Below are 270076 nucleotides of genomic sequence, written 5' to 3'. Positions count from 1 at the left end.
GCGAATCATTCACCCACACATTAGCAATCTATCAGTCCAAATCCAATGTATACCCAGGGATCACAGCTGCTAATTAGCTTGACAGCGTGTACAGCGTACAGGTTGTGCACGGTCCAAACCAATGTCTCAGCTGTCTTCATCTCCTCAATAGCTGACATAAATCAGGGGACACACACACACTCTGATCATGCCTTTCTCTGTCGTTGCTCATCATGCTGTCCCGCGTGCTCTCTGGCTTTCCGACGTAGCCTGTGTCACCTTCCGCCAGGCCAGAGGTTTACAGGTAAACACGACCTGTGCAACGCTGATATGGATCCTGACTGCACCTGATGGAGGGAACGTATATTAATGAAGACACATAGGCATAATGTGCATACTGTATATATATTAAACAATATGGCCATTATGAACACGCAACAATCAATGAGAAAAAAATACACAACTACACACACGCCAAGATATACAAGACTGTACAAGAAATCAGGAATTACCGTGCAATAAAAACAGCTCTGTACTGAGTTACTGTACTGTAAAAACAGTTATGTACTGAGTTACTGTACTGTAAAAACAGTTATGTACTGAGTTACTGTACTGTAAAAACAGCTCTCTACTGAGTTACTGTACTGTAAAAACAGCTCTCTACTGAGTTACTGTACTGTAAAAACAGTTATGTACTGAGTTACTGTACTGTAAAACAGCTCTGTACTGAGTTACTGTACTGTAAAAACAGTTCTGTATTTAGTTACTGTACTGTAAAAACAGCTCTGTACTGAGTTACTGTACTGTAAAAACAGTTCTGTATTTAGTTACTGTACTGTAAAAACAGCTCTGTACTGAGTTACTGTACTGTAAAAATAGTTCTGTATTTAGTTACTGTACTGTAAAAACAGCTCTGTACTGAGTTACTGTACTCTAAAAACAGCTCTGTACTGAGTTACTGTACTGTAAAAACAGTTATGTACTGAGTTACTGTACTGTAAAAACACTTATGTACTGAGTTACTGTACTGTAAAAACAGTTATGTACTGAGTTACTGTACTGTACCCCTGAGACACCCCCAGGGAGTAGGGTAACAGCCAGGGTCACCATTGTACCGCACCCCTGGAGCAATTGGGGTTAAGTGCCTTGCTCCAGGGCACAGGGACAGATTTTTCACCTTGTGGGCTCTGTGATTCGAACAATCTTTCAGCTACTGTCCCAATGCTCTAACCTCAAGGCTCCCTGGGGACAGCTCACAAGAACCGTGGCTAGGGTGACAATGTCAGCCGAATGCCCGTGTGGAAATAGGAATGCAACATGAGCGATAAGGGAGGAAGAAAGCGCGCACGGTCTCAGCATACAGCAGCTCTAGCCTAAGAACAACAACCACCGGTAGAGAGAGAGAGGGAAAGCCCATTTGAGGCAGGGTCGAGGCTGGTGTGTGTGTGTGGTCTTTCACGTGTGATATGATGAAAACTCACTTCTACACACAGACACACACACACACACAGTTATGTACTGAGTTACACTGACCACACACACATTTGCAATAGATTGTGCAATAATAGTCCAGCTGCAGAAGTCATGGAGCGTGTGTGTGTAAATAGGATGATTGTAATGTCCGGGGCTTGAACCTGGCTACTGGTCCACCTAACCTATAACCTCTATCCTCCTGGCCGTTGGCCGACTCGTAAAACGAGCCTGCTCTAGTCCTGTACTAATGCTAACTGCTACTCCAGTGATAGCATCTTTAGAATATTATCACCACACAAAATGGCATTGGGACTTTAAGTAACTCTCCCTTTTTGACTCAAACCGTGGAGCTAAACATCTGTCCAGTTCTACTCGCCCTTCTTTTCAAATAAACACCTTGCACCTTGAGCCTGAGGGGATTTCCATGGTCTGTATGCTGGAAATCACACTGTCTTGGTCTGACAGAATCAGAAAGTGGATAGAAGGTATTTTTTCTTCTTCTATGTGTGCAAAGAATCAATGAGCTTCATTTCAATAAAAAAATATTTTGGAAATGTAAGGGCTATGTTAAATTACCAATTTATATTAAATGAACAATCTCAACTCAAAGTGTGCAGAGAAAGTGTAGTCTTCAGACCATGGTGCAAATTACAAGGGAGCCAGGGGGGGCTCAGCTCCCCTGAATGCAACATAAGTCAAACTTTTGGAGGGTCTCCTAAATAATGCCAATTTCAACTATTCGCCTATTTGTTTAAAATGCAGTGGCAAATATGTTTTACAGTAGTAGTACATTTGAGTAGTAGTAAATATCACAACACTTTGTGACATCGGCTGATGTAAGAAGGGCTTTATAAATACATTTGATTGATTGAGTGGTCTCCAAGTACCTCTTGAAGAATATTGTTGTTTAAGGGTTACTTCCAATTTGGCTCAGTCTCGATCTCCCCCGCCCCCTCTCGCTCTCCCTCTCGCCCCCTCTCGCTCTCCCTCGCCCCCTCGCCCTCTCGCCCTCCCTCGCCCTCCCTCCCTCCCTCCCTCGCTCTCCCTCCCTCGCTCTCCCTCGCTCTCCCTCGCCCTCCCTCGCTCTCCCTCGCCCTCCCCCTCCCTCTCGCTCTCCCTCGCCCTCTCGCTCTCCCCCTCCCTCGCCCTCTCGCTCTCCCCCTCCCTCGCCCTCTCGCTCTCCCCCTCCCTCGCCCTCTCTCGCCCGCCCTCCCTCCCTCGCCCTCCCTCGCCCTCTCTCTCTCGCTCTCCCTCTCGCCCTCCCTCGCCCTCCCTCGCCCTCTCTCGCCCTCTCGCTCTCCCTCTCTCGCTCTCTCGCTCTCCCTCGCCCTCTCCCTCGCCCTCGCCCTCGCCCTCTCCCTCGCCCTCTCCCGCTCTCCCTCGCCCTCTCTCGCTCTCCCTCGCCCTCCCTCGCCCTCTCTCGCCCTCTCCCGCTCTCTCTCCCTCGCCCTCTCACTCTCCCTCTCTCGCTCTCCCTCGCTCTCCCTCGCTCTCCCTCGCTCTCTCCCTCGCCCTCTCTCGCCCTCCCTCTCCCTCGCTCTCTCCCTCGCTCTCTCCCTCTCTCGCTCTCCCTCGCTCTCCCTCGCTCTCCCTCTCGCTCTCCCCCTCCCTCTCGCTCTCGCTCTCCCTCGCCCTCTCGCTCTCCCTCGCCCTCCCCCTCCCTCGCCCTCTCGCTCTCCCCCTCCCTCGCCCTCTCGCTCTCCCCCTCCCTCGCCCTCCCTCGCCCGCCCTCTCTCTCTCGCTCTCCCTCTCCCTCTCTCTCTCTTGCTCTCCCTCGCCCTCTCTCGCTCTCCCTCGCCCTCTCTCGCCCTCCCTCGCCCTCTCTCGCCCTCTCCCTCCCTCCCTCTCTCTCTCTCTCCCTCGCCCTCTCTCCCTCGCCCTCTCTCTCTCCCTCGCCCGCTCTCCCTCGCCCTCTCTCTCGCTCTCTCTCGCTCTCCCTCGCTCTCTCTCGCCCTCTCTCGCTCTCCCTCTCTCGCTCTCTCCCTCGCCCTCTCCCTCGCTCTCTCGCTCGCCCTCTCCCTCGCTCTCTCGCTCGCCCTCTCGCTCTCCCTCTCGCTCTCCCTCTCGCTCTCCCTCGCCCTCGCCCTCTCTCGCTCTCTCGCTCTCCCTCTCTCGCTCTCTCCCTCTCTCGCTCGCCCTCTCTCGCTCTCTCCCTCTCTCGCTCTCTCCCTCTCTCGCTCTCCCTCTCTCGCTCTCCCTCGCCCTCTCTCGCTCGCTCTCCCTCGCTCTCCCTCTCGCTCTCCCTCGCTCTCCCTCTCCCTCGCCCTCTCTCGCTCTCCCTCGCCCTCCCTCTCTCGCTCTCTCCCTCGCCCTCCCTCTCTCGCTCTCTCCCTCGCTCTCTCCCTCTCTCTCTCTCGCCCTCTCGCTCTCCCTCTCCCTCTCGCTCTCCCTCGCCCTCTCTCCCTCGCTCTCCCTCTCTCGCTCTCCCTCGCCCTCTCTCCCTCTCTCGCTCTCCCGCTCTCGCTCTCCCTCGCCCTCTCTCGCTCGCCCTCTCTCGCTCTCCCTCGCCCTCTCTCTCTCGCTCTCCCTCGCTCTCCCTCGCCCTCTCTCGCTCTCCCTCTCTCGCTCTCCCTCGCCCTCTCTCGCTCTCCCTCGCCCTCTCTCGCTCTCTCTCGCCCTCCCTCGCCCTCTCTCGCTCTCTCTCGCTCTCTCCCTCGCTCTCTCCCTCTCGCTCTCCCTCTCGCCCTCGCTCTCCCTCTCGCTCTCCCTCTCTCCCTCTCCCTCTCTCCCTCTCCCTCTCCCTCTCTCCCTCTCCCTCTCTCGCTCTCCCTCTCTCGCTCGCTCTCTCTCGCTCTCTCCCTCTCTCGCTCTCCCTCTCTCGCTCTCCCTCGCCCTCTCGCTCTCCCTCTCTCGCTCTCCCTCGCCCTCTCGCTCTCCCTCGCCCTCTCTCGCTCTCCCTCTCGCTCTCCCTCTCGCTCTCCCTCTCGCTCTCCCTCTCCCTCTCTCGCTCTCCCTCGCCCTCTCTCGCTCTCCCTCTCTCGCCCTCTCTCGCTCTCCCTCGCCCTCTCTCGCCCTCTCTCGCTCTCCCTCGCCCTCTCTCGCTCTCCCTCGCCCTCTCTCGCTCTCCCTCGCCCTCTCTCGCTCTCCCTCGCTCTCCCTCGCTCTCCCTCGCCCTCTCTCGCTCTCCCTCGCTCTCCCTCGCTCGCTCTCCCTCGCCCTCTCTCGCTCTCCCTCGCTCTCCCTCTCTCGCTCTCCCTCCCTCTCTCTCGCTCTCCCTCGCCCTCCCTCTCCCTCGCCCTCTCTCGCTCTCCCTCTCTCTCGCTCTCCCTCGCCCTCTCTCGCTCTCCCTCTCTCGCTCTCCCTCGCTCTCTCCCTCGCCCTCTCGCTCTCTCCCTCTCGCTCTCCCTCTCGCTCTCCCTCCCTCGCTCTCCCTCGCCCTCTCGCTCTCCCTCCCGCTCTCCCTCGCCCTCTCGCTCTCCCTCCCTCGCTCTCCCTCCCTCGCCCTCTCTCCCTCTCCCGCTCTCCCTCGCCCTCTCGCTCTCCCTCTCCCGCTCTCCCTCTCTCGCCCTCCCTCTCCCTCTCGCTCTCCCTCTCTCGCTCTCCCTCTCCCTCGCCCTCTCGCTCTCTCGCTCTCCCTCTCCCTCGCCCTCTCCCTCGCCCTCTCCCTCGCCCTCTCCCTCTCCCTCGCCCTCTCCCTCGCCCTCTCGCTCTCCCTCGCCCTCTCGCTCTCCCTCTCTCGCTCTCCCTCGCCCTCTCGCTCTCCCTCTCTCGCTCTCCCTCTCGCTCTCCCTCCCTCGCTCGCTCTCCCTCCCTCGCTCTCTCGCCCTCCCCCTCCCTCGCCCTCGCCCTCCCTCTCCCTCGCCCTCCCTCCTCCTCCCTCCCTCGCTCTCCCTCGCCCTCTCCCTCCCTCTCTCTCGCCCTCTCCCTCTCGCTCTCCCTCGCCCTCTCCCTCGCCCTCTCCCTCGCCCTCTCCCTCTCCCTCTCCCTCTCTCGCTCTCCCTCGCCCTCTCCCTCTCCCGCTCTCCCTCGCCCTCTCCCTCGCCCTCTCCCTCGCCCTCTCCCTCGCCCTCTCCCTCTCGCCCTCTCGCTCGCCCTCTCTCGCCCTCGCCCTCGCCCTCGCCCTCTCGCTCTCCCTCTCCCTCGCCCTCTCGCTCTCCCTCGCCCTCTCCCTCTCGCTCTCCCTCGCCCTCTCCCTCGCCCTCTCCCTCGCCCTCTCGCTCTCCCTCTCTCGCTCTCCCTCGCCCTCTCGCTCTCCCTCTCTCGCTCGCTCTCCCTCCCTCGCTCTCTCGCCCTCCCCCTCCCTCGCCCTCGCCCTCCCTCTCCCCCCCTCCCTCCCTCGCTCTCCCTCGCCCTCTCCCTCCCTCTCTCTCGCCCTCTCCCTCTCGCTCGCCCTCTCCCTCGCCCTCTCCCTCTCCCTCGCCCTCTCCCTCGCCCTCTCCCTCGCCCTCTCCCTCGCCCTCTCCCTCGCCCTCTCCCTCTCCCTCTCCCTCTCCCTCGCCCTCTCCCTCTCCCTCGCCCTCTCCCTCTCGCCCTCTCGCTCGCCCTCTCTCGCCCTCGCCCTCTCGCTCTCCCTCTCCCTCTCCCTCGCCCTCTCGCTCTCCCTCGCCCTCTCCCTCTCGCTCTCCCTCGCCCTCTCCCTCGCCCTCTCGCTCTCCCTCTCTCGCTCTCCCTCGCCCTCTCGCTCTCCCTCTCTCGCTCTCCCTCGCCCTCGCCCTCGCCCTCTCGCTCTCCCTCGCCCTCTCCCTCTCCCTCTCGCTCTCCCTCGCCCTCTCCCTCGCCCTCTCGCTCTCCCTCTCTCGCTCTCCCTCGCCCTCTCGCTCTCCCTCCCCCTCCCTCGCCCTCCCTCGCCCTCCCTCGCCCTCCCTCCCCCTCCCTCCCTCTCTCTCGCCCTCTCGCTCTCCCTCTCTCGCTCTCCCTCGCCCTCTCGCTCTCCCTCTCTCGCTCTCCCTCGCCCTCGCCCTCGCCCTCTCGCTCTCCCTCGCCCTCTCCCTCTCCCTCTCGCTCTCCCTCGCCCTCTCCCTCGCCCTCTCGCTCTCCCTCTCTCGCTCTCCCTCGCCCTCTCGCTCTCCCTCCCCCTCCCTCGCCCTCCCTCGCCCTCCCTCGCCCTCCCTCCCCCTCCCTCCCTCTCTCTCGCCCTCTCCCTCTCCCTCTCGCTCTCCCTCGCCCTCCCTCGCCCTCCCTCCCCCTCCCTCCCTCTCTCTCGCCCTCTCCCTCTCCCTCTCGCTCTCCCTCGCCCTCTCGCTCTCCCTCGCCCTCCCTCCCCCTCTCCCTCGCCCTCTCCCTCTCCCTCGCTCGCCCTCTCCCTCGCCCTCTCCCTCTCTCGCTCTCCCTCGCTCGCCCTCTCCCTCTCTCGCTCTCCCTCGCTCGCCCTCTCCCTCGCCCTCTCCCTCGCTCGCCCTCTCCCTCGCCCTCTCCCTCTCTCCCTCTCTCCCTCTCTCCCTCTCCCTCGCCCTCGCTCTCTCGCCCTCCCCCTCCCTCGCTCTCCCTCCCTCCCTCGCTCTCCCTCGCCCTCCCTCGCTCTCCCTCGCCCTCCCCCTCCCTCGCTCTCCCTCGCCCTCCCTCGCTCTCTCGCCCTCCCCCTCCCTCGCTCTCCCTCACCCTCCCTCTCTCGCTCTCCCTCTCTCCCTCTCCCTCTCCCTCTCCCTCGCCCTCGCCCTCGCCCTCGCCCTCTCCCTCGCCCTCGCCCTCTCCCTCGCTCGCCCTCTCCCTCTCGCCCTCTCCCTCGCCCTCTCCCTCTCCCTCTCCCTCGCCCTCGCCCTCTCCCTCTCCCTCGCTCGCCCTCTCCCTCTCTCGCTCTCCCTCTCCCTCTCTCGCTCTCCCTCGCTCGCCCTCTCCCTCTCCCTCGCCCTCTCTCGCTCTCCCTCGCTCGCCCTCTCCCTCGCCCTCCCTCTCCCTCTCCCTCGCTCGCCCTCTCCCTCGCCCTCTCCCTCTCCCCCTCTCCCTCTCCCCCTCTCTCCCTCTCTCCCTCTCGCCCTCTCTCGCCCTCCCTCGCTCTCTCGCCCTCCCCCTCCCTCGCCCTCCCTCGCTCTCCCTCGCTCTCTCGCCCTCCCCCTCCCTCGCCCTCCCTCGCTCTCCCTCGCTCTCTCGCCCTCCCCCTCCCTCGCTCTCCCTCCCTCGCTCTCCCTCGCTCTCCCTCGCCCTCCCCCTCCCTCGCTCTCCCTCGCCCTCCCTCGCTCTCTCGCCCTCCCCCTCCCTCCCTCTCTCCCTCGCCCTCCCTCTCTCCCTCTCCCTCTCCCTCTCCCTCTCCCTCTCCCTCTCCCTCGCCCTCGCCCTCTCCCTCGCTCGCCCTCTCCCTCTCGCCCTCTCCCTCTCGCCCTCTCCCTCTCCCTCTCCCTCGCCCTCGCCCTCGCCCTCGCCCTCGCCCTCTCCCTCTCCCTCTCCCTCGCTCGCCCTCTCCCTCTCTCGCTCTCCCTCGCTCGCCCTCTCCCTCTCCCTCGCCCTCGCCCTCGCCCTCTCTCGCTCTCCCTCGCTCGCCCTCTCCCTCGCCCTCCCTCTCCCTCTCCCTCGCTCGCCCTCTCCCTCGCCCTCTCCCTCTCCCCCTCTCCCTCTCCCCCTCTCCCTCTCCCCCTCTCTCCCTCTCTCCCTCTCGCCCTCTCTCGCCCTCCCTCGCTCTCTCGCCCTCCCCCTCCCTCGCCCTCCCTCGCTCTCCCTCGCTCTCTCGCCCTCCCCCTCCCTCTCCCTCGCCCTCCCTCGCTCTCCCTCGCCCTCCCTCTCTCGCTCTCCCGCCCTCCCTCTCTCGCTCTCCCTCGCCCTCTCTCGCTCTCCCTCGCCCTCTCTCGCTCTCCCTCGCCCTCTCTCGCTCTCCCTCGCCCTCTCTCGCTCTCCCTCGCCCTCTCTCGCTCTCCCTCGCCCTCTCTCGCTCTCCCTCGCCCTCTCTCGCTCTCCCTCGCCCTCTCTCGCTCTCCCTCGCCCTCTCTCGCTCTCCCTCGCCCTCTCTCGCTCTCCCTCGCCCTCTCTCGCTCTCCCTCGCCCTCTCTCGCTCTCCCTCGCCCTCTCTCGCTCTCCCTCGCCCTCTCTCGCTCTCCCTCGCTCTCCCTCGCCCTCTCTCTCGCTCTCCCTCGCCCTCTCTCGCTCTCCCTCGCCCTCTCTCGCTCTCCCTCGCTCTCCCTCGCCCTCTCTCTCGCTCTCCCTCGCCCTCTCTCGCTCTCCCTCGCCCTCTCTCTCGCTCTCCCTTCCAACCAGTTCAGAGCGGCAGAAAAGACACTTCAACCTTTTCCCTCCACAGCCCTCCCTCTCTTTCTGTTTCCCTCCCTCTCTTTCTCCCCCTCCCTCCCCATCTCCCCATCTTAAGTGCTCAACTTCTATTACTAGCCCATGTCAATACAGTCCCACTCCCTCAGATCATTACAAGTCAATATCACTGCCTCAGTGCCTCCTCTCAAGCCTGAAGACACACTCAAATGTCCACTGTGTCTGTTTTATTGCTGTTGAATCACTCTGTGCCCACAACACGGGGGTATAACAGATCCTGAGCTCCAATACAGTTGTAATATCGGTGATTCGAGGCCACAATTTTGCCGATAGGAATTTACTCACAGCCGCTGACGTCTTTTCAGACTCGAGTGTACAGTGATTCAACTAAGAGAAAGCCTTAAAAGTCCCAGCTGACCAGGAGGGAGCCATAGTATTATTGTGTTGTAGCTCACCGTTCCTTCTACATATTATTTCAGATGGCACTTTTTCATGTTGGGCTCCTTCTTTCATCATAAATGCTAGTTACAATGAAATTATTTTGTAAAAAATTATTATTATATATTTTGTTACAGTGAAATTATGAACAGTTTATCAATAGATAAAGTTTCCTGTTATGCCTAATGGAATTCTACCAGTCTGTAAAAAAAAAAAAAGTGTTTGCTAGTGGCATTTCCCATGAAATGGTTTCTCTGAAAATACAACTAAAATGAGACGTTAACCTTTTCATGAAACTCGCATTCATACCATGAAACTCGCATTCATGGGTTCAAGAGCATTACACAAAATGATGCAACATACAATGTCAGCACAGTGTTGAGTTTTTTTTGTATTAAAGCAGTTAGGCCACCTCCCCGCTCCCCAAGGAAATACAGTACTGATGGTGGCTGGTACGTGAGCTGGACGGAGTGTGTGTGTGTGTGTGTGTGTGTGTGTACACAAGGTAGATAACGCTTCTGTCCAACATTGATGACATCAGAGAGGGACTTTGGGTCGGAGCTGCTGACGTCATTATGCGCTCACTGTCATACTCAGAGAAGAGGAGGTGGGCGTGTGTGTGTTTGTGTGAACGAGAGAGAGAGTCACACCTGGGGCAGAGAGAGATACATATTGAGTAAGATGGTGAGGGAGATGCAGAAAGCAGGGGAGAGACAGAGACAAAAATGAGAGAATGGTAGAAAAATAGTGCAAGAGAGTCCGGATGCCAAGTACCTCCAGGCCATGCATGACTCTTACTCCTACAGTCAGTTCAAACGACCATTGACTTCTGTGACCTGCTGGGCCCCTGGGGGTAAGGTTGATCTGTGGTCAGTATGGATGAGCAGCCAGTGTTAACCTATAAGTCAACCGGTTCATATGTCTCCCATATGAATGGGAGACCTGGCTGCAGTTTGAATTCAGTCAGTGGCTTTAATCACCCCTTCACTATACCAGAGAGAGAGAGAGTGTTCTGGGCAGCTTAGAGTTGTTACCCTGGCAACAGACCTCTGCCTATCCAATGCATTTTAAGAATTGCATAATATGTGTGTGTGTGTCTGTGTGTAGACGTGAGTTTATCATATCACACGTGAAAGACCACACACACACAAATACCCATATCCTACTTAAATTATTTTGTATTCTTCTATTATATTTTTGCTACATTTGTATCCTCTTTTTTTTCCATTGAGCTTTTATTCACTTAAAGTGAAGCTCTATAACTTTTTCATAATTTCAGCCAGTAGTTTTGAAAGGGATGCGCACCATTTTACAAATGGTGCCGAAGAACATGGCTGACGTTTTACATTCTCCCAACCAATTGTGCTATTTTGTTAGTTTTTTTTGTGTAACTTATTTTTTTATCTTATTGTGTACATAATGTTGCTTGTTGCCGTCTCTTATGACAGGAAAAAACGTCTGGACATCAGAACAGCGATTACTCACCGCAGACTGGAAGAAACATTTTCCTTTACGAGTCCAACGAGAATGTTATCCTGCTTTCACTGGAACAGGCCCAGATCCACGCCTTTGCGTGAAGAAAAGACGCAGGAAAAGGGGCCGCAGATCGGGCAGCCTTCTGAGAATCCACAGGCAAGCAGGTAAACTCCCACTGCCATCCGTTCTTCTTGCTAAAGTGCAATCATTGGAAAATTAATGACCTACGATTAAGATTATCCTACCAACGGGACATCAAAAACTGTAACATCTTATGTTTCACAGAGACGTGGGTGAACGACGATACAGACAATATAGAGCTAGCGGGATTTTCCATGACCCGCAGAACAGAGACGCTACCTCTGGTAAGACGAGGAGTGGGAGTGTGTGTCTATTTGTCAATAACAGCTGGTGCGCGATGTCTAATATTGAAGAAGTCTCAAGGTTTTGCTCACCTGAGGTAGAGTACCTTATGATAAGCAGATGACCACACTATCTACGAAGAGAGTTCTCATCTATTTTATTCGTAGCCGTCTATTTACCACCACAGAACGAAGCTGGCACTAAGACCGCTCTCAACCAACTCTATAAGGCCATAACCAAAGAAGAAAATGCTCACCCAGAAGCGGCGCTCCTAGTGGCCGGGGATTTTAATGCAGGCAAACTTCAATCTGCTTTACCACATTTTTACCAGCATGTCACATGTGCAACCAGAGAGAAAAAAAATCCTAGACCACCTTTACTCCACACACAGAGATGCATACAAAGCTCTCCTCTGCCCTCCATTTGGCAAATCTGACCATAATTCTATCCTCCTGATTCCTGCTTACAAGCAAAAACTAAAGCAGGAAGTACCAGTGACTCGCTCAATACGGAAGTGGTTAGATGATGTGGATGGTACACTACAGGACTGTTTTGCTAGCACAAACTGGAACAAACTGGAATATGTTCTCAATCTCAATCGCACTCCACACTGCCATTTCTCACCTGGACAAAAGGAACACCTACTGTATGTGAGAATGCTGTTCATTGACTACAGCTCAGCGTTCAACACCATAGTGCCCACGAAGCTCATCACTAAGCTAAGGACTCTGGGACTAAACATCCTCCTCTGCAAATGGATCCTGGACTTCCTGATGGGCCGCCCCCAGGTGGTAAGGGTAGGCAACAACACATCTTCCACGCTGATCCTTAACACTGGGGCCCCTCAGGGGTGTGTACTTAGTCCCCTCCTGTATTCCCTGTTCACCCACGACTGCGTGGCCAAGCACAACTCCAACACCATCATTAAGTTTGCTGACAACACAACAGTGGTAGGCCTGATCTCCGACAACGATATGGCCCATAGGGAGGAGGTCAGAGAACTGGCAGTGTGGTGCCAGGACAACAACCTCTCCCTCAATGTGAGCAAGACAAAGGAGCTGATCGTGGACTACAGGAAAAGGCGGGCTGAACAGGGCCCATTAACATCGACGGGGCTGTAGTGGAGCGGTTCGAGAGTTTCAAGTTCCTTGCTGTCCACATCATGGTACAAACATACCAAGACAGTCGTGAAGAGGGCACGACAAAACCTTTTCCCCCTCAGGAGACTGAACATATTTGGCATGGGTCCCCAGATCCTCAAAAAGGATTCCTCAGTTGCACCTTAGAGAGCATCCTAACCTGTTGCATCACCGCCTGGTATGGCAACTGCTCGGCATCTGACCGTAAGGTGCTACAGAGGGTAGTGCAAACGGCCCAGTACATCATTGAGGCCAAGCCATCCAAAAACCTATACAATAGAGGGTGTCAGAGGAAAGCCCATAAAATTTGGTGACTCAAGTCACCCAAGTTATTGACTGTTTTCTCTGCTACAGCACGGCAAGCGGTACCAGAGCACCAAGTATAGGACCAAAAGGCTCCTCAACAGCTTCTACCCCCAAGCCATAAGACTGCTGAACATTTAATAAAATCACCACCGGACAATTTACATTGACCCCCCTCCCTTTTGTACACTACTGCTACTCGCTGTTTATTATCTATGCATAGTCACTTCACCCCCACCTTCATGTACAACTAGCCTGTACCCCCCGCACACTGACTCGATACCGGTGCCCCCTATATATAGCCTCGTTATTATTGTTCTTATTGTGTTACTTTTTATTTTAGTCTACTTGTTAAATATTTTCTTAATTCTTCTTGAACTGCATTGCTGTTTAAGGGCTTGTAAGTAAGCATTTCACGGTAAAGTCTACACTTGTTGTATTCGGCGCATGTGACCAATAAAGTTTGATTTGAGAGTTTGTGTTTACTCCTCGTTTTGTGTGTACTACATCATCCAATTTGTATAAGTTATGTTGTTTTTTTTAAGGGGTGGGGTGGGTTGCAATTTGTATTATATATGTTACGAATCCAATTAGTACAAGTAACTCATTTGTTGTGCTTAACTCTACCGCTGTCTGTTAGATATTTAACAAAGAACATTATGCACATCTGCAATACATACTTCCGAGTGTGTTTATTCTAACAAGACTGCATCTTTAATGACTTTTCAATTGCTGTTGCAGTGTCCAGAGGTGATCCTGCAAGTAAGCATTTTGTTGCGCTGCATACTCCCCGTATATTATGTGATATGAATAATAAACCAGCTTTAACCAGAGGGCTGCTGGTTCATGATTTCAGGTACAATCCACTGCTGTGCCACTGTGCCCTTGAGAAAGGCACTTAAACCCCACAGCTAGGGCGATGCAAGAAGCAAAGTCCTGCCTCATTCCACACACAAAGTGACTGCGTCAAGTTGCATGAATCAAACATGCATCCATTGTAAGAGAAGAATGCCTCAGCAGAATAGGACGACTGCATACGGTGGAATATACACCAAAGTGTCTTTATTCTAAACAATATTCTAACCCTTGTTAGAGTAAACACACTCGGAAGTAAATATTGCAGATGTGCATAACGTTCTTTGTTAAATATCTAACAGACAGAGTTAAGAGTTAGGAGTGCAGTAGGCAAAACTAAACACACAAAAAAGATCCAGAGGGATCATGACATCTTGTGCTCTATGGAATGGGCAACTGTGGGTAGGTACTGACTCATTATTCCAATGGGAGACCTTTAAACTGGGCCTGCAATCCATAATGACTAGTATTGTTGGCTACAGTTGGGTTGTGCACAGTTCACTCCTCCTCTCCTCCCCTTCTCTCCCCTATACAATTGCTCTACCCCTCTGCTCTTTTTCACCCTGGCTCTCTGCAAAGAGTAGATGAGTCACACTGCCTGCCCCTGAGAGGGGTGTCCTCCTTTACACTTCATCACTGACTGAACACATGAGTGAATACACACACACACACACACACACACACTACCTCTTTCCGGCAATCCCCTTTCACCCTCTCTTGCCCTTTCCCTCCACATTATTCTCTCTATTCTGCCTCTCCACTCTCTGTTTCCTCGACCAACACTGCTCTCCCTTTCTTTCCTTCTTTCTTTCTTTCTCTCTCTCTCTTTCTCTTTCTTTCCTTCTTGCTCTTTGAATGCCAGACGTGCAGTCCAGTGAGACGTCCTTCTCATCAAGGTTATGGATGGGTTACTGTGTGCGTTTTTATTCCCTTTAAAACAGCAGCTTCAGTTGTGACTAAGAACAATAATCTGTAGCCTACTCTGTAACTTAACCTGTTTCTGTTTCTACTCTGGGCATTAGGACCTACGTGTCATTTGTACTTATTCTGTGCATGAATTGTATTGTGTACACACATCCAGATGCTCAGATGCTCAGCTCCTTTGTGTGGTTTTGGGAGAGGTTCTCGGGAATATTAATGTGGACTGGTTGAGGTTATCGGGACAGTATTATGCCCAGTTTTAAATAATTCCATAACAAAATTAGGCTGTAATGATGAGAGCATACAACTATTGACTATGAAAGTGTGCTGTTTTCTGCTGACTTAGACAGCTTGTGTCACTAATTAAGGGCCAAAGGTGAGGAAGTGATAGGTGACCTGTTACCTTTGAACTCCTGTAAATGGATGATTCAGGTGGAGAATTATCGCACCAAAACACTACCCTGTCCTATAGCTAATTGAGGTCTTCTTCATTCAAAAGCATTTCAGAGAACCATTTCAATCTAGTCTTATGAATGATGAGAAAAATAGTTGATTGCATAGATGTAACACATTTCGCTGGGTCTCAAAGCACTGTACCTTGCAACAGAGGAACTATCCTTGTTCACTACAAAGGCACGCCACATCTAATTCTGTTTCCTACTGCATATGGGTGTGCATTGTGATCTTTCAGGGAGGCCAACATTTGTAGTGGTTATCTAATGACAAATGAAGGGAGAGGAGGTTGAGATTGTTTGACTTGCACACATTCTGTTCTGATATTGATCACATGATGGGGCAATGACTTCATTCTACGTCCTGGATTGTTTGCTCTTAGTAGCCTATAAAAGGAGACAGTGATAAATGCTAATTATCAATCCATTAAAGACACATTAGCTTGGAGACCTATGAGAAAGACCAGGCGAAGGGAATCTGGGACACACTAGATTGTTTTGAAAAGAGCAAAATATGTCAAACCAACCAGTGTCTGGTGTATCACAGCTACTTTAAGCAACATAACTCATGAATAAGGAAGAGAGAGTAAAATGTGAATTGCTTAGCTATATAAATAGGACAGGGAAACCCAAGTTAAGTATATTAATTCATTATTCATTGCACTTACAGAAGATAAGCACCATTATCATTGCAAAATTAGCATCACCATTCAATTGGGCACTCCGTACCACCACACACAACAAGTCTCTCAGAAGGCAGCATAAGGTTTTTCAACAGAAGAGTCTGCAACTCCCATCAAGACAGACCAGCATTTCTCACACTTTTACAAGTTTATTCACCATCATTTAGTCTAAGGGGTTTTCACACCTCTGCCCTGGAAGAGGCCAACACAACCGTTCACACAACACATCCAACCCCCTTCTAACCTCCTTCCTTCTCCCTGAGCCCTTACTCTGACCTCTCTGGCACCCCCCCCCCACCAGCTGCCCAGGTGTAAACATTTTGCACCTCTTCGCTCACTGAAGAATTTACCAGGGGAGACATGCCTTTTTACTCGTCCTGGGAAAACCCAACTTTAGTTTAAACTTACAAAGTTGAACAAAGGCAAAACAACATTGTCTGAAACAACAGCTTGACTACAACTTGAAAGAAAAGTGACTTTAACTGAAATAATCTACATGCCTCATTACATTTTGTATATTAGGCATTTAGCAGTAGCTCTTGTGCAGCGGCTATTTAGCTTGTATGAAAACAGGTTTGCTATTAATGCATTGGCTAAATCCAGCAAAAAAATTAAAGTAGAATGGTTCTAGACGCGCAAGTGATTAACACAAGGAGTAAATTCAACATTAGGCATCCACATATGTCTGCCCGGCCGGGGCGTATATGTGGATTAGCTTGAAGGAAACAACTAGCGAATTAGCGTTAGCACTGATTAGCATTAGCATTAATATGCTCATTAGGTGATGATATATAGATGACTGACACTCTTGAATCCACTAAGGTTAAAGGCAGTAGAAATCCAATTGAGCCTCAAGAAGGGTACGCTAGCCATGCTACAAGGCCCAGGAGTTACACTAGCTAACATGCTGTTTGCACTGGAAAACTGTGAAGAGAAGTTAGGAAACTAGCCAGACCAGTCATTACGGAGGGTTGTTGTGTTCTTGTGAATATCTTTTCATAATTCATAGACATTGTTACTTTTCTCAAATGCCGAAAATCCAGTGTTTTTATATCAAAGCGTTTTGTTATATTTTAGTATTCTGTTACGTATATAAAGTGTAATATTGGGATGCAAACTCAAAATCGAATACATTTCAACTCTATATCTGACATGGTACAGGTGTCTTTTATTTAAAGACCATAACCATGCATGTGAGGTGTATACTTTTGTTTTAAAGTAGATTTGTTCAAGACTACCAAGAAACCCTCTGTGTGACCCTTTTACTGCAGTAAAAGGTTAGGAGCTAGTAACTCAAGCATTTGGCTGACCCCGCTATAATATCTGCTAAACTGTGTACGTGACCAATAAACTTTGATTTCTAAGGTTACATATATTACTATGGGCTATTCTTATCCCTTTTCTTGGTAGCTTGTCATAGATAGACATAATATGGAGAAAAATAGATATATTTGTGTGTGTGTGATATTGGGCTTAAGTTACTGACCCTGTGGCTTGGCTCTCTCATTCGTCCCAGGCTTTTGGGAGGGAGGGTTGACAATGAGCCGGATGTAAGTAATGTTCCCATGAATGCATAAGAATGCATATTCCTACTGTATGCATTCAACCTCCATTCATCTATGCCAGAAGTGACAGCAACAACACCCAAATGACACCATTCTAATTTCCTGACAATGAGCCACGCAATGACTAAAAAGTGAAGTGGCAACATGTATTGCATCGGTTATCAAAGCCATTGTTGGTGAGATAATTTACTGAATATATAGGGGGCACGTAAGGACTAACGTCGGACTAATACACCGAGCAAAAAAAGTCAGCTAGTAACATTAAAGAGAATGCCGACTCCTTTCATCCAGAGCAGTGGTTCCCAAACTTTTTATGGTCCCGTACCCCTTCAAACATTCAACCTCCAGCTGTACCCCTCTAGCACCAGGGTCAGTGCACTCTCAAATTTTGTTTCTTGCCATCATTGTAAACCTGCCACACACACACAAAATACATTTATTAAATATAAGAACAAGTATTTTTGTCACAACCCGACTAGTGACAAGAGCTCTTATAGGACCAGGGCACAAATAATAATAATATAATAATAATAATAATAATAATAATAATCAATAATTTTGCTCTTTATTTTGCCATCTTACATTTAATCCAGTTGATTGTGTCGTCTATTTTGGGAAAGTACCTGTGTAATTGCGCACCCAACTCACTCAGGTGCTTTCGCTATATCACATTTGGCATTGTCTGTAAGCTTGAGTTAATTTGCACACAAAAAAATACAATCATACAATGATCGAAAGACCTGTGTGTTGTCCTTGTTAATGCAGACAGAGAAGAGCTCCAACTTCTTAATCATAACCTCAATTTTGTCCCCCACATTGAATATAGTTGCGGAGAGTCCCTGTAATCCTAGATTCAGATCATTCAGGCAACAAAAAAACATCACCCAGATAGGCCAGTCGTGTGAGAAACTCGACATCATGCAAGCGATCAGACAAGTGAAAATGGTCAGTAAGGAAAACTTTAAGCTTGTCTCTCAATTTAAAAAAACGTGTCAATACTTTGCCCCTAGATAACCAGGGCATTTATGTGTTGTAAAAGCGTTACATGGTGGCTGCCCATATCATTGCATAATACTTTAACAAAGTTAACCATTTTCACTGTAGTGTCCAAAACGTCTTTCAAGCTGTCAGGCATTCCCTTGGCAGCAAGAGCCTCTCGGTGGATGCTGCAGTGTACCCAGGTGGCGTTGGAAGAAACTGCTTGCACACGTGTTACCACTCCACTATGTCTCCCTGTCACGGCTTTTGCGCCATCAGTACAGATACCAAGTACATCTTAACCACCAAAGTCCATTTGATGTCACAAAGCTGTCCAGTACTTTAAAAATATCCTCTCCAGTTGTCCTGGTTTCCAGAAGAGGATGTCTTCCTTAATTGACCCCCCATAAACGTAATTGACATATACCAGGAGCTGTGCCAGGCCTGCCACGTCTGGTGACTCATCCAGCTGTAACACATAGAATTCACTGGCTTGCATGAGAAGCAGTAATTGGTTCAAAACGTCTCCTGCCATGTCACTGATGCGTCGTGAAACAGTGTTGTTTGATGAAGACATTGTCTGTATAGTTTTTTGGGCCTTTTCCCCCAGCATTGTCCCAGCTATATCTGTGGCAGCAGGAATAATGAAGTCCTCCACAACAGTATGGGGCTTGCCTGTCCTAGCCACTCGGTAGCTCACCATATAAGACACTTCTAGCTCCTTCTTATTAATTGTATATGTTGCTTTTATATGTCTTACTCTCAAAAGTCGTCATAATTCTCGCTCAAAAAAGTCCCGTAGCTTATTTTTCAAATTGGCATGTTTTGTTTCTAAATGTCTGCACAAGAGAAAACTTTCATTGAGTTGTGAGATAGTACTTTTGCACATATAACACTGTGCCTGAGGAAAGGCACTACTCCCAATATAATTGAGCCACAAATCAATGTTGTTCTCATCATATTTGCGCCTCTTCGATGATCCAACGTCCCTGTCTGGTTTTCGGTGCTTTCCCGGGTAAGGGGGCAGTAGCTCTTTGGCTGCATCAGATTCACAACTGTCAGTGTCCATGCTAGCTAGAGCTAGAAGCAAATGTAAAATTACTGATGCTAGCATTGGATGTGCTTGTGGAAGCAGAACAACTTGTGTTGTCGACAGGTGCAGGTGTAGTACTGCTGGTAGTAGCAGTACTACCAGTAGAGCTGGTATGTGTCTCTATGGATGCGGGCCTTACTTTTTTAAACCATTTATCCATTTTCGAGCAAACGGAATGAGCAGCAGCTATGTTTGGCTACATACGGAGCGTTAGTGGAATTCCCGCGAGAGACTAACGGTTAATGTAATTAGATGTTATTTATTTGACTAGGCTACTTGTATTTGACATTGTGTTGTTATTTCGCTGAACACTAGATGGTTTAATTTTATTTTTTGGCAGTGAAACGAGGCTACACAGTCGAGAAAAAAAAACATCACCCAAATGTATAGCCCCGTTGGAAAAGCTAAATGGACTGTTTGAAAATGTTTTAACATTGTATTTGGCGTACCCCAGATTGGGAATAGCCAATCCAGAGGTTAGTAGGTGAGCAGCTAAAATGTCACGTTACAAAGATGTCTGCAGTGACAGTTAATTAAGCAATAATGCCTGAGAAACCACAAATTATTGTTTCATTCGAATTGTTCTAATGATTCGATGTTGACTTAAATAAATAATGATTTAATAAATATCCAATAGGCTTACATAGGCAACAACTATTATGGTTGGCGAGTTTGACCTAACCAAGCTAGTAGGTGATGTTAATAGTGACGTTTTCGTTGATGGCACACGAGTGGCAGAACTGTCCATGGTCTTGGCACTGTTTGGTGACAGCCAGTGTTTTCCTCCTCTTTGGCATGGGAGAGATCGCATTTGTAAAATGATACATTGTTGCACAGGCCTTAGAGGTAGACAGGTATGTATATACAACCCCCAACTGTTGCAAACCAGATAATAGCATGTAAATGTGTAGATGCTCTTTTCCCAAAGGAAATTAAGTTTACGAAGTTGCGGAGAGAAACATTAAACGCGTCATGGTATTTTGCAGGAGTTGTTGACCCACAACTCCAGCATATCAACCAATCAGCATCCAGGATCCAAACAACCTGTTTTATAATGAGTAACAACCTCCATGCAATATCATACCGATTCCTCACTGATAATGCAGGTGGACACTGGACACTGGAGCCAAATCATACAGGGATATTGGGAAATTATTTCTGCAACAGTTTTACTGAAAACTTTCCACAATGAGGAGCCTAAAGAGAAAGGTCATGTTGATATATATATGATCTGCTGTATTTTATTTAATATTCGGGCATCTCAGGAAATATCTTTCTGGGGAGATAAACACTTCAATGCTCTCAGGGTCCACCACTCTTCTGAAGTCTTTCTTTTGTTTGTGTTCTTTTGTGAGAACATCTCGTACACAGGGGCACTTGAGGGGCCTTGAACATACATAGATACCCCCTGAGCTTCTGCACATTTCTTGAACCTAGAGTACAAGTCCTCGACACGCACACCACATTTGTTCAAATTGGTGAGAAAAGATTTCACGGGAAAACAGGGCGATAAAATAAGCAAGGGCTTTCAGAGTTCAAGATGATAAAATAAGAATCCTTGTGGATGAAGATATCATTTGGATACTAACTTTGAAGCGGTCTTTGGGTAACGTAAAAAGTGCCATTTACAGAATATGAAGTTCCAAAAATATGAACCTATAAGCAGACCACCTCCACCACTAATGGGAGGCCATGAAAGGCCATGCTTTAAATATCAGAGCAAAACCCCTGGCGACTCCACTGTACAAATACCAGTCTGGCTGGAAACTCTGGAGCCCACGGGACAGTGATGCACAGACAGCAGTATTATTGGCTAACACCAACGACGACAACCGTCAGGCAAGCAGGCAGTTGTCAAATGTGGCACTATATTTACACACACACACACACACACACGGCTAGTGGTAAGGCCTGCTGACTTGCGACCATGTTCGCGCCCGGGTGAAGTCCGCGCTGACGGTTTCCAGCTGTTAGCTTGAAACAGTGATCTACTGTATAAATGACAGTGCTGAATAATTCATGGCACAGTCTTAAACCTCAGGCTTTGTAGTGGTAGCTGGACTTTTATCAAACTCTATAAATGTTTCGGTGTGAGTTTGACCCTCCCCTCTTTCACTCCCGTTTAATTGGGGCATGGAGCAGGCAGTACCACACACACACACACACACACAGTGACCTATACCCCCCCCCCCCCCCCCCAGTGTGTGCGTTTGTGCATGTACCCGTGGTAAATATGTGTTTGTGTACGGAAGAGAGTGTATCTGTGCAAATAAGGGCAGAGAACACCATGTTAGCTAATGTGTCATCTGGGAATGCTTGGGGACAAACAGCTCTGTTCCATTGTTGATTGATGGGGACACGATTGCTGCCAGGAAATTTCGACAGGTACATAAACATGAAGGAAGTTAACAAAACTACTACACTGTAACTACGCTTATCCAGGTCACCAAAGTGAATTGAGTGTTGAAAAAAGCTGAATGAACTGAAACTTGAGTACACATGGTTTTGTTGTCATCAACAACATCAGGGGGTATGAACACAGGCATACTCCTACCCACACCTGGTCTGCAGGGGAACCAAGTTTTCAGCAAGTACGGTCAGCTCACCCAGAGTTCACCATAGGGGATGGGGGAGGGGTATCCGTTCCTGTGGCCAGTCCTGGGAAAAGTGCCTGCACCCTGGCTAGAGGGCGTCAAAATCAACCAGCCAGAGGCCCCCCTGCCTCCAGGGAGCGGACCCCTCAGGGTTTCACACCTCCAACTCTGGGTCATGGGAGAGCCAGGGGAACACTACAGACCACCGTGACATCAGGAACTAACCAGGGCCTGTCTGAGAGAAGAAATTAAGTGCACTAACCTGACCTGAATCAGACAGGAGGGAGCGAGTGGGTGGGAGGGAGCAAGGAGGAGCTAAAGAGGAAGTGAATGATGGAGGAAACGTAGGAGGAGAGATGGAAGAAGGAAGGGAGAGGGGTGCAGGGGGGATATTCTACTAATGATGGAAGTGGGGGTTAGGGCACCCCAGGAGGGGACAGTGGGGGGGGGGGGGGGGGGGTGAAGTGTGGGAACCAGCACCCCTCGAAGGAGGAGGGTGAAGCTTGACACGGAGGCCTGAGAAGAGACACGGCTTCTTGTTGATCTAGCTGATAGAGGCTATTAAGGCTGGTAGCCGGATTTATGAGCAGGCGGGGCTGGACAGGCTTGATTGGGCTTGGCTGGGAAGGACCCCTGGTCTTCTCATCTCAGAGAAACAGAGAGATGAGACACAGAAGGTTCAAGCTACTAGGGGTTTTTCCCCAAGTTCACTGGTGTAGATTATAGATGTTTAGGGTGTCTCTGGGTGACATTTTCTGTTAGCTTGAATGCTCAAAAAAGAAGGCATTACTCACAATCCTTTCATCGGGATTAATCATCAAAACCTCTCAATTTACCATGTCACAGAAATGGTGGCACTGAAATGGTGGTGATAATTTATGCAGTAAATAGTGAAGTAAATAGTGGATAAACCATAGGCGATGTGCACAATACAATCGTGAACTGCAATATTCCAAACTCATTTTCCCTTTTCTTCAAAAAGGGAGGAGAGTAAGTACAGACAGACCAACTTGGACTCATTGGTAGACGTAACATAGTTAAAGTATATTCAACAGCCCCAATTAGTATAATATGTTAGGTTTTGCATGGTATGTATTAATTGTGGATGTCCATCATCCATTTGGTATGACATGTTACGAATTACAATTCGTAAGAATTACAATTTGTTGTTGCTAACATTAGCTAGGTGGCTAATGCTAACATTAGCAAGGCTACGGTTTAGGGTTAGGAGTTAGGTTAAAGGGTTATGGTTAGCTAACATGCTATGTAGTCTCTGATGAGATTCGAACTTGCAACCTTTGCGTTACGAGACGTTCGCCTTTTGGGTTGCCGCATATCGACCCAGCCCAACCACCCTACTTTCGTTTCGCCTTAAGAAATCTTCTGTCTTATGTAACCAAATTAACTAATTTGAGCATTTCTGGCTTTACGTTTACTATGTTATGTCTAGTCTATGAGACCAGGCTGGACAAACACAGACAGACAGGCAAGCACACACACACAGAAGGGAAGTTGAGTGACGAAAGATTCAAAGATGAGTAAAAACTACTGGAATTCTCCTTACCACAAAACTCCCTGTGGGTCAGGGAGCAGATTTACCGGTTGATACCACCCTCTAACTGACAACATAATTTCCCCCATTTTTTACCCTCCCTTTCCCTCCTTCAAACCCCGCCTTTTACAACCTTCCCTCCTCCCCTCTCGGTCTTGATCTAAGCTCTCTTTTCCTCCTCCCATCACCTCTCTCCCCCCTTTCCCTCTCTCACTGCCCGCCCAGTCCCAGCAGACCTTGCCCTAGCTGGCAGTGTTATGCCGCTCTGGACTTCCCGCGCCTTGCCTTTCCCGCTCCTGTTGCTCTAGTGTCAGGTTTCCTTTCAGTGTCTAACAACTCACGTGGTTGGCCGTGCCGGCCAAACGGACGTTTGGAACGAGGCAGGAATGAATGACGGGAGGGGAAAGGACTAGCGGAGCCAAGAGGCTAAGCGTCTCCACCGCTAATATAACTGTCAGGAAGGCCACGCTTGTTAAAGTTCAAGGCCACGCCTGAGAAAGAACAAAACAAGTAAAGCCTGCCTGACAGAAGTTATCAGATACACCAGTCGCATACCACAAAACCTTAGTCTTCTGCTCAGGGGAATGCTAGCACCACTATCAGTACCTGAATTCCGGCATCATCATATAGTCAACGAGATTTAACTTGCTATGGCATGGAAAACGCCGCGCATTGTTGAATCTGCACTCTTCTCGTCACAAGACCAAAATAGCATTCACAGTTTCAATGAAATGTCATGCAGCGTAATGACATTTGCCTCCAGCATTTTTTCTCCAGCCAGGGTTGATTCTTGACTGCTATTTCCAGTATTCTCTCTCTACCTTCTGTCCCCCAAATCTGACCACCGCATCAGCGCTTTTATCGAGCCGACTACAGTACTAGTCTGGCTAGCTGCCATCCGTTCTTTCCTGAAATACTTAACTTACAACTATTCCAGTCCAATGCAGCAGCTATTCTTTGGACAGGAGGTGGTTGCATTCCATTCTCATTGGACAATTCAAAATGGCTCAAAACAAGTTGGCTTGCAGCTGAACAAGACAATGCAGCTCCTTTTTTTAATGTTGACTCACTGACTTTGTCTTTCCGAACATCATTCCAACATTACTACTCAGCGTCAGCTAATAGCACAGGCTAAATGTCGTTGCTTCCTTGGTATGCTAGGGCAGATGAGCGGGAAATGCTGCGTATGACTTCCTTCTGACATTCTATTCAAACCTTGCTAGGTGTGCAAGATAGCGAACTGAATTGACGAATCGGTGCTTTGTAAGCAGGGCGGCCATATTGTCCTTTAGGTGCACTGTAGATTTTATATTTTAGTTTGATTCTGGAGATACTCTGCTGTATACTATGTCAACCAACATCATGTGCATATACAGTATAATGTCACTGCTTCTCGCTCTCAGAGCTTGTATGGATGCAGTGAAATCTCTTCCATACATGGTTTCCTTAGATGGACAATAACTTGACATAACAGACATTATAAGCAGACATGATAGCTGATGCTGGGTTTTCAGTATGGTTATAGACTAACCCCAAAGTATATAGACTAATCCTGCAATGGCAGGGGGGGGGGCTGAGTACATAGGAGAGGCATGCACAGATCAAGTTCAACCAGCCCCTCCATCCGCGGGAGCCAGGTAAGCGTTCTGCTCAGAATACGGCTCAACACGTGGCATGTAAAAGAAAGAGAGGGAAAGAAACAAGTGTAGCCTGAAGCGGCTGGGGAGAGGATGTGAATGCAGCCTGCCTGACACCCTCTGGCTCACAACGTCCTCACATTCCCGCCAATAGAACACTGGGAATGCACACGCAGTGCCTGTGTGGACCCCAGGGCTTGTCAACAGACTCGCTCCATTAGAAACCACCACCACAATCCAAATGACGGTGCCTGGAGCAGGGACACACAGTTCTCTTGCTGATGCACTTAACAATAACAGCTGGAATGCATGCCATTCTTAAACAGGGTCGTGTCTTTCGAGATTTCCCAGAGATATAAATAACAGTATATCTGTTCATTTACAGTACATCCCCAGGAAGAATGACGCCTTTTTCTATATAGTCATTTTCATACTTTTATAGAATGTTTGGGAATGACGTAGAGTAAGGCATTTGTGAAAATTCTACAGCGATATAGAGTGGGAAAGCGGCCGTGAGGTTGGACAATTAATAGACAATGCAGTAAATAAAACCGAATAAAAATTTGTCAATCTTGTCCAAGGACCGAATGCTACACAGACCGGTGCGCCATAGCCAATCAGAGCAACTGTAGAACTATAAGCCATTTGCCACAAGGGCCTTGCCATAATACACTTAGACCTGGGCAGTGTGTTTATAGGCAGTAGCAACAGCGCGACTTTAGACCATTACAATGCATTCGCCAAAAGCCACAAAATGCACCTGAATTGATTTCTGCAAATATATAAGTCCTCTTACATTTGGGAACTTACAGCCCTATTGATCAAACAAGCGTGAAAAGGTAGGCTCTCTCTCCCTCTCTAAGATCAACAACTAATGTTAGCCAGAGCGATATGAGTTAATATCAAGCGAGGCAAGAGTAGATAAACCCTCAAACTTTTTCAGTTGTATAGTGAACACAAATATAAACACAACATGTAAAGTGTTGGTCCCATGTTTCGTGGGCTGAAATAAAAGATCCCAAAAATGTTCCATACACACAAAAGGCTTATTTCTCTCACATTTTGTAAAGAAATATGTTTACATCTCTGTTAGTGAGCGTTTCACCTTTGTCAAGATAATCTATCCACCTGACAGGTGTGGCATAATAAGAAGCTGATTAAACAGCATAATCATTACACAGTTGCACCTTGTGCTGGGGACAATAAAATGCACAGTTTTGTCACACAACACAATGCCACAGACCTCTCTAGTTGAGGGGGTGTGCAATTGGCATGCTGACTGCAGGAATTTTACCAGAGATGTTGAGTGAGAATGTAATGTTAATTGCTCTACCATAAAACGTTTTAGAGAATTTGGCAATACGTCCAACCGGCCTCACAACTGTAGATAACGTGTAACCATGCCAGCCCAGGACCTCCACATCCGGCTTCTTCACCTGTGGGATTGTCTGAGACCAGCCACCTAGACAGCTGATAAAACTGTGGTTTTACACAACCAAATGTTTTCTGCACAAACTGTCAGAAACCGACTCAGGGAAGCTCATCTATGTGCTCGTCGTCCTCACCAGGGTCTAGACCTAACTGCAGTTCGGCATCGTAACTGACTTCAATAGGCAAATGCTCACCTTCGCTGGAGAAGTGTGCTCTTCATGGATGAATCCCGATTTCAACTGTACCGGGCAGATGGCAGACAGGGTGTGTGGCATCATGTGGGCAAGTGGTTTGCTGATGCCAATGTTGTGAAGAGCGTGCCCCAAAATGGAGGTGGGGTTATGGTATGGGAAGGCATAAGCTACGGACAACGAACACAATTACATTTTATCAATGGCAATTTGAATGCACAGAGATGCCATGACGATATCCTGAGGTCCATTGTCATGCCATTCATCCGCCGTCATCACCTCATGTTTCAGCATGATAATGCACAGCCCCATGTCGCAAGGATCTCTACACAATTCCTGGAAGATGACAATGTCCCAGTTCTTCCATGGCCTGCTATCGCATTTCAAGGTAAGGCCCAAATGCAGACTGTGTCGAACTAACAATTATTTACTACAGCAACAGGCAAACGACAGGTCAAGGCAGGCAGGGTAAGGGCGGGCAGAAAAGGTCATACCCGGGAAAAAACAGGAAAAATCAAGAGACAGGAACAGAGGGAAAAACACTGAAAGGCTTGACGAAACAGGAGACAGGAGACAAAGGGCTGTGAGACATGGGTTTAACCCTGGTCACATGAAAGGTGGCATGTATACGAAGGGTTCGGGTAAAACAGAAGACGAACAGCAGATGGGCTAATCATTTTGGAGATGGGGAACAGGCCGATAAATCGGGGGGAGAGTTTGCAGGATTTCAGCAGATCCCGGGTGGATAGCCATACCTTCTGCCTGAGGATCCGGGGTCCGATGGCGATCTGCTTGTCTTTTTTTTCTTTTTTCTTTTTTTCTTTTACCCCTTTTTCTCCCCAATTTCGTGGTATCCAATTGTTGTAGTAGCTACTATCTTGTCTCATCGCTACAACTCCCGTACGGGCTCGGGAGAGACGAAGGTTGAAAGTCATGCGTCCTCCGATACACAACCCAACCAAGCCGCACTGCCAACCAGGAACACACATCCAACCCGGAAGCCAGCCGCACCAATGTGTCGGAGGAAACACCCAACCAAGCTGCACTGCTTCTTAACACAGCGCGCATCCAACCCGGAAGCGACCCGCACCAATGTGTCGGAGGAAACACCTTGGTTAGCGGGCACTGTGCCCGGCCCGCCACAGGAGTCTCTGGTGCGCGATGAGACAAGGACATCCCTACCAACCAAGCCCTCCCTAACCCAGACGACGCTAGGCCAATTGTGCGTCGCCCCACGGACCTCCCGGTCGCGGCCAGTTACGACAGAGCCTGGGCGCGAACCCAGGGACTCTGATGGCACAGCTGGCGCTGCCGTACAGCGCCCTTAACCACTGCGCTACCCGGGAGGCGCCATCTGCTTGTCATTGATACCTGGGAGGTGGTCTTAAGGAGGGCCGACCGGTCTCTCCTCCAGGTACAACGACAGCGACAGACAACCATCTGGGCAGAAAGTATGCCGACCTCTTCCTCCAGCTCAGGGAAGACTGGGGTGTAACCCAGAAGAAAGGCTGGCCGATGACCCAATGAGGGTGCTGAACGCCTTCCAGAACCTGGACGAGAACTGAGGACCCCGGTTGGAGATCATGTCCACGGGCAGTCCATGGACTCGGAAGACGTGTTGCACCATAAGCTGGGCCGTCTCCTCGGCCGAGGGTAGCTTGGGAAGAGGAATGAAGTGGGCGGCTTTGGAAAACCGCTTGACCACAGTCAGGATGGGAGTGTTGCACTCAGATGGGGGGAGACCCGTGACAAAATCCTGGGATATGTGGGACCAGGGACGTTGAGGGACAAGCAGTGGTTGCAGAAGACCAGCCGGACTTGCTGAGGAGTCTTGTTCTGAGCACAAACCGTGCAGGCGGCAACAAACGTGGCGACATCTGGAACCATAGTAGGCCACCAAAAGGCCAGGGTTCGATAGGAGCCCGGGTGGCAGGCAAGCCTGGAGGAATGGGCCAACTCCAGAACCGCGGAACGGACAGCGTCAGGCAGAAACATCCGGATCCGGTTATCTGCCCCCCCCCCATCATCACCACCAGGCATGAAGGATGGTCTCAGACTCCAGGGTGGCTATAGCGGCGAGACAGGGCATCCGGCTTGACGTTCTTGGACCCAGGCCAGTTAGAGGGGGAAAGTTGAACCGGGCCCATCTCGCTTGCCTGGAGTTGAGGCGCTTGGCAGTGCAGAACTAGTTTTTGTGGTCGGTCCACACAATGAACAGATGTTCCGCCCCTTCCAGCCAGTGCCTCTATTCCTACAATGCTATCTTCACTGCAAGAAGCCCTCGATTCCCCACATCGTAGTTCCTCTCTGTGACGTTGAGGCGGTGGGAGAATACGGCGCAGGGATGCAGCTTTAGGTCCACGGCAGAACGTTCGTTCAGGACATCCCTCACTCAGACATCCGAAGCATCGGCCTCCACCACAAACTGACAGGAAGGGTCAGGATGAACAAAGATAAGAGCAGTGGTGAAGCGGTGTTTGAGGTCCCGGAACACCTGGTTATTGGCACATGGAGCACGTTTTATTGGGGGGAGCGGGAGAAGACAAGGATGTCATCAATGTAGGTGAAGACGAACTGGTTCAACACGTCGCGGAGAACATCCTTTACGAGTGCCTGGGGCGTTGGTGAGGCCAAAAGGCAACACCAGATACACCAGATACTTCAGCCAACGTTTGGACCACCTCCATAAGACCAGGAAGCAATTCCTTGTGCCTACTGATGGTGGCTCCTTGGGAGGAGATGGTGTTGCGCAGCTGGCCCGGGTCTGCAGGGTCAGTCAGGGCCAATTCGTAGTACCACATTTCAAGGTAAGACCTTTCTTTTTAAAGGTATCTGTGACCAATAGATGCATATCTGTATTCCCAGTCATGTGAAATCCATAGATTAGGGCCTAATGAATGTATTTCAGTTGACTGATTTCCTTATTGTAACTCAGTACACTTTAACTCAGTAACATTTTTGAAATGGTTTTATGTTGCATTTGTATTTTTGTTCAGTGTAGCTATAAAAGGTCAATGTTTTTACTCTGAGTACTGTTTAAATTAGCTACTTTTTACTTGATTCGTTTTTTACACCAGTAGTTTTACTTCTATTTGAGTATATTTTCATTAAAGTAACAGTACTTATACTTAAGTAAGATATTTCAGTACTCTTTCCACCCCTGACCTTGAGGATTCAACCCTGTGGGGATTTTCAAGTACCATTGACCTCAAGAAGAAGATGAGTCAAGGGCCTATACCAGCCAAAATGGGTTTGGTACAGCCTATATATCAACATAATTTAAAAGCATGGTTTGGCCTTTTGGCATATTTAACACGGGTATGGGAGAACACTTTTGAGAACAGCCATTATGATGACACTAAGCTGTCATTGTAATGATGCATCTATTAAGATACCTAAATATGAGCTCTTGCATAGCATGAATGCGCTATAGATATGCTATGGATATATTTCATTAACCTTTTAATAATCAGACACAAAAGAGATTTTGTAATACCTTTTTATCAAAAAGATAGGAATCAAATATATTGGTACCCGTTTTCACTACCTCAGCTTGCGAGGATCACGTCACTGAACCTTCTTCTAAAATGTTTTATGAGATTGGAGACGACATTGTTAGGAATCTTAATCATAATCAGACACCTTATCAATAGCAACAGTTCATGGTCCTCCTGGAATCAGAAGACCCAAGCTTTGCAGGCTAGCTCAACCAGCATCAAAGCCACTCCAAGCCACTGGAGCCGAGGGAACTAGCCTTAGCCTAACAGCTATGCTAATGCTACACAGGATGAGCTATGAGCTTAGTCAAAAATTAGACAAGAGCACTGGCTCAACTGAGTCTAGCCAATTCATGTCAACACACTAAAATGTTTGCTTGGCTTAGCATTAGCTCAGCTATTTTACTGCCACTAGTTTACTGCTATTCATTAAAACAAATGATGAGAGTTATGGTTCTCAGGAATTAGACTCTCACACACATGCAATGTGACACGTTCTGGGCATTTATCTAAATAGTATGCCTTATACTGTATGTGTGTGTAGATGCAGCTAAGTAGGGTACATCCTCATCAACATCAGTACGACTCCTTACATGCAAATGCCTTGAGATTGTCATGAGTTATAAATGAAAGCATATAGATATGCAAAGCATGTAAAAGCTGCATGTATTTGTTTTAATTAGGATTTGAATTGGGATTGGATATATTACACTGAAAACCGGAGTTAGCCCCATATCAAGGTGAACTGTATTCCTCAAAGGATGACGATGCACATTTGGCCAAAACGTTAGCACGCTGACTAACAGGTATGCCTAACAACTCAGAAACGAAACCAGAGCTGATAAGTGCAGCAGGAAGCAAATGAAATAGAAGAAATGGTTTATTCTGATGTACTTGGACACACACCCCTCTTACAGTAAAGCTAATAGTGAATTGCCTTCTGTAGAAGGGAGGGTGTACTTCCAGGAACTGATACTGTTTGCTGGAGTGGTGTTGCATAAGACCATATTTTCTTCTCTTGCAACCCAGTCTATAATTTGTCATGTCGACAGTCAGTTTCAGCGGCAGAGTGGAAAAATACTGCTGTATGAGGACAAACAAACTCTGGCTTTTGTACATACATTTTATAAATCAGAGTAACTACAGAGAAATAACCAATGTAATTACGCTGGGCTACAATAGAGCAGAAAGAGAGAGGGGATCCCTGTGAGAGTGGTGTGTGTGTTCTGCAGGGATGCATTGTTTGGCTCAGCAGATACCTAATATGTATGACTCTCTACCTGTGTGGTTGTGTAGAGTGGGAGAGAGTGGGAGTGCGAGAGAGTGCGCTTGTAGGTGTGTGTGAGTGTGCGCGTGGTAGCGATTACATTTTTTTTTTTTTTTAAACGAAAGGTTAGATTACACATGTTGCTTGCCTCTCTCAAACATACCCTGACCGACAAGCGTGGGTGGAAGTGCGAGCGGAGAACAGAGAGAGCCGGGCAAAAGGGTAGAGAGAGTAGGAGGAGGGAGAGGAGACGGTGTCTGTTGCCTCATCCTGTATTCATATTAATCCATCTTATCCATTATAACACAAGGCGAAGGATGAAAGTGTCCAGTGCATCTGTGAAGAATCTTACTCACGGCAATCCAGCATGTCGAATAAAAACAAAGACCTTGACTGATAGCAGAGAGAAACACGGCCTCATCCACATCACCACAGTGGAGACAGTCAAAAGGTCCTCGGCGTCCACATCACTGCGGACCTGAAAATGTTCCCTCCACACTTACATTGTGGTAAAGAAGGTGCAACAGCACCTCTTCCACCTCAGGAGGCTGAATAAATGTGGCTTGGCCCCTTAAGTCCCTCAAAAACCTCTACAGATGCCCCATGGAGAAAATTCTGTCAGGCTCTATCACCGCCTAGTACGACAACTCTGGCGCCTGCAGCCGCAGGGCTTTCCAGAGGGTGGTGCAGTCAGTCCAACGCACCCCCGGGGTCACGCCGCTTGCCCTCCAGGACATCTACAGCGCCCGGTGTCACAGGAAGGCCAACAAGATCATCAAGGACTTCAGCGAACCGAGCCACGGCCTGTTCACCCCACTACCATCTAGACGGAAAAGGCAGTACAGGTACATCAAAGTTAGAAGCTTTATTTCAGTCTCTCGGTCCTATCTTCAGGCCATCAGACTGTTGAACATCACTAGCCGCCTACCACCCGGTACTCTACCCTGCACCTTAGAGACGGCTTCCCTATGTACATGGAGTCATTGAACACTGGTCACTTTAATCACGTTTGCATACTATTTTACCCACTTCACATGTACATACTGTATTCTAGTAATGGCTCATCCTATAGAACTACTGCTGTGCACACCTTTTCTATTCATATACTGTCCATATTGTCTATACACACTATATATTTAATATATATTATATATATTCCGGACTGTGACTATTTCTTATTTTTGGGGGTTAATGTATTGGCTAGATACTACTGCACTGTTGGAGCTCTAGACATAAGCATTTCTCTGCACCTGCGATAACATCTGCAAACCTGTGTACGCGACCAATACAATTTGATTTGATATTTTTTGTGATGGAGGAAAATGCTTGCCGACATATACGGTAAACAAGTAGAGTCAGAATGTTCAACTTAAAAGTCGTGGAGTCATCTCCTCACCCAGGTGGGGAGGGAGGAAGGTGATATAGGTCAGAGCATACCAAGGTAAACAACCCTGGTAGTATCACTACCCAGACTATGAGGCAACTCAAGTGCAATGCACCAGAATCTGCCCTCAGCAACAGCTAGCGAATGAAAGGGGTTTCTCACTTAACCACACAGGAAAGTAACGGGTTTTTCCCCCTAAGAGAGCAAGAGCAGGATAACTTTTCTCCATCTGTCCCTTTCTGTAGTGATGTGACTGTGCAGCTTATTAACTGCTGCCCTCACCCTTTCGAATTCGCTCTCTCGGTGTTAATGTTGGTGTGCTGTGCAGCAGCTGCTGCTTTACAGTTTTTAATACTTGTTTGTTTAACCTGAGTGAGTGGTTAAAATTAAAAAAGGGTTGTTTGAAAGTACATCTCGTTCTCCCTCTCTCCTGGGGAGGGGGGGGATGTGTTTCCAAGAAGGGGCGATAGGGGAGTGTACACCCTATGCAGTCCGCGTGCCCTCATTTCCATGAGGCCAGCCAGCGGTGGTAGTATGTGTGGTTCAAGTCAATTGAACGGGGAGGCAGCCAGCCAGCGAGCCTAGTATGTGTGAAAGGGAAAACAACATGCATCAATATGTGAGGAATCTAGACAGTACCCAGCTTGCACAAATCATCCTGAGAGCTTTCTTAGAGCTTGGTTGACCGATGGTTATTTTGCATACAACCTTCCTACAACTTTCTGGGAATGGTGCAGGATAGTTGCATGGCTTTTGAACATTCTCCGCATACTTAAGGAACTTCACAAAAAAAACATGACTCTCTTGGTATTTCATTCCTTTAACAGAATGTTTCCTAAGTTCAAACATGGTTACAATTATTAAAAATATTGGTATGTTCTAGGAATGTTCTCCAGCTGGTTTGACATTGGGAATGTTCTCAAATGATTCATAACGTTAAGAAACAAATGTTCTTCTGTGGGAATTTCAGTACTTTTGCGTAACGTTTCCTACAGGTTTACTCGTGGTTCTATTTAAAGTCTCCAGCAAGCATGTAACCTTCTGGTAACATACGTCTCTTAGAGCGTGTTTATCATTTGGTTATTTTGCATACAACTTTCTCAAAACAGTCTTGGAATGTTGCAGGATACCCAGCTAGCGTATAACATTCTCAGAACCACATGTTTCTTAGCTGGCAATTTCAGTACTTCAGCATAAGGTTTTCTACAGGTTTCCTCACAGCTCTATTTAGTCATGTTCTCAGAACTTTCCATCAAAAAAACAAAAAAAAACACAAGAAAGCATTCTTACAATGTTACTAATGTTATTTAAAAACGTAAACATTCCGTTCTCAGCATCAACCAAACTCTCTATAAGGGGTGTGCTCAGGTGTGTTGGCCACACCCACTAATGGGCCACACTGGAGCTTGTTTCCTTTGAAATGGAGTCTGTTTGAACAGACAAATGAACAGCTTTGTATGAGTTAAAAAATCATAGCATGCTAGCTCCATCCTGGTGGTGCATGGATAGAAAACAGAATATCATAGGTCTGAATCTCACTGATGCTGTGGCCCAATAAAAATATAAATGTGTTTGCATGATTAATGCCTAAGCAAATTCATTTCCATGTGTCTTATCTGTGTTTGGAGTTCAAAACAGTTGTATGTATGCTAGCCGAGTTTTTAAAAGTCTTATTGAAATATTCTGTGAAAGTGTTAAGGAAGTTATTCAAAAACATCCAAATAACCTTTACACTTTGTTCAAAACATTCATTGCACATTCTCAGAACGTTTTTCAAATGACCTTCACCAACCTCGAATTTCCATTCTCAGAACGTTAAGAAAACCTCCCAGGAAAACTTTTGGGGAACCATAGTCAGGAAATGTATGGCTTAGTTCCCAGAACCAATGGGAATCCAAAAACATACAACCCCACACCTTCCAAGGAACCAAACGTTCTAGCCCGGGTAGCTAAAGTCTCATCGCTAACCAGGCATCTCCTTCACTCTCTCTCTCTCTCTGGGGGGGATTGTTTCCTGTGGTGGGATTCTAGACGGGGCCCCAAACCGTCTGCTAGTTGCCCCCGTTGAGTCACAGTCTACGGGTGAACTGATGTAATAGGGCAGGAATCCGGCCCATACACTGCCAGTCTAGACAGCCTGGCCCGCTCCCTCAACCTGAAGTGGAAAACAATAGTCTGGGAAACAAGCTCGGCCAGGGGGTTGCCATTTTGTGGTATTATATCGCCCCCCTGTGGCTGCTAGGTGTATTCTGTTGGATGACCTCAGTTCTTGCAAAAACAGGTGGAATCATGAAACAGTCAAATGAAAATCACCAATCATAAGGACACAGATCCATACTATAGAAATATTCCCCCATTGTGGTTATGCATATTTTACAGTATTTATAGTAACATTTGCCTTTTAAGGGAAAACCCACAATAATCCACCCTCAATCGCTCCTTAATTAAGGGGCAGCAGGTAGCCTAGTGGTTAGAGTGCTGGGCCAGTAAGTGAATAGGTAGGTGGATCGAATCCCCGAGCTGACAAGGTAAAAATCTGTCATTCTACCTCTGAACAAGGCAGTTAACCCACTGTTCCTAGGCTGTCACTGTAAATAAGAATTTGTTCTTAATTAATTGACTTGCCTAGTTAAAAAAAAAACAACTCCAAAGACCTTTAAAATGCCTATATAAATGTCATTAGCTGTGCATTCTGATGAGTCATTGTGACCATTATCCTGCAGCATCTGACTGGAACAGAGCTCTTACTGCAGAGAGAGCATCTCCAGGTAATGCTTTCATTAACACCTTCCAGCTAGCCCTCCTCCCTAACAGCCTACTGGAAAATTGATAACCCACATGTACAGTGCACACACACACTTCCTGGAAACTCAGAGCTGTCGGGAGAGGGGAGGGTTACGATGCTGGCATTTCCTCACATTCTTCCCCGCAATGCAATTGCAGCATCACGGGAGATAGCAGTGCACCATAGTGGAGTAAGCTGATAGGATGGACCCATCTTGTGGCTGGCCAATCCCTGTGCAGTGCACAAACAATCAGAGAGCAGCCGATAGAATCGGAAAAGGGTAAGGAGTTTCCCGGTTATTGATGTTACTGCAGAAAATGCTGTGTGTTCTGCAGAGGCGGTGTTTGAGTTGAGGTGACAGATCAATATCTGTGTTTGTGTAGGTGTGCATGTGGGAAGACACTTATCACTGATAACAGTCTTGTTTTTTGTTTTGTGTTCCAGTACTAGTAGGGACATCACCTTGTTCTGTGGGTCAGGTCCACATGAAACAGGAACAAAACACACGAGAGGCCTAGCAATTACAGTAAATAAAAGTCAGCCTCTGCCAAACAAACCAGCAGAGGAAAGCACTAAATGACAAAACACTGGGCTGGATTTCAGGAAGAGTTGGGCAAATAAGGGTTTCACTGACCGAGGACAGAAAGAATAGTCCACGGCTCACCAATTTGGGTTGGTGTCAAATTACAAATTAAAATGAGGGGTGAAATCCTCATAGATAGATAAATGCACTTGTAAATGATTGAAATGGTTGAATTTAAATCAAATTGGCCTTGATTAAGGTCACAAACAAAAGGTATAAAGGGGCAGCAGGTAGCCTAGTGGTTCGAGTGTTGGGCCAGTAACCGAAAGGTTGACGGATCGAATCCCTGAGCTGACAAGGTAAAAATATGTAGTTCTGAACAGGGCTGTTAACCCGCTGTTCCCCAGTAGGCCGTCATTGTAAAAGATAATTCATTCTCAACTGACTTGCCTAGTTAAATTATAAAAAATAAACAATCAGATTTTTGGACAATGCATAGGCCAAATACAACAGCGCAATGCATTGGAAAACTGGCCTGAGCCATTTGGATGGAAATGCTGTTAAGGTGTAGTCACCTCCGGCATGTGTTTCACAAAGCCAGAGGGCCTGCCTTTTACAGGTGGGGCTCCCGAACGAACAGCCTGGTATATAGCCTCTCCCACCCCCTAACCACACCAGCCCACCTCAGGAAAAAGAGTGAGGACAGTGGGCCACCAACCGACAGGGCAGGAGAGCACTTGCTTTGTGAGAAAGATACAAAGAGGGCCAGAGTATAGTGAAAGGTAGGAGAAGGGGTGTTTTTCATCCTCACCTCTCTGTTGTTTTTGAGGACTATCACGGGCTATAGGAAAATGGAGAACCTGCTGTGAATTGTTCCAAACAATTCCAAAAAAACTTTAGTGCTGGGGACATGTGATGGTGTCCTAAAAGAGTTGTAATATTTATTTCAATGTTTATGGCAATGGAATGCATCATCAATGCAGAACTCTTCCAACATAACTGGACAGTGGAGATGAACTTGTATTTTTCTCTGCTGCTTTCCTGGACTAGTCTCGGAAAGTGTCACATAAAATGTGGGTTTTGAACAGCCTGCTAGTTTAAAAATGAGCAAATACGAGTTATGCAATAAGACAGAGGTGCTGTGTCTGACGTTGGAACTAAACTCTGTTGCCATGATACCACAGCCACATCAACACATTTTGAAAAAGGGGCACCTAGGCTTATACAGTAGCCTTAAGTGGTTGGCTTAATCCCAGAGCCTCCCACAAACATTTTAAAGGAAAAAAAACACAATAAAACATTTCTCTGACAGAAATCTTTGCCACACGTTGGGGTTTCTATGGCGAAAGCAACAACAAATTCATTTGCAGGGTTTGCAGTGGTCTCCCAAAATGACACAAAAAACCTTTAAGAGTTTCCTCCACACTAAACTCTCCACAAGAGATAAACTCTGAGGTTAGTGGTATGACTCATTTTGCACACAGCAAAAGTGACCTGCATAGTCAGCGGACAGCCATATATTCCCATCATGACCAGAAATACTACACTTTTTCCTCAGCAAAAGCCTCCTTTTTGGGGAGAAACCCCAGTTTGCTAAATCTATTTCTGGAAATAGTGGAACACCCCACCAGAACACTCCCTAAAATGGGATGTGTGGTTTGTCTGGGCATTTGGGAGGAATGAGAGGGGGGGGGGGGTTAAAATAGGACCAATGTGTGTGTCACACTCATATTTGCCCCTCGTTAGGGTCTCGTCTCTTGGCGCGTGTCGGTGCCAGTTGATGCCCTGGTGCGACTTCTGGCCAGCGATGGCGAGTGTGTATTGTGACCCTGAGGCTTCTAGACACGTGTGAGGGGGGGGGGGGGGGGGTTCATGTTCACAGTTATCTGACCAGGCAGCAGCAGCCATACTGACGTCGGTGCAAGTCAAGGAGGAAATGGAAAAACACATCATGTACCTAATGGTCAATTCTTCTGAGGACAGACAAACAGCTCTTTGTTACCATTTATGACAAAGATGTTATCAGCCAATGTTTTATCACTCCCATACATTTTGACCTTGTACTCCGTAAAAATGTATATTAATAAACTACTACGTTAGTGTGTACATACATGTTACACTTACACACACACACACATCAAAGCTAGAACACTCCAGAACACCAGCTTAGATTACTTACACTACAGCCAATCATCACAAACAAATAAACAAACATGGGTGTCTGTCCGGTCTGTCTGTCTTCATGACTCAGCACCGATCCACTAACACGCTGAGCATCGTGTCACTACAGGACACAGGACACTCAACAACACATCAGAAAACCTTGAGCAAGAGTCTAACAGGCTACATCAGCAAGTTCACAACTGCCAAAAGAGAGAGAGAGAGAGAAAAAGAGACAGAAAGAGAAACAGAGCGAGAATGAGAAAGAGAGGCTGACATGCTCCAGACCTCCACCTTTGACATCATTCTCCATAAATGTTCTGGTTCCCTCCCCCTGAGTGACGATCAGCGTGCGCACAGCAACAACAACTCGAATGACAGGCCTCTCTCACAAGTTACATAGGTAATCTTCATCAAGACCTGTTTCAAGCTCAAAACCTATTACAGAGACCTACTGGATGTGCAGATTTTTATTCTAGACATGCTCTAACACACCCGTTAGGAGGTAATAGAGGTCTATGCGCCTGATTAGTAGAATCAGTGCAGGAATGGAACAAAATCCTGCACAACGGGTTGCGGTCCTTGAGGAGGACTCAGTACAGTAAAAGGTTGTAAAGGTCAGCAAATGTCGAGAAACTCTTCCCTTTTATTGTGCCTTAGACCGCTGCACCACTCAGGAGGCAAGAACGTTGTTTCTTAATTAACCTTCGAAACAATTTCAGAACATCCCTTTAAATAGAACCACGAGGAAACATGTAGGAAACTTTATGCTTGAAGTACTGAAATTCCCACAGAAGAACATTGTTTAACCTTTTCTGAACTACTGTATTTTAGAACATTCCCAATGTCAAATCAGTTGGAGAACGTTCCTAGAACATTGGCCAAATGGAAATGAAATGTAACCACGTTTGAACTTCTGGTAAAGTAATGACATTTTGTCAAGTTTCTTTAATGTGCTGAGAATATTCCAAAGCCAAGCATGTATTTATGCCAATTAACCATAGCACAACCATGCTCTCACCAAGCTCCAAGAAGCATTTGGTTCTCAGAACGTCACGTGCTAGCTCGGTTGATTTGCATCTCTGTCCTTATACTTTCAAATATTTCTTGCAGCTTCCTATCCTCATCTCCTTTTCTTTAGAGTTGACCATAAGAGCAGTGCAAAATAAAGGAGTTGCCTTCACCTACATAGCCCTTTGAAACCCACTGAGGAGAGAAGACGCTAAGGGGCCTTTTCAGACAGAGTTTGGAAAGCAGCCTAACCCCCAGTCTGAGTAGAACTGGAACCCATCATGTTGTAATTGTCTCCGATTGCACACGGCTGCTTCTTACGCCACTACCAAACACTAGATAATGCTGAGCAAAGGTAGTGAGGTCATCTCATTCAGATACACACTTTCTCACAGACACACAAGCAGTGAGCACACACACACCCAGGGTGACTAATAGAACAGCTGGCTTCCATTTATCTCTGGCTTGGCCTCCCTGTCCCCCACCCTGGGCCGTTCCACTGTGCCTGGCCCCTGATGGCTCAAAGATGTGGGTAATCTACAACTCTAAAAGAGGGGGGGAAACACAATGCAAGACTGTATGTGTCGCAGAGAGTAGCTCCTTTCTCATCCTGCTGACACACAAACCCTGCTCTCACAAGTGGAGAAACAATTATGGGTTGTTGATTTTTCTTTGTTGCACTGCTCTGATGCAGATGTCTCCCCCAGACTCCCACAATGCAAAGCCCTCCTGGTGTGGAAAAAGAGACACACACACATACAGACACAGACAGTGGCGTCATGCCCATTTCAGTGTTGTGGAGTAGTGAACTACATGTAGTTCAACCAGTAATATAGCGACATTTTTCAGTAGCTTGGTGGTAGTTGAACTAAATTAAAAATCTTTGTAGTGTTTTCAGTAGTTAATTACTTTTTTGCCATGTAGCGGTGTAGCGAACTACTGGAACTACACACAACTTGTTTTGCTAAAATAAAATACGCAGTGAAGTAGGCAATCATTTCAGACCTGCCTAATTCTCACTTGAAACATATTTTGTATGTGTTTTAAAGGTTAAATTACACATTCTGTTAATATCTGACTCTGATCTGATCTACAATCTGTAGTCTATGACATTTCAGATTTAGATGTGATCATTTATCGCAAGGTAGTTTGGATGTAGTGAACTACTTTTTAAAAGTAACTTTCGTTAAGGAAACCACATTCTTAAGGAGTTGCTTTAGTGTAGCTTAACTTCCTCCAGTGTGAAGTAATTGGTAGCTTGGTAAACTATATGTTTCAGAGTAGCTGAAACTGTCCCATTTATCCACTCCACTTGTATGCCAAAAACATTGGCGATACTGTTTATTTTATGCCTAATTACCCAATGCATGTTTCAGAAATGTTGAATTTAGTAGCTGCACTACCTTTGTAGCTATGGCCTGCGTATTTCTGTCTGTAGTATTTTTTCCAGTCTGCGTGATGGATAGCGAGTGCCTTCACTGAAGGGGGGAAATCAGGCACTTGTTGTTTTGTCCTCTTGACAGAACAGCCAGGGCCTAGCCTTGTCTGTATGGCGTGTCCTTGCGTCACACCACCATCAACCGTGCTACCCTACTGTCACCCGAGTAACCGTGCTTGTATCACTGCAACAGTTACAGTTCACGAGGAGAAACATCTAAGAAAAAATCAAGCCACTTGAAGCCTTCATATTTACTCAAACTGTCCTTACCCTAGGAACTTGCTGTGGACTGGAGCCATGTTTTTAATGATTTATGTAATGAACATGACAGGGAGGTAAACAAACATAAGCCGATATCTCAATCTGCTTCTGGGAAGCTTTACAGTCCGAGTGGCGGTAGGCTCGTATACTAGGAAAAAGTAGAGAAAGTGGAGGAGCACGTACTGTATACTTAAGCCTTGGGCCTGATGCCAAGACGTCTGACAACTGTGGTTGTAAAGCGCGTCATTCACGACCTCGTAGTTCATCTTGTTCACACCTAGCAGTAGGATATTGATCACATCAAGATCGTTCGCATGGGGCTAAGGCAATGTAATGGTTATGAGTCATGAATTTGACCCTACTAGAGCTGCCGTAGGAATTGTGACGATTGCATTAGGGCACAATATTCAACATTGAAGTGTTGTAACAAGACAACACTTGAAACAATGTTGACGTCACCTAATGTCACTCAATTATTCGTTGCAACACATGATAGGGCAAACTGAAACGAAAGCAGACCAGAAAGTTAACGGTTAGTGGCGTAAAACTGTCATTAATGCGACCCTCTCGTTTCTTGTATTTCCAATCATAGCCTTAACGGTCTTGTGAGAACCATGTACGGGCAACTAAACCCCAATGTTCAGCATTTACAGTAATCATTATCTACCGAGGGATTTCTCTGTGGAAAGAGAGCACTTCCCTGAGCTGGGCTTGTATTTACTGCTTACTGTTTCTTTTGCACCATAAACCCAATTCCCAGGAGTCCAAACCTTGAGCTTTCCCTCAATCAGAACAAACTGTACCGAGCCTCTGAGATAAAACACAACAGCACATCTGCATGGCTGTGTTATAAGCAGAGGGGGAGAGCCTGTTAAGACATGAGCTGAAACCGTATGCACTAGCAGGGTTGACATTTTAACATCCAGCCTACTAGTTAGAGTTGAACTGAGTACAGAGTCAGCTGATCCTAGATCTGTGATTGAGGGCAATTTCTGCACGAACCTGCCTTCCTTCCGAGCAAAGCCTGTGTGCTAAGTGTTCATTACCTATAAAGCCATTCCACACACGCTCACACACACGAAAGAGCCTGAGTCACTGTATCCTCCCTAAAGCTCACCCTCTATCACCATCGACACACACATAGGAACTCTTCCTCTTTAATCATTACCACATCCTGGATGAAATGATAACACAACGGGAGATAAGAGGCTACACTACACGATATGACACACATGCATGTGTGTGCGTGTGTGCACACGTGTGTGTCTGCACTCTTAAAGGGGAAATCAGCAGTTGCTACATCCATTTTGGGATTTATAAAATGAATGATATGTACCCATGGATTCTTGAAGATATAACTTAAAAAGGGCTGAGTTTAACTGTCGTACCCCATCAAAACCCAAAATATAAGCTTGTTTTGCTCCAATGTTTGTAAACAAAGTAAATGTAAACAAACACTGTATAGTCTCAAAACATGGTTAAACCCATAATTTTGATATCATGGATTGTCAGTCCTTGCAACCATAGCTCTGTCTATGAATTTGAGAGTGGTTGCATTTCTCCAGCGCCATCCCTCAGCTTTTTACAGAAACAGTAGTGGGACGCCCTTTGTTATTGTTTCAACTGTTGATTGGCCCTTTAACTCAAGAGCCCAGGTGTGTGCGAGTTAGGCTATTACCCCTCTCTTCCTGAGCCCACTGGGCCTTTGTTGCCCACCGACACCATGATACCATGTGTTGTGGGATGCGTCAGCTAGACCTGAAAGACTTTATGCAACAGCCGTGGGTCTGAGATGGGTGTTAGCTGGACGCTAGTAGGCTAACAGAGATATCCGTCCGGATCTCTGTATTGGTTTGAAGTAGCTCGGAAATCAAGTGGGGCCCCTGTAGTGACGACATGATGAGATCACATGGGCAAGGAACAAAGCCCTGGTCATGGGACCAATTACACTCTCCTCTACAGCAACTCCTCTGCTCTCACTTACGCACACACACAAACATGCACTGACACACACACACACAGGGATATAGGTCACCTGGTCGAGGGCAATAGGCCAAACTACTAACACACTAATCACCAGAGAGTGAGATGTGACTGACGCCGTGAACCAGGAGAGGTTATGAAATTAAGAAGCTTGAGGCTGTGTGCAGTGGCTAACTGTGTCATTAATCATAGACTGAGCGAAGATGTACGTGGCGCTGCATGGGAACAGCACAGAAATAATCCCATTACTCTGACTGTGTGCCAGATAATGCTGTCATCATCATCATCATCATCATGCCACGTTTACCATGCACAGCTTCCCTGTCAGAAGACTCGGATACACACAGATCTAGTCTATACCTAATGGAATTAAATTAAATAAAGTCCTTGATCTTAGGCCTGCTACGTCGTAAAAAAACAGAGACATTTCAAACAAACATCCCATCAGCAAGGCATACCCGACTCAGACGTAGTCAAACACAGCAGAACACTGGTACTCCGTAGAACAAGTAGATAACAGGTTAAGATTCAAAAATGACAATGGCACCATCTTGTGGGGGGGCGCTAAAAAAAGAGGGACGCGTTGACACGGCACGACTTCTCCCATCAATTTGCATCGCAAATCATTTCAAAAGCAAGTCCTGTTTTTTTTTTTTTTTACACCAAGACATACAGTATTTAAGATCCTAAAACAATCCCTGCTTATTTTACGTCCTAAAGGGGAGCGCAAAAGGTTTGCAACTCTGCGAGCTAACAGAGGCTAGTTTTCAACCACTGATGGATTGCACTCTTACCTGAGAAGCAGATACCAGTCAGCCTGACTAGTATACATCTTCTCGATTCACTTTGCCTAAGGCCACAAGCACTGAGTAAGAATTGGTGGACCACATAAGTAATTAAACGTCTTACTAAACCATCCCATTCAAGGTAGACTAAACTCTCCACTGGTTTATGTTCAGGGTTCAGATCTTCATTTCAGATTCAGAATATACTCTCAACTCTCAGGAATGATGCTTGTTAGTACTATATGTCACTGTACTACTACAGCACAGGGCTTTCTGGGCAAGTTTCACAACATAAGGCAAGAATTATAAGGCAAGTACCACAAATGCAGATGTTAAACGGCACAGTAATGTGAAAGTGGAAATGTGACAGATCGCCACAATACAGTGTTCTGGCCTGAAAACAAGGTAATCGTGACTGAACGCTCCAACCTGTTATGAAACAGCCCTTAGACGTGGTAAATTGGCCATATACCACACCCCCCCTTATTGCTTAAGTAAACCGTGCTGAAGTATGGATGCAAGAAACAATAACATAAAGTTAAACCAAGCTGAAGAGAGTATGGACGCAAACCACAATATCATAATTTAGTGTCATTCCTATTCAGGGTTGTTGTGCACTGACATAGGTTAGGATGGCATGACACATCAGTTTGCTAACAATGTTAAAAAATACAAAATAAATCATTGAGTTAATGAGCCGCATACAAACATGTTGTCTTTTTTACTTTCTTGAGTAAGGCAGCTTCAAAATGCAGGTGTTTCAGCCTAGCTCAGTGCTATCTGTGGTGGTGGGGCAGCCAGCGGAAAATACGGGGTTGCTCCATGTTTGGCTCAGTGTTCTGTCACTCATGGGGACATTATGTCACCTCCAAATCTAAGGGTAGAGCTCGAAAATTGAAGCCCCTTGGGTGCTGCCATAGAGTTACATTAGAAGTGCCCATCGAAGAAGGCTCAAGGTCATTGGCCACAGATACAATTATGTCAAATCACGTCTACAGTAGCTTTGATTAGACTGAATAATGTCAACATCATACTTTCTACATTTTAGCTAGCAGTCATTATCATGAATCAAGTCGACAATCTACTGGCAAATACTTTTTAATCCTTGTCATATGAAGGAAATAGGATAGGAAATCTGACTTCAGTGAGTTCAAGACAACTGGGAACTCAGGAAAAAAGGAGCGCTAACTGGAGAAATATGTTGTGAACAGACATTCAACTCGGAATTGTAAGTCGGGAACCCGGGCCTCTTTCTAGAGCTATGACCTGAAGATCACTGACGTTTTCCAAGTTTCCAGTTGTCTAGAAAGCACCATAAATCCAGGGAATGCCAGACTTTGATGACAAAATATGCTCACAATGGACCAGTGTGCCACCTTCCTGTTCAAGTGAGGACAGCACAATAAGGTGAGTACAAAAATGTCTTGTATGGTGCTGCATAAATGATGTAACATGCCAGCGAGATATGTATACTGTAGCTAAGTGAATGACATCACCGAAGTCGCGGATCGGTAGGATGGTCAGTTTTACAAGGATATGTTTGGCAGCATGAGTGAAGGATGATTTGTTTGTGAAATAGGAAGCCAATTCTAGATTTAACTTTGGATTGGAGATGTTTGATGTGAGTCTGGAAGGAGAGTTAACAGTCTAACCAGACACCTAGGTATTTGTAGTTGTCCACATATTCAGAACCGTCCAGAGTAGTCATGCTGGACAGGCGGGCAGGTGGGGCAGCGATCGGTTGAAGAGCATGCATTTTGTTTTACTTGTATTTAAGAGCAGTTAGAGGCCACGGAAGGAGAGTTGTAATGACATTGAAGCTCATCTGGAGGGTTGTTAATTAACACAGTGTCCAAAGAAGGGCCAGAAGTATACAGAATGGTGTCGTCTGCGTAGAGGTGGATCAGAGACTCGTGGAATCGTGTCAGCTCTTTACTTTTCAGCAAGGTTCTAAACATTTCAAGGTTTTCTGAACAGCCACTTTCAGCTGGCACAAAATGAGAGAAAACAGTTTGAATCTTAAGAGTTTTGAGCTAGGAGTCAAATCTGAATTTGTCTAATAAGAATCATGTTGATTTGGGCAGTGCCAATGACGTCACCAGACGCGGGCTTTCGTCCTGAATGATTTTGTCTCAGCCCTGAGTCTTTTGCCCTGCTGGGATGTAAAAATAAACTAGGCTACAGTGCATTACACACTGCAATGAATACTCCAAACACAAGACCCGGTTTGCACTGCATTTTTAGTTATGCCTGAGACCAACAAGTGTGTGTATGGTGGCACTTCAGGATGCAGAGTCAAAATCATTTTGGATTTGTCCAAAGAAATTATATTTCGGAGCGCGCGGGTGACTGCTCTTTCTCTGGGGGCGAAAGAGCAAAGATGAGAAGGGGGACCGAAGGTAAACTTTGTTAATTTGATGCTCCTATGGATAATTTTGTTAGCCTGTGATGAGATTATGACCTCACAGTAAACCAGATTAGAGTAATTTACATCATTAACGTCATCACGCACTCTGGCTTCTATTTCTGGTCAATTGCGAAGCCCTACTATTATAAACTGAATTTGCCATATGTGCTACATGTACATCTGATTTAGATTTGCACATGATTGTGGCAAGGGTTTACTCACAACTGCGTGTGTTTAACTGTAGTATCCTGCCTGCTTTCCCCCTAACACACTTTCGCTGTCCAATGATGTTTATATCCTGTTGCTATGGTGCACTGCGCAGCATTGGATTCAGCTGACCTAGTCCTGCTCAAACCACTGTTTGCATTGCAGTTTTTATTATTATTTGGGAATAGACAACTGGAAAGGGACTACTGTAGATGTATCTATTAATCTCTGGATATCCAATAATCGACAGGGAATATTTCTCTGCTCAGCTTAGTTTTTTTCCATCAGGCTTGTTGATGAAGGCCCCGTTTCCCACCTAAATTCTATAGGGGCCCCTCGTAGTGGTAATTACATCTAGACATGCTCAGAGCACTAATTGTTGATATCAATCACTTCAATTAAGACAGAGGAGCTGTAATTACATCCAAAGCTTTTATGGCTACTTGTGGGCCATGTAAAATGCATGGGAGATCAAGTAAAATAGGCTGATAATATGTTATACTTGCTGTTTGTTAGCGCTATCAATGCAGATCCAATAACTTGACATTAACAACTTACTTTTATGGCAACAATTGTCCATGGTTCAACTTCTTAGGACCCATGCATTGTATTTGATATGTTACCCATTCTTCAGTCTTATTTCAAATATGTATTTGGTTGTATAGAAGCACATACTATAAATTGTACTAAAGATATAGGGAAGGGAACTAAACACCAAACAGGAGGGATACTTGTTTCACGTTAGGAGTCCCATGACTGTTCACATGCTCAGTGGAGATTTTAGCGTGTAAATCTTGGTGGGGCAAACAAAAAAAATGGTTTGGGATGCATGCCAGCAAAGCCACTACACAACAAATCATGAAATAATACATTAATTGCACTATAACGGTGACAAACGGTGCCCACAAACTGTTAGGGCCGACATAAAGCTGTCCCAACACTTTACCACTGGCTATCAGAGGAACCTTGTCTGGCAGCGAAACAGTTCATTCAGCGAAACAGTTAATTTACTGCCTTTAAAAAAAACAGTTGATATTGCGGACTTGCTTAAACAAATGTGTTTTTTACTGACAATTGAGATGTACAGACTATGGCATAAGGAGATAACGAGCGGATAAGAAGAAATCTGTCATTTCGATTAAGACATTAACGAGCTAGGACGGACAAAGTCAATATTAACTATTTCTTCAGCACTTTTGAAATGTACAGTGACAAAATTCAGAACATGGGCTGTTCTTACAGTATTCTCCCTGTACACCAAGTCAGAAGCGTAGGATAAATAAAGGAGGCATATAATCAGACAATGGAAGCTCTTACAACATTCACTGATTACATTTCTCTAAAACAGGCTATAGGGAACATGTGCACCATGAGATAGCGCCGACCGATATGTCAGCTCTGCTTCTAGCTTCTAAGCAACTTTGCCGTATTTTGTTTTTTTTGTGTGTTATTTGTTACATTATTAGCTAGAATTTTTTTGTGTTATTATAAACAGCCAGAAACAACTTTTGGATATCAGAGCGACGGTAACTCACCAGCATTACAACCAGGAATACGACTTTCCCAAATTGGATCATTTGTTTATACCTCCCAGGGCAATTGAACTTATTTCAGAGGCTGATCCAAAACACCACCAGTTGAGAAGAGGTATTCGGAGTGGACTTCTAGTCTAACTCAGGAGGCGTTCACACAATCCACCACTTCAGAGTATATTACTCGCTAATGTACAGTCTCTGGATAATAATGTAGATGCGCTCAGGGTGAGGATCTCCTTCCAGAGAGACATCAGGGATTGTAACGTACTCTGTTTCACAGAAACATGGCTCTGTGGGGTCCCTGTCCATACAGCCATCTGGGTTCTCAGTACATCATGCAGACAGGAATAAAGAACTCTCCGGGAAGAAGAAAGGCGGTTGTCACGCCCTAACCTTAGAGATCCTTATTTATTCTCCATGTTTGGTTAGGTCAGGGTGTGACGCAGGTGGGAGAATCTGTTTTCTATTTCTTTGTTGTTTTTGCCTAGTGTGGTTCCCAATCAGAGGCAGCTGTCTATTGTTGTCTCGGATTGGGGATCATATATAAGTTGTGATTTTCCGTTTGGGTTTTGTGGGGAGTTATTTTCTGTTTAGCTGTTTTGTTGCCAGACAGAACTGTGCGCTTTCATTTTTCTACTTTGTTATTTTGTTGCGGCGTTCAGTTTATTAAAAATCATGAACGCCTACCACGCTGCACCTTGGTCTCCTTCTTCAACCCACGAGAGTCGTTACAGCGGGGGTGTATGATTTGTGATTAATTACTCATGGTGTGATTGTGATAACATACAGAAATTCAAGTCCTTTTGTTCACCCAACTTAGAATACCTCAATCAAATGCTGAACGTATTACCACCCATGAAAATTATCTTCGGTTATAATCACAGTCGTGTATATTCCCCCTCAAGCCGATACCACTACGGCCCTCAAAGAACTACACTGGACTTTAGGCAAACTGGAAGCCACATATCCTGAGGCAGCAGTTATTGTAACAGAGGATTTTAACAAAGCAAATTAGAGAAAAACACTATCGAAGTCTAACAACACATTGACTAATATTCACACTGGTAAAACATTGGACCACTGCTACTCAACTTTTCGAAATGCCTACAAGGTGCTCCACTGGCCTCCCTTCGGCAAATCTGATCACGACTCCATTTTGCTCCTCCCTTCCTATAGGCAGAAACTCAAACAGGAAGTACCTGTGCTAAGGTCTATTCAGCGCTGGTCTGACCAATTGGAATCCATGCTTGAAGATTGTTTTGGTAACGTGGACTGGGATATGTTCCGGGTAGCCTCTGGGAATAACATTGAAGAATACACGGTTATGGTGACAGAGTTCATCAGGAAGTGTATAGGAGATTTTGTACCCACTGTGAATATTAAAACCTACCCAAACCAGAAACCGTGGATAGATGGCAGCATTCGCGCACAATTGAAAGCGCAAACCATTGCATTTAACCATGGCATGGTGACTGTGAATATGGATGAATACAAACAGTGTGGTTATTCCCTCCATAATCAAACAGGCAAAATGTCAGTACAGAGACAAAGTGGAGTCGCAATTCAACGGCTCAGACACGAGACGTATGTGGCAGGGTCTACAGACAATCACTGACTACAAAGGGAAAACCAGCCACGTCGCGGACACCGAAGTCTTGCTTCCGGACAAGCTAAACACCTTCTTCGCTCGCATTGAGGATAACAGTGGCACCAACGCGGCCTGCTACCAAGGACTGGGTTCTCCTTCTACGTGGCCGACGTGAGTAAGACATTGAAGCTTGTTAAACCTCGCAAGGCTGCCGGCCCAGACGACATCCCTAGCCGCGTCCTCAGAGCATAAGCAAACCAGCTGGCTGGAGTGTTAACAGACATATTCAATCTCTCCCTATCCCAGTCTGCTGCCCCCACTTGCTTCAATATGTTCACTATTGTTTCTGTACCCAAGAAAGCAAATGTCATTATGAAGTGCTTTGAGAGGCTAGTTAAGGATCATATCCCTTTACCTTACCTGACACCATAGACCCACTTCAATTTGCTTACCACCCCAATAGATCCACAGACAACGCAAGTGCCATCGCACTGCACACTGCCCTATCCCATCTGGACAAGAGGAATACCTGTAAGAATGCTGTTAATTTATTATAGCTCAGAATTCAACACCGTAGTACCCTCAAAGCTCATCATTAAGCTCGGGGCCCTGGGTCTGAACCCCTCCCTGTGCAACTGGGTCCTGGACCTCCTGATTTATTTATTTATTCATTTATTTATTTATTTATTTATTTATTTTACCAGGTAGGCAAGTTGAGAACAAGTTCTCATTTACAATTGCGACCTGGCCAAGATAAAGCAAAGCAGTTCGACAGATACAACGACAGAGTTACACATGGAGTAAAACAAACATACAGTCAATAATAGAGTATAAACAAGTCTATATACAATGTGAGCAAATGAGGGGAGAAGGGAGGTAAAGGCAAAAAAGGCCATGGTGGCAAGGTAAATACAATATAGCAAGTAAAACACTGGAATGGTAGTTTTGCAATGGAAGAATGTGCAAAGTAGAAATAAAAATAATGGGGTGCAAAGGAGCAAAATAAATTAATTAATTAAATACAGTTGGGAAAGAGGTAGTTGTTTGGGCTAAATTATAGGTGGGCTATGTACAGGTGCAGTAATCTGTGAGCTGCTCTGACAGTTGGTGCTTAAAGCTAGTGAGGGAGATACAGTGCCTTGCGAAAGTATTCGGCCCCCTTGAACTTTGCGACCTTTTGCCACATTTCAGGCTTCAAACATAAAGATATAAAACTGTATTTTTTTGTGAAGAATCAACAACAAGTGGGACACAATCATGAAGTGGAACGACATTTATTGGATATTTCAAACTTTTTTAACATATCAAAAACTGAAAAATTGGACGTGCAAAAAAAGACTTGGACCACACACCCACGCCAACGAATAGCAGGCTAGTGATTGCTTAGCCACTGATTCATTCATATATTTTTTATTTCACAGAAACCCGCGCCGACAGAAAGACAGTCTCAGATAAAGCATCCTATCGAGCGAAACAGCGCCCCTCTATGTAGCCCATGTGTCTGATTCTGTCTGGAACAAAAGAGTATGCCATGTCATACCATTTCTGGCCAGACAGCATCAGATGCATGGGCTACATTTAGAAAGACAGAGGGGTGCTGTTTCACTCACTGGGATGCTTTCTCCAGTGAGAGAGTTTCAGAAGAGAGGAAGAGGCGAAGCGAGAGGGCTCTCGCCAAAATTTCTCCAGGATAAGCCCAATGCATAATAAGCAGACCTAAACTTTTCGCCTGCCTTCCCGCCCTTAGGACAACGACTCCCATTGATAGGGCGGAAACATGAGCATTTTGTCATTTATATACATATCTCTGGTTTCAGACCTGTGAATTGGAAAGGAACGTTGTCGGGTGTAGTGCACTGATAGGATAATATCTTCCCCTAAAGTAAACTGGTGTTTTGCCAAAATGATGTAAGTACTACTGTCTAAAGAAAAAACATTCAAAATACATCACCAGAGAGCATGACTTAGCCACAGAGGATCATTAGCTTGTTTAAAATGTTTTGCTGTGGATTGTTTCAAATCACAAGTGTGTAAGCCTATGCTTATTTGGGAATTGAGCAATTTGGGCAGCATGAATAGCAATATGTCTAGCTGATTGTCCTTTTCACTGACAGCCACAACTCAATGATAATGTGTCCTGAAAATAACAGCAAATGTTGGCATAAGAAGATGACGGGTGTGTGGCGAAGATAGTGCATGCACTCAGCTCTCCAGAGTGCATGCACTCAGCTCTCCAGAGTGCATGCACTCAGCTCTCCAGAGTGCATGCACTCAGCTCTCCAGAGTGCATGCACTCAGCTCTCCAGAGTGCATGCACTCAGCTCTCCAGAGTGCATGCACTCAGCTCTCCAGAGTGCATGCACTCAGCTCTCCAGAGTGCATGCACTCAGCTCTCCAGAGTGTGCTCAGTGGTCTGCTGACAGTTATTGTGCATTCATTGTTTCATTATGTGAATAGTTTAAAAAAAATAATAATCCCCATTACGTAGGCCTAGTAAATATACATACTGTTAATCCACCTTCATTTGGTTACATACATTTCTGTTAATTCATGTATTAATCATAGTCATTTACCGTTTTTCATTCTCGGAATGGAAACATTGTTTACAAAGTTCACAATCTGTTACACTTGTGAGAAACAAGTTAATGTAGGTAAGTGCCCGTTTGGCAATGTCTGATTTCTGATCGTCTTAGCTCGCCACGTCAACCACTAATAAGATGAGCTTCTCGGTACATGTTTTCTTCACCTTGCACAGTAAGTCAATGAAGTCTGATACAATTTTGCACTTCACTAGCAAGACAGATAGAAAGGGAGGCAGACAGGCGGAGTAGAGAGATTAACGTGATCGAAATTACCTGCATTTCCATCGGGATATTTTCTGCTGTTTTTATTTGTTGACTTGAGGCCAATGTATTTTACTTAGTTGACATGGAAGTTATAGGCCTACTTCTGCATTGGCCCATAGTCGTGTGCAGACTGGCTTTATGTTATTCTTAACGATTTCACACAAACCAGAAAAAAATAAAACTATATATTCACAGTAATATGAATGAATTGGTTTATTTGGTAGCATTTGGTAGTGTGACTGATTTTACTAATTGCATTAGTACTGTACAAAGTTAGAGGTGCGCTCTTTGATAAATTCCCCCATTCCCACTACCTCGGGCTTCCAGTGGGGAGACCTGAGGTCAACCTACCCCCGCCCCATCTCGCACTTCAGAGTGGGAGACCTTCCCAGGCAGTAGCCTGCCTATCTCACAAACTAGAATCAGGGCGCCCACTTCGACAAGGTTAATGGACCCACAGCCCCTAAGTAATCATTTCACGGTAAGGTCCTGCTGTATTCGGCACACATGACAAATAAAATAGGATTTGAGAGTGTCCAATTTTGTCAAGGTTGTCCTCTCATGTGGCCCAGCTGTTCTATTATGATGTTACCTACCGTCATGTGCTTGTGCAAAGGGAAACATTTTGGGCTGTCTTCTAGAACTAGTTAGTGAATCTTATACCCTAGACCAGGAGTCTTCAAACCTCTCCTCAGGGACCCCCCAGCCGTTCCATGTATTTGAACTATTCCAAAGCTAGCATATCTAATTCAACTTGTCAACAAATCACCTGGAATGCTTTTCCAACAGTCTTGAAGGAGTTCCCACATGTTCCCACTGTTTTTCCTTCCCTCTGTGGTCCAACTCATCCCGAACCATCTCAATTGGGTTGAGATCAGGTGATTAGTGAGGCCAGGTCATTTGACGCAGCACTCCATTACTCTCCTTCTTGGTCAAATAGCCCTTACACAGCCTGGAGGTGTGTTGGGTCATTGTCCAGTAGAATAACAAATTATAGTCCCACTAAGCGCAAACCAGATGGGATGGCGTATCGCTGTAGTAGCCATTCTGGTTAAGTGGGTCTTGAATTCAAAATAAATCAGTGTCACCAGCAAAGAAACCCCACACCATCACACCTCCTCCATGCTTCACGGTGGGAACCACTCATGCAGAGATAATCCGTTCACCTACTCTGCGTCTCAAAGACATGGGGGTTGGAACCAAAAATCTCATCAGACCAAAGGACAGATTTCCACGGGTCTAATGTCCATTGCTCATGTTTCTTAGCCCAAGCAAGTCTTCTTTTTGGTGTCCTGATTCACACAGTTTCCTCTGAACAGTTGATGTTGCGATGTGTCTATTACTTGAACTCTGACGCATTTATTTGGGCTGCAATTTCTGAGGCTGGTAACTCTAATGAACTTATCCTCTGCAGAGGTAACTCTGGGTCTTCCTTTCCTGTGGTGGTCCTCATGAGCCAGTTTCATCATGGTGCTTGATTTTTTTGCGACTGTACTTCTTGACATTTTCCACATTGACTGACTGTCTTAAATTAATGGACTAATTTCTCTTTGCTTATATGTGCTGTTCTTGCCATATGGACTTGGTCTTTTACCAAATAGGGCTATCTTCTGTATGCCACCCCTACCTTGTAACACAACTGATTGGCTCAAATGCATTAAAGAAAGAAATTCCACAAATTAACTTAAGGCACACCTGTTAATTGAAATGCATTTCAGGTGACCTGATGAAGCTGGTTGAGAGAATGCCTAGAGTGTGCAAAGCTGTGATCAAGGCAAAGGGTGGCTACTTAAGAATTTCAAATATATTTGGATTTGTTAATCGCTTTTGCTTACTACATGATTCCATATGTGTTATTTCATAGTTTGTCTTCACTATTATTCCATAATGTAGAAAATAGTAAAAACCCTTGAATGAGTAGCTGTGTCCAAAAGTAATGATGGGGAGGTGAGTCGGAGGCAGGTGAAACGTTGTTAAATAAAACAAAACCAAGAACACGACACTAACATAAGGCCGACCGCCAATACACACGAGCAATACCAACTGGTGAGTGAACCTGGGAGAGTGGCATATATAAAGGGGAGGAAATAATGATTCACAGGTGCGCGTAATGATGAATCCCAGGACCTGTGGTTAGTACTCTGGCGACGTCGGAGGAACAGACATGACACCAAACTTTTGACTGGTACTATATATGTGATGTATAGACAATATGGATAGAATATGTAGTATATCTGAAGAATAGTATGCTGTATGTACAACAATAGTTAAGTATTATAGGCCTTGACTAGAATACAGTATATACATATGAAGTGGGTAAAACAGTATGTAAACATTATTAAAGTGACCAGTGCTCCATGACTATGAACATAGGACAGCAGCCTCTAAGGTGCATGGTAGAGTAACCGGGTGGTAGACGGCAAGTGACAGGGACTACTGTAAGTTTATTGCAGGGTACTGGGTGGAGGCCGGCTAGTGGTAACCATTTGACATTCTGATGGCCTGGCGATAAAAGCTGTTTTTCAGTCTCTCAAATCAAATCAAATTTCATTGTCACAAACACATGGTTAGCAGATGTTAATGCGAGTGTAGCGAAATGCTTGCGCTTCTAGTTCCTGCTATGCAGTAACATCTAACAAGTAATCTAACAAATTCACAACAACTACCTTATCCACACAAATACACACAAATGTAAAGGGATGAATAGAATATGTACATATAAATATATGGATGAGCAATGGCGTGCGGCATAGGCAAGATACAGTAGATGGTATAGAATACATTAAATGCATATGAGATGAGCAATACAGTTGAAGTCGGAAGTTTACATATACTTAACATTTTTCAACCACTCCACAAATGTCTTGTTAACAAACTATAGTTTTGGCAAGTCGGTCAGGACATCTACTTTGCGCATGACACAAGTAATTTTTCCAGCAATTGTTTACAGACAGATTATTTCACTGTATCACAATTCCAGTGGGTCAGAAGTTTACATATTAAGTAGACTGTGCCTTTAAACAGGGGTGCTCCCTCTTGTTTCCTGTAGTCCATGATCATCCCCTTTGTTTTGTTGATGTTGAGTGAGAAGTTATCTTCCTGACACCACACTCCGAGGGCCCTCACCTCCTCCCTGTAAGCTGTCTCGTCATTGTTGGTAATCAGGCCTACCACTGTAGTGTCTTCTGCAAACTTGATGATTGAGTTGGAAGCGTGCATGGCCACACAGTCATGGTAGAACAGGCAGTATAGGAGAGGGCAGTGTTGAGGATCAGCGGGGTGGAGAGGTTGTTTCCTACCTTCACCACCTGGGGGCGGCCTGTCAGAAAGTCCAGGACCCAGTTGCACAGGGCGGGGTTGAGACACAGGTTCTCGAGCTTAATGACGAGTTTGGAGGGTACTATGGTGTTAAATGCTGAGCTGTAGTCAATGAACAGCATTTTTACATATGTATTCCTCTTGTCCAGATGGGATAGGTGAGGTGTGATGGCGATTGCATCGTCAGTGGACCTATTGGGGCGGTAAGCAAATTGGAGTGGGTCTAGGGTATCAGGTAGGGTGGAGGTGATATGACCCTTGACTAGTCTCTCAAAGCACTTCATGATGACAGAAATGAGTGCAATGGGGCGATAGTCATTTTGTTCAGTTACCTTAGCTTTCTTGGGAACAGGAACAATGGTGGCCATCTTGAAGCATGTGGGGACAACAGACTGAGATAGAGATTGGTTGAATATGTCCGTAAACACACCAGCCAGCTGGTCTGTGCATGCTCTGAGGACGCGGCTAGGGATGCCGTCTGGGACCGGCAGCCTTGAACGGTTAACGGTTAACACGTTTAAAAGTTTTACTCACATTGGCCACGGAGAAGGAGAGCCCAAAGGCTTTCGTAGCGAGCTGTGTCAGTGGCACTGTATTGTCCTCAAAGTGAGCAAAGAAGTTGTTTAATTTGTCTGGGAGCAAGATATCGATGTCCGCGACGGGGCTAATTTTCTTTTCATAATCCGTGATTGACTGTAGACCCTGCCACATACGTCTTGTGTTTGAGCCGTTAAATTGCGACTCTACTTTGTCTCTATACTGACGCTTTGCTTGTTTGATTGCCTTGAGGAGGGAATAGCTAGACTATTTGTATTCGGTCATGTTTCCGGTCGCCTTGCCATGATTAAAAGTGGTGGTTCGCGCTTTAAGTTTTGCGTGAATGCTGCCATTAATCCACTGTTTCTGGTTAGGGAAGGATTTAATTGTCACAGCGGATACATCTCCGATGCACTTGCTAATCGCTCACCAAGTCAGTGTATACATCAATGTTGTTGTGTGACGCTATCCGGATCATATCCCAGTCCATGTGATCGAAGAAATCTTGAAGCGTGGAATCTGATTGGTCAGACCAGCATTGAGCACGGGCGTTTCCTGTTTTAGTTTCTGTCTATAGGCTGGGAGCAACAAAATTGATTCATGGTCAGATTTGCTGAAGGCAGGGCGCGGGAGGGCTTTGTACGCATTGCGGAAGTTCGAGTAGCAGTGATACAGAATTCTGCCAGCTCGTGTTGCGCATTCGATATGCTGATAGAATTTAGGGAGTATTGATCTTAGGTTAGCTTTGTTAAAGTCCCCAGCTACAATAAATGCAGCCTCAGGATGTAAGGTTTCCAGTTAACATAGAGTCCAGTGAAGTTCTTTCAGGGCCGACGAGGTATCTGCTTGGGGGGGATATACACAGCTGTGACTATAATCAAAGAGAATTCTCTTGGAAGATAATACGGTCGGCATTTGATTGTAAGAAGTTCTAGGTCAGGTGAACAAAAGGACTTGAGTTCCTGTATGTTGTTGTGATTAACGACTCATGGTGTAATCACAAGGCATACACCGTGGCCTTCTTCTTACCAGAGAGATGTTTGTTTCTGTCGGCGCGATGCGTGAAGAAACCGGGTGGCTGTATCGACTCTGACAACGTATCCCGAGTGAGCCACGTTAGTGAAACAGAGAATGTTACAATCTTTGATGTCTCTCTTGAAGGCAACTCGTGCCCTAATTTCATCCACCTTGTTATCTAGAGATTGGACATTGGTGAGTAATGTGCTAGGAAGTGGTGGACGGTGTGCTCGCCTTCTGAGTCTGACCAGTAGGCCGCTCCGTCTGCCTCTCCTGCGGCGACCACGTTGTTTTGGGTTGGCCTCTGGGACAAGATCGCATGTCCAGGGTGGAGGTCCGAACAAAGAATCCACTTTGGGAAAGACGTATTCTTGGTCGTCTTTGGCAGCATTCACTAGCTAGCTCACAAGATTAGCCAAGTCTTGGGGGCGGCATGCACCCTGAGAAATAGAGCTGCATTTCAGGCATAGTTCAGGGCTTGAAAGCCGCAAGGCTCCTTGCTGAAGTGGCTATAGTGCATCTGAACAAATTTAATGGATGATGCGTGGTACTTTTTTTTCAATGCCTTTGAAAACCTAGTCTGACTAAGGAATGTATTTTGCCATTCCATACCCTACATTTTTGCTGAAACAACACTACTGGCTATACCACCAAGGTTTTGAACAAAACCACCAGCTAGATTGTTTCTTACCTTTCTAGAAGATTTGCAGCCTCTTAATGCTCTGTGGAACTTCCTGAGTGATAGATCATTCCATTCGCCCTGAAATCTTCTTGTAAGATCCCCCTCAAGTGCCAATGGGATTACTTGAGCTTTCCTCGGGTGTAGCATGCTTCTTCTGTGCTGACTGAACACATTTGTTAAAATGGAAAATTAGTTCTCGGATGTTGTAACGGTTTTGACTTGAGGTTATTATTTATAGGGGTGCCAGGTAGGTTGTGCCTACCAGAGAAAACATTGGTTTCTCCTTTTGGTTTGGGAAGGAATGAGTCCCATCTGGTCCGTCAAGTCTACACCAATACAAAGGACTTATGTAAAAGTCAGGATGGAAATAAACATTTCATAAACCCTTAAAACATTGAAAAGAACTTTGAAAACTATATTATTTTGTGTGGGTTGTATTAGCAACATCAATGATTACACACACATATAATAATATAACACAATGAGTTCTGGTTCCTCCAGAAATGTCCTGTACCTCGGGCCTAAAAAGAGTCCAGCCCGGTAAAGGAGTTCAGGGAACTCAAGTGACCTTTGTCACGCAATGTTTGTCCATTCATTCAAGTGTAGCGTAAACCCAGTATTAATCATACAATCAATATAACATTTATTTTACCACAGAACTTTAAAGTGTATAAACTCTTACTAAGTCCTCAACTACAACTACATAAATCATCACCGTATACATATCAAAACAAATGAAATACCGTATACAAAGGTGGTAGTCAGACAATCCAATCCACCAATAGATCTCCAGCGGAGAAAGGCCACGAAGAACGGAGAGGTGTAGTCCACGGACGCAAAGAGTGGATCCGATCCTGGTTAAACTCTATTAGGCTACAAAACACACGTTTAACGATAACAAAACAAACCGAACCGAACCGTTGAACACATCCTCATTCACGTCTCCATCACAACCCCACTTTTGCGCAGCTGATGCTGGCTATTTAATTGGGAATTAAAGGGAAAGCACCCCATTGGAAGGAGAAGAAGCATTGATAGGTTCCGAAAAATTCAGGGCCGTCACAATGTAGCTGTGGACTCCCCACTCATGCGGCCTAGGATTTCAATTTGAATATTGTGCGACATGTATGTGCATTATGGGGTATGGCGCTAAACACCTTGGCAAGTTCCTTGTTTTTTCAAAGAGTATATTCCATCACAGACAGAAAAACTCCACTGCCCCCATCCCCTCTTAACTCTAATTGCATCTAATGTCCCCCTCAAAGGTTGCTGGTTTGAAACAAGGAACTCAATAATTTCCACAATCGCCGACAAAATACATATGATTTATTGTCAGCTAACAAGTGTTGACACCAATGTTACCATAGTACTTCAAACTCTTTCTTTCCACAGTGCAGTGCATTTTAAATGCTCTTTGCTTGATGCGTGTCTAGCAAATCCTTTGGTACTATCAATTTAGAATACCCAGCTCTTTGTGAAGGCCTTGTCTGCATTAGCATGGGACCCAACAAAATGCAGTATCTGCAGTAACCGAGTATTCCAGCCACTCTTCCTATTAACCAGCAGCTATTACATGAATACATCTGGACAGAAACTCTGTGGCTAGATTTGGATTCTAGGCTAACCTGTGCTGGCTCCTCTGTTCTAAGATTGTCAGGAACAGTCGGAGGTGGAAGGGGTTGTGGCGCCATTATCCTGGCAGCGCTTGTGGAAGAGTGAGTAGGCTCTGCTAGCTGGATCATGGCAGCATCATCGCTGATGGTCTTGGCGGTGGCCTTGGTGGTTTAATGCTGCTGCTGCTGCTCATCGCTCTCTTTCTCCATTGGCTTTGTTTGGGTAATTTGGCGATTCTGTTATCTATCCTGGCAGATTAGCTGGTTTGAGCTAGCTAAACAGGCTAAGGCTAATAACACTACCGCTTTTTACAGCTAGCTAAGAAGCTAGCTAACTGAACTCTGTAGTGGTGGAGAGTGAGGCAGAGTTGAGTGAAGCAGCTTCAACAGTAAACTTGACCCCACCTGGAGGCATATCACGTTATTCACTTAGCCTACCACAGATGAAGCGTTTCCCCCCCACTTTTTTTATGGAAACCCAAATGAGTCCTACATAACCACCCCAGTGGGTTTCCATAGCCTCCCAACACACACACAGCGGCACGCTCTGTCCATTGTGCTGATACAGATTTTGCGCCAACCTGTCACTCAATCGTTTGAACTTTTTGGAAATAAAACTAAAACTGAGGGGGCACAAGTTTCAACTGGGGGGGGCTAAGCACACTTTTGCCCCATCGTGGAGCCAGGCCCGACTAAAGTCCAGGAATGTTTTTTAGGTCATAATGACTGTGTTCAGATGGACCTACAAACAGTACCGTTAGGAGAGTAGGGGGGGGGGGGGGACTATTAATCAATGGAAAAAATGATTATACTCTTTGGTAAAGTATTTAGTTTTAGGGCAATCTCTGTAAAACCTTTTAAATAGAGAGGTGTAAGACCCTCGTAATACATCACAGTCAAATAGGATGTATTACAAAAGGAAATGGTAAAATGGTAGTGTACTGGGTAAGATGGGTTAGTCTGTGGCTGTAAATAGCAGGAGAAGAAGTGTCGTTGTTGTGGTAGGGTAAATAATAAGTAATAGGGGGATAAAAAAAATATTATTATTATTGTTTTTTTTTAAATACGGTTTTGATAAAACAGTCAAAGGATGCTGGCTCCATATTTTGTGCAATCTACAAATTACTGTTTTAGTCACTGCACAGTCATTTTTTCAGCAGGAATTGAAGGACTACTCATTTTTAGGCGAGAGTTTAATGAGGGATCACACAAATGTGAGACATCTCTCCCCCCAAAAATATGACTACAGTGACAAATAGCAAAAATGGCTGCCAAGCATGACTAAATGAAAAATTATAGCTGATTGTTGATAAATGAAGCACCTTGTTGTATAGTGGAAAAATCTATAATATTGAAAACTCAAGGTGTCAAGCATCCTAAATCCGTAAAAAGATTACTATAGAAAATTCTATGAGATTGTACAATTTTTGAAAGCATAAGTCACTCCCGATCCTGTGTAGTGTGTGACCTGGATGTGGTGTCATTCTCACCCAGAAATACAGCGGCACGTTACGATATATGCTACATAGAACGAACATGCCTCTCTCTGATATGTACAATAAGGACTCTCTCGCAGGGCAGAAAGAATGCTATTTTTGTCATGCCCTGAAAAGGATCTCATCATCTGATCAAATCAAAATAAATAAATACAGAGGTAGCTACATTTAGGTGTTACTCCTCTGTCCATAACATTGTATCTCTGGATGATGGCGTTAATATAAAGCAACACTGAGAAATCTCATGGGGAACATCTCTTCTTGACCCTTCCCCAGTCAGAGCACATGGGAGTCAGTCATGTGTTGCTAATGATAGGGTACAACAGCCTTGAATCTGTATCTGTCGGTGAAACAGTGACACTCTGTAACCCTGTATACTGTAGTGTACACATTGTCCTCCTGGATAGGCTACTACTATGGCCCATTGGCCGTGTGTAATCCCCTTATAGCTGTCTGTTGCCTTCTTCCTCTCTCTCTCTTCTGCCCTCTACTTAGTAAGCATCCCGATGGCAGCTCGTACTTGTTCTCTGCAGTGATCAAACACTGTCGCCCTGCAACCTGTCAAATCCTCCGAGCAAATCCCCCCATTGATTTCAGCCCGCTCCAACCGCCGGACTCGTGGGCTTTTTCGCCGCTAGCCAATCAATGAAGAAGACAGCTTGTTCGGTAGCCATCATCCATCCATCCAGCTGCAGCTGCTGCACAGAACCTCCCTAAGCTTCAATAATGCATGACACGACAAGTCAGTATTCAGACGGAGTAGAATAACATCTACAATGTAATCATGGTGCCGTTATAGCAACACTGTCTGGGAGGAAATAGTGAGCATGTACAGGAATGACAGATGTAATTTTCTTTCTGGGAACTAACTGAATACCAAACAGTCAGGCTGTTGAAAAGATAGGGACATCTATTGGGATGAGGGGTAAGTGTTGGATAAATGTTCTATCATTCTATTCATATTAGGCAATGAATGCAATGGTACAGCACACCTAAGAACAAGTATTTCTCCAAGTAAAATGATCATGTACTTACTCCTGCAGGACTCATTCTTTAAACTAGTGGTGTAGTGGAGTGTAAACGCAAGTAAAGGCAGTTTACCCACAGTTTACCCACTTTTTACCCACTTTTCACGCCTTTTGGGGAAAACTGCATTGAAAATATAGGGAGAGTTACTTTTCTCACTGCGACTCTGGCAATCAGAGTTTACCTACCCATTTTATTACCACTACATCACTGCTTTAGACCTTGCATGTAACAGTGTGCGTGTAAATTGACCAATTAACAATTATATGTACATTTAGTTGTCTTTATTTGGCAGTTCCTTTATATGATTCAAATTGCAAAATCCCCTCAAGTGAAATGATTCCTCCAGAGCACGTCAAAGGGTTTACCAAAAGATCAAATGTCACTGTGCTCCAGATCCTCAAAGTGCAGTCATATTGCTAAAGCAATGCCATGTGATTTCTGGATTGCAACAAATATTCAATAGGGAGGAGAGGCAAAGCAAGACAATATGAGCATTTGGAGCATAAAATATATTAATTACAGTATATTATACAGTATATTAACAGAAGATAGGCATATAATGTGATCAACATTGATATAGACACCTAATTTAATGATATTTGTGCTATAAGAGATTCATTACATTTCTTCAAAAACGTTTACATTTCGAACGTGCTTTGACTGCTTGTTGCTTTTGTTATTTGTTTGTGCTTTGTTTGGCTAAAGCTCACTTAAATGTTGAAATGATGCAAAATGTCAAGTCAACTGGTAGGAAAGGCATTTCAAATGTACAGCAAAATGCAGAGACCACTTGCAGCTATATTTCCTATATTTGTATTACTACACATGCTAACGTTAATTAGCAACCACTGATAGGCCTAACCTGCACCTGTAATATACAGTGCATTCGGAAAGTATTCAGACACTAACTTTTTCCACATTTTGTTACGTTACAGCCTTATTCTAAAATTGATACTTATATATTTTCCTCCTCAATCTACACACAATACCCCATAATGACCGAGCGAAAACAGGTTTTTAGACATTTTAGCAAATGTAATTAAAATGAAAAATATATGAAAAATATATTTACATAATTATTCAGACTCTATGCTATGAGACTCAAAATTGAGCTCAGGTGCACCCTGTTTCCATTGATCATCCTTGAGATGTTTATGCGACTTGTTTGGAGTCCACCTGTGGTAAATTCAATTGATTGGACATGATTAGGAAAGGCACACACCTGTCTATAAAAGGTCCCACAGTTGACAGAGCAGAAACCAAGCCATGAGGTCGAGGGGATTGTCCGTAGCGCCCGGAGACAGGATTGTTTAGAAGCACAGATCTGGGGAAGGACACCAACACATTTCTGCAGCATTGAAGGTCCCCAAGAACACAGTGGCCTCCATCATTCTTAAATGGAAGAAGTTTTGAACCACCGAGATTCTTCCTAGAGCGAGCCACCCGGCCAAACTGAGAAATCTAAGGAGAAGGGCCTTGGTCAGGAAGGGGACCAAGAACCCGATGGTCACTCTGAAGGGGCTCCAGAGTTCCTCTGTGGAGATGGGAGAATCTTCTAGAAGGGCAATCATCTCTGCATCACTCCATCAACCAGGCCTTTATTGTGGCCAGACGGAAGCCACTCCTCAGTAAAAGGCACAGCCCGCTTGGAGTTTTCCAAAAGGCACCTAAATACTCTTAGACCACGATAAACAAGATTCTCTAGTCTGCTGAAACCAAGATTGAACTCTTTGGCCTGAATGCCAAACGTTACACCTGGAGGAAATCTGGCGCCATCCTTACGGTGAAGCATGGTGGCGGCAGCATCATGCTGTGGGGATGTTTTTCAGCGGCAGAGGAGAGTAGTCAGGATCGAGGGAAAGATGAATGGAGCAAAGTACAGAGAGAGCCCTGATGAAAACCTGCTCCAGAGCGCTCAGGACCTCCGACTGGGGCGAAGGTTCACCTTCTAACAGGACAACAACCCTAAGCACACAGCCAAGACAATGCAGGACTGGCTTCTGGACAAGTTTCTGAATGTCCTTCAGTGGCCCAGCCAGAGCCCGGACTTGAACCCGATCAAACATCTCTGGAGAGACCTGAAAATAGCTGTGCAGCGATGCTCCCCATCCAACCTGACAGAGCTTGAGAGGATCTGCACAAAAGAATGGGAGAAACTCCCCAAATACAGGTGTGCCAAGCTTGTAGCGTCATACACAAGAAGACTCAAGACTGTAATTGCTCACATAGGTGCTTCAGGTCCGAATAGTTATGTAAATGTGATATTTCAGCTTTTTATTTTTAAGAACTGCTAAAATGTCTAAAAACCTGTTTTAAATGTTTGAATACGGTAGTAACGTAACAAAAGGTGGAAAAAGTCAAGGGGTCTGAAAAATGTCAGAACGCACTGTTTAATGAACAAAAACTTTCCGTCAACAACTCTATTCAATCTGTATCGCTGCAGCGATAGAAATGTAAAGGTCATTTCCGATTGAGCCAACATACAGTGCATTCGGAATGTATTCAGACCCCTTCCATTTTTCCACATTTTGTTACATTACAGCCTTATTCTAAAATGGATTACATAAATAAAAATCCTCATCAATCTACACACAATGCCCCATAAGGTCAAAGTGAAAACAGGTTCTTAGAAAAAAAAAGTCATTTATTTGCATGCATTTCTAAAAATCTGTTTTTGCTTTGTCATTATAGGGGCATAGTGTGAAGATTTATGAATATTTTTTTCCCATCCATTTTAAAATAAGGCTGTAACGTAAGAAAAATGTGGAAAAAGTCAAGGGGTCTGAATACTTTCCGAATGCACGGTATGCAGCGTTTACCGTGAATGCAGTCTCCTCTAACGCAAGAACATTGCCTCTAAATTTCAATTATGCTGTAACGCTGAACTTCCGCTATACAGATTGAATAGAGCCCTTTATTGATGACAATGTCTAGTTCTCAACTCTGTCCAATTACCAGGTAAATACACAGAGACTGAAGGGCGAAAGTCCAACTTGTGCTTATGGAAATGGACTTGATTTGACGAAAGTCATGTTTCAATTACTTTCACATTAAACTTGATACTCTCATCTCCCGCCAATCCACCCTATTCCCTTTCACAATCATAAGAGTCAAGTGGCTATCTCATATTAGCAGGAGACAGACAGCTATAGGGAAAAGAGGGTGTACGTGGAGTGAATAATATTGACATGGGCACTGTGTCGGGAGTTCCTCCTTTTTGTCATTATACCCTGAACAGGATATGAATTCTCAGGGCTCCATATTCTTTCCTTTTTCCCATCACAGCAGAGATGCATCAATATTTCACCTTCTCTTAGAACTTGACTCTTGTGTCCCAAACTTTTCTATCCGGGCCTTCAGTGGCATACATTTTTTGATGGAGAGGCAAACCTCCAAATCAAAACCAGTGAGACAGACGGGTTGACTGTGCCCTAGGGGTGATTCCTGGTTAATGGTATGAGCAGAGTGGGGGAAAGGTGGAGATGGGGCAGTGGTATAAAGTAAGGGGGGGGGTTGCCTCTTTCGGGATAACAAAATCCCTCTCAGACGACCCCCACCCCCACCCCAACCTTCCCTCCATTCCTCGAAGTGAGTCTCTTCAAGAACGCCCACCCTTTCCACCACCACCACCACCGCTACCCTCCCCAACCTCTGTCTTTCCTCCTAGTGGTCAGGCATCATCTCTCCCTCCCTACATGATGCTGCACTTGCCCTTAAGCTTGTCGGCATGCTTCTGCTTGCCGGAGCGCTTGCCGTCGACGCTCAGACTCATGTTCCTCTTCTTCTCCAGGGTGAGCAGCTCCTGGAAGAGCTCCTTGACGTTGTTGTTCATCTTGGCCGAGGTTTCCATGAAGGCACACTTCCATGCTGTCGCTTGCGCCTCACCCTCCTTGGTCTCCACTTCACGCTGGGTCTCGTCGCTCTTGTTGCCCACCAGCATGACGGGGATGGCGTCAACGCTGCCCTTGATGGCCAGCACTTGCTGGTAGATGGGCTTGAGCTCCTCCAGAGACTGGCGGCTGGTGACAGAGTAGACCAGGATGAAGGCGTGGCCCTTGGAGATGGACAGGCGCTGCATGGCGGGGAACTGGTGGCTGCCCGTGGTGTCGGTGATCTGGAGGGTGCACACACTCTTGTCACAGCTGATCACCTGGCGGTAGGTGTCCTCCACGGTGGGGATGTAGGTGTCCCGGAAGGTTCCCTTGACAAAGCGAAGGACCAAGGAGCTCTTGCCCACACCTCCAGCCCCAAACACCACAACACGGTAGTCATTACTCTGCTCCGGCATGTTGGGGGGGGTTTGGGATCCCTGTTGTTATCTGTTTCCTAAGACCTGAGGAAGAGAAGGAAGAGAAGATCAGGAATGGTCATCAAAGGATGGGATCAGAAGCATTATCAGAAAAAACATGAATGCCATTCAACTATGTTGATTGGAATTTGCCTTGTAGTTGAAGCTAACCCAGCAGCCAAAGTTGGTTTACATGATGTCATTTCAATCACTTTTGCCAGCTGGGACAAGGCAATACAAATATCCCCACTACAATCACATTAGAGTGAGATCATACACAATAGCATAATCATGACAAACAGTGAGCTTTATCTCGAGAAATAATACATGTTCTTATCTAAATAGCATCCTCGCTATCTTCTTGTGCACTTGAACAATATCTCAGAGACCCTCGACTGAGATAAACAGTGCAACAAGCTGGTCCCTTTAAAGCCAGGCCTGCCATCATAGATTATCATTAACCTGAACAAGACACAGGAGAGGCAGTTAATTGATGGGCTCTCAGATCTATGAAAGCACAGTGCAGTGGGAAGCAGAGGCCAAGCACATTGTCATCAAAGGTGTGTTTGTGTAGCCTGGGCCCACATCTGTTTGTTCTGTCTTGCCAACTCCTATGTAGATTGTCACGGCAAGCAAAAAAAACAACTCAGACTAGGCTATTTTTTGTGGGGTCCAATGTTCCATGAGGACTGCCTTGCGATAATACCAGAGAGTGGAAAGGTATGGAATACAGCGACACAATAGACTGATCCAAATAGCCATTGAAAATGTATTACATGTACCATTGATCTTAATGCTCAGTGGTAATGGATAAAAATGGATGTTAGGAAAAACAATACTATAGCTTCACAGTTGGGGTGTTATGTAGTACTATTGCATTTTCAAATGTGCGCTCAGGTGCATGACAATGAGAGTAATGGAGATAGTTCAGTAAGCTATGCTTGCATGATGAATAACCTTACCTACCTTACCTTACAGATAACCCAGGTTCAATACCCAATCAGTCACATGAGAACACTTTCAGACATGCAAATAAGAATTGCACTGGTGTGTGTATGTGCGAGCGAGAGAGAGAGAGAGAGAGAGAGAGAGAGAGAGAGAGAGAGAGAGATTGTGTGTGTCATCTGCCATCAACACTATAGTCAGATTGCATTAGGGAGTCATTCATCTTGCTCTGGGTATGGAGGTGGTGGATAAATAAAGTGGAATGGAAGGGGGCTAAGCCTGGGGAGGGCTGACAGATTGCCATTGAGTGGGAAGATGACTGAGTGAGAGACTAAGAGGAAGAACAGTGCGGATCTAGATTCAAATGACCAATTCAAGGTTTTGGTTGGGGGATTTGCTCAAACATAGGGACATGGTCAAAAAAGCATTTTGCCAGCTATCTGTCACTTAATCAAGTGATCGGTATCAGTTCTGTGTCATTAAAAACACAAAGCATCACCAACATAAAGTGTCTTAATAGGGCATGGGCCACCTCGAGCAGCCAGAACAGCTTCAATGCACCATGGCATAGATTCTACAAGTGTCTGGAACTCTATTGGAGGGATGCGACACCATTCTTCCACGAGAAATTCCATCATTTGGTGTTTTGTTGACTTGTGGAATATGCTTTCTCAAGCGCCGCTCTAGAATTTCCCATAAGTGCTCAATTGGGTTGAGATCTGATAACTGAGATGGCTATGGCATAATGGTTTACATCGTTTTTATGCTCATCAAACCATTCAGTGACCACTCGTGCCCTGTGGATGGGGACATTGTCTTCCTAGAAGAGACCACTCCCATCAGGATAGAAATGCTTCACCTTAGGTTGAAGGTTATCAATCAGAATGGCTGTGTATTTATTGGTGTTTACCTTGCCCTCTAGGGGTTGCGTGGACTTAAACCATGCCAGGAAAATGCACCCCACACCATAACTGAGCAACCAGAGTTCTATGCCGTGCTTATCTTGTGAATATTTATCTTTAAAACCTCTACAGGATTGGTGGGTCCCCCTCGGGACGGTTGAGCTAACGTAGCCTAATGCGATTAGCACGAGGTTCAACTTGAAAAGTTTTTAATAAACCAATTAGGCACATTTGGGCAGTCTTGATACAACATTTTGAACAGAAATACAATGGTTCATTGAATCAGTCTAAAACTTTGCACATGCACTGCTGCCATCTAGTGGCCCAAAAATAAATTGCACCTGGGCTGGAAGAATACGTCATGGCCTTTCTCTTGCATTTCAAAGATGATGGGACAAAAAATATACAAAAAACACATGTTTTTTTCTTTGTATTATCTTTTACCAGATCTAATGTGTTATATCATCCTACATTCATTTCACATTTGCACAAACTACAAAGTGTTTCCTTTCAAATGGTATCAAGAATATGCATATCCTTGCTTCAGGTCCTGAGCTACAGGCAGTTAGATTTGGGTATGTCATTTTAGGCAAAAATTGAAAAAAAGGGGTGGAAGAGGTAACAAGCCTGGGCAGGTAGAAACAATATTGTGAAACTCATTACTCTTTATGTTAAAGGGATAATCCATTCCATCTTGACAGGGTTTGAGGTCTGAAAACATCTGAGCAACTTGGATTTTTCAAGCAAAATATCACTTGAATGTACTGTACTTCCAGACCCTGCCATGTTGTTCCCACCTATTAAGTGCCTTCAGATCATTGAGCAGCAGGAGACATATTTCCCTCCGTGGGTATCTGAGCCTTGTGTGTTACAGCCAAAGGAACCCCCCATTCATGGACCAGACAGATGCTAGCTGGAGCTCTGGCGTTAGTCTCTAGAGTAAGGCTCCTTTGGTACTCCATGCAGAGCATTCTGTTTGAAGTATGTTGGAGCCCTTAGTGTTTCCACAGTAAGAGCAGACACCTCTCTGTGTTCATCTAAAAGAGGTGTTGGTTTCTCTCTCTGTCTCTCTCTCACGTACACTATTTTTATCTTCCTTTCTCTCCCTTCCTCTCCTTCTCCCTCCCTCTCTCTCTCTCTCTCTATTGGAAGTTGTGCTTTGATAAGTACACCACACAGCTCTGTGATCACTGTATTGTTCTCTGAGGAGCTGCCAATGCTTCCCACCAACACCTGGTCCTGTCCAACATATCAAACAACACTCTGATTCATTCATGTTCGGGTAGAGCGGGAGGCCATTGCGTAGCTACAGAGCTCTCCACTGCCTTACTGGGTCAAATATACTTGGCTATCATCATAGACGTCTGAGTACATTTGTTGTGTCTTTTGGGTTTCATAACCACGTCTTTATAACAATTTAACGATGATGATGCGGGAGAGAGGGATTCAGTTCCACCATTTATACAGAACGCGATCGTCTCAACACGTACAACCCAATGATGCTCGGCGGCATAACCCCAAATCACAACGCCTTACCTCCTACATAAATTGTTGAATAACAGACCCGAGAAGGTGACTGTGAGCCTCCAGGGTCATGGTGTCACCCAGTTACAGTTCTGGACCCCTCATGACTGGTGGTTCTGTCGGTGTTGCGTTACTCAACAGTAACTGAGCTGTGTGCCTTTTCCAGACAACGTCCTCTGCAGTGTGGACCGTGTACCACACAGGACGAGTCTGAGTAAGGACTGTGGCAGGAACCCTTTGAGGTAGTTCCTAGCTAAGGCAGTTTCTCCAAGATCGAAAGCTCTGTCCTTTGTTCTCAGTTCACAATGTTTGACTTGACTCCCCTGTTTGCGTCTCCTTTGCGTTCAGAAGTTTGAGTAGGTCGAAGCTTGTGCATAGTTCTTTCTTCATGAGTAGCGATGCAGGCGAGGCTTTGGTGGTTGCATTAGGAGTGTTCCTGTAGGATAGCAGGAAGCTTTTCAAGAGTTGGTGCAGTGTTCCTTGAACCGCTTTTAAGGCATGTTTCATGGTCTGAATGAACCTCTCTGCTAGCCTGTTGGTAGATAGATGATACGGTGCGGACCTGATGTGTTGTATGCCACTCATCTGTAGGAATGTAGCCATTTCTTGGGACACTAGCTGCAGTCTGTTGTCGCTAACAAGATGGATTGGCGAACCGACTAAACACTTATCCAAGCTCCTTGATGGTCTTCTCTTCAGTAGTAGACCTCTGTCCACTTGCTATGAGCAAAGTCGATGTGGATGCGTTGCCACGCTTCCTCTGGCCAATTCCACGGATGAAGAGTTGAAAGTTGAGGTACGTTGCGAACCTTCTGACATGGGGAACGTGTTTTTGCTTTCTCCTCAATGCTTCCATCTAGTCCAGGCCACCAGAAGTAGCTAAACCTGCGAAAAGGTTGTCGATGTAGCAGATATTGCTCAGCAGACAACACAAGGTTTAGCGTGACTTTAAAGTCTTCACATATCCTGATTCCACCATCCTTCCTAAAGGAAAACTCTAATCAAAACTATCTTTTGGTATTTGTTTCATTAGTCCATTGTTGACATAGTCCCAAAATGTTTTGATTGTCAGCAATCACGTTTTCAAGATATGTACCTTTCAAAATACAGATATCATCCCTGTATGATGTATTTTTCATCATATGATGCAAAACGCAGCATCGTAGGATGCACAATGCATCATACAGGGAGGATTTGTGTATTTTGAGTCACATATCTTGCAAACATTCTGACAAGCAAGACATTTTGGGACTATATCAACAATGGATATTTGTTGGGTGGATATAGTTGTTGGGTGGAGTTTTCCTTTAGGGACTGGAAAGATGAGTGTCGCCCATTCACTCACACTGACTGGCTCCAGTGCTTTGTTCATGACTAAAGTGTCCAAGTCAGCCTAAACTTTTGGTCTGATAGCATAAGGTACTGGTCTTGCTTTCGGAAACTTTGATTTTCTGTCTGGCTTAATTCGAAGATTCACTATTATGTCTTTCATGCTACCCAGCTCTACATTAAAGAGTCCTCCATGTTTCTTTAAGATGGCGGGTAGGCCTGTGTCTCCATGCGTCATTGTATGTGCTGATGGCCAGTCCAGTGTGATTTCCTCCAGCCACGAGCGTCCCAGTAGTGATGGATAGTCTCTCTTTATTACGTAGAGTGGCAGCTTCAGTTTGTCCATTTAACTGAACTGTGACCTCAGGGATGCCTCTTCGCCTGTGTAAGTCCTAAACACGATGTGTACTGGCTGAAGTGGAAGGTGTTTCAGTGTCTTTTCGGAGACTGTGTCTGACACAGAGATACACCCCCCCTCCCACCCCCCACAGTCATTATTTTCAATGTGACTTCCTCATCTGAGTCACTTGCCTCTGTGTTCTCTTGCTCAACAGCGTGAACATGTCGCTTTTGCTTTCGTAGGAACGTCTCTTTCTTGGATATCTTTTTGTTTTTGCAGGCTTGTGCAGCAGTGGCCATTTTTACCACAGGCTCAGCAATCCATGTCCTTACACCAGCATGTACTGTAGATGTCCCGCTTTGCCACAGTGGAAGCATGTGCCGTGATTTCCCTGTCTCTGATTTTCAGTTCCACTCGTGTGCACTCGTCCTGATTTCCCTGTCTGCTGAGCCTCTTTAGCAGCTAGTTCCACACTGACTTCAATAGTCTCTTTTGTGTAGCTTCACTCCGTAGCCCACATTACTAGTCTGTCTCTAATGGTGTCATTTAAAACATCATTAAACTCACAGTGCTCTGATAGTTTCTTTAGCAAACATTTTCACTGATTCTCCCTCTTCCTGATTTCTTCCGTGGAACCTAAAACCTTTCAGCAACAGTGGCGACCCGTGATTCAGGGCAGGTGAGTCAGAGCCCCACCTGTTTTGAGCCCCACACTTTTTAGCTACATTTTTTTGCATGTTATTTTGGCATTAATCCATGTCACATCAGTTTGCAAACAATGTAAAAAAGTAAATAAATAATTGAGTTAATAAAGCTGCATACAAACATGGTCTCTTTTTGCTTTATTGAGTAAGGCAGCTCCAAAATACAGGTGTTTCAGCCTAGCTCAGTGCTTTCTGTGGTGGTGGTGGTGGGGCAGCCAGCGGAAAATATGGAGCGTAGGTGTTGGTCATGTTCTCTATTTGCGCCGTGATTGGCTCAGTGTTCTGCCACTCATGGGGACACTACGTCACCGCCGAGTCTAAGGATAGAGGGCGAAAATTCAAGCCCCATGGGTGCTGCCATAGAATTACATTAAAGTGCCCATCCAAGAAGGCTCAAGGTCATTGGCCACAGATAAATTACGTAAAATCCCGTTATATCTACAGTAGCTTAGATTAGACTGATCACGTCAACATCATACTTTCTAAATCTTAGCTAGCAGTCATCATCATGAATCAAGTCGACAATCTACTGGCAAATACCTTTCAATCCTTGTCATATGAAGAGGAAAATTGAATAGAAATTATAGATAAAACGTATCGGTGCTCATCGGCCATTGGACATGAACATTACACAACAAGATGGAAATCACAAACAGTACAATGAGTGGTTTGGAAGTAATCATTGGCTAACTGCAAGCATTGCAAAGCGATTATTATTCTGCTATTCATTGGAGTGGCTGTATGGTCCCAAGTCTGGATTAAGGGTCTCTTTTCCAAGCTTAAAATTATAAACATTCAATATTGGCCATGCTGTCAATGAAGCATGATTTGTGCCCCACTCAAAACAACTTAACTCGGAACTGCGTTTTGAACGGTCATCCAACTAGGAATTGGAGGTTGGGAACTTGGACCTCTTTCTAAAACTGCGACTTGAAGATCACAGATGTCATCATGATTCAACCTTCTTTTTTCAGAGTTCCCAGTTGTCTTGAAAGCACCATAAATCCAGATAATGACAGACTTTGATGACAAAGTTTGATGACAAAATTTGCCCACCTTCCTGTTCAAGTGAGCACCAGGACCACCCCTGGATTGGTGAATTTCCCCCTTCTTCCCCAGTGTACCAAAATCCCTAATAAACTCCCCATTTGCATTCTATTTATGCTACTGGTGTCAAGCCCTGACCATAGAGAGCCCTCGGGGCTTCTCTGTGGTGTAATAGGTTAGGGCATGACGAGGGGGCGTTTCTAGTTGTGTTTCTATGTTGGTGTGTGTGTGTGTATGGTTCCCAATTGGAGGCAGCTGATGATCGTTGCCTCTAAATGAGGATCATACTTAGTGTGTCATTTTTCCCACCTGTGATGTGGGATATTGTTTTGTATAGTGCGCTGGTGCATGGTTAGTTACCTGGTGACGTGGAAACCATTTCATATTTCTCAATAGGCTCCTGATTGTCACTCACTTCAATATTGTATTCCAGCACAGCAATATTTTCCTCAGTCACGATCTTCCTTCACTTCACTCACTGACATTTCATCCTCAAGTTTGCCCATTTAGCAATTTTTTTAAATTCTAAAGTTTGTCTTCACAGTTGAATTTATGCCCGATCCATACTGTATTTTCCTGCCTTAATATTTTTTTCCCACGTCAATGTCTACCTCGACTCCTTTTCTGCAGTCCATGATGCTAACTCTCTCTTAGCTTGCTCAACTATGCACTTGTCTCTGCTAGCAATACACTGTGCTAACATTAGCATAGACTGTACAATGATAACTGTTTTAAACTTGTAAAACACAACTTTCTACAGACCGACTAGTTACTGTAGATTCAGACCTACTCGTCTCCAATATTTTGTAATGCCTTGAGACAGTAATTCAGTTGAACCATTTATCCAGAATGTGATCATCTCAACACATACAACCCCCATGATGCTATGCGGCACAACCCCACTACACAAATATTTAGTCTTTACAGTATTTTGTGATCTGCTGCCCAATTACTATCCATAAATACAGATGTAGGATCTTAATTTGAACCAGTTTGATAAAGAAGGAAAATAATCCTGCAGCAAGAGGAAATGTGGATTATAATTAATGGATATTTTTGTAGGGATTGATACATTTTTTCAGGCAAAATCAAATCTGACATTTTAAAGTGGAAATTATAAAGGTTAGAAGCCTTTTTAAACGTTGAATATACACTTTCATTTCCTGTTGTGCAGGAAAATTCTCAGCAATAAGGGTGATCAAATTAAGATCCTACATCTATCTAACTGTTCTTATAAAGATAACGGCTCATTTCAGTTTTGGTTGACGCAAAGAAAGGTTGACCTCATGCTTCTGTGGCAAACAGTGAAAAGTGTTGGTTCTTGCTTATGTTAATGTCCTGTATGAACATCGAAAAACAACTCAATGTTTTGTCAGGTTTGCTATATAATGAAATGGTGCTGGGTCACTCCTAGGGTTTGAGTTATTACCCTGTCTGTCAGTTTCCCCCAGTGCCTGCTGTACAGCTGTGTCCAAACGCTACTGGGTTGGTTATGATGACCATGTCTCACTGTCCAGGTCACAACAGGTAATCACACAGCTATCATTCTCTCTTCATATTGCACTTTGTTCTCTCCTTACTCTGCCCCTTTGTGCAGGCTGCTCCATCCTTTATCCCCAAGTTCTCCCTGGCTTAACGAACCACAGCCTTGCCTCGTTGAGGCAGGAAGTCCATATAAGGCTTGGGGGTGGAGCCAGCAGGCTGCAAGATATCTCTCCTTAATAACCACTCCCCTCACCTCTCCCTGCCGTCTGCCACAAACTATTTGTTCAGCACTTTTGAAATGTACAGCGACAGAATTCAGAGAGAGAGAAATTTCCATACTTCCACTCCCATCTATCTGACTGCGATATCATGCATAGTGACAGCCTGGACACTGCTGCATGTCTGGTGGCCATTTCAAGTGGCGGGGTGATTGTCAGATCATATAGCCCAGGAGGCCACTGTTCAACATTTGGACGGGAACTATAATCCGGTTATAATTCAATTGATTTTTTAAATTATATGTTTCGTTATTGCTTGAGTTCAGGCTTGATTGAAACTGCTTTCAATGGGGAAAGATTGGAAGCCCCTCTTCTCGCGTGTGAACCTATGGCTACATTGTCATTTGTGACATGATTTATATGAGGAAACTAACCACGTGGCTTGTTCCCAGTTAGACTAAAAATAATAGACATCTAATATTGTTTCCCTGACATGTGCTTCGTGTTTAAAAAAATATATAAGTACCTTACAAAATAAATCAAATAAATCCCTCTGGTCTTAAAGGGAGAGTGTTTGATTCTAGTTATATTGATTTACTGTATGAACAGAGCGTCAAAGCAATTTCACACAAAGTAGCATTTCCAGAAGGAGATTTTGACGCTCATGTTTGACATCAGTCCTTTTCCCCCTCGGTGAGAGACAGATTTAGAAGAGTGACTAATTGAAGGTCTGGTAATCGATCTAGTCCCCGGATTTGGTCATGTATGCTCTCCCTCGGTGACAACTGTAAACCACTTGACGACAGCAGACGAGCTGGGCAGGCAGGTGTTCTTGCTGTGTTGGTGTATCTTGCTATTATGTATAGGTGTGTGCGTGCGTGTTCCCTCCCTCTGCAGCTCTGGGATTACTCCAGTTGTGTTTTTTTCCCCCCACATATCTATGGGAGTTCTCTGGTTACTGTGGAAACAGGGCCCAGAGGAAAATCTATGACAGAGGAAGAGAGTGTGTGTTGCACGCGTGGGTGCGCACACATAAGGGAGATAGACAAAGGGAGGGGGGTAATGACTTTTGTATTTGGGGACGGGGGCATAAACATGTCATCACCCCTGTCAGCATTCAGTTGCCATGGTTACCTTCCCACACCCGTCTATGTCATATCCTTTTTCAGAGAGGTCAACAACACAACAGGAACATTTTTAAGGATTTACGCCAAACTCTTTCTCACTAACAGCTTTCTGACATTGACAGATAGGAATTACCAATGTTTGGACCACTACCGAGATTTGACAACTTGCTAGCCACATTGTCTCACCTCTGATTGAAGGCATCTGTAGGCTTGAATAAAGGAGGACTTTGAATTAGTATGCACTAGTCTATGTGGTTACTCACACAAGACCATTCAAACATTTGGAGATGGGCCATCTGCACAGACACACACACACACACAAACACCCACTCAGATCTATTAGAGACATTAAGTGCCGTACATACCAGTATTGCCAGAATGGTGTGGAGGAGGTAGTAGACAGACCAAAATGTCTGATAAACAACATTATGTCAAGAGAGGGCGATTTCGAGTGTCATGAGAATGGCCTCAAATATAGTTCCTCTTTGATGGAAATTAGTATGAACAATATCTCTAGATCTATGAATTACAGTTGAATTTCCCAAAGAACAAAGACAATGCTGACATGACATACTGTATTATATTGTATGCTGTTATTACTACAGATCTCGGGTGTAGGTTTAGCCAAATGTTGCCATGCAACACTTAGGTGGTGGCCTTGAGAAAAGTGGGTAGAGGACATGAGAGATGGACTCCTGGCTAGATGTATCCACTGTCTTTTCTCAGTTTGTGTGTGTATGGTTTCTCCTTTTTCAATCGTTGGACAGATTGCTCCACTGGGACTAAGTTTCAATGCTTTTGAAAGCTCCCCTATGATACCCTACAACCACCCCCTGCCCCACAACCCCATGACACGATAGACCCATCTAGAAACATGAACAGCGCCTAGTTCCTCCATACCTCTCAATGTTTAGATCTGAAAGGATTGGATATGGTAAAAAAAAGTCACACATCAAATCAAAATTTAACAGGGGACAAGTAATTGTTATATGATGTAGGCCGTCATTGTAAATAAGAATTAGTTCTTAACTGACTTGCCTAGTTAAATAAAGGTTAAATTAAAAACATTAAATCAGTAAATGGTTAAAACATTCATAGATTCTTAACATCTGGTGACGTCTGAGGAAATGTTTATCTAGTAGATATGATTGTATTTTAGATTTATAATAAAATGTGTTATGGCCCTTGAGAGGCATTCCATGCAGGGGTCATTGATATGAAGCTGGTTCCCTATTGGCTGGTGGTGATAAAAATGGTTGATAATTCCCTGGACGCTAGTGATCAAGCTGTGACGATTGCCCCACTACTTTCCTAACACATGCTAATGCTAGCAGTTATAGAGTCAGGCTCTTTATCGTTCACTTCAAGAGGGTCTCACCATATAAAATGCATTATCTCTGCATCTCACATGCTACCATTGCTTCTTGCAATGTAGAAATGTTCTCCTTGAAAATCCCTTTCTGTCTCTCACAATAATTACATTGATTTCCAATGTAAAATGTCCAAGTGTAGTATACAAGTTGAAATGATTGATTGTAGTTCTAGCAGTAAAGGCTACATCTTTGGAGTGGTCTTTCTAACGGTCTCAGATGAAAAGGTTCCCCTGCTGAACCCTTGAAGAAATTGAGAACCTTTTTCATGTTCTAAGAGTGTACTGTGCAAACACTGTATTAACATGTAATTATAACAGTGCTTCAAAGCTATAAGCAAAGAAAATGACATACCTGTATTTGTATTAAACCCCTTGAGTCACCTTTGACAGTCACCTTTGACACCCTGACCATAGAGAGCCTTCTTATTCTCTATTTTGGTTAGGTCAGGGTGTGACTAGGGTGGGTAATCTAGGTTATCTATTTCTATGTTGGCCTGGTATGGTTCCCAATCAGAGGCAGCTGTTGATTGTTGTCTCTGTTTGGGGATCGTATTTTGGCAGCCATAATTCTTACGTCGAACGTGACAGAAGATCCCACCACAACACGACCAAGCAGCGTGCCCAGGAGGAGAAGGGATCCTGGACTTGGGAGGTCTTGGATGGGAAGGTATCCTGGACTTGGGAGGAGATCTTGGATGGGAAAGGATCCTGGACTTGGGAGGAAATCATGGCAGGACAGGATAGCCTTCCTTGGCGGAAGACACAAGGAGAGAAGGGAGGACAGCGACGACGCCGGAGTTCGCGGCCACAAAAAAAGACCAAAAAACACCTCACATTTTTTTGGAGGTGGGGCACAAGGGGTGGTCGGCGGAGCCGAGGAGTGAACCAGAGCCAGTCTGGGAGAAGAGGGAGAAACTGGAGGAGAGTGAACGGAGAGAGTCCGAGACCGTCAGTGAGTGGATGGAGATATTGGAGGAGAAAGAACGGAGAGAGTTGTTGAGTTGGTGGAGGATGCATGACATTTGGGGGGGGGGGTACTGTCACACCCTGACCATAGAAGCGCGTTATCAGTTTAATGCCACCTGAGTCAGCTCTCCGTACTCGTCCTGAGGAGCGTGCTATCAGTCTGGTAAAATCTGTGCCGGCTCCACAAACCAGGTCTCCAGTATGCCTTCCTAGCCCTGTACATCCTGTGCCAGCTCTCCAAACTCACAGGACGTACTGGGCTGTGGAGGCTTCCGGTGACGGTTTCCAGTCCGGAACCTCCTGCGATGGTCCACAGTCCGGAACTTCCTGCGACGGTCCACGGTCTGGAACCTCCTGTGGCGGTCCACGGTCCGGAACCTCCAGCGACGGTCCACGGTTCGGAGCTTCCAGGCAAGGCATCCAGTCCTGCTCCAGGGCAGGAGCCTTCCTTGACACCGGGGCCCAGTCCAGGCACGGCGTCCAGTCCCGCTCCATGGCAGGAGCCTTCCTTGACACCGGGGTCCAGGCACAGTGTTCAGCCCGGGTCCATGGCTGGATCTGCGGGATGAGCGGGTTCTTCAGCCCGCACCAGAGCCGCCACCGACGCTAGATGCTCACCCGGACCCTCCCCTATAGAGTCAGGTTTTGCGGCCGGAGTCCGCACCTTTGGGTGGGGGGTGGGGGGGTACTGTCACACCCTGACCATAGAGAGCCTTCTTATTCTCTATTTTGGTTAGGTCAGGGTGTGACTAGGGTGGGTAATCTAGGTTATCTATTTCTATGTTGGCCTGGTATGGTTCCCAATCAGAGGCAGCTGTTGATTGTTGTCTCTGTTTGGGGATCATATTTAGGCAGCCATTTCTTCAATGTGTTTTGTGGGATCTTGTTTATGTATAGTTGCCTTTGAGCATTCCATTATCTTCACGATCGTTCATTCTTTGTTGTTTTTGTGCGTTTCAGTTAAAAAACATGTGGAAACCATATCACGCTGCACCTTAGTCCGATAATTCTTACGACAAACGTGACAGGCAGCAATTACAGATGTGAGCCTTTAAGGGTATGTCTCTAAGAGCTTTCCACACCTGGATTGAGCAACATTTGCCCATTATTATTTTTTTAATTCTTCAAGCTCTGTCAAATTGGTTGTTGATCATTGCTAATCAACCATGTTCAGGTCTTGCCATAGGTTTCCAAGCAGATTTAAGTCAAAACTGTAACTAGGCCACTCAGGAACGTTCACCGTCTTCTACATTCACTGTCTTCTTAGTAAGCAACTTCAGTGTCGATTTGGCCTTGTGTTTTAGGTTATTGTACTGCTGAAAGGTGAATTTATCTCCCAGTGTCTGGTGGAAAGCAGACTGGACCATGTTTCTTTTTTATCCTGAAAACTCTCCAGTACTTAATAATGATTACAAGCGTACTCCTAACATGATGCAGCCACCACTATGCTTGAAAATATGGAGATTGGTACTCAGTAACGTATCATATTGGATTTTCCCCAAACATAACACTTTGTATTCAGGACAAAAAGCTGCTTTAACACATTTCTTGCAGTATTACTTTAGTGCCTTGTTGCAAACAGGAGGCATGTTTTGGAATATTTTATTTGGTACAGGCTTCCTTCTTTTCACTCTATCAATTAGCTTAGTTGGTTATTGTGGAGTAACTACAATGTTGTTGAGCCATCTTCAGTTTTCTCCTATCCCAGCCATTAAACTTTGTAACTGTTTTAAAGTCAACATCCCTGAGCGGCTTCCTTCCTCTCCGTCAGCTGAGTTAGGAAGTATGCCTGTACCATAGTAGTGACTGGGTGTATTGATACACCATCCAAAGTGTAATTAGTAACTTCACCGTGCTCAAAGGGATTTTCAATGTTTGAATTTTGTATTTTTACCCATCTACCAATAGCTGCCCCTTGAGAGACATTGGAAAACATTTCTGGTCTTTGTGGTTGAATCTGTGTTTGAAGTAGTCATTCAAAAATCATGTTAAACAGTATTATTGCACACAGAGTGAGTCCATGCAACATATTATGTGACTTGTTAAGCCCATCTTTTTTATCCTGAACTTATTTAGACTTGCCATAACAAACGGGTTGAATACGTATCGACTCAAAACATTTCAGCTTTTCATTTTTAATTAATTTGTAAAAATATAATTCCACTTTGACATTATGGGGTATTGTGTGTGTGTGTGTGTGTAGGACAGTGACAAAAAAAATCTCTATCTAATACATTTTAAATACAGGCTGTAACACAACAACATTTTTAAAAAGTCAATAGGTGTGAATACTTTCTGAGGGTACTGTAAACCTCGTCGAATATATGCAGACATTATAGCCCACAAACATAAACGTATTATGTACGTCACAACATTCTTATACAACAAAGACGTGGGTATACTACAGAGTAGCTTACGTCAAAGCAGCATTGCTCAGGCTTGCCCCCTTCTATGCCATGCCCACGCAAATAACGAAGTGTCAGTCTCCCACGAATTTTTAGAAGACTGACATAATTGCTACCGCGCATCTTGGATAATCACACAGGAATTTTACTTAACGGGCTCGCGATACCGATTTAACGGCATTAAATCAAAACATCAATCACTCATTCCCTGGCATAATGCTTGGCGGCGACATCCACACTGTTGGATGTATGAACGAAACATTGATATCCCCCCCCCCCCCCCCCCCCCCCGAGTCCCACACACGCTTTTAGGCTACACAAACACACACTCCATATTGTAGCACATCCCATATGGATGACCATTTCCTACTATAGCAGCGACATGCCTATATAACCGCACCATGGTCAACTATGGGAAGTCAGAAATGAAATATAATTCCGAACCCTATAGAGAAAATAAGATTATCTGTGCAAGGTGTATTGGGTGGTTAACTTTGAGAAAGAAATGCAGAGTTTCGAGTCCTGTATACCACAAACACACATTTGAAAGCAAAGGTGGTTGTCGCTCAGACCCTAATCAGACGCACCTGAGTATTTATTTATTTCATAAAGAGGGTATGTTAACCCACACTTGTCTAGAAAGCGTCGCTACAGTGTCTCATCCTATGTGTCTCATCCTATGTCTCATCCTACAGTGTCTCATCCTCACTCATCCAGGTTGGATATTATCACACAGTAAAGGACTGGCCTCACTATTATGGCTGTCAAATGTAACCTAAGGCAAGTATACATTTCCACCAAATACTGATGAACAATGGAGAGAATGATGAATGAGTCAGTAGGCTAGATGAGTGAGGGAATGAAAAGTGAATGGATGGATGAACGTGTTGAGTTGAAATGAATCGAACTTACCTCAAGTTTACTTTCCCAGATCCGTTGTGATGATGCGGATTTAAATATGCCCGCATTCAAGTAAATACATTGACGCTAGAGTTCTTCTATAGCAATAACATTTTACAATATACGTGATGTGTTGATGTAGCCAGGTCCTCCCCTTTTCACTGCAGCTCGCTCTCTCTGTTTTTCTGATTTAAACGCCTTGATGCCAAAGATAGGAGGTGCTTTCCTTTCTATTCAGTCGCTCATCGAATACTGACGCAAGCGAATGGGCAGTTATAGAAAAATCGTGCGCTTTTGACACTCCTTATCCTGCTTTTGCTGAAGATGTGTGCGCTTCCTCCATCATTCAGCTACGCCTCTGAGACACGCCTCTCATTCGGCTCCGTCTTTATCTTTATCATTTTTTTTCAATTGTTGTTTTCAACACCTAATATGATTGCTGAATTTAATCATGTGGGTTGTTTTTGATCGTTTTTTTTTTCTCTCACTCCTCGATTATTAGATTATAGCCTGTTTGTGAAACCAATCCGTTTATTTTGGAGAGAAGCTGGAATAGTATCATGTCAATCAAAAAATATATGATTGCTTTTGATTAGATCGGGTTCTTCCAGTCAGTCCATGTAATATACTGTTACATGCGGTGCTTTGGGCTTACATAATGTGTGTCATTGAGTAGATGCTATTTTCTGATGATAAATAGCATAGGGGCTCCCCGGCGTGCTAGTCCATATAGCTTCTTGAATCTGTGTAGACCTACTGTAGGCTATATGTGGCATGTCATGTATCCTAGGGCTAGGCTACACCTCATTTTCAGTTTTTACCCCTTGTTTCAAACTCAAATTCACACATGAAATGTCAAAATAATATGTATATATATATTTTTTTACTTGTCAATACCTCCAAAACTTTGTTAGCAAGATGCAAGAGCCACCATAAATTGTATTGTGAGGTACGTCATGGACTTCACACAAATTTGCCACATTGGTGTCAGGAGAGTAATGGCGCCACTGTCTGGCCATTAAAAATGTTCCCACAAACGCATTCCCACTTCCCAGCCAACCTTTCTTTGGTGCAGCTGACACAATAGATGAGCTTTTGTCTCGCTCCAGTGGTAAACTGAGAAACTCCAAGAGTGAGACGACACCCACCTCCATAACAATGGGCCATGGTTAACCAATGATGAATGGGGTCATGCGCACTTCTTTAATGTTTATCTTCACTGTGTTCGGCCAGGTGAATTAATAAGAATAAATAATACCTGGTAGGCAAAGTACACTGGGGATCTGTCTGTTCAGCACCCTGGCCAGCAACCTCTGAAAAGGCAGCAGCGCCATCCACCTGTTCAGCACCATGGACAACAGCCCATGGCAATGTAGCAGCCCATGTAACAGAACACGTCAAAACGACCGAGCATTGATTCAATAAAAGTGTGCACAGTATTATAATTCACAGATGCACACATTATAGGTGGGTACAAAATCTGACGTCTGTTTGCTTGTCCCGCACTTCCACGCACACGTTTTAAGTTTAAGTTAAAGTTCAGGCTTTGCTGACCATTCTTTACGCCGAAAGTCTGAACTAAATCATTTTAACCCATATGGCTATGTTTACTGCATTCATGCTTTGTAGAGTTTCTAAAGTTTCCATTGAATGCAGCCTATGCAATACATTAAGAAATAGACATTGGCTAGAGGTCAAACGTATTTCAAAAATAGTTATAATACCTTCTATATTCAACATCTGCCTGCCAAGAGAAATAAATATATTTTTTATGTGGAATTGCGAGAGAGAGAGAGAGAGAGAGAGGCTGTGATATGTGACATCAGACTATAGCGTCACAGCACGCAGCTAGTGGTGAATTCAGCATCCATCCCACAGAGTCCGCGCTCTCATTCCACGCCCTACTGAAATCAACACGGCTCGGGAAATGAGGTAAGAATCCAACACAATTGTAACGCTTAGAATTGTCTTACATGACAACATTTTAAATCTACGATAATTTTTTATACTATTTCTATCTACGATGCTGCATATTAGATTGGTTGTGTCGCGAGCTGCACGGAGGGAGAGCGGTCCTGATGTGAATAGAATGTTAAACAGGCAAATGCATGAAAGTGGGTTTGTTCAAGATATACATGACGCTTTTATAATTGAATAGATTTTATGTTCAATCTTTTGGAGCCCCAATTGTCCAATGTATTTGGATAGTGTAGCCTAATACCTGAACATGTATGGGGTTGTAGTGGGCAAGGTCGATTGAAATAGGTAGGCTTATCCAGGTAACTTAATTTGATGGTTTATCCTAAAGGGTAAGTGGCAGGCTATTTATCAAACAGATAACCAACCCTCCATTCGAAGTCAATAAATCGTGGACATATTTTGCATTGAAATTGATTCGTGCATGTTGGTGCATTTTGTTCGACGGTGGCCTATTTGGAAGGTGAATCATTGACGTCGTCAATGGAAGAAAACGAGACCATCGCTGTTGTGTGATGTCCTCCTTCATAGATGCAGTTTATTTTCCGTACAGCTAGTTGGAGCCTTTTTTATAAAGTTGTCGGGCTAAGCAATAGTGGATTGACATTCATAACCTACACTGGTTGATGAGAAGGAGGCTTCATTGTCTGTCATTGTGTAATCCATAGGCTAAAAACAATGTATCGCGTTTACATTAGAATGCTTGCACGCACATTTTCATGGAGTATCATTTTTGTCATTTGTTTGAATCAATCACCTGAACCTCATCAGGGTAAAATATAATTGATTGTGACATTTCTGGGCAAAATATCCCACCCATAAGAAAATAGATAGGGTATGTGAAGAAGGAAAGCAGTAGACACATCGAGCTAAATATGACAGGCTTCATATAACACATGAAACATGGGGATTAAACCCAGCAGCAGAAAATAATATAGCATCATTGATCTTATTCTCTCACACACACACACACACAGAGCAATGGTAACCAGTGCAGATCCTACTCTAATGAGTCTCTTAGGGACTGGCCACTCACTGTGCCCATGGCTTTGATTATACTTTGAGTGGCTTCAATCATACAACTACCGGGTGTGGCTGTGCCCTATTAGGTCTATTACCATCTGTGTAGGCCTATGTCTCCAGGTCTTCACACCAACATCCAGGAATCCAATATTACTATTTCCCTCACCGTTTTCACTTCCTCGTTGCAGTTGGCTAAACTGTCCAGGGGAACTGAACTGGACCACAGAGAGAACTGCCAGGTCTGGAATCTTGGGCCTGGAATCTTCCAAGAGCTTTGGGCCAGTAACCGAAATGTCGCTGGTTCAAATCCCAGAGCAGACTAGGTGAAAAATATGCCAATGTGCCCTTGAGCAAGGCACTTAACTCGAATTGCTCCTGTAAGTTGCACTGAATAACATCGTCTGCTGAATGACTCAAATGTAAATGTAATCCCCAGGCCTGAAAATCCCAACAAAATGGAAAGCGCTTATGTAATATTACATAACGTGATGATTTTTTTTAGGGAAGGGGTGGGCTACTAACTGACACGTCAGATATTGTGGAGGAAAACAGCGGAGCCCTGATGTCGTTGGCATCACTATTTATTCTGTGTATGGATGTCTATGGACAACGACAAGCCTTGAATTGAGATTCAATAAGGTTGACAGGTCAATTTGCTTTAACCAAGAGAGCGTTAATTGGCCTGCCTCCCATAACTTCACATCATTCTCTAGTCCTGAGAAGAAGGGAGAAGGGCTTTACTGACAGGTCCAAAACATTTTACATCATATTTGAAGGGAGATTAGGATATAGACCTTTCATGAGCGGTCTATGTGAATTGACATTGGCAACCACGCCCAGAGAATAAGTACGAAGGATTATCAGCATTTGTCTTTGTATGACTTTGTTATTGAGGGAAGCATTTGCCAGTCTAGTGTAGCTGTGATATATTTGTTTTCCTAATGATGTGTGTTTTGTCTTGACGCACTCAAGGGAATATCCAAGTTTAGCAATGTCGGCAGATTACAAATGCATAACACCTAATCAGAGAGATTTCTATTTTCTGACTATTTTGACAGTCGGTTACAGAACCTCAGATCAAATGCATGTCTATGGTTCTCTCTTCAATGTCACTGATAGGGAAGAACCCCTGTCATCTACATTGAGGAAACAACCATATAGACATGCGTTTGACATGCATTTGCCAGTTTCCCTTTAAAAATAAATAGCCAACTTTTCCAATGATTGGGAGGCAGGAACGATCATTTATTTGTTTTCCTCCTCTGCTTCGTCTCTCCTACAGCTAAGGGCCTTATTTCCATTATCACTGAAAGACTTCTTTCTTATAATGGATACTGAAATGCTGCTCCTGTTGCTGCTTCAGATACAATCTCTGAGGCAGTGCCTTTCAGCTCTGAGCCAAAGTTATTGACAGAATTAGCTGAAGTGAACTAATGCCTGCCCTACTCACCATTTGAATGCTCATCACTCAGAATGCAAATGGAAGATCTCTTATCCACAGAAGATATAGTGGGATGATGTTAACCTCTGTCACTAGAACAATGGGAAATGTCCTCCGTTCTACCTATGGAAGCCTACCACCTCTTTACATTGTACATTGCTAACCTCCTCTCTTGACTCATCGTTACTGTATTAGTTGCTATGGGAGACCCACTTAGGTTAAAGATCATAGCGTTAGTCCATCATTTGTCTGACATTTGGACCCATGAATGGTTTAGAACCTGTAGACGGCTATTGCTAGCGAAAGCCTTTCCCTTCATGATATGATGTAAGCCTGTTTAAACAAAGGGCCAACGGCAGATCACTAATTATGCAGTCTTCTTGAGTTGTTTTTACCACACGCATATCACCCTTTACATCTAGCATCCACGTAATTGATGAAAACAAAATGTTGCGGTCACTTTTGAAGGACGTGTCCCCAGAGAGACGGATCATTTTGTGTCTGGGTCATTTGAGAACTTCGGCACAGAGTTAGACTGTCGATGAGAGGCTTTTTGGCAAGTGAATTCTAGTCAACTCCAATGCTAACACCGTATTGATTCCTCACTTAATGAACATGTACAGAATAGTCAGTCCCAGCTGTGACAAGCTGATGGAAACACTCTAGCTCTCACAGTCCAGTCCCTAGGCTGGGATGGCCATTTAGTTCCAGACTAGCAATGATCTGTGCTGTTAGCATTAGCTGTAACGTTAGCAATGAGCTGGCTAGGTAGGTCTACTGACAACATGTATGTTGTGTTAGCTATGTGTCAGACCCCGAAAACTCGATATACATCTACAAATAAGGTTGCTCTGTCTTATTTTCCCATGCAAGGACAATCTCTCTGTAAGCTTTGGATGTGTCCAATTGCCATGAAAGACGCTATTTTGAAAGAAAAAAATATCGGTGTCTGGAAACCTCACCATTAGGAAATTACATTTTGATCAGATTGCAGGACTTCCTCGCCCGTTCGCAATATCTGAATAATTGATGTTCTGGATTTCATTTTGGATGAGCGTCTACAGTAGATGCTCCTCCTACCAGGCTCACTCTAAGAATATTGGCATGACAGTATATTACCTGGCCTTTTGACCCCATAAGCTCCGTCACTGTCAGTATGGGCTGGTCTGACCCCATGCTCAATCCATGGAAGTGGGTTTCTCCATTAATGAAAGATGGCGGTGAGGTGACGCATTTCTCATGAGATGGAAAATGCCCTTTTAATACTGTGTCGTGTCATTTAGGAACTCACTTTCATTCAACACCTCTGTGTTTCACTGTATGTTTCTGACCAAAGGGACCATAATAATAGCTAGGAATAAACAACCACGGCACTGCTGCATTGTTGATCCGTAGACTATATTATTTCATTGCACTTTATACTAGAAAAAGACTTCTCGACGGTTTAGGCATTTATCAACACCTTGAATGCACCTGAGCTACTGCCCTACTGTGAGAGCATTGTGCGTCTTTCAGCGACACCTACTACAGCACAATTCGATTGATTCCACCGAATAGTGCACAAAGAACGAGACAGCCTGGTTGAGGAGAGGGAGATCCTCAGGCTTGCCATCTTCACGGGTAGGTGCCGTTGCCGTGGTAACCAGACGGTCTTGGAGGGAAAGGGTGGTGGAGGAAGAAATAATGCAGCAGTGTGGGTCGGGGGGAGAATCCTAGCTGTATGCTACTCGTGTTCTTTGTTCTGGCCTCACACTCTGCGCAGCCATTCATGGCCTACTTTCACTGTACAGAATGAGCTGCGGACCGTTGGACTGTATCGAAATGACTCACCCTGTAAACAATGTAATGATAACCTAATGATAGGGTAAAAAAGAAACATATTATGATGATCATGATAACGCAAATCTATTACTTACCTACTGTTTTTTTGGACTGAACTACATTTAGAAACTCAGTAATGTTAGAAAATTAGTAGCCTATTATTATTTGATATTATAATATGGTTATTGTTAATGAATATGTATTCGAATTATTGTTATTTTTTTATTTTTTATTAGTAGAATTAGTATTATTATTACAGCATCCTTGCTATTAGTGGCTAAGTATTTAAACATATGACCATAATTATGACAAACAAGATGGGAGAGGCAACAAAAAGCTTATTTGGCTCCTACAAACCCTCATGGACCTCTAAACTTAAGCCCTTGACTGTTTCAGCACAACAAGACAACACTCAGAAACCATGATGTCTGCTTGTTTCTTGTCAAACCCAGAACCCCCTTTTCCCCTTTTATGCCCACACAGCCTTTGAGTCATCGTCCATCGTCAGGGGACAGTGCTCTTGATTAGCCTTTTTGTTTCGCCTGACTTAGTTCGCTGACTTCACAAGCGCCAGTTGCAGCCAGTGGATGTGGCTCAGACCTTTGGCTCCTATTGTGTTTGCATGACTGGAGAGAGAGAGAGAGAGCCTGTAGTGCAGAGCTGACTAGCTAATCACAGCACGGCTCGTCCACAGCCCACTGCTGCTGAAGGGCATTTATGCTCTAGCATGGCTAATGTTCAGCCTGACCTTATAGGCGTGGAACAAGCCTTTGTTTGCGTTTTTGTTTGTTTACATTGTCTAAACATGGCTATTACTTAATCCTAAACATAGTTATTATGAAATCTGAAAATGGTCATATATCAGTTCGGAATCATCTTGCCACATTTCTCTATAAAGTGTAGGTGTGTAATGTGTTACTCACAGTAGAGGAGTTGAAGATAGCCTCCCGGGCCAAGGGTTGTGTAAACTCTAGTTACTGCATATACACTATATATACAAAAGTATGTGGAAAACCCGTCAAATTTGTGGATTTGGCTATTTCAGCCACACCCGTTGCTGACCGGTGTATAAAATCAAGCACACAGCCATGCAGGCTCCATAGACAGACATTGGCAGTAGAATGGCCTTACTGAAGAGCTCAGTGACTTTTAACGTGGCACCGTCATAGGATGCCACCTTTCCAACAAGTCAATTCGCCAAATGTCTGCGCTGCTAGAGCTGCCCCGGTCTACTGTAAATGCTGTGAAGTGGAAGTGTCTAGGAGCAACAACAGCTCAGCCATAAAGTGGTAGGCCACATAACCTCACAGAACGGGACTGCCTCGGTTGCAACACTCACTACCGAGTTCCAAACTGCCACTGAAAGCAACGTCAGCACAATAACTGTTGGTCTGGAGCTTCATTAAATGGGTTTCCATGGCCGAGCTACCACACACAAGCTTAAGATCACCATGCACAATACCAAGCATTGGCTGGAGTTGTGTAAAGCTCGCCGCCATTGGACTCGGGAGCAGTGGAAACACGTTCTCTGTAGTGATGAATCACACTTCACCATCTGGCAGTCCAATGGACGAATCTGGGTTTGGCAGATGCCAGGAAAACACTCCTGCCCCAATGCATAGTGCCAAATGTAAAGTTTGGTGGAGGAGGAATAATGGTCTGGGGCTGTTTTTCATAGTTTGGGCTAGGCCCCTTAGTTCCAGTGAAGGGAAATCTTAACGTTACAGCATACAATGACATTCTAGATGATTCTGTGCTTCCAACTTTGTGTCAACAGTTTGGGGAAGGCCCTTTGCTGTTTCAGCATGACAATGCCCCCATGCACAAAGCGAGGTCCATAAAGAAATGGTTTGTCGAGATGGTTGTGGAAGAATTTGACTGTCCTGCACAGAACCCTGACCTCAACCCCATCGAACGCCTTTGGGATGAATTGGAACGCCGACTGCAAGCCAGGCCTAATCGCCCATCATCAGTAGCCGACCTCACTAATCTTCTTGCAGCTAGCTGAATGGAAACAAGTCCCTGCAGCAATGTTCCAACATCTAGTGGAAAGCCTTCCCAGAAGTGCGGAGGCTGTTATAGCAGCAAAATTGGGACCAACTCCATATTAATGCCCATGATTTTGGAATCAGATGTTTGACGAGCATGTGTCCAGATACTTCTGATGATGTAGTGCTTTTAGTCACTCACTGATAGAAATAAACAGTGATTCAACATCAGATTGTGGTTCTGAATGGAAACTGCACAAGCCAGTTGTGAAGTACACAGCACATCATGTCAATAGCATTCCATTTGGCTGGTATTAATAGACTTGCACTATATGAATTGCTTTCTTAACCACGCACAATAGGGATGTGCCGTCCAACATAGCTGCAGGATGGAGAATATAATATAGAGTTGTTTGGCTCTGCTACATCGATTACTCCTACCCCCTATTACCCCTTCTGATTGGTTCGGCCTTTATTCATCTCATCCTCACTTTTACCACCTTTTCCAGAGCGTGAAAGGGGAATGGCTGTTTCCATAGAAACAGTCTCGAACTGTTAGCACTCCGTTGGCAGGCTCGCTAACACTCACACGGCTTCGTCTGAATTCTATTCCTCTGGGGGACAATTTCCTCACAGATTACCCAGCATGCATTCCGGCCCCACCAGCAGCAAATGGGACACAACAGAACGAGCCATGTTGGGGATAAAAAGAGAGCGAGGAAAAAATGCAAGAGAAATAGCCATCACCTGACATAAATATGTCACTGCAATTAATGCTTTTGCCACAAGGGCAATTAAGATGGAAGGACGTTGCGATAACGTTGAACCGTGAGCCAGCTCATGAATATATTCCTTTGATGGAAGAAACCTAATTGGAAAAATCAACCAGCTGTATTGAATTCCCTTAGGACCACAATCCAACACGCCCCCTCAGTACCTACTCCCTATCCAGCATTGCTCAAGCATCAGTGGCTGGCCTTCAACAACAGACTGCCACACTGCCTTCAATGCTGTCCGGCAGAATAACGAATGTGTTTCATGTCCCCCACTTTGAAATGATAAAGAGCTGTGTGTTCAAGGCATTGGCATTGATGTGTCCCCATATGTCCACAGCCATTAGATAGACACGCTAAGGCTGCTTTGTGTAGGCTGGATGCATATCATCACCCGCCTAATTGCAGTAACATACTGCGTTGCTTATCAGTACATGTGGACACAGATAACAGTGTGTGAGAGAATGTGACTCGCTGATGGAAACATTTGGAAAAATACCACCACTTTCATTGCTCCAACCCATTGGATATTCAGTATTGATTTGCGAGTCTGTATTTGAGTTACATTGATTTTTCCAAGCTTGTGGATGTCCTTTGCATAACACTCTGGCCTGACATTCACTTTAAATGAACATTACGTAATTGCTCAGTTTGCTTGTTGAGAGAGAAATTGTGGGATTTGACTTTAGCGGAATAAGGCAACAGAGTACACAGACAGGACAACAAAAGAATGGACCGAATTCAATCAAACCCACACTTTGGAAAAATAATTGTTGCAATCAAAATTTCTGTTTCACCAATAAATATTGTACAATCAATCACATACAAATGTGCATTGATGTTGCGTAATAACAATTATATTTTTCTCAATGCAAATCAGATTGAGTTTGAGTATGTGCCAGTCCTCTATTTTCTACTATAAAACATTTCAACACGTTCAATCCAATACCACATCAGCCCTATCTCCTCCATTTTGTTCCACTGTGAATTCCCTAAAGGGTTGAAAGACAGACACAAGGTAATGAAATGCAGCACTATTCCAGCGGAGGGTTTGCCGCACTGACATTGCCTGTCTGCCCCCAGAGCACCGTGGTCCATAGTCGCAGACGCCCTCCTCCGGTAATATCGAAGTGGGCTGGATTGCACCTCCCCCTTATCAACGCTACTGCTGCGGGAAGGGAATCTCATCACTAGGGCTAACAAAGACTGGCCGAGGTCCTTTAGCAATTCAGATGGCTGCACTGTGCAGGAATGAACGTTTGTTGAAGTGAAATGAAGTGTCATCAAAACCCATTGAAATGAATTTGAATAAGACTTGTCTTTTTTTGTATGTCTCGGTTTGTATTCATGTGGGGATTTGATGACGAGTAATTCTTCAACAAGTAATATTTCTAACTATTAATTACCCCCCCAAAATGTATGCATTTCAATTCTGCGTTACATTTCATTTCTTTGTTAAAAATAGCAACCATTGTAATTCCGTAATAGAGCAGACGATTGCTCTTGCTCTCTCTGAAAAGCAAACATCCTCAAGTAGTCAAAATGTCACACCACTTGTCGTGCAAGTCTTACACATAAAAATGATGTGTCAAATTACAGACCCAGGAGAATCACTGTTGCAGTTGTTGTCATGAAGAGCAGGAAGGCTTTAATAATGTAGATATGTCACTGCCGTCGGAGTCTCCATAGAAAGCAGAGCGAATGACTGCTTCAGGCATTATGCACAAATGCGTACTGGCTTCATTTGGTTTCATTGATGTCAAGGTGACTGGGGATGAAATTGTGAATTTGATTTGCTTCTATATAATTGCATCAAAGCCACCAGTAGTGAGATTGGAGTCAAATTCGATTTATTGTACCATATATTTATGAAACACTTCCACTCCTTCAAACCTCAGAAAATGGCTCCCTGCAGCCCATTTATCAAAACGGCTGCATTGTTTTTCCTCACTGACAACATTTCTTATCTAGTAACAAATTATCAAATAACATGTGCAGGTGTAGGATCTTAATCTGATCACTCTTTTGTTGCAGAACATTTCCTGCACCACAGGAAATGCAGATAAGCTTTATGATTTACATAAATTCACTGAAAACCCACACTAACACATATATTATAATACTGTTATATTAACAGTATTGCACCTTTCATGTACCCTCATTTTAATAAACTAATAGCTTAACCACTGCTCAAGTAACATTATGGGAGAAACGTTCAAATCCTGTTGCTGCAGGATTACTTTACTGTGAAAATACTGGTCAAATTAAGATCCTACATCTGTAGCACATCCAATTTATGAGTTACAATGTGATGTATACACAAATGATGCACAAAAGTTTCAAATGATCAGCAACTATAATAAATACTGTATGCTGCAATGTCATTTTGATATGGTTTTATATTCAACTGCTGTAACCAGCGGTATCAAATACCATAATATTATCCAATATCCATAACAACCATAGACTCTAAAACCAGATTAAAGCGTTGCTTAAACAAACTGCAGAGCACATTGCCAATATTGAATGGCCACACTGAGAGTGAATTCAGGCTCGGCCAAGCACAAAGATTGATCAAAACCGAGCTAAACTTGATTTGACAGATGATTAGGTTCTCTGTGTACCATCTGCTGCCAACCTTACACTGCAGAGAGGAGAGAGAAGGGATGTAGCCGGAGGAGCCCTTCGCATGTTCTACATTGTTTATATCGACACTGCCGCTCAAAAGTTTGGGGTCACTTAGAAATGTCCTTGTTTTCGAAAGAAAATCAATTTTTTTGGTCCATTTTAAAATAGCATAAAATTGATCAATACATACTGTGTAGACATTGTTAATGTTGTAAATGACGATTGAAGCTAGAAACAGCAGATTTTTTTAATGGAATATCTACATAGGTGTACAGAGGCCTATTATCAGCAACCATCACTCCTGTGTTCCAATGGCACGTTGTGTTAGCTAATCCAAGGTTATCATTTTAAAAGGCTAATGGATCATTAGAGAACCATTTTGCAATTATGTTAGCACAGCTGAAAACTGTTGTTCTGATTAATGAAGCAATAAAACTGGCCTTCTTTAGACTAGTTGAGTATCTGGAGCATCAGCATTTGTGGGTTCAATTACAGGGTCAAAATGGCTAGAAACAAATAACTTTCTTCTGAAACTCGTCAGTCTATTCTTGTTCTGAGAAATGAAGGCTATTCCATGCGAGAAATTTACAAGAAACTGAAGATCTCGTACAACGCTGTGTTCTAATCCCTTCTAACCAGAATAGAAAGAGGAGTGGGAGGCCCTGGGGCAGAACTGAGCAAGAGGACAAGTACATCAGAGTGTCTAGTTTGAGAAACAGACGCCTCACAAGTACTCAACTGGCAGCTTCATTAAATAATACACGCAAAACACCAGTCTCAACGTCAACGGTTAAGAGGTGACTCCGACTCACATTAACAATGCCTGCACTGTATTTCTGATCAATTTGATGCTATTTTAATGGACAAAAAATGTGCTGTTCTTTAAAGAACAAGGACATTTCTAAGTGACCCCAAACGTTTGAACGGTAGTGTACATATGGAGGAGCTCTGAGCATCTCTTTTTATCTATGTGCTGCATAAGTATCAATTGGGAAATAAAACGGGCAGTTTTCCTATAAATGATTCTGCAAAGACAATGAAATAACCTTATAATAAGAAATGCATGATATGCCAGAGTTTGCCAAGAAGCTAACCTCCACACCACACTAACCTTCAATCTCACTTGTTTCTCCTTCCGTGCAGGACCCACAACACTGCCTGAAGATGGCAAACTCCACGGCCTCCTATGACCAGCTGGTCTACCAGGTGGAAGCTCTCCGCCAGGAGAACTCCCATCTGCGTAGAGAGCTGGAGGACAACTCCAACCACCTGTCTAAGCTCGAGAACGAGACCACCGACATGAAGGTGAGAGAGGGCAAAGGGATGACCCCAGGGCTATGGGGGAAATAATAATAGGATAGGATTCGAGTGTTGATTTGATGTCGCAAATGTGGAAGTTCAACCATTGCATTGACCTTATAGTTTGTTGTTTCGTTGCATATAGACCAAAGATTTTAAAACGTTTAAGACACAGATGATTAAGTGTTGCTAAGATAAAGTGTTGCTTTGGTATCTAAAAGACAATGTTTTTATTTTGGAATTTATCTATGCCTACAGATGTAGGATCTTAATTTGATCACCATGTTGCAGGAGAAATGTCAAACCTGTAGTGTATTTGAGGATTTAAAAAGGCTTCTGATGTTAGTAATTTCACCATTGAAATTTCAGACGATTCTCCCTTACCAAAAATGTATCAACCACTACAAAAATGTCCATTAATTATAATCCACATAATTCACATTTCCTGTTGCTGCAAGATTATTTTCCTGCAGTAGCAAACAGGCTCAAATTAAGATGTAGGATCCTTCCCTCTATTTTGTCAAGTCGTGGCTAATAGCATAATTGAGATACAGATAGGACGTATTCCAATTCAAAATCCACTCAGTTCTGCCCAAGATGGATAGAGTTCAGCCCCAACTCTGGAGGATGCTGTAGACTTCATGTAACTCCTTCACTAGTGACCCAGTTTCCCTCCTGAGTGACTGGAGATGCTAATGCTTCATGGCTAGCATCCCTAGCCTAGATAGACGAGGCACTGGGCCACACTTGAATCATTCCTCTTTCTGCACGGATCCATCCGGTTGTCTTTGTTACAGTAATGATGCCAGCAGGGATTGAGACGAGCCGCTGAGGAAGAAGGAAATCATTAGACCATTCAGCCCATAAGATGTTTTCTCATTATAGATTTCTTTTGCTGTTTGAAATCCCTGCGTGTCTGACCGGATAGTCCTTTTTTCCCCCCTCTGTGGCCAATCCTCTCCCTGGATTCCAGGAAAGAATCCGCTTCAAGTTTCTGTCACACCATGTGTCATTGCAAGGATGGTTTGCTGTTTGGTATTCGTCTGTCTATTGACAAAACGGTTGGCCTTTATAGACATTCATCATAATATGATATCAGTGTGGATTAATATGATCGGGATCAGATGGAGATTAAATGGCACACCCCGACTCTGTGTACCACTTCATCTCCTGCAGAACATTGCAGAGTCCTTGCGTTACCTCGGGAATAAATCAGCTCTATCCTGCATAATCACCCAGCTCTTGTCACTGTTACTTCAAATCAAACTGTGTTATTTGGAAAATTATTTCCTTCTTCAAAAGACAGAGAGGAACTGCAGCGCCAGCTGTGCCACCAGAGACTCTGGGTTCGCGCCCAGGCTCTGTCGCAGCCGGCCGCGACCGGGAGCTCCGTGGGGCGACGCACAATTGGCCTAGTGTAGTCCGGGTTAGGGAGGGTTTGGCTGGTAGGGATATCCTTGTCTCATCGTGCACCAGCGACTCCTGTGGCGGGCCCGAGTGTAGTGCATGCTAACCAAGGTCGCCAGGTGCACAGTGTTTCCTCCGACACATTGGTGCGGGTCGCTTCCGGGTTGGATGCGCGCTGTGTTAAGAAGCAGTGCTGCTTGGTTGGGTTGTGTTTCGGAGGACACGTGACTTTCGACCTTCGTCTCTCCCGAGCCCGTACAGGAGTTGTAGCGATGAGACAAGATAGTAACTACTAACAATTGGATACCACGAAATTGGGGAGAAAAAAGGGAGTGAAATAAATTTAAAAAATTTAAAGATAGAGGAAAACTGATGAAAGAGATAGCAGGGACTTCTGCCTTGGCATATTTTATTCACAGGGAGGAATAGACCTATTGGTTCTCTACTGGCTCTGAATAGAGATTTGTATTCCCAACGATGTGCCATCATTTGAAAATGGAGAGAAGAAACCATAGACCCATTTGATTGCTTTGTTGTGCTACTTCTGACCCAATAGACACTCTCAATGTCAGGGGAGTTTGGATTACTGGTAGAATTAGGGACCATCCCAAGAGTGGTGGAATCGGGCTTTCCATTGTGCTTTAGAGTGGCTTTAGCCTAAATTCTGTGTACTGTGGACTACCACTAAAACACTGTGCACTTGATTCTGAGAGGCATGAGCAGAAAGGTCAAAACATGTAACATAATCTGGTTATTAAAAAAAGCCCCACTCATCCTTCTTTCATAATGAATTATTTCAAATCAGAATTGACGAAATGAACAACAAAACATACCCGAAATACGATTTCTCCGGACCCATAGCTGCAGCCAGCAACATCAATCATGGTTGTGATAGTTCTCAATCTGAAACTGTAATCATAGGTGCCAACCCCAATGCACGTGGGTTTGTCCCACAACTCCTCTGGCACATGTGCCCAGATGCTGAGCACAGCTGGATAATCCCCAGCTAAAGCCTTTAAATTCCTGAGGTCGGCTTTAGCCATCAGCAGAAAACCAAGATTCTCTGTAGAGAACACTGCCGGATACTGGTGGCAAACAGACCAAACCGTCCATCTGAAGAAGAAAAAAAATGTATCTCTTCCAGTAAGAGGACATTCATTCGAAGAAAGGCTGGGATTTCAGGCAAGCTGCTATGATATGCCATCTTACGAGAGGATAAAAAGGAGTGGAACAGGAGTCATATACAGTGTTTTCATTGCTTGGTTTATTTCACCTCTAGGTCATCAGAGACCCAGCAGGTTGTAACTCTTTTTTTTTGTTTTACTGTGGCCACAACAGCAATTTGAAGTTGACACAGTAATTATGATTTGCTTTCTCCACTCTAGGGGGTATTGAAGGGCCTGCAGAATAAACTGGAGCTGGAGGCTGGCACTTTGGCCTCCTCAGGGAGGACTGATGTGCTGGATCAGCTCAAAGGTACATCTGATGTAGTTTTCCATCTATTTTCTCCCATTTTAATGTCTGTCTTGCATTAAACTGATATTGTACACAGCTCATTCAATTATAGGACATTTCAATGGTTCATTAAAAAAAATGAATCTCTCTCTTTCTCTCTCAGAGTTGCACATGGACCTGACCAACTACTATGAGCTGAAGTACCAGCCGCACAATCTGCTCGTCCTGCCAGACAGTCTAGCCAGTCTGGCAGCTCAGTCGAGTGACATGGACGATCGTCTGGCCTGCTTGCCTCCCTCCTCCTCCAGAGCCAGGAGCCCCCTACGGCCTTCATCCCGCCAGAGCTCCTCTCTGTCAGGGGAGGGCACGGCCGTGCATCCTGGACACCCCCACCTCATGGATGGAGCCCTGGCCAAAGCCATGCTGGGAGACGGACGTATCACGGCCCAGCATCTGGAAGACCTCTACAAAGAGAGGTAAGCTCTTTACCATTTTTCAATCAGATGCATGCATTACCTGTAATACTACCTTAAACATCATCATTCACTGGAAATCTGTAGTCTCCCCCCCCACATTAAAAAAGGTGAGGTACTATGAATCCCCAGTGATGTTGCGGATGGTAGTCTATGTGTTAAAGGTTTGTGTGGCTGTGTGTGTTCCAGGGCCATGCTGGTGAGTGAGATAGACAAGGAGGAGAGGGAGCGTCACTGGTACTACAGCCAGCTCCAGGGCCTGTCTCAGCGGCTGAACCAACTGCCACGCATCGACACAGTGAGAGCAAACTCAATATACTTTAAAATGCCTAAAACAAAATTTAAACTGTGTAGAAATTATAATGGACCTACATTCATACAGATTCTTGACTGTGTCCAGCTCGTTAATAATCAGCTAAATGAAAGCTAAACAGTCAGGGAGCATTTGAAAATTCCAAAACCGATGGATAGAGGACTACTTTTTGACCATTTTGACAGCGAGGAAATATAACCAATTTTCAGTGCGGTGCTCCAGACCTTGTTGAAGACCGAATACGGCCCCTGGGGAAGAATGAGTTTGACACCCCTGGTTTACATAGATATACACAAAAAAATGTTTTGTTGGTATGCTCATTGTCATGAAATCAACTCATTATTGTTTAAACAGGTGTGCAGGTGAGATTCAAACTAGCAACCATTTTGTTTCAAAATTGATTATTGTGTTGCGTGGGAACTAACCTCCTCTTCCTTATTGTCATAGTTCTCCATACAGATGGACCTCATTCGGCAGCAGCTGGAGTTCGAGGCGCAGCAGTTGCGTTCTGTCATGGAGGAACGCTTCGGAACCAGCGATGAAATGGTCCAGCGGACTCAGGTAAGGAGAAGGACTCTCTGCCAAGTCTGTCTCTGGAATGGCAACACAGACTGTGACATTTGGCAGCTGTTGTCAAAGCATTCACTTACATTATTGAGTGTGGTACTTCTTCCTGAAACGTGTTTGGGATGCAACAGATGGCCCAGTTTGGCCTGCATATCCATATCCATACACAATTGACATGTAAAAAACGCAGAAATTAAAAACTGTGCTGTTATGGAGGGTGTTTTACAATGTTTGTCACCTCACAAAATGTCCGTGGCGACCAAAGACTCTCCCTCTCTCACTTGCTCATCCCTCTCTGTCTCCCCTCGCAGATCCGTGTGGCTCGTCTGGAACAGCTAGAGAAAGAGCTACAGGAGGCCAAGGAGTCCAGAGGCACCCAGGAAAAGAACCCGTGTGAGGTGAAATAAACAGCACACACACACACACACACACACACACACTTGAGATACAGGTAAAACAAAGGGGCCTAGTGTCGACTGTCCAACAGAGGCAGCACAGAATAATTGGTTTTCTGAAGTACTGTATGTACATAAGACTTCAACTGCAAAGGCCATTATGAACAGTCAATACACACAACGATTGAGGTGCGGTAGAATCCTGTGTTCTGTTTTCACAAAATGATTTTGTACTGTAAAACATGAAAGATGACAAGGATTAGTTTCCCTCCGATGTGATTGATTTCACGTTGTCCCCCGCCTCTCGGCATCTGTCGGTGAATTTAAATCATATTGTCAGTTTTCCCCGTCCTGTGACTGGTTTAATATTTCCCTCTCTAATTCCTCTCCTGTGTCTTGTCAGCACCGCGCTGCATGTTTTATCGGTGCTATGCAATCACTACAGGGGGCCGGTACACAAACAGGCGCAGTGCCACGCCGCTGCCTTCAACATCGACACGTGCTGAAACTGAGTGATGTTTGATGTGTCTTCTAGAAACATCTTTATTGATGATTTTTTGAGAGTACACAGGCACACCACCATATTGGGTTTTAAAATAAACGTTTCATGCTGTGCGGTGGCGCAGGCAGAAATCTGTTGATGGCAGGGCCAGAAAATAAATGTGGGTTGGGCAAAATTTGGGCACTCAAATGATCATAAAAGCATAGCCGACCTTATACCCTACTGTAATGGACCGCACACAACAAACCATAGTACATGTGATTTCGGATTACAGACCAAATAGTCTCGTAGGCCAACGGAAATCCGTGACTTGCATTTCACATGCGACTCACATAGACCTTACACGCAGGCATATAAATAACCATAGACATATAATGAATAGACAATGAGACTATAATATAATGCCCTTATGTAACAGTAATGATTGCAATAGGCTTGGTAACCTCTCACTGGCTCAGATACCAGGAGATGCTAGGCTAGGCTAGGCGGCCACAAATGTAAGCATTTAACACTAGGAAAGCAGAGAGCGTCATATTGACTAAAAACAAATGTACTTTTTTTAATTGCTTTGCCATTTTTAAACGTATGCCCCCCCCCCCCCCCCCCCATGCTTGACTTTTTCTAAATAAGTCTATCTAACACACTATCGTTGTTCAAATCTTAATATCACAAACAGAATTTGTGTTAGCAGTTTAAAAAGAGGACACGTCTTTTTTTTTTCATGCCTATCAAACCTGTGAAGCTGATGATGACCCGTCGAAACTACACCTAACTATATCGAAACTAATTTCACACGCAACAATAGAGTTAGCCTAAAGACCAGATTAAATTGACAATAGTCTGATGGGTAAGAATATTATCAATTGTTAAAATATATATGAAGAATGTAATGAACCGTGCAGCTTGGAATTGACACAGAGGCAGGGAAATGAAACAGAGTGCCAAAAAGGATCTTTGCAAATGATCCTACAGTCGCAAGCAGGTAAGATGTTTTGATGTCTATATAGTAACAGAAAGAGCAGACAGTTAGAATGTTGATTTTCAAAAGACACGTCATTGGCCCGAAGGGGGTGTCCAACGAGGCCTGTTTAGTGTTAATCACTGGCACGGAGGCCAATCAAAGTAGATCCGGTTTGCATTAGACATCATCAAAGGAAACTTAAATAATAGCCTAGTAGTATGCTAATACACATAATACTAGGCCATAGCCTATATTGACTAAAACAGTGGTCACCAACCTTTTCTTAACCGAGGTCACTTTATGAGTCAAAATGCAAGCAGAGTGCAATTCTCTGCTGGGCGCGGAAGATGGAGTGTGCCTACAATGTATTGTTTGATATCAATTAAATTATAAATAGCCTATAGGGCCTAACTACAGGGCAGTTTTATCCCCCTCCCCCCCATTTAAAAAAATAATAAATAAATTACAGGCTATTTATGTTGACTGGAAATAAATATTGTTTCATGCATTTGCCTATTTTCATATATAGTATAATAAGAGATGTAGAGTCCCTTATATTTCAAAACTCGATTCTCAAGCTAGGCTATATGATAACACTGGTAATAGGTCAGTTGTTATAGCTAAGCTGTATGATAACACTGGTAATAGGTCAGTTGTTATAGCTAGGCTATATGATAACACCGGTAAAAGGTCAGTTGTTATAGCTAGGCTATATGATAACACTGGTAAAAGGTCAGTTGTTATAGCTAGGCTATATGATAACACTGGTAAAAGGTCAGTTGTTATAGCTAGGCTATATGATAACACTGGTAAAAGGTCAGTTGTTATAGCTAGGCTATATGATAACACTGGTAAAAGGTCAGTTGTTATAGCTAGGCTGTATGATAACACTGGTAATAGGTCAGTTGTTATAGCTAGGCTGTATGATAACACTGGTAATAGGTCAGTTGTTTTAGCTAGGCTGTATGATAACACTGGTAATAGGTCAGTTGTTATAGCCTATTACTTTGTGAGGCACATCGGAGCATAAGTTGAAATAACTTGTTTATTTAAAAAAAAAAAAATTATTATTTCACTGGACTGATGGTCATGTTTCAGCGGAGGGCGCGTTCCTGATTTCTGAAAGTGTTGCATAAAAACAGTGTTGTAGTGGTGATCAGTGTCTCTGAATGTACCAAAACTGTCTTTAAGGCCCTCCGATTAGAATAATGCAATCAGTGATTGATCTAGAGGGTGGAGACCCTTCATGGCTAAATCACTGATATCAAATAACTTGACAAATGCTCCAACCTTCTCGTCTATACACTGCCTCTTGAAAAAAATCTCATAGTGAGCTTCGTTTGGCCATTTTACTTGTTTACTTTACAAGTTGTCAATGTCTTTCGTTTTCCCAGCACCCCCTTACTGCTTGCTATGAATTCTATCTGACGGTGAATGCATGTTTAGGCCAGTGCTTGAGTTGGGTACCGGTACCGTTTATATTTAGGTGCAGGAACTCCTCAATTCTTTCGAGATAATATTCTTTAGGAGGTGCCGGTCCTCCGTTCCGGTGAGCTCATGCCCAAGTCAAGTAAAGACACATCATGTCCCGTTTAGAAGACTGACAGGTAAAGCATACAAATGAAATCAAAATGATTTATGTATATTAGCCAATCTTATTGGGTGGGCCTGGCTCCCCGTGTCTACGCCTGGAAAACCCACAAGCTGCTCCCGTTCATTTGATATTGATGAGCAACACCGATGAGATCATTTGGTTTTTGGTTGAAACTTGATAATTGTGAATTTGAAAACAGTGATTAACTGGTTACACCAAGTTTGGGAATTTCAGGTTTAAAACGAGTTCATATATTCTTCATATATTGATTCACATAATCAGTTATTTTACTTGAGGGGGTTCCACTTTGGGTTAATTAATTATGAACTAGTTTAAATAAATCATTGTAGACAATTCAATTGAGGCAATTTCATAATTGATCAGATTCAACCTGAACCTTTGGCCTAGAAAAACCGGGATAAACAAAAAGAGATCTGTTGGTTAACCAAAACAATATATTGTACATTTTATGAAGTGACCGTTTGATTGGGCCTTCGTACTATTTTGTTATCAATTCAAACTAAAAGTCTAATACAGAATCACCTGTTTTACATAAGTATAATATTTTATTAGTATTTACTGTACATGCCAATGATGTTTATTCCATCCTATATGGTTTTTATGGGGGGTTGATGCTTGAACATATGATTCTAATAAGGACAGTGCACTGTGACTGTTTACAGAATACCTATTATACAAGTAGGATCTAATCCTGTAGAGTGTGGAATGCTGTTATCCTGTAATATACTGAAAATCCACTTTTATATTAACCTTGAGCTGACTGAGCTTAGCTGCTGCACTGCGCAGCAGGCCCAGCCGCATCTCTCTCTCTCTCTCTCTCTCTCTCTATCCCTCTCACCTTGTGTCGCTCCCTGGCTATGCTCTCCAGTGCTGCCGTGCTGCTATGCAGAATGCAGGCTTTACCCCTCTTTAGCTCGGCTCCAATTGGTCGCTCCTCTCAGAAAGTATAGAGTTGCTTAGGGACTGCAAACTTGGCAAAGAAGGGAGGTGTGTTTCGGTTGTCTAAAACAATGTTACCTGGGTCCCAGACTGGCCCGTCTATGTGTCTGTGTTTCTGTCTGTGGGTGCTCTATAGGAGAATAGCAATGATCTCTATAGTGTCAGGATGCAGGGAGAAATAAATAAAAGGGGCTACAACAAAGATTTCTTAATGTCCAACAAGCTTTCTCTGCCCTTAACCTTGTTCTGAATACTTCCAAAACAAAGGTCATGTGGTTTGGTAAGAATGCCCCTCTCCCCACCGTGTGCCCCTCTCCCCACCATGTGATTACTACCTCTGAGGGTTTAGAGCTTTAGGTAGTCACCTCATTATAGTACTTAGGAGTATGGCTAGACAGTACACTGTCCTTCTCTCAGTACATATCAAAGCTGTAGGCTAAGGTAAAATCTAGACTTGGTTTCCTCTATCGTAATCGCTCCTCTTTCAAACTAACCCTGATTCAGATGACCAGCCTACCCATTCTAGATTACAGAGAAGTAATTTATAGATCGGCAGGTAAGGGTGCTCTCAAGCGGCCATCAGATTTGCCACCAATGCTCCTTATAGGACACATCACTGCACTCTATACTCCTCTGTAAACTGGTCATCTCTGTTTACCCATCGCAAGACCCACTGGTCGATGCTTATTTATAAAACTCTGAGGCCTCACTCCCTCCATCTGAGATACCTACTGCAGCCCTCATCCTCCACATACAACACTCATTCTGCCAGTCACATTCGGTTAAAGGTCCCCAAAGCACACACATCCCTGGGTCGCTCCTCTTTTCAGTTCGCTGCAGCTAGCGACTGGAACGAGCTGCAAAAAACACTCAAACTGGACAGTTTTATCTCAATCTCTTCATTCAAAGACTTAGACACTCTTACTGACAGTTTTGGCTGCTTCTTGTGATGTATTGTTGTCTCCACCTTGCCCTTTGTGCTGTTGTCTGTGCCCAATAATGTTGGTACCATGTTGTGCTTCTGCCATGTTGTTGTTGCTACCATATTGTTAGCATGGCAGCAACACAACATGACATGTTGTCGTCTTAGGTCTGTCTTTATGTAGTGCTGTGTTGTCTCTCTTGTCGTGATGTGTGTTTTGTCCTATATTTTTATTCCAGCCCTTGTCCCCGCAGGAGGGCTTTTGGTAGGCCGTCATTGTAACTGACTTGCCTATTTTTTTTATTTTTTATACAATAGACACATTGTTCCATGTTTTTCAGGGCTATTGTCATCCATCTTGTAGCAGACAGCAGGTTCCTGGTCAATACATTGTAAGCTATTGATTATGTATTTGAACTGCGACAATTAATGGGGTAAAAGCTACTGCAGATTCAATCCATCAAAACACAGACACATTTAGCATGGTTGTCTTGTTATTGGCGAGATAACACTTTATTGCTTACAACATGGAGGTATTCAGACAAGCATATGTCTATAGCCCTCCCCCTTTGTCTGAGAGTGAGTCTTTGGTGTGATCAGGCACAGGCTCTCTCACACACACACACGCACACACACACCCTGCAGCACCAAGGGTTACCATGGTGATGGGTTGGGAGGATAAAAGAGTGGATAGATATTCTCTGATGATTTGTGATGTAGCCAATTGGTATGTCGAATGTAAATGGAGTGTGGTCTGTATGCTTGGAGTGTGCAGCTGGTACCCGATGAAGAGTATGTCTGTCTGCAGGGCCAAGATATTATAGAGTTGAAATTAAATTAGCTGAAATTAAATGTATTTATACAGTGCCTTCAGAAAGTATTCACACCCCTTTGTCCACATTTTGTTGTTTTACAGCCTGAATATAAAATGGATTACATTGAGATTTTTTGTCTCTGGCCTGCACACAATGTTTTTGACATTTTTACAAATTAAAAATTAAAAGCTGAAATTGAGTCAATAAGTATTCAACCCCTTATTTAAGGCAAGCCTTAAGTTCAGGAGTAAAAATATGTTTAACAAGTCACAATACGTAGCATGGACTTTGTGCAATAAGTGTTTAACATGATTTTTTAAATCATTACCTCCTCTATGTACCCCACGCATACAATTCTCTGTAAGGTTCATTAGTCGAGCTGTAAAGGAGTGTGTAACTGGCTGCAGGGAAGTCAGGCGCAGGAGAGCAGAAATGGGAAGCACACGGAGCCCTTTATTGAGGCGAACAAAACACACACGGCGCAAACCAGCCTGGAGTACACATACATTTACATATAACAATTCCACACACAGACATGGGGGGAAACAGAGGGTTATATGCAAGACGAGTAATGAGGGAATGCAAACTAGGTGTGCGGGAAAACAAGACAAAACAAATGGAAAATGAAAGGTGGATTGGCAATGGCTAGAAGACCGGTGACGTCGACCACCGAACACCGCCCGAACAAGGAGAGGGACTGACCTCGGCGGAAGTCGTGACTCGAGCAGTGAATTTTAAACAGAGATTCAACCACAAAGACCAGTGAGGTTTTCCAATGATCGCAAAGAAAGCACCTAGAAAAAGCAGACATTGAATATCCATTTGAGCATGGTGAAGTTATTAATTACTCTTTGGATGGTGTATCAATACTTCCCGTCACTACAAAGATACAGGCGTCCTTCCTAACTCAGTTGCCAGAGAGGAAGAAAACAGATCAGGGATTTTAAAACAGTTATAGAGTTTAATATTGTAGTTACTCCACAATAAAAACCTAATTGACAAGAATGAAGCCTGTAAAGAGTAAAAAATATTCCAAAACATACATTCTGTTTGCAACAAGGCACTAAAGCAGCATTTCACAGACTTGTAATCGTTAAGTACTAGAATCTTTTTCAGGATAAAAAATTAATGAAATAGAAAATCTGGTGCAGTCTGCTTTCCACCAGACACTGGGAGATTAATTCACCTTTCAGTAGGACAATAACCAAAAACAAGGCCAAATCTACACTGGAGTGTCTTACTAAGAAGACAGTGACTGTTCCTGAGTGGCAGAGTTACAGTTTTGACTTAAATCTACTTGAAATTCTATGGCAAGACTTGAAAATGGTTGTCTAGTAATTTGACAAAGTTTGAAGAATTTTAGAGACTTACCCAGAAAGAATAACAGCCGTAATCCCTGCCAAATGTACTTCTACAAAGTATTAACTCAGGGTGTGAATCCTTATGTAAATAAGATATTTTTATTTTTATTTTTACATTTTAAATAAATGTTTAATTATGGGATATTGTGTGTAGATGGGTGAGAATTTAATCAATTTTAAATTCAAGTTGTAACATCAAAATGTGGAATAAGTCAAGGGGTATGAATAATTTTGGGAAGGCACTGTAGCTGTCTATTGACAATAACATCTCACTCTGGTTTTTGACGCTGACTCCTAAATACTTAGGATTGAACAGAAAATGTAGAACATTTGTTTATTAACTTGTATGAAATTCCAATGATCTACCAATGCCAGAAGCTGCATACATTTCTTATTTATTTAGGCCTACCTATCAGGTATAATTATATTTGTACAATAATTCATGAGATACTAGCTAACACACTGTGAATAAATAATGTATCAATCTTTCCATTCAAATGGCATTATTTCAAAATTAAGTCTGTTAGATCAAAGAAAACTACACAAATGGAAACTATAGAATAATTTAATTTAAACGATTTTGTTCTCATTTACATAACCTTTGGGATTGATCCATACATCTCTACGTAATTTAGAGATTTAGTCTGCAATTAATGACCAAATACATTTTCTCGAGGGCACTTGGGGACCGGCTTGATCGTGAAGACTGTTTTGAAAGTTCAAAGCAAACATGACTCTCATGCTGCAAAACAAGAAATAATGCACATTACTTGACCCTCATTGACATGAAGCATTTTAAAACCATGCCATTTCCTATCCCTTTCTGTATTTGCAGATCTCAAGCTGTGAAACAGAAAATGCGCTGTCTTCTTCTGCGATTGATGCACAAGGAGATGGAAGCAAAGTAAGGGCACCATTACATATTTAGTATGATGAATGCCAGTTCAGATCTACAATGCAGTTTACATTACTGGCTTTGCATTATCTAGATGAATATTTGTTTAGGTGGACAATAATGGTCCCATTGCCCTGCCATGTGTAGCAAAAGTGGAGCTTACATGCATATGATACTATCCATCCACCATTTTCCGATTCGTTGGTCATGCATGCCAATGTTATAATATCAAACATTCTTCTCAAGTCGTTGTTGTAAAATATTGTAGTAAAATACAAGTATTTAAAATACAAAAGTCAAAATGAAGGAGAATTAAATACGTACTCACCACGGCCATTTTGTATTTTATCTGGATTAGGTGGAGATGGTGTTCTGGCTGCTCTCCATGTTGGCCAACCGGGACAGGGAGGAGATGTCCCGCACTCTGCTGACCATGTCCAGCTCCCAAGACAGCTGCATCGCCATGCGCAAGTCAGGGTGTGTACCCCTGCTGGTGCAGATCCTTCACGACGGCCCAGGGGGCGCCGGAGAGGCGGATGGAAGTACAGGGTGCAGCCGGGAGGCCCGATCCAGAGCCAGCACTGCCCTGCACAACATAGTGTACTCCCAGCCAGACGAGGGCCAAGCCCGGCGGGAGATGAGGGTGCTGCACGTGCTGGAGCAGATCCGCTCGCACTGTGACAGCGGCTGGGACTGGATCGAGAGCCACGTGGGGAGGCCCTCCCCCGGAGGTACTACAACCACAGGTTAGTAGTGGAGAGAAGCAGGATTATTTTAGGCGATTAATGCCATCTCCTATAGCACACTGTGGATTATACTGTGAATGTGAATGTAATTCCAGCTGTACTTGTCTGTGTTGTATTCAGACATCCCTGAGACATTGGAGCCCCAGATCTGCCAGGCCATGTGTGCTGTCATGAAGCTCTCCTTTGAGGAGGAATACCGACAAGCCATGAATGAACTAGGTTAGTGAACAACATGTCATTGGGAAATATACTTCCAGCAAAGATGATAAAGCATAATCTTACTGACAAATATTATATGTGAATGAAGTGATTGTTCAGTTTGTGATGTGCATGGCTGGTGTGTCTCTGTTTAGGGGGGTTGCAGGTAGTCGCAGAGCTAATGCACTTGGACCAGGAGCTGTACGGAATGAAGAACGATCCCATCAATATGGCGCTTCGACGCTACGCAGGCATGGCGCTGACAAACCTCACGTTCGGAGATGTCGTCAACAAGGTAATGTATGATGAGAAAAGCATTTAAAAAACTGAGAGGGATACATATTTATCCCAATTCTTAAGAATATTTTTTTATTCAAGATAAATGACTCCTGTCTGACCTCTCTTTTACACAGGCCACTCTCTGCACAAAGAAAAGCTGCCTGCAGGCCATTGTTGCCCAACTTGCATCTGATAGTGAGGAACTACATCAGGTACAACATGGTTACTACTATCCTAACTACTTGAGAGTGTTTTATTTTTTGTCAACATTTCAGAACCACGAGACATTACTCTTTTCAGTTTCAGCGGTTTAAGTCAATGTTTCCAGTACCACATGGCTAAAGAGATATCTATTTTTCCCCTCACAGGTAGTGTCTAGTATTCTGAGAAATCTGTCATGGCGTGCAGACATCAACAGCAAGAGGGTCCTTAGGGACATAGGGAGTGTAACAGGATTGATAACCTGTGCTCTTCAAGCCACAAAAGTAAGATCACACCGAGATAATGTCATCGATGCATGGTGGCAATTGTAACCAAAGCAATAACCAAAGGAAACAATGGCAAAATATCTGCACAATTCTAATCTCTAATGCAATGTAAATGTAAAATCCCATTTTAGGAATCCACGTTGAAAAGCCTCCTCAGCGCTCTGTGGAACTTGTCAGCACACAGTCCTGAGAACAAGGTAGCCATTTGCTCAGTAGATGGGGCTCTGGGCTTCTTGGTCAGCACCCTCACCTACAGATGTCAGACCAACTCACTGGCAATCATCGAGAGTGGAGGTGGCATCCTGCGCAATGTTTCCAGTCTTGTGGCCACACGGGATGATTACAGGTATTTACTTGAATTGAATTCTACTGTATATCAGTGCAACAGTTTAATAATTATTGCCATTGCCATACAGTTGAAGTCGGAAGTTTACATACACCTTAGCCAAATACATTTAAACTCAGTTTTTCACAATTCCTGACATTTAATCCCAGTAAAAATTCCCTGTCTTAGGTCAGTTAGGATCACCACTTTATTTTAAGAATGTGAAATGTCAGAATAATAGTAGAGAGAATTATTTATTTTAGCTTTTATTTCTTTCATCACATTCCCAGTGAGTCAGAAGTTGACATACATTCAATTAGTATTGCATTGCCTTAAAATTGTTTAAAAACGTGGGTCAAACGTTTCGGGTAGCCTTCCAAAAGCTTCCCACAATAAGTTGGGTGAATTTTGGCCCATTCCTCCTGACAGAGCTGGTGTAACTGAGTCAGGATTGTAGGCCTCCTTGCTCGCACACGCTTTTTCAGTACTGCCCACACATTTTATTTTGGAGTGAGGTCAGAGCTTTGTGATGGCCACTCCAATACCTTGACTTTGTTGTCATTAAGCCATTATGCCACAACTTTGGAAGTATGATTGGGGTCATTGTCCATTTGGAAGACCCATTTGCGACCAAGCTTTAACTTCCTGACTGATGTCTTGAGATGTTGCTTCAATATACCCACATAATTTCCCTTCTTCATGATGCCATCTATTTTGTAAAGTGCATCAGTCCCTCCTGCAGCAAAGCACCCCCACAACATGACGCTGCCATCCCCGTGCTTCACGTTTGGGATGGTGTTCTTCGGATTGCAAGCCTCCCCCTTTTTCCTCCAAAGATAACGATGGTCATTATGGCCAAACAGTTCTATTTTTGTTTCATCAGACCAGAGTACATTTCTCCAAAAAGTACGATCTTTGTCCCCACATGCAGTTGCAAACCGTAGTCTTGCTTTTTTATGGCAGTGGCTTCTGCCTTGCTGAGCGGATTTTCAGGTTACGTCAATATAGGACTCGTTTTACTGTGGATGTAGTTACTTTTTTACCCGTTTCCTCCAGCACCTCCAGCTGTTGTTCTGGGGTTGATTTGCACTTTTCGCACCAAAGTACGTTCATCTCTAGGACACTGAACACGTCTCCTTCCTGAGTGGTATGACGGCTGCATGGTCCCATGGTGTTTATACTTGCGTACTGTTGTTTGTACAGATGAACATGGTACCTTCAGGCGTTTGGAAATTTCTCCCAAGGATGAACCAAACTTGTGGAGTTCTCCAAAAAAAATTCTGAGGTCTTGGCTGATTTCTTTTGATTTTCCCATGATGTCAAGCAAAAAGGCACTGAGTTTGAAGGTAGGCCTTGAAATACATCCACAGGTACACCTCCAATTGACTCAAATTATGTCAATTAGCCTATCAGAAGCTTCTAAAGCCATGACATCTTTTTCTGGAATTTTCCAAGCTGCTTAAAGGCACATTCTACTTAGTGTATGTAAACTTCTGACCCACTGGAATTGTGATACAGTGAAATAATCTGTCTGTAAACAATTGTTAGAAAATGTACTTGTGTCATGCACAAAGTAGATGTCCTAACCGACTTGCCAAAACTATAATTTGTTAACAAGACATTTGTGGAGTGGTTGGAAAATTAGTTTTAATGACTCCAACCTGAGTGTATGTAAACTTCCGACTTCAACTGTAAATAACCACAAAATTAATTCTAATACGTTTTTTCTCTCTTTCAATTCAGGCAAATCCTCAGGGACCACAACTGCCTCCAAACTCTGCTTCAGCACCTGCGCTCTCACAGCCTGACGATTGTGAGCAACGCTTGTGGGACCCTCTGGAACCTCTCTGCCCGCAGTCCCAAGGACCAGGAGCTGCTGTGGGACCTGGGAGCAGTCAGCATGCTGCGCAACCTCATCCACTCCAAGCACAAAATGATAGCCATGGGAAGTGCCGCAGCTTTACGGAACCTGCTCACAAATCGGCCCCTCAAGTATAAGGATGCTGCGGTCATATCCCCTGGTTCCTGCATGCCCTCGCTCTACATGAGGAAGCAGAAAGCACTGGAGGCTGAGCTAGATGCAAAGCACCTTGCTGAAACATTTGATTCCATTGAAAAACAAAGCAGCCCCAAGCATCCAAGCATTAACAAGCCGCTGCGGCATATCGAGAGCCTGGCAAAGGATTATGCATCTGACTCAGGCTGCTTTGATGATGATGAGGCCCCTAATGTCTCCAGTAGTCTGGATACAGGGAGTTTCTCCATGCTCTCCATGTTCCTGACCAATTCCAACTTTCTTCAAAACCAGCCTCGCAAGAAGGACAGTGAACCGGAGAGAGACGTGGAGCCACCACAGACAGAGGATAAGAGGCCCGCGCCTCCAGAAGACGAGGTGTCTGTTGCAGCAGGAAAATTAGCAAAAAAGATCACCAACACTGTGGCCAAGATTGATAAGCTTGTGGAGGACATTACCATGCATACATCTTCGGAGGACAGCTTCAGCCTTAGCTCAGAGGACCATTTTGCAGACTGGCCTTATGGATCAGATGAACTCCATGAGGCCCGGGCCAAGTCATGCTCCCCCTGCCGCCTCTCTGATACCAGCAACTTTGCACACAGAGAACGTCTAAACAGAGCCTATGCTCTCTTACATCTCAAAACCACCCATGCAAGTTTGTCCACTGACAGTCTCAACAGTGGCAGTACCAGTGATGGCTATTGTGGTAGCAAGGACCAGATTAGGCCCTCAGCGAGGTCAGCAACAGCTCAAATACGACCTAACAAGCTTGATCTTAAGGTTGCCCATCAAGAATATCTTAACATCAGAGCTCATGTTCTCAATGCGACAAGTCCGATTGATGTGCCAGAGAGAGATTCTGTGGACAACAAAGAGGTTCAATTGCTTGAAATAAATAGCACAGAAACCGAGAAGAGCCAAGAGCTGCCCCCACAAACACCAGCTAGTGCATCAACTAAACTCTCTTCTGATGTCAGCATGACTTCCATAAAGCTGTCCCCTTCCTACCAACATGTCCCTCTAATTCAAAGTGTCTCCAAGTTTGGTGTTGCAAAAAGTGCCATCAATGTGCAGGCAGCTCAAGCAATGAGGAGACAAGCCTGGGTCCCAACTGTGATGACTGGAGGGAGTTTAGCCAAGTTTTCTCCAATGAGCTCTGCTAGAAGTCCAACCATTGGCCCAATGGAGACACTGCAGAAGTATTCAGTGGAGAACACCCCAATCTGTTTCTCCCGTTGCAGTTCCCTGTCCTCCCTCTCCTCTGGTGATGGAGCTCTTGACGGACAGAGTCAAAGTGAAAATGAGTTGGAGAGTGACTCATCACTTGAGATCATTGAAATGGAAGATGGGGATCTGGTCAATAGGGAGGAGGAGAATGAGACTCTGGAGGATTTAAGTGATAGCCAACTGCTAGTCACTGATTCAAAAACCTGTCTGAGCATTGGGTCTGATCCTATTGAAATTCCCTGCCCCACCAAACGTGAAAAGGTGTTCCTCAGGGGTGTATCACCAGGCATACTTGAGGACAGATCACCTTCAAGTTCATCAGAGAATTACATCCATGAGACCCCACTTGTGATGAGCCGTTGTAGCTCGGTCAGCTCACTGGGTAGCTTTGAGTCTCATTCAATTGCCAGCTCCATACTTAGTGATCCATGCAGCGGAATGATCAGTGGAACCATAAGTCCAAGTGATCTTCCTGACAGTCCAGGACAAACCATGCCCCCCAGTCGAAGCAAAACCCCATGCTTTGCTGAATCAAATGGACCAGAAACCCAAAATGCGGGGACAGCAGGGCAGTGGGAAAGCAGCTTGCGCAAGTTCATGGAAGTTGCAGACTTTAAGGAAAGGATCAACTTACCTCCAGATTTGGACACCATGATCTATTTTACAGTAGAAAAACCCACAGAGAACTTTTCATGTGCCTCCAGCTTGAGTGCTCTACCTCTTCATGAGCACTACATTCAGAAGGATGTGGAACTGAAATTGACTCCCTTACTCCACCAAAAGGACAACAATCCATCATTCCCAAGGGCTCATGGAGATAGAGATGACAATGAGCATCCTTCTTTTATGGACCAAGGGGAGAGATATAGTGAGGGCAATTCAGATGATGATATAGAAATTCTCAAAGAATGCATCAATTCAGCAATGCCCTCCAAGTTCAGGAAAGTAATGCCCTCCTTGATCTCCACCTTACCCACCCATGTTCTAAACTCACAAACCCGAAAACCTATACCTGTTTATATGATGGTTCCTAGCAATGCCAATCAAATGTGCTCAGGGAGAAGGATTGTGATGCAACAAAAGGACTTATATCTTGATGATTCATCATACACGGATTCTGCCGAGGGCACCCCTGTCAACTTTTCCAGCACGACATCGTTAAGTGACGAAACACTTCAGTACCCAGTGAGGGACAAGGGGGCAAAAGATTGGAGGGTTAGAAGTATGAACAAACAGGAATTGTTGGATCAAGAGGCAAAGAGAATTGAAGACCTTCGGGTTTTCTCGCACTTCCACAAACCCACTAAAATTACCAGTCAGCCTGACATACCAGTCAATCAAATGAGCAGGTCAATCAAACATGTCATTCCCACTCAAAGAGTACTGATGCAGAGCAAAGAAGTTGCTGATAGAGTGGCTAATCAGAGAAACCGTGATCAATCACCCAATCAACAAAGACAAAAGCAGGGACAGGTCCTGACAAGGAAACTGGATCTACCTATCATAAAGCAAAACACAGAAGGGAACCAAAATCAGAGAGCACTAGAGAGAAATAAGGCTTTTCAGTCCATGCCCCATCCAACACCTACAGGGGAAGCCATTTACTGCTTGAATGATGACCAGACAGACAAAGAGGAGGGAGTGATGAAAAGGACAGGGAGAAAACAGATGAGAGAGTCCAGCAGAAACACTCTCTCCCGAAGTATGACTAATATTGGTCGGATTGACAATTCCCAGACAAGACCCAAAGGCTTCAATAGGATCAAGCACAAACTAATCATGGAGGAAACACCCCCATGTTACTCTCTTAGTTCATCTCTTAGCTCTTTGAGTGATGCAGAATTTGAGGAACACCAATCAAAATCCCAGCAAGTATGGGTGAAAAACAAACACAACAAGATATCTAACCAGGTCCAACAAACAAGACCAATGCACATCCACAATCAGTATGAGGAACAAAGCTCACCAAGCTCAGTCAGTATGGATTCAGAGGATGATCTTCTGCAAAAATGCATAACATCTGCAATGCCCAAGCAGAGGAAGAAGCTATCTGCAAGAAAGAAAGCAGAGAAGAAGCAGAAACAAAGAAACGACATGCAGAAAGTGTCCGGTGGATGGAACAACGACCAAGACTTTGACAGTGATGATATAGCATCTGATAAAGACTCAGACCTCAACAGTGTTGAATGGAGAGTAATACAAGAAGGAGCTAATTCTGTTGTCACAAGGTTACAAGCATCAAAGTCTCAAGAACATTCCTCTGAAGAGACTGAATCTGTCCTCTCATTCATGTCTGGATCTAGCTTTACGCCTAAAGAAAAGAAGATCTTTAAAGACAAAAAAGCAAACAAACCACTGGACTTTAACCAACGTAAACCAGTTCCAAATCTACCAGTCGTCTTCAGAGGTAGAACAGTGACATACACGCCTAAGAAAGAGACAAATCTTTCGCAAAGGCCGCCTCCTAATAAAGAATCCCCCAAAACAGATGCTCCAAAGAATCCAAACCTTGCTCAACAGAGGTCAAAGAGTCTCCACCGTTTGGGACAACCCCTGGACTCCACACAGTGGTGTTTGCCGAAAAGAAGCTCAACCCCACCTCCGAGGATACCAAAGAGCTCATCCTCTGGATCATCTCAAAGCTCTACTCCATCGAGACAGTCACAGAAGAAAATAATCTCGCCCTCACAAACAAGTAAACCTGTTCCCCAAAAAGATAACACACCAGCAGGTAGTCCACCTGAAAGGAAGGGACGTTCCACTGTTCCTTCAAATCAGAGCCCAATACCTCCAGGACACAAAACACAGAAGTCACCCGTCCGAATACCCTTCATGCAGAATGCAGCAAGACAGTCCAGAACTCTATCGCCATTGGTAACCAACCAACCCACAAGTATCAGCAGACAAAACAGTCAGGTGTCTGGAAAAATAATCCCTCCAGCCAATCGTTTTGACTTAGTCCGCATGCCATCTACCCATTCAAGCAGCAGCGAGTCTGACCGCAATGGGTTCCTGAGGCAATTGACATTTATCAAGGAATCAAAGACAAGGATGAGACGTGACATTTCGTCCTCACGCTCTGTGCCTACCTCGCAGCACGCATCGCCCAGAAAAGCAATTCCAGGTGCTCCTGCAGTCTTCCTATGCTCATCTCGATGCCAAGAGCTAAAGGCAGTTGCTCAGGGACCAAGAAGAATGCAAGGAAAGGGCCCAGGGCAAAGGCAAGAGCCAAGGCAGGAGCAGGGGCTTCAAAGGCAGACTGTGACTCTGTCCAGAGCCTGCTCTAGTGACCGAGACCTCTCAACGAGGTGTCCAGCCAGGAGAACCAGCTCAGAGAGTCCCTGCAGGGTGCCTCCGAGAAACGTCTCCGCAACCAAGCAACAAGCAAGAGACAACATCAAGCGCCATTCCTCATCGCCCAGCATAAACATACTAAGCAGAGTAACCAGCCGCTCCTCCCTCCGCTCCTCGTCCTCCGACTCAAGTGGGCGAGCCAAGAGTGAGGACGATACAAAGAAGAAGCAGCAGAGAACTGGATCACACCTCAATGACAGAGTCACCTGGAGGAGGATTCGGGATGAGGATGTGCCTCAAATCTTGAAGAGCACTCTGCCATCTACTGCATTGCCTCTGTTGCCTGTTCCTGAAGGGCCAAAACCAAAACCACCGGCACTGCCAAGGAAACTGCCAACCATTTTACTAAAGTCAAGAAAGACGAGCGACGCTACAGTCCAAACAGAGGATTTCTTGTCCAACAAGACCAACTCAAGCACCTCTCCAACTGTTGAGACAGCTTCAATCATCTCAGAGGAAGCAGCAAGACTAGCCCTCCTTAGAAAGATCAGCATTGGCTCCGGCCAAGATGGAGACTCTGATGGATCCCTAAAGAGTTACAGCACAGCATCCTCTGGAAACGCTCACTCTGTGGAAACTCACACAGGCGGCGTCGGCCATTTCCGTCAGAGCTCCCCCAGCAAGGCAGTTCGGGTCACCCCATTCAACTACATACCCAGCCCCATGGCCTGCTGCCTGCAAGATGCACAGAGCCAAGCAACAACAATCAATGAGAAGTCATGTGAAAAATCTGAAGCCTAGTACCTACTACGTAGTACCGTATGTAATTCTGTACAATTGAGATGAGAAAAATCCTACTGTGTTCCTGATTGAAACTAACACAAATACTTGTGTATGTCAATCCTTTTACCTCGGGTATTGAACCTTCTTTTTCCTCACTCCATCAGAAACATGTCTTCAAAAAAGAACACTCGTCATTTCAAATCATCTGATCCCACATGTCATTCATACAAGTTGGATGTATGCATTAAGACAGGACTTCATTGGATAGAATAACACTATCCTATATTTAGAGAGGAGTTACCTAATCTCGTACAAAATGCACATTTTTGTACTTTTTGTATTTGTATATAAACCATTGCTTGTTAGAAGATTAGTGGAGACATGACAACATAGGGAAAAAAAATACAATTGTCTGTGGATTTCAAGACATACAGCACCATCATCAAAATGAAGGAACAACCATTATTGAAAAACAATATGCAAATCATTGAGTGAAAACCCAGCTGGAAGACTTGTGTGTTTTTGAAAAGGTACTACTGTAGCTCCAAACTCATTTGAAAAAGACTGTTGAAATACATCAAAATATGGACATAATATTATGTAAAGTATTTACTATGTACCCACATGTTACTGCTTTGCCTTCGCCACACTATTTACTACTGAGGATACCACACTGTTAGCCTTCACTTTAGAACCACTGCAGGAATTATTATTGCCAATAGTTAACGTTAAATAATCAGCACTGCTGGAACACTATGTTAACTGTATTCTGTTTTAGAAGCGGTATTGTAAATGCATGCAGACCAATGTTCCCTCTACACTGAGCGCATGCGCAGCCGTGTACCTCCTCCAGGACTGCCACGCAGAAAAAAAGCCAGATGGCTCAGAGATTCAAGAGTTTGAACTTCACTGAGTTCACATTATATATAGCAAAATTTTCTGTGATCGAATCAACATTATATCAGGCCATGTTTAATGCAACAAAACAAAACAAATCCATCTTTGCAAGATTTAGTCGGTTATTTTGTTGTAGGCAGAGCGCAACGGAGAAGAATTCTATTTGCGGGTGTAGCCCACGATCTGAATGCAAGTGAATGCGCTTTTCAGATCAGAGCCGCGCGTGTGGACATTTGTTGATATTCTTTGCTAGATAGCGAGTTATTAGCCCAGTTATAGATAAGTATAGGTCAGCAATGGAGAGTTACTGCTTCATACAATAGCACAAAACGTGTTGGATACATTTCAAGCTCGTTGAAAAGCCAGTCAGGTAAAAAGCTTGTGTCTTAATTAAAGGGGCAGTGTTGTGTTTTGAGACAGGCGTGAATATGCACATAAACCAATAGGAAGAGGGGTAGCCTACATTGTCTAATTCGCTGTATGGTAATAATAATTAATTGAATTTTGTAAAGTGGTTTATTGCATCATATAATACTATACAATGCTATTTGTTTTACCCATGGTTACAGAATAAGTAAAAAAAAAAAAAAATGAATTAATGTCAAGCCCTTCATAAAAACGTTTTTAAAAGACTCATGCAATGTAGGCCTGCATTGAACACCACATATAGGCTACTGTAGGCTATTTCATAGAAATCAAAAGCTATTTCTATGTGAATGTTATGGGATTTGCGCCATTCGTTTCCTTGGTAGGCCTACATTATGCTCAAATAGCCACAATAGCCTATTGGTTACTGTCTAAAACTGTAAACACACGCCGGAAGCTGGACAAAATTCTCACAACATTCAAGTTTCCGTTCACAAGACCTCAAATTTGATTTGCGCAGCGCACCAAAACAATTGAGGGAACATTGGTGCAGACATGCAGTAGAACTCTGTAAGCTTCCCAGTGAGCAAAAACAACTATGTGTTGCTCCTTACAGCATGCTAAATACACCTGTATTACACCTGTTAATATTGTAGATGTTGAACTAAAATGAACTTCTCCTCAGTGGCATTCTTCCTTATTTAAAAAGACCAACATAAAATAACCAGCCATGGAAACAAACATGCATTTCTTGTCCATCTCCATTCTGGATCAAGTGGCAGTGAGAATATGCCATGCTCATTGATTCTAATTGTAGATGAACAGTCTGAATGACTGTATTTCAACATAATAGCTGTAAATGCCTTTGTCTATTGAATGCTATGACATATGTGTTCGCCTCTAGAATCACTTAAAGTAATCAGAGAGCAGGTACTGTACAATATGGTGTGATGGTGGATGATGGTCGTTAAGAAACAACTGTTGGGTTCTACACAAGAGTACACATACAGAAATTATTCTGTAGAAATATTTACAGAAAGGTGTTAATATCCGCTTAAACGTCTTGCTGTCAGTAGTGATAGGTCAACGAACTCAAGCATAAAGACCTTAGAAATAAAAATGCATATTCTCTGTAGTTGTAACATCACCTGTTCATATGTTCTCTTAAGAGATGTAACCAAGACAATTCGATTGAGAGAAGTGCTTGACAGAAATGAAACTAATCTGGCGTGATTTCCATGGAATTTAAGAGCTGTTTATTCTCATTTAATGTACAATGTTAAATTGAGTCAGGTAACATTTCCAAAGCATTTGAGTAATACAATTAACCAAGCCCCTTTGTCACAATTGCCATTGATAATGTATAAACAGCCCTTAAAGACTAGTAGTGACAATGGAGTACATAGGAAAGTTGTCAAAGATCAAGACAGTATTCTTGAAATCTTTTGTAAAGGTTCTTACAACGGAAATGTTGTATAATGTATGTTACGAATCAGATTAAAAGATCCAAGGTTGTACACCATGAACGTCATAGACCTTGTTTATACCTGGCATTAAATTACATAAAGTTAGATTCAATGCTTGAAAGCACCGGAAAGATTTGTGAACGAGTCTAGTGAAAATCCCCTCCCAAGGTGGAATAGAAAGCCGATTTGGATCAGCCATGACTCGGAACTGGAATACTGTATTAGCAATTAGGTATCCTGTGAGATCAGTGTCATTTTGATATTACTCACTTTGCTTCAACTAGGATAGGCTAAATTAAGTTGGGCCATGGGGTGAAAGGAAAGAAGGATTATAGCAGATCAGATATGGGGTAGAAGAAATCTCATGCCATGTATAAACAGGGCCACAGGCAAATGGTACCATGTGATATAGGCCAAGGAATGAAAGTCATCATTATACATTTTCTCATCAAATAAATTGTGGATGTGTATCATTTTCCTGGCTGACTTAAAGCTTAATTTGACTTTTTCTTGAATATATCAAAGCAATATAATATGAGCTTTCAATTATAATCGACTAAACATGCATTCATGCCAATGAAACGTGGACATAGACTGACAGTTTTCTGAGCTAATTAAGAAACATATATACTCTACACTGACATGTACTTGATCATTGCATTAACTACATAAGGACCTTTAAGTTAAAATATAACATTCATATGAGCCGTAGCCTGACTCCTGCACATGTCAGTGTTATTGAACATTAAAAACCAAGTTATATTTGTTCACAAATAATTATTTTATTAATTGTCATTACAGAACATGTAGACAACGAATTTGCTTTAACATTTCGTGAAAAGTCACACCAATTTATGGAGACACATTTAAACACCAATGAGTCGGAACAACAATCTGTTGTGTCCAATTTCTATTTTCTGCTATGAGACCCTCTGCGAGATTGAGGTGGCATGACTCAAGGAAGCCAAGTTAATTCCTGATGAATCTGTTTAAGCTGAGGTAATGTGCTCCCTCAGCCCTGAGGTGTGAGGGAAGACTGGTCAGAGGGCTCTCCCTTTGACCTCGGCCACACTCTTCTCCAACTGCTCTTTGGCCACCCACAGTTCCTCCCTCTGCTGCACAAGTTCACCTCTAACCTCCTGAAGCCGCTCGTTCATCTCCAAGTACCTGCGGCTCTGAAGGTACTTTGTCTCTGCTTCATTGTCTGAGGACCCCCTCTTGGTATCTGTGGAAAGGGACAACATCCAGTTTAGTTCTACAGGTTTGTTATCATATAAGCTATCTAATCAAGAAGATAATTTGCTGAAAGCTCAACATTACATTAGGTGAAATAAAGTGAAAGTGTCTGTTTGAATTCACAGTAATAAGGCAGGCTACCATGGCAATGAACAGGATACTTAGACTCAGCGATATGATGTAGATGCAGAAAGTAAACAGTCGGTAAATTTCCGAAACAACTGTGAAGCACGAGGTTCAACCTTTCCTCGCAGTTTTGGTGCTACTCGTGGCAACGTAATTTCGCCGAGCCTACCTTTAATGACTTGCCATCTGTTTGACTGATGAACTGGGGTGTTTTCATTAGTAGGATTCTTTACCGTTTAGGAACTAACCGGAAGCAAACGAAACGGGAAGTGACCTAACCGAATTTGTCCTATTGAAACTCGTTTTTGTTGCAAAACGATTTACGTTTGGAGTAAACTGTTTCCATTGTAAAATATTTTGCAACGGAATCAGACGAATGAATACAACCCGGATTCATAGGCGCATAGTGCGTACCTTGGTTGCCATCTTCCAGGACGTTGAAGACTGGATCATTCGAAAAGGCTCTGTTGATGTCCTCAAGAATTTGCTCCACAGTGGGCGGATCTGGTCGACTTGGAAGTACCACTCGCTTCTTATTTTTGGCACCCATGCTGATATTCATTCTGCAGAGCGTACTATATGGAATAACGATACCGTGGAATATTATGTCTATACATGTAGCTACGAAACAGTTTGCATCAGAGTCCTGTTGTCTGATTTCCTAAGCAAGCCAATGGTGTTGCGGGGTCTTCTAAACGTACCACTTCTCTGTTGGTAGCTTAACTGAATACTTTCTACGGTGCAATTTCACCAAGCTGTCGGGCAAACGTCGCTAACTCTACATACAACATAACTTGAAACAATATTCATAGCTAGCTACAAAGGTAGAGGCTAAACAGATTGTGCGTGAAGCTGAAGTTAACACGTCATTCGTGTGAGACGGACACGTCATTGCTCATATATATATATATATAATTATATATTTATTAATATATAATTATTTTATTTTTTTCGCTGTATTTTTAATCCTATGTTTTTATCAAGAAAATGTTTAATTCATAATAATAATACATTCAATTGTATATATTGCCCTCGTGCAAATTAGAAGCCATCTTTTATTGGGGTTGAACCAATGATGACGACTAGAGAGCACTTTCCTCTAAAATGCTTTTGCCGAGTTCAGGCGCCAGTCGGAACTAGGAAATGTCGGACATTTCCGAATTTCTAGTTCTGACAAGCAGATGCCGCGTTCAAAACTCTCGTACTGCCGACTTCATTGCGGTCAAAACAACTGGGAACTCAGAAAGAAACAAGCTCCGACTGGAAAACATCGATTTGAACGGTCTTTCAACTCGGGAACTCGGGCTCTTTCTAGAGCTCATTTTATTTTATATAATGTAGAATACTCTGTATACATACAAGTACACATATAGACAATGATAACATGCTAGGGGGTACAACAAATGACAGATTATACAAAGACCTTAAAACAATCAATATGTGTGCTTCTTTTAACAACTTTCTTATTAGAAGAATGTGGAATGGTCTTAATTGTACTGCTCGAATTCCTTATAGAAAACACGGAGGTGTTTTTTTTATTAGTGAATTTACATTTATGAATATGACATTTTTCCATTAGCACAATTATAATTGAGGTAAAATTGTTTTTATCTTTATTATCGTTAAGGAAACCGAGCAGCACATTCTCCCATAACAAACAAAAGTCATCAAGAATATTAACAATTATAAAACTGAATATCTTTCCATTATTGTTTTACATGTAGACAATGCCAAAGTAAATGTGAAACTGTTTCTGGATGCTCAAAACAAAAGTACAATCAATGTTAATGTCTTGTTTTGAGTTTCTTCAGGTAATGATTCGCAGGGTAATACTTATGGATCATTCTGAAAGAGACCTCTTTGACCCTGTTAACGAGCAAGTATTTGTGTGGTAATAACCAGACTTTTTTCCAACAGATATTAGTGACCAATGTATTCCAGTAACTTGTGACATAAGGAATGAAGACAATATCCCTTTGAAATAAAGCACGTATAGATCTGTTGTTCTGAGGGAGGAAGGAGAAACATATTTTCCCTATTGGAGAGAACTGGATTAAGCGAGGGTAGGTCAAGAAGGTGAGGTCTGGCTACACCTCTAAATAACATGAGCGTTCCAGATGGAATAGCATCAACGACTATGGCAAACTCTAGGTGTTACAGGGATATTGTAACGAGATAAAAAATTCCTCATAATTGAGTGACAATCCTTCTGCATTAAAAAGCTGACTCACCAGCAGGATATGATAATTGAACCAGTTTTTTCTATACAAAATGTCCTTATTGATCCAAATGAAATACCTATGCGGGGAACAATTATGTTTATATATTAATGACCACGCTAAGAATACTTTATGAAAAGCAAATCATTTTGTGTAACTGATGTGAAATGGCTAGCTAGTTAACCTGAAGTAGTTGTTCCCCTTGCTCTGCAAGGGCCATGGCTTTTGTGGAGCGATGGGTAACGATGCTTTGGGGGTGGCTGTTGTTGATTTGGGTCCCTGGTTCGAGCCCAGGTTGGGGTGAGGAGAGGGACGGAAGCAAAACTGTTACATTTGCAGGAGTCTTAGCAATGTTACAGTTACAAAGTAACATAAAATTGAGGCCACCAAAATGGGAGAAGATATAATGAAGGATGAAATTCCAATTTGAAGTTGGATTCTTTAAAAACATTTTAGCCCAATTTATCTTAAGTATTATTCAAAGTAGGAAAATCTGAAAAATTGAGACCACCATATTCATACGAGTTCATAACGACAGATTTCCTAATATGTGTACGGTTTTTCCAGATGAAGTTGAAAAGCACCTGGTCAACCACTTTACCTATTTTGTTGTCAAGATATAGGGACTGGGCTACATAAGTAAGTGTGGAGATACCTTCAGAAAGCAATACTCGACCTTTCAAGGATAAATCCCTCTGAAACCAATGATTAAACTTCTTTTTGTTTTTTTTCAATAATAGGTATACAATCTAATGAGCATCTTTCCTGTTGATCCTAAGATATGGTAATCCCAAGGTATGTTACTTTTCCCTTGACTGGAATATTGCATATAGAGGTTATCACACAGTCTTTAACAGCAAACAATTCACACAATTCTTTTTAGAGCTCTGACTCATCGACCGGAAGATCACTGACGTCATGATTTGTCTCGTATTTTTCAGAGTTCCCAGTTGCTTTGAACGCAGCATTAGTTCCTATGATCCATGCCAAAGAATCAGTGATCATCATAATGACAAGCAATACACTGAATAAGAAGAGGACACTTTTATTGATACACAAGGTACAACTTACTTTACGTCCTTTTGAGAGTACAACATATGTACATGTATAATAAAAGGAATAAAGGACTGTTTTTGAAATAACTTAATTGCCTAACTCATGACGTACCATATATTACCCTTTCTCCTTCAACTTAAATGATTGGTTAAATACACAGTACTAGTATTTACCATTGGACAATATCACTAGGATTCCAAGACCCAATGCATTTCTAACTTACAGTAGAGGTATGTGTCAATTTCATTTTCATATGGCCTAGATCCGACTATACAAAACTGTTACAAGACACAAAGAGAGAAAAACATGTCCAAAAAGAAACAAAGAACAACGGTGAAAACTAAAGCAATGAAGTCCAAGACCAGAACACTGTGGGCTATTGTTGAAACATTGAGCCCACACACTCCTGCAGACAAGGACACTGCATTGATTGTAAACCAAAGACCAGTTTAAATTCAGTTACTCTAATCAGGTGATGAGAAGGTCAAAATATCAGACATTGCATACCATTCAACTAACCACCCACAACCTTGCGGATGTGAAGTGTTTTTCAGTTGCAATGGTTTTGGTCGATTATAAAGCAGAATTTTACCTTGGTTATGTTTTTTTCATGTCCCGTTATCTGTCTGTGTAATGGTATCCCAATCTCTGTCAGACTTGTGTCATTGTTTTCCAATCATAAGTATTAGTGGTTCAGCAGTTTGCAATTCAACATGGAAACCCAAAGTCTTTCCTGTGAATCTGGCATGGTTTGCTTTGCTGTCATCAGTACCATCACTGAGACTTGTCTTGGTTGGATGCCTCTACCTGTTGGTCTGTAAAGATAATGAAATACACTTGCTCAAAGTTCACTCATAGTTGCTCATATTTCACTTGTAGTTGCTCATAGTTCACCAAATAAAATGTAAGACACTCAAAGTAGTTATGTCAAAATGACATGAGAAATATAGGCAAATGAAAGAAATATGGGCACAGTATACACTCCCCTTCATATGTTTTTGGACAGTGAAGATACTGTTTCAAATGTGGTTCTATACTCCACCATTTTGGATTTGAGATCAAATGTTTCACATGACTCCCCAGTTGAGGAAGTCATAAGTATTTGGACAAATTCACATAAAGAGGCAATCTGCAGTTGCTACATACATTTTTGGACTTATAAATGAATATGTTCCCATTGATTCTTGAAGAAATGTACAACGTTTGCGTCCCTGTCCAAATACATATGGAGGGGAGTGTACAGGAAGTAGATGGTACCCATATCTTTCTCATTCATTTGGGAAAACGGCCTAGCTGGATCTACACAACAAATGGCATGGGGCATGGACTCATACGACGCGAGACGAATTTGGAAGTCTAAAACCATCTGACAAACTTTAGTAATTAACTATTCCTTTAGGAGGTTAGAGCACTTGGTTAATGCAAATGGCAATCTGTGCCACCAGATTCAGCCACTGCCCACAAAACCTTGTGGTTGACCGGGTGAATACAGTGAGTGATACTGTATACACACACAGTGTGACTGTGTGACACTTACCATTAGTCTACCGTGGGTTCAGTGTAGATCAACTCATTGATAATCTTCTGAATAGACATGGAATAGGAACAGACAAGACAGTGAGGAATAATTACTTTCAAAAGAGCTTCACAACCATATGACGAAAGGGAAGCACAAAGCAGCGGGAAGCATACATTTAGAATCATTGAAATATTGGCTAATTGGCTGATGGTCGACTACCTCTTTTCACAGTTCAGGTAATGCCTGCTGTAGTGGGCCTTGATTTGTTTTTAAACCTGAGGAGGGAAGCCTAGCAGAATCTTTAATCCAGCCACTTGTTCTTCTCACAAGTCGGATTTGCTGACTTACATCCTCGTTTTCATTCTTGAGAAAACAGACTTTGCCATCTGTTGCTGTGCTAAAATCTCTGGCAAAACATTTTGAAAGCTTATTTTGTGTTGAGGCTGTGCTTTCTACTGCATTTCCTCCAACAAGACACTCCCAAAATTAAACAATAGACCCAGATTCCAAGCTTGCAGAAAGTGACTACGTGAAAAATAACTAATGGCAGCTTTATCAGTATCCATTGTCTACAGATTGCAGTGGAGTGGGATTAGTTAGTTAGCACCCATTAACTTCCACATGACTGTACAGAGTATCAGTTTAGGAATGATCCCACCAACAACATTTACCAGCCAGAGGAGAGAAAATAGTGGTCCACGGTGTGGACTAGAGGCTTGACACATGCTCCATAAAATACATATCTGTATTCTATTTTGATGACATGCATTTCAATAGTGTTGGCACTTTCGATCACACTGTGTTGTCGTCTTCTGTTGTTCAATTAAACCATTTAATTATTTCTGACAAATAATAGCAATCAAATGAGATATTAAAACTAAGAGTTGATACTAGCTACTAGAATGAAGGAGTGGTTTCTTAGAGGCTACAGTGCCTTCGGAAATGATTCACACCTCTTGACTTGTTCCACATGTTGTGTTACAGCCTGAATTTAAAATGGATTAAATTTAGATTTTGTCATCACTGGCCTACACACAATACCATATAATGTCAAAGTGGAATTATGTTTCTGAAAATGTTTACAAAAAAAAAAAAATGAAAAGCTGAAATGTCTTGAGTCAATAAGTATTCAACCCCTTTGTTGAATATCCCTTTGAGCATGGTGAAGTTATTAATTACACTTTGGATGGTGTATCAATACACCCAGTCACTACAAAGATACAGGTGTCCTTCCTAACTCAGTTGCCGGAGAAGAAGGAAACAGCTCAGGGATTTCACCATGAGGATGGATCAACAACATTGTAGTTCTTCCACAATACTAACCTAATTGACAGAGTGAAAAGAAGGAAGCCTGTACAGAATAAAAATATTCAAACGCATGTATCCTGTTTGCAACAAGGCACTAAAGTAATGCTGCAAAAAATGTGGCAAAGCAATTCACTTTTTGTCCTGAATACAAAGTATTATGTTTGGGGCACTCTCCATATTTTCAAGCATAGTTGTGGCAAAATCCTAGAGGACAACCTGGTTCAGTCTGCCTTCCAACATACACTGGGAAAGGAAAGGACAATAACCTAAAACACAAGGCCAAATCTACACTGGAGTTTCTTACCAATAAGACAGGGAATCAAATCATATGAAATCAATGAATGTTTCTGAGTGGCCGAGTTACAGTTTTGACTTAAAATCTACTTGAAAATCTACGGCAAGACCTGAAAATGGTTGTTTAGCAATGGTCAACAACCGATTTGACAGAGCTTGAATGATTTTTTAAAAAGAATAATGGGCAAATGTTGCAAAATCCAGGTATGGAAAGCTCTTAGAGACATGCAGTACCAGTCAAAAGTTTGGACACACCTACTCATCCAAGTTGTTTTTGCAGCACCCCCTGAAAAATATATATTTTTAAAGAATACAAATATATATATTAGTAGTGCTCTGGGCCTTTACTAGTCCTGTGTTAGCACACCGATATAGGTGTCTGTAGCACGGGTTAAAAAAAAAGTGCAGCACTCCCAAACATCTTCCCGCTGCTATGGAGACATACCCAGAAAGACTCACAGCTGTAATCGCTGCCAAAGGTGCTTCTATAAAGAATTGGGGCGGCAGGTAGCCTTGAGGTTAAGAGCTTTGGGCCAGTAAACGAAAGGTCACTGATTCAAATTCCTGAGCCGACTAGGTAAAACATCTGTCAAAGTGCCCTTGAGCAAGACACTTAACCCTAATTGCTTTTGTAAGTCACTCTGTTAAATGTTTAAAATGTTAAATGTATATTAAATGAGATATCGCTGTATTTCATTTTCTATACATTTGCAAAAATGTCTAAAAACATATCTTCACTTTGTCATTATGGGGTGTGTGTAGATGGGTTAGAAAGAAAAATCTATTTAATTTAATCCATTTTTAATTTAGGCTGTTACACAACAAAATGTGGAATAAGTCAAGGGGTATGAATAATTTCGGAAGGCACTATATAGACAACACATACTCTAGGGAAACAACACACAGCTAACATGCAAACAAGCTAATAGTGAGACTATATTAGCTTAGCTGGAGCAGTGTTAGGCACTAACTAATGGCAAAGGAAATCAACTGATAAAGAGTTTGTTACAGAAATAAAGAGTTTGTTTTACATACAGCTGATTCTGATGTGCTGAGTAAGGCTTTGGCCCCTGATGCATCTGATGTGCTGGGTAAGCCTTTGGCCCCTGATGCGCTGGGTAAGCCTTTGGCCCCTGATGCGCTGGGTACTATAGTCTTGTTTTTCACCAGTGATTGAAGGACTGAGGGCAGACAGGAAAGAGAGAAAGAGACAGGCCCCATGCAAACAAAGGTATATGAAGGTTGCTTCTGAAACAAGTAAGCGATCTGTGCACATGAAATTGCAAAAGCAGTTGGAAAGGATGTATACAAACAATCAAGGCTGAAACACACATGCATGTGCACACACAAACAGACACACACACACACACACACACAAGTGTATCTCAGTTTTTCCTGAAACTTAAATGGATAGCAATATTTAGGCTAATTTGTTTATTCTGAATACTTTGCATTATTTTCACAGTAAGTATGCATTATTTCACAGGTTGAAAATAGCTACCTCTATATCAGCTGACCTGGTTCCTGCCATCCTTCTGTCTACCTTTTATAAGCTGTCTATGACCTCAGTTGACATCATTAATCCCTGCTGGACCATTTGCCAGCTTATGAAATCCATCACTGGTGTGACCTCATAGCCAACAGCACATTAAATATATCCTCGTTGTTTTCTCAATAGATACAGTAAAGAGTTCAAAGGAACTCAACCAAAACAATGGAAATGACATGGAAACGTGTGGGGAAAGATCCTGAATATCCTCATTGCCCCAGCAAAATTAGCCTACATTTAGGCTATTGATTATATGTACATTTCACACTACGTTGAGGTAAAAATCAGAGTATATTGTTTGTATGGATGTCAACCCCAATACATGTCCATGTCATCGTCACCAATCAACTACATTAGTTAAAAACGACTGACTACCACCACCCATATCTGTATGCTAGCTATGCTACCAGCTTATACGAACAGGCGAAAGCATTTAGCAGTCACGTCTTCTAAACCTGAAAAGGGACAACTTCTAAATGGTATGCAGCGAAAACAGAGAAATATATCCTAATCGAACTTTAGTAATCGCATTGTGTGCCTGTTACAATGCATCAATCATGACAGATTTGACCAATATCCACTTTGTTAGATCAGATTGGCTGAATCTGCACCAACACGGCGTCCTTCTTCTATCCCCTACGGCCTGCACTCCATTGACCTCTTTACCGCATCTATATGGGTGCAGTGTTACACACAGCTCTCTAATAGGATTTATACTGTGAAATAGCAAGCCATTTAGGGACTTCAGAGGGAAATTAGCTATATAGCTAAATCAGGTACAACATTTATTGGGCATGCTTTTGAATGTACTGACCGCAAAATGATATAATCCGTTTCCACTGGCATCGATTGCTACAGTGCATTTGAAAAGTATTCAGGCCACTTGAATTCTTCCACATTTGTTACGTTAGTCTTATTCAGAAATGTATACAATAGTTTTTTCCCCTCATAAATCTACACACAATAAAAACACCATAATGACAAAGCAAAAACAGGTTTTTAGAAATGTTTGCAAATGTATTCAAAATAAGAAAATGAAATATCACATTTATCATAAGTATTCAGACCCTTTACTCAGTACTTTGTTGAAGCACCTTTTGCAGCGATTACAGCCTCAAGTCTTCTTGGGTATGACGCTAAGCATTAAGCATCTCTCTGTACTTTGCTCCATTAATCTTTCCCTCGATCCTGACTAATCTCCCACTCCCTGCCGCTGAAAAACATCCCCACAGAATGATGCTGCCACCAGCACGCTTCACTGTAGGGATGGTGTCAGGAGTTCAATCTTGGTTTCATCAGACAAGAGAATCTTGTTTCTCATGGTCTGAAAGTTCTTTAGGTGCCTTTTGGCAAACTCCAAGTGGGCTGTCATGTGCCTTTTACTGAGGAGTGGCTTCTGCCTGGCCACTCTACCATAAAGGCCTGATTAGTGGAGTGCTGCAGAAATGGCTGTCCTTCTGGAAGGTTCTCCCATCTCCACTCTGGAGTTCTGTCAGAATAAACATTGAGTTCTTGGTCACCTCCCTGACCAAGGCCGTTCTCGCCTGAGTGCTCAGTTTGGCCGGGTGGCCAGCTCTAGGAAGAGTCTTGGTGATTGCAAACTTCTTCCATTTAAGAATGATGGAGGCCACTGTGTTCTTGTGGACCCTTCAAAGCTGCAGACATGTTTGGGTACCCTTCCCCAGAGCTGTGCCTCGACACAATCCTGTCTCGGAACTCTACGGACAATTCCTTCGACCTCATGGCTTGGTTTTTGATCTGACATGCACTGTCAGCTGTGAGACCTTATATATACAGGTGTGTGGCTTTCCAAATCATGTCCAATCAATTGAATTTACCACAGGTAGACTCCAAACAAGTTGTAGAAACATCTCAAGGATGATCAATGAAAACAGGATGCACCTGAGTTTAATTTCAAGTCTCATAGCAAAGGGTCTGAATACTTATGTAAATAAGGTATTTATGTAAAAAAAAAAAATAATAATAATTTGCAAAAACCTGTTTTCAATTTGTCATTATAGGGTATTGTGTGTAGATCGATTAGGATTTTTATTTATTTAATCAATTTTAGAATAAGGGTGAGATGTAGCATAATGTGGAAAAGGGGAAGGGGTTTGAATACTTTCCGAATGCACCGTACATTCTCCAAACATGCTTACAAGGAGATTTTGGACACTGGTAAATAACCTACTAACATATTTTAAAACAGTTTGGAGGAAATGACAACACCCTAGAGAAGTCGAAAATAAGATAATACTTCACTTTAAGGTGTACATGAAATGCATTGGGGCTAGGAGCTAGCTGTTTCTAGACTGGGCCGTCAGGGGCCTCTGTACCTTCTCTGGTGACGGACTCGGCTGCATTCATGGCCTTCCCGCTGAGGTCATTGACCATGCTGTCCACGGTGGCCTCGTGCTTGAGGAAGAAGGGCCGCACCACCCGGTTGTACAGAATCTGAGAGCCGTTCCACGTGACGGGGGCCATGCACCACAACAAGAACAGGCACTGGCAAAGAGGGTGGGAAAAAAACAAGAACATGATTGACACATGTTGAAGGGCAGCACATACAGTACTACCGTAATCACATAAGCAAAGCATGACACCTTCATGAGCCAAAATAAAGAATAAATACAGGTGTTTGATCACAGGTATTTCACAGCATACCACAAATTTATTGACATGTACTTATGAATGTTTATGTATAGCAAGCTTATTAATTGCTTATTAAGTGTTATATGCGGCTGTATTCCATAGCCTATAGTGATTTTGAATTATATTGTAACTGTAAGGTCAGTGGTTGGTCACAATGAGTGAGTTGAAGCAGTTTTTAGTTTGCTTAGAATAGAGTCTGTCTGTGTGATACACATCTGATTATCACCTTACCTTGAAAGCATAGTAGAAAGGAAACCAGTAGAGGAAGATGTCAGAGAAGAATTCCGCCAAACTGAAGATTCCGTAGACGACCCAATAGGTCAGCCATTTTGTGTCATCTTCTTTGTTTGTGCTCTCAATGGCTTTGATTCTACATGGAAGAGTGGAAACAGTACCCGACATTACATAGCCCTAATTGAGGTAAGGTACTACATAACATAAAATGGCAACACATAAATGGTCTAGCTTAAAACATGTAACTTTAAAGCTAGTTTGCTACTGTTCTTACGAGTAATATGCAGGATACACAAATCCAATCATGTTACAGAGGAGGGAGGCTCCATAGCCGTATACCAAATACAGTCCCGTCAGAGACACTGCACCTGTCGATAACACAAGACACATGACGAGAGGTCAAGCGTTATACTGCACAAAGATGCTAATCAAGCAGTGCACTGCTACTTCATGAGAATGTATGTAGTCTTAGGGAGATTGTGAGAGGAGTCTCAAATGCTGCTATTGATAGTGAAGGATTTACAGAACTTTAGAATGTCATGCAAAATGCATAATTGTCTTGGTAGCAACACAAAACTGATTTCATAATTCTGGGGAAATACATTTTTTAAAAATAGAGAGAGAGAGAGAGAGAGAGAGAGAGAGAAATGTCTGGTAACAGCTGCAGAAGAAACATTTAAGAAATTTGAGAATTGAAGAACTTGAGAATTGTCCAATCTACAAAAGGATGTGTTTGCCAGTGATGATATACTTACATCGGCCTACTCTCATATTTAGGTCTACAGGTGACTACAGTTGTTCTATGGCATTGTTGATTCCTTGTTAAGCTCTACACCCAGAGACAACTTTTTAGTCTCGTGCATGCTTGTGCATTCATTCCTTGTTGAATAAAGCAGTATTGAGAATTTGCTGGAAGCAATTGTGGGTTCATGGAAGTATGTGGGTATCATTGGGCACCAGGCACGGGTAATTACATCATCACAACTGAACCCATGGCACAAGGGCACATGGCTCCCTATGGTGGTGCTGTCTAGGGCTAATACCAACATGTGACATGGAACAGTATTACAGTAAGTGCAACCCACTGGCATGGACGCACTCCTGGCCCATGCCTTGCCAAAGTCCTCTGGAGGGTGACAATGAATTATTCAACATAACGGACAGTCTGAAACTACCAAGACATGGAACTGTGGTTGGATTTGTGACAGTGAAGTATCTGAAGGAAGTGTGGTTGTTTTTTGTTTACATACAGTAATAGCAGTAGTATTTTCAATTATAATACTGCACCATTCAAATATGTATGTTCCTAAAAATCTAATGGAAATAATCTTTCATTACAATATTATTGGTCGATCTAATATTTATAATGTATACAATGTAGGTAGAGGTACATCTGAAGAGTGTGCTCTAAAGAAACACACCTGTTGGTCAATACCAAACTGTGCGCCATAGCATAACCTACTTATAGGCATTCCAATTGGCTGCAGTTCGTGTTCACAGCAAGGACTACAAGTGTGCTGCGCATTCGACGAATGTAGGCTTCCAATGAATCAATAGCCTACAGGAATCCATCTTTGACATAATGGTATTTAAACATCTACATCAAATTAACATGACAACAAATTTGTCCTCCGAGTAGGCTACACAAAAATTACATACCTAGGGCAATAATTTTTTTCTTGATTCCCGTTTTCTCCTCCAGTTTTCCAAGGAAATCTGTAACCATGTTTTTCTCATTTAGAAATTTATCTGCGCGATCTCGAAGTTTGTTAAGTACTTCTGAGATACCCATGGTGACGGGTTACAGAGTTCGGAGTTTCTTAAGGCCAAATTCTAAAAATAAACATATAAATAAACTATATTTTCCCTGTGGAAATCTGAGTCCTCGCGCAGTTCAAATCCGCTGACGGGACAGGTTTCGTCTCCTTAATCCGCTTTGCTGGAGAGTCCCTCTGTGCGTCATTTGGCGGTGGAGAGGGAATGGTCAAGGATCACGACTGGCTAGAAATAAACCAATAGGAATACAGATTATAATTATCTGAAGTTGTACAGTGCCAAATTGCAACAGATGTTTATCTGCTACACTGTATTCATTTCAATAGGTAAAACAGCCTATATGGGTGTGTGCCTATAATTTTTCTATATTTCTAACGGGAATAATGTGTCGCTGTGTGGAATGTATTAGGATACCCAGCAGGTGTCAGTGTACGCGCATTCTTAGTGATCCCTCCAGGAGTGTAATGAAGTTGCCCTTAGACAATGATCTAAGGTCAGTTTTGCATTCACACAAATTGTTACGTTTAGGGGACGGTACACTTACGCCTCCCGAGTAGCGCAGCGGTCTACCAGAGGCGTCACTACAGACCCAGGTTTGATCCCGGGCTGTGTTACAACCGGCCGTGATCGGGAGTCCCATAGGGCGGCACACAATTGGCCCAGCGTAGTCCGGGTTAGGAAACAAATAGGAGGAATACAGGTTATATGACGTCAGTTAGGGGAGGGATTGGCTGGGGGGCTTTACAAGTAGGCCGTCATTGAACTTGCCTAGTTAATCAAATAAAATCCAGTGCCTAATGGCAACTTTAAATGGTTTTACACAGGCTAGTATCAAACTTTGCTTTGGCGGGGGTCTTGAAATCACAGTAGGCACGGTGATTTGAGCTATCCGATTGGCCAGGGCAGTATGCGCACTCGATTTAGCCACAGATCTCCGGGTCGGCAGGGTAGGCGGAGTTTGTCATTTCAGATAAGTGAAATGGTTAAAAAAGGGAACACTTACCCGGTGCGTAGGGCTTCTGAATCAAGTGCACTTCGTGTCAAGAGGTCAACACAAATACAAAAAAAAGAGTGCAGGCTTTTATCATTGGCTTTTGTACAGAAATGTTCGATGATCCACAAGGAATGCCTCGAATGCCTTGCCTCGATCGCGATCGGGCCGGTTGGTGACCACTGCATTAACATATGATGACAAAATATGACAACAAGCCTGATGTGTTTATTGATTATTCTGCGAATGACAGCCCACCTACACGGAATTCAAAATGATTGGCTATTCTAAATTATTACTTTCATCAGTCACATGCCCCTAGTGGGGCTATAATGGACATACTGTAATACAAGTTTGTGAACATTACTGCATGCTGTACAAATGACAATGATTTTAACATTCCTTTTCCCAGGCATCCAGTGCTGTTCTTATAGCAGTAGGAATCTATGCCAAGGTTGCCAAAGAGAAAAGTCAGGCATCAGTCTAAATAATAGGTAGTGAAATTAAATTTTCAATGGCAAAATAAACTCAATGATGGTCGACTATTAATTAGGTGTGTGTGTTTTGCCAAAGATGTGGACACTGACGACTGACCCAGCAATCTTGCTGATCATCATTGCCTCAATGTTTAGATTCACCTTCTTTGGGTGTTTTGGATCATTGCACAATCTGTCACGTTCATCTGAATGGACCAAGGCACAGCGTACTTAAGAGTTCCACATGTTTAATAAATACGAAACTCACCAAAAACAATACAGAGGAAAATGAAACGGGACGTTCTGGGCTGCTCACAGGCAGCTACACAAAAACAAGATCCCACAAAAAAACTGTGGGAAAAAGCTGCCTAAATATCCCCAATCAGAGACAACGATAGACAGCTGCTTGGGAACCATACCAGGCCAACATAGAAATGAAAAAACTAGACTACCCACCCTTATCACACCCTGACCTAACCAAAATAGAGAATAAAAAGGATCTCTAATGTCAAGGCATGACACAATCGAAGCTGCCTACTGAAGACAGTAGCTGAGCTCCTTGCTTGTTACCATTGTTTACAATATCACTGTGACTTAGCCATACGTACAATATTGCTTTCTGTATATTGGAAAGCCATAGATAGATTATGGTAAATAGTAGTACCTGTAATTATCTCAACACTGTAGTTCTCTTTATGGTGATTGCAGAAAGTAAGTAATACCATCATGTCTTGCAACTGTCCTAGCCTACTACAAGGTTGAAAAATCATTTCTGTTGTCAGTTTTTAGGGATATTGGCTGGCAATCCTCCTGCAGATTGCAGCTGCAGGGCTTGTTTTCCTATTCACTGACAAGGTAATGTTAGGACCCTGAAAGCCGGTATTTTGCTGAAAATTGCATCCCATGCAAAGCCAAAGCAGAATTGAATTCTCTGCATGCCACCATTTTAGAATAAAGGTTTCACCAAAATTAAACTAATTTGCTTGTAGGTATCAGAGATCACTGAGATGTTTTCTGGTGTTCTTTCAGGTTTTGGAGAGGACTGAAAAGTTGATGAAAAGGCAATCGGGATGATTTGGACTTGAAAACATGTTATTGACTTTGTTCTGAAACAGGTTAATTACACTGGTTCAGTTGGTTGGAGCATGGTGCTGGCCATATAAATAGAATTACTAGAATTGTGGATTTGATTTCGTTATGGGCCTCATATACAGAGTATTTGTGTATTGGTGTGTTCGGATGAAAGAGTCTGATTAATGAAAATATGACTATATTATAACATGATCGTTAAATGGGGAGAAGGGCATCACATGAATCATTAATAATGTACTAATTACTAAAGAATGACAGTATATAAATGACCTTTGGGAACAACCTTTGCTATGAAAATGAAATGAGAAGAAATAGACCACAACACTACGCACTGCATACTGACAGAACAGTGGACAGCGGACTGCTGAAATACTTCCTGTATTAGCAGAATCCAAGAGAAATTTAGCACAACCTACTATCATAGAACAGAATGATAGAACTGCAGTGAAGCAACTCAATCTAAACCTGGAAATGTTTAAATCAAGTTTATTCACTATAATTCATGAGTTGGCTTTGTATCAGAATCAGGGGTTTTAGAGCCAGGCCGGAACAAAATCCTGCGCACCCAACAGTCATGCTCCGGAATGTTATATCCACGGTATTTCCACAGACAGTGTTCAACACCATGTGTGGCTATGAGGCCCAGAGTATGGAGCGGAGTTCGACAGGGGGCGAGCGTGTACACCGCTGGCTGCCTGGATAAGGTTGTGTGGTGGGGGAGACAGAACCTCTTCTTAATGGGGGGGATTACCGTGAGTCTGCTCTGTTTAGAGGTAAGACATGGCTCAGTAGTTCACATTTGAATTCGATTGGGGAAAAACATGTTTAGTTTGCTTGGCTGGATATTCTAAACATAGTCGATCCCGGAGAAGTGCAGATCAGACAAGTGCAAATCCCTTTCGAGTGAAATAGCAGTCCCAAATTAAATATATTTGTTTTTACTTGCTCTGGATGTCTTTATGCCCCAGTTAAGGCAACAAATGTCATTTTCAAGTCATTAGGAATCAACTGTATGTAGGACCAGTAAGAGGATGGCACATACAAATATACAATTATACCATGTAGATTTTTAGTAAATTGTCAGCTGCAGAGGGGCCATTAAAAAAAAAAACACAATTAGATTAGCTCTCCAATAATATATTTAATCACATTTCAAGATATACGTTCAGTTGAGAACAAGCAGAAGCCCATAGGAAGCTACACAAGTCACAGAGAACAGGAAGGCAATGCTTGACATTGGAAAAGCTCTAAAGAGCTAGTGTTCACGGAGTGGATGAACATGTTGATTAAAACGTTGCGTGAGATCGTGTTAGCAAAGAGGCTGGAGAAAAATAACACAGACTCGGGAACGAGTCTTGTGTTTCTTTAAGGACACTTGAAATAATCATGACCATGAAAAAGCATATCATTTAAATATGTATTTGTGTTTTGCATGTGTGTGTTTTTTTTGTGTAATATGTTGGTTATGTTAAAGATTAATTTTGGGGGGGGAAATTGTCTATACAAAAAAAGAAAGGCAATGCTCTCTAAATAAACAGAAAGACGGTGCTTTCAAAAGGACTTGAAAATATGAGTGATTGTACGGCATGTTTGTAGAATGCCCAACCTTATTTCTCATCATGTACCAAGTTTTTGTGTCTTTTTCTTGCAAGCCGTGTATAAAGGCCCAACAGAGGGGAAAACAAGATGGTGGAAGAGAGACTTCCTTCACTAGAGAAAGACTAGACAGCAATGTTTGGTGCCCTGCTTCCTGGGACTTCAATAATAAATGAGAGGGCCCTCCTCTTGGTCCATTGGAGTTGTTTAGCAACAACTTTGAACAGAAGTAGTCTGTACGCACTGTGAATCTCTGTACTTTAATGTCAAAAGATTGTTCAAGAGAGCGCCGGAAGGCAAAGACAATAACTATTTTATATATGATTTCCAACAACAGGAAATGTCAGAATATTTTATTTTAGCATTCTACAAAATATGAACATTTCTACACAGAGTGTAAAAAACATTAGGAACACCTTCCTAATATTGAGACACACCCCCTTTTGCCCTCAGAACAGCCTCAATTTGTCGAGGCATGGACTCTACAAGGTGTCGAAAGCGTTCCACAGGGAATGGCCCATGTTGACGCCAATGCTTCCCACAGTTGTGTCAAGTTGGCTGGATGTCCTTTGGGTGGTGGACCATTCTCGATACACACAGGAAACTTTGCAGTTCTTGATCCCCTCACACAAGTGAGCTTGGCACCTACTTCCATACCCCGTTCAAAGGCAAGACAATCTTTTGTTTTGCCCATTCACCCTCAATGGCACACATACACAATCCTTGTCTCAAGGCTTAAAAATCCTTATATAACCTCTCTCCTCCCCTTCATCTACACTGATGTAAGTGTGTGAAGGAACAGTTTATGGTTTGTGCTTTTCTAAGAACCAATTTGACGGATTGATCGCGCCTGGGAGGTATCCTCACAATCAGTATAAGCAATTTGGCAGTATGCCCAGAACATTGCTTTGAGAACTGAAAAGGGTATCTCGGTTTCAAGGTCTTAGCTTGGCGAGAAGAAGCCTTGTGAGGTATTGGTTGGTCACATGCATGAACCAAACGTTAATGATTAATTAATTATGAATAAGCTAAATCATGCAAATACAACTATAAGAGAACTAACGGGACTGCCCCGGCAGATCTCCCAAACAACGTGTACTATTGTGCATTAAGTTGGTTGGAACCTCTCCAGTTTACTGATAATAATGAGTAATTTAATGTTTGACTGAGTCCCTGGTGGTAATTTCCATGACAAGTGGATTTAGCAAGTGACATCAATAAGGAATCATAGCTTTCACCTGGATTAACCTGGTCAGTCTATGTCATGGAAGGAGCAGGTGTTCCTAATGTTTTGTACACTCAGTGTACATGTGTGCTTTGTACAGCAACTAGCCCTTAAATGTTCTGCATATTGATGCTTTTATACATAATCACGGCATTTTGTAACAGTTTGTATATTTGTCATCTCTACGTGTCATGTGATGAACATGTGCTAACACAAATTCCTACATTTCACAGAATGTTTTATAATAAGTAATGTGCATAGCTGATTTAAAGCAAGTGAATTGAGCTGACAGACATAGCCCCTATTTTCATATAATTCAGTGTGGGAAACTGAAGTCAACTTACTGTATACAGTAGCAGCACACCTTAGGACCGTATATGACACTAGATCTCTACAATTGACACTATGTCTGTAATGTTATGTCAGTTTCCTTACAACAGTTGGCATGAGTGAGAGGGTTTGCTCTTGAGCATCAGGGCCATGAAGTTAAACTGAGCGGGATTGTACTCAGGGATCTCTGTGATGACGCTGTGAGGGCTGTCTGCACTCTTCTGCCGGGACGTGACCCTGTAGTGTGCGTTGACGTTCCGGAGTGGGTTATATTCCGGACAGACGCCATCCGGACAGCGGAATCCTTCCTTGATGACGTAGCCCAGCTGAGAGATTGCCACAAAGCCATTCCTGTAGGTCAACATTTTGGTGACAGGAGCGTAGACATACTGGACGAATAACAGACTCCCTGGGACAAAAAAAAATGATACACAATATGTAGTGTTCATTTGTGTATACCAATATGGGAATGATATATGGTTTGAAATAGTAGCGAGCAACATTTATTTCTAATAGTAGTAAACAAACAATGTAAAATAAAATAAAAAAACTCAAATGGAGAAATGTAGTGAGCACATACCACTAGCAACATCCCAGACTTTAATAGTTCTATCCTGTGAGCCAGTGAAGACGTGCTTGTCACTCCCAGAGAACGCTGCACAGAGAACCCCTTCAAACAAGAACCCCTGTATTTCAAAAGGTCCAAACACATTTATGTCAATGAGTCAATCTGAGGTGTGTCTGAAAAATAGATTCTCCCTGACTAGACCGTTGACCTTTAACCTGACCTTGTACTCCATGGTGTGATCCAGCACCAGGGGGGTCAGCCCCCACAGCCTCTGCACGGCGTCCTCTGAGCCCACCAGGGCGTGCGTCCCCCAGTTGCTGGTCGTCACGCAGTTGACCCTGCTGCGGTGGCCATCCAGGGTGGCGGTTGAGGCGGACTTGAAGTCGTACATGGTGACCTTATATTAATAAGGAGACAGGACACAATGCTAGCTTCAGCAACATCTTTACTAAGTTAAAACAAAATATCGTGTAGGCCTACAGAGCATTATGGGTAACGTCGGCAAATGATGCTACAGACCTCCCCACAGGCCGTTCCGTACAGCAGCCTACAGTCTGGGAGCAGGGCCATGGAGGAGACGGGCGAGTGGAGCAGGGAGAGGGCAAACCTCGCGGAGGGCCCCTCCACGCTGGGGAAACTGTCCCTGGCCGTGATCTCAAACAGACACACTGAGTCCTCGTAGGCCACGGCCATGTGCTTCTCCTGGCCGCCAATGGCCATGCAGCGCACCGTGGGCAGGGTCTCAGGAGGTGGGATGCACAGGGTCTCTTTGGGGAAGGCTAGGGGGTAGATGAGGACCGTGCCAGTCGTGAGGCCACAGAAGAGGAGTTTCTTGTTCTGGGCCAGCTCTAGGCAACACACCTCAGCAGAGACGGCCATGGTGTCAGTGGAAGAGCCTGAGACAAACAGGAGAGAGATTCTCTTTAACAGGCCCCCATTGTCAAATACAAGCAAATATTCTCCATGTTGCATGTGGATATTGAAAACATACAATGAGACATGTTCGTTAGCCCCTCTAGGTTCACATTATACACTCACATTTGTAACATTATTTCTTATTCTTTCTCTATGATAAATACAGTGGGGAGAACAAGTATTTGATACACTGCTGATTCTGCAGGTTTTCCTACTAACAAAGCATGTACTTTTTATCATAGGTACACTTCTTGCTTTTCTTTTCTTTTTTTTACCCCTTTTTCTCCCCAATTTCATGGTATCCAATTGTTAGTAGCTACTATCTTTTCTCATCGCTACAACTCCCGTACGGGCTCGGGAGAGACGAAGGTTGAAAGTCATGCGTCCTCCGATACACAACCAACCAAGCCGCTGCTTCTTTAACACAGCGCACATCCAACCCGGAAGCCAGCCGCACCAATGTGTCGCACCAACCGTGCACCTGGCAACCTTGGTTAGCATGCACTGCACCTGGCCCGCCACAGGAGTCGCTGGTGCGCGATGAGACAAGGATATCCCTACCAAACAAACCCTCCCTAAACCGGACGACGCTAGGCCAATTGTGCGTCGCCCCACGGACCTCCCGGTCGCGGCCGGTTACGATAGAGTCTGGGCGCGAACCCAGAGTCTCTGGTGGCACAGCTGGTGCTGCAGTACAGCGCCCTTAACCACTGCGCAACCCGGGAGGCCTATCATAGGTACACTTCAACTGTGAGAGACGGAATCTAAAACAAAAATCCAAAAAATCACATTGTATGATTTTTAAGTAATTAATTTGCATTTTATTGCATGACATAAATATTTGATCACCTACCAACCAGTAAGAATTCCAGCTCTCACAGACCTGTTAGTTTTTCTTTAAGAAGCCCTCCTGTTCTCCACTCATTACCTGTATTAACTGCACCTGTTTGAACTCGTTACCTGTATAAAAGACATCTGTCCAAACACTCAATCAAACAGACTCCAACCTCTCCACAATGGCCAAGACCAGAGAGCTGTGTAAGGACATCAGGGATAAAATTGTAGACATGCACAAGGATGGGATGGGCTACAGGACAATAGGCAAGCAGCTTGGTGAGAAGGCAACAACTGTTTGCGCAATTATTAGAAAATGGAAGAAGTTCAAGATGACGGTCAATCACCCTCGGTCTGGGGCTCCATGCAAGATCTCACCTCTTGGGGCATCAATGGTCATAAGGAAGGTGAGGGATCAGCCCAGAACTACACGGCAGGACCTGGTCAATGACCTGAACAGAGCTGGGACCACAGTTTCAAAGAAAACCATTAGTAACACATTACGCCGTCATGGATTAAAATCCTGCAACGCACGCAAGGTCCCCCTGCTCAAGCCAGCTCATGTCCAGGTCCGTCTGAAGTTTGCCAATGACCATCTGGATGATCCAGAGGAGGAATGGGAGAAGGTCATGTGGTCTGATGAGACAAAAATAGAGCTTTTTGGTCTAAACTCCACTCGCCGTGTTTGGAGGAAGAAGAAGGATGAGTACAACCCCAGAACACTATCCCAACCGTGAAGCATGGAGGTGGAAACATCGTTCTTTGTGGATGCTTTTCTGCAAAGGGGACAGGACGACTGCACCGTATTGAGACGAGGATGGATGGGGCCATGTATCGCGAGATCTTGGCCAACAACCTCCTTCCCTCAGTAAGAGCCTTCAAGATGGGTCGTGGCTGGGTCTTCCAGCATGACAACGACCCAAAACACACAGCCAGGGCAACTAAGGAGTGGCTCCGTAAGAAGCATCTCAAGGTCCTGGAGTGGCCTAGCCAGTCTCCAGACCTGAACCCAATAGAAAATCTTTGGAGGGAGCTGAAAGTCCATATTGCCCAGCGACAGCCCCGAAACCTGAAGGATCTGGAGAAGGTCTGTATGGAGGAGTGGGCCAAAATCCCTGCTGCAATGTGTGCAAACCTGGTCAAGAACTACAGGAAACGTATGATCTCTGTAATTGCAAACAAAGGTTTCTGTACCAAATATTAAGTTCCGCTTTTCTGATGTATCAAATACTTATGTCATAAAAATCATACAATGTGATTTCCGGATTTTTGTTTTAGATTCCGTCTCTCACAGTTGAAGTGTACCTATGATAAAAATTACAGACCTCTACATGCTTTGTAAGTAGGAAAACCTACAAAAATCGTCAGTGTATCAAATACTTGTTCTCCCCACTGTATATCCCTATGAACTTTTGCTTTGACAATTTTCAAGTAGGTCATATTTTTCACCCAAACATAAGGTGCACATATGTATTTTTACCTGTGTGACAATTCCATGTAATCACTTCTTTCTGGCCTACGTTTCTAACATAGTATACCGTGTCGCCATCTTTAGTGAGGGCAACCTGAGGGCACCCGGCTGGAATGCAGCAATTGGGTCTCTGCTGAGGGTTGTTGGGTGAGGGCAGATGCCACAGCTTCAGGTAGTAGGCTGAGGAGGAGGCGGAGACGACAGTGCCCTCATTCAGAGCCAGAGTGGTGACAGGGGCATCCATGCCAAGGAAACAGTCAAGGAGGTTTCCCGTGGTCATAGACCACACCTGTAAAAAGCAGAGTGGATCAATGTTAGCCTGGTCCCAGATCTGTTTGTGCTGTCTTGCCAACTAGTAGGTGCCGGGAGCACCGGTTCGTGTCAAGAACTGCAACGCTACTGTGTTTTTCATGTTCAACAGTTTCCCATGTGTATCACGAATGATCCACCATCCAAAGACATCCAGCTAACTTCACACAACTGTGGGAAGCATTGGCAGTGCAACTCAATACACTCTGTGTATATTTGGGGCACAATTTAGAAACGTAGGATATCACAAGGCCACATTATCTAGGGATGTTTCATCAAAGTTGTAGCTATACCAATAACAATGGTAGTTGGCAAAAACACACAAACAGATCTGGGATCAAGATAAGACATTTGGATCAAAGTTCGTCATTGAGAACAAGTGACTTCTTTGAATAAGCCCAGTATGTGACTTGCCATCTATATCCTCTATATTGCCATCTATATCAATGCCATCTATTATCAGTAATAATCAATAACTACAGAACAGTCTAGAAACAAGTTGTATACAAGTGCATCATTTTCATGGGTACCAATTAACCAATACTGACCCGTATAGTCTGGTCCTCAGAGCCCGAGATGACCACTCTGCTGTCGCTTGACACACAGGCACACAACACCGTGTCCTCGTGGTGCAGATCCAGGAAGCTCTGGACACAGTCTGACTCTCTATGGAAAAGGACCAGTGTCCTCTCACAGCCTGTAATGATATGAATATTACTGTATATAATAGTCTTTTGCCAGACACTTTTCCAGTTAGCATATTCAGTATATGTGGCCTAGCCTGGTCCCAGATCTGTTTGTGCGGTCTTGCTAATTCCTATAGTCAAGAAGTCATCAAGACAACATGAACTGATCTAGGACCAGGCTATACAGTGCACTCGGAGAGTATTCAAACCAAAGGACTTTTTCCACATGTTGTTATGTTACAGCCTTAATCTAAAATGGATTAAATCTGTTTTTTTCCTCATCAATCTACACACAACACCCCATAATGACAAAACAAAAACGGGTTTTTAGACATTTTTGCTGATTTATAAAAAAACAGAAATACCTTATTTACATAAGTATTCAGACCTTTTGCTATGAGACTCGAAATTGAGCTCAAGTGCATCCTGTTTCCATTAATCATCCTTGAGACGTTTCTACAACTTGATTGGAGTCCACTTGTGGTAAATTAAATTAATTGGACATGACTTGGAAAGGCACACACCTGTCTATATAAGATCCCACAGCTGACAGTGCATGTCAGAGCAAAAACCAAGCCATGAGGTCGAAGGAATTGTCCGTAGAGCTCCGAGACAGGATTGTGTCAAGGCGCAGGTCTTGGGAAGGGTACCCAAACATGTCTGCAGCTTTGAAGGGTCCACAAGAACACAGCGACCTCCATCATTCTTAATTGGAAGAAGCTTGGAACCACCAAGACTCTTCCTAGAGCTGTCTGCCCAGCCAAACTGAGCAATCGGGGGAGAAAGGGCCTTGGTCAGTGAGATGACCAAGAACCTGATGATCAATCTGAAAGAGCTCCTGAGTTCCTCTGTGGAAATGGGAGAACCTTTCAGAAGGACAACCATCTCTGCAACACTCCACCAATCAGGCCTTTATGGTAGAGTGGCCAGACAGAAGCCACTCCTCAGTGAAAGGCACGTTTGCCAAAAAGCACCTAAAGGACACTGACCATGAGAAACAATATTCTCTGGTCTGATGAAACCAAGATTGAACTCTTCGGCCTGAATACCCAGTGTCATGTCTGGAGGAAACCTGGCACCATCCCTACGGTGAAGCATGGTGGTGGCAGCATCATGTTGTGGGGAAGTTTTTCAGCAGCAGGGACTGGGAGACTAGTCATGATCAAGGGAAAGATGAATGGAGCAAAGTACAGAGAGATCCTCGATGGAAACCTTCTCCAGAGTGTTTAGGATCTCAGGCTGGGGTGGAGGTTCACCTTTCAACAGGACAACGACCCTAAGTACACAGCCACACCTTTACAAACATTTACAAAAACTGTTTTTGTTTTGTCATTATGGTGTATTGTGTATAGATCGATGAGGGGAAAAAAATATTTAAATCCATTTTAGAATAAGGCTGTATTGTATCAAAATGTGGAAAAAGTAAAGGGGTCTGAATACTTACCGAATGCACTGTATGTGGCCCATATGGGAATGAAACTCTACTCCAACCCCCTGAACCATAGAGACACAGAGGTAGGCTACATCGTGTCAATGCCATTCATGGGGTTCCTCCTAAGGTCCTCCTGTACTGTAGTACTGCTACCTGCCAAAAGTATCCTTTCGTCATCTGAGGCGGAGAGGAAGGTTGCACAGACTGGAAGCTCTGTGACTGTCTGTCTCAGAGTCCACTGTGACTGTCTGCCCTGTACCGTGCTGGAAACCTACAAATGACAGATGGTCGAACAGAATGCGATGAGAAACCAATTATGCCATTAAAATCAGAAATACAGTCTATCTAATAGGAAATTGAATCATCCTCCTCCAGGACATGTTTCGACAATCTGTACCTGATAGAGAAAGCCCTCCTTGGATGCTATAAGTAGTCGGCCATTTCTTTGCAGTGTAAGGGTTGCCGTCAGCGTCAAACTATGTGAAGATTTTTCCAAATGTATCTGCGCTGTCTTGTCCTCGGCAGATGGGTGGGAAAATGTGACAAGTCCTCCGTCTGAGAGGGAGACGACCATTCCATTCAAAAATCCAAGAATAATGGAGACACCGGTATCTTTGACTTGGAAGAGTAGTTCTGTTGTGTTAAGATGCCATACTTTCCCCTGCAGGTAAAGCAGAAGCGTTACTGATGATAATATCTTTTTGTGAGTACATACTGTAAATATAAAAAGGTTGGTTAACAAAATGATTGAAAATATGCATTTGAAGGAAAACTCCTCAAAGAAAATGTATTCGATAGAATACAATTAACCCCTTCACATGTATGTCATACCTGGCCTCCAGAGTGAGTGAAGACAAGCGCCCTCTCCTCAGACACATGGATGTGTGTGGTGGAAGGTAAGGAGTTAATGGACACCGCCTCCTGGGTACAGTACAGCTGCCTGCCACTCAGCAGGCTCCACTTCCTCAGACTCCCGTCAGCAGCCAATGAGAGACAGTGAGTGCCGCTGTCAATCACTCTCACTGATAGCACCTTAGCTGAAGAGCAGAATGTGGATACGCTTGACAGTGATTAATTACAAACTCAAATACCTTTCCTTAGAAATACACACACACACACACACCTTCGCCCTCACCTGTGTGTCCCACTAAGGTTTGGATGACCTCTAGATCATTGAGGTCCCAGGCAATCACCTTCCCGTCCTCTGAGCCTGCCAGCAGGATCCCTCTCTCTGGGCAAATATCCAGAGCTGTGACCCCTTCAGACAGACAAGACAAGAAGCTGTCCTTAAGCACAGATGTAAGATCAGCTTACCCATGCCATATCCTAACTTTAACCATTGGAGATGTGAAAAACAGACTGACATTAGATCAGCATCTGGTGGCTACTTCATCCTACTCCTGGGCTCAATTGCAATGAACAGGCGAATCCTACACTATGTGTACAAACCTTTCTGGAAACCAGCAAGCGTCGTCTTTAGCGCTCCCCCTGGAGGCTGGAGGAAGGTGCACTTGGGGACAAGGATGGGGTCGGGACAGCACGAGAGCCAGTCGTGACACTGGCAGCAGAGTCGTCCTATCAGTGAAGGGTACATCTCAGCGAAGGAGTGGAGCCTGGCCAAGACCTCTGTGTAGAAGAGGGGGGGGTCTTTGGAGAGGAAACATAGTATTAGAACAGAGTGAGATAGTTGGTGAGACAGTGTGAAGAGAAGGCTCTCCTGATACAGTATCACCCAACCACCCACCCATCCAAGTATAATGCCAATGTTTCTGGTTCCAAGCCAGAGGGACGAGAGTCATCAATAACCTACCCTACAGTTAGCACTCATTCTCTTTTGATCTATGATTTTTTTTGTTGTTGTTGCATCGCTCGTAAATATGTGAAATAGTGATCCAGCTACTTTACCTGAAACCGGGCAGATTTAAACCCAACAGAACGTGCATTAATTGAACATGTAACACTCAACTACGATACCACCCCCCCTGACCCATCTGACCCATCTGGCCATCTAGAAAGTCCAGGGTGGGCTTGAGGAGAATGAAAGTGTCTCGGATCAGTTGAGTCTCGGGGCAGTCCATGAGCTTGGTGCAGAGGGTCAGGTCCTCAATGACACTGGCCACTCCACAGGTCAGAGTCTTACAGTACAGCCACTCACTACTGCCTGTGGGGCAAAGAGTCGCAGCTTAAAGGTAGACTTCGTAATATGACATCATCATACACAGTAAGACAACATCCTGACATCAACAATAAGACAATTCAAATCAGCCAAGTCTGTCTGCCAGTATTGGCTCTTCCCACCATTGACTTTTGCACTGTGGCCTTACCTATGACCTCCTGGCGCAGCTCCTCCCAGAGGCCTGCGTGGAGGAGGTGGTAGGGCAGCTCCTGCAGCTTTTTGACATTTGCCACTCCTTCAGCGAACCACAGAGGCTGAGGGGGCACCTTGGCAACATGCCAGGGGAGAGAGTAGACAGGTGTACGTTAATGATTCAACACGACACAAGTAGCCCGCGGAAACATTTTCACTATGGAAACACGTCCGGTTAGCTTCAAGGTAGTATCAAAAACAACCGTCCATTTCATTAAATGGAAAACATGTCCTCTTGTGCATCTCTATCAATTGTTCTTCCTAAGTTTCAGATCTTATTTACTGTGATATTTTTTGTGTTTTTTGTGCTCCCTCTAAAAAAAGTGTCAGAGACTTTTATCCAGCTCAAATGGACCACACACACACACACACCACACCGAACGTTGATCTACCATTCATCTGCCGTTTGTTCGTGGAAGTCTGTTTTAGTTGACCACCCTGGTGGACGTCTGTCTGACTGCAGACATATTCGCGTGATTCAACCGGTAAAATCCGTTTGCACTTGGTTTGCAAATCATGGCCGTCACTCTTTTGAGGTGCTAAGGCCTTGTTTGCGTGGCGCTACAGAGGGAGGTGCGGACAGCTCAGTACATCACTGGGGCCGAGCTCCCTGCCATCCTGGACCTCTACATCAGGCGGTGTAAAAAGAAGGCCAGGAAAATTGTTCATGATTCCAGCCACTCAAGCCATAGACTGTTCTCTCTGCTTCCGCAAGCCAAGCGGTACCGGTGCATCAAGTCTGACACCAACAGGCTCCTGAACAGCTTCTATCCCCCAAGCAATAAGGCTGCTAAATAGCTAACAAAATGGCTACAAGGACTATCTGAGTTGACCCTTGTATTTTACACTGTAATGACTAGAGGAGTACACCGATTATTATTGAAAACACATCTAAGGGTTCTTTGAGGTGCCATTCTATGTCATCATAGGAAACTGAACTGAAATCCCATCATTCTGTTACCTTGCGGTCAGCGTCCAATGTGGTCGTCAGTGGGGGTAGGAGGACAGCTTTGAATCGGCCTTGGCTCCAGCTACCCAAGAAGTACTCAGCAAGGACCCTGTGTCTGTCAGCCTGCTGCTCTGACCTCTGGTACCTCTCTCGCACAGTTTCAGTCAACAGCCTATTACCATATTAAATTGCACAGACAAAGTACAGGATTGGAAGTTCTGCCATAAGCAGATCAATACAAGAAGTATTGTCTACTACTGGACTGGAAGCATGCTCAATGGAAAATCTACATTATTAAAATAGATTTTTAGCAAAAATAAATGGCTTAATCTGAGTTTGGAACCCCAGCCCCTAAACCTGTTTGGCTGAGATATATAGAGAGGATCTTTACTTGTGGTGGAAGTCGAGCACCGTGACGCCATTGGCCTGTCCCTCCACGAGGAGTTCTCCCAAGTCGTGCCTGAGGCGCACCCACAGTAGAGGGGGGAGGCGGATGAGGGAGTGGTTGGGGGGAAGCCAGTACTGGTAGACTTCAGCCAGGACATTGTCATCAAGGGACAAGATATCACGCAGCTCTGCCTCTGATAGACTACCCCTGGAGAACAGAATGAGTAATAATAATTTGGAAAATAAATCATTATAAATAGAAGGATGGATTTTTCAGTTTCTAACCCCAATGTATGATAAGGGGGGGGGGGGATACGGCAGCTTTTGATCTGGGAATTCGTCATGTGGATTGTCTGTAGGTTAAAGTATTACTCTGGCTTGATATTCCAGTGGTCTATTGATTGAAATATCAATGTTGTATTGTCGGTTAATGCACCAGATGTGTGTGGGCGTGTGTATGTGCGTCACAGGTGGCTGGTGGCACCTTAATTGTGGAGGATGTGCTCATAATAATGTCTAGAATGGAAATAAATGGAATCATACACATCAAACACGTGTTTGATACCATTCCATTCCAGCTATAATGAGCCGTCCTCCCCTCACAAGCCTCCTGTGGACTATGCATCTGTGTGTGTACACGAACACCTCACCTAGCAGAAACGATATATCCCAAAGCTGCGCCAACCAGTTGCTTCCCATGCCTCTCCTCAAGGGCCTGGAGTAGCTGTGACATCACTTCCTGTGCACTACTGCTCGGGGCCAGGTCAGTCACGGGTGTATAGGACGCCCATCGCCTGGCCATGTCCAGCAGTAGCTTCAGATGCAGAGGATTTCCACTCAGCTGAAAGCTACACAGTACCACTTCACACTGTTCTGGAGTCAGGCTTCGTTGCACTTCCCTCATGTAGGCATTCATGATCTCTCTGCCCTGGTCACATGATAGGGGTTCTACTTCAAAGAAATTTCCCGGTACTTCGACTGTTCTCCGAAGGTTAGCCAAAACTGGAGAGCCTGTATCTGCGGTGGACACCACCAAATGGACATTGGGGGGGATGTCTTTGGGTAGCCAGTGGAGTTTCTGGCCCTGGGTGGCTGAAGACAATTGGTCCAAGGAGTCTAGTATCAGAAGAAGTGTGTCTCCTCGCTCCGACACCTCAGCTAGAAGGCCATGGAAAAACCTCACCAGGTCCTCACTCGTGTGTGCTGTTATTGGAGTGGGAGGTGACAAACTGAACACAGAGCAGATCTGGAAACAGACACTCTGGAGGACACGGCCCAGGTCGGAGCTCTCTGCCGACGTCCCCAGCAACCTGAGCACCACCACAGCCCTGGGGTCCAGGAGGCCACGCATCTCCTGTGCCAGCTTGCAGAGCAGCGTTGTCTTTCCCACACCTGGTGGCCCATGCACCACCAGGGGCGTGTGGCGGGTGTTGGTGTGCTCCCACATGGCCAGACAGATCTTCCCAAGGAGTCCCTCCCTGCCGCGAAATACGCCTGAACACTTCCCGGCACTCAAAGCCATGTGGTGACTAAGCTCCTGGAGCAGCCAACCTCGGTCCTCTTCCCCCTTCCTCTGACTTGCATCTCCTCCTCTTGCCCCATTCGTCCTCACTTCACCAGCCTCCACTGACGAACCAGCACCAACCCTCCTGCGAATGCGGGCCTTCGTCTGGGACACGAGCTGCTCGCAGAGGCTCTCCAGGTACTGGGCATGCTCCTTGCAGCTGGGCTCGATGGCTCCCTTGCACAACTCCACACTGTGCAGGTTGAGCATGCCCGGCGAGGCAGCGAAGAGACGCGACTTGAGGCCCGAGAGGAGTTCCTGAGCCTCGGTATCCAGCAGGCCATCAGCCGTCACATCCATGTACTGGGCCAGCCGCTTCGGGCCGTCCTTCTTACGCAAGTGAGGTAGCTCCCGCACGAAGAGGATGGCGGAGGGCTCGCTCTCGTCCCCATCTGGAATTCGCAGACCCTCCTCTATCTCATGCTCCGCCACTATGGAGGAGGGAGAACACCAGAAAATGGGTTGATTGGTTCTACAAAATGTGGATTTTCTACAATAAGTTACAGCTAATGAGCAAATAAGCTACCAAGTCATTGCGAATAAATAGTAGTTTAAGTGGAAATGTAACTAGAAAGCCACCAAGACTGAATCTAGCAACACTTGTCTACACATCACAAGGCAGAACATAACAGGTTTTTAGCTTGCTCCTATTCTAACATGACTGGTCCAAGACATTGGCAAGCTCTGACCAGATTTGAAGAACTGGTGTTTTTGTTCAACCGTTATATCCCCGTCTTTTTCAGCCTGCACGGCCGCAGTGCGTAGGAGCTGCAATAATCGAGCCTCTGTGTAGCGCCAGGAAATGACACTGTCATCCTGTAGCGGCCTTCTCTCAGGCTGAAGGTCATTGTAGTGGGGCAACAGAGTTGTGATTGGCTGAAGAACGTAGACAGGCGGAACAGCATTGTTGTCTTTCCTGAACCATTGGTGGAGAAGCCCCACCTGGTCCTGTGGTAGCTTGGACAGCAGCACCTCAAATTGTTTTCCTGGGAGGACACGGGGGATAGGGCGGTGGCCATACCGGTTCCCCAGCAGAGCCTTGAGAACAAGGGAGACATATTGAATCAAATTAAATCAAAACACATAACACCCTGCTGGAATTATATATTTCAAGAACTATTGAATTCAAGGAAAAGAAGAGCCAATTAACATTTGTGCAGGGTTCTCCAACTCCTGTCCTGGCGAGCTAGTAGGTGTGCAGGTTTTTGACCCAGCACAGTAGACAGCACTTACATCCCACTGGGTACACTAGTTGAATCAACATTGTTTGCGCATCATTTCAATGGAATTACATTGAACCAACGTGGAACAAACGTTGGGATACAGGTATCAAATGATCCATCTTCAGTCTGGGCCACAGTTATTTCATGTCATGGGTTAGAAGAAAAGCCTGTAGCTCTCCAGGTTCGGAGTTGGACCCCTGTGCTAGAGGAACAGTATTGAACAACACTTACAATGAAACTTGGTCCTACGGATACTTTCCTGCAGGCCTCGATTTCCTGAAGACACAGTTCTGTGGTCATGTGGTCCACAGCAATTGCATCCTGGAGACCCCATCTCATATCCACAACCTTCAGGGATAAAGAACTAAATACAGAAGTTCCTCCAACAACACTAACATCACACTTCTCCGAATAATGATCTCCGAATTCATATGAAATTAGAATGAATTGACATGTGTCTGATGGCGGCCCGTAATGTACTGCTACTCACCTCAAACACTAAGCCCAGACTCTGACAAAAAGCTTGAAGTTCAGGATAGGTTTTGTCCAATAAGGCATTTCTTTCACTGCTCATATCTGCCAACGGTCACATCAGGTCAGAAAACACACTAGGTTTGCAGTGTTACCCAAAACTAAACACAAGGCTATTCACCGAAAGATTACAAATTAGCAGGGGTGCAACTTTCACTGGGGACAGGACCCCACATTCTGAAATTGCATTCCCCCCCCCTTGGAATGTGATACAAAACGAGGCAACGTGTGCTTCAGGACCATGCGGACACCTCTGAGCGGTCGGGTAGGTTGTTATATCCTCCCAACTTCTAAAACCAAAGTTGCGCCCCTGCAAATTCGGGATATGATTCTTTCAAAACAGATACAATGGCTGGGCCGTTGTAGTGATGATGTAGCATCTGCTAAATAAGGAATAATCACTTCTCTGATAAATTCAGTTGCAGCCAAATATATTGGCACCGTTGCACTTTTCTTAAATAATTCACTATTTCTTTTAAAATAAGTTGCCATTGAAAAAAACTGTCTCCACATCTTGTTATTGTATTTTTGTAAACTTAAGTTTTAATTTAGAAAATAAAGACAAATGCATGGACAAAGTTATTGGCACTCCGGAGCTTGTATTTGGTTGCACAGCCTTTGACCTAGATCACTGCCAACCAAATGCTTTTATGGAGCTACTAAGGAGCTTGCTGCACCATTCTACTGGCATATTTCCCCACTTTCAGCAGCAAAGTTCTTTAATTCTTCAATGTTTGAGGGATACCCTTCAACTGCTGTTTTCAGCTCTCACCATAAGTTATGGATGTGATACCTCTTCGAAATATGGGTGTGGCTATGATTGGTAAATTGAAAGCAGACCACTACCTGAAATCTACTTCAGGTCATTTAAATAATCCATCCAAATTTTGGCAAGTAGTGAATGGTTTGGAGTGCAAAAAAGATACACAAGCTTCCAAAACAATTGTTGGAAGACACACAGATTGTAACTGAGAGAACCTCCACTCTGACAGCATTTTCTAGATGCAGGCAGTTTATTTGAGAAGGTCAAGGTATAATTGAGCCCCCTATGAATTTACCTGACACCCCTGTGCTCTCCATCGCCAGGTTCCCTTTTCATCCTTCTCTGTTTCAGAAGTGTGTAAAGCCCTGAAATAAATTGATAGAAAAAAATCCCCTGGCCCTGATGATCTAGACCCCCACTTCCTACACCTAGCTGCAGGCATCATTGCTCTCCCTTAGCATGTATTTTTAACCTTATGCTTGATGATAAGGAAATCCCCAAGTTATGGAAATCGGCTTTTGTATTGCCTCTCCTGAAAGGTGGAGATCCTTCGCTACTTGACAACTATCGACCCATATAAAAATTGTCTGCACTGTCTAAGGTATTGGCATCTTTAGTAGGCAGCTGAAGGCCTACCTCCAAGAAAATAACATCTTAAATGGAATGCAATCAGGATTAAATCTGGCCACAGCACTGATTCAGCAACATGAAGGCTTTAAATGACATCCACTGTGCTCTTGACAAGAAGTTACATTGTGTGTCTTTATTAATTTGTCGAAGGCATTTGGCACTATGGACCATGCTGTGTTAGTGCAAAGGTTAAAATGTTGTGGAATTACTGGTCATGGTCTAGATTGGTTTATAAATTCCCTATCAAATCGTACACAATGTGCAATGGCGCATGGTTGTAAATCTGAGTCCAAAGAGTTGCGCTCAGGTGTTCTGCAAGGTTCTATTTTTGGCCCACTGTTGTTCCTTTTGTATATCAACAACATTGGGGATTATATTGAAACAGCAGATGTTAATTTTTATGCAGATGATACTGTTCTTTATTCAAGGGATAGTAGTTTACCTTAAGCTTTTGAAAATGCCCAAAGAGCATTTATCATCATACAACAGAATCTGTATGATTTAAAGCTGGTTCTGAATTCAGGTAAAACAAAATGCCTGGTATTTTCAAATGCCAGGCATGTTTACAAATCATGTCATTGCTATATTGGCTGGGAATACTATAGAGCAAGTCAAAGTGTACAAACATTTGGGTGTGTGGGTTGATGACAAGCTGAGCTTCCATGTTCATGTGGAGAACTTGATAAGGAAGCTCAAGCTGAGCTTCACTGTTCATGTGGAGAACTTGATAAGGAAGCTCAAGCTGAGAATAGTTTTTTTTACCGGCATAAGGGTTGTTTTTCTCTGGAGGCCAAGAAGGAGCTGGTACTATGTACATTACACGTAGATTTAGATTTTAGTGATGTTATATATATATATATATATACACACACACACATACACATACACACACACACAGTGGGGCAGAAAATTATTTAGTCAGCCACCAATTGTGCATTTTCTCCCACTTAAAAAGATGAGAGAGGCCTGTAATTCTCATCATAGGTACACTTCAACTATGACAGACAAAATGAGAAAAAAAATTCCAGAAAATCACACACTAGGATTTTTAATGAATTTATTTGCAAGTTATGGTGGAAAATATGTATTTGGTCACCTACAAACAAGCAAGATTTCTGGCTCTCACAGACCTGTAACTTCTTCTTTAAGAGCCTCCTCTGTCCTCCACTCATTACCTGTATTAATGGCACCTGTTTGAACTTGTTATCAGTATAAAAGACACCTGTCCACAACCTCAAACAGTCACACTCCAAACTCCACCATGGCCAAGACCAAAGAGCTGTCAAAGGACACCAGAAACAAAATTGTAGACCTGCACGAGGCTGGGAAGACTGAATCTGCAATAGGTAAGCAGCTTGTTTGAAGAAATCAACTGTGGGAGCAATTATTAGGAAATGGAAGACTCCATGCGAGATCTCACCCCGTGGGGTCAAAATGATCACAAGAACGGTGGGCAAAAATCCCAGAACCACACAGGGGGACCTAGTGAATGACCTGCAGAGAGCTGGGACCAAAGTAACAAAGCATACCATCAGTAACACACTACGCCGCCAGGGACTCAAATCCTGCAGTGCCAGACGTGCCCCCCTGCTTAATCCAGTACATGTCCAGGCCCGTCTGAAGTTTGCTAGAGAGCATTTGGATGATCCAGAAGAAGATTGCGAGAATGTCATATGGTCAGATGAAACCAAAATATAACTTTTTGGTAAAAACTCAACTCGTCGTGTTTGGAGGACAAAGAATGCTGAGTTGCATCCAAAGAACACCATACCTACTGTGAAGCATGGGGGTGGAAACATCATGCTTTGGGGCTGTTTTTCTGCAAAGGGACCAGGACGACTGATCCGTGTAAAGGAAAGAATGAATGGGGCCATGTATCATGAGATTTTGAGTGAAAACCTCCTTCCATCAGCAAGGGCAGTGAAGATGAAACGTGGCTGGGTCTTTCAGCATGACAATGATCCCAAACACACCGCCCGGGCAACGAAGGAGTGGCTTCGTAAAAAGCATTTCAAGGTCCTGGAGTGGCCTAGCCAATCTCCAGATCTCAACCCCATAGAAAATCTTTGGAGGGAGTTGAAAGTCCGTGTTGCCCAGCAACAGTCCCAAAACATCACTGCTCTAGAGGAGATCTGCATGGAGGAATGGGCCAAAATACCAGCAACAGTGTGTGAAAACCTTGTGAAGTCTTACAGAAAACGTTTGACCTCTGTCATTGCCAACAAAGGGTATATAACAAAGTATTGAGATAAACTTTTGTTATTGACCAAATACTTATTTTCCACCATAATTTGCAAATAAATTCATTAAAAATCCAACAAATGTGATTTTCTGGATTTTTTTCTTTCTCATTTTGTCTGTCATAGTTGAAGTGTACCTATGATGAAAATTACAGGCCTCTCTCATCCTTTTAAGTGGGAGAACTTGCACAATTGGTGGCTGACTAAATACTTTTTTGCCCCACTGTATATATATGCAGGCCTCAACCACCACCCTGAGAGCACTTGATTCAGTATATCATGCGGTCCTCAGGTTCATTACAAATCAAAAACGTCTTACACATCATTGTGATCTCTACAGCGCTGTTGGCTCGTCGTCATTGACCTAGCGTAGGCTTAAACACTGGTATACACTGATTTATAAGGTCATATTAGGTAAGATACTATTTTCTCTGTTCTTTTTAATCAGGTCGGTAAATAAATACAGTGCCTTGCGAAAGTATTCGGCCCCCGTGAACTTTTCGACCTTTTGCCACATTTCAGGCTTCAAACATAAAGATATAAAACTGTATTATTTTGTGAAGAATCAACAACAAGTGGGACACAATCATGAAGTGGAACGACATTTATTGGATATTTCAAACTTTTTTAACAAATCAAAAACTGAAAAATTGGGCGTGCAAAATTATTCAGCCCCTTTACTTTCAGTGCAGCAAACTCTCTCCGGAAGTTCAGTGAGGATCTCTGAATGATCCAATGTTGACCTAAATGACTAATGATGATAAATACAATCCACCTGTGTGTAAACAAGTCTCCGTATAAATGCACCTGCACTGTGATAGTCTCAGAGGTCCGTTAAAAGCGCATAGAGCATCATGAAGAACAAGGAATACACCAGGCAGGTCCGAGATACTGTTGTGAAGAAGTTTAAAGCCGGATTTGGATACAAAAAGATTTCCCAAGCTTTAAACATCCCAAGGAGCACTGTGCAAGCGATAATATTGAAATGGAAGGAGTATCAGACCACTGCAAATCTACCAAGACCTGGCCGTCCCTCTAAACTTTCAGCTCATACAAGGAGAAGACTGATCAGAGATGCAGCCAAGAGGCCCATGATCACTCTGGATGAACTGCAGAGATCTACAGCTGAGGTGGGAGACTCTGTCCATAGGACAACAATCAGTCGTATATTGCACAAATCTGGCCTTTATGGAAGAGTGGCAAGAAGAAAGCCATTTCTTAAAGATATCCATAAAAAGTGTTGTTTAAAGTTTGCCACAAGCCACCTGGGAGACACACCAAACATGTGGAAGAAGGTGCTCTGGTCAGATGAAACCAAAATTGAACTTTTTGGCAACAATGCAAAACGTTATGTTTGGCGTAAAAGCAACACAGCTGAACACACCATCCCCACTGTCAAACATGGTGGTGGCAGCATCGTGGTTTGGGCCTGCTTTTCTTCAGCAGGGACAGGGAAGATGGTTAAAATTGATGGGAAGATGGATGGAGCCAAATACAGGACCATTCTGGAAGAAAACCTGATGGAGTCTGCAAAAGACCTGAGACTGGGACGGAGATTTGTCTTCCAACAAGACAATGATCCAAAACATAAAGCAAAATCTACAATGGAATGGTTCAAAAATAAACATATCCAAGTGTTAGAATGGCCAAGTCAAAGTCCAGACCTGAATCCAATCGAGAATCTGTGGAAAGAACTGAAAACTGCTGTTCACAAATGCTCTCCATCCAACCTCACTGAGCTCGAGCTGTTTTGCAAGGAGGAATGGGAAAAATGTTCAGTCTCTCAATGTGCAAAACTGATAGAGACATACCCCAAGCGACTTACAGCTGTAATCGCAGCAAAAGGTGGCGCTACAAAGTATAACTTAAGGGGGCTGAATAATTTTGCACGCCCAATTTTTCAGTTTTTGATTTGTTAAAAAAGTTTGAAATATCCAATAAATGTCGTTCCACTTCATGATTGTGTCCCACTTGTTGTTGATTCTTCACAAAAAAATACAGTTTTATATCTTTATGTTTGAAGCCTGAAATGTGGCAAAAGGTCGCAAAGTTCAAGGGGGCCGAATACTTTCGCAAGGCACTGTATAAATTACAGTCCCATTCTCATTTCCTTTTATCAGTACCAAGAATTAGAACAGGTTTTGGTAGAAATAGTTTTAGTTACTCAGGTCCTGGCACTCTCTCCTGAACATTAAAACATATGATTATCTAGTCTTGTTGGTGGAGTTTATATGTAAATATCATATAAGAGTGTAATTGTCTTTAGGACAACAGTTTTTTAGTCGAGACATTTGTGGGGGGGGGGGGTTTTAACGTAACATGCAATTGTTGTACTGTATGTGTGTCTATAGTTTTGTTTCATGTTGTGACAGTGTATGCTTTGTTCCCCCTGCTGCTATTGGACCAGGTCTCTCTTGAAAAAGAGATGTTATCTCAATGAGGAAAAAACCTGTATAAATAAAAGGTCCAAAAAAAATCAAATAATCATCATCATCATCCGGACTCTTCGATGGTCACTCCAGAGCAGTCCCGTGTTTCATAATGAACCATCTCCAGGGTGCACACATCAAAAATGGTTCAAAGAGAGATGCTGGACTGTTCTGGTGGGCCAGATCTGAATCACATCCATAAATTATAGCAAGAGCTGAACACAGCAGTTGGTGGAGGGTACCCCTCAAATATGGAAGAATCAGTGGAAAAGCTGCAGCAAGCTTATTGATGGCTACAAGAAGAGTTTGTCTGAAGTTATCTTGGCCAAAGACTGTGCAACCAAATACTAGCTCCAGGGTGCCAATAATTTTGTCAATGCCATGTGTCTTCATTTTCTATTTTAAGTTTACAAAAATAAAATTGGTTATGCAATGTTGAAAATCCAATAAGGTGTGGGGACCAAAGGTTTTCTTCAATTTCAAATTATTTTAGAATAGGAAATTATTTATGTTCAAGGGTGCCAATATATTTGGCCGCAACTGTATATGCCTTGTGTTATAACGCGAGGCTGAGCCCATGTTACAATGAACATACTGAACCCATACCATTATGAAAATACTGAGCCCAATGCCATCATGAAAATACACCCACCTGTAAATGTGGAGCTGACAAAGACTCGGACCACGTTGGACCTGAGCTTCAGTCCTTCAGTCGCCTGGCCTTTGAGAACCTCCATGAGTGCTCCTCTTGGCGATGCCATGGTCCTCCTCACCTAGCACTGTCCCAGGCTAAAACCTCCCTCTCATCTCACAATGACCCACAATAATTGCTCAGCTTCCAAAAGTCATCAGAGAAGCATGTGAGCAGACTTATCTATTCTGACTGTAAGCATGTACTTGTGTTACAGTTTTTAGATAATTATTTGAGCATCCAATCCAATTGCCCCTTGTTCCTTGTGCTTCATGTTGCAAAGTGAAATTAGATGAGAGATACACACCTGAATGTTTTTCCCCCTCTCCCGTTGAATCCTATTTGTCATATCCTTGGAGATCAAGCTCTCCAAGGCAACCTTGGGCCCTGTTCAAATATTTTCAAATTGCACCCTTCGTTTCTCTTTTCCTTGAGGTAATCACCGGTGTAACACTAGCGGGTAGGTGAAAGCCACGGTTTCTCTAAAATAGCTCTCCCCCACCCAGTCAGTGATTGCATTGAGGGGAGGAGGGTAGGATGCCCTTTCAAAGTATTGGAGCAGGGCCTTTGTTTACGAATGGTGCCTTCCTGGGACTGGAGGTCCCTTAGGGTAAGGAAAGGAGAAGAGGGAGTTGGCTGTTGCCTTGCAGCTGAGGCTCACCTTTAATGACATGGGGGAGAAGGGGCAAGACTAATAGAGTGTTTTAATATACAGTCATTGGTTTCAACTTATCAGACTGTAGCATTCTCCAAGCACTTTTAGGAGCTGACGGGCTTGATGCCACTAAACAAATCAATTATCAGAAATCTCAGAAACTGAGCTTTTATTTTATCGTGGGAACACTTAAGAATATTCTGCAACAAGGGTAGCTTTGGATTATACTTAAGCATATTTAATGCCTCATGAAGCTTTTCTGAAATATCCCATTATTTATACTTAATAGAAATAAGATATTTCAGAAAAGCTTCATACAGAAGTATAACCTGGTTATAGTTGCTTGCCTCTCAAATAAGTTAGAGATCTGAGATATTGTATTAATGTACTTCATTTTCAGAATGACTAGGCATTCCAGCTCATTACCCTGACCATACATCATGATGTTTGTTCCCCAGTACTGTACTACCCTTAAGCTGTTTTGACACGGGCTCCATTTTACCAAACGAAATCCTCAGAACACGACAGGAATATCCCTGGAGTTCATTTAATCATCAGGGTATTTAACTACAGAGCTTATAAAGTGAGTCAAGCCTGAGTTTGCCTCTGGCTAGAACTGGCAACAACATCTGCGACAATATTCCTGGTAGTGCAAGTTAAAAAACACCTAACAAAACACCTAACAAAATCTTTGTAATACGAGGTTATACTTCATTTGGAATGTACTACTGCTATACAACCATGAGGACTGCCGTTGTAACAGCTTTATGGCAGCGAGTGTACTTCAAGGCTACAGACTCATTCTCAGGGGAGTTAGTCTTATGTAATACTAATGAGACACAGTATTACGCCTTGTTTCACCAGAAAGGATACTGAATCTATATGATACTGGCTGCATATCAGGGCCTCAAACATACGGCCTAAGAGCTGTTTTAATGTGGCCCGTGAACGTCTTAGTATAAAATTAACAAAATAAGTTTGAAACCCCTTAAGAGCTACTTAATTTGAGAAAACTGACAGAAGGCGACAAATGGGTCAAGTCAATTCTTAATGTATTTTGTTCAACCTTACTTGCATATAATAGTTTAAAACATCTCCAAACTAAAAAAAATCAAAAAAACACAGCACAAAAGGGTGAAATAGCATGCATCAATTCTTGTTTTCATTGTTTTTTCTAGAACATGTATGTCCCTTGTGCCCGTGTCCCAAGTATATGATTGGTTGGGGTGGGCGTTTACACTGAGCTGGTTCTGATTGGTCAACAGGCACATGGAGTGTCTGCCTCCAGCTCTACCGTTAATCCTTTGCTCAGGAGGAAAGCTTCTTGCTTTGGCTCCCTCCCTAGGAAGTTCTTGAGCATAATTTCAGCGTCTTCCGAGCCTCCGGGCTTTAGGATACAGTTTCTGTAGCCCAGCCCCACCTAGAAGAGATGGAAATGTACTTCATCAGCATCAAGCAGGTGACACTTGAAGCTGACAACAATGACATTTCTGCCATGGTGAAATCATCTGGCTCCAGTTCTGGAGGGCTGCAGGCAGTCACTGCTCACTAGCATCAAGAACCAACAACGCCTGATACCAACTACTCGATAAGAGCGGACGGTCAAGTGTAAAAACAGAATTGTAAATAACTAGCTGTGCCAACCTTGGGGTTCATGATGCCCTCCTGCTTGAAGCGGGCGTAGAACATGTCCATGGAGTAGACCTCGCTCCAGAGGTAACCGTAGTACTGGGCATCGTAACCACCCGCCAGGTGGCCAAATGTGGCTGGCATGTTGGTTCCTATGGGCACAATGGCGAAGAAAAAAAGGATTTGTTTTTAAAAAACGGACAATAACTAAAGGAGTTGGCAAGACTGCACAAACAGATCTGGGAACAGGCTACCAAACTACAGCTGTGATAGTGCTATGGCCCATTGGTTGAGGTTGTCTCTGACCTGAGGATGCAGGCACGCCCAGTATCTCCTGGCTCAGCCGGGCGTACTCCTCGGCCGGGTCCAGCCCATTCTTGGTGTGTAAGGCCTGGTCCACTTTGGCCAGGACGATCTGACGCAGGTTAAACAGACCTGCATGGGAGGGAGAGGGTTAACACAATAACACACTGAAGCATTTAAACCCAGTAGCTCTTCAGGAGTCGTGTTGGTGACCACTGCCCAGTAACCTAAACACCGGCACTGGTGTAAAAGGTATTATTAAGCTGGGTGTTCTATGAAAGAGCCAGGGTGTTGTTTCATGGTGGCCCACCCGTGTTGGCCAAGCGGGACTTCATGAGTTTGTCCAGCAGGTCGTCAGGGATTGGGGCACCCGTCTTGTAGTGTTTGGACATGCGCTGCAGGGGCTCCTTCTCCCACACCCAGTTCTCCAGCATCTGCGACGGCGCCTCCACAAAGTCCCGCTCCACGTGTGTCCCGCTGAACATGGCAAAGTCCGCCTGGGAGCAGCAGAGGAGGAGAGACACATGCATCTGTTAATCCCCGCATCCTGTGGTAGAACTACTGTTAGACATCAAACTGGACAGGAAAGGGATATATTATTTTGGTGTTCATTTTTGGTGTTCATATAGGTTTGATGACATTTTCTATACCATATTAAATATAGATTTTATAGTGAATGGTCATTGACGGAGTACACTGTGCTCTCAGGTATTAAAACTGGCAAAAAGTCACTGCTTACAAATGTGTTTTAGGTTGATTTTACAGGTATTAAATAGCCAATGACGTATTGAGAGCAGGAAATATATTAACCATCACACTAAAATGCCTTTACTCAGTCAAACATTCATTTCGGTGCTGAGGAATTACGCAACAATGTATACTCTATAGTAGCAATGACACCACACACACGTATACATACACACCTGAGCGCAGAGCTGGTGCATGACGTGGCCAAACTCGTGGAAGTAGGTCTCCACCTCGTCGTGCTGCAGCAGGGAGGGGGCGTCGGCCGTGGGCTTGCTGAAGTTGGCCACCATGGCCGCCACCGCCATCTGCCGGGTCCCGTCCGACAGCAGACAGCCGGGCTGCAGGCCAAAGCAGGCCGCGTGGCCGTACTTCCCCTCGCTGGGAAGGGTTACACACAACCACCATGACTGGCTAAACATTTTTATTTTATTGTCTCCCCCATAATGTGGAGGAGGAAAAGGTGGACTCTTCTCTGTTTCAATTGCTGTAGACAAATTCAGAACAATGAAATAAAGACTTTCCCCCAAAAAAACTATTAAAATCCTTATTAAAAAAAGATGGTTATATCAAAACAATCATCATACATAACTAATTGTATGCGGCCATCTTTAAAATCCTCTGCCCTTTTCAATCTCTTCCGTTTTCCTCAGACTCACCGTGGGAAGAGGTCCAGGTAGAACTGGCCCACCACCGTGCCCGTGGTGCGGTCCTTGACGGAGTAGAGGGTGACGTCGTCGTGCCACACGGGGGCGCCCCCCTCCACCAGGTCAAAGGTGAGGTTCAGCAACTCCTGGTAGATGTCCAGCAGGCCCCGGGTCACAACCTCCATGGGGAAGTACTCCTTCAGCTGGTTCTGGTCCACCGCGTATTGGGTCTCCTCCACCTACAGGGGGGAAGAGCAAAGGACAGATTCAATTCATCACTTCAAAACATTATCCCTTCAGGGGCAAATATAGACCACACAGCCCACTGGGTCATCTCTAACACCGCAGTGAAAAACACAGAGCTATGATTTTTTTTTAAAAGTATGTTATATATTTTGAGTAGGGATTGATTGATGCTCAATGTTAAGTTGCAATCTTCCTACCATCATATCTAAGCTAATTTAACACCAACGTCGATGAAACTTTGCAAACAAACATGAAAGTACACAACACACTCTTGACACACACACACACACACACACACTCGACATGATCCGTTCAGTCGTTACGGAGAAACACATACCGGATTTTTCACAAAGTCGTTAGCATTAGCATAATTGCCCAAACCTAGCTCAAATTCTAGACGTCGGATTAAAACAAGACTACAGCATCCATAAAATGACCATCAGACTTGGTTTTATTTGGACAGAATAAGTTGAGATGCAACCCGCTTGTACATCGTACAATTTATCACTCTCACATGTCCAATTAGAACCAACGATGTGACAACTTTTTTAAGCATTTCCAACACACACCGGGAGACAAATTCACCTTTCAGCAGTACAATAACCTAAAATACAAGACAAATACACACTGCCGAGTCGCTTACCAAGACGACATTGAGTGTTCCTGAGTGGTCGAGTTACAGTTTTGACTTAAATTTACTTGAAAGTCTATGGTAAGACCTGAAAATGGTTGTCTAACAATGATCACCAACCAAAGTGACAGCGCTTGAAGAATACATTTTAAAAAGTGCAAATATTGTACAAGCCAGGTGTGCAAAGCAACTTACCCAGGAAGACTCAAAGCTGTAAATCGCTGCCAACCGGTGATTCTAACATGTATTGACTCAGGGGTGTGAATGCTTATGTAAATTTGATATTTCTGTATATCATTTCCCAAAAATTTCATCCATTTTGAATTCAGGCTGCAAAGCAACAAAATCTGGATTAAGGGGTATGAATACTTTCTGAAGGCACTGTAAATATCATGGCTGTTTTTTTTTAGATATAGGCATATTGTAATTTTGTTTTATTGTAGCGTGTTTTGTTTTATTGTATCTTACTACAATTTTTTTGATTTTTTATAAATACTAACATAATATTAGGCTGCATATTAAATATGACAAGAGGTAATGAACTGGCCATTGATCAGAACAGCAAATGATAAAACAGGTCCATATTTGCAAAACAAGTGGTTCTGAGTTCATGTCAATATTGCACAGATTAGATAATGGTTACAGAAATCAGGAAGGCAGAAAGGCTCTAAAGACCTCTATATCTATATGAATGACTCTGTCCAACACAACCTGTTGTTATGTTAAGCACCTACGGAGAAAAAAAAAAGGATCCAATTCCCCCCTCAATGACATACGGTGCATTCGGAAAGTATTCAGACCCTTTTTTCCATATTTTGTTACAGCAGTACTCAAAACTGATTCAATTGTTTTTTCCCCCTCATCAATCTACACACCATACCCTATAATGACAAAGCAATTTTTTTAAAATAATTTTTTAAAAATGTATTAAAACATAAAAAAACATAAAAACCTTATTTACATAAGTATTCAGACCCTTTGCTAAGAGACTCGAAATTGAGCTCAGGTGCATCCAGTTTCCATTGATCATCCTTGAGATGTTTCTACAACTTGATTAGAGTACACCTGTGGTGAAGTCAATTGATTGGACATACTTTAGAAAGGCACACACACCAGTCTATATAAGGTCCCACTGCTGACAGTGCATGTCAGAACAAAAACCAAGCAATGAGGTCGAAGGAATTGTCCGGAGAGCTCTGAGACAGGATTGTGTCGAGGCACAGATCAGGGGAAAGGTTCCAAAAAAATTCTGCAGCATTGAAGGTCCACAAAAACACACTGGCCTCAATCATTCTTAAATGGAAGAAGTTTGGAACCACCAAGACTCTTTCTAGAGCTGGCCGGCCGGAAGGTTCACCTTCCAACAGGACAACGACCTTAAGCACACAGCCAAGACTACACAGGTGGGGCATTGGGACAAGTCTCTGAATGACCTTGAGTGACCCAGCCAGAGCCCGGACTTGAACCTGATTGAACAGCTGAAAACAGCTGTGCAGCGATGCTCCCCATCCAATCTGACAGAGCTTGAGAAGATATGCAGAGAAGAATGGGAGAAACACACCAAATACTGGTGTGCCAAGCTTGCAGCGTCATACCCAAGAGGACTCGAGGCTGTAATCACTGCCAAAAGGGCTTCAACAAAGTACTGAATAAAGGGTCTGAATACATATGTAAACATTAATCCATTTTTTTTTATTTTATCCTAAATTTGCAAAAATGTCTAAAAACCGGTTTTGGCTTTGTTATTATGGGGTATTGTGTGTAGATTAATGAGGGAAAACTAATTTAATCCTTTTTAGAATAAGGCTGTAACATACTTTTTTTTTTTTTTTTAAGTCAAGGGGTCTGAATACTTTTATATTGCTAAAATATAGCTTTAAATAAACAAAAAAAACATGCAAGCACCACATACATTACGACAAGACAACAAAGCTCATGTGATCAAGCCTAATGGTCTTTTTAATTATAAAAGCAAAGCTGACTTACATATCATTTACAAAAAGCAGCTTGAAAAGGGTAGTGGAATGGGATAATGTCTTAGTTTGGGTTGGGAAGAACGCAATACATGATCTTGCATGCGGTACAAACCACATTATTGTGGGAGCCCCTCTACGAGTATAAATTAGGATGTTTGAGAAAGTTTCAATCCTAAGTAACCTGCCTACACATTGATTGAAGTACAACATACATATAGTTAATGTAGTAGGTGTCAAAGCTGTGTGATGGAAAACCTTGGTAGTGCATGGGTGGAGTAGACCAATCCCTGCTTTTCACATTAAACTGTTCTGTGTTTTTAATAAATATAGGCTTTGCACATACTGGGATAGCAAATATGGAATACAACAGCAGAATAACCTTTGCAATCTGCAACTCTGACATCCCGCCATGCCACTGTATTTATGGGTGTTAAAACAAAATACTGTTGGGTCCCCAGAAAAACAGAGCTGCAGACATTTGTTGTTTTTACCTATGGCCTACCTGCGTCATGAAGTAACGTGTGTCCCAGGCGTATAACTCGCCCTTGAAGGGCAGGCCCCTCTTCTGGCACTCCTCCTTCTTCAGCTTGAGGATGACATGGCGCTCCTCCTCCCCCAGGGGCTTCAGCTTACGGGCCAGTTCCTCTGGAGAAAAGGAAGATGACCTTATTGTCAAATGTACCCAAAGGAAATGTGTCTTCTGCTTTATCCCAATCCCTCCCAAACACAGAGAGACACACACACACACACACACATTGGAGCAGAGACGTGAGGGGTGGAAACCGTGTGTGTGTAAGGTTTTTTGTCTGGATCAAAATGGACTTTAGGTTGCATGCGGGGGGCATAGCAGTGTGTGGTCAATGGCAGTCACCGACTGAACATTTTAGAGGCCCTATTGGCTGCAGAGACAAAATGTTGCTGTTTTAAAGGAATACTTCAGAGATTTTGGCAATGAGGCCCTTTATCTATTTCCCGAGTCAGATGAACACGTGGACACCATTTTTATGTCTCTGCATGCAGTTTGTGGCATTGATATGAGTCAAACATTTATTCTAGTGTCAAAATGGAATACAAACTGTAAGTAGGATAACTGGTCATAAAGTAAGTCTCGTCCAAAACAGTTTTTTTTTTTTTTTTTTTACTTGAGGGTTGGGTATGAATTACTTACATGCCCACTTTTGCCAATGATGCCCAATTGAGACAATGCGTTGTGGTCAGCACCTAGCTGCCATGTGAAATTACTGGACCATGTTGTCAAGTCTGTATATGGGTGCAACGTACGCACATTTCGCTCAACAAATAGGAGTGAAGCTCCCATTAAATTGGTGCAAACTTCCAATGCATTTAAACAATATGGCCAGGAATGGATTATATCTGTTGAAATGCTTTGGAAGTTTGCTAGCTAAGTACAAGATAGCTGGTACTACCTAGCTAGTAGCTACCTTTGGCTGTACAACATAATGCTAGCGAGCCAGGGTTAATTTGCTAAATTACTTCGCTACTATGGCCTATTTATTGCCTTACCTCCTCACGCCATTTGTACACACTGTATATAGACTTTTTTTCCTATTGTGTTATTGACTGTACATTTGTTTATTCCAAGTGTAACTCTGTTGTTGTTTGTGTCGCACTGCTTTGCTTTATCTTGGCCAGGTCGCAGTTGTAAATGAGAAATTGTTCTCAACTGGCCTACCGGGTTAAATAAAAGGTGAAATATATATACATTTTTAAAAGGCTAGCTATGATATACCACAGATGAAAAGGGAAGGATACTGTAGCTTGCTAAATACACCAAGCTAACGTGTAATGTGATGTGGCATGTCACGTTAGCTAGCTACCTTGCTAACAATAGCGAACTTAAATTTCAATTTAGGGTCAATGCAGGGCAGGCATTGGATGCTAGCTTTCTAGCTAATCATGATGTAGCCAGCTTGCTTTAAATAATGTTGACTCGAACTGGCTCACTAACTGGCCAATTAATTTAAACTCGGACAAAGATATTGATAGTGCCTTCAGAAAGTATGTATACCCCTTGCCTTATTTCACATTTTGTTGCGCTACAGCCCAAATTATTTTCTCACCCATCTACACACAACACCCCATAATGACAAAGCGAAAACATGTTTAGATTTTTTTTGCAAATGTATGGAAAATGAAATACAAAAATATGCTTAAATTGTTTCCCCCCCCCCCCCATCAATCTACACACCATACCCCATAATGACAAAGCAAAAAAAGTACATAAGTATTTCACAGTCCTGAGTCAATACTTTTGTAGAAGCACCTTTGGTAGAGATGACAACTGTGAGTCTTTCTAGGTATGAGCTTGAGACACCTGGATTGTGCAACATTTGCCCATTCTTTTTTAAAACTCTGTCAAATTGTTTTTTAATCATTGCTAGCCAACCATTTTCAGGTCTTGCCATAGATTTTGCAAGTAGATTTAAGTCAAAACTGTAATTCGGCCACTCTGGAACATTCACTGTCTTCTTGGTAAGCAACTCCTGTGTAGATTTGGCTTTGTGTTTTAGTTTTTTGTCCTGCTGAAAAGGTGAATTCATCTCTAAATGTCTGAGGGAAAGCAGACAACCAGGTTTTCCTCTAGGATGTTGCCTGTGCTTAGCTACATTGCATTTATTTTTTATCATGAAAAACTCCCGTCCTTAACAATTACAAGCATACCCATTACATGAGTGTAGAGTTATACTCCACACACAATTTATTTTGATTTGCTAGGTACACTATATATACACAAAAGTATGTGGACATCCCTTCAAATTAGAGGATTCGGCTATTTCAGCTACACCTGTTGCTGACAGGTGTGTAAAATCGAGCACACAACCATGCAATCTCCATCGACAAACATTGGCAGTAGAATGTTTGTCTATGGTGACTTGCAACATAGCATTCATAGGATTAAACCTTTCCAACCAGTCCATTCATCAAATTCCTGCCCTGCTAGAGCTGCCCAAGGTCAACTGTAAGTGCTGTTATTGTGAAGTGGAAACGTCTAGGAGCAACAACAGCTCAGCTGCTAAGTGGTAGGCCACACAAACTAAAAGAACGGGACCAGAGTGCTGAAGCATGTAAAAATAGTCTCTCCTCAATTGCAACACTCACTACAGAGTTCCAAACTGCCTTTGGAAGCAACGTCAACACAATAACTGTTAGTCGGGAGCTCCATGAAATGGGTTTCCATGGCCGAACAGCCGCACACAAGCCTAAGATCAACATGCGCAATGTCAAGTGCCGGCTGGAGTGATGTTAAGCTTGCCGCCATTGGACTCTGGAAATGCGTTCTCTGGAGTGATGAATCATGCTTCACCATCTGACAGTCTGATGGACTAATATGAGTTTGACGGATGCCAGAAGAACGCTACCTGCCCCAATGCATAGTGCCAACTGTAAAGTTTGGTGTAGAAGGAATAATGGTCTGGGGCTGTTTTTTTATGGTTCAGGCTAGGTCCCTTAGTTCCAATGAAGGGAAATCTTAAAGCTACAGCATACAATGACATTCTAGACTATACTGTGCTTCCAACTTTGTGGCAAAAGTTTAGGGAAGGCCCTTTCCTGTTTCAGCATGACAATGCTCACGTACACAAAGCGAGGTCCATACAGAAATGGTTGTTCGAGATCGGTCCGAAAGAACTTGACTTGCCTGCAGAGCCCTGACCTCAACTCCATCGAACACCTTTGGGATGAATTGGAACGCCGACTGCGAGCCAGGCCTAGTTGCCCAACATCAGTGCCCGACCTCACTAATGCTCTTATGGCTGAATGGAAGCAAGTCACCGCAGCAATGTCACCGCCTTCCCAGAAGAGTGGTGGCTGTTATAGCAGCAAAGGGGGGGAACAACTCCATAATAATGTCCATGATTTTGGAATGAGATGTTCGACGTGCACGTGTCCACATAGTGTATGTGTAGGCATACCGTCTTCATAAGCACATCAATATGACATTTACAGCATAGAAAGTTTTTATAAATGTATCTACACTCAAGCTGGGCGATGTTTCCACGTGTTCACACATGTAGCCTAGGGATATTAATAATTCTGGGAATTGTCCCTTGGGAAAGATCTAACAGCGGACATAAGGAGAATAGAGGCGAGACAAAACTAGCCAGTTATAGAATACTGTGTTGTAGGACAGCTGAGCTGACTCCGGACAGGTCATTCAACTCGCAGTTGATACTATTTCCATGGTAACAAGTCTTTACATGACACAATGACATTTTGAAACTAAGTTGCAAGCTACTTTTGTTGCAAGGTGTTGTAGAACTAGTGCCTTATGAAACACATTCCAGGCACTGGCTCTTGCTATCAACGCCATAACTGATTTGACAGAGAAATCAGCTAGCCAGCTGCTGTCAGCTTGGCTAAACACAAGGTCAGTGAAGGCTTTAGTCAACACATAGAACTGAATTAGCAGAACATCTTGAGATGGCGAGTCAGTCAGGAGGAGAGAAGTCCTCATCTTCAAATGAAATGGAAAAAGACATGAAACACACACATCAAACCACGCCCCCAAGGCAACTCTTGATTGGCTTCAGTCATGGCCGCTAAGCATTTCTTAACGACCAAGCTTCAAAATGAGGCCAAATCAGGAAGCTCAGTTGCTCTTTAAAGCTAATTCCCTGCAATTCTACACATTTTGCCATGGGGCTGATAGCTTTAAAATGGCAATATATTCTAACTTCCTGCAATTCTACACTTTTTGCCATGGCTTAGGCTGTGTTCTTATGCTATCGGAGTGACTGAAACATAACAAAAACAATGGGGGCCACATGCCATGACAAAAATACCCCTGAATGTACCATTTTGCTGATTGTTAGTTCTCAAAGATGATCTTATTTATAAAAAATTAAAAAACATATTTTAAAAAATAGGTCCATTATCTTTTCTACGTGGTTTACACTGAAAATGTTTTTCCATCCTGAAAATTATGAAACATTTAAATAAAAAAAAACACTTAGGGTGGCTGGCCCAATACTTTTCTATGCAGAAAAAAACATGTGTGAACTGCTGTCATTCCATTTTTGCAATGTGAACCACTTTGTGTTGTAGCAGTTGTGTTTGTTAATGCATAGTTGAGTGTGAGCAATGCCCTTAACAAATACAATATGACATCAATACTTTTACTAAAACGGAACAGGGTGGTTACGGCCAGGGGGGGTCAGGGCAGTATAGTGAAGCAGCTGAAGCACTACATTGTTTCTGATACAACTGACAGCAGCTAAGAACAGTTAAATATACACTGGTCAGTTGGAAGTGGAACAACGGACCATAACAACCTTTCAGATAGTTGTACCCCATCTCGATCAGTAACACCCACCTAGGAAGCCGGCCACCTTCTTGCCAGACTTGGCCATGTTCATCTCCAGGACAAAGTCAGCGTGGGTGGTGAAACCCAGCAGGGAGCTCTTCTGGGCTCTCAACTGCACTAACTCCTTCAGGATGGCAGAGTTCTTCTACACCAGGGTAAAAGACAGAGGGTGAGGGCTGAAATTCATTCCAGGGGACCATTTTAAGTAACTTTACAGGTTATCCTTGGTCCTTTACAGGTTATCCTCCTTGGTGCTCAAAGAAAAAAAAACACAACTGTTGTCTATTATCAATTTTGGCCGACATAAACGTAAACGTTCATTTTGGGCAGCAGTTAAGACTTTCTTTGAGTTTCTCAGGGGCTCAGCGATTTTCTCTAGTCAACGCTCTCCCAGTACAGGATAGTATCTCGGTCTCACACAAAACAGACAACGGCTCACCTCTTTGCACCGAGAGTTGAAGGCCTCCTCCAGCTTCTTGCGGGTCTCGGGGATGAAGCACTTCTTCATGGTGGGGAAGTAGTGGGGGTACTTGAGAGTGATTTTCAGCCTGTCCCCATCCTTCTCCAGCGAGCTCAGGAAGTCCTCAGGGAGACCGCCTAAAGTGCATCGTCAGACATGTCACAAGTCCTACTTAGGGATTACTTTCAATGTTAGTGATTTTTGATTCTTCTTTTTTTTAAGCAATCAAATTAGAAACCTGAAAACACATTAGATCTTTCATATAGCTAAGAATGAAACATTGAAATTCTACAACAGTTTCCATAAGTGTCCTCCCCCTTAATGTTGCGGAATCAGTTAAGGTCGAACAACACAGCAACTGTCGTAGGAAGTTAGGTTTTTTGCATCCTTTTGATGGTGACTGCTACAAGAGAACAGGGGCGGGTTCGATAGGTGCCTGGGTGCTTATCGCTTGTAAAGAGTCAGGTTGGGATGAATTTCACTTCAGGACACTTTGACTCAATTAAGTAGATAGTATACTGAAATTCAAATTCAGAGGGCCATCTATTTTTAATGAAGATATTTTAACAAATTGGAATTGATACCAATACTATTAAGTAATATTTAGTTACTATTAATGGATAGTACACATTATTGCCATTAGTGGATAGTACCCATTATTTCTATGAGCAAAGGTCCAACAACAGAAATGGGGTCTCAGAACAGGCCGCGTGAACATGGTCTCACCCAGCTCCTCTCTGGTGAAAGTCAGACTAGTGGTGTCTTCGTTCAGGTGCTTGTTGAAGTCAATGCACAGGTTGCTCAGCTTCTTCTTGATCCTCTTGACTTCCTGTTTGGATTAGATAGATAGTCAATAAGTTGACAACAATGAACCTACTGTAGATCAGAGTATGACACGAGTCATTCCACCTCAAAACGCACAAGAAAGAAGATTGACACCCACCATCTCAGATTGTTCTGAAATCATTTGTTGGGAACAGATAAGATTAGCATTCCTTAAACATTATTTTGTTTCAAGATGATTTGAACTGTGAGAAATCAAGCTAAATCGACTGCACCCAAAATTGGCCATTTCAATTTATAGGATTCATATACTATTCAATATAGTATATGAAACCTAATGATTAAGACGTTATCCAAAACCCACGGACCACCCCAAAGGCAAGTATACAGTATTAATTCTGTATGTTTGACAAGTAGTATGAAGCTGCGGCTTAGAGTACTCTTTATTCATTCTATATAATGTATTCAATGAATTTGGTGGATTTTCCCCTGCTGTTCAGAAAAATTAGCCATTGAAGTCACTTGCATTCCCCCCCATAAATTAGAGTGAAAATACCAGATTTTTCTCACTAGATGCTGCTGTTCCTGCTGTTACTGCCACACACTTTTATCCATGCTGCTGGTCTCTTGTGTTTCTTAAATGGATCACGAAAATGCTTGTGCAACTTTGGGTAGACAATCAATAGTTTTTGCTCACAGTGAAAATAAATAGTGTGGTCATCCTCACAAACCAAGGCAGTCCTCAATGAAAGCAATTCAGTTCGTCTCTTAGCAGCCCAACTCCTCTCAAATAATCCAACAAATGGCAGCTCTCTGAGAGGGTTATCCCTATGGTGCAATTCTCATATGAAGACTTTTCCTACAAGTCCAAAAATGTGATGGAGAAATGGGCTAGTGACTAAAATGTTGTGACATCCCTAATAAAATAAAACAATTATAAACCATTACATAGCAGTCTTTTGCTTTTCAATAAAAATGGTAAGAAAACATTTATGTTGTTTGACTAGTGACATTTAACATTAAACCCAACCCAAATACCATTACAAAACAATATACAGTGTGTATTTGGGACTTTTACCTTTAGAGACCATAACATTGAAACCATTAGAACTGCTGTTAGTTTGCTTGTTCACCAGGAATGTTGAATCCAGACATTTTTGGAAGGGAATAAACTAAACATACATTGTCTGTTTCCTGGACACAGGTTAAGCCTAAGAGGTGTGTGTTTGAATTGTTTTCATTGAGGACTGGCTTGAATTGTATGGATGACCAAACCTTTTATTTTCATCATGGGCAAAAGCTATTGGTTTTCTACACAGATTTGCAAAAGGGTCCATTTAATAAACACAAGAAATCAGCTATATGGATAAAAGGGTGTGGCAGTAACAGCAGGAAGAGCTGCATCCATGGTCAAAAGTGGTACTTACGCATCCATGGTCAAAAGTGGTACTTACACATTCATTTATGGGGGAAAAATGCAAGTGGCAAATTTCTCTGAACAGGGGGGGGAAAAAACGTCACCAACTTCACTGAGAATAAATTACATAGTATGAATAAACAATACACCAAGCCGCAGTTTCATACTATCTGTCAAACATAGAGAACTGATACTGTATACTGACCATTTGGGGGGGGGGGGGGGGGGGGTGTTCCGTGGGTGGCTTTTGACCATTTATTTGGATTCCTCGCGTCACTGTTAACCCCCCGAGGTCGATGTCCACGCCCCAAGGTAATCTAAATAGCATACTACAGAAATCCCCATAATTGTCTGTCAGTTTAAGAGATATCAGGTTGTTTTGCATTGGATGCGTCTCAATCCACAGCATCCACCTATATCGCACTTCTGCATCTGCAGTGAAACGTGACAGAGCTAGAGCAGTGCTTGTCAGACCATGAGACATCCCGAAAATCGTCCATCACAAAATCGTCTGAACGGTTTGGCCTGAAAACTATTATGACCCCTCTATGGAAGGGGGTGTTCTCTGTTTTGCTCTATGACCTCCACAAGTCAGTACAGCCAATCTGCCTACTTCTGTCTGTAGCTTCCGAACACTCTAGGCCTCACAAGTCTTATCTGAAGGTCAGCCGGTACCAGTTGCAAAAAAAATTGAAGTATATATGGAGACTTTTTAGGGCCAAAAATGAGTTAAACACGTAAATAATTATTTTAAATATTTTTGTGGATACTTCAAAGAGTCTTAAAATTCTAAATCAAATAGCTAAATGACCTTATGAATTGAAAAGGCCAATTTGGGTTCATTTCTCAGAGATACCATTTGAAATGAAATGGAACGATCCACTTGGAAATGAGCGTGGCCGTGATATCCGTCAAGGTCACTTCCTTTGAAAACGGTAAAGTCTCTTACATCCTGTGTTTCTTTGGGCAGGTGGAGACCATTCCTTTGGCCCAGCTTGATCAGCCTCTCCATGTACCTCTTGGACTCCTGAGTAAGCGTGTCACCGTCAACCTTGCGCTGTGAGAGGTTAAAAGCAGAACTCAGTCAATGAGAATGATCAGTTAAGTTAAGTCAGTTAAGAACAAATGTAAAAACATGTAAAAACATACAGGCTATAGAGATCTTCCTAGGTACAGCTCAATAGGTCAAAGTGGATCACCTTTTCCTCTCCTTTATTAGTACTAATATAATGAAGTGGGAAGATGAAAGCACATCCACTGCGTGCATTTTCAGATCAGTGTAGATTATTGACATCTTATCTACGGACTAGTGGGACCTTCCGTACTAATCTCACACGGCCCTCCTCACCTCCAGCGCCACGATCCTCTGGTAGACGTCCTCCCTCATGCTCATCTCCACATCAAACTCCGACAGCTTCTTATCGGCGTCGGTGCTGGCCGTGCGCACGTCCTTGGAGGAGGACACATGCTGGGGGAAGTCTAGCATGTTGCGGTCAACTGGAGTAACACGTCAAAATGTAAAAGTGAGCAGTTATTATGAGTGTCATTTTCATTGTACGTGATGCTATGTATCATGAGGATTATATATTGTGCTTTTTCAGTGGTCAAAGTGCTTTCATACTGAAATGGGGGGGGACTCAATCCATTACCAATGTGTAGCACGCACCAACAGTTTATAAAAACCAGTCTAAACTGACCATTGTCAGCTTGAAACATAGGCTTAGGTTTTGTAGATTATTTCATCACTACGCACAGTCATAACAAAAGGCCTAAAATTATGAAAAGCAGTAAGGCGATGATAAAAACAAGCTCTTTTGGATTAGGTCATTTGCTGCCTTGAGTCTATAAAAAGGCTACAACTGACTGATTTAACATGTAGAGTCCAGTGTCCACTGCCTATTGTAGGGAGCATAGGCTTGTCAGCTAGTTTTTATGTAAAAAGTGCTGATTTGTCTTTACCATTGCATACCTCTTTCGTGCCAACTCAGACATTTTCCCAATCGCTTTCAAGGCCAGTGGAGTAGATGCTAGTTGTGGTTGCTATGGACTGAACCCGCTACACATCATAACCTATTAATTTCAATCCACTGTGGTCATACAGGAAAGGGGTTGAAGAAATGATGCTATTTTGGAGTCACACCCACCTGTGTACTCCACCTCCACATCAGCGAGAGCCTTCAGGGTGTTCTCATAGGAAACACTGGCCAGGTTCAGGGCCCCGACACAGTCATATACCTTTTTGGTCTTGGCAATAACCTCATCCGAGAGCTGATTGATTTGCTCGGGGGTCAGGTCCCAGCGCAGGCGGTTGTCAGCACAGACTGGCGCACCAGTGCCAGATGCCAACTCTTCTGTTGGGTGAAAGAAAGGTTGGACATTAGTTGGATGGTTCGTCTTGGAAAAAGGCCTACTTCTAAAGCGTATGAGGAAATGTTTTGTTTCACTATGCAGGAGATGAGTCATGGCATTCAATGGCATGTGGTATGAACTAGGTAGAGTTTCAGTATTGTTCATGTGATTCGAAGAGACTGTGGCAGGTGTACTATCAGAAGTACAGTCATTTTCACAAAGTTTGCTGCTTCAGTGTCTTTAGATATCTTTGTAAGATGTTACTATAGAATAGTGAAGTATAATTACAAGCATTTCATAAGTGTCAAAGGCTTTTATTGACAATTACATGAAGTTGATGCAGAGTCAATATTTTTCAGTTGAACATTCTTTTTCAAAACCTCTGCAATCTGCCCTGGCATGCTGTCAATTAACTTATGTGGATGTGCATAATTCTTGCATAATCAATGCTTGGAGTTTGTCAGAATTTGTGGGTTTTTGTTTGTCCACCCGCCTCATGAGAATTGACCACATGTTCTCAATGGGATTATGGTCTGGGGAGTTTCCTGGCCATGGACCCAAAGTATCGATGTTTTGTTCCCCGAGCCACTTAGATATCACTTTTGCCTTGTGGCAAGGTGCTCCATCATGCTGGAAAAGGCATTGTTTGTCACCAAACTGTTCCTGGATGGTTGGGAGAAGTTGCTCTCTGAGGATGTGGCTGTGTTCTTAGGCAAAATTGTGAGTGAGCCCACTCCCTTGGCTGAGAAGCAACCCCACACATGAACGGTCTCAGGATGCTTTACTGTTGGCATGACACAGGACTGATGGTAGAGCTCACCTGGTCTTCTCCGGACAAGATTTTTTCCGGATGCCCCAAACAATCGGAAAGGGGATTCATCAGAGAAAATGACTTTACCCCAGTCCTCAGCAGTCCAATCCCTGTACCTTTTGCAGAATATCAGTCTGTCCCTGATGTTTTTCCTGGAGAGAAGTGGCTTCTTTGCTGCCCTTCTTGACACCAGGCCATCCTCCAAAAGTCTTTGCCTCACTGTGCGTGCAGATGCACTCACACCTGCCTGCTGCCCTTCCTGAGAAAGCTCTGTACTGGTGGTGCCCCGAGCTCGCAGCTGAATCAACTTTAGGAGACGGTCCTGGCGCTTGCTGCACTTTCTTGGGCACCCTGAAGCATTCTTCACAACAATTGAACCGCTCTCCTTGAAGTTCTTGATGATCTGATAAATTGTTGATTTAGGTGCAATCTTACTGGCAGCAATATCCTTGCCTGTGAAGCTCTTTTTGTGCAAAGCAATAATGACGTCACGTGTTTCCTTGCAGGTAACCATGGTTGACAGAGGAAGAACAATGATTCCAAGCACCACCCTCCTTTTGAGGCTTCCAGTCTGTTATTCGAACTCAAATCAGCATGACAAAGTGATCTCCAGCCTTGTCCTCGTCAACACTCACACCGGTGTTAACGAGAGAATCACTGACATGATGTCGGCTGGTCCTTTTGTGGCAGGGCTGAAATGCAGGGGAAATGTTTTTTGGGGATTCAGTTAATTTGCAATTAATTGCAAATTGCAAATTCGTGACTGTAAACATCTTTGATATTAAGCATCTCAAACACAAGGGGAAGGAGTTCCCATAGGTCGTCAGGCGACCCGTTACTCTACTCAGAGAACCACGGTTACATCTTTAACCCAAAGTTTTGTACCACTGATTTTGTCACAAGTGGCTGAGATGTGCAGGACTTAAAATGTAGAGTTAATGAAATGGCACAGGAAAATTTGAGGCAGTCTCTATAAAGGTTGCTGGCCACACAACAATAAATGGATTTGACAGTCAAACTATCACTTAAAGATGCACTATGCAGTAATTGCTCTGCCATTTCCTGGTTGTTCAAATTCTAATAGTTTGCCTGATTTCAGATTGTGACAAATCAAGCTAGTGTAGAGAATCAATGTACCATCTGAACCACTGTAAAATATATTTTCAATAACCAAAAATATCATATTTTCAGCTGTTTGAAGCTGGTGAACAAAACCTTAAGTAAAAGAAGCAAAAACAAAACTTAAGATAGGAATAGTGCACATAGAAACAGATCTACCTCTTCTTAGACTTGCTTTAAATGAGAAGGAGATCTAAACATACATTTTAGAGGTCGACCGATTATGATTTTTCAATGCCGATACCGATTATTTGAGGAACAAAAAAGCTGATACCGATTAAAAAATATATATATTTGTAATAATGACAATTACAACAATACTGAATGAGCTTATTTTAACTTAATATAATACATCAATAAAATCTATTTAGCCTCAAATAAAAGGAAACATGTCCAATTTGGTTTAAATTATGCAAAAACAAAGTGTTGGAGAAGAAAGTAAAAGTGCAATATGTGCCATGTAAAAAAGCTAACGTTTAAGTTCCTTGCTCAGAACATGAGAACATATGAAACCTTTTAACAGGAGTCTTCAATATTCCCAGGTAAGAAGTTTTAGGTTGTAGGAATTATAGGACAATTTCTCTCTATACGATTTGTATTTCATATACCTTTGACTATTGGATGTTCATATAGGCACTTTAGTATTGCCAGTGTAACAGTATAGCTTCCGTCCCTCTCCTCGCCCCTACCTGGGCTCAAACCAGGAACACATCAACAACAGCCACCCTCGAAGCAGCGTTACCCATCGCTCCACAAAAGCTGCGGCCCTTGCAGAGCAAGGGGAACAACCACTCCAAGTCTCAGAGCGAGTGACGTTTAAAACGCTATTAGTGCGCACCCAGCTAACTAGCTAGCCATTTAACATTGGTTACACCAGCCTAATCTCGGGAGTTGATAGGTTTGAAGTCATAAACAGCTCAATGCTTGAAGCACAACGAAGAGCTGCTGGCAAAACGCACAAAAGTGCTGTTTGAATGAATGCTTATGAGCCTGCTGGTGCCTACCACCGCTCAGTCAGACTGCCCTATCAAATCATAGACTTAGTTATAACATAATAACACACAGAAATACGAGCCTTAGGTCATTAATATGGTCGAATCCAGAAACTAACATCGAAAACAAGACGTTTATTCTTTCAGTGAAATACCGAACCGTTCTGTATTTTATCTAACGGGTGGCATCCATAAGTCATAATTACGTAAAATTCTGGCAAATTAGGTGGCCCAAACTGTTCCATATACACTGACTCTGCATGCAATGAAAGCAAGAGAAGTGACATAATTTCACCTGGTTAATATTGCCTGCTAACCTGGATTTCTTTTGGCAAAATATGCAGGTTTAAAAATATAGACTTCTGTGTATTGATTTTAAGAAAGGCATTGATGTCTATGGTTAGGTACAGTCGTATAATGACTGTGCTTTTTTCGCAAATGCGCTTTTATTAAATCATCCCCCTTTGTTAGGAAGAAATAGTCTTCACAGAGTTCGCAACGAACCAGGTTAGAAGGCAATATTAACTAATTATGCAGGTTTAAAAATATATACTTGTGTATTCATTTTAAGAAAGGCATTGATGTTTATGGTTAGGTACACATTGGAGCAAGACAGTCCTTTTTCGTGAATACGCACCACATCGATTATATGCAACGCAGGACACGCTAGATAAACTAGTAATATCGTCAACCATGTTTAGTTAACTAGTGATTATGATTGATTGTTTTTTATAAGATACGTTTAATGCTAGCTAGCAACTTACCTTGGCTTCTTACTGCATTCGCGTAACAGCCAGTCTCCTCATGGAGTGCAATGTAATCAGGCGGTTGGAGCGTTGGACTGGTTAACTGTAAGGTTGCAAGATTGAATCCCCGAGCCGACAAGGTAAAAATCTGTCATTCTGCCCCTGAACAAGGCAGTTAACCCAGCGTTCCTAGGCCGTCATTGAAAATAAGAATGTGTTCTTAACTGACTTGCCTACTTAAATAAAGGATAAATAAAGGTGTGTGTAAAAAAATTTTTTTTACAGACAAATCGGTATCCAAAAATACAGATTTCCGATTGTTATGAAAACGGCCCTAATTAATCGGCCATTGCGATTAAATCGGTCGACCTCTAATACATTTCTATGTGAATTTGGTAGGGTCACCCAAAAAGTTTCATATTGCAGCTTCAAATAGCAGCCAACCATTGTCACTGTTGATATACTATGCCCCGTCATGATTGGTTTAAGTTTACTAACAGACAAAGTTTTTCTTAGAGCTGGCCGCCCGGCCAAACTGAACAATCGTGGGAGAAGGGCCTTGGTCAGAGAGGTGACCAAGAACCCGATGGTCACTCTGACAGAGCTCCAGAGTCCCTCTGTGGAGATGGGAGAATCTTCCAGAAGGACAACTGTCTCTGCAGCACTCCACCAATCAGGTCTTTATGGTAGAGTGGCCAGACTGTAGCCACTCCTCAGTAAAAAGGCACATGACAACCCGCTTGGAGTTTGTCAAAAGGCACCTGACTATCAGACCATGAGAAACAAGATTCTCTGGTCTGATGAAACCAAGATTTAACTTTTTGGCCTCAATGCCAAGCGTCACGTTTGGAGAAAACCTGGCACCATCCCTACGGTGAAGCAAGGTGGTGGCAGCATCATGCTGTGGGGATGTTTTTCAGCGGCAGGGACTGGGAGACCAGTCAGGATTGAGGGAAAGATGAACGAAGCAAAGTACAGAGAGATTCTTGATGAAAACCTGCTCAGGACCTCAGACTGGGGCGAAGGTTCATCTTCCAACAGGACAACGACCATAAGCACACAGCCAAGACAATGTAGGAGTGGCTTCGGGACACGTTTTTGAATGTCCTTGAGTGGCCCAGCCAGAGCCTGACTTGAACCCGATCAAACATCTCTGGAGAGACCTGAAAATAGCTGTGCAAAAACACTTCCCATTCAACCTGACGGAGCATGAGAGGATCTGCAGAGAAGGATGGGAGAAACTCCCCAAATACAGGTGTGCCAAGCTTGTAGCGTCATACCCAAGAATACTTGAGGCTGTAATCACTCCCAAAGGTTCTTTAAGAAAGTACTGATTAAAAGGTCTGAATACTTATGTAAATTGGATATTTCAGGGGGTTTTAAATTATAAATTAGCAAACATTTCTAAAAAACAGGTTGTTTTTTTTTCATTCTGGGGTATTGTGTGTAGATTGAGGTAAAAATAATAATAATTTAAATACAATTTAGAATAAGGCTAAGGTAACAAAATATGGAATAAGTCAAGGGGTCGGAATACTTTCTGAAGGCACTGTAAGTGATTCATTGCCACTTGTTAAAACGAGTTTTTAGTGCTTGTGCCGATTATAAGGGGCTCTTCAAAAAAAATGTTTTACAAGTAATACTATTGTTGCACATGTATGAGCAGATAAACATAACATTTGCTATGTTTTCATTATAATCACGAACTGTTTCTGCATATTGGTTAGGACGCCGTTAACTGTGTTTTGACATTGGACTATTTATCAAAATGTCTTGTCAACAGGAAGCGTCAACAGGAAGCAGCAACGGAATAATTTTGGTTCTTTCTGTTTTAGTCATATAAAATTGAACTTTCAACCTTAATTTCCAATGGTAACTGCAACTCCAAAAATGTGCTGCGATTGGTTTATTTTGATGATATACCAGAAATCACCAAAAAGGGTTTGCCCTGCCTTCTAATGGCACATATAATTAAACATAATGTTCAAATGTGAGTCGTTTGAAGACTCACGCAGTTCCTCTCTGCTTACCCCATGTCAAAATAGAAGTCCCCCACAGCACAAGTGCTTGCTTTTTTGTGCAGGTATAGCGCACGTTCAGGACTTTTATTTTGACAGTGAGCGGGAAAGGAAGTGAGTCTACAACAGACCCACGTTTGGAAAGTCTGATTTATGTTTTATTAGACGTTTATGTCAATACCCCCCGGCCCAGCATAATAACCAACCCTATAGACAATCGGCAAAGTTGAACTTTACTTGTATTTGACATCTGCCTTCCGGCGGACTATTCCGTTATTTTGTCAACTAATTCCTAGTAAATATAGTGTGTAACGTTAAATACTAGCAAACGTTGCTAAAAAGCAGGTAGCTAACGTTACTAGCTAGGTAGCATTCAGAAAACCAGAATGCCAAGCACAGACGTATTAATATGCATAACTTTGAGTTTGTATTCATTTGGCAATGAAGTGTTGGGAAAGACTAACATGGATTCATTTCGTACTCACCTGTCGGTGCCATCTTCCAGAAAACCAAGTAGCAACGTTTTCAGAGCGCTTTGCAGTCTGTGTTTGCCGATAAAGCGACTGTAGTGCGGGCATGCTTCAGCTACGTAGTGATGACGTCTAACACTTGCGACGAAGTCAACACCTTTTTTGCTATCATCACCAGACCTATCAGCAGAGATACCTTTCTAATATCTCTGGCACCACCAGCTACTGCAAGAAGCACCTGAAGCAAAGGCAACTGGTAAGGATCATTTTTGCTAGCTAACATCTGTTGTGTGCCATAACGTATCGTTTTTTAAACCACACGTCAATGTCAACGAAAGTCGAGTAAATCGAGGTAAAGTGCTCCAAGTATTTTGTTATTGGCGTCATGTCAGTAAAGCTAATGTGCCAAGTAGGCTAGATAACTAACATTATTTAGCTACAAGCAGCTAGATAGCCCTAGCTAAGATATCCATGTAGTTAAGCTTAATCATTTTTCATGCAAAACTAGACAACGTGAACGAATACACGGTCGGAGTATTTTCACATGGTAGGCCAACTGTTAGCTCTGTTAGCCTTATTAGCTAACAGCAGCCGACCGTAAGCAACTTGCTAGAACATTCTAGCTAGCTCGCGACGTCTTGTCAAGTTATCAAACTTGCTAGCTAGTTATTAGCCTAGGATTAAGAAGCTATCTAATCAGATGACATGGTAACATATAGGTTTATTTGTTATAATACCGGTATATGTGAATGTTACTGTTTTAGCTACCTACAATCTACCCCAATCAGTTTACAATGGAGATTTATTTTATTTTTTTTACCTTTATTTAACTAGGCAAGTCAGTCAAGAAAAACATCTTAACTACCTGTTCAGGGTCAGAAAGACAGACTTGTACCTTGTCAGCTCGGGGATTTGAACTTGCAACCTTTAGGTTACTAGTCCAACGCTCTAACCACTAGGCTACCCTGCCTCCCCGAGTGTACCAACAACATCATATTCTCTTATTTTCTTCTTCAGGGTCCCTCACAATACACTTTCTACTAAGGGGTTTGGACCTCAATCCAAAATGACTGACACAAAGCGTCTTGCCTTCTCCATCATTCACTTTCTTCATGATCAACTGGGCTCTGGGAGTCTATCATCAGATGCTCAGGAAAGTTTAGAAGGTAAGCTTGAGTTGGGAAGCTAAGATTCAGTAAAAGGAGATGGACTCCTAGCCCATGTTGGAAGATGGTCAGGGACTCAACTCTGTCCAGTCATTGCCATTTCTCAACATCTGATGCTTTCCCAGTTGCAGTCCAATGCCTGGAGACCGCCTTCAATGTCTCGACCGACGACCAGACCCTAGCTGTCACTCAAACGCTACCAGAGATTTTTGCCTCTGCGACACTGAAGGTAAATTTAAGACATCCGCTTTATATGAAGTTGAATATGTGGTCAATAGTTTGTCTCAAATGTGTTGACTGTCTGTTGCAGCATCCAAACACCCTCCAAGTGAATATAAACACAGCCACAGATTCCCCCACTGAGGAGGAAGAGGCAGAGGCTGAGCGACTCAAAACTGATGGTAGGACCTTCCCTGTAAATAGTTTGTATATTACTCAGTCTTCAATATCAGCTCTCTTCAAATGGGTCTAAGCTGTTACATTCTATACAGCCTATACATTATTCTGACAAATAATTGTATGTGTTTTTCACGGTAGGGAATGATCAAATGAGGGTTGAGAACTATGGGGCAGCTGTGGAATTCTACTCAAAGGCTATTGCCATAAACCCCCAGAATGGAGTTTACTACTGCAACAGGTATTGACCAACAAACTCCTGAACTTGGAGGATAATGTGACAATTATTTACACATTAGGTATATCCAAGTGTATCCAATTTGTTTTTGTAAGGTACTGCTAATTGTAAGGTACTGCTAATTGTAAGGTACTGCTAATTGTATGGTTTGCTTTTGCTAGGGCTGCTGCATACAGCAAACTAGGCAACTACGCTGGAGCAGTGCAGGACTGTGAACTTGCCATTGGTATTGACCCAAACTACAGCAAAGCGTATGGAAGAATGGGGTATGTTAGACACTAGTGTTCAATATTACAGTGGACATGGGCCAGTGTGTTGCTGATTTGTTATTGACTGATGGTTGACTTACATTGACTTCAACGTCCCATGCTTCCAGTTTGGCTCTAGCCAGTTTAAACAAACACACAGAAGCTGTAAGTTATTACAAAAAAGCCCTGGAGTTGGACCCAGAGAACGACACCTACAAATCCAACCTGAAAATAGCAGAGCAGAAAATGGAGACTCCAAGCCCAGTAAGTTGATAACATCTCAGCCACTATGGAAAATGCATATCATCTGGAAGCATGTGGAATGAATCATTGTTGATCATGTTGTTCTTAAATTATCTCCTTCAGACAGGGGGAGTGGGAGGAGTTGATCTGGCTGGGTTGCTCAGTAACCCTGGTTTCATGAACATGGTGAGTTCCAATTAACTAAAACTGGCCCTTTCAAATGAACGATACTAGGAACAACCAGGCTGATCCACTATACTACTATAATGCTGTATACATGACAAATGGGAAACTCTGAAAATACTACTTGTAAACTGTAAGCAACAAGTTGTGTGCATTCAAGTGCCTTGGTTTACCAAAGAGTAGAACTAGTATTTATATTAATTGTTATGGCTGCTTTATCCTAGGCATCTGGTTTGATGAACAACCCACAAGTACAGCAACTGTAAGTTATCCATTTATTTTCTATAACATACACTCTCTTTTTAGATGTAGCACAAGGACTTTGTAAATGCACTCTGAGATTCCATATTTGGGAACTAGCTTTGAGGGTAATGCATGTAGAATATACCACTTTCTTGTCTGTGTTGTACAGGATGTCGGGGATGATGTCAGGGGCTTACGGGCCAATGGGACCTCCAGCAGCGTCTGGAGTAGGTCCTGGCTTAGGTGCAGGACCAGGGCCTGTACCAGGGTTAGGGTTGGGAGCCGGACCGGCAGCAGGAGTTGGAGTAGGGGGAGCGGGTCCGGGTGACATCTCTGGTCTCATCCAAGCGTAAGTCGACTACTAGCTCTACTCAGTCTGTGCCAAATATGACTTGTGTATTGTATTATTTGTTATTACATTAGACTATATGTATGTTATACCAATGACATCAGTGATAGACATGAAAGCATTTGAAATGTGAGAGTATTAATAAAATCCATTCATGTATGACCTTTTTGTGACGTGTACTTGGTAACTGCCATTCCATCACCTCGCTGTAACCATGTCCATTTAGGGGCCAACAATTTGCGCAGCAGATGCAACAGCAGAACCCAGAGTTAATTGAACAGCTGAGGAGTCAAATTCGCAGCCGGCCGTCTAGCGCTAGCAACGATGAGCAACCTTGACCCTCAGACGGGTAAGATGAACATTTTAAAATTACATTTGATGGGTTGGTCCATGTATCGTAGAGTTGTTTTTCTTTTGTACAAACTGCTCATGTAGCTAATCCTAAAACGGTCTGCTCTTTGTTTTTTTACAGAGAGAGATTTGTGTGTGGAAAAGTGAAGACGGCCTGTGTCCTTTTTTTTTGTAATTTGTATTATTCTCGCAACTCCGGGGACAAAAAGCTTTTCTTCACTGAGTAATTATTGCATGTGCAGCCCCTCCCTCCCCTCCAAGGAAACCAGTCAGTGAAACTTTGATCAAATTTGATAAACCCACTGTCAACAGATATCTATCTAGTCTGAAGTGTATGGATTGAGTGGATCTGTTATACTCCAATCTGCAATGTCATGCCAGTATAGCACTTGGTTTAACTGTTTAATGTTACTAATCCTTGCCAGTGAACTGAATCACTACACCCCCAGTGGACTAAATGCAGTTGCATCACTTGAACTTTGTCATTTCAGGTGCACAACAACAGATAGTATGTGATATATTTCAGCAGCCACCTTAATTTGAGAAGCATCTATTTGTACAGAGATATACTGGTAGGCAAAGATGGCATGTAGAGTACTGTCAACATTATGGGAATTAAATGGACCATTACAAATAGGACCTTTTTATGGTTGTTGACTTGTCTAGTGTAATCCAGGAGTTGTTTCAGCATTTTTATTGAGTTGCACGATAACACCTACAGTCCACTTTGTTCTTATTTTGTCATGAGAAATTTGTTTTTTCTAACAACATGGGTGGCTGTCTGGGAACAAAAACAATCTTTTATTAAATCACACTTAGCCTAACATGTTTACTTGATTGTAAACCTATTGTTTATTTCAACTCAGGAAGTGAGTTGAAATTCAATTCATGAATATATTTTCTAAATGGAGTTGAATTCATCAATTGAAGTTCAATTCTTTCTTTGAGTTGACTGAAGATTGAATTGATGCCAAGTACCCTATGTGCACTGAAACATAAATAAATAAAAAACTGCCTTGCATGGTGAGATTGATACATTTAGGAAAGCTGAAGGACATACGCACATCCAGGTCATTTCCACAAGTGCTGGAGTTGTAGGCATCTCACGGAAAACACTGCTCATGCTTCCATGTGATATTTATAACAATATTTTGACCCTTAGGTCTTCATATCCCAGATGGGGGTGGAGGGTCCTATATATATATATAGAGACAGTACTCAGTGACATCACTTCCTGAATCCAGGGGGAAAACATGTATCGATGTATCAAAATATATGATCATACACCGGGAATGTGATAAACATGTACAGTAATATACATATATTCAATTTGGACATTTTGAAACTATAAAAAAATGTTTTGCCTCCTGAGCAGCAGTGTGCGGATTTCTGTTTTCCATTGATATTTAGCAAAAAAAAATATTTTCAGGGGCTTAGCATTAATTTTCAGGAACTCGCTCAAATGGAGACTTCTGTTTACAAAAGCGTTCAACGAAACGTCATCATATATAATGATATGCTCTCCACCAATCAAACGTTTACGTTGTGTGAACACGAAGTGTCACCAGAACAAGGAATGAAGCTGTGAAGGGAAGGTGTACAACAGGTATTTCATATTTCTCATCAAAAAGCTCGATAGAAACTAGCTATAGTCATTGTATTATTATTTACTCGTGTACAATTTAGCTGCTGACAAAGATTGCAACGTGATCCAAATTATTATTAATTATACCGACTGTAGCATCCACTTAGAAAGCTGTGTTTTATCAACGGGTTGCTCAGATAATTGACTTATCGTTATGTTGCCGTGAGTGCAATGTTAGCTAGCTAAATTAGCAACAATCTCTCATGTTGATTGTATCATGGTAACGTTACATGCTGTCGGATATGTACATATCTATACTTGTGCAGTATTAAAGATTGTGCTTTGCATCATTCAAGATTACACATCTAGCTAGTACTCGCAGCTGTGATGAGATGTAATCAATTCAAACCAGTCAAGGTGGTCATAGCTTAGCTATCTGTTCTAGTTTGTAACGGACTGTCACTACAGATACATCTCACAGTTGACCTAGTTAGTTTATTTGCACATATTTAACTGTTTATTTTATCATTTGTAGTTGATGTCACAGCCTCTCGGACCAGGACCAGCATGACAAGACATATCTCTGTTTCTGACAGAAAATAGGAGAAGAGGCTTTGAGGGTTATGTGCCACTCATATTACTGAGCGATACCATATCTGGACATTATGGAGCTTGTAGTGGCCAAGGTCCTTTGCCTTCTGGGAGTGTTTTCCCTCATGTTGGCTGGGATTCTTCTCCCAGTGCGACTCATGATTCAGGTGGACTTTGAAAAAGCCCCAAGGTACAGGAAGGCTCTTGCACTCTGCAATTCTTTTGGAGGGGGTGTATTTCTGGCCACTTGCTTCAATGCTCTTTTGCCTGCCGTACGAGACAAGGTAAGTAGCTATGTCTTCAAAATATTAGATTTTGTAGAGGAAAAGGTTGATTGGTTTATAAAACCTCCCATAATCATGTCATCTCAGAAGTAGTTTGGAAGACCGAAGCCGTGTTGAGAAGCCCCCAAAAATGTATTCTGACAATACGTGAAAGCCTCAACTTTTTTGCTGTTGTAGAATAGAAGTAGAAAGTTTATGCTGATGTTCATTTACTGGGTGTCTCTGCCTTAGGTGGATGAGGTCCTTAAACTGGTGAATATCACCACAGACTACCCACTGGCAGAGACCATGATGATGCTGGGCTTCTTCCTCACAGTCTTCGTGGAGCAGGCAGTGCTCACCTTCAAGAAGGAGAAGCCATCTTTCATTGACCTGGAAACTTTCAACGCAAGGAGCTCAGAGGCTGGTAGCGACTCTGAGTACGACGCTCCATTCATCTCCCCCACCCGGGGCTCCCCTGTGAGCCGCCACCACCACGGGCATCACCATGGACACCTCAGCCCCACCGAGCTGGCCAGAGCTGGGCCTCTACGGCTGGCCAGCCTGGTCCTGGCTCTCTCTGCCCATTCTGTGTTTGAGGGACTGGCGCTGGGCCTCCAGGAGGACGGGGCCAAGCTTGGAAGCCTCTTCCTGGGGGTGGGCATCCACGAGACCCTGGCTGCCGTGGCTCTGGGGGTGAGTGTTGCCAAAGCTTCTTTGCCCATGAGGGATGCCATCAAACTGGGTGTGACGGTCAGCCTCATGATACCCATTGGCATCGGACTGGGCATGTGCATCAATAGTGCCCAGAACCTGGCAGGCAGTATTGCATCGGTGGTGCTCCAAGGCCTGGCTGCTGGTACTTTCCTCTTTGTCACCTTCTTTGAGATCCTGTCTCGGGAGCTGGAGGATAAACATGACAGACTGCTTAAGGTGCTCTTTCTCATACTGGGCTATGGAGTTCTAGCAGGCCTAATGTTCATCAAATGGTGATGGAAGGAAGAAGCCTTTTAATGCAATCAGTTGTCTGATTATCACACTGACCACAATTTGTATTGTGTGCACATAGGCACTACCAAAGTAAATGTTTTTTATTTGGTAAAGGGGAACAGTAAATCAAGTATCGTAGTTTTTTTCTTTGCACTGGAACATGTTTGCTTACCAAGTCAGGCTATGTTACTGTGTTAGTTTCTGCCATAGGGAATACATGCTCCTGACATTGATTAGTAATGGTAAAGCTAGTCACTTTGATAGTATATGTTTCCAGAGACCGGATGAAAACGGATGTCGAGAGATCCGGAAAACAAATTTATAGCATCTATAGTAAAGACTCATTTTGGTAGTGAAGTGAACGACTTGTAACATAAAGGAAACCTTTATTGAAGAAAATGTGCTACGTGCCGTGATATGTAACTGATATTAACATATTGATGTTTGTGGTTGAAGGATATAATGGTGGTTAGTATGAAGTGGTTCATTTTGTCTCCTGTCTGGTCTATGTACCTGCTGTTTCCATGATCAGTAAGCTATGTGTTCAAATATGTGCATATTTCAATGTACCATTGTCAAATGTAAACAGTTTCGATTTGTTTTTGTCTGTTGGGGTAAGTGTTTCCTAGAATGAATAGCCCAATAAGGAGTTCCTAATTGTGTAATTTTTGTTGCATACTTTAGCCTTTTTACAATTATTACCCTAACTCCCTAATCAAATAAGAATCAATTCACTGGAAACCGTTTGTGTAGCCTGGTGTATGGTCCTGATATTTGTCACGTTGAGATTATATCAATGGTTTCCTTTTCAAGATGTTATTTTTAGGTTTATGTTAACAGGGAGTCACATTGAGACCCATGTCTCTCTATATGAATTATGGGGTACAGATATGATATCAGCAGTAGAGGCTGTCTGTTTTTTATTTGTCTTTTCCACAGTTAGTTTTGACAGATCATTTTACACAGCTTAGAGGAATTCCATTTTCACCTAAATACATTTTATTTTTATTTATTTTTTTATTTTTTTTACTTGTGAAAAATGTTTTGCTCCTGATGTGAATGTGTAGAACTTAACATGTTTTGCAGAAGACACTTACTGGAGGAAGCCTACTGTAAAAGGTACATTTGTAAAGCTCAACCCTTATTGTGCTCCCTAAAATCTACATAAGATCAATTGTTCAAATGTATTGTAGGGCACAGTTATACATTGAATGTGTCCATATCAATTTGTGCTTTTAGGGTCTTAAAACAAAAGGAAACTTTCATTATTGTGAAAATAGTTTTAATGCAAAAAATATATATTCAGTGGCAACCAGCTTTCCTTTATATAATGAACAGTGAAATGCAAATAAGTTATGACTTCTATTACAACATGGGGTTGGTGATGGTTAAATACTTTATTTATATTAGATAATAGCAGCCCTTCAATGAAAACTGTTTGCAATGTTGTGACAAATGTTTAACGCAAACTATTTTTATATATATTCTGTGTATTACATGTTTTGGCAGTGAGGTTTTCCATTTTAATTTGATTGAATTGAGCATTAAAGAAAACCTTACTCACACCATGGCCGGACATCTTTTCCTTTATCCTATTTGGTTCATGTTTTAGAAACATGTTGCAGTCAGATGGGCAGTACCACAAACTGTTTTGACCTTGGATGGCATAGGTGTGATTTCTAAATTTTAGCTCTGTTTTTCGAAATACATATGCCCAAATACGTACACTTAGTGTACAAAACATAAAGAACACCGTCCCCTCCCCCCTTTGCCCACAGAGCCTCAATTCGTCGGGGCATAGAATCGACAAGGTGTTGAAAGCCTTCCATAGGGATGCTAGTCATTGTGTCCCACAGTTGTGTCAAGTTTGCTTGATGTCCTACGGTGGTGGACCATTCTTGATGATACACACAAGAAACTGTTGTGTGAAAAATCCCAGCAGCGGTGCAGTTCTTGACACAAACCAGTGTGCCTGGCACCTACTACCATACCCCGTTCAAAGGCACTTGAATATTTTGTTTTGCCCATTCGCCCTTTGAATGGCACACATATACAAACCACGTCTCTTAGCTTAAAAATCCTTGTTTAACCTGACTCCTCCCTTTTCATCTACATTGATTGGAGTCAATTTAACAGGTGACATAAATAATGGATCATAAGATTTGACCTGGATTCATATGGTTAGTCTATGTAATGGAAAGAGCACTTGTTCTTACTGTTTTGTGAACTCAAATGTATATTTAGATGTGATTTCCTCCATTCCAGTTGGTGAACTAGCAACTGGCCAAACCATTGCGTCTAACCTGTAGTGCAACCTAACTATTTACGTTCACACCTTCAATAACATATTCCAAATGGCTCTCTTCCAAGTAAGGAGATGTCAGGATGTAGCCGGTGTATTTGGTATTTTATTAGGTTGCCCATTAGCTGTTGCAAAAGCAGCAGCTACTCTTCCTTGGGGGCCTCATGAAACATGACATTACAGAACTAGGCAAGAACAGCTCTGTGATTAACTAGAATTGACAATTCTACAGTAGGATAATTTACAAAGATAGTTTGAGCCCTCCGTTAAATATGTCTACAGGGTCAAAGGTCTGGGTTTGAGACAACGCCCTGTTCAGCATGTCAAAAGTTAATCTTGGGTCTTACCGACCGTTCTGAGTATTCCCCTAAGTAAACCATGGGAACAGTAAACACTGATTCAAATATACTAATGTAACAGATACAGTGGGGTCTGAAATTATTGACACCCTTGATAACAATGAGCGAAATTGACAAAAATAAATTATTCAAATACTGAGCTGTATTGTAAGCTCAAAAAAATTGGGAAATTAGATTCTCTTACACTAATGCAATTGATCAGAGAAAGCGATTTTGTTAAGCAAGTAATAATTATTTTCTCAAAGGCAGGGGTCAGAATTATTGACACCCCTGTTTTCAATATCTTACCTTGTAAGAATAACCGCACTGAGCCTTTTTCAAAAATGTTTTATGGGTTGGAGAACACATTGGGAGGGATCTTAGACGATTCCTACATACAGAATTCTTCCAGGCCCTTAGTCTGTGCTTATGGACTGCTCTCTTCAATTCAAACCACAGTATTTACATTTGTAATTTAGCAGACTCTTTTATCCAGAGTGATTTACAGGAGTAATTACAGTTAGGTGCCTTGCTCAAATGCACATTGGCAGCTTTTTCACATATTCTGCTCAGGGATTCGAACCAGCAACCTTTCAGTTACTGGCCCAATGCTCTTAACTGCTAGGCTACCTGCAGCTCCTTTTTCAATAGATTTCAAGTGCGGAGACTGAAATGGCCATTTTGTGGCCAATTAACCATTTCTTTGTGGGTTTTGATGTGTGCTTGGAGTTATTGTCTTTCTTGAAATATAACCTTGCGGCCAATTTTCAGCAACCTTTTTTTTAGCTAAAATCTCCTGGTACAGGTTAAAGCTCATGATGCTGTTGACCTTTACGGGGGAAATCAACCAAATTACAAATTCACCTCACCATATTAATACTGCAAATCATCATCAGTCACTGATTCTCCAGGTCCATACATTCTATCCATGAGATATTGTTTACTCCACTCCTCATAACTTAATGCAAATGTGGCTGTATCGATCGGCAACAGGAAATATTACTGCTGTCCTGTGCTGGACCAAAGTATACCAAAATGCTTGCATTTGACAATAAATACTGTCACTTAGTTGCACTCAGCTGAAGATAGAGCCCATGTAGACTACATTCTAGGGGTCCATGAGATTAGGTAAATGTATAGCTAAATTGGATAAAGCATCCCTTTTTAAACTTAATATTGCTTGATTCTGTCAGTATAGAACAATGCCAACAGAATATGAAATGTATTAACATTAGGAGGTTATAATATGTTAATCGAATGTTATGATAGGTTAATTATTATGTAGCGTTTGTAGATAATAAAGATACAGTGCCTAGTGTAAGTCTACACTCCCCTTGCACAGTCTTCATGTTTTCTGCCTTAAAATTAAACCTAAAAAGGATGACATTTTTTTCCTAATCGACACAACCTACTCCATAATTTTTAAGTGAAAGAAAATTATAGAACAGTTTTATACAAAAAAAATGAAGTTGTCTTGATTGCGTATGTCTTCACACCCCAGAGTTATTACTTGATGGAAACACCTTTGGAAGCCATTTCAGTTGTGAAAAATATTCTTCCAATTTTGCACAACTCTTAGGGCAACATTATTATATCCATTGTTTTTGGCTTTGCTCCTTTCATATTTCTTTTGATCTTGACAAACTCCCCAGTCCTTGCCGGAGACAAGCATACCCACAACATGATGCCACTGCAATACTTAAAATACAGAGGGTTTCACTCTGTGTTGTATTGGATTTGACCCAAACCTGTAGTTTTTAATTTAGGCAAAAAAAGTACATTTCTTTGCTGTGTTGTCTTGCAGTATTACTTAACGGCCTTGTTGCAAACAGAATGCTTGATTTGGAGTGGATTTCATAAAACAGGCTTCCTTCTTTTCACTTTGTCATACAGGCCAGTAATGTGGAGTTTATGCAATGTTGTTGATCCTCTGTTTTTTCAAGTATTGTTATGGCAGCATCATGTTATGGGAATGCTTGTCACCGGAAGGGACTGGGGAGTTTGTCAGGTTCAAAATAAACATAAAAGGAGCTAAGCCGGTTCTGTGTAGATCAGTAAGGGGAAAAAATCAAATGTAATCTTTTTTTAGATTTAAATTTAAGGTAGCAGAATGTGAAGACTGCAAGGGCTGTGTAGACATTCACTAGCGACTGTAACTGTAAATCCACAGACAACATTCAGGGACACATTAAGATCTTGAATTAAATACCTTTTGCCACACATCAAGGTGAAAAGAAGGAACAGCCACCTTCCAGGCCTCTCAAACCCGTTTTCAGTTGCCTTTTCCATCACTTACCTGTTGGCTGACCTTTCCTCTTATTGACACACCAAATATATGTTCCTCACAGTCATTTCCGTTCCCTTCTCTCCCTCACCTTTGACATTTGGGCTCAATACTCAAATGCAACCAGCTTCTAATAGGATTTGACTGGATTGCAGCCGTGCATTTGTTTTGTTAATTAGAACAAAATTACAATCAAACCTTTTTGATTGACCTTTTTGATTGACCTTAAGAAATATGAATCTACTGATCCTTAAAAGTTCGAGAAGGGGTCAGTTCAATTGGGATCCATTTCATCTCAGTTGATAAATTAGATTTTATTCACAATTTGGAATATGATATGACATAAAATATGGCCCTGGTACAGAATTGTTCAGTTTGGCAGTGTATGTAAGATGTAGTTTTCTTTGATAAGAGGCTACTACAATGACATCTTCGAATTTGAGCAAATTTGGGGCGAAGCTGGCAGGGCTGGAACCATGAGGGACCTCATACAGTAGCGGGGGCGTCATGCACCCCAAATATCTGAGGGGGCACAAAGTACGTGAAGATGGCTGGAGGGTGGCTAGGCCACTCGACTGTAAATTGTAGGTTTTTAGCATTTCAGCATCTTAACCCTAACACCTGAATAGGTTTTTCCTGCAATCTAGAGCCATTAAGCCCCCCCCCCCCCCAAATAATCTGCATATCTAAGATCTTGAGCTGTCTGTATCCTCCTGACTAATGGTTATTTTCATACTTTTTTGTTGTATTTTACCTCCTCTTCTCCCCAATTTCCAATCTTGTCTCATCCCTGCAACTCCCCAACGGGCTCGGGAGAGACGAAGGTGGAGTCATGCGTCCCCCGAAACATGACCCACCTAACCGCATTCCTTAACAGCCAGCACCAATGTGTCGGAGGAACCACCGTTCAACTGGCGATCGGGGTCAGCCCGCAGGCACCTGGACCGCCACAAGGAGTCACTAGAGCGCGATGAGCCCTAACCTGGACGACACTGGGCCAATTGTGCGCTGTCCTATGGCACTCCTGGCCACGGCTGGTTGTGGCACAGCCCGGGAAATTAACCCAGGTCTGTAGTAACACCTCTAGCACTGCATGCGATGAGGTGCCTTAGACCGCTGCGCCACTCTGGTTCTTTTTTTAAAGAAACAAATATGCTTCTCTGAATCTTTGCTCAAATCTGGGTCAAATATTGAAAGGAACTTGAGTCTTATTCAGTACATTTAGTTATTGCTTGCTTTTCTGAAGTCGACCAACCTCGCAATAAGGCATCCCAGCTAAGATAGTTAGACAAGCTAGCTACTCTAACTTGATTGATAGCCTTAAATGGCTTCTTGGTAGTTAGTTATGAGGTTGGGAACCTATCTGGGCTAGCTAAAGCCAACTTCCTAAAATTGGTGGCTAGGTGGCTAGTAGAATTACGTTTGACCAATGACAATAGAGCCTGTATTGAAGTAAATCTAGTCATGACGACGATCAGGAGCCATTTGCAAACAAGGGGAAATCTCATTAAGCTGTGAAGTTAGCACGGCATGGGAGCCTTCTGCATTCTAAGAATAGCAGGTTCATTAAAGAGACATCAGCATAAAGGCTGTTCAAACAGAAAAAAAAGAGGCCAGATGGTGGTGAAAGGGTTGCGAGAACCATGGACCAATCTCAGCTCTATGCTGCTTTCCACCAGTTAATGTTCTGGATAAGTTGGGATGGGCTTCATGTCATCCTTGAATCCTTTTACACTATTACTACATGAAATCCATGATTTATGGGGATGTCAAACCTTTTCCCTCAGTAGCCTATAACTCATCCAAGAAAGTTAAAGGTTTTGCGAAAAGCAAGGTTGAAGCAGTTGACCCGGTGGACTACCCAGAACAGCTAGAAGAGTATGAATCCTCGGTTCTTAGCCTAGTTTTCCCACTGTGCTTCTGCTTCCACCTCTGCTTGCTCTTTGCGGTCTAGGCTGTGTTAACGTGGGAACACTTTGTGACAACTGCTGATGTAAAAGGGGCTTAATAAATAAATGTGATGATTGATTGAGATGACAAGATATAAACAATGACGTTCAAAAGCATGGCAGCCTGCTACCTACCAACAAATACTTGTTAGATGTTGTTACACGTTTGTAAGCCTCTTAGTTCCACATTCTCCCTAATTGTGGGCTTTGGCTGGCTGGCATTCACTCTACACGATGGCTTAATCCCCATGTAAGCTAAATTAATTGCACCCTCCAGAAGAAGTTGACTGTCTTCCCAGTGAAGGACTTGGCACTATGGAGGAGCTACTACTGCCCACAGATGGCAAGGAAACACGATACAACAATAGTACGTATTCTCCAAGAGGAGACTCTGGGGGGAAACCCATGTACGAACGCGTCAAGACATTTTTACATGGGACTTTCGTCGTTGACTTGAAACAGTGGCTGAGGGAGTACCTGAAGCTCAACGGCTTGCTGACACTCTCGGTTTTTGCCGTGTTGGCCGGCTGTCTCCTGGGGTTCATGTTGAGAGGGAGCCATCTCTCTACCCAGGTACGTGGTTCTTTATCACAAAGTCGGACGCATGTGCAAATGCTGCTTGATTAATTGAAGTGCCAGCCTGCCAGGTCCATGTGTCTCCCTTGGCAGTGTGTGCATTTCTGTGTTTGACCATCTCTCACTCTTTTCGGATGAGGCGGATCCGTGAAAGTGTTCCACTTAAAACGCCCGATAGAGCTCCTGTTTGCATTGGAGAACATCAACCGGCAGACGTAATGGACCATTGAGAGAGGCTTCTAGTGCACGACACCCTCAGCAAATGATGGGACTGGAACCTGAAAAGTGGTGTGCGTTAATTGTTATAGCAACAGAGAGCCAGTGCACAGCAAGAAAAGCAGCCCGGGGTAGCATGCATTCATCCCCCTGATTGAATACGTGGTTGTTAGGGAAGGAGTTAATGACCTCTACTCAGCAACGTGTTTCAGTCCCTGAGAGGAAAGTTCTCCGCTGATGCAAATGTAGCACTTTCAACGCATTTTGTGGCAGAATAAATTCTATTCTAGGCCATTGATGGTGAACCGATTACTGGCTTCAGAAAAATAAATGCAAGCATATTGTTGGGGAGCAACAGTAGACACCTAGAGAGTTATAGGCCATCTATGGTGCTCATAAGGTAAAGAAGGATAGGTATCGTATGCCCACATCATCACGCCCTTCCTGTCCCCTTTTACATGAAAACAAAAGGAATGTGATGTTCAGAACAGTAGATAGTTGAGGTCAATCCAAGCTCAGTCCTGTCAGGAGAAGGGGATTATTTGATCTCAGACTGAGACTTGGCTTGCCAAAGCAAACATGGCCTAAAGTGTGCTCGATAATCACAGGTGTGTGAGGTGACGCATGACCCAAAGCTGATGTTTGTAAGTGAGCGGAGGTTTAACCTGAGGAAATTACTGTGGGAGTTACTACCAAGAACTACACTCAACAAAAATATAAACACAACATGTAAAGTGCTGGTCCCATGTGCTGAATAAAGTATCCCAGAAATGTTCTATACGCACAAAAAGCTTATTTCTCTCACAGTTTGTGGACAAATTTGTTTACTGTACATCCCTGTTAGTGAGCATTTTATCCTTTGTCAAGATAATCCATCCACCTGACAGGTGTGGTATATCAAGAAGCTGATTAAACTCCATGATCATTACACACATGCACCTTGTGCTGGGGACAATAAAAGGCCACTAAAATGTGCAGTTTTGTCACACAACACAATGCCACAGATGTCTAAAGTTTTGAGGGAGCGTGCAATTGGTATGCTGACTGCAGGAATGTCCACCAGAGCTGTTGCCAGAGAACGCCATTTTTAAGAATGTCCAACCAGCCTTAAAACCGAAGACCACGTGTAACCACGCCAGCTCAGGACCTCCACATCCAGCTTCTTCACCTGCGGGATTGTCAGAGGGGGGAGGGGCAGTATTTCTGTCTGTAATAAAGCTCTTTTGTAGGGGAAAACAGATTCTGATTGGCTGAGCCTGGCTGTCAAGTGGGTGGGCCTATGCCCCCCCCCTGACTGATTGACTGATTTCCTTGTGCAAACTGCAACTTAGGAAAAACGTTGAAATTGTTGCATGTTGCGTTTATATTTTTGTTCAGTATAGTCATAGATGGCTCTGAGACCCATCAGTGCCATCCAAACATTTTAAACCACGTGATTTATAATTTTTATCAACACAAATGACTGATGTAAAGCAGTGTTGTGATATCTTGTAATAGAAAAGGTAATAGTCCATACCTATGAACTAGATTGAATCAACCAATATTATTCACAGTTATTTCTTTAGGATTTTGAAAACCAAGAACAACCTTTCACCTTTTCACAAGGGGTGAATCTGAAAAGCCTTTTCCTCAATTTCCCTTCTCAAAACATTGAAGGAGATGGAGCATTGGAGGAGAAGGAACCTTCTCTGACCTCCTTTTGGTGGTTTGAGAAGGAATCTAGGAGAGAGGACACGAAGAATCAAGCAAAAGGCTTTTGACATTCACCCAAGTGTGTGCTGATGGGCACTTTTTTTCTAGAAGACAGGAATAATTGAAACAAAAATATCTGTCCAACTATTGTAACGGGTCTCCTGTGGAAAGAGACAAAGTTTTGGAATGTGTTTCAAGGTGGCCTTTTTTTCAACAATCATCCTCCTCGAATGTGTTCAGTCACCAGCTGCCACTGCTTTGGAGTGAGTGCTTCATCCCTACTTACATTAATTAACATGAATGTTTCTTCTGATTTCCCCTTCCAGGCTAAGATTTATTTTTCATTCCCTGGAGAACTTCTCATGAGAGTGCTCAAAATGCTGATCCTCCCCCTCATCACGTCCAGGTAAACATCTTTAATGTCAACTTCTTTCCAGTAATATGGTTGCATATTCAACCAGCAATAGAGTAATAAAAGTATAATTTGATCTTCACTGAGAATTCCTCTATTGTTGCTTGAATATACTTCACACACCACAAAAAAGAGCCAGCCTCAAAAGTTACTTTTGAGAAAAGTGCAGAACCGCACTCAATGATAGTCGCTACCCCCTATAGACAGGTAATGATATCACATCTTCATTCAAGTTGAATGGGGGTAAAACATTACCACTAAACAAGACTTTAGAAACCAGATTTCAGTATATTCCATATGGTCGACATAACATGACAGGTTCCAGTTATATTACAACTGTCAGATAGTATATAGCCTCTGCCAATTCCCCAAAAACCAGATATTCCGGTTTTCAGGGGAAATGGAAACAAGGCGACGCTCCATTTTAACTCCTCCTCCACATTTACTGGATTGGTTGAACAGTGCAGAAGAGAACCTCCCCCCACAGTTTTTAATGTTCTTGTCAATACCAGTATGTAAGGGATCTAGTTTCAGGCATTTATTTTATGCCTGCTATGTTTGGTTAGGTAGTATAGGAAGTAGTGCTGACAACAAACACTTGAAAAGGTGTCCTTCTGCCACTTCAATAGAAATGTTCATTAGATCTCACTTAGATCCACATTCTCCTTAGTTTCCTTTAATCACTCACTAGAATGGAACCATATGTGATTACCAATTTAGGCACCTGAGCAATTATTGGGCCATTTTTATTGCATGTTTTCATTATTTCATCCTAACCAATCCTCTCTCTTTTTTTTTCTCTCTCTACAGTTTAATGTCAGGCCTGTCGTCTATGGAGTCCAAAGCCTGTTGTCGTGTGGGTGTTCTCACTGTGACCTACTACCTGTGGACCACCTTCATTGCGGTGGTGGTGGGTATCCTGCTGGTGATCATCATCAAGCCCGGTGTGGGCACTGAGATGGACAGCAACAGGCTAGGAGGAGGGCCCGTCATGACTTCTGCTGATGCCTTGCTAGATCTCATTAGGTGAGTGACCAAAAACGAAAAACCAGAAGCCAAACTGAAGCGTGATTTCTACTTAAAATATCAAAGGGACGTAGAAGGCACTCATTCGTGGAATGGCCCTTCTACAGTGCATTTGGAAAGTATTCAGACCCCTTCTATTTTTATAAATTTTGTTACATTACAGCCTTATTCTAAAATTGATTAAATAAGAATACAATTCTCATCAATCTACACACCATACCCCATAATGACAAAGCAAAAACAGGTTTTAAGACATTTTTTCCAATTTATAAAATAAAAAAATAGAAATGTATTCAGACCTTTTGCTATGAGACTCGATATTGAGCTCAGTAGCATCCTGTTTCCATTGATCATCCTTGAAATGTTTCTACAACTTGATGGGAGTACACCTGTGTTAATATCAATTGATTGGACATCATTTGGAAAGGCACACACCTATATATAAGGTCCCACTGTTGACAGTGCATGTCAGAGCAAAAATCAAGCCATGAGGTCGAAGGAATTGTCCGTAGAGCTCCGAGACAGGATTGTGTCGAGGCACAGATCTGGTGAAGGGTAACAAAACATTTCTGCAGCATTGAAGGTACCCAAGAACACAGTGGCCTCCATCATTCCTAGATGGGAGAAGTTTGAAACCACCAAGACTCTTCCTAGAGCTGGCCACCCGGCCAAATTGAGCAATCGGGGGAGAAGGGCCTTGGTTAGGGAGGTGACCAAGAACCCGATGGTCACTCTGACAAAGCTCCAGAGTTCCTCTGTGGAGATGGGAGAACCTTCCAGAAGGACAACCACCTCTGCAGCGCTCCACCAACCAGGGATTGGTAGACTAGTCAGGATCGAGGGAAAGATGGACAGAGCAAAGGACAGAGGGATCCTTGATGAAAACCTGCACCAGAGCACACAGGACCTCAGACTGGGGTGAAGGTTCACCTTCTAACAGGACAACGACCCTAAGCACACAGCTAAGACCACACAGGAGTGGCTTCGAGACAAGTCTCTGAATGTCCTTGAGTGGCCCAGCCAGAGCCCAGACTTGAACCTTTGCAGCAAAGCTCTCCTCCAACCTGATCGAGCTTGAGATGATCTGCAGAGAAGAATGGGAGAAACTCCCCAAATACAGGTGCGCCAATGTAAATGTGACATTTTTTATTTGTAATTTTATACATTTGCAAACAGTTCTGAAAACTTGTTTTTGCTTTCTCATTATGGAGTATTGTGTGTAGATTGATGAGGAAAACCAAACTATTTAATCCATTTTAGAATAAGGCTGTAACGTAGTCCTGCATTAGCGGACCAATGTATCCCTATGTAGCGAGGGCAAAAGTCACAGCACCCTCAACCCCAAACATCGTCCCCTTTATGGTAGAGTGGCCAGATGGAAGGCACTCCTCAGTCAGACTTCAGATATTGATTTCCAGAAAGTGCTTTCAGGAGTAAGTTGGATTTGTTACAGCAGTGTGTCTTGGATGAAGGGAGTTGAGACTAGATTTAGAAACTGGCAGTCCTGTGGCATGGCCCCATTCAGTGCTGGCGGCAAATCTAGCACCCACAACCAGACTGCCAGTTTCTACAGTGAGCTCCACTGTATTGGGACAGTGACAATTGTGTTGTTGTTGTTTTGGCTCTGTACTCCAGCATTTGAAGTGATATAATGACTACAAGGTTAAAGAGAAAGACTGTCAGCTTTAATTTCAGCGTATTTTCATCCATATCGGGTAAACCGTTTAGAAACTACATAGTCCATTTTACTGTGCCAAAAGTATTGGGACAAATTCACTTACATGTATATTAGAGTAGTAAAAACTTAAGTATTTGGTCCCATATTCATAGCACGCAATGACTACGTCAAGCTTGTGACTCTGCAAATTTGTTAGATGCATTTGCCGTTTGTTTTGGTTGTGTTTCAGATTATTTTGTGCCCAATAGAAATTAATTGTCAATAATGTATTGTGTCATTTTGGAGTCACTTTTATTGTAAATAATAATTTAATATGTTTCTTAAACACTTCTACATTCATGTGGATGCTACCACGATTACTGATAATCCAGAATGAATCATGAATAATGATGAGTGCAAAAGTTAGAGGGCATAAATGCCGCTCATTTCTATTAGGAACAAAATGATCTGAAACACAATCAAAACGGATAGCAAATGGATCCAAGTTGGTAGAGTCACAAGCTTGATGTAGTCATTGCGTGCTAGGATTATGGGACCAAATACTAAACTTTTGACTAATTTGATACACATATAAGTCAATTTGTCCCAATACATTTGGTACTCTAAAACGAGGGGGGCTATGTACAAAAAGTGCTGTTCACCTGATAATGATGAAAATGTCACCAAAAAAACTGGGAGCTGCGTTATTGGCTTTCACTGTAATACAAGACATGCTGAAGTCCAAGGCTATACCTTAAAGTGAGATCTATTGTTTGGGTGTTAATCAAAATGTTTATTTTCCTCACTAAAATTAAGAACTTCAGTAGACATTCCAGTACAAATACCTACTTCTGGTAATTATTCAATTTTTTTATTTTTTATTAATACAAATAAATACAGTGCCTTGCGAAAGTATTCGGCCCCCTTGAACTTTGCGACCTTTTGCCACATTTCAGGCTTCAAACATAAAGATATAAAACTGTATTTTTTTGTGAAGAATCAACGACAAGTGGGACACAATCATGAAGTGGAACGACATTTATTGGATATTTCAAACTTTTTTAACAAATCAAAAACTGAAAAATTGGGCGTGCAAAATTATTCAGCCCCCTTAAGTTAATACTTTGTAGTGCCACCTTTTGCTGCGATTACAGCTGTAAGTCGCTTGGGGTATGTCTCTATCAGTTTTGCACATCGAGAGACTGACATTTTTTCCCATTCCTCCTTGCAAAACAGCTCGAGCTCAGTGAGGTTGGATGGAGAGCATTTGTGAACAGCAGTTTTCAGTTCTTTCCACAGATTCTCGATTGGATTCAGGTCTGGACTTTGACTTGGCCATTCTAACACCTGGATATGCTTATTTTTTAACCATTCCATTGTAGATTTTGCTTTATGTTTTGGATCATTGTCTTGTTGGAAGACAAATCTCCGTCCCATCCTCAGGTCTTTTGCAGACTCCATCAGGTTTTCTTCCAGAATGGTCCTGTATTTGGCTCCATCCATCTTCCCATCAATTTTAACCATCTTCCCTGTCCCTGCTGAAGAAAAGCAGGCCCAAACCATGATGCTGCCACCACCATGTTTGACAGTGGGGATGGTGTGTTCAGCTGTGTTGCTTTTACGCCAAACATAACGTTTTGCATTGTTGCCAAAAAGTTCAATTTTGGTTTCATCTGACCAGAGCACCTTCTTCCACATGTTTGGTGTGTCTCCCAGTTGGCTTGTGGCAAACTTTAAACGACACTTTTTATGGATATCTTTAAGAAATGGCTTTCTTCTTGCCACTCTTCCATAAAGGCCAGATTTGTGCAATATACGACTGATTGTTGTCCTATGGACAGAGTCTCCCACCTCAGCTGTAGATCTCTGCAGTTCATCCAGAGTGATCATGGGCCTCTTGGCTGCATCTCTGATCAGTCTTCTCCTTGTATGAGCTGAAAGTTTAGAGGGACGGCCATGTCCTGGTAGATTTGCAGTGGTCTGATACTCCTTCCATTTCAATATTATCGCTTGCACAGTGCTCCTTGGGATGTTTAAAGCTTGGGAAATCTTTTTGTATCCAAATCCGGCTTTAAACTTCTTCACAACAGTATATCGGACCTGCCTGGTGTGTTCCTTGTTCTTCATGATGCTCTCTGCGCTTTTGACGGACCTCTGAGACTATCACAGTGCAGGTGCATTTATACGGAGACTTGATTACACACAGGTGGATTGTATTTATCATCATTAGTCATTTAGGTCAACATTGGATCATTCAGAGATCCTCACTGAACTTCTGGAGAGAGTTTGCTGCACTGAAAGTAAAGGGGCTGAATAATTTTGCACACCCAATTTTTCAGTTTTTGATTTGTTAAAAAAGTTTGAAATATCCAATAAATGTCGTTCCACTTCATGATTGTGTCCCACTTGTTGTTGATTCTTCACAAAACAATACAGTTTTATATCTTTATGTTTGAAGCCTGAAATGTGGCAAAAGGTCGCAAAGTTCAAGGGGGGCGAATACTTTCGCAAGGCACTGTAAATATGATAAAGACATGTAACTTGGTCATGTAAATTCAAAGCGTTTTTTTCCCCAGTTAAAAAAAAAAATCTAATTAGGATATATTGACTCCAGTCCTGTTAAGTACAGTACTATAGGCCTGATAGACATGCTTCAACCTATTGTTTTCTATGCTTGGTAGTCCTATGCAGTAGCAACAACTATCTCAGGAGGTTGGGACGTACACACACAATCCAGTTAACTGACAGGGATGATGAACGTTTTTTTAGTTGTCCAAAAGGGATGATTTACAGATGAACCCAGTCATGAACAGCGGGGATACAAAGGATCTTCGTGGAGGATTGCTTCACCGGCACACGTCAGGAGGGCTTCTGGCTCGTGCCTGTCTGAAAGTATTTCCCTCTTTTAAGGGCCCTCGCAGGAGTCGTCTGCCCTCTTCATCCACTTATTAACTCGACCTCTGACACTGCAGAGTAAAGAGAGGAATAGAGGAGAGCCAGAGTAAAAACTGATAACGTAGGGGGCAAATTGCCTCTACTGTGTTCACTGATGTAAAACGAAGACACTTCACAAGTTCTTCATTTCTTTGCAGAGGCATAGTAATTGTTTGGCCCATGCAAATACTTTAAACCTTAAAATACTTCAATTCATAAAATATGTTTTGTATTGTCAAAAAGCTGCACTTTATGCAGACATGCATCAAAAGGTGTGTTCATCACTTCTATACATTCTGTGGAATACACATCAATGATTAGACTGCAGGGGACCACTTTCCTTTGCATGGCTCACAAATGACAAATGGCTCACAAATTACTGTGACAATAGCCTCGCTACTTTTATAGCCTCGCTACTTTTATAGCCTGTCTTTTTACTGTTGTTTAATTCTTTACCTACCTATTGTTCACCTAACACCTTTTTTTGCACTATTGGTTAGAGCCTGTATGTATGCATTTTACTGTAAGGTCTACCACACCTGTTCTATTCGGCGCACGCGACAAATAAACTGATTTGATTTGATTCAAAAGGTTGAAAAAGCATGTTATTCATGATCATACTTATCAAGTTGGAATTATTATGATTCCCTCTTATACGGTAATAATGACACTTGATCTTACAAATACCGATCAGGAATGAATGGCCATGCGTTTTACCCTGACTGTATGCACCAACATATCAACATGCTAAGCTAAATCATAACATCCTCTTTTTACAGGAATATGGTTCCTTCCAATCTTATTGAGGCGACATTTCAACAGGTAACACCAGACCAATGCTAATGTACAGTATGACACATTAGAGAGTGACTTCAGAAAGTATTCACACCCCTTGACTTTTTCCACATTTTGTTGTGCTACAGCCTGAATTTTAAATATATGAAATTAAGATTTTGTGTCACCATACCCCATAATGTCAAAGTGGAATTATGTTTTTAGACATTTTTACAAATTCATTCAAAATGAAAAGTTGAAATGTCTTTAGTCAATAAGTAATTCAATCCCTTTGTTAATAGAGCAATAACAACCGACATGTACATGATTGTGAGAGTCTCACCTTTCCACAGAGTGTGTTAGTGTGTATCCCAAACTGTTCGTACGCTGCACACAGAAGTAGGCAGAAGAGGCTGGACCAACATCAGATGAGTCCCGTGACTCTTGTGGGGGTCGTAGAGCAAAACAGAAAACACCCACCACCGTGTTCGTGAGTTTGTAGGCCAAACAGTTTGGACGCTACAGACTTTAAGTGAGAAAACAGGTTTTAGGGAAGTATCATGGTCTGACAAACACCATAGATGTGGAAGGGTGATATCGGCAGATGCGATGGATTGAGCCCATGTCAGATATTGATAGTTTAAACAGACAGATTTTGATGGCGAATTTTGAATTAGGTTAATTAGGTTTCCGCGGGAACGTGGAAATTGTACGCTAACTGTTAACATGAATTTTGGATGATTACCTCGTCTCTGTACCCCAAACATAAAATGATCTGTAAGGTCCCTCAGTTGAGCAGTGAATTTCAAACACAGATACAACTACAAAGACCAGGGAGGTTTTCCAATGCCTCGCAAAGAAGGGCACCTATAGGTAGATAGGTTAAAATAAAAAGCAGCCATTGAATATCACTTTGAGTATGGTGAAGTTATTAATTACACTTTGGGTGGTGCATCAATAAACCCAGTCACTACAAAGATACAGGTGTTTTTCCTAACTCAGTTGCCGGTAAGGAAGGAAACTTTTAATGGCTGTGATAGGAGAAAACTGAGGATGGGTCAACAACATTGTAGTTACTCCACAATGCTAACCCAAATGACAGTGTGAAAAGAAGGAAGCCTCCACAGAATAACAAATATTCCAAAACATGCATCCTATTTGTAATAAGGCACTAAAGTAAAACTGCAAAAAATGTGGCAAAGAAATTAACTTTATATCCTGAATATAAAGCGTTATGTTTTGGGAAAATCCAACAATACACATCACTGAGTGCCACTCTTCATATTTTCAAGCATGGAGGTGGCTGCATCATGTTATGGATATGCTTGTAATCGGCAAGGACTAGGGAGATTTTTAAGATAAAAAGAAACTGAATAGAGCTAAGCGCAGGCAAAATTCTAGAGGAAAAGCTTTTTCAGTGTGCTTTCCAACAGACACTGATAGACAAATTCACCTTTCAGCAGGACAATAACCTAAAATACAAGGTCAAATATACATAGGAGTTACTTACCAAGACGTCATTGAATGTTCTTGAGTGGCCTAGTTACAGTTTTGACTTAAATCGGCTTGAAAGCCTATGGCAAGACTTGAAAATGGCAGTCTAGCAATGATCAACAACCAACTTGACAGAGCTTGAAGAATTATTTAAAGAATAATTTGCAAATATTGTACAATTTAGGTGTGCAAAGCTCTTAGAGACTTACCTCTCAAAGACTCAAAGCTGTAATCGCTGCAATATGTGATTCTAACATGTATTGACTCAGGGGTGTGAATACTTATGTAAATGAGATATTTCTGTATTTCATTTTCAATAAATTTGCAAACATTTCTAAAAACTGGTTTTCACTTTGTTATGGTGTATTGTGTAGATGGGTGAGATTTTTTATTAATTTAATCCATTTTGAATTCAAGTTGTAACACAAGAAAATGTGCAACACGTCAAGGGGTATGAATACTTTATATAGGCACTGTACCATTGTTTATCTAATAATATGCCAGACATAGAAGACCTTCCATTGGTAGTGATTAACAAGTCAAGACAAATCCCTACAGCTCATGGGTATTGTACTTTAAATCACCTTCCTCATCTGCAATGTTCTTATTGATCCAGTACAAAACAGATCTGGTCCGTATCCTGAAAGTCCCCAGAGTCACAGTACAGCCCAACTTTGTGTACATCATGCCTGACGATAGTGGCCCCACTGGTCGGGCGGTGTTCCTGGAGCTCACTCCACCCCCTGAGATTCACTACAAGACCAGAGCTGGCAGCAGCCAACAGATGAATGTGCTGGGGATTGTCATCTTCTCTGCCACCATGGGTAAAGACAGATTATCTTCCATTTTCTTTTATCTTTTCTTTTTTCTTATTTTCTGTATCAATGCTACAGTTGAAGTCGGAAGCTTACATACACCTTAGCCAACTACATTTAAACTCAGTTTTTCACAATTCCTGACATTTAATCCTAGTAAAAATTCCCTGTCTTAGGTCAGTTAGGATCACCACACACCATTGTTTTTCTGAGATCTTGGCTGATTTCTTTTGATTTCCCCATGAAGCAAAGAGGCACTGAGTTTGAAGGTAGGCCTTGAAAAACAACACCTCCAATTGACTCAACTTATGTCAATTAGCCTATCAGAAGCTTCTAAAGCCATGACATCATTTTCTGGAATTTTACAAGTTGTTTAAAGGCACAGTCAACTTAGTGTATGTGAACTTCTGACCCACTGGAATTGTGGTACAGTGAATTTATAAGTGAAATAATCTGTCTGTAAACAATTGTTGGAAAAATGACTTTGCACAAAGTAGATGTTCTAACCGACTTGCCAAAGCTGTAGTTTGTTAACAAGAAATTAGTGAAGTGGTTGAAAAACTAGTTTTAATGACTCCAACCTAAGTGTATGTAAACGTCCGACTTCAACTGTATATGTATCCATCTCTATCTAAATCATTTTAATTTGGCTTTTTTAGGGCTGTTACTGGGGAAAATAGGCGAGAGAGGAGCACCACTAGTTCACTTGTGTCAGTGTATCAACGAATGTGTCATGAAAATCATCAACACTGCTGTTTGGTAAGTGGGGGACGAGCTTTATCAATAGTTTACATTATCATGGTTCCACTGGCTCAGTGGGTTAGAGAATGGCAACATCAGGTTTGTGGATGTGATGTCCATTCAGTGTGACTTTCTGAGGTTACGACCTGTACACGGGCATGTGGTGAGAATGGGGTCATTGTCTTGTGGTCAAGCTTTGGTGGAGAAGTCAGGCGACGATCTTGCTTCGTTCCACCCAGCAGCGAACTGCACATGCCAAGGATTAGTCAAGCAGGAGTAGCTCATCCTGTGCTCAGGGTCAACAATGACTTATCCCAGGGGCCTCTGACACCACTAGGACAGTGACTGCCCCTTCTCATTGAAGCAACAGCGGTTCAAGGCCGACCGTGGTACTGCAGGCATTGTTTGCAGAAAACAGGATCCCCCATTATAGTGACTAGGTAAAATGACAATCTTTGGGGTCAATCTTTGGTTAAAATCGAATACAACCATGGAACCAATAATTGATCATTTAGTTGCTAATGGCAGCTTGCAGTACCCCAGTCGGCCTTCAACTTGAGCAACTCAACGAGAGGGGAAAAGCACTAAAGCTAGCCTGCAACGTCACTTATTGGACTATTTCAAACTGTGCCGTCACTAGTTACCCCAGCCACAAAGTCTGAATTATGGTTAAACCCTGCCTATTTCTAAAATGTATCTTCTTAAAATCTGATTTGAAACCTAACCTTAACCACAATGTTTAACCCTAACCTTAAATTAGAACTATTAAGCAACAAAATAAATCATGACTTTTATGATATAGCCCGTTTTTACTTTGTGGCTGTGGTAACAGGAGTCAACAATATTATTTCTCCATGAGACGCCATCTTAACCAATTTCATTTGGCTTAAATGCGCTATTGAGTCTTCACATAAGAGTGAATGGTGTCATGTGATCGATGGCTTTGTCCATTTTTATATATATATATATATATAGATATATACAGTTATTAGGCACATTGCATGCAGCTCAGGTTTACCTGAAACTGTCCCGGCCATATTGTACGATGTCACTTACCACAGAGGTTCTGCTGATATAAGACCGACCTCAAAGCCTTGAATGGCTCTTGGCTCTGACATGTTTTTAGCGGCAGGAATAAACTCACGTGAGACAACAGGGCAATTTTTTTTCTTTTTTTTATGAATACAGTTTTGAGATTTGGTCAATACATAGCATGATGTAAATTACAATTTATTTATTTTTATTCTGTTTTACTGGGTGGAAACCGCTCATTAGGAAAAGCACATTTGACCTATAGGTAACTGCCAAAATAATGGAAACACTTGAGTAAATGAGGGATACAAAGTATATTGAAAGCAGGTGCTTCCACACAGGTGTGGTTCCTGAGTTAATTAACCAGTTAACATCCCTTCATGTTTAAGGTGTATAAAAGGTATAAAAATGCTGTTTTGTCCATCATGGCTATGACCCCATAGGATGACAGTGCCCCCATCCCCAGGCCACGAGTGGTCACTGAATGGTTTGATGAGCATTTAAACGATATTAACCATATGCCATGGCCACCTCCATCACCAGCTCTTAACCCAATTGAACCCTTATGGGAGATTCTTTAATAATGCCTGAGATATCCTTTTCCACCACCATCAACAAAACACCAAATTATGAAATTTCTTGTGGAAGAATGGTGTTACATCCGTCCAATAGAATCTATGCTAAGGTGCATTGAAGCTATTCTGGCTCATGGTGGCCCAACGCCCTATTAAGACACTTTATGTTGGGATTTTCTTTATTTTGGCAGTTACATGTAGGTTGTATAGAAAGTCTTTGGAGGTGTTTTTTGAACAACAGTGAAACACAGTTCTTCCTTTCCGGACAGGTATTTTCCATTTGGGATCATATTTCTCATAGCTGGAAAAATGCTGGACATGCAGGACCCATCTACTCTTGGAAAGAAGCTGGGCTGGTACACTATCACTGTTCTGGCTGGGCTTTTTGTCCACGGCCTCATCCTCCTCCCCTTCTTCTACCTCATCCTGACTCGGAAAAACCCTTTCACTTTCATCAGAGGCCTGCTTCAAGCCTTGGTCATAGCACTGGCCACATCCTCAAGGTCTGTCTGTGTCCTATTTTCTCATTAAACAATGATATTTTTCACTGTCCTGGGGGTTGCTGCAGTGTTCAGGCTGCAGTGTGCAACCAACAACCTGGGTTGGGGTCAATTCCTTTCTTAATTCAGTCAGTTCAGCAGGAAGTGAATTGACATTAAACTCATGTTGAATCGGAAATGTACTTTTTTCAATTTGTGAATCGAATTTCAGTTCACCCCCTGATTTGAAATTAAAGTGACCCCCCCCCCCCCCCCCCCCCCCATTCAGCTGAGTCATATAACACCTGATTCATTTGATTCAGGTGTGTTAGTGCGGGGTTGGGACAAAAGCTTGCAAACACTGTGGCCCTCCAGGACCAGGTGTGAAGAACACTGTCCCAGAGGGTTCCTTATAAACATTGTAATGTTTGGTTGATCATCTCCAGTTTCAAACACTTTCTTTGGAACTCTTAAAACTTACTCAAATGCATCTGCATCATGTTGCTATTGATCCACACTATGGTGTTTAGAGGCGAACAGTCAAGCACAGAAATGTATTAAGAGAATAATAGCCTAGATGTACAACAACAACAAAAAAGCATGAAAGCTGATTGCTGTAATTCAGTAGTGTAAACGAAACTATTCCAAATGGAGGAAAACAAGCAATAATATATCCAGAGGATATCAGTTAGAATGGTCCCTTAACTCAACTCTCTCTCTCTCTTAAGTTCTGCCACTCTGCCCATTACTATGAAGTGTTTGCTGGAGAACTGCAATGTGGATCGGCAGATAGCACGCTTCGTGCTGCCGGTAGGCGCCACCATTAACATGGACGGAACAGCTCTTTACGAGGCCGTGGCGGCCATCTTTATCGCCCAGGTCAACGATTATGAGCTGGACTTTAGCCAGCTGGTCACCATTAGGTATGTATGTGGTTTCAAATCACTCCAATTCGCATGTAAACTTTCTCATAAAGCTACCCAGTCCATATACTGGGGGGAACTTTGAGTCCTAACTCAAAAGCAGTAACCGGTCGGTGTAGTCCGCCATGACAGTCTTGGTTTCTGGGTGCCAGGATTATAACCATTTCACAAAAAGTAACATCCTGATATGACCTGTTTCACACAACTACATGGGAATGTCACTGTACAAAGTTAATGTGATGTTATTCATGATGAGATTTGGTCACTGTTTTTGAACTTTTTAAAGGGTATAGCTCATATCATATTAACCATGGCAGGACAATATTGTAATGCACCTTCTTAGCTGAGTAATTGATTGTGTTGGTCTCTGTTCAAAGTATAACAGCTACAGCTGCCAGCATAGGTGCTGCTGGGATCCCCCAGGCCGGCCTCGTCACCATGGTGATTGTGCTGACATCAGTGGGTCTGCCACCTGATGACATCACTCTCATTGTGTCCATCGACTGGGTACTGTAAGTTCACTATGACAACAATTAGTCATATTCAATATCTACATAGTGGAACATATACCATACCACATGTTAATAGTGACTGAAACGACAGAACATTTTATGGTTAAAAAGTGAATTCATTCATATGTCAAAGGAAATCTTAAATTGTTTCTGCATTCAAGAAGCAAACGTTTTTTGGTTGGAGTGAGAGGCTGACTTCTAGAGCTTTTGTATTCCCTGTCCTCTCAGGGACAGATTCCGAACCATGATCAACGTGCTGGGAGACGCCCTGGCAGTAGGAATCATCGGCCACTTATGTCAGAAAGACTTTCCTCGCAGACCTACTGGCAAGGTAGGCAGCTGTCCCTGTCTGCAACCACATCACTAGCTGCAACCACATCATAACAATTGAGTTATAGTCCTAAGCAAACTGTTTTCTTGTGAGGTATCAGAGGCCCTGCACATAATAATGATTGTCTTAAACTGATTAAATGTGTCTGCCAGCCAGGGTTACACATTTAACAATCTGAAATCAATATGTCATGTGAATCTAGACCTCAATGTCTGCACAGTTTGTCACTTATTACAGAGATACTGATCAGTGTGTGTGTGTGTGTGTGTGTTCCTCCCTAGTCACAACCTTCATATGGCACACAGAACTCTCACAACATGCAGAACAGTGTGCCTATGACCGCGCTGCCTCTGCACAAGCAGGACTGCTGCTATGATGTGTTGGGGGCCACAGTCAATGAGAGGCCTACCATCTACTACAACATCTGTCAAGTTTAACTCCTGAAAAGACATTAACCTCAAATGACGGACAACTTTGGTGCACTTTTCCCCTACTCGTGCCATGAAACGGTACTGAAAGAACCTGCTCCTGCTGTCCCCTATCCAGTCTTTTTGTGACAGAACTTTTTGTGACTGAACATTTTCGCTTTGTCGGTGACACTGTAATGGACAAATCAGTGTTTTCCACAAATACCTTTTATTAAAAAAAAATAATAATTAAACAGTGATGAGTTAGGAATCGGCCAAATGTACTACTACGATCTTGTCTATGTGGTATTGACTCTTGCTATTAACTCGAGTCGTCCAACGTGCTGTGGATTCACTGGATGTTTTTTTCTCACTGTTCCTCACCATGGTCTCTATGGTCCATGTGACAGTCATAATAACAGCATGCAGGTATGCATTTTGAACAACTTGTTTGGCTTGATTTTATTTTTTTGCATACAAAGGAAGTAGGTCTACTGTCGGGTCATACTGGACATTCTGGGTCAATGGCAATAAACTAATTTCACTCAACTTCGTCTTCTATTTAATGCGCCTAACATTTATTGGCAGTTTCAACAATCTAAAGGGAAAGTACAGGGGGGGAAATTTGTTTAATTCAAAACACGTCGTCTGATTATCTTTTTTTTTATATGTGACCCTGCTTTCCTTGTATTCAAAAACCTAAATGTAATGTTGCCTTAAATAAAAAATGTCACTTGTCCGCAAGATTAAGTCATTTATCTACACAGACACCAACCATTTTGTTTTCCAATGCACACAGACAAACTACCATACCATTCTTCCCTCAATCATAGCAACATAGTACTCAAGGAATTACGTTGTTTCTTCAGATTCATTTATTGTAGTTATTTGAAAAATTATTTGTTTGTTTTAAGTTGCTTGATTTCTGGTGTATCTATATGTTGTAATCAAATGCAACGTAATGGATGTGAGTTCCTTTCAGTGATTAATCCAGTTAGTTAGGACATGAGGAAGCCATGAGTATGAAGCCCTTGGACGGCATGCACACGCATGTGCCTCCGGTGTTAGTGAGAGATTAAGTCACGGTGAAGACTTGGACAAAGAAGAAGGATTACGGGGGAGGGTCTTTTGGCTTTAAGTGCTTGAGATTACAGTGCTTGAGTTTACAGTGCCTTTGTCATCCACAAGGACATTGCTGACCTACTAGCCATTTGTGTATGAAAGATAAACTTGTTGTAAATGGCATGCTTTTGACTGGTTTGCAAATCTTGCTTGGTTATCTAATAAGGCTGAGGGTTGCCTAAAACTGTCTCAGATTGACCTATCATGTAGGCATAAAACCTTCCCTCCTACTTTTTTAATTTGTTTTATTTCCCCTTGTAACGGTTGTCGTCTTCCTCTTCTGAGGAGGAGTAGGAAATATCGGACCAATATGCAGCGAGGTACGTGTTCATAATTACTTTAATAGAACACTGAAAAATACTAAAACAACGTGAACGAACGAAACTGAAACAGTTCTGTCTGGTACAGATACGAAACAGAAAACAACTACCCACAAATCATAGTGGGAACACAGGCTACCTAAGTATGGTTCTCAATCAGAGACAACGATTGACAGCAGCCTCTGATTGAGAACCATACCAGGCCAAAAGCAGAAATACAAAACATAGAACAAAAACATAGAATGCCCACCCCAACTCAAGCCCTGACCAAACTAAAATAGAGACATAAAAAAGGAACTAAGGTCAGGACGTGACACCCCTTTATTTAACCAGGTAGGCCAGTTGAGAACAAGTTCTCATTTACAGCTGCGACCTGGCCAAGATAAAGCAAAGCAGTGCGACAAAAACAACAACACATGGGATAAACATACGTACAGTCAATAACACAATGGAAAATCTGTATGCAGTGTGTGCAAGTGAAACTCTGGATTGTTCCATTTAATTTCAGCAAGCCATGACACTCACCATCTCAGATAGTTCTGAAATTGTTTCTGGAGTTAGAAACAGATAAGCATTTCTTCAAAATTATTTTGTTGAAAAGCAATTTAAACTCTGAGAAAATAATCTAATTGATTGCACCCAAATTTGCCATTTGAATTGATATGATTCATATAATATTCATACCCAACATACCCAAATACCTCATACCCCTGCGCATTGTACTGGTACTCCCTGATTGTACCTCCATTCTTGTGTACTTTATTCCTCGTGTTATTATTTGTCTTTTTAGTATTATTTTATAGTTGATTAAGGCTCGTAAGCAAGCATTTCACAGTAAAGTCTACACCTGTTGTATTTGCCGCATGTGATTAATAAAGTTTGATTTGAACCTAACAACATAACAATGGCTCAGATGTGTAAATGGTGAAAAGCCACCCATGGACTCCCCATACCCCACACCAAACTTACCCCAAAGGTCAGTATACAGTATCAGTTCTCTATGTTTGACAAGTAGTATGAAGCTGCGGTTAGGAGTATTGTTTATTCATACTATGTCATGTATTCTCAGTGAATTTGGGGATGTTTTTGTTCCCCTGTTCAGAGAAGTTAGTCTTTGAAGTCGCTTGCATTTTCTTCTATAAATGAGTGTTATCCACATTGCTGGTGTCCTGTGTTTATTAAATGGACCCTTTTGCAACTGAGTAGAAAGCCCAATAGCTTTTGCGCATGATGAAAATAAAGGATACTGCCATCCTTTCAATTCAAGCCTGTCCTCAATGAAACCACCAATGGGGAGTGGTCAGGCTCACTTGGACATTCCATTGGCCCAGCTACAAATCGTTTTAAAAACCTGTTCTAGCTGTGTGTGTACAATCAAATGCATTTATAAAGCCCTTCTTACATCAGCTGATGTCACAAAGTGCTGTACTGTACAGAAACCCAGCCTAAAACACCAAACAGCAAGCAATGCTGTATAAATCTCTTTAAAAATTGGTGCTTCTATCACCAAAGTTACAATCCAAAAACATATCTGCCCCACAACATGGAATTCTATCGCTAAGCTTCCAACATTCTAATGTCAATGTGGGTGATTTACAATGAACAGTTGTTTACTTAACTAGGTAAGTCAGTTAAGAACACATTCTTATTTACAATGACGGCCAAACCCTAACAACACATACCAATTGTGCACCGTCCTAGGGGACTCCCTATCACAGCTGGTTGTTATACAGCCTGGAACTGAACCAGGATTTCTAGTGATGCCTCTAGCCCTGAGATGCAGCGACTTAGACCACTGCGCCACTCGGGAGCCACTAGTTGTAGCTGGTGCTTCCAAAGTTGGTTATATTATATATAATTTGAAAGGTAATGTCATGACTGTTCAGAACCACTTGTCAAACAAAGTTTCAAACGTAACAGTGTTTCCTTTCTAAAGCAATTTATACTGGTAATTCTGATACAGTATGTACCCTAGAAGTCAATTGACCTGAACATACCGAAAACGTGTCTGATGGATAGCTGGGAATCTAACTTTGATGGTTAGTTGAACTGAATAGAAATTAAGAGCGGGCTGGCATGGTTGAGAGCTTTACTTTATGCACAGATTGGTTTCATACAACCGCTCTCAACCACCAGCTCCAAAAGTATTGGGACACTAACCACGCTTCCATACACAGTTTTTATGTGAGTAAAGTCATACAGTATAAAAAAACAACTATGACAGTTTTTTTTAGGTTTTTTTTACCTTTATTTAACTAGGCAAATCAGTTAAGAACAAATTCTTATTTTCAATGACGGCCTACCGGGGAACAGTGGGTCAACTGTCTTGTTCAGGGGCAGAAGGACAGATGTTTTACCTTGTCAGGTCGGGGATTCGATTTTGCAAACTTTCGGGTACACTCTAACCACTAGTCTACCTGCCGCCCCTGTAATGGAAACTGGAAGTTTCAATACAATTGTAGAAATGCAGACAGATCACTTTGACATGGTGGAATCTTGATGTGTGGGTAAAATGAATTAGGTGAGAAATCTGTTTGGAAACGCCTTTATGCTTAAATATTGATATAACAACCATCATATCAAAGTAAACTTGTGTTACTGTAATTTAATTATGCCAATGTGTTTTCATTAATTGAAAACCCTTCATCTATTTTATGAGAATTTGTAAGATTCTTGTTTGCATAAAATAGACGGAGACCAGTCTTTTCAATAATAGGTAACAGAATTTATTCTCGGAGCGCGCTCCCATTTCACCACGATCAACAGTTTATATACAAAACATGACGTCATTTTATTGCTTAACAGAAACCCCTCCTCTCGACAGGGACAAAGTGAGGTGAAAAGTTCATTCTAACTTACTAACACACTCCCAGGTAACTTTTGACCCCTGAACATTATCGATCACCACTTAGCTGACAGTTCTAATTAACAGAAAACCTAGGAATGCACTTACTGTCTTATCTAAAAACCCAAGAGCTCAGTTTCGTCGGTTCAACCATAGGTTAACTACCTTATCTGTTTACTTAATCCACAACCCATTTGTTTCTTCCTAGTTGGAATGGTGTACATTAACTTTAATTACTCCTTGTCCGTGTCTCACAATCCCTTCTTATGAACTCATATTGTTGATCAGATATAATAAAACAGAGTATAAGTTTACTTAGTTACAGTTCCATTTAAAATGATTTGTTCAGTCATTTAATCATAATTTTCCCAACAACTTGGAGTCACTCGAAGACATGGGTGTGTGGTCCTCCCACTACAGACTCGGGGAACCATGCCGCTCATTTGGCTACAGATTAAATAAATTATGATTAACTTCACAGGGTGGTGAAAGTGCACGTGATCTTGATGCCTATTCAAGGGTCTTATTCTGGTGACATGATGATCGATGCTTGAATGCAGTTTGACAAATACACTTATTCTTATCTAGAATAATCTCATTGTGTATTCTAGCCTGTCTGCACTGTCTCTGCGATCTGTTGCCTAGAGTACACATGCCAAGTCCAGACTAGGCACATTTGCTATTTACCGCAACAGTTTTTATGACAAAACTATAGGTAGAGTTGAAATGGCGATGGAATTTTAGATTTTTATTCAGTACATGAAATCTTAAGGGAAAAGTTACATTTTCAGGACTACGTTGTCACACGCTGATTTTTATCTGCAACAGGACAGTTAGGTGAAAACACACCACTGGTGGGAAAAGGCACATGTTTTCTTTACATCGATTTTAGAATATTGGTATGAAAATCTCCCGCTAATTAGTTGGAAACCTAGCTACAGAATTCTTTTGTTGTTGTTTTGGCTCTGCACTCCACCACTTTGGATTTGAAAGGATACAATGACTGAGTTTAAAGTGCAGACTGTCCGTTTTAATTTGAGGGTATGTTCATTCATGTTGGGTGAACCATTTAGAAAACTCATACCATATATATATATATATATATATATATATATATTTGTACCTTTATTTAACTAGGTAAGTCAGTTAAGAACAAATAGTTATTTTCAATGACGGTTCTATAGGAGAACAGTGGGTTAACTACCTTGTTCAGGGGCAGAACGACAGATTTGTACCATGTCAGCTCGGGGATTCGAAACTTGTGAACAGGGTGCTCCGTGGTGGCGGTGGGGTTAAGCTACAGACAACGACCATAAGCTACGGACAACGACCATAAGCTACAGACAACGACCATAAGCTACGGACAACAACCATAAGCTACAGACAACGACCATAAGCTACGGACAACGACCATAAGCTACAGACAACGACCATAAGCTACAGACAACGACCATAAGCTACGGACAACGACCATAAGCTACGGACAACGACCATAAGCTACGGACAACGACCATAAGCTACGGACAACGACCATAAGCTACGGACAACGACCATAAGCTACGGACAACGACCATAAGCTACGGACAACGACCATAAGCTACGGACAACGACCATAAGCTACGGACAACGACCATAAGCTACGGACAACGAACACAATTGCATTTTATTGATGGCAATTTGTTTGCACAGAGATACCGTGACAAGATCCTGAGGCTCATTTTCGTGCCATTCATCCCCTGCCATCAACTCGTGTTTCAGCAATATAATGCACGACCCCATGTTGCAAGGATCTGTACACAATTCCTGGAAGCTGAAAATGTCCCAGTGCTTCTATGGCCTGCATACCCACCAGACATGTCACCCATTGAGCATGTTTGGGTATGCTCTGGATCGACATGTACGACAGCGTGTCCCAGTTCCCACCAATATCCAGCAACTTCGCACAGCTATTTGAAGAGGAGTAGGACATCATTCCACAGGTCACAATCAACAGCCTGATCAACTCTATGTGAAGGAGATGTGTTTGATTGAGGCAAATGGTGGTCACAACAGATACCGACTGGTTTTCTGATCCACGCCCCTACATTTTTTAAGGTCTATGTGACCAACAGATGCATATCTGTATTCCAAGTCATATGAAATCCATAGATTAGGGGCTAATGAATTTACAGAACCAAAAGTATGTGGACACCTGCTCGTCGATCATCTCATTCCAAAATCATGGGCATTAATATGGAGTTGGTCCCCCCTTTGCTGCTATAACAGCCTCCACTCTTCTGGGAAGGCTTTCCACTAGATGTTGGAACATTGCTGCGGGGACTTGCTTCCATTCATCCACAAGAGCATTAGTGGGGTCGGGCACTGATGTTGGGTTATTAGGCTTGGGTCGCAGTCAGTGTTCCAATTCAACCCAAGCTGTTCGATGGGGTTGAGGTCAGGGTTCTGTGCAGGCCAGTCAAGTTCTTCCAAACCAATCTCAACAAACCATTTCTGTATGGACCTTGCTCTGTGCAGGTGGGCATTGTCATGCTGAAACAGCAAAGGGCCTTCCCCAAACTGTTGCCACAAAGTTGGAAGCACAGAATCGTCTAGAATTTCATTGTATTAAGATTTCCCTTCATTGGAACTAAGGAGCCTAGCACAAACCATGAAAAACAGCCCAAGACCATTATTCCTCCTCCACCAAACTTTACAGTTGTCCCTATGCATTGGGGTAGGTAGCGTTTTCCTGGCATCCATGAAACCCAGATTCGTCCGTCAGACTGTCAGATGTTGAAGCGTGATTCGTCACGCCAGAGAACACGTTTCCACTGCAGAATCCAAAAACAGCGAACTTTACACTACTCCAGCCAACGCGTGGCATTGCACATGGTGATCTTAGGCTTGTGTGCGGCTGTTCAGCCATGGAAACCCATTTCATGAAGCTCCTGAAGAATGGTAATTGTGCTGACGTTATTGTTATTGTGCTTCCAGAGGTTGTTTGGAACTCAGTAGTGAGTGTTGCAATCGAGGACAGACCATTTTTACGTGCTACGCGCTTCAGAACTCGCCAGTCATGTTTTGTGAGCTTGTGTGGCGGCCTACTACTTTGCGGCTGAGCCGTTGTTGCTCCTAGATGTTTCCGCTTCACAATATCAGCACTTACAGTTGACCGGGGCACCTCTAGCAGGGCAGAAATTTGACAAACTGACTTGTTGGAAAGGTGGCATCCTATGACGGTGCCCCCTTGAAAGTCACTGAGCTTTTCAGTAAAGCTAATGTTTGTATTTGGAGATTGCATGGCTGTGTGCTCAATTTTATACACCTGTCTGCAACGGGTGTGGCTGAAATAGCCAAATCCACAAATTTGAAAGGTTGTTCACATACTTTTGTGTATATGTAGTGTATCTACACAGTGTAAAACACAATAAGCATGAGGGATCTACAACAGAAAATAGCCTAGTAGCACCCCAGAAAAAAAAGAATCGCTAATAATCATGCTAAATTGTAATGCCTTCCGGATGGCAATGTTAATGCTAGCGCTAACGCTAGCGAGAGTATGCAAGCTAACATACAGACACCATTTGGCTCCAAACAACAAGACACCAAATATGGTGAAGAGTGGAAGCCCAGTGGCCAGCAGTTGGAGAAGCTAGAGCGAGATGGATTTTGAACCAGAATCTGCACATTTTCTAATCAATGAAACATTTGATCTCAATACAACTTTTCCCGAATCTTGAATCTGTTACGAACAGAGTGGACACATTTTGGGGTAGACTTGAACCTTTGCCAAAGTTGATAAAATATTGCATTGTTTAGAAGGAGTACAACAAGTAGGTGTTCCCTAACTAAAAAAAAAATAATGTTATTTGTCACATGCCTCGTAGACAAGCCGTGTAGACTAAGAGTGAAACGCTTACTTATGGGTGATTTTCCAACAATACAGAGTTAAAGATAATATAAAAATTAAACAGAAATAGTTGACACGAGGATTAAATACACAGTAAACAATGAATAGAAATAAAAAGTAAAAATAACATGGCTATACACAGGGAGTAGAAAATGACATGGCTATATATAGGGAGTCAATGTGCAGGGGTACGAGGTAATTGAGGTAACTATGTACTGTACATATAGGTAGGGATAAAGTGACAAGGCAACACAATAGATAATAGACAGTAGCAGCAGCAAAAAAAGGGTCAATGTATATAGTCCGGGTAGCCATTTGATTAGCTACTTAGCAATCTTGTTTAGAAATCTTATGGCTTAGGGTTAGAAGCTGTTCAGGGTCCTGTTGGGTCCAGACTTGGTGCATTGGTACCGCTTGCTGTGCGGTATCAGATGGAACAGTCTGGCTTGGGTGGCTGGAGTCTTTGACAATATTTAGTCCCTTCCACTGACACCACGTGATATAGAGGTCCTGGATGGCAGGGAGCGTAGCCCAGTGATGTACTGGGCCATACGTACTGATCTCTGTAGCGGCTTGTGGGTCGATGCCAAGCAGTTGCCTTTGCAAGTGCAGCTGTAGAACTTTTTAAGGATCTGAGGCCCCAATTGTTTCAAGGCTTAAAAATCCTTATTTTACCTGTCTCCTCCCATTCATCTAAACTGATTGGAGTGGATATAACAGGTGACATCAATAAGGGATCATAGCATTCACCTAGATTCACCTGGTCAGTTTATGTCATGGAAAGAGCATTTGTTTTGTACACTCAGTGTGTCTATGTCTGTGTAGGTATGGACATGAGTGAGTGCATGTGTGCTAAGGTGCGGTGAATCAGAGCAGGAGGTCAGTCCAGTTCAAGTGTTCAGCAGTCTGATGGATTTTAGATAGAAACTGTCTCTGAGCCTGTTGGTATCAGACCTCATGCTCCGATACGTCTAACCGACGGCAAGGGAGAGAACAACTCATGGCTGGGGTGTGTGGGGTCCTTGATGGTGCTGCGTGCCTTCCTAGGCACCGTTTCGAGTAGATGTTCTGGATGGCCTTTATATAATCTCATCATTATATACAGTATCTCTGAGAAGTGTAAATTAGTTAGTAGGTGAATGGAGGAGTGTTCTCGCCTCCTCAATAGCCTTCTCCCAGCGAGGAAGCACAAGAGTATCCTACCTAAGTCCTTTGTGGAAGAGTTTTGAGATACGCCACACCCCCTTTGAATCAGCTGTTGTTTACTCAGAGGAGAAAAGCACACACATATTTAAAAACATTATGCTACTTATCCTTGTATCTATAAATGTCACAACTAGCTGAATGACTTTTTACAACTTTACACATTTAATTTGGGATTCCACCCCTATAAACGTAATTTGCATGAGTGATCTCATTTCATACATTTGTTTCCACATTTCCCTCTCCTCCCCCTCCCCAGTTACCTTTAACCTTTTTCAATAGGAGAGGACGGAAGATGAATTTTAGTATACCAATTGAGAATCTCCCATTTAAAGGGCAGCAGCCATACTGACAGTGTTCCCCAACCCCTCTCTGTTTTTTAACTGGTCGTTCAGAACAGCACCAATTCTGTTTAATTGAAGGTTAAACACTGTTTTTTTTCGTACTGAACGCAGCTCAGCCTGTATTGCATTGGCAGGTCACTGAAACAGTTACTTGCTGCCTTTTCCACATGCCAGGACAAATCTCTCTGTTTACCTGCAATCAGACTTTTTTTAATACTGCATCTGTCAGAGGTCTGGGCTTTTGGGATAGGTGGTACATCTCTCGTTTCTGGACTGCTGGATCATCAGATGCCTTGAGATGCATCCACCTGCAGTCGCGGAGGCAAGCCACCAGTCACTAAAACCTGCCTGTCACTAAACATATTATTCTGTACATAAATTCGTGCCTCTCCATTTAGCATTATAGAGTATGTTACGTTATGTTGGCCAAAACTTGTCCACAGCTACCTTTCGTCATTTAATTATTTTTGGGCTCATAACCAATGTCGATACTAGCAAATAGGATTTAAATAACTTAGTGTGAAAACTCTGTGATACAAGCACATTCCACGGGTAAGACTTTTTTTGATTGTTGATTTTTTGATAATGGCAGCCTTCAACTGGATCATTATTTTCCAGCTCTCCAGGTAGCTGGCTAAAAGGTGTGCATTTTTACTATGTGACTTTTTGCATGTGTGTGTGTGTGTGCTCACAGACTGTTCTCTCTCCCCAGTGCCAGTGGTGAGGCGTCCATGGAGAGTCCATCCTTTACCAACAAGGAGCCCATTTCCAGCTCTGCTGGTTAGTACAGCTGTCACACACGTGGACACATCATTCTCTAACACATACACACCCTCTCTGCATCTTGTATCTATCTCATAGTCTCTTTCATGGCCTCTCCCAAACGCACACATTCTCTTTCACGGTCTGTCTAATGTATTTTTCCTCTGTTTTTCTGTTCCTGTCTTTCTATCTCTACCTCCTGCTACTCATTATCTCTCCTTCTGTCTCCTCTTCTCCTCTGACATCAGTAGTAGTATGCAGCTCAAAGTAGTAGCATGCATCTGGCCTCCCCATGCCAATGTTTTAAGAGGCTTAGGCCAGCAATCTAAATGCCTGATCAAGGGAGCGTTATCCATGGTTTTTAGACTGTACTTTTAATTTTCCAACTTAATAACATTGTCATTTTTCTTTGTTATTCCCAGTGCTATATTAATAGTTTTGTCAAGAGGTGGCCCCAATCCCGTTGGATGACAGTCCCCCGTCCCATTTACACCCCCCCCCCCATCCCATTTACACCCCCCTTATAGATCCCTCCCTGTAGATCCCTACTCTGTTTATCATATATCCTGATGCCTAGTCACCTTACCCCTATACATATCTAACCCTACCACTCTACTATCCCTGCACACTATAAATATGGGTATTGGCACTGACCCTGCAACTGACCCTGTATATAGCTTACTTACTTTCTCGTGTGTTTTTGTTCTACTTGACTTTTTTTATTTTATTATATTGTACTACTGATATTGATCACTGCATTGTTGGGATTGCACAAGGAAGAAAGGCATTTCACTGTACATGTGAACGTGACAATAAGAACCTGATTATCTTTCTGAATTTTGTTAATGCTACAACCCTTACATTTTTCATACACAGTTAACTTTGTATATCACATTTTTGTTTATGCTGAATAATTTCAAATTGCCTATTCAGTCTTATCAGTATGCACAGTTGAGATTGCTCTCAGGTACAGTATACATCCTGTTCAAATATAACCCAAACACAACTATTGACTTATTAGGTCAGAGCCACAGTATGTCATTTCTGTCACTTGTTGTATCATACTATGGATTCTGTCCTATCACTCTAGGCAGAAATGACTCTTGATTGTCGTGTAACTAGTATACACATCATGCATTGCTTTATTCAATTTGTTCTAAGTATTTGTATGTGTGAAATCAAGATGTAGGATACTGTACATCCTTCAATTCGTATTTTATTATGACCGCAGCTCAATTGGTAGCCCAATGTAATCTAACGTAAGGTATCATATCATACTAAAGCAGTCGAACGTAATATATTATAAATGGGCCAAAGCTGGTGCAATCAAGACTTTGGATACTATACGTCTTACAATTTGTATTATATTGTACGACAGCTATTCCATCAATAGCCTAATGTAATGTAACCTAACGTAAGGTAGCATATCATACTAAATGGCATGGCACGGTTTTACGTACAGAATAATATGTTTAGTGACAGATACTACTGCACTGTTGGAGCTAGGAACACTAAGCATTTCGCTACACTCGCAATAACGTTGGCTAAATATGTGTATGTGACTAATAAAATTTGATTTGATTTGACAGGCGGGTTTTAGGGACAGGAGGCTCGACTCCAGAGCTGCCGCTTGATACTAGGATCGGATGTATAGGATGTAGTATAGGATGCATTCAGGGCCTTTCAGGAGGATCCTGTGATACCTATGGGGTCTTTGTTTGTTGACGGTTCTAGAGTGAGGGGGAATACTGTAGTGCTTAATACATGAGAGTAAAGTATAAATGTAATGCAGATTTTTCTACTATTCTCTAATTCAATGTATACTGAGATGTAGTAACAGTTCTAAAAAGAAGTCATTCCAGTACCCGTCCAAGCAGGTACACGGATGTCAGAAAGAATATCGTATGATGTGACGTCATTACGTTTTAACAATGTTTTTGCAAAGATGGCGGTGGTTGAGTGAATGGGACGATACAGCCCCTTTAGTTTGAAAAATAGATTTATTCTAAGGTATTTCAGTTTCTTTTCCGATAATCTGATTTAAATAGTTTATTTTCTGAAATTCCTTAATAAATATATTCTTATTAAACGAAGAACTAGAATGGTAATATGACACAGAGCAAAAAGAAGAAACGGGCGAATCGCAGTCTCCTGCTGGCGAAAAAAATTATTATCAAGGATGGAGGAACGGTGAGTTTCCACCTAAATGACAGTATTTGCCATCGTATTTCTTGAGATTAACTAGCAGCATGTGGTATGTCTACAATATGTCACATTTCGCGAGCTAGCTAGCTCCTGCTTGCTAGCGTCCGGGAAGTTCATCATATGCCTCTTCATAGTTCTCTCAAAAACAACATAGCTAACGTTAGCTAGTTGGCTGGCTAGCACCAGATGTGTGGCACTAGCTAGCTAAGTTAGCTAGCATATCAGTATCTTTGACAGTAATTTAGCTAGATGCCATCTGAGATGGACAAGTATTAGCTAGCTGACTAGCTAGGGAAGTAACTTTTAAACACTATTGTTAAAAAGGTGGCTAGGCTAATAGAGTTCCATAACCATGGGCAAGCTTTCTAGCTAGCCGTTTGTTTAGTTCAATGATGTTATAGTTAGTTATTCAGCAATATGGTAGCTAGCTAAATTCCTAACGTTGCTTACTGAAATCAACAACAACTAAAGTGAAATTTGCCAAGACTGCAACACCGCTACTGGCTCTAGTGTCAATTATGAATGTTGTGTAAGCAGGAAGATGCCCCACTGTGTATTATGGTGACTTATTGCTGAGTTGACCTTTTAATATATCTTCTTTGAAAGTAAGACAGTTGAGTATTACTTGTTTCTTGTTGACACACTTACATAGTTATTCCACTCTGTTCACCAGGCACAAGGTTTTGGAGCTCCCAGCGTGTACCATGCTGTAATTGTCATCTTTTTGGAATTTTTTGCCTGGGGCCTGCTTACAGCACCCACTTTGGTGGTATGTTGTCTTGTTTATGACCTATTATTTAATACAGTATGATTTGTTGGCTGCTGATGAAACTATGTTGAAGACCTTCTCCAATTTACAGTATCCACTCTCTGTTCCTGTCCCCTTCCAATCCAGGTCCTACATGAGACGTTCCCGAAGCATACGTTTCTGATGAATGGCTTGATCCAGGGGGTAAAGGTATGGTGTTTGAACATGTGCTATTATTTTGAACAGTTATCTTTCAATTCTGTTACAATTTTTTGGGGGGTGTGTCTTGCTGTATTACAGGGCCTGCTGTCTTTCCTGAGTGCTCCGCTGATTGGTGCCCTGTCTGATGTGTGGGGTCGGAAGTCTTTTCTCCTGCTCACCGTTTTCTTCACCTGCGCTCCCATTCCACTGATGAAGATAAGCCCATGGTACGATGGGTCCCAACCTGAGAGAGTTCATAGTTACTGAGATCACCATTTTAAAAGCTGAATCAAGTGTATTATTAACTGAGTGCCATATCCTGCCTCGGGTTTCAGGTGGTACTTTGCCGTTATCTCGGTGTCCGGTGTGTTCGCTGTTACATTCTCTGTGGTCTTTGCCTATGTGGCTGACATCACGCAGGAGCATGAGCGCAGCATGGCCTATGGACTGGTGTGTATTGAACATTACCTACGCAGTTTCTTCTAATCTTGTTTACCACAGCACCTTTTTTGATTCAGGGATTTGTGGTTCATTGCTAAAATAGTACATCATTCAGAACCTATTTGCAGATTTGTCCCTCTTAAACAAAGCAGAAATTATGCACAAAAAAAAAGTGAAACTACAATTTCATTCAAAGAGTAGTAGTAGCAGAGCTTGGCAGTAGTAAACCTTGTCTACTCTTGTTCGTTAGGTGTCGGCCACCTTTGCTGCTAGCCTGGTGACGAGCCCGGCCATTGGCGCCTACTTGGGCCGTGTGTACGGGGACGGCCTGGTGGTGGTGCTGGCCTCGGCCATCGCTATGCTGGACATCTGCTTTATCCTGGTGGCCGTGCCTGAGTCTCTGCCTGAGAAGATGAGGCCAGCGTCCTGGGGGGCTCCCATCTCCTGGGAACAAGCCGACCCCTTTGCTGTGAGTACCTGTCCACCTCTAAAGGCTCAGTCAGTTGATGTTATTATTTTGTGTAGCCATTATTAGTGTGCTTTCAGAACGCAAAATGATAAACCTCTTGAAAATGTGTGCTTCAGTTTGGCACTATGATCAGTGGTAGCAGCTAGAAATTTGGTGGGTCTCAAAGAGACCGAGGCGGAATATGGACATTTTTCATTTCTGTTTCATCACAGTCCTCCTGACTGCTGACGTTGGGGTCATTTAGAAATCCCAAAAAGGTTATAGGGGTAATGTGTGTCTGTTTTCAAGGGACAATGGTATCAACGGAATTGGTGGCGGGGGGGGTGGAGGCCGGTATTGTTTATGATTAAAAGAGGGCTTAAGAATAGAATGTGGTGAGAATGGCTGTGCTGCAAGACCCCCGCCCATGGTTCCCCTTAGGGAAACATAGCATCTGTTTTTGTGTTGACACTTTCAACTAGCTACTCATGTTACAAGTGGTCCTCTTCAGTCTTCCTATTTCCCTACAATAGCTCTATCACTTAAGCTACTGTTTTCATTCAAGTTCATAGAAGAACAAGACCACCTGATGTCGTATGCATTTGGGAAGAGAAACTTGACAAGTTCTAATGTGGTTAGTTGTAAACGTAACGATTCATGTATTTGGACCAACTTGTTTGGTACAGGCCATGTTAGTTTTACCTCGTCTTTAATTTATGCGCACTGTTTTCATAATTTCTCTATAGTAGGCTTTCAGCGAGTGGCGGTGGTTCTAATTGCACATTGGCACAAACGGTGCCCAAAACAGTGCAGGAATAGTACACAAAAAATAATATTTGATAAACACAATTGGATTTACCCAGAATAAGGAACAAACATTCATGGCGCATTTAGACCAGGATGTGGTCTTTGTCAGCCAAACCTGAACTTCCCCTAAGGTGGGTTGTTTGAAGGAGCCAAGGTGGTGTGTGTGTGTGTAAAAGGGAGAGGGAGTTCAACAGGCTGTTAGACAGATGCCAAATAGGGGAACAATTAACCTTTCATAATCCTCTATATTGCTGAGGGGCTGTACAACAACAGTTAAAGCTACATGGCACAATGTACAACAGCTACATGGCACAATGTACAGCAGCTACATGGCACAATGTACAGCAGCTACATGGCACAATGTACAGCAGCTACATGGCACAATGTACAACAGCTACATGGCACAGCGAAACAGGTCTTCCTCAGGCAATGTTGAGGGGGAAGGCTGACGTGTCGCTGAAATACATCAACATCACATGATATACCAATGATGATTGCAGGGTACTTACAGTGTCTTCAGAAAGTTTTCACACCCCTTGACTTTTTCCATATTTTCTTATTACAGCCTGAATTTAAAATGGATTCAATTGAGATTTTTGGGGGTAACTGTCCTACAAATAATGTCAAAGTGGAATTATGTTTTTTTTTTTTTTTTTTTTTTTTTAATTTTTTTTTTACAAAAATGTTAAGATGCAATATGTAGAACTTGCTCCACCATTTCCTGGTTGTTAAAATTCGAATAGTTTGTCTAATTTCAGTTTGTGACAAAACAAGTAGTCATTGTGTAGATAATCATTGTAGATCTACCGCTTCTTAGACTTGCTTTCGATACGAATGACAGATTTATAACACAGATTTCTATGAGAATTTGGTCAGGTCGCCCCAAAAATGACATATTGTAGCTGAAATGTCTTGAGTCAATAACTATTCATCCCCTTTTCTTAAGGGCCTAAATAGGTTAAGGAGTAAACATTTGCTTAAGTCAAATGATAAGTTGCATGGACTCTGTGTGCAATGATAGTGTTTAACATGACTACCTCATCTCTGTACCCCACACATACAATTATCTGTAAGGTCCCTCAGTCGAGCAGTGAATTTCAAACACAGATTCAACCACAAAGACCAGGGGGAGTTTCAAGTGCCTCGCAAAGAAGAGCACCTATTGGTAGATCAGTAAAAGCAGACATTGATTATCCCTTTGAGCATGGTGAAGTTGTTAAACTTTGGATGGTGTATCAATACACCCAGTCACTTCAAAGATACAGGCATCAGGGATTTCACCATGAGGCCAATGGTGACTTAAAAAAACACTTTGAGTTTAACGACTGTGATAGGAGAAAACTGAGGATGAATCAACAACATTGTAGTTACTCCACAATACTAACCTAATTAGAATGAAAAGAAGGAAGCCTGTACAGAATATGCATCCTGTTTTCGACAATGCACAGAAGTGATACTGGGAAAAAATGTGGCAAAGAAATCTACTTTTTGTCCTGAAAGAAAGTGTAATGTTTGGGGATAAATACAACTCATTACTGAGTACAACTCTCCATATTTGCAGGCATAGTTGTGGCTGCATCATGTTATAGGTATGCTTGTAAACGTTACGGACTGGGGAGTTTTTCAGGTTATAAAATAAATGGAATTGAGCTAAGCAGAGGCAAAATCCTAGAGGAAAACCTGGTTCAGTCTGCTTTCCACCAGACACTGGAAGATGAATTCACCTTTTGTGAAACCCCTGTTGTAGGTGGTTATGTGTTGGTGTAATTCTAGGTCTCCTGACTCTCCGACGCAGACCAAAGCTGTTTTGTAACTCTACTTCTCTAGTTTGCTCTCTTGGGTTGAGACCCAGTTCTCACAATAGGCCTCCTTTCCGACCAGGAGGAGTGGTTGGGTGTTCTTGCACATCATATCGTTAACACTTGTTATCACCTACCGTCCTCCTAACCCCTTTTTCTTTCTGTCTCCAGTCTCTAAGGAAAGTGGGCCAGGATTCCACTGTGCTGCTCATCTGTATAACAGTGTTCCTGTCCTATCTCCCTGAGGCTGGCCAGTACTCCAGCTTCTTCCTCTACTTACGACAGGTCGGCAATGTATACTGTCAAATACATAAACGGACGTGTAAGATGCGCGTCAGATGTCAGCCCATCCCCCTATTTCCATTATCAATGTAACTGAGGTCAAGTCCCCTTCATAGTCAGAATATAATTTGGTAGAGTTGTCGAGGGATTTTGACTATGTAGCTCATTCAAAGTATACAACCAAGTTATCATATTTTGCTTGGACCCCTGCTCTTTGCTGCTCACAGTTAGGCCTGTATATATATATCCTTGATGATAGGCATACTCATTTTGTTTCACTGGCAGTACAATCACATTTTCGCTCTCCTTTTTTTCAGATTATGGGATTTTCACCTGAAAATGTTGCAGCTTTCATAGCTGTTCTAGGACTGCTTTCAATCATTGCACAGGTTAGTTGTCATTAACTATTAACATAACTATCATTACATTAATTATATTTATGTTTATATATATATAATGTGTGTGTGTGTATATCTATCTCACACACACACACAAAATTATGTGGACACCCCTTCAAATTAGTAGATTTGGCTATTTCAGCCACACCTGTTGCTGACAGGTGTATAGAATCAAGCACACAGCCATGCAATCGCCATAGATAAACATTGGCAGTAGAATGGCCTAACAGAAGAGCTCAGTGACAATCAACGTGGCACCGTCATAGGATGCCACCTTTCCAACAAGTCAGTTTGTCAAATTTCTGCCCTGCTAGAGCTGCTGTTTCTTCTGTTATTGTGAAGTGGTAACGTCTATGAGCAACAACGGCTCAGCCGCGAAGTGGTAGGCCACACAAGCTCACAGAACAGGACCACCGAGCACTGTAGCATGTAAACATAGTCTTTCCTCAATTGCAACACTCACTACCGAGTTCCAAACTGCCTCTGGAAGCAACGCAGCACAATAACTGTTGGTCGGGAGCTTCATGAAGTGGGTTTCCATGGCCATGCAGCCGCACACAAGCCTAAGATCACCATGCGCAATGCCAAGCGTCGGCTGGAGTGGTGTAAAGCTCGCGGCCATTGTACTCTGGAGCAGTGGAAACTCGTTCTCTGGAGTGATAAATCACGCTTCACCATCTGGCAGTCTGACGGAAGAATTTGGGTTTGGCGGATGCCAGGAGAACACTACCTGCCCCAATAAATAGTTCCAACCGTACAGTTTGGTGGAGGAGAAATAATGTTCTGGGGCTGTTTTTCATGGGTCGGGCTAGGCCCCTTAGTTCCAGTGAAGGGAAATCTTAACGCTACAGCATACAATGACATTCTAGATGATTCTGTGCTTCCAACTTTGTGAAGGACCTTTGCTGTTTCAGCATGACAATACCCCCCATGCACAAAGTGAGGTCCATACAGAAAAGGGTTGGTGAGATCGGTGTGGAAGAACTTGACTGGCTTGTACAGAGCCCTGACCTCAACTCAATTTAACACCTTTGGGATGAATTGGAACGCCGACTGCGAAGCCAGGCCTAATCGGCCAACATCAGTGGCCGGCTCTTGTGGCTGAGTGGAAGCACATCCCTGCAGCAATGTTCCAACATCTAGTGGAAAGCCTTCCCAGAAGAGTGGAGGCTGTTACAATATATTAATGCCCATGATTTTGGAATGAGATGTTAGACAAGCAGGTGTCCACATACTTTTGGTCATGTAGTATATATCTATATAGTTATTCCATTCTCTGCTATGTTATAACAACTTTTGGTTTGGCCATATAACAAGGACTTTCATTATAGGCATTATGAACATTCCAATAAAGTGTTTCTAATTGTTATTTTTTGTTCCCTTTGTAAGACTGTAATATTGAGTTTACTCATGCGTTCCATCGGGAATAAGAACACCATCTTGCTCGGCCTTGGGTTCCAGATACTGCAGCTCGCCTGGTATGGGTTTGGCTCCGAGCCATGGTAAGCTTTTTCAAGGCGACTCAAATCATTGAACGCATCTGATGATTCAGTTCAGTGATAGATACTCTTTACAGTGATAGATACTCTTTAAAGTGACTATCTCTCCACAGGATGATGTGGGCAGCAGGGGCTGTAGCAGCCATGTCCAGCATCACTTTCCCAGCAATCAGTGCGTTGGTTTCTCGCACCGCTGAGCCAGACCAACAAGGTTTGTACTTAGTTATAACTTTATTTTGCAACTTTCTTTGATTTGTCTTTTGGCAGGGTCATAAATGCAAATGAGAAATGGTTCTGTTAAAGGGGCAGTTAATCAAAATGACTTATTTTTTTCCTTACCTTGAAACCAGTTAATGCTTAGCCATAGACCACTTTTCAAGGTAAGGAAATAAATATGTACTTTTGCAGAACTATCCCTTTAACTTACCTTGTGAATTAAAAGTTGAATAAAATCGAACTAATACGAAAATTATTTTGGCGCTCATCCCACAGGGGTGGGCCAGGGGATGGTGACGGGGATCCGAGGTCTGTGTAACGGCCTGGGGCCGGCGCTCTACGGCTTCATCTTCTACATCTTCCACGTGGAGCTAGATGCACCCCCAGACGGCAGCCAGGACACGCCGGTCCACACTCAACCCCACCTTCAGCACCTCCCACAGGTTAGTCCCCAACCCCAAACTTTTCTCCTCCTCCTCATAGTTTTGATACGCAGCCTGAACCCGACGAGGCTTGAATTTGGGTGGAGTTCAACAGCCAGCATACCTCCTCAAAAGTGACCAAGCAGTTCAACAAGGCTCTATCGCTGTCTTAAAAGTGGCTATCATTATTTAGGCACTATGCAATCTTAGAGGTTTGTGGCCACTATTTAATGTTAACTAGTTACCAAGTATTTACGTGACTGTTTTTGAATATGCTTTGTACAAGTGTAACCCTAATTTGTTAAGCATTTTCCTAATTTTGTCAAATTGTACCTCTCTTGTACCTTTTTATTTCCCCCTCTCCTCAGACGTCCATCATTCCTGGCCCACCCTTTCTCTTCGGAGCATGCTCAGTGCTGCTAGCACTCTTGGTGGCCCTTTTCATACCAGAGCACCCCCACCTGGGCCCCCGGCCTGGCAGCTGGAAGAAGCACAGCTCGCCCCACGGGCACCCCCACAGCCCACAGCCACCCGGGGAGGCCAAAGAGCCCCTACTGCAGGACACAAATGTGTAACACAGACCTGTCTACTCGGCCTGACTCCCCCCTCTTCAAAACCACACAAAGCAAGAGAGCTCATGTGTAGGTGTAGTAAACAATCAAAAAGCTATATTAAGAGTTACCACTATATATGTATACATAGGAATATGTTTTTTTTTAAAGAAAGTTCTATCCAAAGGCACTATTTGCAATGGCTTATATTTATTCATTTTTTTGTTTTTCCTCAAACTTTTACTTTTAGTTTTTCTTCAACCGTTGTTTTGATGATATTGGACAGGGCAATGCTCAACTCAGGGACATACCTGTTGGGCTGTTTCTGAACACAGTGTGTTCCACAATCAGAAGAGGGAGTCTCTGCACAAAAAACAACAACTTAGAAAGAAAAAGAAGCATCAAAAAAGACTGGTTAGTCCTCTAGAGTTGGGCCTTCAGCTTTACGGAACTGTGTGTGAGAAAAATGACAATGCGGGGCTGAATCGGAAATCCAGTTGAATATTCCCCCAGATCTCTGCATAAAACAGCCTTAATCCACAAACTAACCACGGAATGTGAAGACGCGATGGACTTGGAATGGTACAGCTGAATTTTTAAAGCACCTTTGTTTTGATGCTTATATCAAACTGCTGCCTATATGAATTCCTACTACCACTTCTTCAGACTGACTGGTGCCTCAATTGGGGTGGGATACTTTTTGGCGGGACCACAAGGAGATATCGTATCAACCCCTGCTTACTCTTTGACATCACAGAATGTGACAGATTGGCTTGATATTTTGTCTTTTATTCTCATTTTGTTCATGTACACGGCCAAGTTCCTGACATGTATGGATCGTACAGTTACAGAAAATGATCATACAAGAAGGGTTTGCCTTTAAAAAATATCTCATTTACACGAAGGACACCCTATGTCAGACAACACGTTGCATAGTTACGGAATCCGTAGATCCATCTCGTGGCCTTCTAAAAACCTTTTCACTTGTACAAACAAAATATGTTCTCGTTTTAACTTGCTTATTGACCAAATACCAAAAGTACATATTGAATCATGAAAGTTGTGAAAGTGTGCTCTAGCTATTTATGAGTTGGTGTTCTGTAAAACAGCAATTTCTTGAAATACTGTATGCAGTTTTTTTCTTTTCCATGTATTGTCATTGTTTTGCTGCCTTTTATTTTCAATATTACATTTGTTGACTGACCTTGTAAATATACAGTAAGTATACAACCATGCATTTCAATAAAGTGGAATATTTTGATGGATTTATGGTTGGGAAACTTAGGTAAAGGGAACATTGAGCTAAATCCAAACATGAGATACCAGTATGATGAATCTTGAAGTCAATGCATTTTAGGGTTCCACCCGCAGCCTTTTATTGTACACTATCTGATAGGATACACACTTATCAATATAATTTAGCATGTTTTGCTGTGTTGGGCAGCAGGCTGTAATTGACGACAGGTGAGATGGACACATTGCTGGCAGTTATTTCACCAAGAAAAAGTTACATGTCACGCTATATTTCTAGTTTGTCTTCAAATGGTTCTGTAGGCTTGATTTGGCAATGCAACTATTTGAGGAGATCCACAAGATGCAACTTCTGTTTCAAGACAACAAACCAACAGATTTAATTGCAGTTGATCAGAGGCTTGACCACTGACATTTTTGGAAAACAAAATTTTAATATACATACATATACAGTGCCTTGCGAAAGTATTCGGCCCCCTTGAACTCTGCGACCTTTTGCCACATTTCAGGCTTCAAACATAAAGATATAAAACTGTATTTTTTTGTGAAGAATCAACAACAAGTGAGACACAATCATGAAGTGGAACGACATTTATTGGATATTTCAAACTTTTTTAACAAATCAAAAACTGAAAAATTGGGCGTGCAAAATGATTCAGCCCCCTTAAGTTAATACTTTGTAGCGCCACCTTTTGCTGCGATTACAGCTGTAAGTCGCTTGGGGTATGTCTCTATCAGTTTTGCACATCGAGAGACTGAAATTTTTTCCCATTCCTCCTTGCAAAACAGCTCGAGCTCAGTGAGGTTGGATGGAGAGCATTTGTGAACAGCAGTTTTCAGTTCTTTCCACAGATTCTCGATTGGATTCAGGTCTGGACTTTGACTTGGCCATTCTAACACCTGGATATGTTTATTTTTGAACCATTCCATTGTAGATTTTGCTTTATGTTTTGGATCATTGTCTTGTTGGAAGACAAATCTCCGTCCCAGTCTCAGGTCTTTTGCAGACTCCATCAGGTTTTCTTCCAGAATGGTCCTGTATTTGGCTCCATCCATCATCCCATCAATTTTAACCATCTTCCCTGTCCCTGCTGAAGAAAAGCAGGCCCAAACCATGATGCTGCCACCACCATGTTTGACAGTGGGATGGTGTGTTCAGCTGTGTTGCTTTTACGCCAAACATAACGTTTTGCATTGTTGCCAAAAAGTTCAATTTTGGTTTCATCTGACCAGAGCACCTTCTTCCACATGTTTGGTGTGTCTCCCAAGTGGCTTATGGCAAACTTTAAACAACACTTTTTATGGATATCTTTAAGAAATGGCTTTCTTCTTGCCACTCTTCCATAAAGGCCAGATTTGTGCAATATATGACTGATTGTTGTCCTATGGACAGAGTCTAACACCTCAGCTGTAGATCTCTGCAGTTCATCCAGAGTGATCATGGGCCTCTTGGCTGCATCTCTGATCAGTCTTCTTGTATGAGCTGAAAGTTTAGCGGGACGGCAAGGTCTTGGTAGATTTGCAGTGGTCTGATACTCCTTCCATTTCAATATTATCGCTTGCACAGTGCTCCTTGGGATGTTTAAAGCTTGGGAAATCTTTTTGTATCCAAATCCGGCTTTAAACTTCTTCACAACAGTATCTCGGACCTGCCTGGTGTGTTCCTTGTTCTTCATGATGCTCTCTGCGCTTTTAACGGACCTCTGAGACTATCACAGTGCAGGTGCATTTATACGGAGACTTGATTACACACAGGTGGATTGTATTTATCATCATTAGTCATTTAGGTCAACATTGGATCATTCAGAGAACCTCACTGAACTTCCGGAGAGAGTTTGCTGCACTGAAAGTAAAGGGGCTGAATAATTTTGCACGCCCAATTTTTCAGTTTTTGATTTGTTAAAAAAGTTTGAAATATCCAATAAATGTCGTTCCACTTCATGATTGTGTCCCACTTGTTGTTGTTCTTCACAAAAAAATACAGTTTTATATCTTTATGTTTGAAGCCTGAAATGTGGCAAAAGGTTGCAAAGTTCAAGGGGGCCGAATACTTTCGCAAGGCACTGTATGTATATATTCATACCCATAGGTGCAGTTTTTACACAGAAAAACACTTCAGCAGCAATCATATCCTGACATTCAAGTGGAGCAATAACCATAGTAAAGGTGTTAAGACTGTTCATCAATGAGCTGGTGATTCCTCGTTAACCATTGAAAAGGGTAACTTCTCAAATGGCAGCTTTTCCTGGGCAACACTATTAAGAATGTTTTCACACTGGCTCAAGTGTCATTTGGACCAGGGCTTGAGTATTTTAATTTTTTTATTTAACCAGGAAGGGCTCATTGAGATTTGAAATCTAATTTTCAAGAGATTCCTTGCCAAGATAGGCAACACCAAGTCATAACACAATTACAGACAGACATGAACAACTACAGGTAATCTAGTAAAAAAAAACAGAATTCACAGGAGAAGAACAAAATACCCAGAGATGGTTGTCCATCTGGAAAGTTCTCCCATCTCCACAGAAGAACTCTGGAGCTCTGTCAGAATGACCATCGGGTTTTGGTCACTTCCCTGACCAAAGCCTTTCTCCCCGGATTGCTCAGTTGGGCCATGCGGTTAGCTCTAGGAAGAGTCTTGGTGGTTCATTTCGATGAGACATGGTGAAGCCCCAAAATTTCCTACCCTGGAAGCTGTGTTTCAGACATAAGTGGATGGCTGCAAATGTTCTGCTTTTAAACTCGGACAAAACAGAGATGCTTGTTCTAGGTCCCAAGAAACAAAAGAGATCTGTTGAATCTGACAATTAATCTTGATGGTTGTACAGTCGTCTCAAATTAAACTGAAGGACCTCGGCGTTACTCTGGACCCTGATCTCTCTTTTGACGATCATATCAAGACTGTTTCAAGGACCGCTTTTTTCCATCTACGTAATATTGCAAAAATCTGAAACTTTTGTCCAAAAATGCAGAAAAATTAATTCCATGCTTTGTTACTTCTAGGTTAGACTACTGCAATGCTCTACTTTCCGGCTACCCAGATAAAGCACTAAATAAACTTCAGTTAGTGCTAAACACGGCTGCTAGAATCTTGACTAGAAACAAAAAAAATATCACATTACTCCAGTGCTAGCCTCCACACTGGCTTCCTGTCAAGGCAAGGGTTGATTTCAAGGTTTTACTGCTAACCTACAAAGCATTACATGGGTTTGCTCCTACCTATCTTTCCGATTTGGTCCTGCCGTACATACCTACACGTACGCTACGGTCACAAGACGCTGGCCTCCTTACTGTCCCTAGAATTTCAAAGCAAACAGCTGGAGGCAGGGCTTTCTCCTATAGAGCTCCATTTTTATGGAATGTTCTGCCTACCCATGTGAGAGATGCAGACTCGGTCTCAACCTTTAAGTCTTTATTGAAGACTCATCTCTTCAGTAGGTCATATGATTTTAGAGAGGAATGGAAAATTTGATATAAGCCGATAGTTTTTATATTTTCTGGGTCAAGGTTTGGCTTTTTCAAGAGAGGCTTTATTACTGCCACTTTTAGTGAGTTTGGTACACATCCGGTGGATAGAGAGCCCTTTATTATGTTCACCATAGGAGGGCTAAGCACAGCAAGCAGCTCTTTCAGTAGTTTAGTTGGAATAGGGTCCAGTATGCAACTTGAAGGTTTAGAGGCCATGATTATTTTCATAATTGTGTCAAGAGATGTTGTACTAAAACACTTGAGTGTCTCCCTTGATCCTAGGTTCTGGCAGAGTTGTGCAGACTCAGGACAACTGAGCTTTGGAGGAATACGCAAATTTAAAGAGGAGTCCATAATTTGCTTTCTAATGATCATGATCTTTTCCTCAAAGAAGTGCTGAACTGCTGAAGTGAAAGCCATCCTCTCTTGGGGAATGCTGCTTTTTAGTTAGCTTTGCGACAGTATCAAAAATACATTTTGGATTGTTCTTATTTTCCTCAATTAAGTTGGAAAAATAGGATGATCGAGCAGCAGTGAGGGCTCTTCGATATGTTCTGGCGCTTGCTGCACTTTCTTGGGCGCCATGAAGCCTTCTTCACAACAATTGAACTGCTCTCCTTTGAAGTTCTTGATGATCCAATAAATGGTTGATTTAGGTGCAATCTTACTGGCAGCAATATCCTTGCCTGTGAAGCCCTTTTTGTGCAAAGCAATGATAACGGCATGTGTTTCCTTGCAGGTAACCATGGTTCACCGAGGAAGAACAATGATTCCAAGCACCACCCTCCTTTTGAAGCTTCCAGTCTGTTATTCGAACTCAATCAGCATGACAGAGTGATCTCCAGCCTTGTCCTCGTCAACACTCACACCGGTGTTAACGAGATAATCAATGACATGATGTCAGCTGGTCCTTTTGTGGTAGGGCTGAAATGCAGTGGAAATGTTTTTGGGGGGATTCAGTTTATTTGCATGGCAAAGAGGGACTTTGAAATGAATTACAATTCACCTGATCACGCTTCATAACATTCTGGAGTATGTGCAAATTGCCATCATACAAACTGAGGCAGCAGATTTTGTGAACATTAATATTTGTGTCATTCTCAACACTTTTGGCCACTACTGTACACCGGCCCTTTGACCTTGTTGCTTCTGCAGATCTTGTTTAGTTTGCTTAATTCTAGTCTCCCAAGGGACTTGATAGAGATGACGGTGCCACTGCCACCCCGGTCATGGTGACCCTGATCAAATGCAGCTCCCAAAACAGTCTTAACTCAAAACAGGACTGGAGTCTGCCTACTCACAGCTTCCTCAATTAGACAGGTAAGGCTTGACAAGGACAGAGGCAGGAACATATCTGCTTAGATTTCTTCACTGCAGAAGGAAACGCATTGGTCCTCATAATGATTGACAACATGATTAGCCTTTTTTCAATTTGGACCTCAATTCTTATTCATTATCAAGCCAAACTGCATGTAGTAAGTAACTTTCACATAATTGACAAAAAGGATCAAATACATCTCACTCCAAATAGACTGTAAAGTTCATGGAAGCACCAACACAGTTAATGTATACGTTCAAAACAGATGGGAGCACAGCTGCAGTAGTCCTGTAACAAACCGTCAAATCCTGTTGCCGGGCGGTCGCAGCCAAATTAAATAGTACCTTCTAAATTGCACTAATTTGCATGAAGTAAACCCATGTGCTAAATTCCCTCGACATATCCCTCTTTGTGTATGTTATTGTATTGATGGAATAGCTTATTTGCTTTGAAAATCTTGTAAGAGTAGCAATAGAGCTCATAGCTTGTCAGTAGTGTTCCTAGATGAAACGTGACTCCGGAGGTTTCATTTTAGTCAGGGGTGGAACACTGAAAATAGTGGTGGTGGTCACAAGCTAAACTTGCCACATGGACTACAGTCCCCCTGACAACACATGCCTTCAGAAAACAGTAGGAAGAATTGTGTGAAATAGGGGTGGAAACTGTTCCAATGGTCACGCAACATGTTTGTCCTCTGTTCAATGGGGTGGGAAATTAGAAGCATTTTAGGACGAGTTCTATTCATTCCAAGTTCTGGAGACAAAAACATTGAGCAATGGTCAATGGAAAGATGGTTACTCGGTTAACAAAATATTTTAAATGAACTGTAGGGCTATAATAATACAGACCTTATTTTCACAATTAAAAGAATTCCCATGGGAAAAATGACTGGGAATTTCCAACATGAACCTGTATCTCTCCCATACTTCCAGGCGAAGACAATTATTTAGCGTCTATAGACTGAAGGCTTTATTTTGCCAAACTAGGTGAGTGTCAGAATTCTTGGGGAACATAACCCACAACACTCAGCAAAGCCAATAAATCTTTACACCTCAAATTTATTAAAACTTGTTTTCAGGATCCGCACAATATCAGAAACGGTGATTAAGTCAGACAGGCATTTCTCACACACCTTCAAATAGTACAATCTCCCTCAAATACAGAGACCACAGTACGCATTCCCAAAACCCTACACTAAGGTTATGTTCGAATACTCATACTAACCGCACTATTTGTGACATAAATTGAGTAGGTAGTATACGGTATGTTAGTATGGTGTATTCGAACAAAGCTTAAGTGTTCACTTCCACCCATAACTTAATATTTTCCTTTTTTTTTAAAAACATCATCAAACAGCAAGAAAAGCAGTAACACAAATTGATCAAACTAACAATTGGGGAACCATTGGCGTCTTTTATCCAGTAGCTGCTGACATCATACAGTGCCTTCAGAAAGTATTCATACCCCACATTTTGTTGTTACAGCCGGAATTTAAAATTGATAAAATTGAGAATTGTTATCACTGGCCTACACACAACACACCCATAATGTCAAAGGTTTTTTACAAATTAAAATTGAAAAGCTGAAATATCTTGAGTCGATAAGTATTCAACCCCCTTTATGGCAATCCTAAGTTCAGGAGTAAAAATGTACTGAACAAGTCACATGATAAGTTACATGGACTCATTGTGTGCAAATATCATGTTTAACATGATTTTTGAATGACTACCTCATCTCTGTACCCCACACATACAGATAATTGTAAGGTCCCTCAGTCAAGCAGTGAATTTAAAATTATTTCAACCGAAACACCTGGGAGGTTTTCCAATACCTCACAAAGAAGGGCACCCATTGGTGGATGGGTAAAAACAAAAAGCAGACATTGAATATCCCTTTGAACATGAAGTTATTACACTTTTGATGGTGTATCAAGACACCCAGTCACTACAAAGATACAGGTCTCCTTCCTAACGCAGTTGCCGGAGAGGAAGGAAACCGCTCAGGAATTTCATCATGAACCCAACGGTGACTTTAAAACAGTTACAGAGTTTAATGGCTGTGACAGGAGAAAACTGAAGATGGATCAACATTGTAGTTACTCCACAATAATAACCTAATTGACAGAGTGAAAGGGAAGCCTGTACCGAATAAATAATTTTCCAAACATGCCTCCTGTTTGCAACAAGGCAGTAAAGTAATACTGCAAAAGATGTGGCAAAGTATTTCACTTTTTGTCCTGAATACAAAGTGTTATGTTTGGGGCAAATCCAATGCAACACATCACTGCGTACCACTCTCCATATTTTCAAGCATAGTGGAGGCTGCATCATGTTATGCTTGTAATTGTTAAGGACAGAAGTTTTTCAGGATAAAAATAAAATCAGCACAGGCAAGATACTAGAGGAAAACATGGTTCAGTCTGCTTTCCACCACACACAGGATAATAACACAAGGCCAATATCTACACTGGAGTTGCTTACCATGAAGACCGTAAATGTTCCCGAGTGGTCAAGTTAGTTTTGACTTAAATATCTATGGCAAGACCTGAAAATGGTTGTCTAGCTTTGATCAACAACCAATTTGAGTTTGGAGAAATTTGACAAGTATAATGGTCAAATGTTGCACAATGCTCGTGTGGAAAGCTCTTAAGAGACTTACCCAGAAAGATTAACAGCTGAAATTCCTGCCAAAAGGTTGCTACAAAGTATTGACTCAATGGTGTGAATACTTACGTAATTGAGATCTATATTTCATTTTCAATACATTTGCAAAACATTCTAAAAACCTGTTTTCACTTTGTCACTGGGTATTGCATCAATTGAATCCATTTTGAATTCAGGCTGTAACACAACAAAATGTGGAATAAGTCAGGGGGTATGAATACTTTGAAGGCACTGTAGCTGATATGAACACTAACAAGCGCATGTTGTGCAATGGTGCTTTCCATAGGGAATCACTAAACCGCACATTCTCTTGAAAATAGCTTTCTAGCATTGATGGAATGTGTGGGGCTGTAAGAAAACAAAAAGGTGCAAAGACATTTTTACAGGGTTATACAGTATTTCAGAAATACAACAGGTTTACTAAAAAAAAAAAAAGTTTTCCTTCCAACATTCTGCTCTTCAGGAGAAAGCGCTACTGTTCATACCCATCCTATGTCAGTAAGGCAACCAGAAGAGAGCAAACAAACGAAGGCCACACACAAAGATAAAAACAGCCAGCAACTAGAGATTAGTTTCACAACGTTGAGTAGTAAGGGAACTTGTGGTGTCCGTGGCGTGTGCAGCCATCCATGTTCGGAGGAAGAAAGGTTTGGATGGCCAAGGGGTCAGGAGCAGTATGGTGACCAGTAACACCCAGTCAAAGTGACTACCCAAAGAGTCAGAGTACAGTAGACCAACTTCACATCATCATGGGGGCTGGTTTTGCGTCGCTGGGCTTGCGTCCAGGGGATGCAGGCCAGGGTACCGCATGCTCATTTCAGATCCAGGACCATAGAAGCCGGGTTCTCCAAGTAGTCCCTCCACAGGTTGGAAAACCGCGCCATGGTGGCCCCGTCGATGATCCGGTGGTCTGCCGACCAGCTGACGTTCATGACGTGAGCTTTCACCACCTCGTCCCTCGAGTTAAACCTGGGTAGGACCTGGAAGGGGCATAAACATGTCAGGAGATGAGTATTCATAAATCAAGCCAGACATCCATAACTATCAAATAAATATAAATGTAAGTCCAGACAATGTCATGAGGCTCAGTCAGGCGTCTGTATCGTGTTGACACCTCCCAGTCAGCTGGCCACATGCCCACTAAGCTGAGAACTAGCACCAACACTCAGCTCCCATTATCAGCTGAGGTCCGTACCCCTGCGCCACTCATCATAGCCAGCATTGACAACTGATAATGTTAAAGTAATATCATTTTCACAAACCTGGATCTTTCCAAGAGCGCCAATCGCCACCTCAGGAGGCAGAATTACTGGCTTTGCATAAGTGCCTCCAATCTGATTCAATGGAAAACACAAATACATGACATGTAAAGACTGAACAAGCGGCTTAAGCAAGCATAGGTCCCAAATAATGCAGCCGCTAGCTGTCAATTACTATTCAAGTTAGCATTAGATGGCTACTAAAATAGCATTAGATGGCTACTAAAATAGCATTAGATGGCTACTAAAAAATGCAAACACAGCTTTTAATTATGAAAACGTCAACATAAAATCACACAAGGTTTAAAAAAATATATAAATCTGTTTGACTTATCTGTATCACTTTAAGCTCATCCTCCCAGCCACTAGTCCCCCTCCCTCCCACGCCCACTACCCCGCTCACCGAGCCAATGTTGGAGAGGGTGAAGGTGCCTCCTGTGAGGTCAGCCGTGCCCAGCTGGCCCGTGGCGCCCAGGGTCTGCATGCGGTTGAGCTCCACTGCGATCTCAAACACACTCAGCAACTGCACATTCTTCACATTGGGCACCAGCAGGCCCTGGCTCGTGTCCATGGCCAGACCAATATTGTGGGATGCCTGGTGGTGGAGGAGGAGACATATCAGCACATCTCAGAACCAGCTCAGGTTCTCAATCACTTTGAAGAAAGGATGAGAGAAATGTCATGTTCATGAGTCATTCTAGTCCTACATCCAGCTCGCTGTGAGCAAGTACCCCATCTATTTGAATATACACTACATGACCAAATGTATGTGGACACCTGCTCGTCAATCATCTCATTCCAAAACCATGGGCATTAATATAGAGAGTTGGTCCCCCCTTTGCTGCTATAGCAGCCACCACTCTTCTGGGAAGGCTTTCCACTAGATGTTGGAACATTGCTGTGGGGACTTCATCCACAAAAGCATTATTGAGGTCGGGCACTAATGTTGGGGCGATGAGACCTGGCTTCACAGTCGGCGTTCCAATTCATCCCAAAGGTGTTCGATTGGTTTGAGGTCAGGGCTCTGTGCAGGCTAGTCAAATTCTTCCACACCGATCACGACAAACCATTTTTGTATGGACCTTGCTTTGTGCATGAGTGCATTGTCATGCTGATACAGGGAAGGGCCTTCCCCAAACTGTTGCCACAAAGTTGGAAGCACAGAATGTCGTTGTATGCTGTAGCGTTTAGATTTCTCTTCAATGGAACTAAGGGTCCTAGCACGAACAAGGAAATTCAAGATGTAGGATGGGACAAACCTAAACTTTAAATGAGTAATTTCTCTTAACGGGGGGGGGGGGGGGGGGGGGGGTAGCAGACAACCAAATTCACCGAGAATACATTACATAGGATGAAGAAACAATTCTCAGAGCTGCAGCTCTTAACTACTTGTTAAACATAGAACTGATACTATATACTCATTGTTGAGGTGGTCGTGGATGGCTTTATACCATTTCTATGGATCCCTCATGTCCTACTCGTTAGGAAAAAAAAAGTTTGGTCTAAATCGGATGTTAGGTACTATAATTCATTGAATATTATGAATCCTATAATTATTATTATTATTTTAAATGGCCAACCCTTTAAATAACACCCGAGACGTTGCCAGACCCCTGGTTGAGTTGGCGCGTACACAGTTAGATAAACACACAGAATCTCTGAAGGGTTAACAGTCACATGTACAGGGTTGCAGGTATGATTGCAGAGTACAGTGAAAATCATAAGCTCTGACATGCAGGACTAAGTGGAAATAAAATGACAATGCTAATAAAAAAACGATAGAACTATATACACATAACTGTAGCAGTGATTAATACATGTCTATTAGGGTGGAGGCAGAGTATAGACTTGAGGCGGTGGGGGGGACCAAGTGAAATAAAAACAAAAAGAAGAAAAAAAAAAAAAAAAACACTAGAAAACAAACAAAGTAGAAATCTGCAATGTTTTAAAATCGGCGCTTGAGGCGAGGCGCCCTCATTAGCTTGCTGCTACATGCCAGGGAGATAGCGTCTCTCCCACTGGATTGTGGAGGCTGCTTAGAGAGCGCCCTGCCAAAAGATGGATTAGCAAAACAGACAAAACGTTGGTCGGATATCCTGGGTCCGTTCAATGTACGTGCGTAAAGAAGGCCACCGGACACAGGGCATGCAAACTGTTGCTCATCAGAAACAAATAACGAAAAATAGAAAATAGCTTAAACATTTTTTTAAGGATCTGTAGGACATAGCCATTACTTTCAGGGCAGAGACTGCATTTGGACGTGACGTCACCTCAGAATGGCCTTGGGCGAACTAAAGTATCGGAAGGGTGTATGGATGACTTGGGAGGTCCCCAACATGTTTAGCCGAGGCTAAAGCCACAAGAAAGGAGATGTCACAGGAGAAGATCTTCAGATCCAGACTCAGTCATTCAAAAGAAGTCCTCTCACAGAGCATCCAAAACCAAATCCCAAGTGGGCGCAATAGGTCGAGAATCCGTAATCTAATTCCTAGGAATGAAAAGTGTTGAGCTGGGGAAAGACAGCTCATTTTGGGGTTCATTTGAACCAGAGAACGTGTGTTGGACAATAGCATGGTTGTGTCCAACCCTGATTGTTCCCTCAACTCTGCTTCCAACCACCAACGGGCCCATAACCTGTATCACTAGACACCTCATTAGGGACTAGTGAACTACAGACAGGAAGCAGCAATGAATCCCAGTAATGCACAACCTATGGGAAGGGTGTCCCCTTGTGGAATCATCATAGGGTTTGGTTTCAATACTTCAAACCAAATATCGGTCCAGGTAGTCACAAAAATAGATGGGGGTTGGTTTAAATGGTGATTTTAAATGAATGGAGCGAATTTGGAGCGGCAGTTTAAGAGAGCGGTTGGAAAGGACGTGGAGCGTACAATAAACATAAGAAAGCGGTTGGAAAGGACGTGGAGCGTTCAATAAACATAAGAAAGCGGTTGGAAAGGACGTGGAGCGTTCAATAAACATAAGAAAGCGGTTGGAAAGGACATGGAGTGTTCAATAAACACAATCTAGAAGAACTGTAAAAAGGGATATCATTTGTGTTTTGGAAACAAGTGCTTTCATAAATGCATGACGCATGCCTCGTTTCACAGGAGCATTATAAAAATAAGCCTTAACGAATTTCGTTTACATACATATCGAGTGATTGTCCAACAACAGTTTTATAATTTATTCATTTTGTGACCACCTAGTGTCCTCTTTCCACTGCTGTGGTGCTGAATCGCAGCGAGAATGGTGAGTGGGCCGGGCCTGCCCGGTCATGCCTAGAAGGAATCCAGCTTTTGTCAAATTAAGATCAAGTTTAGCTAACACAAACCCTGTTCCTAAGCTTTTAACCTAATTCTCCTAAACTGCTACAAAAAGTCAAATCTGACATTCAATTTGACAAATGCTGGATCCCTTCTAGCCATGACCGGCTGGCCCTGGTGTTTGTAGACAGCCATGTTTTGTTATTTACTACTCCTACTCCTAATTGTTCATGCCTAGGCTAAATTAAATTAGAGTCTGTGTTTCGTTCTTTATTCATTTAAAATGTTCATACAAATAACCTATTGGACAGGTCGCTCGCAAATTATATAAATATACTTCGGCATTGTGTTTTATTACTGTGTAGGTGATTTGTTCAAGGCAAAATGTTTATTTTTTAAATGATAATTATGATTTCTAGCAGGGATGAAGACTCAACGGTTAATATTTTGCTTTTCAATAAACATCTTTAATTTCGGTATAAGAACATTGTTCTACTTTTACAGGCTAATTTCTATTCTGAATCATGTAGAAACCAAATCATTTTTGATTCTTCAAAGAAGCCACCCTTTCCCTTGATGATAGCTTTGCACACTCTCAGCATTCCCTCAACCGGCTTCATGAGGTACTCATCGAGTAGCCTCCCGTAACTGGTGATAGAGCGCGCAAGAACCGTGTTGATTGAGGGCAGCCACCCAGGCATTTAAGACATTTGCACTGACCAAAGACTCAATCCATCTCCGCATCCTACAACTGAAAATTGATTCCAGTCATGTCTTGTCAAAAATGTTCCCTGTATGTCCTGATCCCGCAACAGTTCCATAACCCCGGAATTTTCCTGTCCCGTGATAATTTGTATGTGCAGAAATCAGAAATAACTTCCTCCGTTAGCTGCTCGTCTGTCCCCCGTTCTGCATACAGAATCGCTTTAGTGGAAACCAAGACTGTTCTCAGGGCAGGCCTGGTTGTAGCTATATAGTGCCTTCAGAAAGTCTTAACACCCCTTGACCTTTTCCACATTTTGTTGTTACAGCCTGATTTAAAAATGGATTCAATTGAGATTTGTCGTCACTGGTCTACACACACACAATACCCCATAATGTCAACATGGAATTATATATTTTTCAAAATGTTTAAAAATTAAAAGCTGAAATGTTTAAGTCATTAAGTATTCAACCCCTTTTATGACAAGTGGAAATAAGTTCAGGAGTAACATAAGTTGCATGGACTCACTATGTGCAATAATAGTGTTTAACATGATTTTTAAAATGACTACACCATCGCTGTACCCCACACAATTATATTTCATCTACTGGTAGATGAAAATAAATATATTAAAAAATAAACTACATTTAAATATTGGTGATTAATTACACTTTGGATGGTGTACACCCAGTCACTACAAAGATACAGGCCTCATGGTGACTTCAAAACAGTTAAGAGTTTAATGGCTGTGATAACCACATTGAGATTTTCTACTTACCCAGATGGAAAGTGGATACCTAATGCATTCAAGTGAAATGTGTCTTCCACATTTAACCCAAGGAGGTGCGGGGGGGGGGGGGGGGGGGGGCTTAAATCGACATCATCAGCAACTGGGAGCAGTTCTTGTGGGGGTTAACTGCTTGTTCAAGGGCAGAACGGACGATTTTCTTCCCACCTCGCCGGCTCTGGGATTCGAACAAGCAACCTTTTTTTTGTGTTTTTTTTAAGTTTTCACCCCTTTTTCTCCCCAATTTCGTGGTATCCAATTGTTAGTAGCTACTATCTTGTCTCATCACTACAACTCCCGTACGGGCTCGGGAGAGACGAAGGTTGAAAGTCATGCGTCCTCCGATACAGAACCCAACCAAGCCGCTTCTTAACACAGCGCGCATCCAACCCGGAAGCCAGCCGCACCAATGTGTCGGAGGAAACACTGTGCACCTGGCAACCTTGGTTAGCGTGCACTGCGCTTGGCCTGCCACAGGAGTCGCTGGTGCACGATGAGACAAGGATATCCCTACCGGCCAAACCCTCCCTAACCCGGACGACGCTAGGCCAATTGTGCGTCGCCCCACAGACCTCCCGGTTGCGGCCGGTTATGACAGAGCCTGGGCGCAAACCCAGAGTCTCTGGTGGCACAACTGGCGCTGCATTACAGCACCCTTAACCACTGCGCCACCCAGGAGGCCGAACAAGCAACCTTTCAGTCTAATTAACTCATGACGTGCAACTGTATATTTCTCCACTTGCATCGGAGGTCAAGTGACTGGCTACAACTGGAGCGAGGAAATTACCATTTATTGTTTTTTTTTGTTTTTATTAAGCAAATTATATATTAGGCCTCACTCCAGAACTTCACTACCATTCCTGTTCCCTTGTCAACCTCTAACTTACACAAAGACAACAAACCTGAGTATCTCTTTATTCATTTGGGCATGGTTATGAACCCAAACCCGGCTTAGCCTTCGTCATCTAGGTTGCATTTTTAGCAATCTTAACTCATTGCTATAGCCAGGCCAAACAATCAGAAGAATAACACATTTTTTGTGATTAGGAAACTATAAGAACCATACAAACTCCAGCACACAACATCCAGGGGTGCGCACGCTCTACCACAAAGGGGCAGTTTAGTTGGCGCAACGTGAGACAGTCTCGTGTTCCAATTGTTTGTTTTAGTAGCGTGAATCGTTCCTGTCTACACCGAGATGAAGAGCGGAATAATGGAAAGAATTAATTCTAGCCTCACTTATCACCTGTGGAAGGCGGGGCTTCCAGAGAGGAAAGGATTTTATTGGCCTTGTCAGGAGTGATTTTAGATTTTCAACAGAAGTTGAGAGTGCAACTCCCCATAGTATGTTGTACCAAAGTTGACTGACTGAAAGGGAAGCAATGTCTCCCCAACACCATCCCCCCTTCCTGCAGCCTTACCTTGTAGGTGATGTTCTGAACAGCCTCGTCCACCGAGGCGTTGAGGATAGGGAAATGGAGAAGGCCCAGGGAAGCAGCCTGCTCAAACAGAGAAAATCATGATTATCTTCAAATGACATTTTATTTGTCACATGCGCCGATTACAACAGGCCTTACCGTGTAACGCTTACTTACAAGCCCTTAACCAACAATGCAGTTACAGTGAAGACAATTAAAAAAAATAAATAAACTAAAGTAAAAAATTATAACACAAAATACCAATAACGAGGCTATATACGGAGTCAGTGTGTGGGGGAACAGGTTAGTCGAGGTAATTTGTACATGTACGTAGGGGTAAAGTCACTATGCATTGATAAACAGCGAGTAGCAGCAGTGTAAAAACAACGGGGGGTGTCAACGCAAATAATCTGGTTGGCCATTTGATTCATTGTTCAGCAGTCTTACAGCTTTGGGGTAGAAGCTGTTAAGGAGCCTTTTGTACCTAGATTTGGAACTCCGGTACTGCTTGCCGAGAACAGTCTATGACTTGGGTGACTAGAGTCGTTGATAATTTTTTGGGCCTTCCTCTGACACCGCCTAGTATTATAAGTCCTGGATGCAGGAAGCTTGGCCCTAGTGATGTACTGGGCCGCACGCACTACCCTCTGTAGCACCTTACGGTCAGATGCAGAACAGTTGCCATACCAGCCAGTGATGCAACCGGTCAGGATGCTCTCGATGGTGCAGCTGTATAACTGAGGATGCCAAATCTTTTCAGTCTTCTGAGGGGGAAAAGGCATTGTCGTGCCCTCTTTACAACTTTCTTGGTGTGTTTGGACCATGATAGTTTGTTGGTGATGGGGACATCAAGGAACTTGAAAATCTCAACCTGCTCCACTACAACCCCGTCGATGTGATGCTCGGGCCCTCCTTTTCCTGTAGTCCACATTCAGCTCCTTTGTCTTAAGCACGTTAAAGGAGTTGTTGTCCTGGCACCACACTGCCAGGTCTCTGACCTCCTCCCTATAGGCGGTCTCATATTTGTCGGTGATCACTGTTGTGACGTCAGCAAATGTAATGTTGGTGTTGGAGTCGTGCTTGGCCACACAGTCGTGGGAGAACAGGGAATACACGAGGGGCCAACGTGTTGAGGATCAGTGTAGCAGATGTAGCAGATGTGTTGTTGCCTACCCTTACCACCTGGGGATGGCCCGTCAGGAAGTCCAGGATCCAGTTGCAGAGGGAGGTGTTTAGTCCCAGGATCCTTAGCTTAGTGATGAGCTTTGTGGGCACTAGTGTTGAACGCTGAGCTGTATGAATGAACAGCATTCTCACATAAGGTTACTTTTGTCCAGGTAGGAAAGGACAGTGTGGAGTGTGATTGAGATTGCGTCATCTGTGGATCTGTTGGGGCAATATGCAAACTGGAGTGGGTCTAGGGTTTCCGGGATGATGGCGCTGATGTAAGCCATGACCAGCCTTTTAAAGCACTTCATGGCTACCGACGTTGAGTACTAAGGGGCGTTAAGTCAATTACCTTCGCTTTCATGGGCACAGGGACTATGTTGTGATCCAAACCGCAGCAAGCAGGCTATTTACCCAAATCCTCTGGCATAGTACTTCAGGTATGACGTGCAATGATTCTTTCATGACACCCCTGTAATAATGAAGATTCTGTGCAGGGCATTATAACACTTCCGTCACATAACACAAGCTGCTACCTCTGTCATAACAAGAGTACATGATCTGGCATGAGCTGACATTTCAACGTCATAACGAACACATCTAATTAGGTGTTCCCCATGCATTTTGGCAATAGCGTCACTTTGACACTAGATATGTCACCTCACAACTTCATATTACAGCATGTCAGGAGTCAAAGGTCACCTTGATGAAGAAGGGCATGTAGCTGAGCTTGACACCGCGAGCCTCTGACAGGCCCTTCAGCTCCTTGCGCAACTGCACCAGCCTCGTCAAATCCACTTCATCTTTATAACCAAAGTGGGGGATCTTCAAAGCTGCAGTCATGGTCTTCACCATTGCTTTGTGAAAACCTGGTCGTTCAGAAGAACACATTGGAAAAAAGGGATGTGTTTTGATGAAGCCAGTACTATATTGCTAAGTTACCACCTGTCCGGTCAGGTCACTTTAGACTGTTACAAACAAAGCCAGAAGGAAGTTGTTTGGAACCTGGACTGAACCTAGATTGGGAATTTAAATACAGTGAGTTGCTTTTTGAAACACGTTCAAAACATCACTGCTACTCTAATTATAATAGACTATATTTAACCTGTCTAGCTAATACTATGGGTTATTCTCTGAATCAGAAATGTATCCCAGAAAGCAAACACATTTATTGGAACCATTAACCATCTCTGTAATGCTCCCTCTACCTTTCAGGTGCTCAGTGCTGTCCTTGCCCGTGAAGACGGGCCTGGAGACGACAGGGAGCTGGACACTTGGTGTGGGCTTCATCTTGGGCATGGAGGCCGAGGAGGGGGCGGATGCTGCGGGAGGGGGTGGCTGGATCTCATGGAATGGGGTCGGGGGTAAGATGGCCCCTGTCTGTTTGGCCAGGAAGTTGAGGATGTCCTCTTTGAGGATCCGTCCGTCTCTCCCGGTACCGACCACTTCACTCAGCTTGATCTAAGGAGGAATGGAAAGTAGGCGGCAAAGAGGTAAATAGACAATCATCACAAAAGCCTGGTTAACCCAGTAGTTGGCCATTTCAGGTTTAAAGGGGTGGTGCTAAATCTTGTGCTGTAGTGCCATCTTGCAGTGAATGCATGCTTGCATGTGTATGTGTCGGTCTTTTAATAACAACTCACATTGTTCTCCATGGCTAAACGACGGACTGCAGGAGTGGCCTGGGTCTTGTGTCCCTTGATTTCCTGGTGTGTGTGCTCATCGTTTGACATCGCCGGGGTCTCCACAACATCCTCCTCATGGACCACCTCTGAAAGATCGACCAAAGTCACTATTCCCACCTTCCAACAGAAGCCAACGTTGTTTTGAACTTAGATAATTTGGTGTTCCAAACTGTTTTTATTTATTATTATTATAAACGTGACCCAGGTAATATGAACTGGCTTCAAGTTTCAGTTCTATTGTCTAAACATTTGATACATAAAAAGTTGGGAGATTCCCATTATGCCATTGTTGGTGCTTTGGCGGTATACCTACCCGGACCGGGCTCTGTCTCGATATCCACCAGGGGTGTGCCCACTAAGGCTGTGGCATCAACCTCATAGTAGAGCTTTTTAATGACACCGTCATAGCGACTTGTGATGGTGACAGATGCCTTGTCACTCTGTACCTCACAGATGCTATCAAACTGGGAGACTTTGTCTCCTTCCTTCACATACCTATGGAAACAGAAAGACAACCTTAACATCTTTCTCTTGGAGTAGCAATGCTTAGTAATCATTGAACTTGTGTGCCCTCTAGTGGCAACTCTTAACAAAACATAATTCATATACAGCTTTGTATGTTGCTGTACTATATTTTGAAAACATACCATTCCTTCACCGTCACCTCCATGATGCCCTCGCCAATATCTGACAGTTTGAATGGCAGAATTGGTCCTGATGTGACTAAAGAAAGCAAATGATCATTAAAAATGAAACATCCATTCTTTAACCTATAACTTCCACATAGCCTTTTGTGCATTTAAGATTGATTAGTTTATTGTCTGTACGGAGTGTACACTGTCAGCAGTAGCATCTTCCTCATTCCACATCCCTGTGCGCCGATTCCGAAGCCTACTTACCATAACTGGTGTGGAAAAACCTAGAGCTGCACAGCTGAGGGATGAAGACAGTGTGGGGATGACGGGTGTAGTCTGGTCGGCCAGTTTGGACCCTGGAGCAGCAAAGCTTGTACCGATGTGCCAAGAGCTGCGATGATAAACGAGAAATAGATCCATGTCATGAACAGTCATTAGATGGGGTCACGTTTCAGGACTAGGCTTTGTTAATGGATACTTCTATACCATTTCAGCATCTAAAGATATAGCTAGCATGACTTCGTAGCTTTCAACAGTTGACTAGCTGCAGAGCAAGTTTAGTTTAACAATCTAATGTTACACACACACAGTACCAATCAAAAGTTGACACCTCATTCAACGTTTTTTCTTTATTTTTACTATTTTCTACATTGTAGAATAATAGTTAGGACATCAAAACTATGAAATAACACATATGGAATTGTGTAGTAACCAAAAGGAAGTGTTAAACAAATCTAAATATATTTTATATTTGTGATTCTTCAAAGTAGCACACTGTATATAGGCTTTCTTTTTTTCTATTGTGTTATAGACTGTACGCTTGTTTATTGCATGTAACTGTGTTGTTTATGTCGCACTGCTTTGCTTTATCTTGGCCAGGTCGCAGTTGTAAATGAGAACTTGTTCTCAACTAGCTTACCTGGTTAAATAAAGGTGAAATAAAAATACCAATGAGAAAGAATCTTTCAAATAACAAAGATAAACTGCTAAGGTAAGTGTTGCACAAATCCATACGCAGTGTATGCCTCCAGTTGACGAACTACACTTCCTCCCCAGTTAAGTTTACACACAGGTGTTCGGAGAACGCTAAATAGCCAATTAGCAAAGGTGGCCGCCTGTCTTCCGTAAACAAAGGTTGTAATATAACAGAGATTGCCGTGTGGAAACCCTATCACAAACGCTAACCCTATAAAAGGTGTCTCGTAATTTAACCTTTTGATTTAAGAAATGTATTTGTCGCTGATATGAAAAATACGTAACTTGATTCCAAGCGATGCGTTTTAACGTTCAGAACTAGCGTAGAAAATCTTAACAAAATATTACAGTACTACCGTCAGGCGATAAAGGTAACGTTAGTTACAGTGGTCTATGAATGGGTTAGGGATGACATTGTATTGGCATTCAAGTTCAAACACACAGTGTCAACAGTTTGAGTCAAATAAATAGTTGACTATCTGGGTAGTAGTGACCAACAGATAGCAATTATTCACAGCAATTACTCATAACTACAAAACAATTAGGAAAAAATTGTCTATTTCAATCCCACTTCACTGTAACAGACTCGAATTAGCTTGTTTGCTAGTCAGGCTAGCAGCTGCATGGGAAGCGTATCTATATTGATGTACAGTAGCAGTATTTCTAAATGTATGATCCTTGTGCATCATCAACTATCTCGTAAAGCTTTCACGTCGGTTTACACATCTGGAAAAACTTTTAACAAACCTACCAAGCGTCTAATAAATGTGAATGAGCCTCTGGTAACTGCCGCCATCTTTGTTTCTCTTCGTCCGGATCCAACGCACGCCCCTTTCAATGGCCAATCAGAGATCAGTCATTATAGAGATGTTGCTGTGTTCGTAGGCCAGTCGGAACTAGGAAACACGTGCCATGTTCAAACAGTTATCAAGTCAGAATATCCGGATTTCCTAGTTTCAACGGGGTTGTGAACGCGGCATAAATTCACTATATGAGTCAGACATACTTTTGAGGAGATGGGAACAATTACCCCTAACTGAGAATAAATCATATTTCCTGTTGGGTGGGAAAGGTGTCACATTGTTCCAGGTCAGACAGGTAAAATGGTAGAAGTGGATGCTGAGTTCGAATTAAGCAGCATGCTGAACAAAGTTGGTGAAGATGCATGTCCTGAAGGGACAACAGTAGTTTCAAAAACTGTAACAAAAATGAAATAGTCTGAAATTGGAGTGGAGGAAACGTCTATGAATGATAATGAATCGCTTCTTGTTGAGTAAGAATGCATGTCTGGGAAACCCATTTGAGGTGTCAAATGGTGATGTACACGCTGGGAAAAGTGGAATGTGTCAGTGACCAGGAGTGGTCTTATTTTGATTCATTGTATTTCTGAAGAACAAAGGAAGATTGAATGGGTGAATGGCGAAAAATAATAAAGTCTGTTCCACTTATGTCGCTACCATGAGCCGTCTTCCCCAATTAATGTGCAACCAACCTCCTATGCTACTCATGTGAAGCGTGGTTAAGTAAGACACACTGTAAGAGCTTTAGTCTCCAAACCACTGCAGTGTAAGAACTGTAAAGGATTTGTTTCAAGTGTGGGCAGACGGACGGAGTATACTGAAGAACAGTGTGTAGAAGAAAAACTATATTGCAGTTGTGGGGATCCTGAGTTCCTGGAGTGCCCGGTGAAGGAGATTGAGGTGGCAAAATAATTGAGAAAACAAGTGATGCTCGTGAAAATATGGTAGTGGATGCACCACATGCTGAAATAACTGTTTGCTGCAAGTCAAAAGATACCCCGTGTGTTAAAAATGTGGGTTTTGTGGCATTCATTGCCACAGTTCTAAACTGTACAACTCAAGCCTCAGAAGAAACTGGACATTGTGGTTGCGCAGACAAATGGTTGGGACTTGTAAAAACGTTTTACTGGCGCTGGAAGACGCCCGAGCCTGTGTAGTGATCAAATCGGTTTATTTTATTTTGGTCGTCTATACAATAGAAGTAGAGCAGATGTGGAGGGAAACTCGTATTAACGTGTGTACTTTGACCATGCGTCGTCAATGGACCGCGCGATGCATTCTGGACTTTTCTGGGACAAGAAAAGCTCTCCTTCAAGCGGTGAATGAGAGTCAATTGGGCGCTAGCTCAAAAACCCAACATTAGCATGAATTTCGTCAACATTACAAATCTTTTCCGAGATAATTAATTGGTTATCTGTTATATCGTATAGCTGGGGAATCGTGACTACGTACTTTCAAGGAAAATATGCAGGTTTCTCGACTCATACCCTGATTTTGAGACGGGATTTCGTGACGATTAGTTTAGCAACCGCGTGACGCAGCATGACAACGGGAACGCGATTGGTCGACAATCTGCTGTGTGAGGCGTTACAGGATCTTCAATTCATTGCCTAATGGGATTCCGATATTCGCCTTTCTCTGGTTTTCATGTGTAGGGTGACCACATCTCCCGGATTGTGAAGAACAGTCTTGTGTTTTTGCATTTTATCAACAAATTCAAACACCGCTAATACCAAATAATATTTTTTTTTAATGTGTTCCGTATTTCAGTCAGACATTCCAACCTATCCCTTGGAGTCATGTTGCGTTTATGAAATATATATAAGGATGTGGTAGCCTAAGCCGACTGGTGACAAAGCCGCTGAGAGGTGTTTGGGGGTGGGGGTGCTGTAAATGTTTTCGCCAAAGGGGGCTCTCCATGCTGATTAGTTTCTCATTCAACATGCACTACATGACCAAAAGTATGTGGACACCTGCTCGTCAAACATCTCATTACAAAATCATGGACATAGAGCTAGCAGCAAGCCTATAGGTCTGCTGTTAGAACCAGTAAAGGCCACTTTACCAGTCTTGGGTAGCGGAATTACGTTGGCTTCCATCCAGGCCTGAGGACAAAGACTTTCCTCTAGGCTCAGATTAAATATATGACTGATAGGAGTGGCTATAGAGTCAGCTACCATCCTCAGTAGCTCTCCATCTAAGTTGTCAATGGCAGGAGGTTAGTCATTATTGATTGATAACAATAATCTTTCCACCTCTCTCACATGAACTTTACAAAATTCAAACTTGTAATGCTTTTCTTCCATTATTTTTTTTAATGCATGAATACGATGGCTCACTGTTTGTTGTTGGCATTTCCGGCCTAAGTTTGCCTACTTTGCCAATGAAGTAATCATTAAAATAATTGGCAGCATCAAATGGTTTTGTGATGAGTAAGCCATCTTATTCGTTGGAAGATGGGAGTTAAATGTGTCTTTCTGCCCATAATTTCATTTAAAGTACTCCAATGTTTTTTCCCATCTTTATATCATTGATCTTGTCTTCATAATACAATTTCTTCTTTTTGTTGAGTTTAGTCACATAATTTCTCAATTCGCAGTAAGTCAGCCAGTCAGATATGTAACCAGACTTATTAGCCACTCATTTTGCCCCATCTTTCAACCATACAGTTTTTCAATTCCTCATCAATCCATGGAGCCTTAACAGTTCTAACAGTCAGTTTCTTAACAGGTGCGTGTTTATCAATGATTGGAAGAAGAAATTTCATAAATTCATTAAGTGCAGCATCTCAATGCTCCTTATTAATCACATTAGGCCAACAAATATTTTTAACATCATCCACGAGTCACAGCAAAATCTTTTGTATGATCTCTTATACACTATTTTAGGCCCAGCTGTTGGATCTTTGGCTTTCCTGGATATAGCCACTATATTGTGATCACTGCATCCAATGGGTACAGGTACAGCTTTAGAACAAAGTTCTACAGTATTAGTAAAAATGTGATCGATACATGTGCATGATTTTGTTCCTATAGTGTTTGTAAACACCCTGGTAGGTTGATTAATAACCTGAACCAGATTTCAGGCACTGGTTACAGTAAGAAGCTTCCTCTTGAGCGGACAGCTTGATGAAAACCAGCCAATATTCAGGTCCCCAAGAAAGTAGACCTCTCTGTTTACATCACATACACTATCAAGCATTTCAAACATATTATTTAGATACGGATTGTTAGCACTTTAGATGTGCCAAGTGAACGTGCAACCACAATACTTCAATAACACATGACATAAGATCTTCTCTAAGCATTACAGAGATATGGCTATATACAGAAATACAGTGCCTTGCGAAAGTATTCGGCCCCCTTGAACTTTGCGACCTTTTGCCACATTTCAGGCTTCAAGCATAAAGATATAAAACTGTATTTTTTTGTGAAGATTCAACAACAAGTGGGACACAATCATGAAGTGGAACGACATTTATTGGATATTTCAAACTTTTTTAACAAATCAAAAACTGAAAAATTGGGCGTGCAAAATGACAAAAAAATAAAATAACAACAACCTGGATATGTTTATTTTTTAACCATTCCATTGTAGATTTTGCTTTATGTTTTGGATCATTGTCTTGTTGGAAGACAAATCTCCGTCCCAGTCTCAGGTCTTTTGCAGACTCCATCAGGTTTTCTTCCAGAATGGTCCTGTATTTGGCTCCATCCATCTTCCCATCAATTTTAACCATCTTCACTGTCCCTGCTGAAGAAAAGCAGGCCCAAACCATGATGCTGCCACCACCATGTTTGACAGTGGGGATGGTGTGTTCAGCTGTGTTGCTTTTACGCCAAACATAACGTTTTGCATTGTTGCCAAAAAGTTCAATTTTGGTTTCATCTGACCAGAGCACCTTCTTCCACATGTTTGGTGTGTCTCCCAGGTGGCTTGTGGCAAACTTTAAACAACACTTTTTATGGATATCTTTAAGAAATGGCTTTCTTCTTGCCACTCTTCCATAAAGGCCAGATTTGTGCAATATAGGACTGATTGTTGTCCTATGGACAGAGTCTCCCACCTCAGCTGTAGATCTCTGCAGTTCATCCAGAGTGATCATGGGCCTCTTGGCTGCATCGTCTTCTCCTTGTATGAGCTGAAAGTTTAGAGGGACGGCCAGGTCTTGGTAGATTTGAAGTGGTCTGACACTCCTTCCATTTCAATATTATCGCTTGCACAGTGCTCCTTGGGATGTTTAAAGCTTGGGAAATCTTTTTGTATCCAAATCCGGCTTTAAACTTCTTCACAACAGTATCTCGGACCTGCCTGGTGTGTTCCTTGTTCTTCATGATGCTCTCTGCGCTTTTAACGGACCTCTGAGACTATCACAGTGCAGGTGCATTTATACGGAGACTTGATTACACACAGGTGGATTGTATTTATCATCATTAGTCCTTTAGGTCAACATTGGATCATTCAGAGATCCTCACTGAACTTCTGGAGAGAGTTTGCTAAACTGAAAGTAAAGGGGCTGAATAATTTTGCACGCCCAATTTTTCAGTTTTTGATTTGTTAAAAAAGTTTGAAATATCCAATAAATGTCGTTCCACTTCATGATTGTGTCCCACTTGTTGTTGATTCTTCACAAAAAAATACAGTTTTATATATTTATGTTTGAAGCCTGAAATGTGGCAAAAGGTCGCAAAGTTCAAGGGGGCCGAATACTTTCGCAAGGCACTGTATATACAGCAACACCTCCCCCATAAGCATTTCTGTCCTATAGATGTTATATCCTTGTATTGCTACTGCTGTATCATCAAATGAATTATCTAGGTGAGTCTCGGAAATGGCTAATAAATGGAATGTTATCTGATGTTAGCAAGTTATTAATTTCATGAGCCTTATTTCTAAGGCTACACATATATGAATATGTGCTATTTTCAGCCCTTTCCTGGGTAGCTTATCAGAGATAGACATAATATAGAGAAGAGCAAACAAAGAATCTACATTCAGCAGTCCATTAATCAATTGGTGTGTGTGTGTGTGTTCTGCGGGGTTGAAGCAACAAACCAATAGGCTTGGCTTACTCATCCCTTCCAGTCTTCTGGGAGGAAGGGTGGAAAATGAGCCTGTCATGGCAGATGTAAGCAATGTCTCCACGCACTCTGGCAGCTTTCATGGCTGTGATAAGTTATTTCCTCTTCTGGCGCACAGCTTCCGGATAGTCCTCATTGAGGAAGATATACGTTCCTCTCAAGTTAGTGGCTCGTTCCAGAACATCTATCGTGTCCTTGAACCTCAGGAACTTGACCACTATCGGCCTGTGCTTGTCATCTGGGCCGGTGGTGAGTTTTCCAGTCCTGTGGGCGCTCTCCACCTAAATCTTCCTGTGGTCCATCTTCAATTCTCCAGAGATAATTTCCCTCACTTTGTCCTCAGACTCTGTCCAGGTCTCATGTGGAGATTCTACATGGAGGCATTGTCAGGCTGAAACGGTAAAGGACCTTCCTCAAACTGTTGCCACAAAGTTGGAAGCACAGAATCGTCTAGAATGTCATTGAATGCTGTAGCATTAAGATTTCCCTTAGCCGAAATAGCCGAATCCACTAATTTGAAAGGTTGTCAACATACTTTTGTATATATAGTGTATTTACTGCTACTTCATTTAAAAGTCCCTTCCAGTGGAGTCTGGTGAGGGGATAATAATGGCGGCTCATAATAATGGCCACAACAGAGCAAATGGAATGGCATCAAACACCTGGAAACTATGTATTTGATACCGTTACACTGATTCTGCTCCAGCCATTAAGGTGCCACCAACCTCCTGTGTTTAATACACATATAACTGAATTTGTCCCAATATCTTTTGGACTATGTACAAAATGTGCTGTAATTTCTAAACGGTCCACCTGGAAATCATGTGTTTGATGTACAGTACCAGTCAGAAGTTTGGACAGACCTACTCATTCAAGGGTTTTTCTTTATTTTTATAGTAAAAATAAAGAAAAACCCTGGGTGTGTCCAAACTTGTATATATACATATTAGCTAAATAAGTGGGGCTCAAAACAGCCCCACCTGCCCTGAATGATGGGTCGCCACTGTCCAAGACATTGATTCAGCTTTGATCTAAACTTTACTAAAGGAGCACCATTGTAAGAAGTGGCGGAGGTGCTACGACACCCCTGCAGTCTATGCACCTAATGAGCAATTGACGTGCACCCAGCCTACTCCTTTGCCTGTGCAGAATTTGGCAATGCAGAAACGGGAGAGCACAAAATCTGGGAATATTTGGCCTAGGAACATTTTCTGGTTGGTCTCAGGGAATGTAAGACAGTTAGGAAGGGTGCACTGGAGGTTGGTGGCACCTTATTTGGGGAGAACAGGCTTGTGGTAAGGACTGGAGCGGAATCAGTGAAATGGTATCTAATACAGTACCAGTCAAAAGTTTGGACACAGCTACTCATTCAAGGGTTTTTCTGTATTTTGCTATTTCCTACACTGTATAATAATAGTGAAGACATCAAAACTATGAAATAACACATCAATCATGTAGTAACCAAAAAAGTGTTAAACAAATCTAAATATATTTGAGATTCTTCAAAGTATCCACCCTTTGCCTTGATTACAGCTTTGCACACTCTTGGCATTCTCTCAACCAACTTCATGAGGTATTCACCTGGAATGCTTTTAAATTAGCAGGTTTCCTTCTTAAAAGTCCATTTGTGGAATTTCTTTCCTTCTTAATGCGTTTGAGCCAATCAGTTGTGTTGTGACAAGTTAGGGGTACTATACAGAAGATTTCGTAAAATACCATGTATTGTGGCAAGAACCGTTCAAATAAGCAAAGAGAAACGACAGTCCATCATTACTTTAAGACATGAAGGTCAGTCAATTTGGAGCATTTGGAGCAAGATCTTTGAAAGTTTCTTCAAGTGCAGTCGCAAAAACCATCAAGCCCTATGATGAAACTGGTTCCTCTCATGAGGACCGCTACAGGAAAGGACCCAGACCCAGAGTTACCTCTGCTGCAGAGGATAAGTTCATTAGAGTTACCAGCATTAGAAATTGCAGCCCAAATAATTGCTTCATAGAGTTCAGCAAAGAAACCACTACTAAAGGACACCAATAATAATAAGAGACTTGCTAGGGCCAAGAAACACGACTAATGGACATTAGACTGGTGTAAATCTGTTTTTTGGTCTGATGAGTCCAAATTTGAGATTTTTGGTTCCAAGCGCTGTGTCTTTGTGAGACACAGAGTAGGTGAACGGATGATCTCCCCATGTGTGGTTCCCACCATGAAGCATGGAGGAGGAGGTGTGATGGTACTTTGCTGGTGACACTGTCAGTGATTTATTTACAATTCAAGGCACACTTAACCAGCATGGCTACCACAGCATTCTGCAGCGATACGCCATCCCATCTGGTTTGCACTTTGTGGGACTATCATTTGTTTTTCAACAGGACAATGACCCAACACACCTCCAGGCTAAGGGCTATTTGACCAAGAAGGAGAGTGATGGAGTGCTGCATCAGATGACCTGGCCTCCACAATCACTTGACCTCAACCCAATTGAGATGGTTTGGGATGAGTTGGACTGCAGAGTGAAGGAAAAGCAGCCAACAAGTGCTCAGCATGTGGGAACTCCTTCAAGACTGGAAAAGCATTCCAGGTGAAGCTGGTTGAGAGAATGCCAAGAGTGTGCAAAGCTGTCATAAAGGGTGGTTACTTTGAAGAATCTAATCTAAGTAAAATGTTTGTTTCATACTTTTTTGTTTACTACATTGTACATTAATTATACTGTCATAGCCAAACTGAAAAACTCATAATACTTTTATTTCCCTTTTGACCCACATTTGAACCCTATAGACAAGTAGGGTAAATCCAGAATATAAAAAGTGTCACTTAAACACAAGCAGGAACCAATGGGATGCTCGAGGAGGGGCGTTCTTGCTGATTCATGAATGCACACATGCAGGAACATCCAAATTGAGGGCCGCAATCACACACTATTGGAGAGGTCCGGACATTCGGAATTCAATCAGGGTCTCAACTTACTGTGAGAATGCTGTTCATAGATTACATATCAGCGTTCAATACCATAGTCTCCTTCAAGCTCATCACCAAGCTAGGGACCCTGGGACTGAACCCCTCCCTCTCCGTCAAGTAGGGCTGAGCGTTTAGTGCTTTTTGAGGTTGGTTGGTTTTGGTTCGATTATTAAAAAATTATCACAGTTTTTCGATTATTCTTTAAAACATTAAATGCACTCTGCATTATGTGGGTTGAATGTTGTACAAACACTGAATAAAACAATGAATAAAAGTCCCATGATGGTAGTGGCTGCCCATTACTGCTTATCACTTATTTTTTATTTATCATTTATTCACTTTACTTTAATAAAATATTTGTTTTATTTGATCACTTTATTATTTCCTTCCAAGTCATCATCTCATCTCTATAGAGCTGTTGCCTATGTTGTCTGATAAAATGACTATTTTAGTATGTCTTCAAAGTAAATAAGGCATACATTTATGACTGTTGAGAACCAACTACCAATCACTTAGATCATGTATTTTCAGGCTTGCAAAGCAATGGCTTTCTATCCCTCTCTATAGTGCATGCTCTTTTCTCTCAGTCTCGATGTCTGCTCCACACAGACCGGACAAGTTTAAGTGGGCGCACAATGGATTATGGTCATTGTAGTTAATTAACATGTTTTCTGAGCTAAACTATGTAGAATATTGGCCTGTTGGAAACTACAACTTCCTACTACATTGCACATTTCAGGCTCTACAGAAACTGCTCATCAAGCTCACATAAAAAAATGAACGAACTGGAATAATGAATAATTTAACCAACTTCGGTCAATTAGTTATTTAAAAAATGAAAAATAACCAACATTTTGGTTAATTGCTCAGCACTAGCAACTCGATCCTGTACTTCCTGACAGGCTGGTCCCAGGTGGTGAGGGTATGGGATGTGTGCTTAATGTCCATCTTGTACTCCCTGTTCACTCACGACTGCTTGGCCATGCACGACTCCAACACCATCATCAAGTTTGCTGGCGACACAACGGTGATAGGCCTGATCACCGACGGCGATGAGACCGTGTACAGGAAGGAGGTCAGAGACTTAGCAGTGTGGTGCCAGGACAACAACGTCTCCCTCAATATCAGTAAAACCAGAGAGCTGATCATGGACTATAGGAGAAAGAGGGGAGAGCACACCCCCATCCACATCGACTGGGCCGTTGTGGAGCGGGTCAAGAGTTCTTTGGCATCCACATCACTAAGGACCTAACATGGTCCACACACACCCGCACAGTCGTGAAAATGGCACCTCTTCCCCATTTAGGAGGCTGAAAAGATTTGGCAGTGATCCTCAGATACTCAAAATGTTATACAGCTGCAAGCACTATGGGGGGTGGTGTGGAAAGCCCAGTACATCACTGGGGCCGAGCTCCCTGCCATCCAGGTCCTGTCAGAGGAAGGCCCAAAGAAATGGCCAAAAACTCCAGCCACCCAAGCCATAAACTGTTCACTCTGCTTAAAGTCCGGCAAATGGTACGGGAGCATCAGCTCTCGGACCAACAGGCTCCAAGACTACTTCTACCCCCAAGCCATAGCCAGACTTCTAAATACTAAATTAATGGTACCCAACTGATCTGCACTGACCCTACACACACTCACTAGACTAAACAGTACACACTATATACACACTCACTCACACACATTCACATACAGGTACACCACATACGCACACACATAACGCAGGCATTCCGACACAACACAAACACATACATGCACATTACATGCAAACACAAACAAAAACACTTTTACACTTATCATTTGCTGCTGCTACTCTGTTCTTTATTGTACTCTTATTACTAAATACCCTGATACCTAGTCTCTTTACCCTGCCTTCATCTACATATCTACCTCAACTACCTTGTACCTCTGCTCATTGATCTGGTACTGGTACTCGCTTTATACAGCTCCATTGTTGTGTATTTTATTTATATTGTTACTATTTCATTTTACTCTGCATCGTTGGGAAGGCTCATAAGCAAGCATTTCACGGTAAAGTCTACACCAGTTAAATTCGGTGCATGTGACAAATAACATTTGATTAAATTTGAGTTAGAATAGCAGAATACACAAGGTGCAATTTCGAAACGTGGTTGGGCATCAGTACTTTTCCTCTTCTAATGTCACTCAATGACAGTCACTCAATTAGCCCATGTCAACAACAAAAAATGTTGATTGGTAAATTAGCTGGCTAGACAAACACTAAACTATCTAAACTTGTACAGTCATGGCCAAATGTGTTGAGAATGACACAAATATTAATTTTCACAAAGTCTGCTGCCTCAGTTTGTATGATGGCAATTTGCATATGCTCCAGAATGTTATGAAAAGTGATCAGGTGAATTGCAATTAATTGCAAAGTCCCTCTTTGCCATGCAAATGAACTGAATCCCCAAAAAAACATTTACACTGCATTTCAGCCCTGCTACAAAAGGACCAGCTGACATCATGTCAGTGATTCTCTCGTTAACACAGGTGTGAGTGTTGATGAGGACAAGGCTGGAGATCACTCTGTCATGCTGATTGAGTTTGAATAACAGACTTGCTGCCAGTAAGATTGCACCTAAATCAACCATTTATCGGATCATCAAGAACTTCATAGAGAGCAGTTCAATTGTTGTGAAGAAGGCTTCAGGGCGCCCAAGAAAGTGCAGCAAGCGCCAGGACCGTCTCCTAAAGTTGATTCAGCTGCGGGATCGGGGCACCACCAGTACAGAGCTTGCTCAGGAATGGCAGCAGGCAGGTGTGAGTGCATCTGCACGCACAGTGAGGCAAAGACTTTTGGAGGATGGCCTGGTGTCAAGAAGGGCAGCAAAGAAGCCACTTCTCTCCAGGAAAAACATCAGGGACAGACTGATATTCTGCAAAAGGTACAGGGATTGGACTGCTGAGGACTGGGATAAAGTCCTTTTCTCTGATGAATCCCCTTTCCGATTGTTTGGGGCATCCCGAAAAAATCTTGTCCGGAGAAGACCAGGTGAGCTCTACCATCAGTCCTGTGTCATGTCAACAGTAAAGCATCCTGAGACCGTTCATGTGTGGGGTTGCTTCTCAGCCAAGGGAGTGGGCTCACTCACAATTTTGCCTAAGAACACAGCCGTGAATAAAGAATGGTACCAACACATCCTCCGAGAGCAACTTCTCCCAACCATCCAGGAACAGTTTGGTGACGAACAATGCCTTTTCCAGCATGATGGAGCACATTGCCATAAGGCAAAAGTGATAACTAAGTGGCTCGGGGAACAAAACATTGATAGTTTGGGTCCATGGCCAGGAAACTCCCCAGACCTTAATCCCATTGAGAACTTGTGGTCAATCCTCAAGAGGTGGGTGGACAAACAAAAACCCACAAATTATGACAAACTCCAAGCATTGATTATGCAAGAATGGGCAGCCATCAATCAGGATGTGAACCAGAAGTTCATTGACAGCATGCCAGGGCAGATTGCAGAGGTCTTGAAAAAGAAGGGTTTGCATCAACTTCATGTAATTGTCAATAAAAGCCTTTGACACTTATGAAATGCTTGTAACTATACTTCAGTATTCCATAGTAACATCTGACAAAAATATCTAAAGACACTGAAGCAGCAAACTTTGTGAAAATTAATATTTGTGTCATTTTCAAAACTTTTGGCCACGACTGTAGTAATCATGGCCGAATTACAGACCAGGCACACAGTGCCCGTGCCCAGGTGCCCTGACCTCCAGGGGGCCCCCATTCATTTCATGAATCACTCTCGCTCAGATATCATATTAACAATGTGAAAAAAACTGTTTGCATGTTCTTTACAAAGAGGGCAACAGATGCTACTGAACCTGATGTCTATGTGTCAGGGAAGAAGCCACAGGTGGTATCTGATTTTAAGTACCTCGGCATCATACTTGATTCCAACCTCTCTTTTAAAAAGCATGTGAAAAAGTTCATTCAGATAACCAAATTCAACCTAGCTAATTTCCGATTTATATGAAATTGTTTGACTACAGAGGTAGCAAAACTGTACTTCAAATCTATGATACTCCCCCACTTAACATACTGCTTGACTAGTTGGGCCCAAGCTTGCTTTACAACATTAAAACCTATTCCGTCTGTCTACAAACAGGCTCTCAAAGTGCTTTGATAGGAAGCCCAAAAGCCATCATCACTGTTACATCCTCAGAAAGCATGAGCTTCTGAGTTGGGAAAATCTTGTGCAATACACTGAAGCATGTCTTCTATTCAAAATCCTAAATGGCCTGGTTCCCCCTCCACTCAGTATTTTTGTTAAACAGAAAACCCAAACATATGGCAGCAGATCCACAAGGTCCGCCATGAGAGGTGACTTTATAGTTCCCTTAAGGAAAAGCAACTTTAGTAAATCTGCTTTCTCTGTGAGAGCTTCCCATGTCTGGAATACACTGCCATCAGACACACATAACTGCACCATCTATCACACTTTCACAAAATGTATGAATACATGGCTAAAGGTCAATCAGATTTGTGATCATAATCCCTAGCTGTGTATTGTCGCTTTCCATGTTGTCTGTCATCTGTAGCTTGTGAAGTGTGGAAACACTTTGTTGCTTTTATGAATTTTGACTTGCTGCTTTTTGTTCTATGTTGCTCTGTCTGTATGCTACGTCTTGCTTGTCCTATGTTGCTCTGCATGTGCTCACTGCTCAATGATTGTCTATATTGTAATTGTTTTTAATAACCTGCCCAGGGACTACGGTTGAAAATTAGCCGGCTGGCTAAAACCGGCACTTTTGCTGAAACGTTGATTAATGTGTACTGTCCCTGTAAAAATAAAATAAACTCAAACAATTGTTTATTTTTGATTAAATGTACTGATGATGGATGTACTGTTGCTTGTATGCGTTGTATGTGTGGGCTTACGGTGTCTGTCTCCCTGATATTGGCTTCTAGGTTGCTATCTTCCCACGACCCTTGCGGGACAGTGGTGCTTGTCAAGTGGGAGCGAAGGACACCGGTGTTGTTGCCGTTCATACCCTCCACATTGAGTAGACGGTATGTATCCAAAGAATAACATTTTTAAAAAGGTGACATCCAAATTGGTTTTCAATATAAGTTATTTCTTGTGTAGGCTGCTATCCCACTTGAAATAAAATTATGTGATGGAATAAATTGCCACGTGAGCTACTGCCTGTGACACCGTGATACAGCTGCCCAGTGGGAAGCACCTCAGGTTGGCAGGCACCTTGATACAACACCTTTGCACTGGTCAACATGTTAGCTACAGCCGGCGACATCCTGATACAGCTGCCCTGTGGGAAGCATCTCAGGTCAGCAAGCAGCTCTATACAACACTGGTGCACTAGTCATTTGCACTGGCAAATGGTGGCAACACATCTGCTGAATTAACTGATTCGCTTTCCATACACCCACTCCCATCAACACACTGACTCGCCCATACTCCGGTCGCCATATTGGGCTGCAGCTACCCATACTTGCACCTCAGATAAAACAGTGCCCTCTGTAATTATTGGGACAGTGAAGCATTTGTTCTTCTCTTGGCTCTACACTCCACAAGTTTGGATTTGAAATTAAACATTGACTTTGAAGTTAAAGTGCATGTCAGTTTTAATTTAAGGGTATTTTCATCCACATCGGGTAAACCATATAAAAAGTACAAGCACTTTTTGTACATAGTGTCAACATTACAATAACGGGAGGTTAGCATTTGGGGGGGTGATATTTTTTGAGAGGAAGTCCATTGATGGGAAGTGGGAGAAGATAGAGCTCGATGAAACTTGGCCAACATTCTTCTGATTTTCTTATTGATGAAACATTCGATCTCAAAACAGTTTTCCGTTCCCAAAACTGTAATGTTACGAACAGAGTGCACTAAGATTTGTAGACTTTACCCTTTCAAAAGTTTACATTTTTGTTTAGAAGGGCAAGGGCAAACTGTTATTGCACACAAGCGCTTCACAGTAGGCGTTCCTAACGGAAATATGCAAATACATGCTAGAACGCTAGCTCGTGTTAGCCCTGCCCACCTCCTTACCTTTTCTGCCCACTCTGCTTAATTTGCTCCCATTGGAAATGACACCTTGTGGTCTGTCTTGGGTTAGTTATCAAAATCTTTGCTTGCACTGAGTGGCGAATTAAATTCATTTGATTGGAGTTATTGGACTAGTGGTCCACTAGTATATTCAGACTGGGCTACAAATCCGTAAATGGAGTCAAAATAACCAACTTGATTTGCCACTTACCTTGGCTGTTGATTCACCTATAACGTTTGGTTACGCGTTATTTGACAATACATTAATAACAAATTCCCTACATAACATAGTCACACACAGTACAACAACCGCACGTTGATAATTCCGATATGTCACTTTGCGATGAGATAATTTGGTGCCACTTTTTTCTGGGACTCCATAAAAACACGCTACTTCATTACAAGTGACTTTTCACTAACCCTTTCCCTAACCTTAACCTATAGCTCCTAACCTGATACGTTAATTATCCTAACCTGCGAAGAAAAAGTCGTAGCTGTATGGAAGTGCCATGTTTTTCGGGAATCTCCTTTATCCTAGGCTTTTTTTCCAGGCGTGGCTAGAAGGGATCCAGCTTTTGACAAATTACGGTCAAAAGTGTATTATTTTTTAGCACTTTTGCTAACCCAAACTCTTTTCCTAGCCTTAACGTAGCAGGTTATGATAATTCGGTTAAGGCTAGAAAAGTTGTTACCTAAAATGCAAGAACAAAACAACAACTTTTGACCTTAATTTGACTAAAACTGGAATCCTTCTAGCCATCACCCTTTCCCCCCCACTACCAAGTTTGAACAGGGGGAGTGGGGTTCATTGCGTTGCTGATCACGAGTGCGCATGTGCTAACTATCAACAGACTCAAGAGTAGCAGCTCTGTGGTAGCAGCCTATGCTGAGCAATATATTCCATGGACTTTTTTGAATAACGTGAACATCCCAGTTCAAATATAACCCGTTTTTGGGACCATTGTGGATGTAACTTTTTTCTCAGTGATAAGAAATTGCGTTAATTGATTAGGCCTAAGTACTACCGCACTGCGCAGTGACTGTTGGGGGAAGTTCGCGGTTGGACTTGCTGTATTGTCTGCCCCAGACACCGCCGAGTGTCTTCTACAAGCGCTGTCCAAGGCTACTTCAGAGCAGACCATCCACATTGGCGTGTTTTCGCATCATTAAAGACCGCAATAATACATTTCTTAGAGCGGTGAAGTCATTGAAAAGTATAAATATTTGTCTTATTTTTTCAAAAATGGCCGCAGCAGTGGAAATGGACGGAAGTATAATGGAGGGTGTGAGTATTTCACACGATTAAAATACACTTTCTACTACATATTTTATAAAAATGGTTTGACAGTAAACTTAGGATATGTATTTACTGTGTACATTGTCATGTTTTGTCCTCTTTCAGGGCGGGCAAATTTTGAGAGTAACCGCCGCACTGAGTTGCATCAACGGCGCATCCATCAGAATACACAAAATCCGCGCAGGTAGAAGTACACCAGGATTAAGGTAATTAATTTAATAAATATTTGCCATACTATTATAGAGTATGTATAACAACAAAAGCCACATGTCATTACTAATAAATGAAAGCTTCACTATAGTCGCAGTCTATAGCCCTGGGGCGATTCCCGGCGACGCCAGACAGAAGTTTAGTGAATCAGAAAACAAAGCAAAGTTGGTCTAAAGGACCTTTCTTTTCAAAGTAGATGTAGCATTAACGTACGTCTCCGACAAACAATTGATAACCGTTTTACAGCCTTTATTTGTAACTGTCTAATTTGTTTTATATTGAACGGCAGATGCCCTCGTTACATTTTTCATGTGATCCTTTGTTGGTTAATGCGCTAGCACATGGCTGTTCACTTATTCCTATCAACAACTGAACTAGCCTACTCAACTTTCCCTTCATCGCCTATATTATTTTGCACAGATAATATCAAAGCCTACTTATTTTTTATAGTGAATTAAGAC

The 270076-nt window shown here is 43.0% G+C and overlaps 12 protein-coding genes and 2 non-coding genes across 22 annotated transcripts in view; 6 read left to right on the top strand and 8 right to left on the bottom strand.

Moving 5' to 3' along the window:
* Window positions 1–64217: 64217 nt before the first annotated feature.
* Window positions 64218–81539, bottom strand: diras1a (DIRAS family, GTP-binding RAS-like 1a). Its single transcript, XM_021603468.2, has 2 exons — window positions 81188–81539; window positions 64218–65956 (listed from the first exon to the last, which is right to left on the bottom strand). The coding sequence occupies exon 2, from the start codon at window positions 65909–65911 to the stop codon at window positions 65315–65317; it is 597 nt and encodes a 198-aa protein (XP_021459143.1). The 5' UTR covers window positions 65912–65956; window positions 81188–81539; the 3' UTR covers window positions 64218–65314.
* A 1474-nt stretch (window positions 81540–83013) lies between these two features.
* On the top strand, window positions 83014–119304 carry apc2 (APC regulator of WNT signaling pathway 2). The gene is made up of 15 exons (XM_021603466.2): window positions 83014–83107; window positions 93970–94131; window positions 96918–97008; window positions 97151–97463; window positions 97650–97758; window positions 98221–98334; window positions 98652–98738; window positions 106686–106754; window positions 107104–107491; window positions 107612–107710; window positions 107845–107984; window positions 108103–108180; window positions 108337–108453; window positions 108588–108802; window positions 110525–119304. Exons 2-15 carry the CDS (start codon window positions 93991–93993, stop codon window positions 116118–116120), a joined length of 7557 nt encoding a protein of 2518 aa, XP_021459141.2. The 5' UTR covers window positions 83014–83107; window positions 93970–93990; the 3' UTR covers window positions 116121–119304.
* Window positions 119305–119591: 287 nt separating this feature from the next.
* c5h19orf25 (chromosome 5 C19orf25 homolog) lies at window positions 119592–121079 on the bottom strand. The gene is made up of 2 exons (XM_021603467.2): window positions 120608–121079; window positions 119592–120056 (listed from the first exon to the last, which is right to left on the bottom strand). The coding sequence occupies exons 1-2, from the start codon at window positions 120753–120755 to the stop codon at window positions 119872–119874; spliced, it is 333 nt and encodes a 110-aa protein (XP_021459142.1). The 5' UTR covers window positions 120756–121079; the 3' UTR covers window positions 119592–119871.
* A 2070-nt stretch (window positions 121080–123149) lies between these two features.
* LOC110524113 (receptor expression-enhancing protein 6) lies at window positions 123150–132967 on the bottom strand. Of its 6 annotated transcripts, none has more exons than XM_021603462.2 (7): window positions 132684–132967; window positions 131299–131392; window positions 131022–131160; window positions 130475–130643; window positions 127625–127770; window positions 125006–125049; window positions 123153–124283 (listed from the first exon to the last, which is right to left on the bottom strand). In XM_021603462.2, the coding sequence occupies exons 1-6, from the start codon at window positions 132814–132816 to the stop codon at window positions 125008–125010; spliced, it is 723 nt and encodes a 240-aa protein (XP_021459137.1). In that variant the 5' UTR covers window positions 132817–132967; the 3' UTR covers window positions 123153–124283; window positions 125006–125007. The 6 variants fall into 6 exon arrangements, with proteins under 6 accessions (XP_036833824.1, XP_036833825.1, XP_021459137.1 ...); XM_021603461.2 differs by having other exon boundaries at window positions 123201–124283; window positions 125006–125052; XM_036977930.1 differs by lacking the exon at window positions 127625–127770 and having other exon boundaries at window positions 123152–124283.
* Window positions 132968–136488: 3521 nt separating this feature from the next.
* Window positions 136489–158762, bottom strand: nwd1 (NACHT and WD repeat domain containing 1). Its single transcript, XM_036979052.1, has 20 exons — window positions 158462–158762; window positions 151707–151792; window positions 151448–151564; window positions 150683–151031; window positions 149080–150424; window positions 148434–148637; window positions 148055–148214; window positions 147050–147167; window positions 146692–146886; window positions 146175–146522; window positions 145861–145983; window positions 145557–145762; window positions 145123–145386; window positions 144879–144996; window positions 143156–143304; window positions 142308–142587; window positions 139598–139974; window positions 139299–139475; window positions 139091–139196; window positions 136489–138919 (listed from the first exon to the last, which is right to left on the bottom strand). The coding sequence occupies exons 1-20, from the start codon at window positions 158568–158570 to the stop codon at window positions 138612–138614; spliced, it is 5139 nt and encodes a 1712-aa protein (XP_036834947.1). The 5' UTR covers window positions 158571–158762; the 3' UTR covers window positions 136489–138611.
* Window positions 158763–160184: 1422 nt separating this feature from the next.
* LOC110524109 (thimet oligopeptidase) lies at window positions 160185–181951 on the bottom strand. The gene is made up of 14 exons (XM_021603458.2): window positions 181835–181951; window positions 175459–175665; window positions 174663–174811; window positions 174264–174371; window positions 171841–171943; window positions 171094–171251; window positions 170664–170799; window positions 165834–165976; window positions 162491–162717; window positions 162011–162212; window positions 161398–161584; window positions 161091–161219; window positions 160800–160936; window positions 160185–160575 (listed from the first exon to the last, which is right to left on the bottom strand). The coding sequence occupies exons 1-14, from the start codon at window positions 181845–181847 to the stop codon at window positions 160414–160416; spliced, it is 2061 nt and encodes a 686-aa protein (XP_021459133.1). The 5' UTR covers window positions 181848–181951; the 3' UTR covers window positions 160185–160413.
* Window positions 171419–171554, bottom strand: LOC118964761. Its single transcript, XR_005051954.1, has one exon. It is a non-coding gene; the product is annotated as a small nucleolar RNA SNORA16B/SNORA16A family (small nucleolar RNA).
* On the top strand, window positions 181939–186257 carry LOC110524110 (small glutamine-rich tetratricopeptide repeat-containing protein alpha). The gene is made up of 12 exons (XM_021603459.2): window positions 181939–182075; window positions 182837–182985; window positions 183111–183214; window positions 183296–183386; window positions 183523–183622; window positions 183781–183885; window positions 183996–184131; window positions 184234–184296; window positions 184518–184555; window positions 184706–184885; window positions 185112–185234; window positions 185358–186257. The coding sequence occupies exons 2-11, from the start codon at window positions 182886–182888 to the stop codon at window positions 185221–185223; spliced, it is 1029 nt and encodes a 342-aa protein (XP_021459134.1). The 5' UTR covers window positions 181939–182075; window positions 182837–182885; the 3' UTR covers window positions 185224–185234; window positions 185358–186257.
* Window positions 186258–186477: 220 nt separating this feature from the next.
* On the top strand, window positions 186478–190230 carry LOC110524111 (zinc transporter ZIP3). Its single transcript, XM_036977928.1, has 3 exons — window positions 186478–186842; window positions 187357–187696; window positions 187928–190230. Exons 2-3 carry the CDS (start codon window positions 187487–187489, stop codon window positions 188666–188668), a joined length of 951 nt encoding a protein of 316 aa, XP_036833823.1. The 5' UTR covers window positions 186478–186842; window positions 187357–187486; the 3' UTR covers window positions 188669–190230.
* Window positions 190231–195854: 5624 nt separating this feature from the next.
* Window positions 195855–212873, top strand: LOC110524108 (excitatory amino acid transporter 5-like). Of its 3 annotated transcripts, none has more exons than XM_021603456.2 (11): window positions 195855–196111; window positions 198349–198428; window positions 199245–199460; window positions 204831–204873; window positions 206936–207143; window positions 207794–207893; window positions 209752–209985; window positions 210690–210884; window positions 211262–211391; window positions 211625–211727; window positions 212009–212873. In XM_021603456.2, exons 1-11 carry the CDS (start codon window positions 195944–195946, stop codon window positions 212101–212103), a joined length of 1572 nt encoding a protein of 523 aa, XP_021459131.2. In that variant the 5' UTR covers window positions 195855–195943; the 3' UTR covers window positions 212104–212873. The 3 variants fall into 3 exon arrangements, with proteins under 3 accessions (XP_021459131.2, XP_021459130.2, XP_021459132.2); XM_021603455.2 differs by having other exon boundaries at window positions 211262–211396; XM_021603457.2 differs by lacking the exons at window positions 195855–196111; window positions 198349–198428 and adding an exon at window positions 198960–199040 and having other exon boundaries at window positions 211262–211396.
* Window positions 212874–224490: 11617 nt separating this feature from the next.
* On the top strand, window positions 224491–233901 carry LOC110524107 (hippocampus abundant transcript 1 protein). 2 transcript variants are annotated; one of them, XM_021603454.2, is made up of 12 exons: window positions 224491–224809; window positions 225498–225593; window positions 225720–225782; window positions 225873–226000; window positions 226109–226223; window positions 226465–226683; window positions 229440–229553; window positions 229868–229939; window positions 231338–231450; window positions 231561–231658; window positions 231940–232106; window positions 232454–233901. In XM_021603454.2, the coding sequence occupies exons 1-12, from the start codon at window positions 224729–224731 to the stop codon at window positions 232658–232660; spliced, it is 1473 nt and encodes a 490-aa protein (XP_021459129.1). In that variant the 5' UTR covers window positions 224491–224728; the 3' UTR covers window positions 232661–233901. The 2 variants fall into 2 exon arrangements, with proteins under 2 accessions (XP_021459129.1, XP_036833822.1); XM_036977927.1 differs by lacking the exon at window positions 224491–224809 and adding an exon at window positions 224847–224873.
* A 7655-nt stretch (window positions 233902–241556) lies between these two features.
* Window positions 241557–254036, bottom strand: LOC100135807 (branched-chain alpha-keto acid lipoamide acyltransferase). The gene is given in 11 exon segments (NM_001124203.1): window positions 241557–242316; window positions 242599–242670; window positions 242999–243190; window positions 248773–248850; window positions 250639–250805; window positions 251145–251397; window positions 251580–251707; window positions 251935–252116; window positions 252269–252344; window positions 252521–252647; window positions 253983–254036. Coding segments are annotated over 11 exon segments (1488 nt in total). The 5' UTR covers window positions 254028–254036; the 3' UTR covers window positions 241557–242148.
* Window positions 242417–242555, bottom strand: LOC118964777. The gene has a single exon (XR_005051970.1). It is a non-coding gene; the product is annotated as a small nucleolar RNA SNORD94 (small nucleolar RNA).
* A 14642-nt stretch (window positions 254037–268678) lies between the features above and the next one.
* The window catches only part of LOC110524106 (RNA 3'-terminal phosphate cyclase), a 5285-nt gene continuing 3887 nt past the window's right edge, over window positions 268679–270076 (top strand). Inside the window, exons 1-2 of the mRNA XM_021603453.2 lie at window positions 268679–269393; window positions 269511–269611. Coding sequence (XP_021459128.1) covers window positions 269352–269393; window positions 269511–269611 — 143 coding nt within the window. The 5' untranslated portion in view covers window positions 268679–269351. The remainder of the gene's footprint in view (window positions 269394–269510; window positions 269612–270076) is intronic.

This window comes from Oncorhynchus mykiss, chromosome 5 (genome assembly GCF_013265735.2).
Source record: "Oncorhynchus mykiss isolate Arlee chromosome 5, USDA_OmykA_1.1, whole genome shotgun sequence".
In the NCBI taxonomy this organism is placed as follows: Eukaryota; Metazoa; Chordata; class Actinopteri; order Salmoniformes; family Salmonidae; genus Oncorhynchus; species Oncorhynchus mykiss.
This window is presented reverse-complemented; position numbering and strand designations above follow the sequence as displayed.

What these genes read in the sequence shown, in the direction of transcription:
- LOC110524110 (XM_021603459.2), top strand. Translation starts at nt 182,886, where the DNA reads ATGACTGACACAAAGCGTCTTGCCTTCTCCATCATTCACTTTCTTCAT. An exon ending in AAATGGAGACTCCAAGCCCA is followed by an intron (nt 184,132 to 184,233) that starts GTAAGTTGATAA and finishes TATCTCCTTCAG; the next exon opens with ACAGGGGGAGTGGGAGGAGT. An exon ending in ATCTCTGGTCTCATCCAAGC is followed by an intron (nt 184,886 to 185,111) that starts GTAAGTCGACTA and finishes ATGTCCATTTAG; the next exon opens with GGGCCAACAATTTGCGCAGC.
- apc2 (XM_021603466.2), top strand. Translation starts at nt 93,991, where the DNA reads ATGGCAAACTCCACGGCCTCCTATGACCAGCTGGTCTACCAGGTGGAA. An exon ending in ATAGTGAGGAACTACATCAG is followed by an intron (nt 108,181 to 108,336) that starts GTACAACATGGT and finishes TTCCCCTCACAG; the next exon opens with GTAGTGTCTAGTATTCTGAG. An exon ending in GTGCTCTTCAAGCCACAAAA is followed by an intron (nt 108,454 to 108,587) that starts GTAAGATCACAC and finishes ATCCCATTTTAG; the next exon opens with GAATCCACGTTGAAAAGCCT.
- c5h19orf25 (XM_021603467.2), bottom strand. Translation starts at nt 120,755, where the DNA reads ATGAATATCAGCATGGGTGCCAAAAATAAGAAGCGAGTGGTACTTCCA. An exon ending in CCTGGAAGATGGCAACCAAG is followed by an intron (nt 120,057 to 120,607) that starts GTACGCACTATG and finishes CCCTTTCCACAG; the next exon opens with ATACCAAGAGGGGGTCCTCA.
- diras1a (XM_021603468.2), bottom strand. Translation starts at nt 65,911, where the DNA reads ATGCCGGAGCAGAGTAATGACTACCGTGTTGTGGTGTTTGGGGCTGGA.
- LOC110524113 (XM_021603461.2), bottom strand. Translation starts at nt 132,816, where the DNA reads ATGGGTATCTCAGAAGTACTTAACAAACTTCGAGATCGCGCAGATAAA. An exon ending in GAAAAAAATTATTGCCCTAG is followed by an intron (nt 131,393 to 132,683) that starts GTATGTAATTTT and finishes TGTTATCGACAG; the next exon opens with GTGCAGTGTCTCTGACGGGA. An exon ending in TCAGCACATCAGAATCAGCT is followed by an intron (nt 125,053 to 127,624) that starts GTATGTAAAACA and finishes ATGTCTATTCAG; the next exon opens with AAGATTATCAATGAGTTGAT.
- nwd1 (XM_036979052.1), bottom strand. Translation starts at nt 158,570, where the DNA reads ATGGCATCGCCAAGAGGAGCACTCATGGAGGTTCTCAAAGGCCAGGCG. An exon ending in GGATATATCGTTTCTGCTAG is followed by an intron (nt 148,638 to 149,079) that starts GTGAGGTGTTCG and finishes TCTGTTCTCCAG; the next exon opens with GGGTAGTCTATCAGAGGCAG. An exon ending in ACGGAACGGCCTGTGGGGAG is followed by an intron (nt 139,476 to 139,597) that starts GTCTGTAGCATC and finishes TATTAATATAAG; the next exon opens with GTCACCATGTACGACTTCAA.
- LOC110524109 (XM_021603458.2), bottom strand. An exon ending in TGCCCAAAGAAACACAGGAT is followed by an intron (nt 171,944 to 174,263) that starts GTAAGAGACTTT and finishes TAATCCAAACAG; the next exon opens with GAAGTCAAGAGGATCAAGAA. An exon ending in GGGCGTGCCTGCATCCTCAG is followed by an intron (nt 160,937 to 161,090) that starts GTCAGAGACAAC and finishes TTGTGCCCATAG; the next exon opens with GAACCAACATGCCAGCCACA.
- LOC110524111 (XM_036977928.1), top strand. Translation starts at nt 187,487, where the DNA reads ATGGAGCTTGTAGTGGCCAAGGTCCTTTGCCTTCTGGGAGTGTTTTCC. An exon ending in TGCCTGCCGTACGAGACAAG is followed by an intron (nt 187,697 to 187,927) that starts GTAAGTAGCTAT and finishes TCTCTGCCTTAG; the next exon opens with GTGGATGAGGTCCTTAAACT.
- LOC110524107 (XM_021603454.2), top strand. Translation starts at nt 224,729, where the DNA reads ATGACACAGAGCAAAAAGAAGAAACGGGCGAATCGCAGTCTCCTGCTG. An exon ending in GCTTGATCCAGGGGGTAAAG is followed by an intron (nt 225,783 to 225,872) that starts GTATGGTGTTTG and finishes GCTGTATTACAG; the next exon opens with GGCCTGCTGTCTTTCCTGAG. An exon ending in ACCTTCAGCACCTCCCACAG is followed by an intron (nt 232,107 to 232,453) that starts GTTAGTCCCCAA and finishes CCCTCTCCTCAG; the next exon opens with ACGTCCATCATTCCTGGCCC.
- LOC110524108 (XM_021603455.2), top strand. Translation starts at nt 195,944, where the DNA reads ATGTACGAACGCGTCAAGACATTTTTACATGGGACTTTCGTCGTTGAC. An exon ending in GGAGCCATCTCTCTACCCAG is followed by an intron (nt 196,112 to 198,348) that starts GTACGTGGTTCT and finishes TTCCCCTTCCAG; the next exon opens with GCTAAGATTTATTTTTCATT. An exon ending in TTGAGGCGACATTTCAACAG is followed by an intron (nt 204,874 to 206,935) that starts GTAACACCAGAC and finishes TTATTGATCCAG; the next exon opens with TACAAAACAGATCTGGTCCG.